Below are 288,358 nucleotides of genomic sequence, written 5' to 3' on the forward strand. Positions count from 1 at the left end.
CCTAGTGTGCACAGAGGGAGAGAGCACTATTCTCTCTTCTTAGAAGGGCACTACTCCCATCATGAGGGCCAACCCCCATGACCTCATCTAAACCTAATTATTACTCTAAGGACCCTCACCAAATACCATCAGCTTTGGGGGTTAGGGCTTCAACATATGGATGTGAGGGGGATACATTCAGTCTTAACAGTATTTGTGAGTGTCAAGAGGTGTGGGAAACTATGGTCACAAATCCAAAAGACACATAATCTCCTGAATCTGACTGTTCATCCCTCCACTGCAAAACCAACTGGTTATGTCATTGTTACCTTTCCCCTCTCCTAATCCACCTAAGCAATTCCAAAATCTGTTCTATCTTGCACGCAAACAATTATTTTAGAATTTACTCTATCATTCAACCACCACTTACTGACTCATCACCAAATATTGTGATTTTGACTGACAATATTAATCTGTTCTTTTGGGAGGGGAACATAATATTTACAATAAATAAGATAAAAATGTATTTGCATAAGTAAACATAAATGGTGCAATCTGTTTGAAGTGTTTTGTTGGATTATCCCACATAAAGCCTATAAAAAGGAAAATTGGAAGATAAGAATTTGTCTGTATTGGTTCAGTGTTATCTAAGGGGCACAAAGACCATGTCTGGTAGAGGATTCTGATGAAAGAAGTAACCTGTGTTGTGGAATAGGATCTTACCAGGCTTTGCCAGGATGAAATCAAATATCACTGTTGGCCATCAATTTTTTTCACTTCATTTTTTTCTGCTTACTAAGAAAGATCCCGGTAACTGATTTGTTTTCTAGGTATCTCAGTGAGGAAGAGCTATCACCAGAAAGTGACATAAAATTTTGATCCTTGAAAAGTGGAAGGAGTATCTTTCATTGAAACTGAATTATGCACTTTAGCCTTTGGTGAGTTCAATTCATGGGGATCTGTTCCCTCAGCCCAGTCAAATCTGGGTGTGCTGAAAAAAATTGAGTTTCTAGACTTCAAAGCTTAGAATTAGAGCCTGGGTATGGGGACCACACCCAGACCCTGACCACAGTGAGACCTTAGCTGCATTGCCAGCCAGTGTATCCATGTCTCTTATAACTTCTCACTTGACGATCTGAATGGGCATGTCAGCTGCCACCTGACAGCTGCTGTGATCATCTTCACATACACAGTGAGTTATCTCCCGCTACCAAGCCCATGGAACAGCTCTGCCCCACAGATAAAATATTTGGTAGCATAGAAGGTAACTATGCCAGAATGCTGCAGGACATAAAATAGACTTGTTTTTTCAGGATCTCTCATAATTTTCTCATATGCAACATCTACCTCCCCAAAGAGTCTGGATGACAGCCTAATTTTAAGGGGACACATTTTATACCAAGAATCAGTGGAGGTTTTTAGAAGCTCTAAGAAAGTTTCAAAACAGTTTGTATTCCTCCTTTGAGTAGGAGGTTATATACAATACAGTTACAACACTGAGCCCCACAGGGCCTGCCTCTCTAAGCACAGTTAGAAGCTGAGGTTAGAAACTGTTCTGTGAAAGATTCTGGTTGAATATTCTGAGGCCAATTAACTAGAAGATATTTTATTTATTTGTACTGCAGATTAGACATGCTGGTAGTTTTCTGGCCACTGACCCAGTTAATACAGACATTCTTGACTCGCTCCTTTTGCTTGGTCTTTTGGATTTTCCCCTATTCTGTTAATAGAATCTTGCTGTAGGTGTAGTGTCTGTAATTTTTCAGGGTATGAGTTCCACTGAACTGCATGCATTATTATAATCCTTTAACTTTAAAGAGAACTTTGTCCTTCAAACTGCTGTCTCTATGGATATTTCATTGGTGAATATTAACTAATGACACTTTTCAAATTCTCCTTTTATTTTGAACAACTTCATGGGTTCTCCTTTGTCACTAGATTCATGTCTTTTTTTCTCATTAAAACTCTTGCCAGAGACCATCTTTCAGATATCATAGGAATTAATAAGTGTAACTTATAAAGTAAAATTTATAAGTGTACTTAAATTTTCTTTACGTAGGTATCAATGATGTCTTACGTATGATTGACAAAAAATAATCCTATGGAAATAATACGTCCTCAAATAATGGACTAATGAACTGTTTAAAACACAAAAAGAGAATTCAAGAATACACCTTCCAGATAGAATTGGGGTTCCCAAAATATCCTTAGATATAAATGTATTGATAAAGCCAGAGATGTCAGCATGCTCACTATACTCGCCCCAAACGTCAAGCTAAAGTTCATGCTGGTACTAACACCATCTGTTATGTGGTGACAAATGTCCATCCCTTTGAGGACTAGAGAGTCCTCTGAATTTCAATTATTTCTGTTGAACAAGTCCTCCAGTACATATATGAAAATCATTGATCCAAATGCTCACATAGCCTTACAAATGTCACTGCAAATTTCTCTCTAGCTTGATATCAATCAATATCCTTTAGGTTTTTTTTTCATTTAACCAGTTGTCCTTCAGACTGTTCAGGTATCTACTTTTTGTTCACAAGGATTTCATGAGATCCTAAGGTTGCAGAGACAGGAAACACAAATTCTATCAGTAGGTCATTGGGAGTAATAGAGGACACAGCAAAATGTATAAACTGTTGGCTTAGTACATATGTTGCATCTTGTAGGACAGCACCCAATTAACAGAATGTCCATGAAATTGTGTCTTACCTGAGCCTTTCAGAGGCCATTCCATCATTCCATAAACTGGCTACTTCTGGGGAGGGGTCTATGGGAAGCCAGTTGCTGCACTTTCCTTCAGGTAACATGGATATCTTTGTCCCAGGCAATGTTGTGTGGGACATAATATCACTAGGTCAACTATATTCTAAACAGAAGTAGTGCTGAGTGGGGAAAGCAAACTTATAACCATTGTATGGATCACTTGCAGTGAAGACAAAGAGCAATCCCATGGAGGGAGTGTTCTCTGGACTGTAAAACAGGTTAATCCCAGAAGGTTGTACCAATCAACTGAAGCCACCTGATAATCTTAATACCATATTTCATGCTGTTCTGTGTCCCAGTTGACCACAGGTGGGAGAAAGCCTCAGTTACTGTGATGGCCTGCATGTGAGGGGTCACCATCACCCCATTTACGGCCTCCATGGAATCCTTGTTTCCCTCAGATCAGTGAGTAGTCCAGTCCCAAATCCCATTCTGAGGTCTGCTTTCCCAGGGCCGCTGCTGCGATTGTCTTAGCATAGGTTTCCTAGAAAACGGGATCTGAGGCAAAAACAGATATCCTAGAATTCTAGAGGAGAGTTTAATCCCAGGAAAGTGAGGCAAGGGTAGGAGGAAGAGCAAACACACGGGCAGGTGTTCCTGAGCTGGCCATCTCCCAGCGGATAGCAAGCTCAGCTGATCGCCTGGCCTCTTGGGATGTCTTCAGAGGGGACAAGCAAACTCTTGCTGCACCTTGAAACAGTCTATTATAATCTGGGAAGTGGTGGGGGCTGGGAGAGGAAGGAGGAAAGGGGGACACACTTACTGGCTCCCTCCCATTTTTTCTCACTGGTTAACCCCATCCCAGGAGGCATCACTGCTCTTGCACTTTGGGGTTGCCTTGCCTCATCCCTACAGACAGTGGCTGGAGGGGCAGAGATTTTGCTGCTTCCTTTTTTAAATCCCAATGTCTAGGAGCACTTGATCTGTGTGTGTGTGTGTGTAGTGGAGGAGAGGGGCGGCCTTAGTGACCTGCACTGTGACCATGGGAATGGGTTTAAGCCTGCTTGGTTGGGGGTGGGGGTGGGGCTGTGTACAAGCAGTGAGCAGGACGTGTGCCCATAAGAATCTGGGGTGATGCAGAAACTAAGTCTGGTACAGATTGTTCAGAAAATAGTGATTTGCCCCAGACCTGTACCCCACTAGACTCTTCTCAGCCTGGAAAATTCCATGGGAATGATCAAGAATACATTTTCAGCATGAATCCTGATGAAACATTTATGCTTCCTGCTTCCCTAGGGTACCTAGCAAAGTGCCTGCTGCATAAAAGGCTTTGGGCAATTTAGCATTAGAAGCCTTATAGTTCTTTTGAAGCCATTTCCAGTGTCTGATGGACCCAGTGGACAAATTACTGCACTAATCTATGGAATTAGCTTCTCACAAAGTGTACATATTTGGCAAGAAAATGAAAAAAAAAACCCCACTGTTTCTGACATTTAATTTAATTACCTGATTCATTTCTGTAACTTAAATCTTAACCTACTGAAAATGATTTCTGTCCTTTCTTAAACAACTTTACTATTTTTTTCCTTGAATATATTGGAATTTAAACCATTTTTCCTAGTTAGGACAGGACATTTGAATTCTTATGCCCTTTTATAATTTAGAGCTGCTTAAGTGTGGATTTAAAGCAAGCAGGAATACCCACTAGCTCAGGTTATATGTTTGGTAGCTGCATTGAATAATAAGTTTTGGGGGAAGAATGGGGACTGGGGGTGATAGAAGATAAGAGGGAATCCTAGAAGGACTAGAGATACATTGATTGGGATTTGGAAATGGGGGAAGGTTTTTTATTTGTTCATTCTTTTTCAAAACCAGGGAATCCTAATATTACAACCAATTAAGATATTAAGAGTTCTTACGAGTACTGATAAATTAGCTTTCTCAATCAGTTTTTCAGGTGTAAATCAGGGAATCCTAATATTACAACCAATTAAGATATTGAGAGTTCTTACCAGTACTGATAAACTAGCTTTCTCAATCAATATTTCAGGTGTTTGTACTATCATTTTGTGAAATTTACCCCACACTAGTAACTTACATCCTTTGAGAATTCATATATCACTATAACAATAAAACAATCAGTAATTGGGATGGTTTAGTTAAATGGTGCCATTTATCCACCATAATTTGTATTACATCAAGACCTTCACTATTTTTTCAGTGGTGAGGACATGTATGGATGTGGGATGCATCCAAAGGGATGTCCGCCTAGTCTCTTTAGTCAGACCACTAGCACGAGAACTAAGACCTCAGTTCTACCTCAGTCAGGTACTGCTCCTTATCAACAATTTGAAAGGTTTAAAAAATATATTTTTCTTACTAAATGACAAAGTTTTATATGACAAAGATGTAAATGGGAGCTATTTAGAATTTGCTCACATGTTTACTACAGATAACATATACTACATGTAGTTTATATCATAAATAACATATTGTGTATATTTCTAATATTGCCTTATGTTACAAATTCTATTTAGGCACTCCTATCATGTGTACTGGGGCTAACTACAATACTGTCTCATTAGGGCATTAGTGAAGCCCTCAACTGGAATGATAAAAATTGTGGATCCTAGTTTCTAATCCTTCTGGTTTTACTAACCAGGTTAGGAATTTCTACCCCATATGCTGTGACCTAGACTAGTCCCCCTACATAGCATACTTCTTGGTTACTATTGATAACCAGCTTTTTACTGAGGATCCTCAGCCTGTCGGTCTGCTGTTGTTCGAAGTTCCCTCCTGGAGGCAGAGTTTATCAGCAACAAATATGTGCAGTAAAGGAGATGGAGCTTTGGATCACTCCCCTTCAAATGCCTGACAAATACCCTTTGCTTTATGCCACCACTGTGAGAATTATCTCCACAATTCATCCATTCAACATTTATTTTTTATATTTTTTCAACTTTATCAAGGTGTAACTGATAAATCAGATTGTCAGATTTTTTAAAGTGTAGAATCTGTTGATTTGCTATACATATACACTGTGAAAGGATTTTCCCCCATCTATAATTAGTATGCCCATCACCTCACATGTTTATTTATTTGCGGGTGGTGGTGAGAACTGAGTATGTACTTATTGAGCATTCACATTGTGCCAGGGGTTGTGGTTAAGTGCTGGGAATACACAGAGGAGTGAGGTGTGCCTGGGTCCTGCCAGACCCTACACTCAAACAGGTGTTATGGACAATAATAAGCAGCTGCTGTAGTGACTGCCTGGGTTGGGGAGCTGCAGGGGGCTTTGGGGTTAAATAATGGGAGGCGGCATCATAGCAGGCTTCTTTGTGGGAGGACCTATGATATGTGAGGAAAGAATATGTAGGGGTTAGCCAGATGTGGAGAGTTTTATAGTTGTCAGAGGAGTAAGTGATTAAACAAAGTTGGGTTAAGTGTTGCCTGAAAGATTCCCCCTGCATTTATGATTGTCCCTGTCCCTCAGTAAAACGCAGGTTAGGTGCTGGGCTCCAAGTCAGACAAGACCTGGGTTTGAATCCAGCTCTCACTGTGGTTATGCTGGGTTTTTAGTTGTAGATAACAAAATTCACTCCGAACACATTTAAGATGAAAAGTGTTTGTTCCTGGAGATGGAGATTACATAGGTTAAGAAAACTTTGGGAAGGCCAAGGGACCAAGCCTGGCTACTGCACAGGCTAAGAACACCACAGCTTGGGAAACTCAGGCATACCACCGGGCTGTTCTAGGGTAGCCCCACTGCCTCTACTGCTGTTGTACCTTTGACCTTAGGACCAGAAACTGAACTTTCTGCATAGCTGCTCGAAGAAACACATAAAGAAACCACATACAATCCATACAGGGAGGCTCCTCCTCATCCCCTCTGCCTCCAGGTTTTGCTGTGCTTGGAACTCAGTTTCAATGGGGCCTGGATAGTGCAGTTTCTAATTTTCCTGTCCTCTATGATGCTGGGTGTTATACAGAAATGAGATGGACTGAATGTTGAATGAGCCAGATTTCCTTGTATGCCCCATCCCATTACTAGCCATGTGACCTTGGGAAAATTGCCTAACCTTTCTGAGCCTGTTTCTCATCTGTAAAGTGGGACTGGTACTGAGAATCTCATAGGATTGTTGTGGAGATTAATGCAACAGATAGCAAATGACAGTGCTTTGCCTAGGTGTGAAGCACAATTGTGAAGAAGATAAAATTGTGAAGTAGATGTGTTTCCTATTGTTATTATTAGTGTTGCTATTATAAGGGGCCTTACTTCAAAGACACTGCCTGCCCTTGAAATAAACAAGTCAGGTCTCCTTGGGCTTTGCTGTTGAACTACCTGTTTGGTACTGGACACAGACGGTACCTTGCCAAGCCCAGGGACAAAGGTGCATCATTGGTAGATGGAGTAGTTGAGATTGGTCATGAAATAGGGAAACAGAGAGAGACCTGAAACCTTACAAAAAACCCTGACTGAAGGTAGGAGCCAAGATGGCAGTGTGAGTAGAGCAGTGGAAATCTCCTCTCAAAACCACATATATTTTTGAAAATACAACAAATATAACTATTCCTGAAAGAGAGACCAGGAGACACAGGACAACAGCCAGACCACATCTACACCTGCGACAACCCAGTCTCTCATGAAGGGGTAAGATACAAGCCGCAGCCTGGTGGGACCCGAGCACCTCTTACCTCAGCTTCTGGTGGGAGGAGAGGAGTCAGAGCAGGGAGGGAGAGGGAGCCCAGGACGGCCAAATACTCAGCCGTAGCCATCCGCACGGGAGCACAGACACACAGTGCGTGGGGTGCTGGATACTAGGGAAACAGAACAGTAAAACCTGCAAGCAGGTCCCCGCAGCCGGTGCCCCTGGGACAAAAGAAAAGCAAGTGCTTTTTGAAAGTCTTAAAGGGACAGGGACCCCACAGCTGGACGGAAGTGCCCCAGCACACTCAGCACAGCAGCTGGGAATCCCAGGGAACTCTGGGTGCCCTAACCTCCTGGGAGGGAGCACAGCTCAGAGGGCCCTCACAGTGATAAACAGCCTCCCACCCGTTCCCCCTCTGGCACAGCCCTGCCATAATGGAGCAGCAGCCTGAGAGCAGCCATGCCCACAGCAATCAGCGATCATCAGAGTTCTCAACAGAAACATTACAGGCAGAAGAGAATAGCATGATATATTTAATGCAATGAAACAGAAGTGCCTTGAACCAAGGATACTGTATCCAGCATGATTATCATTTAAATATGAAGGAAGGATTAAACAATTCCCAGACAAGCAAAAGTTGAGGGAATTTGCCTCCCACAAACCCACAAAGTTGATGCAAAAATACTACAGGGTATTTTAGAGGGACTGCTCTAGATGGGAGCACTCTAAAGGCTAAACAGATGTCACCAGAGAAAATAAAATTACAGCAAAGAAAGCAGACCAACCAAATACTAACTAAAGGCAAAAAATAAAATCAACCATCCACAAAAGCAGTTCAAGGAAACACAAAAGAGCACAGAATAAAACACCCAACATATAAAGAATGGAGGAGGAGGAGGAATAAGAAGGGAGAGAAATAAAGAATCACCAGACAGTGTTTATAATAGCTCAATAAGTGAGTTACGTTAGATAGTAAGATACTAAAGAAGCTAACCTCGAACCTTTGGTAACCACGAATCTAAAGCCTGCAATGGCCATAAGTACATATCTTTCAATAGTCATCCTAAATGTAAATGGACTGAATGCACCAATCAAAAAACACAGAGTAATAGAATGGATAAAAAAGCAAGACCCATCTATATGCTGCTTACAAGAAACTCACCTCAAACTCAAAGACATTCACGGACTAAAAGTCAAAGGGTAGAAAAAGATGTCCCATGCAAACAACAGGGATAAAAAAGCAGGTGTTGCAGTACTAGTATCAGACAAACTAGACTTCAAAACAAAGAAAGTAACAGGAGATAAAGAAGGACATTACATAATGATAAAGGACTCAGTCCAATAAGAGAATATAACCATTATAAATATATATGCACCCAAAAAAGGAGCACCAGCATATGTGAAACACATATAAACAGAACTAAAGGAGGAAATAGAATGCAATGCATTCACTTTAGGGGACTTCAACATACCATTCACTCCAAAGGACAGATCCACCAGACAGAAAATAAGTAAGGACACAGAGGCACTGAACAACACACTAGAACAGATGGACCTAATAGACATCTATAGATCTCTACATCTAAAAGCAACAGGATACACATTCTTCTCAAGTGCACATGGAACATTCTCCAGAGTAGACCACATATTAGGCCACAAAAGGAGTCTCAGTAAATTCAAAAAGATTGAAATTCTACCAACCAACTTTTCATACCACAAAGGTATAAAACTAGAACTAAATTGTATAAAGAAAGCAAAAAGGCCCACAAACACATGGAGGCTTAACAACATGCTCCTATATAATCAGTGGATCAATGACCAAATTAAAATAGAGATCAAGCAATATATGGAAACAAATGACAACAACATAAAGCCCCAACTTCTGTGGGACGCAGCAAAAACAGTCTTAAGAGGAAAGTATATAGCAATCCTGGCATATTTAAAGAAGGATGAACAATCCCAAATGAAAAGTCTAACATCACAATTTTTGAAATTGGAAAAAGAAGAACAAATGAGGCCTAAAGTCAGCAGAAGGAGGGACATAATAAAGATCAGAGAAGAAATATATAAAATTGAGAAGAATAAAACAATAGAAAAAAATCAATGAAACAAAGACCTGGTTCTTTGAGAAAATAAACAAAATAGATAAGCCTCTAGCCAGACTTATTAAGAGGAAAAGAGAATCAACACACATCAACAGAATCAGAAACGAGAAAGGAAAAATCATGACGGACCCCACAGAAATACAAAGAATTATTAGAGAATACTTTGAAAACGTATATGCTAACAAGCTGGAAAACCTAGAAGAAATGGACAACTTCCTAGAAAAATACAACCTTCCAAGACTGACCAAGGAAGAAACACAAAATCTAAACAAACCAATTACCAGCAAAGAAATTGAAGCAGTAATCAAAAACTACCCAAGAATAAAACCCTGGGCCAGATGGATTTACCTTGGAATTTTATCAGACATACAGAGAAGATATAATTCCCATTCTCCTTAAAGTTTTTCAAAAAATAGAAGAGGAGGGAATACTCCCAAACTCATTCTATGAAGTCAACATCACCCTAATACCAAAACCAGGCAAAGACCCCACCAAAAAAAGAAAACTACAGACCATTATCACTGATAAACGTTGATGCAAAAATACTCAACAAAATATTAGCAAACTGAATTCAAAAATACATCAAAAGGATCATACACCATGACCAAGTGGGATTCATCCCAAGGATGCAAGGATGGTACAACATTCGAAAATCCATCAACATCATCCACCACATAAACAAAAAGAAGGACAAAAACCACATGATCATCTCCATAGATGCTGAAAAAGCATTCGACAAAATTCAACATCCATTCATGATAAAAACTCTCAACAAAATGGGTATAGAGGGCATGTACCTCAACATAATAAAGGCCATATATGATAAACCCACAGCCAACATCATACTGAACAGTGAGAAGCTGAAAGCTTTTCCTCTGAGGTTGGGAACAAGACAGGGATGCCCACTCTCCACACTGTTATTCAACATAGTGCTGGAGGTCCTAACCACGGCAATTAGACAAAACAAAGAAATACAAGGAATCCAAATTGGTAAAGAAGAAGTTAAACTGTCACTATTTGCAGATGACATGATATTGTACATAAAAAACCCTAAAGACTCCACTCCAAAACTACTAGAATTGATATTGGAATACAGCAAAGTTGCAAGATACAAAATTAACAGACAGAAATCTGTGGCTTTCCTATACACTAACAATGAACTAATAGAAAGAGAAATCAGGAAAACAATTCCATTCACAATTGCATCAAAAAGAAGAAAATACTTAGGAATAAGCCTAACCAAGGAAATGAAAGACTTATACCCTGAAAACTCTAAGACACTCTTAAGATAAATTAAAGAGGTCACTAACAAATCGAAACTCATCCCATGCTCTAGGCTAGGAAGAATTAATATCATCAAAATGGCCATCCCGCCAAAGCAATATACAGATTTGATGCAATCCCTATCAAATTACCAACAACTTTCTTCAACGAACTGGAACAAATAGTTCAAAAATTCATATAGAAACACCAAAGACCCCGAATAGCCAAAGCAATCCTGAGATGGAAGAATAAAGTTGGGGGGATCTTGCTCCCCAACTTCAAGCTCTATTACAAAGCCACATTAATCAAGACAATTTGAGTGAAATCATTTGGTACTTGTCTTTCTCCACCTGGCTTATTTCACTGAGCATAATACCCTCTAGCTCAGAGCCACAGACCAATGGAACAGAATAGAGACTCCAGACATTAACCCAAACATATATGGTCAATTAATATACGATAAAGGAGCCATAGACATACAATGGGGAAATGACAGTCTCTTCAACAGATGGTGCTGGCAAAACTGGACAGCTACATGTAAGAGAATGAAACTGGATCACTGTCTAACTCCATACACAAAAGTAAATTAAAAATGGATCAAAGACCTGAATGTAAGTCATGAAACCATAAAACTCTTAGAAAAAACATAGGCAAAAATCTCTTGGACATAAACATGAGTGACTTCTTCATGAACATATCTCCCTGGGCAAGGGAAACAGAAGCAAAAATGAACAAGTGGAACTATATGAAGCTGAAAAGCTTCTGTACAGCAAAAGACACCATCAATAGCACAAAAAGGTACCCTACAGTATGGGAGAACATATTCATAAATGACAGATCTGATAAAGGCTTGACATCCAAAATATATAAAGAGCTCATGCACCTCAACAAACAAAAAGCAAATAATCCAATTAAAAAATGGGCAGAGGAGCTGAACAGACAGTTCTCCAAAGAAGAAATTCAGATGGCCAACAGACATATGAAAAGATGCTCCACATCGCTAATCATCAGGGAAATGCAAATTAAAACCACAATGAGATATCACCTCACACCAGTAAGGATGGCTACCATCCAAAAGACAAACAACAACAAATATTGGTGAGGTTGTGGAGAAAGGGGAACCCTCCTGCACTGCTGGTGGGAATGTAAATTAGTTCCACCATTGTGGAAAGTATTATGGAGGTTCCTCAAATAGCTCAAAGTAGAAATATCATTTGACCCAGGAATTCTACTTTGAGGAATTTACTCTAAGAATACAGCAGCCCAGTTTGAAAAAGACAGATGCACCTGTATGTTTATCACAGCAGTATTTACAATAGCCAAGAAATGGAAGCAACCTAAGTGTCCATCAGTAGATGAATGGATAAAGAAGATGTGGTACATATACACAATGGAATATTATTCAGACATAAGAAGAAAACAAATCCTACCATTTGCAACAACATGTATGGAGCTAGAGGGTATTATGCTCAGTGAAATAAGCCAGGTGGAGAAAGACAAGTACCAAATGATTTCACTCATATGTGGAGTATAAGAACGAAGAAAAACTGAAGAAACAAAACAGTAGCAGAACCACAGAACCCAAGAATGGACTAACAGTTACCAAAGAGAAAGGGACTGGGGAGGATGGGTGAGAAGGGAGGTATAAGGGCAGGGAAAAAGAAAAGGGGCACTACGATTAGCATGTATAATATGTTTGGGGGGCATGTGGAGGGCTGTGCAACACAGAGAAGACAAGTAGTGATTCTACAACATCTTACTATGCTGATGAACAGTGACTATAATGGGGTGTGTGTGGGGGACTTGGTGAGATGGGGAGCCTAGTAAACATAATGTTCTTCATGTAATTATAGATTAATGATAGCAAAATAAAAAACAAACAAAAACAAAAAACCCTGACTGCCTGTTAAGTTATCTAAAATTTGAACTTGAGCTCTTTAGGCTTTTGGGCCTCTTGGGTTTTGTTGTTGAGTTCTTAAGGATGACAGCAAAACCATTGTCAGTGTCTGCCTTGTACTGCCTATTTTATTAGGAATCCTCCCTGGCAGAGTAGTCTCACTGTGGCAGAATATATCTTGATAGTGTCTGTCCTGCCATCCTAGAGGGCCTGGAATTGTCCTGCTCCTCAGACCACTTGCTAGCTGCTCAGCTACCATCCAGGCTCTTTTAGATTCTCTCCCTGCACACCTCTGATTTTTTTCTCTCTACTGTTTATAACTAGACCAGGATCCTCATCTAGTACCAAATTAGTAATCTCCTAACTTCTCTTGTAACCCTACACAGTACTGAACTCTGATGTGGGTCCCCACTGATTAGCTGCCTAGGTCTCTGCTCCATCATCAGGGTACAACTCTGTTACACTGATTTTCAGCACAGTGGAGGGGAGGAAGTTGGGTCCAGTACCCCCAATTTTCTGGTTGGGTGTTGGGGTAAGACCCATAATCTATGACTTGAAATATTTCAGACTCTTGAGTGATCCCTTCCCTTATGGATTCCTGATAACTGTTTCACCAATGAAATCTGACACTTTGTGCTGATTGTTTCTGGCATTAAAAATCTGGAGCCATGTCCTCTCAGACACCATGAGGCTAGGCAATCTAGCGCTCCTCTGCCTGTCTCTGTATTTTGGTCTTATTTCCCCAGACCCTGTGTAGAAGTCCACTGTCCCTGGGTCTACCAGGATCATGACCAAAGTAAAATCTTTATGAGCACCCTAGGGCAAGTTGTATGAGAATGAGATGGAAACAGGGTGGATATTTTTGGAGGAAACAGCCAGCAAACATATCTGAGAAAATCTTGGTTTGCGTCATTGGGCTGAATGGCCAGCCTTGGTGACATCATTGTTTAGAATTTGATGTACAGGGCAGTTTGTATATACAGCATCCCTCCATCTTTCATTTTCAAAAAGGATTTATTTTTATCCCCCAGATAGCCTTCAATTTATTTATCCTAAGGAGCCCTGCTTCTTTGGCAGATTTCCTCTGGCTGCATTAGCTGGAAATCTCTCTGAGCACCTCTCCTTCACTGCTAATCCCTGTCTGACTGACAACATCTAAGAGATGACCTCTCTCCGGGAATAAGCAGATGGATTTCTCAGGAATAACTAAAAGTCTTTTAGAAAACAAAGCCTTCTTCCAACCACTTACGATTTTCCTCTGAGTGCTCAGCAAAGAGAAATAGCCTATGGACATCTCCCTTGTTACAATTTGCCCTTTAAGAGCGAGCAAACCATTTTCTGTCCATTATACAGGGATGTCTGGGCAGAATAGTAAACTCAGATATGTCACCTTTTCATGGAAAGGCCCTGCCTTTAATATGCAGAGCAGATGGAAGCCTGTGGAAATGTGAGTACAGGGCAAAAGATTTTACACTGCAATGTGAATGATGACATTTTTAATTGTGAAGAGCATTGCTGTGCATGAGCCAAAAGACTCTTGCTCCGGCTGTTGGGTACTGTTTCTTCCAGGACTCATCCCACTAGCCCATCAGGTGAGTGTTTTTGGGCAACAAGCCAGTTCTTGGATGGCTGAAACATTTGCCTGGACTCTAACTCACTCACCCCACAGTGCTCTCTGAGCACAGTCACCCAGAGTGACTCACATAGAAAGCTGTTACCTCATTTTGTTGACTTCCAACGTGTGTGGGCTGAAGGTTGAGTTTAGCTTGAAGGATGGAAAATAAGGACCAGAAATGAGGTGACTAATTGACAGTCTCAATTACCAAATGACACATGAGAGAAACTCTTAATAAGGAAGAGCTTTGCCCTCTTCTGGATTTCTTTTGCTATAAAGTCCTTGTGAGTCACAGATGAGCTAAGGGCAGGCACAATGTGTTCAGGGGGGTTGATGCAATGGCATGCAGATTTTTCAGTGAACAACTCCCAGGAGGATTCACAGCGTGGAAGGGTAGGGGATGACTCCCATTTCTACTGAATGGAAGGAGGTAATAACCTTGAGATATCTCTTTTATTGAGTGGCTGTCCTGAAGCTGGTGTAGCCCAGAAGTGAGCCAAGCTCTACCAACCCCTGCCAAGTAGAGTGAACTGAAACCCTTCCTTCATGCCTTACTGTCTCCAGGCTCCAGTTAGGGTGTGTTGTCTTTGATTCTGCCTCATGTGGACTCTGAGATAAAACTCAATCCCTTCCTCAATTTCTCCAAAAATATCCAGTCCAAAAAAACAGAATAAATTAAAATCAATTTTATTAAAGATATGGGGGAAAAGGGAGAAGTCACATCACGGATTGCCAGGTAAATAAGCTAAATATTCATGAGAGGCATATTCTTTTCAATGTTATTGATGTTTTTGTCCCTCACCACCTCCCCAAACTACCAAGAAATGTTTCTCACTTGCTCTTCACCCTTGTCTCCTCTTTCTCCTTTCACCTATCTCTACATGACTTCCCTAAGGGAACTTCATTTTTTCCCCTCTATTATACAGAACAAGGCAGTTTTCCCTAACCCTGGATCATAAGCTTGGATATTCAAACATATTAACAATTCAACAAGGCAGAGGTAATGGTGAGTAAATAAATAAAGAAACAAATAAGCAGAAAAATATTGTTATACCTTTGTTATTCATTTAACAAATATATGCTGAGTGACTTCTTTGTGCCAGTCACTGTCCTAGGCACTGTCCATGTCTACATAGAAATTTTCATAGCATCTTTATCTTCTCAGGATTGGTACCTGGCTTAATTGCAATATCACATTTGTTGCTCTTGGGCCAAGACTTTTGGTAATTCTGACTCTTGCTCCTGACAGTTCATCCATTCATCCAGTTCTGGAAGACGAATATCATCTCTGGCTCATGCAGTCAACCCCCTGTAGAGAAGCAGTCAGCAAAGGAGTGACTGGGCTCTGGTTTGGGACTGTAAACTCTGTCTTTGAAAAGTTCTAGGATGCTACATGGTCTTCAGATATACTGAAGAGATGAAAAGAGATGATCAGAGGAGTGTGATGGTCTATAAAGGAATGAATTTGGTCTCCCAAGAGCCTTTTAGAATGATAATGACTGGGAGATGGTTGGGGCTGCCTGGGGTTTGCTTTACTCTCCATACCTGCTTAACATGGTTGAGCTAAGGAGACAATTTACCAAGGTCTTCTTGCTTCTCCTTAAATATGTACAATTGCTATGAGAGAGGCAGATAAACAGAAATAAAAAGTGGGCTATGGAGTCAGACTATCTATGCTTAGATCCTGCTCTTGAACTTAGTAGACCTGACACTGGCCTGGTATTTAACTTTTCCATCTTTGGTTTTCTCTACTGCGAAACAAGGATAGCAGTATCTGCTTCATGGAATTGTTGTAAGGTGTGACAGTTGGTTTTATGTGCCAACTTGTCTGGGCCACCAGGTGCCCAGATATTTGTTATACATGATTCCTGGGTGTATCTGGGGGCTGGGGGGTTGTCTCTGGATGAGATTAGCATTTAAATCAGCAGACCAATAAATGTGGGTGAGTCTTATCCAATCTATTGAAACCTGAATATAATGAAAAGCTGGGTAAGAAAGAATTCTTTCTCTTTGACAAACTGTCTTTGAGCTGAGACACCAGTCTTCTCCTGCCTTTGGACTCAGGTTTGGATTGGAACCACACCAGCTGCTCTCCTGGGTCTCTGGTTTGCTGACTGCAGAGCCTGGGCTCTTGGGCTTCTCAGACTCTATAATTTTGTGAGCCAATTCCTTGTAGGAAATATATCTCTCTATTGATTCTGTTTCTCTGGAGAACTCAGATTAATGCATAAGAATCATGTAAAATGACCTAAGTAGAGCCCTTAGTATATTGCTAAGTGTTGCAGAGTCAGCATTCATACATGTCCATGATTCTTAGGGGTTTATTAGGCCCAACCTTTGTGCTAGGCACTGGAGGTATAGTGGTAAATGAAGTAGTCTAGGAGGCTGCTCTCAAGGAACTTATGTTCTACTTAAAGAAAACAAATAATATACTGTAACTCTGGGGGCAAACTCTGGGGCAAAATACCTCTAAAACTGAAATCAGTCAAAGGGAAAAATAAAGTTAGGAAATCCATTTATTTCTTACAAGCAGTTGTCCCATCTCTCTCTTGACAAGGCTGAAGCAGAAGAGGACTCCACCCAACTTCTCTGGTCCAGGTAAACTCTGACAGGCCCTTGTAATTATCTATTGATATGTCATCTACATATCAATGTAGACTACTACTCCCCACCCCTTGGAAACACCTATTGATATGCAGATGTACTAAAGCTAAGTGAGAGATTCTAGAAATATTACAATTTTGCCCACATATACAAATAAACAGATTTTAGAGATAATTTTAGGGAGAGGTAAGTTCTGTAAATGAAGTAAAACAAATTAATATCATAGAGATTGAAGGGATTTCTTTAGATAGAGGTGTTCAGGGAAGGTCTTTTTAAGTAGATAACATTTGGTTTTTAAGTTGAAAACTGAAAAGTGACAAGGAACCAGCCATCAAAAGAGTGGTGGTGTGGTGTGTGTGTATGTTTGTGTAAGATAGGGATATTATCTTATCATAGAAGTGAAGAATTGGCAGAGAAGAAAGCCTTTTCTAGGCAGAAGAACTGGCAAATGCAACAGGAAAATGGGAAAGGTGTTGATGTGTTGGTTCTAAGACTTTTCAAAGACCCAGTATGGGTACTTGGGTATATGGGACTGGAGAGAAGACTGACATCAGAGGATACCATGCAGACAGAGAGGAGGTAGACCAGTCTGTCTTAAAATCTCTGTAGAAGTATTAAAAATTTTATCCTAACTATACTGGGGAGTTGTAAGGAAAGTGACTCAACATAATCAGTGCCTTTAAAAGATCACTGTGAGAGTTATGTGGAGAAGGGATTACAGAAGCAACAGTCAAATCCAGGAGACTAGTCAGGAGACTAGTCAGGAGACTAGTTAGGAGACTCTTGGAATTTTACAGGCAAGAGCTGATGTTGGCTTAGACCAGATCCCACGTTGCTATGGTCTGAATGTTTGTGTCCACACCCCCATTCCCCGCCTGCCGTTCATATATTGAAGCTCTAATAACTTGGATGATGGTATTAGGAAATGGAGGCTTTGGGAGATAATTAGATCATGAGGGCAGAACTTTTTAAAATGAGATTAAGGCCCAGGATAAGAGACCTCAGAGAGCTCCCTTGCCCACTGTCACCAGGTGAGGATATAATGAGAAGTCTGCAGTCCAGAAAAGGGCGCTCCCCTGACCACACTGGCACCTTGATTTTGGACTTCCAGCCTCCAGAACTGTGAGAAACAAATTCCTGTTGTTTATAAGCTACCTAATCTGTATTATTTTGTAATAGCAGCCCAAATGGACTAAGACATTAGTGGAAATAAAGAGAAATCAATAGATTTGGGTTGTGTTTGGGATGCAGGGAGTAGAGTTAATAGGACTGACTGACAGATTGGATATAGATGAAGGAGTGATTAGGATGATACTTAAACTTTGAGCTGAATACACTGAGTTATTTGTGCTTCCATTTACTATTATTGGTAAAAGTGGGGAAAGAGTAAATGTGGATAGAAAAATCCCACAATTGCTTTTCAGACATGGAATTAGAAAGCCTTATTAGGCATCGAAGTGAAGCTTAATGTGGCTTATTCTGTGCCTTTCCCAAACTCCTTATGCAAGCTTTCCTTTAAAGATTTGCAAATTAAAAACAAAATTCTTCTTAGGATCTCTTGCAGCTAGGGTTCAACAAAATTTAGATTCTGGGAATTAGAGGCATTCGTGAACACTTGGAATACAAAAGTGAGCATTTTAAGATGCTGGCTGTTTGAGAGGAGACTGGATATTCCAGAGCACCCATGGAATAGTCACCTGGAGTCAAAACTGCTACAGGTAGGCACCAATGAAATGAACATTTCCAGGTGTGGTTGGTTTCTTCTGATTGTATGGTATCCAGACCTGATTCCTTGGCCTTTTAAAAAAAATTCTGTAAGCTACTCAATACCTTGTAACAAATACTCTCCAGTTTAAATTAGTTTAGCAGATTTTGTTATATGCAGCTAAGTACCCTGATGAATACAATATCAAATGTTAACAATTAGCATTAATTGCTTAGAGTCATTCTGCCATCTCCGACAGCCCTTCCTCCTTTCAGGATTGAGTATGAAAGTTAAATTTTAATCAATCAAGGTAGAGAGCTGAGAACATCCATATACAAAAATAAGCTTGATATAATCTACAACAACAACAACAACAACCGCCCCCCCAAAAAAAAAATTCCCCAGTAATTTTCTGGCCAGGGAAATGTCTAAGATGCTGGATTTGAGTAAGTAGGGTCTGTTGAACAAGAAATAACAAAAAGATTCATGAAAAATGAAATCAGGTTTTAAGACCCCCCTCTTATCCCCAACCAACATCCATCATTAATGAGTCTTCAGCATCATGTTTTGTATATTTTCCTTTGAACAGAGGGCTTCTGTGCGGGTTTGATTTGTTGTCGGGAGAGAACAGAGAGCACTGATCTTTCTGTGTGTTTGCCTACTGATGAAAGGGGCCCCAAAGATAGCTAGCTCTAAGACTCATGGGCTGCCAGAGGGCTTTCTAGGTACTTTGAGAACAGACTTTAAGAATCAGATGGGTGGGGGTAGCCCATGAGGTGTCATTAGCATGTCTCAGCCTTTTTAAAATTTTTCATAACATATTATGGATGGAAAACCTTTTTCTGCCTATTTCTAGATAGGGTCATTAAGCAGTGGCAGACTCTTTGTAATAACAATATGGACTACAGCAGGCTGTCTTAGTGCTCCACCAGTGTTAACCACTCCCGTTTTCATCTGTTGCTTTCTATGTAAGCGCCTATGACTCTCTATGTGGAAATTTCATCTGGCCACAAAAATTTGGCCATGTAGGAATGGCTAGATATACTGGGAAGCCAGCATCCCTGGGAGCACCCGTAAACTGGTGAGGGACTGGAGTGGGCAGATAAATAACCTATTGCTTGTTGGGTAGGACAATTCTGAGGCTCTCTTTAGTGTCCCAGAGGGTTTCAAGCAGGTTAAAGCCCCAGTTGCCTGCAGCAATAACCTGCTTATTCTCATACTCTGTAATGGCTATCTTCCCTTCCCTATCTCACTTCTCTGTTTCCTCACTAGCACAACTCCTAATGAAATTCTTTGTACCCAATTCTTTTCACTGGTTCTGCTTTTGGAGAAACCCAGTGTAAGACAATGGCTAACATTTGTATAGCACTTACTAGTGGCAATATAGTGTTCTAAGTACTTTATATTTATTCCCTATTTAATCTTCACAACAGCCCTATGAAATAAGTAGTATTATTATCTGCATTTTGCAAAGAAGGATCCTGAGGTGCAGAAAGTTCACACAATTTGTCTATGATCAGACAACTACTAAAGCCAGAATTTGAACAACAGGCAGTCTAGCTCCAGAATTTACTATTTAGCTATTACTCTATACTGTAGAGTTTGATGTCCAATACAGTAGCAACTAGCTAAATATGGATATTTATATTTAATTAAACTAAATAAAATAAAAATTCAGTTCTTTGGATGAACCAGCTGTATTTCATGTGCTTTAAAGCAATGCATGGCTAGTGGCTATTATATTGGACAGTGCAGATACGGGACATTTTCATTATTGTGGGAAGTTCTGTTGGACAGCATTATTATATAAGATCCTCTTTCAAGCCTAGGTCCTATCTCAAACTTCATGAACACCACAGAAATACTCACTTATCCAGAAACATCCTCTGTATAGGACATAGCTGAGTGTCAGAAAAGATAAGGAAATGCATTAGAGCTCTTTAGCATTTCTCATAAGAGAAACACTCAGATCCTTCCCTCAACCCTCCTTACTTCTGATTTGCTCCAGTTAGCTCTATTGAACTTGCTTCTGTTGTTTTCCTGATGACACTGAATTAGCAGGTGAAAATTAAAGTAGGCTGGGCCTGGGGTTAGAGACAGATATACTAACAGTGACCAGAAGAAACCACCAAAAACTAAAAATGTAATCCGGAGATCCCAACTATGAGAATCTTGTAGTCAACTAAATATGAATGACTAATATGCTAATATAAATATACACTAACTGAAAATAATGGACCAAGAACTCAAAAGCATAACAGCTGGGATCAGCAGGCATGGAGGTAAAGAGCCCACCTAATTCAGGACCTTACTCAGGATGCAGCACTGTGACTGATATTCTTTTAATGATGACTGAGTCATCCAGAGAAGGTTAAGAGAAGAATGCAATGCATTTAAAAAGGGTTTCCATCCAAAATAGCTTTTAAAAAGGTATTTTAAAGTACCTTTTCAATGTATGTTTCAGTTACCTGGGAATTTACCTCAGCAAAAACCCTCGTTTTTCTAAGAGTGTATTCAGCAGGAGATTTTACTATAATAGCTGTACATGAAAGTTTTAAGGACCTGTATATCTACTTCCTTTGCAGTGCAAAACAATGCTCTCAGACAGGGAGGAGAGAGTCAATTTGGGTCCTGTAGTCTGAGCCAAGAGAGAATCTTAATCATCTGAGAGGAACCCAACCTGAGTAATTCCTTGACGTCATTCACTGAGTCTGCCCATCTCTCAGAGTGACCAGCTTGGGTCTGGGCCACCACACTTTGCTCATTTTCTGGCAGGCACAGACAACTCTAAAAAAAATACTCTCTAGAAGGGACTTCTGTGGGTTAAATGTTGGCATCTCTACTTCTCTGGGTTTCAGAGGAAGAAGCCTCCAGGAAGGTCATCTGTGATGGAGAGTGGTAATCAGCTGAGATCAAGTGCCCAGCAGATTGAGTTTAATTTGAGAGGCCTGCAAAGATTGTCTGCATCTTCCACCTTCAGTCAGCCCTCTTACTGGCTGAGCAAGAGAAAGCAGTGTAAAGACATACATTTCTGGTGTAACCTCTAGTTGGACAGGGAAAGTCATTGAGAAGGAAAGACCCCAAACTCAGGGCTTTGAGTAATTGGTTGCCTCTGTTGATGGACTTATAGCTTGGGCTAAAAATTGGAGTGTTGCAAGTCATTAAAAGAAGTAGATTCAAGATTTATTTCTATATGATATGCAGTTAGATGATTATCCCTTCTGAGTCCCAGAAAAGACTCGGGGATTTCCAAAACGAGCAGTAAACTCTCAGTCTCCTTCCTTACTTGTGGGCTTATACTCTATCCCAAACGCATCCCAGTGACCCATGCAGGAGAGTGGAGGACTCCTCTAGAGCAACAAAGAACCAAGGGAATAGATTTATGGCTATTTGTAGGATAGGGTCTCCCCAATAAAATGGCAAGTTTGCTTCCCATCTAATCACTCTATATTCAGGCCCATTGATGGACAACTCAGTCATCCCCATCTTCTGATTAGCACTATCCTCACTCTTAAATATAGATCAGCACCTGAGGAGAACTAGAAATGTGAAGATATCCTCTTATATGAAAAAAAACCACCAAATAACCTATATTTAACAGCTTCAGGGAGTGAGGAGACAATGTTGCACCCATTAAATAAAAAGGAGGACATCAAAAGTAACACAGATTTTTTTAAAAAGCTCTTGGAAATATGATCAATAGAATTAAAAAAATATTTTAACTTTGGAAAAAGCACACAGAAAGTTGAACCAGAAAAAACAAAAGAGGAAATTATCAAAGAAATAAAGCAAGAAAATTTCCTTGAAGTGAAAGACATGAATTTTTAGACTGGAAGTGTTCTCTCAGTACTCAGAACAATAAATAAAAATAGTCCACACCAAGGCACATCATTATATTTTAGAACATGGGTGAGAAGATTCTGAAAGAGAGAGAGAGAAAAAGGTGGGGGGGAGAGAAAGAGAGATTGATAGCCTATATTAAAAAAATAATTGAAAATGTATTTATCAACAGTCACTAGAAATAGAAGACAACAGAGAGTACTTCAAAAATTCTGAATGAAAACAATTTCCAACCTAGAATTCTATTTCCAGAATATCTATAATAAATATAATGGCGAATGTGCTCCCGAAAGGGACAAATAAACCAAGAATGAGGAACAAAGAGGATCTAGGAAAAGGAATAAATGATTGATGGCAGAAAAAATAAAACAAATGGAAAACAGAGGGAATTACTAACTAAAAATTAAAACAAAGATATAAGAAAATGTATTGAAAATATACTATGTGACTCAATTGGGAATAATATTTACATGGTCTTAATAATACAAACCCTGAATATTTGACAAATAGATGATTTTACTATATTGAGAGGATGTGAGTAGGATAGGAGCATATTTTATTTAGGTGATATACAAGAACCCTTGTTAAATACATTATTGTATTTAACAGGGCATCAGGAGGGCAGTTCTTTTTGCTTTGGGCATTGTGAGTTGCTAGCACCTAGAACAGTGCCTGGCACATAGTAGGTCCTCAATAAATATTTGTTGCACAAATGAAACTTTCCCCTGAGAAATATTTCTCCTAGGAACTTTGTAAAGAGAACAGATAGTAAGTTAAATGAAAATCAACTTCCAAAGCTATAGTACATGGAATCTGTTTCTAAAAGTTTTAGACTTTCAAAATTTAACAGGAATCACATTAAGTAGTTAAACTGAGCACAAAATATTTGAGATGACTAAAGAGCAAAAGATATTATTGGGAAGCTATTCTCTGTAAATCCTTATGCTTGTTAGTTTGATTGGGGATGCCTTGAAGCCCAGAACAGTTCCAGGGAAGTCAAAATGTAATTTTCTTGATTTAGAAAGGAAATTATTCTATTGATTTTTTTTCTTCCCTTCACTCAATAATATAATAGGAGGATGGGTTTAGGAAAACTGCCTGTTTTGCTTTTTTAAGTTGGCTGCGAGTTTACTGCTGACTCTGCACTGAACCCATGGACCTGTTCATTCTTTCATCCTCTCCCTCTCTCCCTTTCACCAAACATTTACTGTGTACCTACTATGCGCCAGACACTGTGCAAAGACACTAGTGCAATAAGAAGATTAGGTCAAATAATTTTGGATGTTCAGAGCTAAAATAGTCGGCCCCATCCGAGAACCAAGAATACACGGAAGCGTGAAACCAGGTATATTGTGTTAAGATCAGACTCCGGGGCTTGGGCGCACTCTTTCTTACCAGAGCGTCGGGATGCAAGTCTCAGTGGCCTTTATAGAAAGGGTCGTCCTCTTTACCCGAGGCAGGATCTCTGCGCCGGATTGTGGGCCACCCAGCAGGGTCTTGGCTCCGAGCGCGCTGCGTGTTGTGCTCTACTCGGTGGCAGGCAGGGTTGTCGGTCCCAACACATCAGGAAAGTCCTAGTGACGTAGGCAGGGTCTCTGGAGAGGCTGCCGGACTTTAAGCTCTCCGCCCTAAGGGTTCAAAGTTCCCTCCAAATTCATACTGGTCTTTGGGGAGGTTCCCCGGCCCCGACTCCTGCGCTCCCCGCGGGCTTCCCCGGCTGAACGCGCGTCTCTGAAGACTTGGTTAACGCTAGGGCGCCTGGGGTTCTAGGGTCTGGGGCCTTCCAGGCAGCCTCTCCGACCCAGCCCTCCCCTCGGCCCCGACGCTGGCCCGTAGCTCTGTGTCCCTAGAGCTCTGTAGAAAGCGGTGCAGCCCGGGGCTGCTGGGGCTGGCGCCATGCTTTGCCAACACCCAGAGACCGTGGCAGTGGTCCGGGAAGAGGAGGTGTAGAGCGCAGAGGCGTCAGTCAGTGCCTCTCAGCTGCGCCTTTCCCCCCAGTCGCCGGCAGAATAGGGGAGAGAGTGGGACAAGTGTCCCCTCGCATTTGTAGGACTTTTGGAGCAAGGGTCCGCTATTAAAGGACTCCCCAGTGTCGCTGCTTACATCCCAATGCGAGCCCAACAACTTGGGAGCTCAGCGACCTTCCCACTGTTACAGAGGCATCCCTTCCAGAGCAGCGTTCCTGCTGTGGGATTGCAAAGGTCTCGGGAGTCCTCCTGCCCTGCTTCCCGCCGCCGCAGCCCGGAGCTAAGTTCCTGGTGCCTCGCCGGGTTCGTAGGGTCAATTCCAGGACCTGCGGCCACTGCGCACCCTGCCTGCAGGGGCAACGGGCCCGGCAAGAGACCCCCGACTGGGCCGTCAGGATTCTTTGGGGGGTGTTACTTGAAGTTTTGACTGCCCCGCAACTCGTCCTCGCACCGCAAGCAGGGTCTTGCCACAGAAAGTAAGACCCGGGGACCTAGACTAACAAACTGCTTCCCTGCCCCCCAACTCTTTTCTAACCTGCAGAAACAATAAGTATCAGTCGCCGGGATCCCTCCAGCCTCTGTTTCGTCTCCTGCCCCGCACCCCTGGGAAAGGTTTTCTGCATAGAGGAGGGGCGGGTGGGCGCAGCCACCACACAGCGCGGGGCTAGCCTGAGGTCCGAGGGTGGGTGGCGCTCCCTCATTTTCTTCTCGCTACCCCCAATCCACTCTGCGCCCCTTCTGCGGGAGATGGGATCTCCCCGCGCCCAAGTGCGGCGAGCGCCCGCAGCGCGGACTCCCAGAACTTGGCTTTCTTTCAAGAAAAAGGGAGAGGCTGAGTTCTTGAGAGAGGATATGCGAGTGTCTCTGTGTGTGCTTGGGGGACAATGTGTACCCCTGTGTATATAAAACGTGCATGTTTCCGAAAGCAGAAACTCGCTGGGTTGCCTTTGGGTCTGGGTGAAGTGGATTTGGGTTGGTGCACGCGCTCCTTGGAAGCAGCTGGTGAGGGCGGGTGTGTTGCAGCGAGTGCTGGCTGTCTACAGGCGTGTCCGTTTGTGAAAGAGAAAAACAGAGCGTGTGGCTGGGGTGCAGGTATGTGAGTAGACTCAGCAAACAAGTGCTTCAGGGAAGAGGGACAGGGGTATAGGGAGAGAAATCTAGAGAACCCGCATAGGCTGTCCCAGCCCAGCAGCTTGGCAAACAGAAGCCAGAGGCGCCAGGCAGCTGTGTAAACCAACCGCGGCGCTGCAGTGAAGGGTCCCGGGTTAGGATGGGGGGCGTTGAAGCCTCAGTCAAGGGTTCGGGGTAAAAGGGGGATTCCTAGCCCTCTGTGCAGGCAGTGCCTGCTTAGCTACCCCCCCACCCACCCACCAGTCCTCTCTTCCAGTCCTACACATCCCCCGGGAGAGAGGTGAAGGAGGCTTGGCTGCCAGACTGGAAGCAAGACAACTTTTTTTAGGTGGCCAAGGACGTCAGGTGGAGGGGGAGGGGAGGGAGAGGAGGATATTCCAGGAGTACCCCAGGTGGTCCAAAGAGATAAATCTTTCAAGGTCCCTCTCCCCAACCATCCACCTCCCCCACAGTGGGCTGCTTCAGCTGAGGTCCCTTTAGAACTCAGGACTGCTGTTTAACCTCCGGGGGTTCAGGTGGCCGAGCTGGGTCTGCGCTGGAGGAGCAGGAGGGGGTGCGAGGCCAGAGTTCAAGCACCAAGAAAGTGAGAGATGTTCTGGTCCTCTGTTGGTGATGCCTAAATCTCTGAATTGCCCCCACTTTCCAGACGTCGAAGGCTTTCCATCTTCTCCCTCTCCAAGCAGTGATCTCATTGCAAATGACAGTCTGAGAGGATGGTTCCCTCCCTAGAGGACCGATGCAGGAGCGGGAGCAATGACGCAATCGGAGCTGGTAGGTCCTGGACACTTTGGATTGGCCGCGCGGACTCGTGGGGAGCCCCCCTTCCACTATCACTGGCATAAGAGTCCAGAGCTTCTCTGGGAAGACGCCCACAGCAGGCGTTGTGTCCATCGGGGGGACCGGCTGCTCACGCTCTCCTGAAACTCGCGTCACTAGGTGAGGAACCTCCTACTCCTGCTGGGATTACTTATTCAGTTTGCTCCATCTGCTTGCCTGTCTTTCTTTTGCTTCTTACGGCCATCTCGGCCCATCTACAGCCAGGTGCAGCTAGCTATCCGTCCTGCTCTGGGGAAGGAGGGAGGATGGGATGGTCACTGCATTTTCTTCTAACTAGCACGAGTCCAACCTCAGTATTCCCAGGGCTTCTCCTGGATGCTGGACTTTCTGCAAACTCGGTTAGGCAGGTCTACCGCCTCTGCGTGTGTGGATCCTGCCAGAGTACGGTCTGGCAGTAGCCTGCAGAGGTGTGCATCCTCAGGGATCACACTTGGTCCCCAGAATGGTGGAGCCCTGAGCCTTCCACCAAGGTGCCTCCAGCCTGCAAGTGTCCCTGGGCCATTGGGTGCAGTCAGCCAACCTGGACAGTGGGCTCACCTCGGGGTGCTGGCTCCCAGCACTTGCTGCTAAACTGAGCTCCAGCAAAAGCAGACTGTGGTGGCAGAGTTCAGAGACACCAGTAATTGGCACGTTAAAGAATTCCCCAAATCTAAACCCATAGATTGACAGATTAGCACTCCCTTCCAATTTACCCTTCCTGCTCTCCTCCCCTCCCAGTTAGCAGTGGGAAGTTTAGCCAAGGGGAAGGTGGTCCTCGATTTCTCAGTCCCCGAGAAGACAGGCGCAATGGGAGAGCAAATATACACCTGAGTTTGGTCTGGGACTTTTCTGTGGTTTCCGCATAGGGCAAAAGTTGTGGGGTTGTGTGCTTGTTCACAGGTGACTTTTCCCTGACTTTTCACGCAACAAAACCAGATTCCCCACCTTCTCCCCAGGACACTTGTTTCTGCTCTGCCAAGCCATTCACTACAATGTATCTTTTGAGATTTACAGCACCCAGCGGGCAGAATGAAAGGAACAGCAGCATGGGGACGTGCTGTGAGGTTACAAGGCTATTGTGGCTGAGGGGGTACTGGAAAATAGGTCTGTGGGCTCCCTACCGTGCTCCGTCTTTGTGCAGTGGCTTATGGTCACTCTCTCTTGCAGAGAGGCGTCATGGGCTTTGGGAAGTCCTCCCCCTTCCTGGCTCTCAGCATCTGGGTCCTGTGCCAGGCGTGCAGCTTCCAGGCAACACCACTCAGGTGAGAGAGTAGAGCCACCAGAGCACTCCTCTTCCACTGCCCCTGGGACCAGGCTGTTTTGTGCCTCTGAAGTCACAGCAGAGAGGTTCCCCATAAATTTACACCCTCAGGTGGCCACTGGCCTCCAGCGCACATCACAGGGGCAGTCACAGAGGCCAGGAGTCAGGCTGCTTGTCCTGGGAAGGAGGCAGGCAGGAGCTCAGAGCCTATATTGAGTTTGCTTCCCCTCTGGTCCCAGGTGGGCTTTGGACAGCCTCCCAGACCCGGCTGCCCTCAGTGAGAAGGAAGGACGTCTCCTGCTGGCTGCCCTGCTGAAGGCCTATGTGCAGAGGAAGACCAATGAGCTGGAGCAAGAGCAGGAGCAGGAGACAGAAGGCTCCAGGTAATACTCTCCACCCAATGCTGGCATTTTCCAGGAGGACATATCCCAGAGAGGTAGGAAAAACGAGATCTGGCTAGGAGTCCAGCAGGTTGTAACAATGGCCCTAGAGACCAGTCATTCTCCAGTTCTATGGAAGACAGAGATCCAGTTGAGTGTGGTTAAAAACATTAAAAACGCTGACTCCTGATAGCTGTGAGGAGGTGTGGAATTACTTACTCTGGGAATTGTTCTGGCTGTACTGAGAACTCCTAGCATTCGATGAATTACGACTGGTAAGTGTGAAGCCAGGGCTCAGGATGTTTTAAAAATTTAACCTGGTGTGTGTTGTTTTTTCACACCTGCAAGCAGCCTTCATTGCACATTTTCGAGATGAAACCAAAGGCCTTACAGAGGGTGGGGGCAGGTAGAGCAGTATCTGAGGTAGGTTTGGGGTCTTTAGATATGTAGGGTCTGTGGAGATTGCATGTTGTCATGGAGCCAGACACCCTTCCCCAGCATCACCTCCCTGTGCATCTGGAGCTTGGAGCACATACTAGCCCCTGGCTTGGCTGCAGCACTGCCTGGGCAGAAGCACATGTTGACCTGTATTGACTCTGAGAACCTCTCTGCAGAGCATGAAGGATGGAACAGCATGTAGAATGCCTAAAAAGGTCACCCCTTCCCCACCTAAACCCATCCCTATGCTTCTCTAGCTCAGCGAATCTGAGTTCTCCTAATGGAGGCTGTGTGAACTGCCCTCCTGCTTGCCCCTCCTACCTCTGCTCCAAGTGCCCCTCCCTGATCTAACCTTCTGCATGACTGCACACGGGGCTGACCCAGTGCATGGTGCTGTCTGGCATGTCTTTTCTCTGCAGCCTGGATGGCTCCAGAACTAAGCGGTGCAGTAATCTGAGTACCTGTGTGCTGGGCACATACTCGAAGGACCTGAACAACTTTCATACGTTCTCTGGCATCGGCTTCGGGGCTGACACGCCTGGCAAGAAAAGGGACATGGGCAGCAGCTTGGAGGGGGGACCACTACCCCCACTTTAGGGTGCCCCAGGATGCCAATTGAACTCCTCCCCTTCCTTCCTGATTTTTTTTTCTTGCTCCCACTGATGAACTTGATGCATGCAGATTTTACTCTGATTGCTCTTCAAGCTGGTATTGGAAGCTTTATTGATGACAGAGAATGGCAGGAATCTCAGGATGGAAGGAAAGAGAGCAGGACTCAAAGACCAGGTTGGAGATAAGAGACAGTGAGGGAAACTTGTTGAGATCTCAGAGAATTTCATGGTAGAGCCCTCTGATTCCTGCTTCGTCTTTCATGCCTCATCATTGCTAAATAAACCTATTCCCTAAAAAGGATTTGTGCTGTGGTGGTCATTACACTGGTCCCTGCCCAAGGCTTGAGAGGGCCAAGGGCCTGTGCTTAAAAGCAGTCTTAGCCTGTGGGAAGCCGGATACAGGGCTTGGTGAGCAGTCCTGGTGAATCAGCTCCAGCATCAAGAACAAGTGTGCTGAGCAGGTAAGCACTTCTGGGGGAGGATGCTGCAAACCTTGTTCTCTGAGACCTTTCCAGGTAAGGCTTTGGGTGATTTTTGTTTTCTCAAAGAAAGTGATTTTTAGGGTGTTTGTGGCTGGGATATGGCCGCAGTATGCTCCTTGTCTGTTTTGGACTGGGCTGGACCTTTGCTGGCCACAGCTTCATAGTCCCAAAGGGACTGTATGTATGGGGCAATAAGGGCAGGGTTTCAACACGTGCCCCTTGGCTTGGAACTGGGTTTTTTCATGAAGGTCTTTGGGCAGGGCTCCTAGCAAATGCTGCCAGGCCATTTCCCTTAACAGCTTTGATAATTGCATTTAGGAGAAACACTGATTCTTAAGTGGTGTGTCAAAGAGCTGCAGTTCTCTTTATGAAGGTCCCATGGGGCAGGCTCCTGCTTCCCCCTTGCCAAGCCTCTCACTGACAGGCCTTCTCTTCTTTCTCCACCCTGTAAATCAGCATCGCCGCCCAGAAGAGATCCTGCAACACTGCCACCTGTGTGACCCATCGGCTGGCAGGCTTGCTGAGCAGATCCGGGGGCGTGGTGAAGAACGACTTCGTGCCCACCGATGTGGGTTCGGAAGCCTTTGGCCGTCGCCGCAGGGACCTTCAGGCCTGAGCAGCTAACTGACTCCAGAAAGTAGGTGACTGCTCTTGTACAATTGGATGGGAGGGGAAGGGATTTGGAGGTTACAATCCACACTTGGAAACCCACTAGTCCTGGTTGATGTGCAGGTCCTTTCCCTCCAATTACATTCTTCATCCAGAGGTAGTGAACCCCTTCTACAACTGAGCTTAAAATCAGAGCACTAGGACAGACTGCAGGTATCCAGTGCCATTTTTCTGAGAAGATATATGAAAAAAAAAATGCTTTCTGGATTCAGAAAGGGTGGGCCCTATAGCATAGCCAGGGCCACTCATCATTAATGAACACAGGTTCAGAAGGCAATGGACCCCTGACTGGTTCATAGATTCAGACCAGAGGGCTGTAATCATCATACTACTGCTAACATTAATAGTGACCATTGAATTGTTTTTATCATTTGCCTTATAAACCTGCTTACTTCTCACCCATAATCTGTCAATGCTGTTTAAAGAAGTAATTCTCTAAGTTTGTGTTCTTTTCAGTAATAATTGTGATTATTCCCTTCTTGTCCTTATTATACTGTTTCTATTTCTTCTTCTCCTTCTCCTCCTTTTAAATTTTATTTTCCACCCCAGGGTACCATGAAGCTGAACTCACCACTTCTATTAATTTCTGTTGACAACTCTGGTGAGAAGGCCGCATGGAAGATATATATGTTTGCATCCTAATAGATACTGAAAAAAAAAGCACCTTTGTCACTCAACAGGAATGAAACTGAATGCAAAATAAGCTAATTCCATATGTTGTGCATCCTTTTTATATTTGATTCTATATGCAGTAAATGTGATGGCAACTCTCATTGGCTTATGTGGTAGCAAACTGACTCTTTGAGAGCTGTCCTATCGGTCAAGGCAGATCTGCCAGAGCTTAGGAGGGGCATTGAATCCCTGCCTCTGTGGCCTCTGGGGACACATGGTAATGCAGATGCTATGCTTTATTGTTTAAGAACATGATTGTATGATTTGTGTAAGGAAATGTGAATATTGTGCCATTTGTGAACTTCATCAAGATTAAAAACTTATTTTGGATACATGTGTTTCAAGACCCTGGTGGTTCACTTCAACTTGTTTTCCTATGTGATAATAATAACAATAAGAGTTGACATTTTTTGAGTCTTACTATGGGCCACATGATGTTCTAAGACAGTACTTTATACCTGTTAATTCATTTAATCTTCATGACGACTCAATTCATTTAATCTTCATGACGACTCCATGGAGTCTATACCATTATTATTTCCACTTCACATCTGAGGAAACAGAGGCGTGGAGAAGTGAGTCCAAGGTCACACAGACAGTGGTGAACTCAGGTGTTAGTTTCCAGAGCTTACGGTTGGATCACTGCACTGTATGCTTCTCAACAATGGCTCCTGATGTTTTCTGGAGACGTGGGAGCCATTTTCTGATCCAGCTGCCTCACATGGTAAATCCTCAGATTTTGAAGACAAATGGAACATTTTATACAAACAACCTGGTCCTTATATAATAAAATGAATCCCTTCTTTCTATTACTTAGTGCTATAGATTTGAATGCTTGTGTGTTCCCCCTAGTTTTTATGTTGAAACCTAACACCCAAATTGATGGTGTTAGGAGGGGGGATCTTTGGGAGGTGATTAGGTCATAAGGGTGGTCCCCTCATGAATGAGATTAGAGCCCTTACAAATGGGGTGGGAGAGAATTCCCTCACCCCTTCCTCTGGGTCAGGCTACACTGAGAAGACTGCTGTGAATGAGGATGTAGGCCCCCCACCAGATGCTGAATCTGCTGGTGCCTTGATCTTGGACTTCCAGCCTCTAGAACTGTACACCATTTATGCACCATCTATTAACTTCCCCCATATATCATTACATAAATATATCCATAAATATTTTCCCATAAATGGGAAGTACTCTTCAAACGTAATCACAATCTCATTTAACAGTTGAAGTAAATTAACAGTTATTTCTTAATTCTTTACTATCTCACATTCAGCCATAGTTCAGATTCCTCAAATTATTTTATATATTTTTTTGCATGTACATACATATATATACATACATGCACATATACATAGGGCTCAAATTATGTCTTCACATTAGATTGATATGTTTTAAGGCCCTTCTAATCTAGAGGTTCCTTCTCCATTGTCTTTGTCCTCTTGCAATTTAAGTTAGAGAAACTAGGTTATTAGTCCAATAGAATAGTCCATTCTGAATTTTGATGACCACATCCTTGTGGTGAAGTTTGAAATGTCCCTTGACCTTTCTGTACTTCTCGTGAATCAGAGTGAGTGGGGGGAGGAGAAGTAAAGCGGAGGACAGGTCATGTAGAACTGCAGCGCATAGGAAAGACTCTGGCTCTGTATTAGTCGATTTCCAGTCAGTAAAACAGAAACCACATCAGTAATTTTAACAGAAAGAGTAATAGAAGAAACTGACTAAGCACGTAGTAAGGTCCTGAAGAGACAAGAGTTAGTGCAGAGATAGAAAGTAAAGGAAGCAGTGATCACCCCCAAGGCTAAGGGAACAGAAAGTGGGGTAAGTAGGATCTAGAAGTTTGGAGGATTCTCAGACCACTGAGAAGGGAGGTCAGCTGATGCTGGCATCTTTGAGAGGTGCCATAAGACTGTTCTAGGAGTGTGGAAAAACCAAACAAACTTGGAAACTTCTACCAAGTTCCCTGCCAGAGTGAACTGTGCGGATGACCCTGACAGAGGCAGCAATCAAAACAGGCAGAAGCAAGTTTCCTCCTCTTCATGCTTTCTTGTCTCCTTTTAGGGCCCCCAGTTGGCAGAACCTAATGGAGACCCACCTGACAAAGGAAAACGTGGTTTGAAGAGTCCCAGCTCCGGTATCACTTTCTAAACATATTTTAAATTTGCTAGAGAAAAGTCAATTCTTTTGGGGTGTAGTTCTGTGATTTTTTTTGACAAATTTGACATTAAGTCATATAATCACCACCACAATTAAGGTACAAAACAGTTTTGTCCCTCCTCAAAAGCCCCCCCTCGCTTCTCCTTTGCCATCAATGGCTCCCCCAACCCTCAATCCCAGGTAACAACTGTTATGTCCTGTGTTCTCACAGTTTTTAAAAATAGTTATCTCTCAAAATTGAGAATATAATGGGCATCTAACACTGTATTAGTTTCAGGTGTATGACATAATGATTTGATGTATGTATATACTGCAAAAATGTTCTCCCCCCTCTAAGTTTGATTACCATCCTTTGCCACCTATAAATTTTTTCTTGTGATGAGAAGTTTTAAGATATACTCTCTTAACAACTTAAAATATATAATACAGTGTTGTTAGCTAGTCACATGCTGTACATTATATCCCAAGGACTGGTTTATAACCTATAACTGGGAGTTTGTACCTATTGACCTCCTTCACCTATTTTGCCCACCCCCACCCCCTGCCTCTTGGAACCATCAATCTGTTCTCCGTTTTTATGAATTAGTTTTTTTTAGATTCCACTTATAAGTGATATCATATGGTATTTGTGTTTCTCTGTGTGACTTATTTCACTTAGCATAATACCCTCAAGGTCCATCCATATTGTCAGAAACGGCAAGATTTCCTTCTTTTTCATGGTGAATAATATTCTATATTATATCATCTATCTATCTATCATCTATCTATCATCTAATGTCTATCTATATCTATCTATCATCTATCTATCTATCTATGTATCATCTATCTATCTATCTATCTATCTATGTATCATCTATCTATCTCTCTCTATCATATTTTCTTTATCTATTCATCTATGGACACTTAGGTTGTTGCCATGTTTTGGCTATTGTAAATAATGCTGCACTGAGTGTGGGGGTGCAGATATATTTTTGAGATAGTCAAAGATAAGTTGTCATATTTTGGAGGTCTATTTCTGGCTCTTTATTTTGCTCTATTGCTATCCGTCTATTCTTTTAATAATACCACACTGCCTTTATTACAGTAGCTTCATAGTAAGTCTTGAAATTGAGTAATGTCAGCCCTCTAACTTTGTTTTTCTCTTTCAAGGTTGTGTTGGTTATTTTAGGTTTTTTGTCTCTCCATATAAACTTGAGGATCAGTATATTGATATCTATGAAATATCTTAATAGAATTTTGATTGGGATTGCATTAAATTAATAAATTTGGGGAGAACTTACATCTTGACAATATTGAGTCATGAACATGAAATATCTCTCCATTTATTTAGTTCGTATTTGATTTCTGCCATCAGAGTTTTGTAGTTTTCCTCATATAGATCATGTACGTATTTTGTTATACTTACACCTAAGTATTTCATTTTGGGGGATACTAATGTAAACAATATTGTGTTTTTAATTTCAAATTCCATTTGTTTATTGTTGGTATACAGAAAGGCCATTGTATATTAACCTTGTGTCCTGCAGCCTTGCTATAATCGTTTATCACTTTGAGGAATTTTTCGGTGATTCAGATTTTCTACAAAGATAGTCATGTCATCTGTGAACAAAGACAGTTTATGTCTTCTTTCCTGATCTATACACCTTTTACTTCCTCTTACTTTATTGCACTAGCAGAGATTTCCAGCACAATGTTGAAAAGAGATTGTGAGAGGAGACATCCTTGCTTTTCTGTACTTGGTCTTAGTGGGACTGCTTCAAGTTTTTTCACGGGCAAGTTTCAAGTATGCTGTTAGCTCTAGGACTTCTCAGATAGTTTATCAAATGGAGAATGTTACCTTCTATTTCTCTAGTTTACTGAGAGTTTTTATCACGAATGGGTGTTGAATTTCATCAGATGCTTTTTCTGCATCTATTGAAATGATCATGTAGTTTTTCTTTCTTACTCTTTTGATGTGGATTACATTAATTGATTTTCAAATGTTGAATCATCGTTGCATAGCTGGAATAAATTCCACTTGGTGTATAATTTTCTTTTCTTGTAACATCGTTGTTTAGTTTTAGTATTAGAGTAATGTTGGCCTCATAGAATGAGTTGGGTGTTCCATCTCCTATCCTCTGTAGGGATTGTAGAGATTTGGTATATTTCTTCCTTAATGATTGGTCGACTTTGCCAGTGAACTCACCTAGGTCTGGTTTTCTGTTCTGGAAGGTTGTTAGTGATTCAATTTCTTTAACACATATGGTCCATTCAGATTCTCTATTTCTTGTGTGAGTTTTGGCAAGTTGTGTCTTTCAAGAAATTGGTCCATTTCATATTTTCTATTGATTTCCTGTTTTCAAGTTATTGATTTATGGTCTAATTCATACTATTTCTATTCTTCTACTTATTTTGGATTTAATTTGTTTATCTTTCTGTAGTTTCCTAAGGAAGCAACTTAGGTTATTGATTTTAGAGCTTTCTTCTTTATTAATATTTGTATTCAATGTTATAAATTTCCCTCTAAGTACTGCCTTCACTGCAGGCCACAGATTTTGATAAGTTTTCATTTTCACTTAGTTCACAATATTTAAAAATTCTCTTGCAATTTTTTCTTTGACCCATTGGTTATTTAGAAGTATGCTGTTTAATCTCTACATAGTTTGGATTTTCTAATTATCTTTCTGCTGTTGATTCTTAGTTTAATTCCATTGTGGTGTAAGAGCAGACATTGTATGATTCCTCTTTTTTTAAATTCATTAAGCTGTGTCATGTGGCCCAAAATATTGTCAGTAATATCCAGTTGAGTAATGATATTGTTGAGTTCAGTCTTTACTGCTTTTCTGCTTGTTGGATCTGTCCATTTCTAATGGAGTGGTGTTGAACTCTCCAATTATGATAGTGGGTCCATTTATTTTCTTACCTTTGAAGTCTGCTCTGTTTGAAATTAATAAAGCTACTTCTGCTTTCTTTTGAGTAGTGTTAGCATGGTGTACTTTATTTTACTTATTTACTTTTTTTCTTGAGGTATAGTTGTCATACAACATTTACTAGTTTCAGGTCTGTAACATAATGATTCAGTATTTTTGTATATATTGCAAAATGATCAGCACAATAAGTCTAGTTGAACATCTGCCACCATACAGTTACACAATTTTTTTTCTTGTGATGAGAACTTTTAAGATCTACTCTCTTAGCAACTTCAAATATGCAATACAGAATTATTAATTATAGTTACCATGCTATACACCAAATACACTCATTTACTTTAAATCTGTGTGTCTTTTCATTTAAAGTGGGTTTCTTATAGACAACATTTGGTTTTGTCTTGTTTTTTGATCCAATCTGACAATCCATATCTTTTAATTGGTGTGTTTAGACTTGACATTTGAAGTGATTATTAATATAGTTGGATTAATATCTACCATATTCATTTTGACCAGTGTGTGTGTGAGTGTTTATATATATATAATTTTTATTTTGGTATCATTAATCTACAATTACATGAACAACATTATGGTTACTAGACTCCTCTCATCATCAAGTCCCCACCACATACCCCATTCATCAAGTGCCCCCCACATACCCCATTACAGTCACTGTCTATCAGCATAGTAAGATGCTATAGAAACACTACTTGTCTTCTCTGTGTTGTACAGCCCTCCCCACTCCCCCCCTCTACATTATGTGTGCTAATAATAATGCCCCTTTCCCCCCTTCTCCCTCCCTTCCCACCCACTCTCCCCAGTCCCTTTCCCTTTGGCAACTGTTAGTCCATTTTTGGGTTCTGGGAGTCTGTTGCTGTTTTGTTCCTTCAGTTTTTTTCTTTATTCTTATGCTCCACATATGAGTGAAATCATTTGGTACTTGTCTTTTTCTGCTTGGCTTATTTCACTGAGCATAATACCCTCTACTCCATCCATGTTGTTGCAAATGGTAGGATTTGTTTTCTTCTTATGGCTGAATAATATTCCATTGTGTATATGTATATTTAACATTATAAGAAACTGCCAAACTGTTTTCTGAAGTGGCTGTACCATTTTGCATTTCCATCAGACATATATGAGAGTTCTCATAGTTCTACTAATATGTGTATAGTTGTATGTCATATGGTTTTAATTTAAATCTCCCTAATAACTAATGACACTGAGCATCTTTCCTGTGCTTGTTTGCCATCTGTTTATATGTCTGTTTGTTGAAGTGTCTGTTCAAATCTTTTACTCATTTTGTAGTGGTTTATTATTTATTTTTATTATATTTATTATTGTTGAATTTTGAGAAATTTCTTTACATATTGTGGGTGAAAGATTATTATCAGACATATAATTTCTAATAGTGCTTTTCCAATTGATGGGTTGCCTTTTCATTTTCTTATCCATTTTTCACAGAGCAAAAGTTTTTAATTTTGCTGAAGTCCAATTAATTATTTTTAAAGATAGATTGTGCTTTGGTGTCATATCTAAGAGTTCTGGCTAACCCATGCTTCTAAGGTCACAGTTACTTTATTCTGTATGTTTTCCTAACAGATTTTTGGTTTTATGGTTATGATCCATTTTGGGCTAATTTTTGTATAAGGTGGAAGGTGTAGGTCAAGGTAAGTTTCTTTGCATATAGATGGCCAATTGTTCCAACACCATTTGTTGAAAAGACTGTTATTTAGCTACTTAATTGTGTTTGTACCTTAGTCAGAAATCAATGTATCAGATTTGTGCGTGTGTGTTTCTGGACTCCCAGTTCTCTATTGATCAGTGTGGCTACATCTTTGCCAACACCACAGTGTTTGGATATACTTAAACATATCATAGTGTTGAAGCAAATCTGGAAATCAGATAGTGTGGGTCCTCCCTCCAATATTGTTAATTATTTTTCAAAATGATTTTGGCCATTCTAGATCCTTCATTTTTCCCTAGACTATCTATTTATCTTTTGGATGAAGTTGAGCAGGGCAATACATTTTTCCTCATCCTTTATTGTTTTCAGCCTGGATAATCACAACTGGCATATCTTTAAGTGTGATAATTATTCTCACTACTGAAAGCCCCTCTGGTGAAATTTTCATTTCTGTTATTTTATATTTCAAGTCCAGAATTTCTCTGGTTCTTTTACAGTAATTTATATCTTATTATTGGTATTGTATTTTTGGTGGGACAACATTCTTACATTTTCCTTTATTTTTTAGATACGGGTTCCTTTACTTATTTGAATATGTTAAAAAATAACTGATTTAAGATTTTGTCTAATAAGTCTAATGTGACCCCTGGGCAAAGTATCAAGAGACAAGAGACCCAGAAAAAAAAAGAAATTCCTCGCACACCCTTTGGCCCTCAGAGTTCTCCTTTTGCAGGGCCTTCTGTCAATGACACAGGTTTCCGTTGCCTGAACTGGTCCATCCCCGTGGCAGTGCAGCTCTGGGACTGAAGCAGGCCTTGGAACAGGTCCAGGAGACATAAAAGAGAAGAAAAAACAGTAAGATTCTAAAATTTTCTTTTTCTTCTTCCTTTAGCTAGAAAGAGGGCTGATTCTCTCAGGATTTTGTTGTCTGTGCCCACTGCACAATTCTATGACTGGGACAATTGTTGGGCTAAATTTAGAAGATAAAAGAGAAAAAAAACCAACCCCAGGAAACTTAATGGCATTTTTGTCACTCTTTTTCCCTCCCTAATGTGCATGTTCTTTCTTACTTTCAAGAGTCCTCAGGTAGATTATTTTGTATTCTGTCTGGAGTTTTTAGTCGTAATCAGCATGAAGACAGGTTGTAGGGGGTTTACTCCATTGTGGTCAGCACATTTAATTGATCATGATGCAATTAGATAATAATAATAATAATGATTTTTAATACTTGGAAATCATATAAGATTTTAAGACAAGTCAGTTTTCAAAGAAGAAATCATAGTGGAAGTATTAAATTTAAAAATCTAGACAGTTAAAATTTAAAATATCTAGAATTGAATGATAATGAAAATATCAGACATCAGAATTTGGGGATGCAGTGAAAGGTGGTAACTTCAGAAAATTTTATAGCCCTATACAATAATGTTAGAAAAGAAAACAGGTTAAATTTAATGAGATACATTTTAAATTGAACACATAAACTGAGGTGTTCAATTTGAGAAGTTAGAAAAGAAAAATGGAGGTAACCCAAATAAAGTGAAAAGGAGATAGTAAAGGTAAAAACAGAAATTAATGAAGTATAAGATGAAGATTTAACAAAGCTTAAAGTTTCTTCTTTGAAAAGACTAATGAAATTGACAGACCTCTAGTGAAGTTGAGCATTAAGAAAAGAAAGCAGATACAAATAACCAAGACTAGAAAAGAGAACATACCTGTAGATATGATGGAGATTAAATGATGGTAAAAGACTATCATAACTATATTTATGTTAATAAGGTTTACAATGTAGATGAAATGGGAAAATGCCTAGAAAATATTAAACTATTAAAACTCACTCAAGTAAGAAAGGGAATCCTGAATAATTACATAACTATGATATATTGAATCAGTTTTGTCAAATCTTTTCACAATGAACTCTTGGATTTACAGATGAGTTCAAATATTCAAGGAATGAATTCCACTTATATTCTGCTTCTATACAAAATTTTCCCAAGAATAGAAAAAGGAGAAATACTGCCTAACTCATTTTAGGAGGTCAGTGTGACAAAGATAAGTTTAGGAGAAAGGAAAATTATAGTTCAATCTCATGAATATAGGTAATATCCTAAGCAAAGTAATAGGAAACAAAGTATAGATGAAACACAAAATATACATATAACAACTCATCATGACCAATATTTGCTTGCCTCAAAACATGAGTGATTTCATGCTTGAAAATCCATTAATCCATAAAATTAATAAATTTAGTAATATTATAGTTAGCTCAGTATATGACATAATCTGAGAAAAACTCAAGAGTTAGCAGGCAATAGAAAGGAACATTTTTAACCTGGTTATAGGTATCTTTCCAAAACCTACAACAAATACCAATCTTAGTGAAGAAACATTAGAAACATTCCCTTTGATATCAACTAAAAATAAAGAAGTCTCTGCTTCTGTTCAGCAGTTTACAAGAAGTTCTAGCCAATTCACTAAAAATGAGTAAGAAAAAGAAGGCTGAAAGGTCAGGGAAAAAGTTTTTATAATTATACACATAGAATCCCCCAAGCAATATGCAAATAAAATTATTAGAATTAGTAAAAGTGTTTAGAAAAATGACAGGCCATGTGATCAATATGCCTCAAATTGAGTGATTTATAGTAAATGTATTTGACAATAAAGTAAATAAGTTATATCAATGACAATAGCAAAAATATGAAGAACATAGGAATAAATTAAACAAGAGTGTGTTGAGCAAATCATCAGATTTTACTGAGAGACACTGAAAAAAAAACATCTAAATAGTAAGAGACATGCCATGTACATGGCTTTAAAAGGTCAGTATCTTGAAAGTCTTAAATATCTTTAATTAAATTCAATGCAAATTCAATAAATAACTAAATAGGACTGTCCTTAGAATTTGGCAAGTTGATTCTAAAATTATCTAGAAGAGAAAATGATATCAGGAACAGCGAAAATGTTCCTGGAAAAGAATAAATTTTTTGAGGGTGGCTTGCCTTATCAGTTATTAAGGCTAGTTATAAACCTATAGTAACTAAGACAGAGTGGTAATAGTCGAGCAATTTGCCAATGGAAAATCATTAGGATCCTAGAAATAGACCCATGTATATATAAAATTTTGGCCCATTACAGAGGAACTATTCAATAAATGGTGTTCAGGCAGTTGGTTATCTCTGTGGAAAAAAAAAAGAACTTGGACCTGTCTCACACCTTGCAAAATAGCAATTCAGGATGGGCTAGGGACTCTACTCTGAAATGCAAACACTTGGAAAAACTGTGAGAGAAATCTTCTTGACCTCAGTGTAAAAGTCATCTTAAAAAACCTCAATGTTGCTAAACATAGAAGACAAAATCAATAAATTAAAAAATTCCTGTTTTTTGAAAAGGATGTAATAAAGGAACTGAAAAACAATTAGTAAACTAGTAGAGAGATTTGCAACATATAAATGGATATAGAATAGCATTATATCCTATATATGAGTGATCTATATCTTTATCATCTATCTATCTATCTATCTATCTATCTATCTATCTATCTATCTATCTATCTATCTATCTATCATCTATCTATCATCTCTATCTATCTATCTATCTATCTATCTATCTATCTATCTATCTATCTATCTATCTATCATCTCTATCTATCTATCTATCTATCTATCTATCTATCTATCTATCACTATCTATCTATCTATCTATCATCTATCATCATCATATATAGTAGGCATAAGGGGAACAGGACTTCTCTTGCAAAATAAAGGTATCTTCAAGCAAGGGAAAAAATCCTGTGAGCTGGGCATGAGAAGCTTATTTCTGAAGTATAATAGAGGAGCAGGGATTTTTGATATTTGAAGTCTCCCTGAATTTATCCAAAATATCTCCTCTCAAAAATCTCATTCCTGATCATGCTCATTCCTAATCAATGTCCTAATTTCACATAAGACACCTGTTGGTCATCTGATGTAGTTCCGTGGTAGCAGCCTCAAACTTGGGGTTTTGGTCATCTTGGCCCTATAATTGGTGGGAAATTTCTTTAGCACTATCATGGGAAGTCCTTGAGTTTCAGTTAATTCCTTGAACTTGAGAATTTTGGGATTTTAGGGGCATAATTATGCATCCATATCCACCCTGAGATCCTTGGATTCCCTATATTCTTACAATTAAGGGGGACTTGATTCAGACAACCATTTTTTTTTTCACTAAATGTCATAGTTGCTGGATTCCCATTCTGGAATATGATTGGGCTTTTGTGCTATTTGCCACACATCAGTTAGATAAATGATCCTACATTTCCCATATTCTGCACATTTTCCTGAGTGTCTATTTCCTGCACTCCACTCATGGTACCAATCTTTATATTGAAGTTCTTGGCTGTAGCAATACAAATAGACTTGTGCTCTGTCGTGCAGGAAGAAAATATTTTTGAAAGACTATTGGAACGTCATTGAATTCTTGTGTCAGAATGTGAGGAGTAGCTTAGCTGGGTGGTTCTGGTTCAGGGTCTCTTGTGAGGTTGCAGTCAAGATGTTAGCCAGAGCTGCAGTTCCAAAGATTTGAGGAGGACTGGAGGATCTGCTCCAAGCTCACCCAGGTGGCTCATGGCAGGAGGTTTCAGTTTCTTGCCAGGGGCCTCTTGATAAGGCTGTCCACGTCATTGCTTACCTCTGAGCAATTGATTGAAAGAGGAGAATGGCTGAGTGGGGAGAGAAAATGAGAGTGCAAGATGGAAGCTGCAGTGTCTCTTATACCCAAATCACTTCTGCCGTGTTCTACTGGTCACACAGACCAGCCCTTGTACTATGTGGGAGGGAATTACACAAAGGTATGGATACTAGGAGCAGGGATCACTGGAGACCATCTTGTAGGCCAAGTACAATGGCAAGTGGAGGACAAAGCTGGGAAATGTAAAATAATTATGGATGTTCTTGAAGGCTAGCCCAGCAAAATTGCAGAAAATATCAAAAAGTGAGAAGAGAGGTCTTCATGCTGTTGTTGCTGGTCTGATGAATATGACATTCAGTCATTCTATATTGCTGGGTCATTTGCTCAAGATTTACAATTCTGGGACATTTCTGAGCCCACCTCTTGGGCTTGTGTCCCCATTATGATGGGCTAGGGAGACATTCAGCTTCCATTGTGAGAAGCAAGCACTACCTTCCATCAAGACTACACACAATAGGGAATTCTCCAAATGGGAGATGAGGGTATTAATAGGAAAGAAAGCTTTAATGCTAGATGCCTCTCTTGCTCCTCAAACAAAACAAAACAAAACAAAACAAAACCACGCAATAAGACAATAGCCCATAGAGTCATATAAATTTAGGACTTCTAAGTGGTCAGTGTGATCTGTGGCTCTGAGAGATCTAAGCTGAATAATTAGATATGGCAGTCATTGGACATTGAATAGGAGGTAATGAAAACGCAGCAAATGTCTTTCAGAATTTGCTTTGGAAAAGAACAACCCTTTCTAAATAAGAGCATCCATGTAATGATTCTTGAGTTGCCATCAGATCCAAATCTCTAGAAAGGTAGAAGTCACTATACCTTGATCCATTGCAGACAATGGACAACATTTCCATTGTTCGGTATGTCTTGTGCTAGGGAATGATGTACTGCTTGCATAACTTTTAATTATTATGAAATGAGTATTGTGGATTGAGCTTGCTTATAGGGATATGAGAGTAAAGGATGAAGCCAGAGCTCCTCTGTAGGGGATAAAGTCTCTCCTATAGGGTAAGCTTACTCCTAGTCCCAGTTATCTGGGGGAACAAGTCTATTTCATATCAGAAACTAGAACTGGAGAGAAGAGGTCCAGGTAAGCAGAAGGGACTTGATCTCTTCTATGGTCTTGATTTCAGGGAAGGGCTGTTAGAATAGCTAGGAGGAGGATCAGCAGTGATGGGTGTTAAGATAGCCCTGGCAGGTGGAGGCAGGCTGGGAGCTGAGCTGGCAGGGAGCCAGGGAAGGGCACCAACCCTTTGAAGCTAGTTGATGGCAGTCTGTCTAGACTAGAAGTAAAGTGCTGTAGGCCTCTGGGCCCTGGGAATGAGCTCGTTGTTGTAAACCCAGACTTAGTAAAGTCAGTCTTCCTATTCCTTCAGTTTTTATGTACTCATTGCTTTCCATTTGGGTTCTGTAAAATTTTGAAAGTTCTGGGCAGTCTCAGCTGAACTCAGTGGGTTCCTGGGGAAGGGCCTGTGTTCTGCATGAATTGCAGAATCCTTATATAGAGAAGGCTTTATATATAAAGGAGAAGCCATAGTCTACTTGTTCTTGACCAGTAAGGTATTGGAAGTGCAGAATGAAGAAGTGGAGTTTAGTGGGGAGCATGGACATGGACCTTGCCTTTCCAAGTACCACTGAAGCCATGCCTAGAGAATCACCCCATCCCTGTGGGCCTTCCCCAAGCCAGACCATGGTCACCATGCTCCTGTCGCCTCCTTGGGACTCAAAAATGAACTGTCTCCACTGGCGCAAGGGTCTGGACTTTTTATCACTCAGCTACCAGGACAGTGAGCTAAAGAACTAAACATTTTTCAAGGACCTATGAAGCATGTGTGTTTCCGAAGTATGTGATTGGCTTCAAAATATGAAAATGGTAAAATGGATTAAAAAAAGTTTATTTAAATATCTGCGTGTCCATTGGTCTACTCCAATTCAACTTGTGCAGTTGTATATATTTTATGTGAAATACAGATGCATTTTAATATGATGTGAATTGAGGATTTCAAAAATAGAAAGTGTGATGGATCTGGCAGCATCTTAAATTCTCTCCCTAAGTCCCTCCCTCTGGGTGCCAAGCAGCCTCTTGTCCACCAGAGGGCGCACCAAGCAGGTGCTAAGTTTGCTTTGCCAGGATCCCCTTCCTCCAAGTGGGTTCCCGTTGGTCTCCCAGGTTCACCTCTCCTTCTTCCCTCTCTCTGAGCCTTGGTTTTCTGGTCTGTAAATTTGGGATAATGACACCTCCCTCAGCGTCCTACAGAAGGCACTCACGATTCTGGGGGTAATGGTAGTCCTTAGGGAGGAGGGAAACTGGAAGTTTCCTTTTGTCTGAGACGCCTTGGCTGAGATGCAGAGGGACTGAGAAATGGGCACCCATAGTGAGACCCATTTGTTGCCTTCTTATTTCTCCCAAAGGACAAAGCTGGGGCAGAGATGGAGGAGTTGGGGGAGTAGGGGCATTAAGGGCATGCAATGGCATCACACATTTTGACCAGGACTGCTCTTTTTCCTTGCTAAAATGTATTATTTCAAATGCTATCTGAGCTCAGATGAGGCTTAGAGATCTCCTGGCTGGAGTTGCAGGGTGGGTGGAGACAAAATTAGGGAGGTTTTATTGGGGACTTAGTGTTGAACTCAATGCGGAAGGCCTGTTCGGTTTTGTTTTTTAATTAAAAAACTTGCTAAGAGGAGCCTGAGACATGAAAACCAGATGTAATGTATCTTGAATAGGATCCTAGAACAGAAAAGGACATTAGGTAAAATCTAAGGAAACCTGAATAAATGATGGACTTAAGTGAATAACAATGTATCAGCATTGGTTCATTAAGTGTAACAAATATGCCATACCAACATAAACTGTTAAAGATAAGGAACCAGGGAACAGGGTATATGGGAAGTCTCTGTACTATACTTGATTTTTCTGCATATCTAAAACTGTTCTAAATTTAAAGCTTTATTTAAGAAAATCAAACACATTACTTTTCAAATTATAAAATTAAAATGGTACAGAAAATTTATGAAACATGGGAAAGAAACAAAAAAAAAAAGGAGGGTGGAATATGTTTTTCAGTTCTCATTCAGAGAAATCTACCATTAATAGTTTGATGTATAGTCTTTCTTTTAAATCTTACGTATTTATAAAATTATATCACACCAAACTTACTTCTTTGAAACCTTTTTCAGGGTACTTCTTTCTATGCTGTTCCATTTTCTTCTCTTGCATCATTTTTCCTGTCCATTTTACATTCCATTAAATAAATGTGCCAGAGTTTGTTTAATCAATGTCTTATGTGTATATAAATTGTTTCCAGATTTTTACTATTGTAAAAATGCTGTAATAATCATATATGGAGCTAAATTTTGCAAAATAGTCATATGTATTTACTTAGGGGGAATGTGCATAGGCACAATCTGGGGTCATTTTAATCCAATTTTAATCTAATACGATCCCATTTTTTATCTCTTCTAGATGTGGGATTATAGTCAAAGAATAAATGCATATGTAAATTTTTGCTGTATGTAGACAATATACCATTTTGCATTCCCACCAGCCATGTATAAGAGTTCTTGTTTCTCCCAGTCTCACTAACTGAGTATGTTGTGAAGTTTTTGGATGACCAGACCCAGGGAGAGATAGAGCAAGATAAACAATAGACAATAGAAACAGACCCAGAGGATCAAATATAGGTGGGCCAAACAGGAAGAGAAATGCCAGCGTAACACGGGGAAACCCTTTCTGACAGTCGATGCTGTCTAATGATAGCATGACCTTCTCGGGAATTGATAGGCCTCCTGCAGCTGGAGATGTTCAAGGAGAGATAATCATTCAACAGAATTGGGCAGAGAAGTTTTCAGTAACTTGGTATCTGGACCAGGGACTTTTAATGCCTGGAGAAAAACACACCACCATATTGATTGGTTGCCTCATTTTAAATCCATGAACCCATGACCATGGGACTTAATTAGACCTTTATAGCTACCAGGAAATCATATGTCCTTAGTGCATTCACTTAAGACCACTTCTAGACCATTTACTTCTAGACCACTCTTTCACATCTTCTCGAAGACCCCAACACCTCCTCCATCATCCCTATTCTCAGCTCCTGCCCTTGCTTCTTGCCTCATTGAGAAAATGACATCAATCAGAAAAGAGTCTCCACTGACTTCCCTAAAACTCGTATATACTGCTGGTATCTGTTCCCAGGTACTCGTCTCCCATTAGTTGCCATAGATGAACCTTCTGTGCTCCTAGGCAGAGTCATTTCTTCCATTTGTGCACTGAATTCCATCCTCTTTCCACTACTGGAGGGTATTGATGCAGCTTTTTTCTGTCTTTCTCTGCCCTCATTTCCTCCTACTTCCTCTCCCTCCCACCCTCATTCACTTTGCTCCATCTCACTCGCTCTTGCTCAGACAAAAGACACACTCTTGCCTTGGAGCCTTTGCCTTGACTATTTCCTTTCCTTGGAAAGCTCTTGTCACAGATAACCATCTGCATAACACTTACCTATTTGCATTGAGGAGATTGAAAAAAAACAGTCTAACTGTAGGCCCTTTACAAGAGGTGTTTAAAATAAGAACACAGGAAGGGCAGAAGTAAAAGAATGAATAAGCAAACTGTAAAAATTATGGTAGTGTAGTTGTACTAATTTTGAGTAAAGCTGGCTTTGAGACAAAAAGCATCAGGTCCACCTTATCAAAATTACATTCTGACAGGCTGTAAGAATTATATATGTATATGCACCTAATAACACAACTTCAAAACATCAGAAATCCACCATTACAGTGAGACATTCTGACACACCTATCTTACTAATTACTTCCTAGCATGGGAATGGTCTGTTAATGTCTCTTTCTGCACTACAGACCATGAGCAATCAGAGGTCAGAGACTGCCTTGATCATTTGTATCCCAAGTAATGCACATAGTGCTAAGCATAGGCCTGGTCTTCATTCATTGTTTGCTGGGCTGAAGTTCCTCCAGCTCTAGTGAGGCCACTGTGTTCTGAAGTAGCACATTCTCTTTTGGGAATGCTGTTACTCTTAGAAAGGTCTTAGTCTTCTGAATTGAAAACTGTCCTCCCTCCTCTTCTTAGCTTTTCTAATGGGTTGTAGGCATAGATGGATTCTAGAGAATTTCCCTCTAGGAAAAATGGGTGTGTCTAAGGCCAGACCTTTTAAACTGTAGGTGGGTATTAATTGGCAGGGTATTTAAAGTAGATCAATTTTTTCTTTCGTGCAAAGTCCTAGGCTGGGTATGGTTTCTATTAGAAGGATCCTTTCTCACTAATTATCCATCCATCCTCAATAATATATCTGAGGGTTGGCATTAAGGCTTTTCAATTATTCAAATTGTCAGTTTTCATCTACTGGTGAAATTTTTCTGGAAGTTCTTGTGACAGCTGTCGTGTGTACTTGATAGAATAGCTAAAGCTCTTTCCTCTGTCTTCAGCAGGCCCTGAGCCAGAGGCTATACATCTGGGCCTATCAAGAGCATTATGGCAATTTAGTGCTTTTCTGGAGAATTCAGTGCTTCTTTAGAGAGATTTAAATGAGAGGAAGGCGGTGGGGATTTAGAGAGTTTATGCATCTTGATTTTTCTCTGGGTTCTAGTTGTTTTGCATTTGCAGAGTGCACCCTCCCCCATAGTTTCTCTATTCTTCTCTGTGTCCTGAGGAGCTGGTTCCCAGATCACACCACCAGTGGAGGTACCAGCTGGAGATAAGAGGGAGGAGCAGAGAGAGTTTAGGGAACTGCTTCCCTGCTTTGGTGCTGTGGTTTGGAGATTACCTCTTCCATGCTTCCACTGTGAAGTCATTTTCCCCTTGCCCATCTAGGCTTAGAAGTGGTAACACCTTCCCACAGTTTTCAGTCCCTGGGTGCCTCAAACTAGTTCTTTTTCTTTTAACCCTCACTATAAATAGTCGTTCATTAAATTGTCTTCTAAATCCCATCTAATTGGATGTTTTTTCCTGCTGAGACCTGCCTGGGATATGTAAATGTATAGAATATGCATTCTGCCTGAAAGATGAACCCTTTCCTTACTCGGTGTGTTCAAAGTTGTGGGGAAAATGGAAGTTCCTATGGCCACAATCCTCACCTGACCCTAAACTACTTGATGATGTAATTGGCCTTCTGCTAGGCTAATGCGTCCACAACTGTTAGCAATGAGATAGTATTGACTGAGTCACTATATGAAGAGCTCTACCCAGTGCTGTAGGTCTATCTGGGAGGATGCTTACACTAGCTCTCACGGGCTAAACACTCTGTAACTCAGAGGAGGAAAGATGCTTACTTAGGATCACAGAGGTAAGAGATAAGCCTTGATCCTTATTCCCTGTGCTGTGTTCTTCCCAGTAACTGCTGGGCCTTCTCTTGGTGCTGTCTTCAGCAAGGAGACACAGGAAAGGTACAGATTATGACTTTTAGACTTGTAAGCAAAAGGAAAAAACACAAACTCATGTCAGCTTGAGGGAAATAAGAAAAATGCTGTCAGAAGCTAGAGGTGTCTCGTGGAACCTCCAGGACAGGAAGCTGTTGTGTCTCATGAGCCAGGAATAAAAATGCTCTTCTCAGGGACAGTTCTTGGAATCCCAAGTCCTCATCCTTGCAGGGGCTGGGTTTTCTGTTTGGCCCCTTTTATCGTTCTAGTATCTGGTTCCTGGAGGGTTTCTGCTACTTTTCTGCTCTGTCACATGGGGGGCTACTTCCTCTACCATGCTGGAATCATTCCACGGAGTTTGCTGAATATCCAGCATGTGTCAGGCACTGCACTAGAGACAGGGCCTCTGTTCTTGTGGAGTGGAGGGGGGGGGGGGAGAGACAGCCAATAATCAAACAAATAAGGACATTTCAGAGAGTGATTAGTAATAATGGGGGAAGGACAGGGGCATCTTTTAGTTTGGGTTGTAGGGAAGACCTCTCAGAGGAAGATGATGTAACCTGAGACCTGAATGGAGAGAAGAATTTATATAGAGTTTTGTGAGCCAGAGTAAAGGGTCTAGAGCTTTTATTCTACATACAGTAAGTATTGCAGAGTTTCACGTTGGAGGCGTATGTGATTTCATTTAGTGTTAAAGAATGACTGACTTCTTTGTGGTTAATGGAGTTCAGATGGCTAGGGATTCAGTATGGAGGTAAAGCAGACAGGACGGACTAACTAGTTGGCTGTCAGGGGATGGTGAGATAAGAGGAATAAAAAGATAACTCAGGTTTTTGATCTCTTGGGTAGAGGTGGTACTGCTTAGTGACTTGCCTCAATTTCAGTTCACCAGTTCTACAGAGTGGATAAAATGAGAGTTCCTGTGGCCAGGATTCTCACCTGGCCCTGGTTGACTAGCTCACTGCACACCTGTGGGTAATACATGGCTGTTGACTCTATAAAAAGAGCTCTGTCCAGTGCTCTGGGCATGACATGGTGGCAGGGCTGCAAGGCTGCAGGAGAGCAGAGGCTGGAGTGGTGGCAGTGCTGAGGACAGAGGCCCAGAGGATGGCTGTGCAGACAGAGGGGCCCAGAGGCAGAGACCGGCTTGCTGCATGCAGACTCACTGAGTGAATGGGATTCTAGTGACTGACCTGCCACCTGGAAATAAAGTTGGGTATAACCCCTTCACCCCAAGAACATTTTGCTGTCAATTTCTTTGGTCACATTGAATCCATAGCAAACTTGCCTGGGGCTGAAACCCATTGGCAAGACATGCAGCCTCCCACTCTCCTGGTGGGGAAAGTTCGTACCAGGCTCCAAAGCTTCCTCAATGGCTCCCAGTGCCTACCCTGACCTCCTCCATTAACAGGTCCTGTTCTGTCTGGGAATCTGGGTCATGTTCTACCAGGGCTGGAAGCAGACTTTCTCAGAGCCACACCACACAGTTCCCACTTAATGTGTTCCCCAGCCACAGTGAGGTGGAGTCCCAGCTGTTTTCATTTTTCCAATAGATGGTAAACTCCCTGCAATCTCCACCTGAGACACCTCTCAGACATGGGATCAGCCCTTGTCCTCAAACTGATATGAAATCAGAGTTCTGCCTTGTGTAATTGCTCTCACTGGCTTCATTTCAGTATGTTTTTCAACTCCAGCTTGACCATGACTGCCATTCCTAACAGCAGAACTGGGCTGTTCCTTCCTTGACTCCTCAAGATCCTATCCCTATTTCTGCCCCTTTATTTGCCACAAATCCCAGGGTCTCCCCCCTTTAGGAAAGGATGCTTTCACCTGTCCTTCCCCACCCTATCTGAGCTTGCACTGGGCCTTCCCTTTAAGCAGCAGGTGTATTTCCTCCTGTCTTAGTGAACCTCTGCACCTGCGTTCTTGTGTTGTACAGTGAAATCTGTGGGGCCTAGAGTCAGAACTGGGTTTAAATCTTTGATCTACTAATGGGCTGTGTGATCTTAACCTCTCTCAGCCCCTGTCCCCTTCCTTCTGAAGTGGCAACAGTAATTATACATCATTAGATTGTGGGGAGACATAGCTGGGTAATCTGTGGAAAATGCTTCGTACAGACAGGGCTCACATTCAAGAAGTGAATACCTGGTAACATAGTAGTATCTATTTTTATTATTATTTTGATCCTGTCTCAAAGACCTCACTTCTTCAATTACCCTCGAACCTCTTCTTTCTCCCTGATCCTAGGAGAACAAGAAAGTGGAAAAAGTAGGCTCATTTTAGAGGTCAAAGTGGCTTCTAGAGCCAGGTCCTTGGCAGGTCTCCTTCCATAGAGACTCCTGAAGCATGTCCTGAGCATGCTTCTGAGAATCCAAGGGCCAGGGAATGGCCACTGAGTCACCCACTCAATGAAGCATCAAGACAGTGACAGATGTAGCATTTTCCCACTGCGTCTCTGCTGAGCTTGTCCCACTGTTTTTGGAAAGGTGCTGCTCTTTAGACTTTGGAAAGAGGGTTTATATCTTAGCTTATGATGTATGGCCATGGTTCAGATGCCTGTCTTGCCAATGGGTTTCAGCCAGGCAAGTTCACTGTGGATTCAATGTGACCAAAGAAATGACAGTAGAATGTTCTTGGGGTGAAAGGGTTATACTCAACTTTATTTCCACGGTGGCAGGTCAATCACTAGAATCCCATTCACTCAGAGCGAGTTTGCCTGCGGCAAGCCAGTCTCTGCCTTGGGGCCCCTCTGTCCTCGGCACTGCCACCACTCCAGCCTCTGCTCTGCTCTCCTGAAGCCTTGCAGCCTTGCCACTGTGTTGCCCAGAGTATTGGGCAGGGCTCTTTTATAGAGTCAGTAGCAACGTACTGCCCACATTTGTGAAGTGAGCTAGCCAACCAGGGCCAGGTGAGAATCCTGGCCACAGGAACCTTCACTTTATCCACAATGCCTGAGATTCCCCAGGAGTGTAGGTTTAAGGAGGCTGGCCAGGAAGGAGTGTGACTGGCCACACTGCTTATGCTGGCCTGGCCTGGCACCCTGATGGCATTTATTCCTGAGATGAACAGCCTTTGATTCATTGTTCAGGAAGCAGGAGCTATAGCCTCTCCCACTAGAGTGGTGGTCCTCAAAGTTTGGTGGATATCAGAATCACCTGGAAGTCTTGTTATACTAACTTGCTGGACCTGCTGAATCAGTAATTCTGAGGTGAGGCCTGACAATTTGTATTTGCTATGTGATCCCAGGGCCTGCTGATAAGGCTGGTCTAGGACCCATCTTGAAAAACCTCCACCCTGGGGAATTGCACATTTGCACACTCACTACTACTGTTGCAGCTGGATGGAGGGGCAAGACAAAGGGGCAGGGGTCTTGGGTTTTTATTTTGACTTGCTTGTTCTGTGGCTATATGTCTGAAGGTGGTTTTTATTGTGAGTAAAGGAAGACAGCGTGTTACTGTAAGTAAGACAGGAAGTTTGTTGGGAGGAGGCTCAGGAGCTCTGAATTCAGTGAAGAGTTGAACAGTTAAGGCTTGGGAAGGGCAGGGCAGCCCTGGGGCCCTCAGCACCTGGGATTGATGTTCTTGCTGTCCAGAGAACTCCAGTTAGGTGATCTGGCCACTAATAACCTCTAGTCCAGCCTGTTCAAATTCCAAATGCTCATGAAAGGTAATCTGATTGGTCCTCAAGTGGCAGGACCTTCCTGCCCTCCCTCACTTAGGCAATGAGCCACAGTGGGTGTGTGGTGGAGAGGATGCAGGAGACTGTCAAGAAGATAGTCAGGGCTCCCCTAGCTCCCTGATAATGCCCCAACCTGAATAGCTGTGATCCCACTACAGGGGCTACTACAGTGACCATGACCAAGATTTTCCCCTCACTGGCCCCAGTTTCCCTATCTGAAAAATGAGGTTTTGGGGTTAGAACCTTATCACTGGACCACTGTTTCTTTTTCAAAATGGATCTGCATCATAAACGCTTGGGATGCTTAAAAATAGAGACACACGTGTTCCATGGTGTGCTGCTAAATGGTCCACAGCAGGCTTTGGAAAACAAAGCCGGGTAAAACAGAACAAAACACCCTGATTTGTAGTGTTTGCCCAGTTTCTGTGGTGTAAATAAATACTCCCACCATGGCCCATTTCAAGCTAGTAGAGTGAAGCCCCTGGACACAGAGTTGGGAAGAGAGGTGCAGCGAGGCTGCAGCTCTCCACCTGCTTGCTAAATCAGAACCACTGAGGGAGGGAGACCTGGGAATCTGCATTTAACCCCCCAGGCAATTCTAGCTGATAGTAACATTTCAGATCCCCTGCAGCCCCTTTCCAGCCCTGTTCTAATTATATTATAGGTTCTCACAGTGGCTCTCAAAGTTGGGAAAATTTTTCCCTTTTGAGAGCATTGCAGAGGAAGGCCTGGAGGGATGGGTGGGCCATTGCCCAGATGAGTTAATGGCATGTCTGCACCAGAGCGTCTGGGACTCTGGGGCAGATTCACCTCTCTCTGGCTTCCCTGGGTGCCCTGTCCCACCATCACTCCTGGAGGCAGGGCAGCATCTAGCTGTGCACATCTCAGGGACACTGGAGGGAACTGTGGGACATTAGGTGGCAGCTGTGCCTACTGGGATTCTTGCCCATCTCTCATCTCTGTGGGTGGGCTGTCCTTTCAGCTGCTATCGTCATGAACTTCTGATCTGATATCTCCATCCCTGGGCCTGAAGCCTGCCTGGTCATTAGCTATTTTTGTTCAGGTCCCTCATCTTGATAACCTTCCCTGAGCAGGTGGAGGACAGAGTAAAGGACATCATCTCTTAGTTGAGATGGGCTGCGGCAGAGAAGCCATCACAGAGACCCCCGGAGACCCGCTGACTGACCAGTGCAGAGGCTGGAAGAGAGCGTTGCAGAGGAAGGCCTGGAAGGATGAACGGGCCAATGCCTCAATGAGTTAATGGGGTGTCTGCAGTGGGGCCAGTGCAGAAGCTGGGAAGATGGAAACTGAGGATGAGAAAGCACGAACTATAGGAGCATAAATTCTTCCTTTAGGGACCCGGCAGAAGAAACCTTTCAAACTCTGAAGTTAGGTGGTACATTTTGTTTTGAGCTGGAATGACCTCTGACTTTCTCCTGTTCTATAAAGTGTTTTCAGAGTGAGACCCCAAGACCAGTAGTGTGCATATCACCTGAAAGCTCTCGAGAGACCCTTCTCTGATCCAGAAGCCCCATAGGGATGCCATGCTGAACTGTCCTCAGACCACAGGGTGGGCTGGCTTGTATCAGCAGAGACAACAGGGGAATTCTGGGTTGGGGATGAGGGTGGGAAACTGAGAGATGATCATTCTGTATATGACAGGCCTTCCTGAGGGCTCTCTGGTGGGGCTGCCTGGGAGGACAGCCCAGGGCCAGCACAGCCTCTGCATGGAGGTGTCCAGGTTGGCGTGTAAACTTCCTGGGCTGCTGAACCCTTCTCCTCTCTTCTTCTGCAGGCCTGTTTTCTTAACTCCCTGTGGTCTGGACTTTGCTACTTTTCTTACATCATGGCCCTGCCCATCTTCTCCCCTGCCCCTCTTCCACCAAATTCTTGCCATCTTGTCTGCAGTATGGCTCCTGCCCCTTGGGCAGCACGTGCTCTCTTCTACATGAGCCTTGGGCTCTTATGCCGTACCTTGTCTTCTGGGTCTTACCCGGCCTTGCCTGGGCCTGGAGGCTGGGAGCAATCCTCAGCCAGCCCCTAGACAGTGCCCATAATCTCTGAGGTGCACCCTATACAATCCCTTCTGCCTTCTTCCCTTGACCGTGTAAGGTTTGCTGGGCAAACTGGACTGGGGGTTGACTATTGGTGTGGTTGGCTGAACTGTTAACTTGAAATCTTCTGTCCATTGAAGCCTGAACTTTGCTTCTTGAAGTTACTTATGAAGTTGGTAGAGCTGGGATAGGCCTTTCGGGAGGGAAGGACATAGGCAGGCTAGTGAGGACCTTTGCCTGATGCAGCTCTGGACCACTCCCGAGGCTTCCACTTCGGCAGAAGAAACTATCTGTGGCTGAGCCTCTGAGTGTACATGTGCTTGTGTCTGTCTGTGTGTCTCTGTATTCATCTGAGGGTTCCCATGCATATATGTGTAGAATTCCCTTTATCTCACAAGCTGTAAGGCCACAGGCAGGTGATGTAAATCATTTAACCTCCATTTTCCTGACCTGTATTATAGGAATAATAATAACTTCTGCATAAAGTTGTTATGGTGTGAAATGAAACTGCATATGAGCCCTTGAGCCCAGTTCCTGGTGCTCATGTGTTAGGCTGTTATTACTAGATGCCTTGTACAAGTTACTTAGCCTCCCAATGCCTCAGTTTCCTCATGTGTGAACTGGGGATAATACCAGAATGAATACTGCTGTGAGGGTTAGGGAAGTTGATCTCTGTAAAGTACCTAGTACCATGCAGTAAAAAATATTAGTAATTATAATGCCTCTTATCTTTCTGTGTATGGATGCATCTGGATGTGAAACTCTGAGTTTGTGAATGTCTCTGAGCAAGTCTCTGTGTGTTTGTATGTATTTGCATATGTGTGTATCTGTGCTTATATGGTGAGGCAGACCTCCTGTCTGGGTGGAGTCTGCTGTTGGCCCAAGCCTGGACTCTCTGAGACAGCCAAGGCCAGTGCTGGGGATGGAATTTCCATTAAGAATTAAGCAGGACAGCGCTGGGAAGCCAGGCAGGCAGAGGGGTGGGGGCCGAGGAGGATGAGGCTCCAATTCTGAGCTCCTTCAGTCACCTCAGTTCTGAACTGCCGTGGAGAAGGCCTCTGTACCTTTGCTCCAAGTCACAGGCCTTGCTTGGGCCATGGCCCAGGAGGATGGGCAAGGAGAGAGGAGTTACTCACCGAGTCCTCTTTAGGGAGACCTGGAGTTGCTACAGCCAAGACGGGAGCCATGAGGCGGCCTCCTGGGAGTGGAGAGGCAGCTAGCGAGGGTGTAGGCGGCTGGGGCCTGTGGGGCCGACAGGAGCCCAGGAAGCTGTGCTGTGCTGTATGTATCTGGGCAAGTGTGTGTGTGTTGGAAATTGCAGGGTGGGGGACATTGATACCAAGTGCTCTGAGGGAACATTTAGCAAACAAGTCTCTTCCTTTTTTGCTCTGAAACCGAGGCACAGAATGTGGTCCTGGGAATTAAAGTTCTCTGAGGATTTTTGCTAATATTTATCATGTTTATGATCTAACCTCATTTCATTTCTAGGCTACTACAAAGTATTTTTACTTTCCAGGTACTTTTACATTCTTGATCTGATTTCATACTTTCAATAACCTATGAGCTAGGCAGAGATTATTATGATCCCTATTGTAAATATGGGAAAACTGATCCTCAGAGAGGTTAGGTGACTAGTCCAAGGACACACAGTCAGGATGCAGTCAGGACTCTTCAGAGACAAAGTCCAGACTATTTTTATTACCTCCTAGAAACAGACTCAGAGAAATAATACTGCAAACTTCGGCCATTTGAGGAAGGTTGTGGCTCCAGTGTTAATGCGGGTGGCTGGGGCCCAAGCTCTGTCCCCAGGTCCTGAGACACCTTTGGTTGAGATAGGAAATGAAGCTCTTCTTGAGGGACTGGGGAGTAGAATCAGGCTTCTGGGATGGATAGAGGCTGGAGTCAAAGCTGGCTGTTTCAGGAGAGTGGCTTGGGCACCCACAGGGCCTGAGGTTCCCCAAGGAGCTGAGACAGTTAATGTCAGGAGTTGCAGTGTGTTCAGGGCCAGGGAGAAATCATCATTTTTAGCTGTGGCCTGAAAAAGGGAACAGGGATATTAGCACCAAGGAAGAAAGGCTGAGATGGGATCTGGAGTGGTCCTTGTGTCGTGGAGATGGAGCTGGCCTCCCTCACCCTGAACACATAGTGGGAGCATATTGACAGTTTGTATATGAGGATTTAGGTTAGATGTCAAGGGGAACGTCCTAACAATGAGAGGATTCAAGTTTGGGAACAGGGCCCAAGGGAGGCCAATGGCTGCCTTTGGTGCTCCCTGAGAGTGGGTAGGGGCCCTCCATGCCCCCTGGGATTCACAGGAGGGCAGAAGAAATTGGTGGCATGAGCCTGCAGCTTCCTGCCAGTTCAAGAAGGCAACACTTCCGAACTTTTCGGTGGGAGCCTTCTCTAGGTTTAGCCTACTGACACAAGGACGTCCAGAGGGGAAGTTTGATGTGCCCCAAGTGAGGAGTCTCAGCAACCGCCTTTGTCATCGTTGGCACGTCGGTGATCCGGAGGCGGCTGATCTGAGGGGCGATTTAGGTTCCAAACAGAGCCACCTGTGGTGAATGAACCAAGTCGCATTCCAAGCGCCTGGGGACAGCTCAAAGTTTGTTGGCTCCCTCCGCGGAGGATATGAACCGCACCCAAGCCCCTCCTTGTTTCGTTTCAACTCCAAGGGAAGCAATCGCGGCGCGTTCCCTTCCCCTCTCCAGATGTTGTCATGCGGGGCAGATGTGGGCATCCTACGCCCAGAGGGCTCTGAGGCTCCGGGGTGCTCACCCGCCGTGACCCACGCCGGGTCCAGGGTGAGCCAGGTCTCTAATTAAACCTGACCGCGTCCCCATTCCAGTGCTCCCCACAGGGGTGCGGATTTCCACCGCCGGGCGCCTCCAAAATAGCTTCGTGGCCCGGCGTTGGCCGGAGGCTTGGCAGGCAGCGCGCTGTTGCTGAAGGTCCTGTAACCTCCTGGCGGCGGGTGGGCGGGGGCGCGGGGCGGCCCTTGGCCTCTGGGCTGCAGGCCTGGCGGCCACTCGCGCCCTGCCTCCGCTGCTGTCTGCCTGTCTGCGCCGCGCTCACCGCGCGCTCTCCAAGTAAGTGGACTCACTCCAATCCCGCGGCTGCCTTCGCACTCCAGGGCTGGACCTATCGGCCCAGTGGGGACAGAGCGTGTTCGTGACTGTTTGGACAGTAGGTGTAAGAGCGTCGGTGTGAGTGCTGGTGAGTGGGAACGGTTGCCATGGGAGGGAGTGTGTCTGGGACGAGGTTTTAGCGTGTGGAACTTTCTAGCATGTGTTCCAGGGCGTGAGTGTGAGCCGGAGAGTTGGTCAGTATTTGCAGGGCCTTGGGTGTGGATGGTCTGGTGTGCCTGCAGGTGGCATGTATGTCTGTGTGGCCCATATAGCCCAGTGTGGACCCCGTCTGCTCCTGGGAAGTGCATTCCTGTGTATGGTAGGAAGGCTCCAGTGGGCTGAGCCAGTGTGCCTGGTGGATACGTGTGTGTGAGTCACCCTTGAAGGCAGAGGCTGTGGTGTCTTCTCTGTGGGTCATATGGCTTTGGTTTCTCAGGACTGTAGGCAGGTTTCTCAGAGCCCCACTCACCTCAGTGTTGGGCAGAGGCTTTGAGCTACACCAACTTGCTGAAGAGGGTGGAGAAACAGCTTGCGGGGACCCCACTGTTGGTCCAGGCAGGAGGACAATGAAAGAGACCACACAGTCATGCCCATCCACAAACACTCACAGGGTGTCCACACACATTTCTGCCATGCACACCAGTATTGCATGCACTTCTCAGGACATTCATGCAAACACTTAGACACTTTCTATATATACACCTGCAGACAATGACATGTATGCAACAGGCATCTACATGTGTAAAATATGCAAGTACACAAACCTGCGTCCTTGGCTTGACCCACTCTCAGCCTCCAGGCCCCCTTTTAATGTCCCTTTAGTTTACACAGGGCATCTTGGGCAGTAAGCCCAAGAAACTGACTTTGGTAGAGAATATCTTAAGTCACGGGGGCTTTGGCTGGGGGTTGAGGGCAGATGGTGAGAGAGTGCCTTTGGGTTTCCCATTTGATCTGGAACTGAGGCTGCCCATGGAACCTCAGGGCCTCAGGATCTGGGATTAGGAAGCAGCTTTTCCTTTTCAAGTGAAAAGGCCAGTCTTGCAAGGCTGAGGCAGAGCTCAGCACCTGTTACAGAAAATCAGCGAGTCTTCTGTGGGTTGGGGTCTGGACAGTCACTGACAGAGAGGAACAGTGAGTTGGACTGATTCCTTCTCTTCTTTGGTTTTGATACATCCTATGTTGAGTCTTCCTTATGCAGGCCAGGCTGGAAGTGCCCACCTTGCTTTACTCTTCTCCCATTTCCTAGTGGTTGGGTCTTTTCTTGATAGAATCTTGTTCTCCCTGACCTCCTTCCCCTGGAGACTCCTGGGGATGAACTAAACAGTGCTTGGAAGAATAGGTGCCCCAAATATCAGCTGGTCATTGTTCTTATTGTTGCTGGTATTATGGTTTCCAGACCCCTCCTCTCTTGGTCATTCTCCTCTAGACAGGCTTCAGTGAGGTGCCTGGACTAAATGTGCGCCTTCAGCTGGAAAGGGAGAAAGATAACATTGACTTTTTCTTCCAGAGTGTTTATGGTTTGGTCCAAGGAGGGCCTGAAGTCTCATCCCACCAAGTCCCCTAATATTTAGGAAAACAGATGGGCTTTAGTCATTTCTTGAGGGGCTGCTAAGATCTACCTTCCTCTGGCCTGGTCCTCTGCCTTGGGGATGTTGAAAAGAGGGTAGGTGTGGTCAGCCTGGCAGCCTTCTTGCAGAGTGAATGTGGCAGGGGAAGTAAGTCTCCATGCCTTCCCTAGCCTTCTCCTTTGTGGGGGCTCCCAGCCTTCTTAGGACTCAGGAAAAGACTCTGAAAAACTGAAGGAGTCATAGTGATTCAGTCTCAGGCTGTTCCCCCCTTGTTTTTTCTTTTTTGCAATCAACTATAAATACCTACCTATCAGAATTTAAGAGCAACACTGAGGAATCACAGAACATCAGGGCAACCCCACTAAGTTAACATAGTTCTAGTTTAAATAAGAGAAATAAGACAACAGAATAACAATAACAAGTACCATTTATTGAATCTTTAATGTATACTTTATTTCATTTATTTTTTTACAACTTTGTTAGGTAATACTCCCTTTTTATTTATTTTCTCAAGGAAATTGAAACTTGGAGTACTCAAGGGATTTCTACAGGTCTGTGTAACTCCTGAGCATATAGCATAATCTTACTTACTTGTTTCTCTTCTTACTTGGGTTGCTAGGAAGCTCATAGTCTCTTACATCACTTCATCCTAGTAACTGTGTTAGTTGGAACTCTGGCTTTGACTTTTAATTCTTCTTTAGTAACTTCATAATATACAGATCTTTAACTGTAAACTCCCACATTCCTTGTAGAAAGAGATCAGAATAAGTAAATGAACAGCCAGCAATTAAGCACTCTGTTGGTCTATTGAGAATGGGAACTATGTTGCATGGACTTTTTTGGGTACTTCTTCAGTTTGAAGTATTTCATCTGGTTTTTAAACATTATATCTCAGTTTTGGCTTCTGTATCTTTGGGCTCTGATTCATGACCTTATCTTGGGGCTTTTCTTCCTAGTAGCCCTAGATAATGCCCATATCTGTGTTGGCTTAGACAGTGGGGATTGTTGAGAATGAATTGGGCCATTGATAATTGTCCCATGCTCTAAATGCTTAAGCTGCCAGCTCCCTCCTGTCTCAAAAGCATGCGTGTCTGGTTGCCCGAAGGAGTTTGACCCCTGCCCTAAGCCTGACCTTGACCCTATGGTCACCCCTTCTTTACGTGACCCTGCCTAGGCCCTGGGCTCTGCTGGGAGGCCTGTGTCTCTTGGATGTGAGCTCTGCCTCCCCCAGTGTGCACCACACAGTCTCTGGTCAGAGATGGCTTTTCTGGAGCCAGAACTCAGGACGAGGAGTATGGGCATTGAAATGTGGAGGAACACATGCTGGGGTGCTTTTCTACCCCCTTCCCTTCACCTATGAAGCCATAGGCTAGTGCTCACTTCTTTCTCTTTCCTAATGAGGGGGGTCTCAGGTCTGCCAGGTAGTTAGGGAATCATTTGTTACCTCTTAATCTGTAAGAGAGATGGGTTGCCAGGGGCATCTGAATGCCAGGCAGGGCTCTAGCCACATCGCAAAGTTCTACCTAGTTCGCTCCAAGAACTTTACCCTGCCCAAGGCTGTTAATGTTTGGAAAGGGGAGCAGTGAGGGTCAATCCTTAACACTAAAGAATGATTCGAAGTGCTTCCATGGTGGGTTTTCAGGCATTGTGTTGGGATTCGCTTCTCAGTATGCTTTGTCTCAGTATGCTGTTGCCCACCTTTAAGAGTAATCCTCCCAGAAGCATTTGGTTACAAAGTGGGAAGGAGGGCCCACTGGTCTGAGGCCCTGGGAAAGGCCTGACACTGGGTGATGTGCTGGTGGGTTGATGCAAGGGAGGGGTTTGTTCCCCCCCAGGGAAATGTCATCTTAAAAAGGTAAGACTAAGACATGATTGAATGTCTGCTGAGCATTCTGGCTGTTTCCTGGGCTTTAGGCTCATCCAAGTGAAAAAATCCAGGAAGAGCACTTTAGGTGAAAAAGTCAGAACTCCTGTGGGGGACGACTGACTCATGGTTACGCACATTTATTTAGTACCTACTAAAGGCCAACCCGTTTGTTAGGTACTTTGCATCTTTTGTTTCATGAAACCTCTGGGACAACCCTGTGAGACAGATAGTACTATTTTAAAGATAATGAAACTTACACACAGTGATGTTAAATGTTTGGCCCTAATCAGAGTCAACAGTAATTCCATCCCAGGTCTGTCTGATGCCAGAGCCTGTAGTGAATGCTCACTTGTAACTCTCCCAGTTCCAAACCCTTGAAAGCAGGAAAATGCACCCCTTTGGACCAACTGGTAAAGAGCTAAGGGCCTCACTTCTCTGGCTGCAGGGCCTGAGGGTCATCACCCTCATTGGCCTTTGCAGCGTCAGACTCAAACTGCTCTCTGTGGGAAGCAGGGGTATTGTGGGGAAGAGCTCCTGGGCAGGGCAGGGAATCACCTCCAGCTTCCCCTACCCATCACCAGCTGGGGCGGGCAGCACTGGACTTCTGTGGCTTCATTTCTCCCCCAGAACAATCTCTGTTCTGGGAATGGAGCCTCCACCCAGACCCTGTGATCCAGCCAGCCTGGCCTCCCCACCCCCAGCTCCAGAGTCCCCCCTTAGTGCCAAGCTCTGGGGCCTGCCTGATCCTCTGAGGACATCTCTGGGCAGACCAGACCCCGTTGGCATGATGCAGTGTCTGTAGGCGTCAGCAATTTGGCTGGGTAATTGTGTATAGTGTTCACTTTCTGCTGGAGAAATGGAGGTTTTGTCTTACAACACAAATATCCTGGGTTTGGAAACCATGTGAAATATAGCCTGTGGTCTGGGAGTGTGGGCTGCACTGTGGGCCTGTTTAAAAGACAGGGTTGAGGGACAAAATGACTGACTCAGGCCATCTTACTGCCACTGATGGAGGATCAGAGGAGAGCTGTACTGTACGTACTGGCAATGTGCAGAGAAAAGAGCATGGGCATTGCAGCCAGACAGTTGACCTGGAGCCTCAGTTTCTTCACCTGTAAAATGGAGTACGATTTGTACTCATTGTGCAATGGTGAGACTAGAACTAGAAAGTTTATTGAAGCACAGTGTTTGGTATAGAATAGGACAAGAATCATAAATGGCATATCCTTCCTTCTTATCCTACCCATCTTCTGGGAAAGAACACTGGACTGACTGGCAAGAGATCTGGATTCCAGCTCTAGCTCAGCTCTGGGTACGTTGTGCTCTCTTACTCTCTTTGGGCTTCACTTTCCTTGTGTGTAAATAATGGAAAAACTATTTCCCTTACTTGTCTGTGTTTTTTGAGGATAACGAAAGAGAGTGAAGTCAGGGGGATCTCTTGGAAAACGCAGAAAGTTTAGTCACTATTATTCATTTATTCATGCTGCACATACTAATTGAGATCCTGTGATGTGCCTAGACACTAATTGAGATCCTGTGATGTGCAAGGCACTGGGCACACAGGTGAGTAGGGGATATCCTGGTCTGCAAGCAGCAATCAGAGCATGTGTCAAGACAGGTTTGTAAACAGAGTTACAGCCCTGTCTGGGGGACATGATCGTGGCAGGTACTGGAGGTATTGATGTATCAGAAGAGGAAGTCTCATCCCTAACCGGGATGATCAGAGAGGCCTTCTCAGAGGTGAAAATTCTTTGTCTGGATCTTGAAAGATAATGGGAAGTTTCCAGGAGGAGAAGAGGTGGATACCACCATACTCTTTTCTGCTATACAGACCTTTGCTTAGTCCCTTGGGCTTGTTGTGCTCCTCCTGCCTTTGGCCTTTGCATTTGCTGTTCCTCTGCTTAGAACACTTTTCCTTCATGTCTTCACCTATTGAATTTTTACTTATCCCTCAGTTCTCAGCTTAACTGCCACTTATATGACCTCCATGATCAGGTTAATTTCCATTTTATAAGGCTTTAAAACACCATGTGCCCCCCTTCAAGGCTTTATCATAGTTGCACTTTTACATTTCTTTACAATTATTCCATGATAATTAATGCTTGTTTTTCCTATTTGATAGTGAGCTATATAAAGGCTGGGACCATGTCTGGTTTTGCTCCTTACTTTATCCTAGTAGTTAGCACGTTGCTGACATGTCACAGATATTTGTTGGATGAATGAATGAATGAATGAATGAATTACATTTGTCAGTTCAGCAACCAGGGGTTCAGTAGAATAAAAATTCTAAGGGAGAAGTAGATTTGGGGAGGAAGATAATTCACTTTAGGCCATGTTGCATTTGAAGTGCCTGGCAGACACATGTCTGCCCCCTGAAATCTTAATATCCTCTGGGCAAACTCTCAGGCTGTCATGCAGGAGCTCCTGGAGTGCTGGTGATAGGATATCTAATTTCTAGACTAAGGAAATCCCTGAAGGAGGTAGCTAAGTCACATGGCATCCTTAGGCTGTGGCTTCTGCATCTACTCCCCTCTCTCTGGTTTGTAGATGATACAGGAGAGTTGAGGGTTCTCCAGGTGATGCTGACTTGGCTCATGGTTGCTTGTATGAAAGATATTTACAAACTTTTGTGAAGCATCTTTGCATCCTGAGAGTTACTTGCATGATACATTACATCCCATGATAAGTCACTTGTAGGATACATCACACCTGGGATCTTCCAGTTTCTCCCTGAGCCCTCTAGACTGCACTAGATCTGCAAGAGAATTCGGAGAACATCTTACCAAGTCCAGCAAGCCATTCTTGTAACAATGTCATAGCACTAGATGACCCATTCAGTCACTTTGGCTCACTTGCTCTTTTTTTTTAACTGAGGCATAGTTGATATACAATATTATATTGGTTTCAGGTGTATCACACTGTGATTCAACAGTTACATACATTACTAAATGCCCACCATGATAAGTGTAGTTGCCATCTACCATCATGTAAAGATATGACAGCATTACTGGCTATACTGATTATATTCCTAGCAAGCCCAGAATGAACAGTGTCAGCCTATCAGTATTGTAGGTGCCCTGTGGTCTAGCATGGGCAGTGATCAGAGTAAGCTTCTAGGAGGAGGCCACATTTATGTTGACTTTTGATGGGTGGGGATGGCAAGTCAGTCCTGAAGAATAGCAGGACACTTGCCTTGAAGCTTGAACAGAAGGGACACGTTTGGGAATACAGGATGATAATGCCAAAAGAGGTGGGTGGGCTGGAAATGGGGCTTGCAGATTCATGAGAGTTCAGATCTGAGTTGAGAGATACCAGAGAGATAACAGGTTTTCAAGGAGATGTTATAAGAGCTGTATTTTAAGAGGCTAAAACTAACATTGGAATGAGGAGGGCAGACTGGGGTTGGGAGGCCAGCAAGAAGACAAGTGCCTTGTGTAAGCTGTCTTAGCCTTATGGCTAGCAGGGCCCCTGAGGTTGGGGGAACTATTGGGGCAGCGCCCAAATGCACATTGGGCAGTGATGCAATGATGGAGGGGGGCTCTAATGGCTACCATAAGGAGCACATGATGTGAGTGGCTGTCACTGGGACAAACGCCAGATGTTCTCCTGTAATGTATAGCTGCCTTCCGGCGAACAGCCCAAAGCCATCCTGGATTCTGGGCAGGGCAAGCTGGAGAAGAGAGTTCAGGTCTGGCTTCTGGCAGTGAATAACTCTTTTAGAAGCTTCTGAGGAGGAAGGCTGTTGGATTGTAGGAGCAGTAGATTCAGAGTAGGAGCTCATTTAATCTACTCCTCTCCTTTTATACATAGGAAATTGGAAGCCCAGAAAAGGAGCATAAATTGTCCAAGGCCATGTAGAGTACATGTGCAGAGAAAGGTCAAGCATCTTTTTTGAACTCATGTTGGAGGAATTATCATGTTTTATTTAATTATGCATATGTATTTCTTTCAATAGGAGAAGAACATTTAAGAAGAAAATAGTTTTATTCATTTACTTCTCTATTGTTTAGCTGGGGCCTGATAAGAGCAGATGGTTCACTTGACCCAGGACAATACTGTCTCCTCTCTTGACCCAGACCAAGGAAAATGTTAGGCCAGTCTCAGAGGAGGCCAGATATGGGATCAGAAAGAGCTGCCTGTGGGCAGGGGTAGAACCTGGCTCTGGATCCCTCGTGTATCCACATGGCTTGATCTGTGACCATTTCTACCTCCATTATACTCACAGCTGTTGACAAAGGCTCACTAGGGGCCATGGATACGAGTGAGTAGAGGCAGCTGCTGCCACAAAGGTACCTGCAGAGAGGAAGAGGAGACTGGTGGGTGGAGGCATGGGGTGTCCTATGCCTGAGGCCACTGCAAGAGACAAAGTCTCTGCCCAGCTCCAGACTGAGAGCAGCCCACAGGGGGTTCATTGGTCTCCAGATGGGCACCCGAAGTCCAGTGTTTGGTCTGCCCTGAGGCTGGACCTCCAGGCACTTCACCAGGGTCACTTATTTGCTCCCCTACTGTTCCAAGCAACTGAAGGCTACTTGATTAAGAAAACATTCTGTTCTTTCCCCGCAGCATGCCCAAGACCATGACTTAACAGCAGGATTTCAGTCGAAATTGTCCTTTGACACACCTCCATCCCCACCTTCAGGATTCTAGCAGGGAGGGCTGAGCTGGAGACAATTTCCTGAAGAGTCAGAAGGATTTAGGCCATAGTTCCTGCAGCCCTGGGGTCAGCATTGGTGCTGCACTGGCCACTGGTTCTTAAGTTCTTGGTCAACATGTTCTGTTTATTTTGTGCTGTGGAGTCGGCAGAAGAATTTCCACATGGAGGAGAGTGAGTTATACTTATGAGCAAACTGAACGTGTGGAGACCAGAAATTAAGTCTCCCCCAGTTCAGCAGCCCTCAGTGAATGTCCTGGGGGAAGGCAGTGGTGTTTTCTTCAGGTGTGGAGTTATGTTATGCTCTGTAAGGTAGAATCACGGACCAGGCCAGGGTTTGGACAGAACTTGAGAGGGAGAGAAGAAAGAAGTCGGGTTCTAGTCCAGGTTCAGCTTCAACTTTGCTTTGTGATTTGGGCAAGCCATTTGCCGTCTCTGGGCCTTTGTCTCCCTTTGCACGAACTAGGGGTATGGAAAAGACCTGTTCTCCTGTAACATTCCCTGTTTCTTGCTTACATTATGCTAGTAGTAATTTTGGTTAGGATACAAACTTCTAGATTTCTAATTGCTTCAGGGCTCATTTTTTATTTTGCCTGCAATTCTACATTTATAGATTAATTCCTTTGGATCTTTTAAGAGACTTATTTCCAAAAACTATATTGTCTAACAAAATCCCTCTTATTTTTGACACTGGATACAAACCAGTGTCATCTCTATTATTATATTTCAGTCTTTCCAACAACTGTGCCAATTAATCAAAAATATATATTATCTCCTGTTTGCATATGAGAAGAGAGGCCCAGAGAATTTAAGTAATTTGATAAAGTTCACAAATTTAGTTACTTGCAGAGCTGACAAGAGGCTGCTGGTTTCTTGGTTGCTGGTCTGTGTCTCTTGTGCCTCCCTTTGGGTTTGGGAATGAGAGTCCTGAGGACTATGTGGTATGGAGGCTGCAGGGTTCATCAGGTGGGAGAAATGTCAGGATGAGGGAGTTTGTCTCCACATACCTGTACCATGTAAAGTTGAAGTATTCTCAGCTTGGGGCAGCTCCTCCCTCCCAACCTGGGCACAGTGCAAGGGGCTATGCTGGCCCCTGTGCTTGGGTATGCAAAGGTAGGTCAGGGCAGAAAGCAGGCCCTCTGCAAGAGCTTTTAAATTGATCCTGCTCTTCTGTCTGCTGTAACAGGGTGGTGGGTGTCTGGCCAAACCCAATTCTTCCTTTTCCCCCAAGCTTTACTGAAATATAATTGACATATAACACTGTATAAGTTTAAGGAGTACAGTGTGATGATTTGATATACATATTTATTCTGAAATGACTACCACAGTAATGTGAGTTAACACATCATTCACCTGAGTACTTACCTTCCGTGTGTGTGTTGAGAATATTGCAGATTGCTCTCTTAAAAACTCTCAAATATACAATATTGTTAATTATAGTCAACATTCTGTATATTACATCCTCAGAACTTACTCATCATGTAACTGAAAATTTTACCCTTTGATCTCTCTCCATTTGCCCCAACCCCTATTCCCTGGGCAACCACTATTCTACTCTCTGTTTCAATGAATTCAACTCTTTTAGATTCCACATGTAAGCAAGGTCATACAGTATTTGTCTTTCTTTGAGTTATTTCACTTAGCGTAATGCACTCAAGGTTTGTCTATGTTGTTGCACATGGCAGGATTTCCTCCTTTTTTATGGCTGAATAAATATTTCATTGAATATGTACCCCGCATTTTCTTTATCCATTCCATTGAAGGACACTTAGGTTGTTTCCATGCCTTGACTATTGTGAATAATGCTGCAAGGAATATGGGAGTGCAGGTATTTCTTTGACAGAGCAATTTCATTTCCTTCAGATATATACCTAAAAGTGAGATTGCTAGATCATATAATAATTCTCTTTTCAATTTTTTGAGGAACCTCCATACTGTTTTCCATAATGGCTACACCAGTTCACATTGACACCAACAGTGCCCAAGGATTCCCTTTACTCCACATTCTAACCAGCACTTCTATCTCTTGCCTTTTTGATGATGACCATTCTAACAGTGTGAAGTGATATCTCATTTTGTCTTTGACTTGCATTTCCCTGATGATTAGTGATGTTGAGCACCTTTCATGTACTTGGTTATTTATATGTCTTCTTTGCAAAAATGTCTATTCTAGCCCTCTGCTCATTCTTATGTTTATTTGTGGGTTTTGTTTTATTTCATTGTTATTGAGTTGTATGATCTCCTTATATATTTTGAATATTAATCTCTTATCAGATATGTGGCTTGTGAATATTTTTTCCCATTCCATCAGTTGCCTCTTCATTTTGTTGTTTGTTTCTTTTGCTACGGAGAAGCATGTTCATTTGATATAGTCGCACTTGTTCATTTTACCTCTGTTATTTGTACTTTAGGTATCATATCCAAAAGGTCATTGCCAAGACCAATACTAAGAAGCTTTTCACTATGTTTTCTTCAAGGAGTTTTACTGTTTCAGGTCTGACATTTAAGTTTGTAATCCATTTTAAGTTAATTTTTGTGAGTGGTAGAAGATAGGAGCACAATTACATTCTTTTGCATATGTATATCCATTTTCCCCAGCACCACTGAACAGATGCTCACTCCTCTACTGAGTATTCTTGGTTTCTTTGTCAAATATTAGTTAACCATATATACAAGAGTTTATTTCTGGACTCTTGATTCTTTTTCATTTATCTATGTGTTGGTTTTTAAGCTAGTCCCTTATAGTTCTAATTACTATAGCTTTGTAATGTATGATATCAGAAAGTGTGATGCCTCCAGCTTTTTTCTTCTTTCTCAAGATTTCTTTGGCTATTTGGAGTTTTTTTGTATTGCCCTAAAATTTTTAGGATTGCTTATTTATGTGAAAAATGCTATTGAAATTTTAATAGACATTACATTAAGTCTGTAGATAGCTTTCTGTAATATGGACACATTTTAACAATATTAATTCTTCTCTTCTATGAACATGGGCTATCTTTCCTTTTATTTATGTCTTCTTCAGTTTCTTTCATCAATGTCTTATAGATGTCAGTGTACATATTTTTTACCTCCTTGTTTAAATTTATTCCTAAGCATTTTATTTTATTTTTTGATACTATTGAAATGAGATTGTGCTCTTTATTTCTCTTTCAAATTGTTTTAGTTTATAGAAACCACACCTGATTTTTGTATGTTCATTTTGTACTTTACAACTTTATTAAATTTGTTAATTCTAACACTTTTTGGTGGATTTTTTAGGGTTTTCTATATATAAGATCATGTCATCTGCAGAGATATTTTTACAGCTTTCTTTCTGATTTGGATGTCTTTCATTTCTTTTTCTTGACTACTTGCTCTAGCCACGACTTCTAGTACTAAATTGCATAGAAGGGATAAGAATGGGCACCCTTGTCTTGTTCCTGGCCTGAGAGGGAAAGCTTTCAATCTTTCATCATTGAATGTAATGTTAACTGTGGGTTTGTCATATCTGGCCTTAATTATGTTGAGTTATGTTCCTTCTATACTCATGAGCTTTTCTCATGAAGGGTGTTGAAAAGTTTTTCATAAAAATGAAGGATGATTTTTATCCTTCATTCTATTAGTGTGGTATAATATATTTATTTGATTTGTGTATGTTGAACCATTCTTGCATCTCAGGGATAAATCCTACTTGATCATTCAAACTGAACTCAATAGCACATTAAAAAGATCATATACCAGGTCATCTTAATCAACCTTCCCTTTCTCCTTTTCAGAAGCTTTTTCATTTGTTTGTCCTGGAGAGGGGATTTGTCTTTCTGTTTTTTTCATCTTGTTTTTTCATCTGCTTGTCTTTCTGTCTGCAGAACGATGCTCTTAAGGCAAGCTTCTTGCCTCAAACTGGCCAGATCTTTGCTCTGGGACTAGAGGGAGCCTCAGAGGTTTTGGGCATGAAGAGCTCTACTTTCACATACCAGGCAGGAGCAAGAGTGGGCATAACCCACTCCCCACACCTACAAGTCACTTACTGCTTGTGGTGAGATATGACTGTATGCTCTGACTCTTATCTTCCTCTGTTTCTCCCTCCACTGTCATTAACCAACTTTCCACATTTCCTTTGGTCTATTTTGGGGCTTGCTATTCAACTTTTTAAGTTTATTTCAAGTCAATATCATATTGTATTTACTGTTTGAAAATAAGTCTTATTATCTGGCAGGGAAATTCACCCCATTTCTTTTTCTATTTCAGGAATGATCTTGGTTATACACATAAGATTTATCTCATGAAGTTCTAGGAAAAAATACTGTGGTGATTAGATTGAGATTGCATTAAATCTATACATCTGTTTGTGATGAATTGCCACTTTCCTGTTTTTTTTTTTTTTTTGAGAGGGCATCTCTCATATTTATTGATCAAATGGTTGTTAACAACAATAAAATTCAGTATAGGGGGGTCAATGCTCAATGTACAATCATTAATCCATCTCAAGCCTAATTCTCGTCAGTCTCCAATCTTCTGAAGCATAACAAACAAGTTCTTACATGGTGAACGAATTCTTACATAGTGAATAAATTTTTACATGGTGAACAGTACAAGGGCATTCATCACAGAAACTTTCGGTTTTGATCATGCATTATGACCCATAAACAATCAGGTCAAATATGAATATTCATTTGATTTTTGTACTTGATTTATATGTTGATCCCACATTTCTCCCTCTATTATTATTATTATTTTTATTTTTAATAAAATGCTGAAGTGGTAGGTAGATGCAAGATAAAGGTAGAAAACATAGTTTAGTGCTGTAAGAGGGCAAATGTAGGTGATCAGATGATCAGGTGTGTGCCTATGGACAAAGTATTAATCCAGGCTAGACAAGGGCAGCAAAACATCCACGGATGCATAAGATTTCTCTCAAAGCAGGGGGGGTGAGGTTCTGAGCCTCACCTCTGTTGATCCCCAAATTCTCACCTGATGGCCCCCCTGCAACTGTGCCTGTCTTAGGTTGTTCCTCCCTTGAGGAATCTTACCCGTCTCTGGCTAACCAGCCATCTTCCGGGGCCATACAGGGAAATGTAAAGTTGGTAAGTGAGAGAGAAGCCATATTGTTTGAAAAGGTTAGCTTTTTACTTCTTTGCAGATTTATGCCCTGTGGCTTCTATGCCCAGCACTTGTCTCGAGGTATCTTTACCACCTGGAGGAATTATGATACTCAGTAACTTCGATATGAGGCACGAATTCTATTTAAGGGTTGTAATTAGAAAGGAAGAAGAAAAGCTATAGAGGTAGCATATGGAAGGAAACATGGGAGGATTGATTATTTCTTTGACATATCTTCTTGTAGAATACCTTAAGTATGTATAGGTTTTAAACTACTAACTAATTTGCACACACATATTAACATAATAGGAATACGGTGACATAAACAAAGCAAATCTATAATTACCATCCATCTCCAGTGAAGCCAAGAAAACCATTTAGGCACCCTAGGCATTTGCGAAAATTTATCTATGATATGATGGATATTGTCCAACTGTACTTGAACAATCAGACAAATTAAAGCAGCCCATTTCTGGGATCTGTTCACATTCCATATGTTCTTTTAACCATAGATAGTCTATAGTCATGAGATTTTGGAGTGCTACAACTTGCACCCCTCCCAACTCCTGGTTGAATTCCAACAGTACAGATCCGGTCAAATTCGTTGTCTCACTGTATACACATGCCAGCCTAGACATCTCCCTCCTCATTCCTATGGCAAGTCCAGGAGACGGTGGGCTGGATGCAGCCACAACTGCAGCATCATCCGGATCCCTGTGGAGGCTTTTTGATGATCATCCCCCTGGCACAAGTCCTCCAGAGAGTGCTGATGCCGGAAGCTCCTCCTCATATCGTATCTTAGTTCATTTTCTGGGTATCCAAGCTAGGCCTTGATCTTCTGCATAGAAACAAACAGACCCTTTGCCCACACTTTGACATGCCCTCTATACCACTGTGCAGAACTCATTGGAGGTCAGCACACAGTAACTGCTTTTTTTTTTTTTTTTTATTAGGAGAAAGGAATATTATCAGAAAAGAGTACCTCCATAGCTGATCATCTGACACACTTTAAGTGATCACCATTAAGGATATTTAAAGCATGCGTTGATCTTTGATTTACCAATAGTTTTATCCTATCAAGGAGTAATCCCCCTTTTCTTTCTTTCTTTTTTTTTTTTTAATTTTTAATCTACACTTATATGAAGAATACTATGTTTACTATGCTCTCCCCTATATCAGGTCCCCCCTAACAACCACATTACGGTTACTGTCCATCAGCTTAGCAAAATGTTGTAGAGTCACTACTTGTCCTCTCTGTGTTGTGCAGCCCTCCCTCCCCTTTCTCCCTCCCCCCCATGCATGCTAATCTTAATACCCACCTTCTTCTTCCCCCCCTTATCCCTCCCTGCCCACCCATCCTCCCCAGTTCCTTTCCCTTTGGTACCTGTTAGTCCATTTTTGGGTTCTGTAATTCCGCTGCTGTTTTGTTCCTTCAGTTTTTCCTTTGTTCCTATACTCAGATGAGTGAAATCATTTGGTATTTCTCTTTCTCTGCTTGGCTTATTTCACTGAGCATAATACTCTCCAGCTCCATCCATGTTGCTGCAAATGGTTGGATTTTTCCACTTCTTATGGCTGAGTAGTATTCCATTGTGTATATGTACCACATCTTCTTTATCCATTCATCTACAGATGGACATTTAGGTTGCTTCCAATTCGTGACTATTGTAAATAGTGCTGCGGTAAACATAGGGGTGCATCTGTCTTTCTCAAACTTGATTGCTGCGTTCTTAGGGTAAATTCCTAGGAGTGGAATTCCCGAGTCAAATGGTCTGTTTTGAGCATTTTGATGAACCTCCATACTGCTTTCCACAATGGTTGAACTAATTTACATTCCCACCAGCAGTGTAGGAGGGTTCCCCTTTCTCCACAGCCTCGCCAACATTTGTTGTTGTTTGTCTTTTGGATGGCAGCTATCCTTACTGGTGTGAGGTGATACCTTATTGTAGTTTTAATTTGAATTTCTCTGATAATTAGCGATGTGGAGCATCTTTTCATGTGTCTGTTGGCCATCTGTATTTCTTTTTTTAGAGAACTGTCTGTTCAGTTCCTCTGCCCATTTTTTAATTGGGTTATTTGTTTTTGTTTGTTGAGGCGTGTGAGCTCTTTATATATTCTGGACGTCAAACCTTTATCGGATCTGTCATTTTCATATTCTGTCATTTCATATCTGTCATTTCATATATTCTCCCATACTGTAGGGTTCCTTTTTGTTCTATTGATGGTGTCTTTCGCTGTACAGAAGCTTTTCAGCTTAATGTAGTCCCACTTGCTCATTTTTTCTGTTGTTTTCCTTGCCCGGGGAGATATGTTCAAGAAGAGGTCACTCATGTTTATGTCTAAGAGGTTTTTGCCTATGTTTTTTTCCAAGAGTTTAATGGTTTCATGACTTACATTCAGGTCTTTGATCCATTTTGAATTTACCTTTGTGTATGGGGTTAGACAATGGTCCAGTTTCATTCTCCTACATGTAGCTGTCCAGTTTTGCCAGCACCATCTGTTGAAGAGACTGTCATTTTGCCATTGTATGTCCATGGCTCCTTTATCAAATATTAATTGACCATATATGTTTGGGTTAATTTCTGGAGTCTCTAATCTGTTCCACTGGTCTGTGGCTCTGTTCTTGTGCCAGTACCAAATTGTCTTGATTACTATGGCTTTGTAGTAGAGCTTGAAGTTGGGGAGTGAGATTCCCCCTACTTTATTCTTCTTTTTCAGGATTGCTTTGGCTATTCAGGGTCTTTGGTGTTTCCATATGAATTTTTGAATTATTTGTTCCAGTTCATTGAAGAATGTTGCTGGTAATTTGAGAGGGATTGCATCAAATCTGTATATTGCTTTGGGCAGGATGGCCATTTTGACAATATTAATTCTTCTTAGCTATGAGCATGGGATGAGTTTCCATTTATTAGTGTCCCCTTTAATTTCTCTTAAGAGTGACTTGTAGTTTTCAGAGTATAAGTCTTTCACTTCTTTGGTTAGGTTTATTCCTAGGTATTTTATTCTTTTTGATGCAATGGTGAATGGAATTGTTTTCCTGATTTCTCTTTCTATTGATTCATTGTTAGTGTATAGGAAAGCTACAGATTTCTGTGTGTTAATTTTGTATCCTGCAACTTTGCTGTATTTCGATATCAGTTCTAGTAGTTTTGGAGTGGAGTCTTTAGGGTTTTTTATGTACAGTATCATGTCATCTGCAAATAGTGACAGTTTAACTTCTTCTTTACCAATCTGGATTCCTTGTATTTCTTTGTTTTGTCTGATTGCCGTGGCTAGGACCTCCAGTACTATGTTAAATAACAGTGGGGAGAGTGGGCATCCCTGTCTGGTTCCCGATCTCAGAGGAAATGCTTTCAGCTTCTCGCTGTTCAGTATAATGCTGGCTGCGGGTTTATCATATATGGCCTTTATTATGTTGAGGTACTTGCCCTCTATTCCCATTTTGCTGAGAGTTTTTATCATGAATGGATGTTGAATTTTGTCAAATGCTTTTTCAGCATCTATGGAGATGATCATGTGGTTTTTGTCTTTCTTTTTGTTGATGTGGTGGATGATGTTGATGGATTTTCGAATGTTGTACCATCCTTGCATCCCTGGGATGAACCCCACTTGGTCATGGTGTATAATCCTTTTGATATACTGTTGAATTCTGTTTGCTAATATTTTATTGAGTATTTTTGCATCTACATTCATCAGGGATATTGGTCTGTAATTTTCTTTTTTGGTGGGGTCTTTGCCTGGTTTTGGTATTAGGGTGATGTTGGCTTCATAGAATGAGTTTGGGAGTATTCCCTCTTCTTCTATTTTGTGGAACACTTTAAGGAGAATGGGTATTATGTCTTCTCTGTGTGTCTGATAAGATTCTGAGGTAAATCCATCCGGCCCCGGGGTTTTGTTCTTGGGTAGTTTTTTGATTACTGTTTCAATTTCTTTGCTCGTAATTGGTTTGTTTAACTTTTGTGTTTCTTCCTTGGTCAGTCTTGGGAGGTTGTATTTTTCTAGGAAGTTGTCCATTTCTTCTAGGTTTTCCAGCCTGTTGGCATATAGGTTTTCATAGTAGTCTTTAATAATTCTTTGTATTTCTGTGGAGTCTGTCGTGATTTTTCCATTCTCATTTCTGATTATGTTTATTTGTGTTGATTCTCTTTTTCTCTTAATAAGTTGGGCTAGAGGCTTATCTATTTTGTTTATTTTCTCGAAGAACCAGCTCTTGGTTTCGTTGATTTTTGCTATTGTTTTATTCTTCTCAGTTTTGTTTATTTCTTCTCTAATCTTTATTGTATCCCCCCTTCTGCTGACTTTAGGCCTCATTTGTTCTTCTTTTTCCAGTTTTGAAAATTGTGATGTTAGACTATTCATTTGGGGATTGTTCGTCCTTCTTCAAGTGTGCCTGGATTGCTATATACGTTCCTCTTAAGACTGCTTTTGCTGCGTCCCACAGAAGTTGGGGCTTAGTGTTGTTGTTGTCATTTGTTTCTCTATATTCCTTGATCTCTATTTTGATTTGTTCATTGATCCATTGATTATTTAGTAGCAAGTTGTTAAGCCTCCATGTGTTTGTGAGCCTTATTGTTTTCTTTGTAGAATTTATTTCTACTTTTATACCTTTGTGGTCTGAAAAATTGGTTGGTAGAATTTCAATATTTTGGAATTTAGTGAGGCTCTTTTTGTAAGCTAGTATGTGGTCTATTCTGGAGAATGTTCCATGTGCACTTGAGAAGAATGTATATCCTGTTGCTTTTGGATGTAGAGTTCTATAGATGTCTATTAGGTCCATCTGTTCTAGTGTGTTGTTCAGTGCCTGTGTGTCCTTACTTATTTTCTGCCCAGTGGATCTATCCTTTGGGGTGAGTGGTGTGTTGAAGTCTCCTACAATGAATGCATTGCAGTCTATTTCCCTCTTTAGTTCTGTTAGTATTTGCTTCACATATGCTGGTGCTCTTGTGTTGGGTGCATATATATTTAGAATGGTTATATCCTCTTGTTTGACTGAGCCCTTTATCATTATGTAGTATCCTTCTTTATCTCTTGTTACTTTCTGTGTTTTGAAGTCTATTTTGTCTGATATTAGTACTGCAACCCCTGCTTTCTTCTCACTGTTGTTTGCCTGAAATATGTTTTTCCATCCCTTGACTTTTAGTAAGTGTCTGTCTTTGGGCTTGAGGTGAGTTTCTTGTAAGCAGCATATAGATGGGTCTTGCTTTTTTATCCATTCTATTACTCTATGTCTTTTGATTGGTGCATTAAGTCCATTTACATTTAGGGTGACTATTGAGAGATATGTACTTATTGCCATTGCAGGCTTTAGGTTCGTGGTTACCAAAGGTTCAAGGTTAGCTTCTTTAGTATCTTACTGCCTAACTTAGCTCGCTTATTGAGCTTTTATTTACACTGTCTGGAGATTCTTTTCTTCTCTCCCTTCTTATTCCTCCTCCTCCGTTCTTCATATGTTGGGTGTTTTGTTCTGTGCTCTTTTTAGGGGTGCTCCCATCTAGAGCAGTCCCTGTAGGATGCCCTGTAGAGGTGGTTTGTGGGAAGCAAATTCCCTCAGCTTTTGCTTGTCTGGGAATTGTTTAATCCCGCCATCATATTTAAATGATAGTCGTGCTGGATACAGTATCCTTGGTTCAAGGCCCTTCTGTTTCATTGCATTAAGTATATCATGCCATTCTCTTCTGGCCTGTAGGGTTTCTGTCGAGAAGTCTGATGTTAGCCTGATGGGTTTTCCTTTATAGGTGACCTTTTTCTTTCTAGCTGCCTTTAAAACTCTTTCCTTGTCCTTGATCCTTGCCATTTTAATTACTATGTGTCTTGTTGTTATCCTCCTTGGATCCTTTCTGTTGGGGGTTCTGTGTAATTCCATGGTCTGTTCGATTATTTCCTCCCCCAGTTTGGGGAAGTTTTCAGCAATTATTTCTTCAAAGAGACTTTCTATCCCTTTTCCTCTTTCTTCTTCTTCTGGTATCCCTATAATACGAATATTATTCCTTTTGGCTTGGTCACATAGTTCTCTTAGTGTTGTTTCATTCTTGGAGATCCTTTTATCTCTCTCTATGTCAGCTTCTATACGTTCCTGTTCTCTGGCTTCTATTCCTTCAATGGCCTCTTGCATCTTATCCATTCTGCTTATAAATCCTTCCAGGGATTGTTTCACTTCTGTGATCTCCTTCCTGACATCTGTGATCTCCTTCCGGACTTCATCCCACTGCTCTTGCATTTTTCTCTGCATCTCATCCCATTGCTCTTGCATTTTTCTCTGCATCTCTGTCAGCATGTTCATGATTTTTATTTTGAATTCTTTTTCAGAAGGACTGGTTAGGTCTATCTCCTTCTCAGGTGTTTTCTCTGTGATCTTTGTCTGCCTGTAGTTTTGCCTTTTCATGGTGATAGAGATAGTTTGCAGAGCTGGTACAAGTGACAGCTGGGAGAGCTTTCCTTCTTGTTGGTTTGTGGCCTTCCTCTCCTGGGAGAATAGCGACCTCTAGTGGCTTATGCTTGCCAGCTGTGCACAGACAGGGCTTCTGCTTCCTGCCCAGTTGCTATGGGATTTATCTCCGCTGTTGCTGTGGGCGTGGCCTCGCTGGGGCTTCTCCTCCAAAATGGTGGAGCCCCGTTGGAGGGCGAGCGGCCGGGAGGCTATTTATCTCCGTAAGGGGCCTCTGTGCTCCCTGCTGACCAGGGGGTTAGAGTGCCCAGAGATCCCCAGATTCCCTGCCTCTGGTCTAAGTGACCTGTCCTGCCCCTTTAAGACTTCCAAAAAGCACTCCCCTTCGCAAGGCGCTGGGTTCTTGCAGGTGTGGATGTGGTCTGGATGTTGTCCTGTGTCCTGTGGTCTCTATAGGAAGATTTTTCTTTGTTATATTTTCATAGCTCTATGTGTTTTTGGGAGGAGATTTGCACTGCTCTACTCACGCCACCATCCTGGCTCCGCCTCTGTCACTTTCCTGTTTTTATACATGAAATACCTCTTCATGTATTTTGGCCTTAATATCTTTTAGTAATATTTTATAATTTTCTCAGTAAGGGACTTGCACATTATAAGATTCACTTTTATATGCCTTATATATTTTTGTTGCTCTTGTTAATGTTCTCTCTTCTAAATTTCACTTTATGTGCTGGCATCTAGGATTATAAGTAGACTTTTGTATATTCATTTCTAGCCACATTTCTAAGCATTGTTATGAATTAAAATTATTCATAGATGCTTTCTGTTTTTATATATTGACAATGAAGGTGACTTGCTAGTTCATGCTACCTTTTTATAAGAATTAAGAAAATATACCAAGTCTGAGAAGACACAGATCCATGGAGACTTGGCTTGTCAAGTGGACCCAACTCTACAACCCCTTGGCTGAGCATGATTTCAGCCTCTACTCAACCCCTTGGCTGTGTTGTGCACAGGCAGATGTGGCAGCCCTGTGGGAAACTGATCTTCTGTAAATAATGGCAGTCTTGTTTCTTCCCATTCTTACAGATTTTCTTTCTTTTACACCAGCTAAGATCTGTAATACAATAATGAATAGAAGTTGGTAGGAGCTGGACATTTTAATTTTGCTTCACAGGAAATGCTTTCAGCATGTCATCATTAAGTATGCTGTTCCCCTTTTATTTTTTTCTTGGTAGATGGCCTTTAGGGAAGGTCTCTTGTATTCCTAGTTTGTAAAAGATTTTATTATGAATTGCTGTTGGATTTATAAAATTATTTTTCTTCATCTATTGACATGATCATAAGGTTTTTAGCCTATTAATGTCATGAGTTTCATTAATCTATTTTCTAATGTTAAAACAGCCACATATTTTTAGGCTAAAGCCGATTTGGCCAGGGTCCCTTTTTGTATAAAGCCAGATTTGGTCTGCTAACATTTTCTTTAGTGTATTTTCATCTGTCCATATAGGAAATTGGCCTATAAATTTCCTTTCTTATGTTCTTGCTTGGTTTCAGTATCAAAATTATGTCTGTCTCATAAAATGAATTGAAGTGTGTCTTTTCTTATTCTCTGAAAGAGTTTCTTTCCTTTGATAATAGAAACTCATTGGTGAGCTTCCGTGTGTCTGGAGTTTTCCTTATGGGGAGATTTTTAACTACTGACCAACTTCAGTAGTTATACATCTAGTTATACTTGAGTCAATTTTGGTGAATTGTGTTTTTCTAGGAATTTATCTAGTTTATGATTTCAGTGATATTGCAGAATATTCTTGTCCATGTAATATTATCTATAATACTTTTATCTCTGCTGCATCTGTAGTAATAAACTCCCTTTTATTGCTATTATAGATTATTTGTGTTTCCTTTCTTTTTTTCTGATCTTCCCAGAGGTTTGTCAATTTTATTTGTGTCTTCAAAAATGAACTCTATTGATCTATTATTTGTGTTTACATTTTGCTTCATGTTTTTGTTGTGTTTTGCTTAATGTTTGTTCCTATCTTAACTATTTTTCTTCTACTTTGTTTGGAATTATTCTTCTTAAAATTTCTTATGTTATAAGAAGCTAGAAATTCTTCTAATTTTCACATTTCCTAATTTAAGTCCACAATTTTTTGCTCCTAATTCTGCTTGTCTATAAACTATGTGGTTTTTATATGTGTATTTTCATAATCATTCAGGTTAGTTTTCTGATTTCTGTTATAATTTCTTCTTTAACTCATGATTTGTATGTTTAAAGTATCCAGATGTATGGGGCTGTTTATATTGGATATAAATTGCAGTCTGTAGGATACCAATCATTTCAACTTTGCTGAGGCTTGCTTTAGGATCTAGTAACTAGTCATTAAAAAAAAAAGATGATTCATGAATCCTTAAGAATGTGTATTCCTGATAAGTTGAATGCAGTGTTCTATTCATAAACATTAAATCTAATTTAATTGTGCCATTCAAATCTTCTGTATCCTTACTGATAATTTTTCTGCTTGTGCTATCAATTAAAGACAGAATTACATTTGAATCCCCATCTGACCTGTTTATTTTTTCTCGATGTTTTATCAGTTTTTACTTTGTATTTCTTAAGACTGTACTATTGTTACTAGGCACATCCTCATTATTATATCATCTTGCTGGGCTGGACTTTTTATTTTTATGTAGTGAATCTCTTCATCTTTGTAATACTGTCTTAAAGTTTGTTTTGTATTTATATATTATATAATTCATTTTAATTATAATGTATAATTATAATATATTAGCACCAGAATTCTTGGTAAATATTTCTATGGTACATCTTTTATAGCCTTTAATTTTAAGCTGTTTTGGATCTTTTTGTTTTAGGGATAGTTCTTATAGCCAGCAAATAGTGTACTCTTTCTCCCCTTCTCTCTTTCTTTCTCTTAGTGTGTTTGCATAATGTATGCTTTTTACTCTTTTCTAGTGAGAAGCTAGTTTAGTTCATTTCCCCTTACTGTGACTATTAGTCACTGATACATCCCACTCCACACTTCTTTCTTTCCTCTTTTCAATTTTTTTCTCTTTACTACTCATTCATCTGTTTCCCCTCTACATATTTGAAGGGTCCTGTGTATTAATATCTCTATGTATATTATTTTAGTTTGTTACCCTAGATATTGTAGCACTAGTAATAATATAATAAGGCTGATGTTAACTTATATATCTATTTTCCTTTTCCCAACAAAAAAGAAACTTAGAACACTTTAACTTACTTGTGTCGTCACCTACCAAATTTGTATACAGTATTTTAGATTTATCTTTTTTTTCCTTATCCCACAAATGAGATACTATAATTATTTCTTAGAGTCAAGGTTTGTTTGGATTTATTCACATGGTTAGAAATAAGTTTGCTCATCATTATTTCTTGTATCTCAAACCTTCCATCTGGCTTTACATTCTTTCCGCCTGAAATAAATCATTTAGAATTTCCTTTAGTGTGGGATTTTTACTTGTTTGAAAATGCCTTTATTTCATCCTTATTTTTGAAAGAGAGATCTCAGAGTATAGAATTTTCAGACACGTATTTTCTGTAATCAGCATTTTCCCATTGTTTGCTTACTTTCATCACTGCCAGTAAGTGGTTACCTGTTGAGTTAATCTCTCTTTCTATTTTTCTCTTTTGGATGCTTTTAAATCTCCTTTGTCTTTGGTGGTGTTTAGTCTCATGAGTTGTCTAGGGTATGTAAATATTTTATATTTTTCCTGCTGTGGATTCATTGGTATTCTTGGATTTGAAAGTTATTTTGTTTCATTGACATTCCTGGATTTGAAAGTTGAAAAACTCAGGAAATTTTTCAGCCAGAATTTCTTTGAGTATCACTTTTTTGCCCTATAAACTCTTATCTCCCTTTGGAAACCTGATTAAGTGTTTGTTAGTCTTTTTTACCCTCTATTCTCTAATTTTAGTCCCTCATATTTTCCTTTCTCTTTGTCTCTCTGGGCTGCATTTTGGATTATTTCTTTTGTTCTGTTTTTAATACACCAATCCATTTTTCAGCTGTGGTAAATCTGTCCAATGTGTTTTTCATTTTAATTATATTTTTAACTTATAGAAGTTCTGTTTGATTCTTTCTCAAATCTGCTTGGTCATATTTTGGTTCATTGCTACACTCTACAAATGAGGGAAATCATTTGGTAATTGTCTTTCTCTGCCTGGCTTATTTCACTGAGCACAATACCCTCTAGCTCCATCCATTTTGTTGCAAATGGTAGGATTTGTTTTCTTCTTATGGCTGAATAGTATTCCTGCTTGGTCATATTTTATAGCCTTTGTTCTTTGAAATTGTTTCCAAGACTCTTTTACTTCTTGAAACTAAATTCTCTAATTGAGTATTTTCTCCCAACACAGCTAATGTGAATTCAGGCCACAAACCTATCTTATTGTGATCATTAATTTTCAGAGGAGATTTTACTTCCCTTTACTGGGCACCAAAGCTGGGACAGACAACTTGTATTCTGTTCTGTATAGAAGGTATTTCTCATTAACCCTTACACTGAGTTTTGGCCTTCTGGACTCCTATTTAATTCTTTCCCTGGCCCCTAGTCTTCCCTGCGTCATATACATATGAAACAGAAGCTTAGGAAATACAACATTCAGCAGATGTTCTCAGGGCCAAAACTTCCTTCAACTCTTCCTTATTACCCTTGGGTCCTGCTTTGTTTTCCTTTTGACTGCTCCAGATCTCTTACATTTTAGCTAAGTCAGTGATGCATTTTAAAAGCATTAATAACATCTTGATCAATCCTTTAAAATTCTTCTTATGGAGAAGTATTTTACAATGTGTGGTCTACTATATTGCTAGACATAAAATTCCTGTGTGTTTTCTCTGTAAGAAGGCTCAATTATCAACTAACAAATCAGTTGCCAAAAAGTAGTGGCATGGTTTGGAGTTCCTTAAAGGGATAGTATGGTCTTTATCCTCACTCAATTTACTAGCTGTGTGCCTTAGCAAATTGTTGAATCTCTCTGGGCCTTCATTTCTACACCTTTAAAATGGGGGCAATGGTAGTACTGATTATTTTGAATTTTTTTTTGAGAATTGAATGAACTTATTTTTGTGAAACACTTAGAAGAATGCTTGACACACAGTTAAGCCCAATGCCATATTTCATTGAATTTAAGATGTCATAGACTGTAAAATGCTGTTACTCCATACAAAAGAAAATACGCTTCTAATTAAACTATGACACAATGCCAAAATACTGAGGTGTACTCCCAAATTTTAGATATTGAGACACAAAAAAATTCATCTTAGACCACCTGACTAATTGTAAATGTTATCTGAATGGATGCATACCAACAGAGAAAGCAGTGTGGAGAAACAATCTTAGTCTCAGAATTCACAGAACTTTACATATTTGTAGGCATTTATTCCATCCCACCATCACTCATCAACTTATGGACTCTGGCTGTATTATGCATGAACTGAAGTCTGTTCAGAGGGCTAATTGTCAGTAGACAAGGACTCTTTTGTAGCAGTTGGCTAACAAAGACAATATTCTACCATCTCCTCCAAGACTGAGGAAGATGGGAAAAAGGACTTGTATTTATTAAGAGACTTCTGTGTCTAGCACACATATGGATGCCTCAAATATAGCATTTAATTTAATTATCATAATTATATGAAGATAAAGTTGCTGTAACAAATGACTCCTAAAATATTACTGGCTAAGCACATGTTTATTTCTTGCTTACACCATGGACTGCTGCGGGTTGTGTGGCTCTGCTCCACACTGTGATTCAGGACTCATCTTCCATCTGTAGCCTTGCCATATTGTGGCTTTCCACTTGCTCTGGTATCACTTAGTTGGCAGAAAGGGGAAGAGAGAGCGACCATAGAAAAAGCATATCTTCTATTACAATATGATTTAAAATTGTTCAAGACCTCACACTTTTATTTATTTATTGATAACTTTCTGGAAGGGAAATTACTATGATAGGATGGCTGGAAAAGGCCTCCCAGATGAGGTAGAATTAGAGCTGAGTCCTGAAACATTGGTATTATTTGGAGATAGAAAAAGAGAATTGAGTAGGTTTTAGTCTGGGGGCACTAAGGTGTCATGACCAATGCTTAGAATTATGAACAAGTAAGCTGTTTTTGGAGAACCATGGAACGCTCTGCCAGGGAATGACTTACTGAGCTCCTAGTCTGTGCTAGACACTGTGCAATGCACTGTTCGGATATTACTGTGACATGTGGAATTCTAGAGAAAAATGAGCCTTAGTAAATCAGCATTCTGTGAATGGGCTGTTTTCATGCTGGACCCATTCTGTGCCTCAGTTAATTAACTCAAATAGTCATCTGTGGATCATGTGGTCCATGTGCCTGACACCATGCCCTGACATGAAGGATTCTTTATCTGAGGATGTTATGACAATGACAGTTGGACTTGTTGAGACTGATTGTGTTGTGTTGACACTCTGAGTTATTCTATTTATGCAGTGACCCTAGAATGGATTATGGTTCTGATTCAGGCTGGATTCTTCTTTGAATGCACCATACAGTCAGGTAGCACTGAGTATGAGCTGGGATGTTACTCCTTCAGGGCCAAAGTTACTAATCACAGAAAAAGTTCTTAGAGCTGTTATTTGTGCTAATTCAAAGCATGGTCCCCATGTACCAGATTTTTATCAAATCTCTCCTTTGGAAGGCTTTTCTTCCCAATAAATTTAATATATTCTGCTTTGTATTTCTCTTTAGTGGGAAGCAGCTCTTTGGGCCTGACCTCTGGGTTGGAAATGGATCTTTCATTGGGCAGAAAAATGGATATCATGAAACTTTCTGTGTAGCACCAGTAACCAGGCCCCTGAGTTAAAGCAGCTTATTATTATTACTTCACTTGCTCTTATAAGTATAATGCAAGATACATGATCTGATGTGATTCTAACAACAATCCTGAGAAGAGGTTCTGTTCCCATTTTATAGATGAAGAGGCTAAAGGTCAGAGAGGACCAGTAAGAGGCTGAACTGGGATTGGAATCTCAATCCTGAACTTTTGAATTTCTATGACCTCATCATGCTGCTTTTCAAATGTTATTGGGAAAACTCCAGTTTGGAAGATTTGAGAAAGAAATAAAATCAGAGAAGAAGGTTGGATTGTCGTGGTTGTTAATGTAACACTCTCATCTGCTCCTGGCTTTAGAAGTAAGAGAAAATTATATTTATGGAACTGTAAGAGACTATACTGTTCTCTGTCCTGTGTCCCCTCTCCCAAGGGTATATAGACCCCTTTAACCTGGGTCCTCATCACTCAGAGAGGGAAACATTTTGCCCAGTGTGACCTCTGATCATGATTTATGAAACAGTATGTGTCCAAATTTTCACCACGTTGGAGCTATTCAATTTTCTCTAATGGCCTTTATCTGAGAGTTATATCTATTCATGGCAGCCACAACCAGTAAGTCATTAGCTTAAAGTATACTGACTGTTTAATTTTAGCACCCTGGGACCTGGGCCCAGGGAGAGAGGGCTCTCACTTTTGCAAATCAAAGCTAAGGAATATTCAAGCAGTTGGCTAACATTCAGATCAGGAAAAGTTAGAAAGTAAGAAGGGATAATTGCAAAGTTAAAGAGTAGAAAGCAGTTGACTAGCTGGAGTAGGTCAGGAGGTGGCAGAAAGGCCTCCATCTGGCTGCCTCCCAACAGCTGGGAACTGTGCTCACCAGAAGAGAAATGGAACTCATCTTTATACGGAGCACCCCTGTGCCAGGTACTTCACATATATGATCTCACTGGTCTACACAGGAGTGCCATGGAAGGAACCATTACTTCCATTTTATCCTCATTGTATATCCCACATTACAGATAAGGAATCCTAGTGCCCAAGGTCACACAGCTAGCTAGTAACTACTGGAGTTTGGATTTGAATCTGGGCAGTCTGACTTTGAATCTGCATTCTTAACCCACCGAACTCTGGATGTGGGGTGGCCCAGGGGCCCGGGCAAACCTCCCTTGGAGGCTGCACTCTGCCTAAGGTCTTGGATATCTGGAGCACCATTTCTCACTTTTGATCCTTAGAAAATCTCCAGCTCAGGGCCAGTTCCCAGGTGCCTGTACCTGCAGTTCCCTTGTGCAGCTCAGGGCTGGGAGCTGCTCTGACGGGCAGCTGGAGTGCTGGAGTACCAGAGCCATGAAGGGCCCGTTCTGAGACACAGGATCAGGGCAGCCATGGCTTTCTTGATTCCAAGAACCTGGGCTTTCCTCCAAAACTACCACACATGCTCCTGCAGGGGAGTCTGAGCATTGGCTTTGACCAGTGGGGACCATTTAGAGAATGGGTGCTCATACTGACCAGGGACTGGGGCACATGGGCCTCGGCAGGATTTTGGAGTCCTCAGGACTCCGGGATCCTTTGTTTCCAACCTCCACGGACTCATGGGCACCTCTGAGGCAACCTGCCTTTCCCTTTCCAAGGCTGAGCTGAATCAGACCAGGAATCCCTGGAGTTGACTTGTCTACTGCCTATTCCTTTGTGCTTGGTAACCACAGCAATGGAGAAAGAGCAGACGCAGTGATCCCTGTTGTATTGAGGGAAGCACAACACCACTGATTTCCTAGGGTTAATCACTCTGAGCCCGGGTGGGTCTCTCTGGGCTCTTACCAGGCAAGGCTCTCTTTGGATTTCGCATGAGAGGAATTTATGGGAATGATGAAGCCTGGGTTCAGGTCCCCTGTGTAACTCAGCTTGCTGTGAGTGACCTTGGGCAAATCTCTTGCCCTCTCTGAACACATCTCTCCATCTGTCCATGTTAACCTCTCTGTGCTTCAATTTCCCCATCTGCAAAGTGGGGACAATAACAGTAAGCTACTTCATTGGGTTATTTTGAGGGTTAAATGTAAAGCATTTAGAACAGTGACTGATACATAGTTAGCACCCAGTAAGTTTCTCCATCTCTTCCTCCTCATTATTATTGCTATTATTATAAGGAGCTAATCTCTAAGGCTGTCTACTAGTTCTAATACACTGACAATATGATGTCAGCTCCTCCAAGGAGGCTGCCTGGGTTTTGACTGGGGGCCACCATCCCCTCTGTCAAGTTTATGGCTGTATCTGTGCACCAGGATTTCTGCTACCCTCTAGGTAAGGCCTAGAAGGTAACTGTATTCAGTTAATGAGGTGAAGGCTTGAGACCTTGGCTGAAACTATTCTGGCTGCAGAATTGAGAAGCAGGGCTGAGGTCTGGATGGTCCCCCTCTAACTATGCACAGTCCTTCTGAGCTGTCCCGCCAGGGTTTTCAGGGCCTGAGGGGACAAGGCCTTTGCTCTCTGAGCCCTGAGGTATGTTCTGCCTACTTGCCTGGCTCTGTCACCTGACAGCTGGGAGGGGCCACACGGCTTCCTCCAGGGAGGTAGAGTTCTCTATATTTCATGAGACTTGGTGTGTCCAGCAGCTTGCCTGGTTTCTTGCACGTCCCCTGGGAGTAAGGGTTCCTGAAGTATCTGATTGCTGCAGGGTGCTGGCTGTCCCAGTTAGCAACACTGAAATAGCTCCGATAACTGTTGCTACCCTACCCCAGAACAAACAGAGGCCCAGAGATGACATAAGGTGGGCAGCTCATTGCCATTATCTCCCAAAGCTCATTGCAGCCCTCCTTTCCACCCCCAGGTTCCCACCTATCTGTCCCCAGAGTTTTGAGGTACCCCTGTGATGCTTGCACCTGTCTCTTGAATGAGTCTCTGCTGCTGCCTGTTTCCTGCAGTCCATCCACTCCACTGGTCACTGTGGGGACTGAAATTCCACTGTGATTGGTTTCCTTTCTTGCTTGAACATCCTTAGTGGCTCCCTACCCCCAACAGGATAGAGTCCAAAGAAACAGTTCCTTTCATGTGCAGGGCCATAGATGCACTTTCCCTCTAGTCCCTTGGGAGAAATCTGGGTCCCTGAATACCTGCTACATTTTCTAGTCTACTTGCTATGGTTCATGCTGTTCTCTTGGCAATGACTGTCCTTGTCCAATCTTCACCTGACAGAATTCCACCCTGTATTTAAGCCCCAGTTCATGTGTCACCTCCTGTAAGAAGCCTGGCCTAGCCCCCAGCTGACAGTGCCCCTTTTTCAGCATTCCGACACCATTGAGAGAGAGTGCTGCAGCCTTCTAGGAACACTCACAGTTGCCTACATCTTACCATGCTCATGATTCTGTGGCTTTCACATGCCCTTCCCGCTGCCTGTACTCTCTTCCTTCCAGCTCCAAATCCTTCCTGTGGTTCCACATTCTTTGTTCAAGTTTCAGCTTTGAGGTCATACCCTGAGAAACTTTTCCCGCCCCCTTCCATTCTCCCCACCTTCAGTATACCCCCTAGTACTGCTTAGAAGCTCTCTGGACCTCCCTTAGCACCATCTGGGTTTTCATGCAGTTTTGGGATTGTCTGTTGCCCCATCTGTCTGTCTGGAGACCCTGACTAGCACAGAGCTGGTGGTGGGGATGGAGGCTGCCCAGCTGGAAATGACCAGACAGGACTACAAGAATTCAGGAGGGACCAGTGGCTTTGCCTCCATGGATGTTAGGATGCAGAGCCCTTTCCATGCAGTCTGTATGGTTGCAAAAGGCCCTCCACTGAGTACTCATAGAAACATAGTGAAAGAGGTACCTTCACCTCTCATTTGCCCGGGAGGAAGCTGAGGTTCCTTCAATGAGAACCCACCAGTGAGTCCACCAAGTGTTAACTGATCTGATCATTATGCACCAGGCACTGTATCAGGAAGTGGGGATGGGGATACAGTGGTGAGCAAGACAGACCTCTAGTCCCTGCTCCTGGGATCATAAAGGGAGAAAGACATTAAGCTATTAATTTCTTAGTTAATTGTTTAATTACAATTGTCATGAGCTCTACAGATGAGAAATAATGAGGGGGTAGAATGATGAGTGGATCATGTAATGAGGGATTTGACTAAATCCCTGGGTCCCATTCTATTCCTACCTCCAATCTCCCAGCTACCTCCTCCCTGTACCAAGCCCTGTGGCTGGAACTTAACTGCTTTCCACAATATTTACTGTTCTCCCTGTTGACAGCCCTGATGGATTCTGAAGATTAAAGAGTCCCAGCCCTGCCTTGAGCTGTACTTGGATTGGCCTATTGGACAACAGCAGAAGCTGCACTTGCTCCTGGTTCTAATTGAATAATTTACTGTAAATAGCCTCCATTTCCTCCAGAGCTCAGGCTGGCTTATTAGCCAAATAGAGGTGAGCAAGGGCTGCCTCTAATGGAATGCAGCAGAAATGAGCTGTCCAAATGAGCAGTTGTTGCAGCAGACATTGAATTAAATCAGCAACACTTAAAGCTTCAAGTCTTTCTTGTAAACTTGCCACTCCTGGTTGGGAAGGCACAGCCAAGAGCCCTGCAGAGCTGAGGCTGCAGGCTCCCGGGTGGATTGCCCATGGATTAAGAAGGCTCTTGGGTAGTGGTGGTGGTGGAGAGGGGTAGGTAGAGTTTCCTCCCTCCTGCTCCCGCCTATGTGTGTCCTTTGTGCCTCTCTTATGTGCTAGGTAGCATCGCTTCTTGAGAGGTATTTCTCAATCCTCCTTCCAAGAGGAAGGACACTCCCTCTTTGAGCTACCATGTACCAAACACATGATTTATATTCATCTATCAGGGACTTTTGCCAGTGATCTCATTTAGTCCTCAGGAAGCTCCTGGGAGGCAGATAATAACTGAAGAAACGACATTCATGGGGGGGATGATGGTTTCCATAAGGTCATGTGCTAATCAGGCAAAGTCAGGACTTGACTCCAGATGTGTCAGACTCCAAAGTTCAAGTTCTTTGTGCAACACCAGTGAGGACAAATGGCATGGGGCAAAGGGGTTACCTTGAATCCACTTTTGGGTTCCTGATAATACTGTGTGGCTTTGGAGGGGTTTGGGTCAGAATCTCTCTGCTCAGTAGGATGACTCTGGCTTAGAACAGTGGGAGGGGGTGGCTGCAAGGGCGGCAGGCTGTGGGGGCTTCCCTGAGCTCTGCATTGAGAAACAGGCCTCTCTCTAGAGCTGGTGACACCTTAGGTGTTAGCTGGGACTCTGGTTTCCCTTTGCCCATGACTCTGCAGGGCTGTCACAAAGGGAACTAGCAAATGTGGAACAGAAGGGATGCCTCCGCTGCCTGCGCCCCTCTTTCTCTCAGCTGAGTGTGGTGTTTGCGATGTGTTTCATTCTTCCGAGGACTGCTCTGTCTCCTGGCTGTGTCCCTGAGGGCCAGCACTAGGTGAAGCTGGAGGACTCGCAGTCTGGGAGATGGGAGCTGTGGGAGGCGCTGGTGTGGGAAGAAGGCCAGCTCCCTGGGACAGCTGGGGTGGCTGGGTGCTGTGTGTGGCCACCAGGGAGTGGAGGCAGGCGCCCTGTCAGCAGGTGCTAGACACATGTCACTTTTGGTTGCTCTTATCATCTTCACCTGCTCCAGCACCTCCCCTCCAATCCTAAAACCTGGTTACTAGTCCTCAGTCACTTCTAACTGTGTGACCTCGGGCGATGCACATTCTCTGACTGAGCTGCAGGAGTCTCCTCTATAACAGGGGAATGATGATGGTATTAAATGAGTTAATATTATATAAAGCATTTAGAACAGTACCTGGCACATGGTACACACTCAATAAATATTAGCTATCATCATCATTATTATTAGAAGCACTTTATAAACATCATCTGGGGTAACTCTTGATATTCTGGATATATTCTTGATATTCTCACCTTCCAGCGCTCCTCTTTAACCTGTTCTCCATCTCCAGTGAATACGATCTGTGGCTCCTCCAAAAGCTAATCTGATTCACAACCCCATGAATGGTCACAAACTAACCATGTAGCTCAATGTGTAGAGTTTTGTGCCCAGTTCCACAGTGAGCAAGGTGTGATTTCAGACATCATGGAGTCTTGTTCCATTGGGACATTAATACAGGCATAAATAATATAGTCTGTGTATAGGACAGTGATATATATGCAGCCCAGGTGTTCCCAAGAGGCCTCCCCAGCCTCTGGGAACCCATGACCCAAGGTTTTGTTAGCTGGCAGGTTCCACTAGTATGGCTGCTGGGAAGCTGCTAATGGAAAGGATGAACAAGGACATATTGCCAGGGTGCTTTAACAAAATCAGGATGTATCAGGGTTATTGCATCCCCCTCAGCTAAGAGCCCAGTGGTCCCAGAAGAAAAGGAAATAGATTTTTTTGTGCTTGACTTGTTTCTACCATGCTCTAGCTGGCTTCTGTGCAAAGGGCTCACAGATCGGTGATTAGGAGTCTGGTCTAGACTTTGTGGTCACCAAGCCGTGTTTCTGGAATCTATCTTTTAGAAATATAGAACACTGTCTTGAGTCAAAGCTTCTGCTCAGTTCTTTCTCCCTTTTCTGGGTCCCGCAGATGTGCCTTGATCAGATCGAGAAGGCCCTCCAGTATTCCAGGGCTTGCTTCATCTCGTCACAGGACCTCAACTGGTTCACACTTTAAGGGGCTTCGGAGCTTCCTTACTTTCTCTGTGTCCTCACTTGCCTTAAGCTTCAATTCCCTCTTCAACATTTTTCTATTCTATCTCCTTTTCTTCTCCATGATGAAGATGAAAGTCAAATAAGATCATGCTTACAGCTGTCTGATTATACGACAGCGTTCACTCTGAGAAGTTGGTATTTCCCTTTTTGGTTCTTTAATCAAACTTATCAAAAAGGGAACAGATACCTCATTTTGTTTCTAACTTTTTCTTTTATGCCATCCTTTTCAGGCTGATGATTCACAGGGTCCTGAAACTATGTTTTTTTAATAATGATAATAATGCTAGAAATAACAATGGTGATACTACTGATGATGGGCACTCGTCGAGCGCTATCATTATGCCAGCTGCTTTATCTGCTTTATCTCATTTTCTGCATCTCCCTTAGCATAGCTGACCACAGGCTTGAGCGCACAGAAGACACTCAGGGTGTAATAATAGCAGCTACCATTCATTTAGCTATTACCCTGGCCTGACATTTCCATATTACTCATCTCATGTCATCACTGTAATAGCCCTGTGAAATAGATATTATTATTCTCAGTTACAGATGAAGAATCAGGGCTCAACATAAAGGTATTAAAAATTCATTCCTCTCATTCTTTCAACAGACATATAGAGTGATTGCTAAGTGTCACAAGTGTTCCCCGCCTTCGAGGGGCTCACAGTGTAGTGGGGCCCACAGACAAGGGACAGGAAGTATCAGTGAGTCTTTGGAATTATCTAATGCTCTAGTTTATTCTGAGCTCCTGCCTCCCCATGCTTTTCAGATCCACTCTTTTATCTTTATTCCAAGCATTATAAGGGGCACTTTACATCCAGCCACAGTACTATTAATGTCCTCCTCCGCTCTTTTCTCATAAGGGTCATTTTGTAATCATGAACTGAGAGTTTAATTTCTCTGGACTTCTCTCTCACTCCTCAGTTGTATCTTTCCATAAGTTCATACTTGTGTTTTCTCTGAATATCTTGAAGTCTACTGTCCTCAAGCTCTGGGGATGCCAGGTGATGGCCAACTCTCTCTTTTGTTGCTTTACCCAGGTAAAGGTGACAGAATCTCCATTTTCCTCAGGGAGGGCTTCCTCGTGGGCTTGGAAAGGAGGTGGCAGAAAGGGAGAAAAGGGGAAGGGAAGGGTGGCTGATTTTCTGGAGTAGAAGGACACTGTTGTCTTGGTCTAACTCATGAAGCACAGGCAAGCCAAGTGGGGCCTCTGTGCTGGGGTTAGAAGCCCTGGAACCCAGTTAACCCTCATCAGCTAGGCTGCTTTTGTCTGTATAGAACCCAAATCTTCACTTAAACAAGACATTCATTATCTTACATAATAGAAAACCTAGAGGTGGTTAAGACTCCAGGGTTCATTGATCTGGTGGCTCAGTGATGAAAGACCCAGACTGATTTTGTCTACGTGCCAGCATCCTTCTCCAGCTAGGTGCTCTCTTGATTGCAAGATGGTATCCAGAAGCAGAGAAGTGACATGCTTCCTTGTTCATATCTAATGGGAGAGATAATAGTCTCACCTTGTGGCTCACAGTTAGGAGAAAGAAAACTTACCCCAGAAGCAATCCTGTCATGGCTCATTGGTCTGAATTGAGTCCCATGCTTAGTCCTGAACCAATTACCAGCAGTATGGGTGAAATCACATCATCTGAAGTGAAATGGATTTGGGGAAGCAACCACCATGTGCAGTATGGAGCCACATTTCCCAGACACAGTCAGTGAATAACCCAGTGCTATGATGGTATATAGTTAAGGAATTAGCATGTAGAGTTGCCAGGTTTAGCAATAACACAGGATGCCCAGTTAAATGTGAATTTCAGATAAACCACAGATACTGAAGTGTAAGTATGTCCCAGGCAGTATTTGCTGGTCTGTGTCCCAATATGTAACACAAAGTTAAATAGATCAGGCAAAGGTTTGACAATGGGAGATCAAAGATTGTAGGGTCTCAATCTCTTAATGGGCTAGTGACTTAAAACCAAGATAAGTGTGAGTCCTGCATTACTTGTTTGAAGACAGTAGAATGTAATCTGGCTCAAAAAAGGAAAGGGGAAATGGGTGGGGTCTTCCCTCCACACCTGCCTTGGCTCTTTGTGGCCAGGATCTGGGAAAGTGATTGCACCTCTAGTCTCAGGTTCCTCATTGACCACATGCTGATCTCTCTTTCCAGGGCCCCAATCGCTGTGGGCAAGCTTTGTTACAGATTGGGATCCACATGATGGCCTTGCCTGGGGTTCGGCACCTGGACCCCATCCCCCTGCCGGGTCAGCGGTAAGTCCCATAGCTATCTCTTAGGCCATGCCTGCCCCATCTGCACTCTGGCTGAGGCCCAGCCCCAGGGTCCTGAGGCTGCAGATGGCCCCATCTCTCTATACACTGTCCTGGGGAGGAAACTTAGGACAAGGTAATGGGGCCACATTCACTCAGCAAGTATGGATGGAAGGGGGCCCTGGGATATGGAGGAATCAGGCAGGTCCTGTCCCCAAAGGAACTGGAGCCTAAGACCCAGGCAGACAATGAAACAAAGGCATGAGTGGGGTATGCTGCTAAGATAGGGACCCCAGAAGGGGCTCCTGATTCCTCCAGAGGCTGGAACCACTGGTGCCCTCAGATAAGTTATGTCCCTCTCTGAGCTTCTTGAAAGGGTCTGTCTACCCTGAGGGGTTAATGTCGGTGGGGTCATCAGTCTGCTCCCCAAAAGCCGCCATTATAAAGAGATTCAAAGGTGTTAAATACAGCAGCTCCTGCATGTGAGTGAGGGCTGGTTGTTTGGGATTTTCTGTGCAGCTTGACACTGAGAGTAAGGAAACATATGGGGCTCAAATATCTTTCTGTGCAGTATGTCTGAGGTAGAGCTAAGAGGTCATGAGGCGCAAATCTGCCAGGATACATTCTCAGAGACGGGAACTTGGCTTGGAAGGCTGGTGGCTATTCATGAGATGAGCTTCAAACACATGATTACCTCGTTTCAAGGCCAGGTTTACCTCTTACTAGCTGTGTGGCCTTTGGCAAGTTTCTGAACCCCATCAGCTCCTTGGTTCCCTCATGTATAAAACAGAGGTGATGACAGTATTTACATCATAGGGTTGATGCGTGGATTAAATGAGTTTGTATGTACAAAGCGTCTGTTGCACAGTGAGAGCTGTGTGGGGAGATGTTGTTTATTGAGTGCCTGCTGTGTGTCAGAGGTCCTCTGTGCTTCTTCATATAGGTGATCTTAGGGGATTCTTCCAAATATCCCTCCTTTAACCCTCAGGCAATGACCTCAAGTGGCCTCACTGAGAAAATAAGATATCAACAAACACTCCCAGCAGCTTAATATTTTAAACCAAGTGTAGCCATTCTAGATGAAGTGGAATCTCAGGGTTCCCTGCTCTGTCCTGACAAGGAGCAGGTGGTTTGTATGTAGCCCGATGGGAGGCAGTAGCTCTGACAATAGGCTGTGGGATGTCTTCACAGAACCCCATGGTCCCGGGCTGCTCAGAGCAGAGCCTGTGCTGTGGACTAGGGACCTGTCATCACAGGCAGTTTGAGACAGTGGTTAAAGGTCAGGACTGCCTCAACTTAATGATTAGTTCTGCTACTTAATAGCTGTAACCTTGGGCTTCAGTTTCTTCATCTATGAAATGGGGGTATTTATTCTACGTCACTGGGTTGTTATGAGAATTTAACATAATATGTATAAAGCTTCTGCCTGTACATAGGACCTGATCAATCAATGTGAACTTCTTGCTCAGATGAAGAACAGGTGCCCAGAGTAGAAAATGTGGGGCTCAGGGAGATCATATCCTGGCACGTTCAGCCTCTGGGACTGCTGATCTCTCATTTTCTTCTACTTCCAACCTCCTCAGAAGTTTTAAGAGGTAATTAAATGACATGAAAACGATTCAGTAATTAGATTATTATTCTTTTGGGGGCAGGATAGGGTTTCTAACAGATATCAGACAGCAAACACCTTGGAAGGAAAACGCTGGATAAATGTGAAGTCAGGACTTCTGGCTGGCCGAAGACATTACAACCCGAGAAAATACTTGCTTCGAATGTTGTCAGCCTTACCATTCTGACAGGGCAGGGTAGGCTGCAGAGAGGAGGTGGGGTTTCCTTGAATAGATTCACAGCCTAGCACTTCCAGGCTACCCAGAACACTGGAAGAATACCATTCCAGGGCATACAGTCTATTCATTGTGTGTGTTCTGGGGGCATGTGCATGGGCCATGTTTACAGAGGGCTCGTGTGTATTTACAGAGTGGTAGAGGGGTTAGTTTATCCAATCTGATGCTGTTTTATGGGCAGACAATAGCAGCCACTTCTTCTTTCCTCTTGTTCCAAGCTGTGGAGGCCTCTTTCATGGGAAATAACACCATGGTTATTGTCCCCAGATACATAATTAATGCTAGATAATTGACTTCTTTCTGTTGTGTTCACTGAAACTGAATTTCACTCTGTAGTGCATTGTTCATCTCAATATGAAAAATAAATACTGTCAAGTTGTGTGGGATCATCTTGGGTGAATCATACATGTTAGACCTTTGGTATTTGAGACCCTTACAAATAAATAGCATCACAAAGGGCTTTTCAATGTACAGGCTTCTCAAAGGAAGTAGAGAGCAGGGAGCAACAGTGTCCCGGTCAGGGGCTGGAACCCCACGCTGAATGGGTGTGGGTGGTGGGGATGGGGATAGGGATGTGGGTGAGAGGGTTATCAACTCTGACTGTATCTGGATATCCTGGGAAGGTTTCATATTTAAAAATAATACAATAAATAAGCCAAAGAACAAAACCCTACTCTTGGGCACTTTAATGTGGGTCTAAGTGGTTGAAAGCATAAAGTCCTTGGAATTGCACTGGGGCTCAAGTTCCAGCTCCACCTCCTACTAACCAGATAACTTTGGCTGCCACTTAACCTGTCTAAGCCCCATTTTATCCCCTGTAACTGGCAGCAGTGACTGTTTTTTAGTGAGTGTTGGGGTCCAAGAAAGAAGGTCTCTCTAGGGCTCAGGGTGCTTTGCAGTGCACAACCCCTGGGCCATCCTGTAACAGCAACGAACCATCCCTCCAGCACTCCATTGTAGAAACACTTGCAAGCTCAGGTCCAAATATCTCCCCAGAGGCTTAAGGACTTATTGGTGGCAGTGAAGGGGGCAGGAGACTAGCTTTCTGGGGAACAGGAGATGGAGGCTGCTAGGTCCCTAGCCGATATTCATTTCTTCTTGGTCTCTGGCCTCCCATCTTTGCAGCTGGGGCGCTGATCCCCCATCAGCTCTGGGCCTGGTGGTAGTGCTCCTGGGACCTAGTCATGGTGGTCAGCATGTTGGCAGCTACCTGTACACTGCCAGGCTCATGCCCTTGGCCATCATGCATAGCCCTCATTTTCTGGAGAGATCGTGCTGTCCCAGGACTTTGATATAACTGTCTCTATGGATGGGCTCTTATGGGCTGTGCTGGAGGCTAGTCTGAGGGACACACAGAACCATGTCCAGAAGATCCCCTCCCACCCGCATCCTCTCTTGAATCTTTCCTCCCACTATTTCTCTTTACCACAGACCAAGCTGGGACACCTTGACGTATTCTTTCTGGGTTCCTGCCTGTGAGCGTGGGGATACTATTCAAGGATAGCTTCTGCTAAGCCCCATAACAAAGTTGGTTTGCTCTTACCCAGCATTTGCTGCGAGCTGGGTGCATTACACACAGCAACTCCTTTAGTCCTCATGACATGTGTGTGTATTATTATCTCTTATCTTGCAAATGAGGAGTCACAGGTTTGGTTCTCTGGGAAGCAGCTTTTGAGATGGAGTTCAGAGTTCAGGGTGGTTACTAGGGACTGACCTTGGGATCAACAGCTGTGCAAGGGAAAGGAAGGAGGCAGAAGCCAGCAGAGGGACAAGGTGAGCTGCAATGCAGGCTGGTTGATGACCTCGGCTGATGTCACAGGGAGTTTTGGAATCAGAATTGATGTTCATTGGCTAAAGTGGCCAGGGCCTTCATATCCCACTATGATCTGCCATTGGAGTGGGCAGCTCTAGGCAGGGTGTGACCTTAGGTGAGGTTGATCTGAGATAGTATCTGGAGGGCCTGATGGCTACAGGCTGTTGGCTAATGATACTCTCAGCAGCCAGAGGCAACAAGTCCTTCCTTAAAGAGGAATCTGAAGGGCACACACAATATCCGTAGGAAACTGAGGCTTGAGGAGGTATATTACTTGCCCAAGGACAGAGCTGATAAGGAACAGAGCTCAGATACATGTTCTCAGAAGGTGCTTGATCCTGAGTACTGGCCAATAGTCTATCCAGTCTATCTTTTCTATAGTATTCTTGAGGACATTACACAAATAAATCATTCACTTGCTTATTCAGGTAATTGTTTTTTTATTCATTAGCCTCCACAGAATTTTTCTACAAACATGCATTGAGTGTAGATCATACCTGTTTGGTGCTTGTGTGCTTAAGACTATGTTTGTGACCAAATCAGGCATGGTCCTTCCTTCATAGAACTCACTAATTTATTTCTTGACCTGATCAGGTCTAGATTCGTAACAAGTACACAACTCAGGTCTTTCATCTGGGACCTTTCACTGTGAGTGAATCAATTTCTCACATGGTTTCTGATCAACCTGGAGTCTGAGATGAGCCCGGGCTGGAGTAGCTGCAGCTAGTGGGCAGGAGGCCTCAGGGTTGCTGCCTCTGGTCTGCTGGTGAGGAGCCGTCCAGCTTTCCTGAGCCAGTGGGGCTGTTGCAGGCCAGCCTGTCTCCAAGTAGATAATGGTTTGCATGTGTACACCCCTGGTCTGTGGCTGGTTTTCTGTTCCTCAGGTGTTTTCCATGCCTGTGGTGAAATATGCAGACTGTAATTGTCAATGGGAAAATTGGATATTTGTCTGTTGTTTCTACCAAAAGGAAGGCCAAAGTTAGAATCAAATTCCCTCCCTTCTCTCTTCTCCCAAGAGAAATCCCATAGAAACACAGTGACCTCATGAAGACAGTGGGACAGTGATTCAATAGTTATTTTTAAGAAGAGAGGTTGGATTTAAATTCTCATACAGAGCTAGGAACCGGGATCCTGGAAGCCCTGAATGTTACTGCTGGAGGCTTCCTCAGAGCTCATCTGTGTCATCCCTTCATGATGAATGGAGGGCTTGAGGCTCAGATAAGGGAACAGAGCTCTTAAAATGCTTTTCTGCCCATTGTACAGGTCTGTGTTTCTTAAACTCATTCTCCTACCCAACCTCTAATAAATCCTAGAAGCTCTGTGTCTAGTCCCAGTGGGATTGTCATGTAGTATTGGTCTGTAATAGATATGAATTTCATTCATTTACTCACTCATTCGAATGAGATTTACTTTGGACTAAACTTACTTTGGGCCAAGCCCTGGATCGTATGGTAATAATTTTTGTAGATGTCATCTTTCTTTCTCTATGTTAAATGTCCTCAGGGCCAAATTTATTTCTTGTTCTCATTTGTGCTTTGCTGATTGGAATGCACATGGTAAGAGCTCAGTAAGTGGTTGTTGAATGAGTAAATGTTTAACAAATGTTTGATGAATTAATGACAAATGACTGAGGAGCTCTACGTGACTGTGAGACATTAAATTAAGCAGCTTGGATTTTGTTCCCTTTTCCAAGACACTCCTCCATCTCCCCAAAACTAGTCTCATACTTTTTGGTAGAAAAACTGCTGCTCAGAGGGGAAGGATAAGCTGGAGTTTTATCTCAACTTAAATACTCTTTCTGAGTGAAAGCCAAAATTTAATTGGTTGATGGAGTCAGAGAGCTGGAGAGACATTTCTTTTTCTTCTAAAGAAGAGTAATTCAGAAGTATTTTTAGTCTTGGTTTTAAGTTTACTGGAAGAAAACATCTCTGCAATCTCAGCATTAAGTCTTTTGCGGGAGAACACAGCGCAGAGGGCAACGTGGACTAGGAGCCAGGGGCCTGCCACCCTCCCTCTACCCACCTTCTCTCCCTTCCTTCCTCCCTTCCTGCCCTTCCTTCCTTCATGCCCTTTCTTCCTTCCTTTCTTTTCTTTCATTTTCTTTTCCTTTCCTTTCCTGTCTTCTCTTTCTCTCCTTCCAGTCCTGGCTCTATACTAATCTGCCAGACAATCCTTTTCCCTCTCTGAGCTTTAGTTTCTTCATCTGAGTTTCCCCAGGTACCCTTCCCATTCTAATATTCCAGGAATCTGTGAATGATTTTTAAATAGTCTGTTTCCTTTTCTGAACAAAAATATCCCACTTTAGCACCTCAGGATGGGAAAGCAATCCAGTTGACCAAAACAAGGTCTTCTCATTCCTTCCTAAAGAATGTGCAAAGAGGTCTAGTGCTTTCCTTGTAGCTGGGATGGAAATACCAAGACATACTAGCTTGGGATCCCTTTCTGGTATCTGAGGTGTACCCTGTTCAGATTTTATAGAGGTCCGTTGGTATTTCCAGAAGTGTTCTATGGAGGGGATAGGGCGCCCTACTTTGATGGGATATAATACAGATAAATCCATGAGTCCCAGCACTCCAATATGCTTCAGAGTTTAATGTCTTTATTTTCAATGTCATCTCCACTCCTCTGGCTACACTTAGCAACCTGCCATTTTCCCAACATGTGGTTCCATACCTCCACTCCTTTGTACATGCTGTTTCTTCTGTCTGAAACTCTATTGTCTTCCAACTCTTTGTCTTCTCCTGGAGAACTTGAAGGCATCCTTTCAGTGTTGGCCTAGGAGGTTTTCTCAGATACTCTAGCTTGGGCTAAGTATCCCTTCTTTGTGCTCCCACATTCTTTCTGATTACCTAAGAATGCCATATGTGAGCTGTAATTACTTATTGGCAATAATTCACTTACACATTAAGTAAATGTTTATTGGGTGTCTAAGATGGAGGGAATAAATCACTGTGCAATAGAAAGTCCTACTCTCTTGGAGATCATATTTTCACCATTTCCCCTCTCTAATCTAGTACCTAGCTCAGTACCTAACACATTGGGGTGTTCAATAAAGTTTGGAGGCCATTACCAAGTGTTTTTGGCATAATAAAGTGGTCCTTTATAGAGAACTCTTCACTTTACACAGCAGGTGGAATAGAGTAGGACAGAGAAATCTAAATTCCACACTTTGAAGGAATAAAGTTCCATTAAGTGAAAAGATATTTAAATGAGTCAACAAGAGTGTAGGCACAAATTTCCACAAACTATTTCCTGCCGCAATATTGTGGGGAACACTGGAAGCCAGGCCAGCAGGATTAGTTAGGCATGAAGGACTGGTGCCAGCAGCTGGGGGGGCCAGGGCACGGGTTAGCTGAGCCGGGAAAAATTATTCCTTTTGGCATCTGAATGGTGGACACAGTTAACTTGCCTCAGCAATGGGCTTTGATTAACAAAGGAGGCAATCTAAGAGGCTAAAGCAGACAAAGAGCAAAGCCAGAGAGGAGGTGGGGTCCTGAGAGGGTCACTCACTCCACTCGCACAATCTCCCTGGCTTCTTTGCTTTGGCAATACTTCTGGTGCACACTCGCCAGAGATCTGTGATGAGGGAGCCAGTGGGCTAACAGTTCTGTCCTGAATTTAATTACCATCCATCCAGTTCTATCCCAGGAAGAGATGAGGCAAGGGTTTGAAAAATGACTAGACATACTATAGTGTTTAAATGATCATAAGCATTAAAACGGCATTGATGTATCACATAAGGGCAATCTAGCATAGCAGAAAGCTGGACTGGAGGGTTGGAGTATCAGCAAATATCAGAAGACATCAAAGAGCATAGCATAATAGTTAAGAGCAAGGGTCTGGTCTCAGATTGCCTGGATTCTTAACCACTTATCCACTGTGTGAATTTGGCCAAGTCATTTAATTTACCAAACCTCAGTTATGTGAAACTCATGGATTGTTATGAAAGTTAAGTGAGCAGTAAAGATTGAATCAAGCCTTTAGCACAGTTTCCAATAAGGACTCAATTTTAGCTTTATTATCATTATTAGCAGTGAGGTCTTAGACAAGTTACGTAATACCTCTAAGCCTCAGTTTCTTTTTTTAAATTGATTTATAATGATATACTTTATTATATTAGTTTCAGGTGTACAAGATAGTAATTTGATATTTTTGTACACTATGAAATGATCAGCATAAGTTGTTTACCACCTGTCACCAAACAAAGTTAATACAGCATTATTAACTATATTGCCTATATTGTATATTACATCCCTGTTACTTCTTTATTTCATAACTGGAAGTTTGTACCTCTTAATCCCCTTCACATATTTCACCTGTCGCCCTGCCTCCCCTCTCTTCTGGCAACCAACACCTTGTTCTCTACATTAATGTGTCTTTTTTGTTTGCTTGTTTTTTTTTTAGATTCCGCATATAAGTGAAATGTTACGGTATTTGTCTTTTCTCTGTCTGACTTATTTCACTTAGCATAATACCCTCTAGATCCTGCCATGTTGTTGTAAATGGCAAGATTTCATTTTTTTTTTTGTGACTGAGTAATATCCCATTATGTGTTTGTACCACATCTTCTTTTATCCATTCATCTATTGATGGACACTTTGGTTGCTTCCATATCTTGGCTATCGCAAGTAATGTGGCAATAAACTTAGGGGTGCATGTATCTTTTTGTATTGATGTTCTCCTTTTCATCAGATAAATACTGAAAAATGGAATTGCTGGATCATATGGTAATCTTATTTTTAATTTTTTAAGGAACTGAATATTGTTTTCCATAGTGGCTGTACCAGTTTACATTCCTACCAACAGTGTGCAAGTGTTCCCTTTTCTCCACACCTTTGCCAACACTTGTTACTTCTTGTCTTTTATTTTCAATTTGAGATAAAAAAATTATTGAAGTGTAGTTGATATGCAATATTATATTGATTTAAAGTATATAACATAGGGATTTGGCAGTTATCTACATTATTAAATACTCACCCAACTAGTGTTGTTACTATCTGTCAACATAGAAAGATGTTATAGAATTATTGATTATATTCTCTATGCTCTACTTTCATCCCCATGACTAACTTATATATATATATTTTGACATTTTTCAGTTATTCTATTATTTTTTAAGGTCACCATTTAGCTATTGCATACCGTTTAACTGATATTTCAGTACTCGACGCAAGAGCCCTTACGGAGTAACGGGGGCTGTATCCGAGCAACGATTGCTGCGCAGAACGACGGTTTTCTCCACAACATGACTGGCTTTGCATTTCGACACTTGCAGGACCTTACTGGGATTCTTCCGTGGAAGTTCTCTCATTGGCAGCACAGAGACTTTCTTCGTTTTCTTCCTGCATTCCCTCACTTTCTGATTCTTCTAAATCAAGTCTCGCTAATTTCATGGCCAGTCCTTCGTCGCAGTGCCGTTTCCTTTTTAATGTGAACTGCCGCTGTCTTTCCTCTCTGTCGAGGAAGACTTTGCTGCAGTGCAGCCCTTCACTCGCCAGCTCCCTCGGCAGACATTTGGTTTCCAACCTACGAGGGGCAGCTAATTCCTCAGCTAAGATGTCTGAGGTTACGGCTTCTTGCGCATCAAAATCAGTCACTGTATCTTCCCCGTCTTCTTGCGAATTGAGCTGGGGACTGCTGAGCTTGTTCATCTCCACGAAATCATAGTCTGTGCGTTTGGTGGTACGTCGCCAGGATGCTGGATTCATCCCACCTCTGGGACGTCTTTTTTGGCACCTGCTGGATCGCCCCTCCAGACTGCTGGGTGGAGGCAGCCTCTGAGGAGGCTGCGGAGCTTTTGTTTTACAGGATCACCTTGACGGGCTTGTGTGAGGTGGTGGAAGTTTCCATGCCTGGAGGTGAAGGGCCGTTGCCGGCTCAAGGCTCTGGCTGTCGCAGCCGCCCATAGCACTGCCTGTGTGGACAACGGCTCCAACGCCCAGAAGCCTCAAGCCATGTTACAGTGGCTGCGGGCACCGCCTGCGCCTGCGTGTTACTGCCTGTCGCGGCCCACTGTGATGTCTGCCTTTCGTTTTTTTCCCATGTGGTATGATAGGAAATAGCCCAGCGTTGCACATCAAATGCAGAAGTACTGTTTTGTACATTTCTACAACCCCCGTGTACCGAGCGAGACTGTACAAACTGTACTCCTTACTGTAGGTCACCATCAAGAACTGGAAAGCCACTGGTTTGGAAAGATTGAAGGCATAGGAGCTAGGAAGCATTTCACTTCTGCTCCTGCCTCCTATTGCCATCCACAGCTCCCTCACTCACGCACTCACTCACTCCTGGTCCTCCTCCCCTCCCTGCCTCTGCTACTGGCCCCAATGGCCAGGCCCTTCCACCAGCTGGGAATCTGGGCATCAGCCTCTGCACTTTCATACTGCTCCCTCTCCAAGCCAGACCTCAGGTAATGGCCTAAATATTTTTGGAAACTCTCCAATTCTAGCTCTTCTGCCACCAGCATGTTTCAAGTCACTCCTGTCTCCTGCTGGACCTACAGCCATGGCCTTTAAACTGAGCCCCTGTAACTCCCCCACTGCCTTCCCACTTCTGATCCACCTTCTAGCCAGAGTGGTCTTTTTAAAACACCCATCAAATATTGTCACATCTCTCTTTCAAACATTCTTAACAGCCTCCCATTTCCTTTAACATAGAGACCAAATCAAGAAGAGGCCATAAGCAGCCCTATAATCTGCTCAGACATACATCTGAGGCCTTCTCCCTGCAAATTCTCCCCATCCTACCTCCAGCATTCCCCTTGGGCCTTTCAGTTCCAGAAGCATGTGACTTCCTTCTTGTCCCAGCCTCTTTTTCTAGGTTCCTCGCACAACCTGGATTTCAGCTCATCATTACTGCCTTAGGGGGTCCTGATTCCTGACCCCCAAAGCAGACAGGCCCGCCTGTGCCTTCCTGCCTCCCATACTCTCCTTGGCAGCACTCAGGGTCATTGCAGTGACATTATCTGTGCACACTAGATGGCAAAGTCCTAGAGCTAAAGGAAGGTGTCTATTTGGCCCACCACATTCTCCAGCTTTGCATCTTTTTTTAAAAAATTCATTTTATTATCATTAATCTACAATTACATGAAGAACATTATGGTTACTAGATTCCCCCCTTCACCAAGTCCCACCCCACAAACCCCAGTACAGTCACTGTCCATCAGCATAGTAAGATGCTGTAGACTCACTACTTGTCTTCTCTGTGTTGCACATCCCTCCCAATGCCCCCCCACCACATTATACATGTTAATTGTAAGGCCCCCTTTCTTTTTCCCTGCCCTTATCCCTCCCTTTCCACCACTCCTGCCCAGTCCCTTTCCTTTGGTAACCGTTAGTCCATTATTGGGTTCTGTGATTTTGCTGCTGTTTTGTTCCTTCAGTTTTTCTTTGTTCTTATATTCCACATATGAGTGAAATCATTTGGTACTTGTCTTTCTCTGCCTGGCTTATTTCACTGAGCATAATACCTTCTAGCTCCATCCATGTTGTTGCAAATGGTAGGATCTGTTTTTTTCTTATGGCTGAGTAATATTCCATTGTGTATACGTACCACTTCTTCTTTATCCATTCATCTACTGATGGACATTTAGTTTGCTTCCATTTCTTGGCTATTGTAAATAGTGCTGCGATAAACATAGTGGTGCATCTGTCTTTTTCAAACTGGAGTGCTGCATTTTTAGGGTAAATTCCCAGAAGTGGAATTCCTGGGTCAAATGGTATTTCTATTTTGAGCATTTTGAGGAACCTCCATACTGCTTTCCACAATGGTTGAACTATTTGCATTCCCACCAGCAGTGTAGGAGGGTTCCCCTTTCTCCACAACCTCACCAACATTTGTTGTTGTTTGTCTTTTGGATGGTGGCGATTTTTACTGGTGTGAGGTGATATCTCATTGTGGTTTTAATTTGCATTTCTCTGATGACAAATGATGTGGAGCATCTTTTCATATGTCTGTTGGCCATCTGAATTTCTTCTTTGGAGAACTCTCTGTTCAGCTCCTCTACCCGTTTTTTTAATTGGATTATTTGCTTTTTGTTTGTTGAGGTGTATGAGCTCTTTATATATTTTGGATGTCAACCCTTTATCGGATCTGTCATTTATGAATATATTCTCCCATACTGTAGGGTACCTTTTTGTTCTATTGATGGTGTCCTTTGCTCTACAGAAGCTTTTTAGCTTGATATAGTCCCACTTGTTCAATTTTGCCTTTGTTTCCCTTGCCCGGGGCGATATGTTCATGAAGAAGCCGCTCTTGTTTATGTCCAAGAGATTTTTGCCTATGTTTTTTTCTAAGAGTTTTATGGTTTCATGACTTACATTCAGGTCTTTGATCCATTTCAAATTTACTTTTGTGTATGGGGTTAGACAGTGATCCAGTTTCATTCTCTTACATGTAGCTGTCCGGTTTTGCCAGCACCATCTGTTGAAGAGACTCATTTCCCCATTGTATGTCCATGGCTCCTTTATCATATATTAATTGACCATAGATGTTTGGGTTAATATCTGGGGTCTCTATTCTGTTCCACTGGTCTGTGGCTCTGTTCTTGTGCCAGTACCAAACTGTCTTGATTACTGTGGCTTTGTAGTAGAGCTTGAAGTTGGGGAGCGAGATCCCCCCCACTTTATTCTTCCTTCTCAGGATTGCTTTGGCTATTCGGGGTCTTTGGTGTTTCCATATATTGTTGTGGTCATTTATTTCCATATATTGCTGGATCTCCATTTTAATTTGGTCATTGATCCATTGACTATTTATTTAGGAGCATGTTGTTAAGCCTCCATGTGTTTGTGAGCCTTTTTGCTTCCTTTGTACAATTTATTTCTAGTTTTATATCTTTGTGGTCTGAAAAGTTGGTTGGTAGAATTTCAATCTTTTTTAATTTACTGAGGCTCTTTTTGTGGCCTAGTATGTGGTCTATTCTGGAGAATGTTCCATGTGCACTTGAGAAGAATGTGTATCCTGTTGCTTTTGGGTGTAGAGTTCTGTAGATGTCTATTAGGTCCATCTGTTGTGTTGTGTTGTTCAGTGTCTCTGTGTCCTTACTTATTTTTTGTCTGGTGGATCTGTCCTTTGGAGTGAGTGGTGTGTTGAAGTCTCCTAAAATGAATGCATCGCATTCTATTTCCTCCTTTAGTCCTGTTAGTATTTGTTTCACATATGCTGGTGCTCCTGTGTTGGATGCATATATATTTATAATGGTTATATCCTCTTGTTGGACTGAGCCCTTTATCATTATGTGTCCTTCTTTATCTCTTGTTACTTTGTTTTGAAGTCTATTTTGTCTGATACTAGTACTGCAACACCTTCTTTTTTCTCCCTATTGTTTGCATGAAATATTTTTTTCCATCCCTTGACTTTTAGTCTGTGCATGTCTTTGGGTTTAAGGTGAGTCTCTTGTAAGCAGCGTATAGATGGGTCTTGTTTTTTTATCCATTCAGTGACTCTATGCCTTTTGATTGGTGCATTCAGTCCATTTAAATTTAAGGTGATTATCGATAGGTATGTACTTATTGCCATTGCAGGCTTTATATTCGTGGTTACCAAGGGTTCCAGGTTACGTTCCTTACTATCTAAGAGTCTAACTTAACTCACTTAGTATTGTATTACAAACACAGTCTAAAGGTTCTTTTCTATTTCTCCTCCTTCATTCTTTATATATTAGGTATCAAATTCTGTACTTTTTGTCTATCCCTTGACTGACTTTGAGGATAGTTAATTTAATTTTGCATTTAGTTCATAATTAGCTGTTCTACTTTCTTTACTGTGATTTTATTACCTCTGGTGACAGCTATTCTACCTTAGGAACACTTCCATCTATAGCAGTCCCTCCATAATAGACTGTAGAGATGGTTTGTGGGAGGTAAATTCCCTCAACTTTTCTTATCTGGAAATCGTTTAATCCCTCCTTCAAATTTAAATGATAATCTTGCTGGATAAAGTAATCTTGGATCCAGGCCCTTCTGCTTCATGGCATTAAATACATCATGCCACTCCCTTCTGGCCTGTAAGGTTTCTGCTGAGAAGTCTGGTGTTAGCCTGATGGGCTTTCCTTTGTATGTGATCTTATTTCTCTCTCTGGCTGCTTTTAGCAGTCTTTCCTTATCCTTGATCTTTCCCATTTTAATTACTATGTGTCTTGGTGTTGTATTCCTTGGGTTTCTTGTGTTGGGAGATCTGTGGATCTCCATGGCCTGAGAGACTATGCCCTTCCCCAGATTGGGGAAGTTTTCAGCAACTACCTCCTCAAAGAGACTTTGTATCCCTTTCTCTCTCTCTCTTGTCTTCTGGTATCCCTATAATGCGAATATTGTTCCACTTGGATTGGTCACACAGTTCTCTCAATAGTCTTTCTTAGAGATCCTTTTTTCTCTCTGTGCCTCAGCTTTTTGTATTCCTCTTCTCTAGTTTCTATTTCATTTATTGTCTCCTCCACTGTATCCAACCTGCTTTTAATACCCTCCATCATACTCCTCAATGATTGGATCTCCGACCTGAATTCATTCCTGAGTTCTTGGATGTCTTTCTGTACCTCCATGAGAATGTTGATGATTTTTATTTTGAACTCTCTTTCAGGAAGAGTCACGAGGTCCATATCATTTATATCTTTCTCAGCAGTTGTATTAATAATTTTACTCTGGATCAGTTTCCTTTGGCATTTCATGGTTGTATATGGCGCCCTCTAGTGTCCAGAAGCTCTATTCTGGAGCTGCTCAGCCCCTGAAGCAATGTTGGGGGTTGCAGGGGAGCGGTACTGGTGCCTGGGGGAAAAAAAGAGCTGTTCCTGGCTTCCTGGCTGCTGTGCCTGTCTCCACTGCCTGAGCCAGTGGGTGGAGCACACAGGTATAAGTTTTTGTCCCACAGCAGCTAGATATGGATCCCTGCTTTCCACAAGTGGCCAGAATCCCAGTCTCCCCAGGAACTCTGCCTATATTAACTTTCCAACCTGATAGTCATGCCAGTCTCATGAAAGCACCATGAAATGTAGGTTTGTGCTCCCAGTGCAGATCTCTGGAGCTAGGTATTCAGCAGTCCCAAGCCTTCCACTCCCTCCCTGCTCCGTTTCTCTTCCTCCGGCCGGTGAGCTGGGTTGGGGGAAGGGCTCGGGTCCCGTGGAGCCACAGCTCTGGTACGTTACCCTGTATGGTGAGGTCTGCTCTTTTCTCCAGGTGTCTGCAGTCTGATGCCGTCCTCTTTCCTGTTGCTCTCTCAGGATTAGTTGCGCCAACTATATTTTCTAATTGTACCCAGTTTTAGGAGGAAGCCTCTGTCTCTCCTCTCACAACGCCATCTTTAATCCTATCCCTAATTTATATTATGATTAAAATTTTGTGCCTCTTTATCTCCTTCACCTATTTTACCTACCCACTCCAACCCCTCCTTCATGATAACCACCAGTCAGTTAGTACCCTTTGTCTATGAGTCTATTTCTGTTTTATTCATTTGTTTTGTTTTTCTTTTTTTATTTAGGTTCCACATATAAGTGAAATCACTTGGTATTTGTCTTTCTCTGCCTAGATTATTTCACCTTGAATAATACCCATGTTTCCAAAACTGGCAAGATTTCTTTCTTTTTTTTAAGGCTGAATAATATTCCATTGTATATATACACCACCTCTTTATCCATCCATCTATTGATGGACACTAAGTTTGCTTCCATACATTGGTATTGTAAATAATGCTGCAAAGAACAAAGGGGTACATATATCTTTTAGTATTAGTGTTTTCTTTTTTGTTAGATAAAGATACAGAAGTGGAATTGCTGGATCATATGGTAGTCCTATTTTTAATTTTTTAAGGAAATCGAGTACTGTTTTCCATAGTGTCTATACCAATTTACATTCCTACCACCAGTGTAGGAAGGTTTCCTTTCTCTATATCCTTGCCAGTAATTGTTATTGTCTTTTGCATAGTAGCCATTCTCACTTGCTTGGTTTTAATTTTCATTTCCCTAATGATTAGTGATGTTGAACATCTTTTCATGTGTCTGTTGGCCATCTTTGGAAGTCTTCTTTGGAAGAATGTTTATTAAGCCTCAGTTTCTATATCTATAAAATGAGTGTGCTAATCTCCAACCATCAAAAACCTCTGTAAGGGCTTAGGGAGACATTGCTTGGTCCTCAGAAGGTGCTCTGTTGTTGATAATCTTCCCTGCTTGTGGTGTGGGTAGTTAATTCTCCCCAACTTTAGGAATATTTTAGGAAGCCCATTGTTTCAAACTGCAATTTCTTGGTATGAAACTATGCTACTCCCTCCCCCCATCCTAACTTCACCCTGGATAATTCCAGCTTTAAAAAAACATCATCCCCTCAAGTAGCTTGGTATGTGGAGATGATTGTGGTTATATCTGGCTTTGTGTTTGGAATCTGTCAGACTCCAGAATGCCCAGATTTGGGGATGCCAGTCACCTCCTTCCAGATGTCCAGGAAAGCTGCCATTGGAAAGCAAGGGGGGTTACTCAGGGAGGAGACATCTGCTTCTCTCAGGGGCTCTGCTGAGAACTGGACTGGGCTCCTGGGAGCCCCTCACTGTCTGAGATGCCCTCCTGGGGGCAACCTTTCCTGCAGCAGGCTCAGATTCCAGTGCACTGTAGAGAACAAAGAAATCCAACTCTCTTCTGGGCCCCTGGCCCCTCCGGCTGCTTGGGCAAAGACCCTACCAGCTTCTGAAGTGGTTTTCCATCATGAAGGGAATGTGACTCACTGCCTGTCCATCTGCTTTGACCTCAATTTTCAATTCCCTTCCTCTGTGTAAATAATCAGAACAGTCATCTGTACTTGCAAAGGAAAGATTTCATGCATAGTGAGAATGCAGCTTGAAGTTCCTGGCTGAGGGTGGTTGAACTGCTGGGCATGGCACGATACAGGAACAGCAGGCAGCCCACTGCACAGCAGGAGCCGCCCTGTTTACCGGACTATTTCTGTTGGGGTCCATCAGCAAATCCAATAGGAGAGGTGGAGTCAGAGATCCAGAGAGCTAATGACAGAGAATCAGATGAGCTATGCAATTATGGGATGCTCAATGCTAACATAGTCCAAACCTTAATGAGCCACAGTCCTTGGACTCCAGAATTGAGAAGAGCAGCTCATTATGTGGCGGCACCATGACCATGCTGGGAGTGGACTGGCTTGTGGTAAGGCCATGCTGGGTTCAGAAGGCCTGTTCTCTTTCCTGAGAAGGCTTTGGTCCTCTTTGATAGACCTCTTTTCAGGGGTTGGCCCCACTTCTGCTGTGGTCTTATGTACCCCACTTGTCATCATGTTGTACCCTAAAACCAAGCAAAAACTCACTCCTCCCTGGATAGATTTTCTATCTCAGCCAGGGCAGCACTGCTCACCCAGCCCCAACACCCAGGAGTCAGCCTTGCTCCTTTCCCCTCCTCTGCCCTCTTATCCTCTCCCATGTCACTGCCTTAATTGAGGCTTCCATCCTCCCTCTGCTTTATACCCATCATCTCCAACAGTTCACCCTCCTGCTAGCATTTAATTCTGCTCTGGTCATTTTTACTAAGTCTCTCATTATGTCACAGCCCTGCTTTAAAATGTTTTCAGTGTCTTTAAATTGCCTTGAGGATTAAATCCAAATTCCTAATGTCAAAGTCTTTGATCAAATGGTCCCTGTCTTACTTCTTAGGCCTTTCTTGGCCAGTCCTTCATAGGCCCCTAATGCTTGAGTCTAATGAAACTTCCTGCCATATTACTACTTTTGTGCCTCTAGGCCTTTTCACATTTGTGTGGAAGTCCTTTTGCCCTTGTCGTGTTGGCCACTTCACGCCTCTAAGACCCAGGGCAAATGTCATTTCCTTTGTGTACATATTCCCAGGCAAAGTCAGGCCCTCTGTCTCCTAGGATCCTGGACCATCCTGCCCATAGCTTCTCGATGGCAGTGTGGTGTTCATTTGATAAGAGCAGAGACTCTGGACTCTAGAGCCTGGGTTTGAGTCATGGCTCCACTACTTATTCACCATGTGACCTCTCCCAACAGAAGTCTCCTTGCCTGTAAATAGGGCTAATAATAGCTTTCTTTTCCAGGCTTGTAGGGAGGATTAAAGAAGATAATATAGAGAGGGCTTAGAACATGGCCTGGCTCATTGCTGGAATTCAACATACTAGCTGCTCTCATAATTATTACTAGATTAGATTCCTGGGCTTTCTTGCCTGTTTCAGGTCCTAGCTGAATTCTGTGAATTCTGAGATTGTCCTGGTCGTCTTTGTTCTCAATGAGCTCCTAGAACAGGCTGGTGAACGAATAGTCAGGTCTCCAGGCCTGGCTGTAGTGCATACTGGCTATGGGACTTGGTGGAATAGGCAACTTCTGGCATCTTCTTCTGGGGGCTCTTTCAGAGGGCATCCAGGCCATGGCAGCCCAAGATAAAGGGTCTTCTGTCCCTAGAATCTACCCACAACCAGGCAGAGACATCCCTTGGTCAGAGCCTGAGGCTTGGGGGTGGAATGAAGGTGTGATGGAGGGAAGGAGTCCAGTGGTGGCAGCTGGAGGCTGTTTCGAGTCTGTGGAGCCCTACAGATGGTGGAGACCAGCCCTTGGAAACCCTTTAGTGTTAACTTCTGTACTACCACCTGCATTTCCCAGAACCATCCAGAGGTACCAGGATGGCAACTGACATATAACATCTGTGATTTCTCCTAAATGTTCCACTTTAGCAAATGAAAATACTCTCCTTTAAAGTAAGGAGGAGAGAACAAAGCTGTGAGTTTTATGCTCCCTGACTTCAAGCTCTACTACAAAGCCACTGTTATCAAGACAATTTGGTACTGGCACAAGAGGAGACCCATAGACCAATGGAACAGACTAGAGTGCCCAGATATAAACCCATTCATATATGGTCAATTAATATATGATAAAGGAGCCATGGACATACAATGGGGAAATGACAGCCTCTTCAACAGCTGGTGTTGGGAAAACTAGACAGCTACATGCAAGAGAATGAAACTGGATCAATGTCTACCTCCATCCACAAAAGTAGACTCAAAATAGCTTAAAGACCTAAATGTAAGCATGAAACTGTAAAACTTTTAGAAGGAAATAAGTAAAAACCTCTTGAAAACAAGCATGAGCAATTTTTTCCTGGACACATCTCCTTAGGCAAGGGAAATGAAATCAGAAATGAACAAATGGGACTACATCAAACTAAAAAGCTTCTGTACAGCAAAGGACACCATCAGGAGAACAAAAAGGCAACCCACAGGGCAGAATATATTCATAAATGACTTATTCAATAAGGGGTTAACATCTAAAATATATAAAGGATTCATACATCTCAACACCAAAAAAACAAATAACCTGATCAAAAAATGGGTGGAAGAGCTGAACATTTTTCCAAAGAAGAAATACAGATGATCAACAGACACATGAAAAGGTGATCCATATTGTTAATCATAAGAGAAATGTAAATTAAACCACAGTGAGATACCATGTCATACCAGTCAGAATAGCCACTATCCAAATGACAAGAAATAACAAGTGTTGGTGAGGATTTGGAGAAATGGAAACCCTCCTATGCTGTTGGTGGTAGTATCATTGATGCAGCCCCTGTGGAAAGCAGGATGGAGGTTCCTCAAAAAACTAAAAGTAGAAATACCATATGATCTAGTAATTCTGGTCCTCCAGGATTTTACCTGAAGAAAACAAAATTCTTGATTTAAACAGATATATGCACCCCTATGTTATTGGTGCATTATTTACAATAGCCAAGATATAGAAGCAACCAAAGTGTCCATCAGTAGATGAATGGATAAAGAAGATGTGATACACAATGGAATATTAGTCATAAAAAATGAAAACCTTCCATTTGCAACAACATGGATGGTCCTATAGAGTATTATGTTAAGTGAAATAAGGCAGGCAGAGAAAGACAAATACCATATGATTTCACTTACTTGTGGAACATAAAAATAAAACTAAAATGAACAAAATGTCAGTAGACTCATAGACTGAGAAGTGACTGGTGGTTACCATGGGGGGAGAGGTTAGATGGGTTGGTGGGGAGGATGAGGGGGATAAAAGGGCAAAAAAATTCTCAATCATAATGTAAATTGGTCACAGGGATGGTAGTACATCATGGAGAATATAGCCAATGATTCTGTAATATCTTCCTATGTTGACAGATAGTAATTGCACTAGTGGGGGTGAGGATTTAATAATATGGGTAACTGTTGAACCACTGTGTTGTATACCTGAAACTAATATAAGATTGTATATCAACTGTACTTTAACAAAAAAAGAAAGAGGAGAACAGGATGGGAAAGACAAAGCCAAGCCCTTTTTGGTCTACACATCAGGTCTTGTGTTACAGCCATGAAACTTGAGGGCAAGCTAAAGCTGGGTTTGTGCATACGAGAATGCATTTATAATTGCCATCTGAGAGTGCTAAACATGCCATTTAGACATGACATGGCCTTTCATAAAGCAATTTAGAGTAGCATTTAAGAACATTGGGTGTGGAGTCCAGTGGCTGGGTTCAGAGCCAGTTACAAGCTGGATGATGTCAGATAGTTCACTTAACCTCTCCAAGTTCAGTTTCCTCCTCTGTAAAAATAAAATAATAAGAATGCCCTCCTCACAGGGTCATTGTGAGAACTAAATGAGATAATATGTCTATGCACATGACAGTTGGCATAGGGCCCAGACTCAGTAAATGTTAGAAATGGTGATTATGGATTTTATCTCCCTTGACCCTCATAACAACTCATAGAGGCAGACAGCGCAACAGTACAGGTTATTGTTATTCCCATATGAAAGTGTTTAAACTTAATTCATTTCTGTAAATGTACCCAGCGTCTTCAGTGTATCAGGTCCGGTGCTAGGCACAGCATGTAGGGAGGACATACAGGGAGCATGCAAGCCCTGCCCTACTTATATAGTTTAGTGGAGAAAGCACATACTAATCAAGGAGTTAAACGATTGAGACCAGTGTCACAGTGGGGGAAGGACAGGGTGCTACAGACACATGGGACATGCAGGACATAAGCTCCTCAGGAGTCAGAGAAACCTACTTCAAAAGAGACAATTGGCCAAGATTTCAAGGTGCCTATGTCAGCCAGGTGAAGAAGAGATGGAGAGAGAGAGAGATCAGTATATGCAAAGGCCGGGAGGCTGGAAGTCACAGCAGAAGGACTGAAAAAACTCAGTGTGGCTGGGAACATGGCTGGAAATGAGGGCCAGGGCAGGTGAGGAAGGCTCCAGGAGGGCAAGTATCATGTGCAAGGGTGCACAGATATTAACAGGTGGAAGGGGGCGAGGACATGGGTGAGGGCTCCTCATTAGGTGTTCTTGCTGTTACCATCACGCCAGCTCTCCTGTGTATACTGGCAATGCATATGCACACATGTATTCTTTCCAGAAGTTAAAAAAGGAGTTAATGAAAGGCTAGGGAATGTTAATGTGTTCTCTCTCTCTCTCAGAGGATACCTAGAATGCCAGTTGGATGGAGTTGACAAGATCAGCTCTGACTCACCAGAGAGGAGCGGCTGTCAAAGGTGCACATTGGCTTATGGGATGGGGAGCAGTTACCTGGAGACATATTCTCATGGTCCGTGGCTTTCTGAAACAGAAACAACAATGTGTTCCATTAGGGTGCTGGACAGACTGGTGAGGTAGTGAGGGCACAGGCTTTTGAGTCAGGCAGAGCTGGACTGAAGTCTAGGCTCTACCATTGACTAGTTTTAGGAATGTTTCTGAGCCTCAGTTTTTCCTCCACTGTAAAATGGGGATAATAAATGTGAATACAAGGTAGATATTGTATGTGCAAGCACTTGATATATGCTTGGCTCACAGAAGGTACTGAATGAAGCTTTCTTTCATTTCTCTGGAGAAATGGATGGGGCAGTGTGACTGTGGTGCCATATTCATGCCCCTTCACAAATTACTCCCAGTTATTAGCTTTGAGGTGTGTTGGTGGGCCCCATTTCCCCTCTCCCAGCATTCCTGGGAATGTCTGAAATGTATGATCAATGTTCTTACCATGTTATACTGAACAGTTTAATTAAAAGAAAATGTTATGAACCACATATATCAAAGTAGGTAGGATGAGTAACAAAAATGAGGATTCTGGGTAATGGTCTAAAAGCTCTTTCCAGTACTACAGCTTGAAGTAGAGGATCAGTGTAGGGGTGGCAGAGAACAGAGATCACAGAGGGAACAAGGCCAAGCCCAGCATAATAGATGGATGCATGAGGCATTTTTCAGTCTGCTGCAAGAGAGAAAGCCTCCTTCCTGGTGCTGGCATTGCACAGACAGGTCAGCTGATTAGGAAGAGGACTTCTGTGATCTGCTCATCACCACACGCCACAAAGGTTCCACACTTAAAATGTGAACTTGGACAGGTCAGGGAGGGAGGGACGGAGAGTTGTCTGTCCCTGACACAAAAGCCACAACTCACAGAAAAGCCTGTGCCAATGCAACTAGGCATGGGATTCAGAAGTAGATCAGAAGCAGGGCAATGAAAATGTTGGGAGATTTGCACAAAATCAGAGAAGCAACATTTTCTTCAGTCACAATTAGCTGGGGCTTCTTCACCAGTGCCTTAGTGGGGAGGGATTGGAAGTTAATGTACCCTAAATGTAGAGTAAATTATTTAGAACTTATTGCATAAATAATTGTGCTTAAATTAGCTGTTTTCAGTAAACAGTTTATCATTCACTGAATAGCAGAGGTGAAATCATCCTAAATGTTGTTTTTATAAAGTCCCTCATGAGAAAGCCTTCCAGGTGGGGCTGTAGAGAGGCATAGGGGCTAAGTGTACCTGGCTGACATCTGGTGACAAGATTCCTTAGATGACTTGGGAAAAATTCTTGTGTTTACTCAGAGTGAAACCCAGAGTGCTCACAGTGGCTTCGGAGGCCCTCCGTGATCCACCCTGGGGTCCCTCCTCTGAACCCCTCTCCTACTACGCTTTCCCTTGCTCACTCTACTCCAGCCCCACTTATCTCTGTACTGTTTCTTGAACAAACCGGGCATCCTCCCTCCAAAGGCCCTGGTACTCTCTCTTCCCTCTCCTGGGATTGCTCAGTACCCACATGTCAGCAAGGTTGATTTTTTCACCTCCTTGAAGTGTTTGCTCATGCCTTATCTTAATTAGCCTTCCCCTGACCACTTATTATAAATGGCGGTTACCTCCCTGCCTCCCACGTGAACCATCTCGTCTCTACTTATTCCAACTCTACTTTTTGATAGAAATGACCTGCTTTTGACACACTATATACTTTTAAATGTATTATATGTATTACTACAGTCTGTCTTTCCCTGCTATAATGTATCCTCCACAGGGGCGGGGATGTGTGTTTTGTTCACTGATATATCCCCAGCTCAGAGCAGGCACTGAGGAAATACTGAATGAATGAATATGCAGGGGAGATCTGTGATGGCATGTGGGCCACACGCTGTACCTGGATGATGGGAGTGCCTGGAAGGTTTTGGAATGAGGTTCTACGGGAGGGCAGACCTCTGAAGGGGACTGGATTCCAAAGAAGAGATAGCAGCTACATTCAACATGCATCAAACTGAGCCCAGCTTTCCAGCTTTGGAGCTTGTTTCTCCTGTCCATTCAGCTGCTCAGGTGAAAAATTTGGGTCTCATCTTTGCGTCCTCTCATGCCATCCATGTGAATCCATATCCAACTCCTTTGATTTTGTCTTCTTATTTAGGATGGTTGTTCTCCAACATAACAGCTGCCCCGGGTGCCGTGAGTCCTTCTCACCTCACATTTGAAAGTCAGTTTGGCTTCTGAGACTCTAAGATCCTTAGCTCAGATTTTGTTGAACATTTTAAACATGTCACTCCCTTTTCTTTCTGGTATAACACATTGCTTTAAAAAAAGAATCTCACAATAGCATAATTTTCTGTCCCATGTTATAAGTAACATGCACTTATTTCTAGATATACAAGGATTTTCTTTTAATTTAAAAATCCAATTATCTTACTGGAATATGTCTTGTATATTTGTTTCATATATGTAGTCTGCTCTTTTAATATGTAGTTTAAACAATTTTTTTTCCCTAGAAAGTTTCCCAGCTTACAGTTTTTCATATGTATTTTGTTTCTTTGTTTTGGGCACCTTCCTCAGAAACTGTTGTTGTATGTAAATCGGATCTTCTTTGCCTATCTTTAACATGTACCACTTTTTCACAAACTCTTTTTTATTTCTTCACTTTTTTTATTTTCAAATTTTTCTTCTTTTGCATTTGATAAGGCATTATCTTATGTTTCTTTTTGTTTGATCTTTGACATTTCCTTTTAATTTCTCATTTTTTCCTTAGGACATCTTCTGAGGTTGTATGCTTCATTTTCTGTCTGACATCATTTTCTAAAAAATTTAAGCTCATTTGGATATACTTAAGAGTTTTCTTCTGTTTTCTGAGTACATTTTCCTGGCATTTTCTCATTCTACATGTATTATTCTGCTTCTTTATTGTCTTTTTAAAGAGCATGCATGGGGTGAGACTTCAATGATTTTTGGTTGCTCATTTTTATGTGCGATTAGTTTTTATGAACTTTCAGAGGGAGGCAGGGTTGAGAGCTGTTCTAAGCTCATGGAGCTCCATCATTTTTGGTTTTGTGTAGGGCTCAAAACTGCGGTGCTTTGTTTTCTGAGACTTCTTAGCTCTGCTTCTGCTCCCACATTGATCTAAATGAACATCTCTTTCCTTTGTACTGTTGTCTCTGTTGTCCTTATCCTGCTCAATTCTAAATTTACTCCCAGAAGTTTCTTCTTAATCCAACATTTTTTTGTTGAAGACATTCCATTTTGAGAGTTCGTAGAAGTTTCAGGCACTCACCTGATACCGGAGAAGCAAATCCCCTTCTAGATTTAGCTACTCGTCTCCAGTTGTCATATTGTGTGCTTTTCCAATAAATACCCTGTGGCTCTTTGGGGTTCTCCTTTCTCATATTCCTCAGCTGCTATCTTATTGCTTCTTTCTTCCTATCATACCGATGATATCAGTAAGTCTTGTAGCTGTTGGTGCTTTGTCCAGACCTGCTTGTATTTGGTGGTTTATAGGGACTTTGTTATCTGGTTTTGCTGTAAGTACCAACCATACTATCCATAGGATTTTGGTTTTGTTATTTAATTGCTCTGTCAGTTTTTATGTGGGTATTTGAGAAGATTGAAAAACTTCTGCCACCATTGCCATCTTCCCATAATTTTCCTTATTTCTCTTACTTTTAAGTAACTAAGTTCTGATGTTAGAGCTGCTTTTACTAAAACTGCTTTAATAACAACTAGCACATGTAATACTGCCTGTCAGACATGTTTCTAAGGAAATATATGTATATATATTTGTATGTATACATATGTATATGTATATGTGTATATGTGTAAATGTATATGCATATGTATATATTCACTTCACTTAATAATTACAAAAAGCCTAGGAGTTTGATAGTAGCATTATTTCCTTTTGCCAAGGAGGAAACTGAAGCACAGAGAGGTTATGTAACCTTTCCAGTTATACAGTTAGCAAGTGGCAGATCTGGGATTTAATCCAGGCAATCCAGTTATCAAGTTCATGCCCTAATGGCAGCAGTGGTTCCCAACAGAACCCATATGATGCCCAGAAGACTCAGTGGCATAGTGGTAATGATGGCATCTAGAGGACGCAACAGTAAGAGAAGTGGTGGTGTCTATGACAACCTGAGGTGTCTAGTAGAGTCAGCTAGCCTGCCATTACCCAGAAGGAAGGGTAGCCATGCTGAGTGGACCTGGCAGGAGCTAACAGTTATACCTGGGGTAAGGGTGCCAAAGGAATAAAGGAGGGCAGGTGCCACCAATCCAACTTGTAATGAACTGAACTAGCCTTTTGGCGAGAACATAGAGATGAACTCTGGGGACTCCTGGAAATACTTGAGAGTTATGCTACATCTTGTTGGGATGAGAATGAGGTCAGGTTATATTTATTTATGTCTGTCCCTTTTCTTAGACCATGTGAGCTTCTTAAGGTGGGGCTCACTAGTGCAAGGCCTGGCACTTGATCAGCATCAATAGTGTTTCATTGAATCAGGTTGGCTAGGGAGTTCCTGAGAGACACTGTTTAAGTCTGAAACCTTATCAAACTGGTTGAAGATATTTTGTGATTGTCGCTGGTATCACATGAGGCAGACAGTTTACCTAGGAGGTCTCCATTCCGCCGCTTCCCCAGGGCTTGAGTATACATTCCCACACCTCATGGGGAACCAAGCTCTACCCTAGCAGAGTATTCCTTAGTTGACTATAAGAGTGTTTGCAAAATGACTTGTCTGGTTGTACTGATCCCTGTTTCAAGTATTCCATGTAAAACAAAAACTTCTTTATCATGTCTTTTGTGGGACCTAGCTACTTGCCCAACTCTCAAACTTCTGCTACGGTGGAGAGACCTCATCTATACTCTGTCTGACATCCCAGCCAAAGACAGAATCCACGTCCCCTGAAATATAGCCCAGAACAGAGGATGTGATGAGTTCAGGGGGTTCCTGTTTACCAGGCCAGAACACTCATGCTCATCTTTATAGCACCCTGAAAATTCAGAAAATATTTTCAGCTGGCATGGCCAGGTTTACAATGTCTATGTTTCCTGGGCAGTCTCTGATTTGCTTGATTTAATTAAATATTTATTGCTCCCTACAATGTGTCAGGCCTTGTGCCAAGTGCTGGTGATGCTGAAATACATCAGATGGCACTTTCTTTTGAAGATCTCTCAAAGTCTGCTGGAGGAGAGAAATAGGTGGAGAAAGGCGTAGTGTGGCCAGTAGGTACACAGTGTTTGGAATCAGGGGGTTCTGGCTCTGTTAAGTCATGTAAGTCTTTTGCACCTCTGTATTTTCTTCTGCAAAATGGAGACAGTAACAGTGTGCACTTAATCAGGTTATTGTGAGAATAAAATAATGCATGATAATTGCACAGCCTTTGCACTGTAAGGATCAATAAATATTGGTATTATTACTGGTGGCTTTTGCCTACTTCCCCTGTCCCTGTGGCTTCAGACCTGCTTTTCATCCCATTCTCTTCTCTATTTTTTTTAAAGCTAAACACAATTATTTTATTATCCCAATGGTGTAGTTGTAATGGCAGTATGGGTACAAAGCATGCTGAGCAAAGTCAGGCAGGATGGGAGGTATAAACATGTCTTGAGCAGCCAACCCCATTTGCCCCACACTTGCTAGTGGGCCAGAACCTCTGATGTCCTCCCTGACCTGGTCAGAGTTGGCCCTGGACCTAATTTGGATGCGCCTACCTGGCAAGGCCTGTGGAATAGCTACTGAATGGGGTTAAGAGGAGGCAGGAATTCACAGGCTCACTAATCTTCTCGATTTTATTCTTCTTGGTGTGTGTGGTTGCTGCCTAGAGAGAAAGAGGAGGTATCTGTTTAAATAATCCTCAGAACAGAAGTTATTTTAAGCTCATTCTTAAAGAAAACCAGATGATTCTCTTACCCCATAGACGCCCCTGTCTGTCCTCATTTCTGAGGCTGTCACCCTGGCAGGCAGCTTTTGCAGCTGGATAGCGAGGAGTGGGTTTGGCCTGAAAGCAGCAGTTTCATCTCTGATGCCTGGGACCTTGATCCCCCTCTACCCTAGAGCTTTAGGCTGAGCCAGTGGCCCATGGCTTCTCTTTATCTTCCTATTGCTCATAAGCAGCCCTTGCAGTTCTTGTTTGGAAAAATGCCTCTTCCTGTCCTTCCTTGTTAAAGCTGCCTCATCTTGTCCTTTGCTCCTTTACTTTTTTTTGAGGGGTGGGCAGAGTGGGAAGCAGTAAAACAAAGGCTGGAATCAGAGAGACCAGGGTTTCAATCTCAGAGCTACTATGGCTTACCTGGGTGACTTTCCTTCTCTACAGCACAGCTTCCTTATCTGTGAAATGGGGATGATAATAGTACCTAACTCAAGCAGTTGTCACAAGAAGTAAATCAAATAATTCATGTGATGCACTAAGCCCAGTGTTTGACACATGGAATGTGCTCAGTAAATGCTAGCATTGTTATAGTTACTATAACTGCTAATGCATTACAGATGAGGAAGGGCAGCAAAGAGAACTAACACTACTGAGCATCTTCATTTTGCCATGAACGGTCTGATGTTCTTCACATTCACCATTAATTTAATTCTACCATTCACCTGGTATGGAAGGGTCTATTGTCTTTGTTTTACAGACGAAGATACGAAGGCTCAAGGAGGTTAAGAAACTCACTCAAAAGACTGATGTATATTGTTGTTATAGTCACAACACTGGTTATCCCAGTTGGGAAGTGACCAGGAGGGGGCCCAGGGGAGACTTGTGGGATGTTGGCAATATTGTGTCTCCTTATCTGGTTCCCGGGTATAAGATGTACCTTATAAAAATTCACAGAGCTGCAGTTTGATATTATGATTTATTCACCTTTATGTACTTAAATTATATGAATAAAAACTTTCAGAAAAGGGGAGGAGAAAGCAGCTGCAGCAGCCTGCCTTGTCTCACACAGATCATGAGCAGTGGAGCCAGCTCCTCTACCCCCACGTGCCCACGTTGCTGGCCTGGGCGTGTGGAACACCTCTTACGCTCAAGGGCCTTACCCATTGGGCCGTTCCATCCTGCGGAAGCTCCGGCTCAAGGCCTGTTCAGGCAAATAAGGAGGGAGCAGGACAACCACAAGCCGCGTGAAGGCCTGACACTGCCAGAGGGAGCCTCCCTGAGGCAGCCGAGCGCAGGAGGCACAGGCCCAAGGGCCCGGCTGGGATTCAGACGTGGTGGGCTCCACGGCAGATAACGGGACACATTGGAAGACAGAGCCAGCTGGGCCCACCCTGTTCCTGTTCCCTGAGAGAACAACTTCCATATGCTACCCCAACTGGGGATCTCCTTCCCTTCTGTGTTCTTTGAGGAAACTTCCTGCCTTCTTAGCTAGGTCCTACCACCCCACTCACTGGAGCTTGGATTCTTTGTCTTCCTTCGGTGAGGTTCATGATGCAAAGCCAGAGAGACAGCCAGTCTGAGCCCTTGTTTCTAGAGGGGAGAAGCAATGCAAGTGAAATTCTTCCTGAGGCCTTGGGTAAGGAACCCTCAGTCCCGTTAGCTGCATTCTACCTTCCTCACCAAAACCAATTTTTTAAAATAATCTTAAAAATTTTTTTAACAGTTTTAGATATACAGAAAGTGGCAAAGATAGTACAGAGTGTTCTCACATTCTCCCTATTAATGTCTCAAGGGGACATGGTACGTTTGTCAACTAAAGAGCCATTTTTGGCCTGTTACTGGCCACTGAACTCCACACTTTACTTGGACATCATTAATATTTCCACGAATGTCCTTTTCATTTTGGGACGCCATCCAGGATATCCTCTTCTATTTATTCCATGTCTCCTTAGTCTCCTCTGGTCTGGGACAGTTTTTCAGTTTTCACTTGTTTTTGATGAGCCTGACAGTTTTGAGAACTACTGGTCAACTCTTCCGCAGGATGTCCTTCAGTCTGGGTCCCTGCTACCTTTCCCAGGCTGAGACTGAGGGGATGTGCTTTGAGGAAGAATGCTTCAGAGGTGAATTGTCCTTCTCACCCCAGCATTACCAGCGGGACAGGCTATCAAGGCGGCTTATCAGTGGAGAGGTTAACTTCATGTGATCAAGGTGCTGTTTTCCAGGCCTCTCCACTGTAAAATTACTTTTTTTTCCTCCCCTTTCTATACTCTTTTCTTTGGAAGTGAGTCGTTAAATGCAGTCCACACTCAAACCCACCCTATCTATTTTTAATCATCAAGTTTATCTACAAACACAATCATCTGAGTGCTTGTGCAGATAGAGACTCATGAACTCACATCCAGACACCCAGACACAGGCAGACAGATAATACAGACAGACACACAGATGAGTTCATATCACAGAGACACTCATAGGCAGAGAAATCAATACTTTCATCATTCCATTTCTCTTACCAGCCGAGTAATAAATCAGCTAGGATTTTAATTAACACAGCTTCTGAAATCCTACTTTCTAATTCTTTAAAGATCTTAAAGAGCAAGAACAGAGTATGCCTCCATGTGAGTTGGGGTTTAGGGGGTTATGAAAATGTGAGTTTTGGATCTAATCAGGCCTCCTGGGATGGCCCAGGCTGGAGGCATTTGGTGGCTCTGACTCCCTTTTCCTCCCTTGCTGGCTCTTCCACAGCCCTTTGCCATGCAGGCTAGAAGTACGGGAGAGTGACTATCTCCCGCTTGAGGCTACTAGAGCTCTTCCATGGGCACACGGGCTGGGAACCTACCCCCGCACCACAGGATTCCTTTGTACCCTGTGCTGTGGTTTAGCATCTTTCAACTCTACCAGTCTCCTCCCCTGTTGCCCTGCCCTGCCCCTGCCCCCACCCCACCACAATATTCCCCCTGCCCCACCACAATAGCTTCTCAGTCTTTCAGCATAAATGCCCAACTCCTACTCTGGCATTCGAAGCTTCTTAAGATCAGGATCCTGGCCTACCTTTCTCTCTCACTGCTTCCTCTTCTCCAGAAAGTACAACTCTGGCCCAACTGACCTACTCATTGTCCTGTTATCTGCCCCACCTTGGAATATGCTTCCACTTTCTTTGCGTGTCCAAGCCCTACCTTGCTCTAAAGCTACTTTCTCCAAGTACCTTCCCCTGAAATCCACATGGAAGGGACTACTCACTTCTCTGAATTACCAGAATACCTTTTCTCTAAGGCAGGACACTGACTCAACTCTGTTCAGTTATTTGTGTACTTGTGTTTCAGAAAAGGTTCCTTTGGTTACAAACAGTCAAAATTAACTCTTGGATGAGTAACTCCCTAGTCTTGGAGTTCCTCGCAGAACAGTTGGGATTGCTGTCTGAATGGGACTGTAAGTCCAGGGAAAGGAAATCTCAGGACCAAATTACTCTAGAAACTGAAATCAGTCAAAGGGAGAAATAAAGTTTAAAATCCGTTTATTGCTTACAAACTGCAGTCTGGGCCCTTCTCTCTTTCCTGCTCCAGCAGAAGCAAAACGGGCCCTCCCCCTCACCTCTCAGGTACACATAAGCCCTCCTTGCCCAGGTTATTACCCATTGATATGGAGATGAACTTCTCTCCACCCCTGAGGAATGATGCAAATGCACTAAAGCCATACTTCTTTCCACCTCTGAATGCCTATTGATACGCAGATGTACTAAAGCCAGACAAGATATTCTGAAAATATTACAATTTTACCCACAGGGACCCACGTCTAAGAACGTGTCTCTTGGCTCTAAGTTTCACTGTTTGAGGAGAGGGAATTGGATCAGTGCCACTTGGTTCAGGGGCCCACCTGTGGGTCAACCACCAGCGATGGCCAGGAGTATTTTCTCAGCACAGATGTGGCCTCTGGGGGACCAGCTGCGTGTCTGGGAACAGGGGCCTTTCCCAGAGAGGAGAGAAAAGCTGAAGTCTAGGCTGCTGCACAAGGAGGCAGTAAATGTAACTTGTCTTTGCTACTGACAGAAGGAGGAGGACAGATGCTGGGGAGATAGAACAGCAGCTGCCCATGGAGCACGTCAGTGGAGTGGGGTCAGTGAGTGAGCAACGAGGTCATCTGCCTCCTAAAAGCCCCTAGGTCAGTTTCCTCTCAGTTCTGTTTATCAAGGACATGATGATCTTATGTTTTCCCATCCTCTATATCCCCTTTCCAATCTTAGACGTGGGGCACTCTCTGGGTAGCGTGAGTTAGGGAGGCACAGTGAGTCATCTGCCGAGGTCTAGTAAGAAAGGTCTGTCACTCTGCCACGCCTCTACTGGCACACATTTACTGAGTGCCTGGTATATGTCAGGCACTGGCAAAAAGCCAGCTATGTGGGACTGTCCCTTACAGGACTTGGAGGATTCAGCCAGTCACACTGTGGGTAAAATTGCAATATTTCCAGAATCTCTCTCCTGGCTTTAGCGCGTCTCCATATCAATGGGTGTTTCCAAAGGGTGGAGAGAAGTAATCTATCTCCATTTCAATAGGTAACTACAAGGGAGAACGTATATCCACAACATGGGATAATTTTCAGATGTTGAAAAGAATGTTTAGGACTTCACTGGAAGACTTGGTGGAATATCCATGTTGAGTAAGAAAATCAGAACACAACAACATGTGTCTATATTGTGGTCAGCTTTACAAAGTAGGAGACAGGCCAGAAAACTCTACAAATGTATATGCACTTAGATATAAGTCAGTATAGGAATGTATGAGTGTGGAGAAAAATATGGAATGACACTAAGCGACTTGAGTTAGTTGGGGTGGTGGGAGAGGAAAGGGCTTGGCAGTAAAAATAAGATTTTTAAAGAGTAGAAATGTCTACAAAGAGTGCATGGGGTGGGTTCCTGAGACAGGTACCATAGGCTTAGAGTAGGGTGAGGGCCTCCAGAAAAAGCAAGGCAGGATGTTTACAGTCAGAGCAATATAACACATGCAAGGAAACCCCCTACCAAAACTCTGTGTTAAACATTAAGCTCTAGAGTCATTCTTCAGTGCAGATCTGTTGATACTCCCTAGATAAAGGAAAGTAGCCCATGTTTTTATTATGCTAATTGTATGTAATCATGTGTAAGATTCACTTTAGCATGCTAAAAGGGATTTAATATCTCATCAATGACAAACATCCTAAGGCCACTTTTAACAAGGCCACACCCTAAGCCCTTTATCAGTTCCCCAAAATTCTCAACTGCCTATAAATCTCCTAGGCAAGGCACCACCCCGGGCTCTCTTGTCCCCTCCTGGCACCAACCAGGAGCTCTGTCCTCTCACTGAATCTCTCAATAAAAGCCTCTCCCTGGCTCTCCTACCTTGACTGTTTGCTAAGTTCATTCTTCGATTCTGCAAACAAGAACCCCGGCATCATTCCCACTTAGATAAAGTTGAATATGAGTTTGTAAAGACACAATGGGCAGCAGGGTGCTGTGATTTCAGGCAACACAACCCTCTCTCTCTCATATATATATATATATAAATTTTTTCAATTTTTTTGACAAAATATAATAACAATTTTCATGGAAGAAGAGGGAGAAAAAGACCATTGGTGAGTTTTGGCTTTTTAACAATTTCAAAAACAATTTCCTATAAGAAACCACTTGTATAATTTCCATGGTTAAACATTGTAAGGCTTGTGATTAAAAGTTACATTTGAAAGCCAAATAGTTACATCACTCAGAGAATCTTGCTGCTCATTATATAATAGTCAGTATGAAGACATGACCGTAACCATGATAACTGGAGCATGCCTTTATAATTTCAATCCTACCTTTGATCACCCCACTCCCCAGCTAGCCTCATGGGTGCCGGTTGTGTGCTGCACTGACTCAGGACAAAAGCCAAGGCCTCACCTTGTCCTACACAGCCCTTCAGGGTCTTTCCACACCCCTCCCTGCCACCTACTCTCACCTCATCTCCTCCATCCCAACTCCCGCTTGGGCCTCCTTGCTGTTCCTCACACAGCTCTAGGACACTGTGCCCCAGAGCCTTTGCACTTTGCTGTTCTCTCTCCCTGAAGCAGTTTGCCCCTGGGTACTCACATGGTTCACTCCCTCACGTCCTCTTAACTCTTGGCTCTAATGTCCTTTCCTCAGTGAGCCTACTCAGATCTACTTATTTTAAAATGCAAGGTCTATTTCCCATCCCCACTTCCATCCCCAGCCCTCTCTACTCTTCTTTCATGTTCACTTTTTCTCACTAGCACCTTATTAGTCTACCACTTCTGCACAGCTTATTTATCTTAAAAATTACTTAGAAAATTGACTGTCCTCTCACCTAATTGCAACCTTCGCAAAGAAGTGATTTTTATCTTCCTTGTTTGCTGTTGGAGTCTAGGGCTTAGAACAGTGCTTGACACTTAGTAGGCCCTGAATGCATATCTGTAGAGTCACTGAATGAACTGGTGGCAGATGGGAAATGGCTTGAAGCAGCTGAGATGAGCCACAGACAAAAGCTAAAGACAAGGGACCCGAGCCCAGCCTTAAGGATGAACTGTGCATGCATTATGTCATGATCTGCAGATGGTGTTGAAATCTATTACCGTTTTTAAACTTCTCATTACTTCATTTGATTCTTTAGGCAGTTCAAGAGCTCCATGAGCCTGGAGGCCTGGCACATTTATCTCCACTTTTTCCACAGTGCCTGGAATGTCTGTGATTCAGTAGCACTCACCAGATGTTCAATGCTTCATTAATGATCTGATAGTGAATTTTATTTGACTAAGCAAATTTTAGAATGAATTTTGTTTGATTAAGATATTAGGGCCTAATCTGTGTTCTCATGCTGTTGTACTACATCGATTTAATTTTGTCCCATTGCAAAAGCAATATACATGTTCATGACAGAAAATTTGGAAATCAGAGAAAAGTTGAAAAAATGAAAAAGTCTTTAGTTTTACCACCTATAGAGAACTGCTAACATTTTAATGTCTTTCAATATTTTTTCTACATAGTTTAAACATAATTATAATAATTGTGTGTTTACATTTTTGCATATTTCTCCACTTTATTAATGCACACTGTTTTTTTTTTGCCATAAACTTTTTGAAAGGCTTCTCTTTAAATAAGTGCCCAATATATAACCATGTCACTATGCCATAGCTCACTTAACAACATAACCGATATTTGATGTTTAGGCTATTTGCATTTTCCTCATATTGGAAAGATCATCTATTACTCCACTAGACTGCATTGTCTGTTGTCTGTATGGCCATCAGTTCTATGCTTCAGTCTTATTATCTAAAAGATGGAGATAATGAGAAATAAGAGGGTTAAGGTAAGTGAACACAAGAAATGGTGATGAGCGTATAGTAGGTGTTCAGTAAACAGCAGTGGTCTGGAATTGAAACCTCTGGGAAGTGTTGATTGCCACCAATGGCTGTTCCCTGACTGCAGGCTGCACCTGATGCAGGTGGACTCAGTCCAGCGCTGGATGGAGGACCTGAAGCTCATGACCGAGTGTGAGTGCATGTGCGTCCTGCAGGCGAAGCCCATCAGCCTGGAGGAAGATGCTCGTGGTGACGTCATCCTGGCTGGCGGCGCTGGCCCTGGAGACCCTCTGCAGCTGCTGCTCAAGCGGGGCTGGGTCATCAGCACTGAGCTGCGCAGGATTGGGCAGAAGCTGGCCCAGGACCGCTGGGCGCGCGTTCATAGCATGAGTGTGCGTCTGACTTGCCATGCCCGCTCCATGGTCAGCGAGTACAGCGCTGTCAGCAGGAGCTCCTCACAGGAGATGGGCCAGGTGAACTGCCCGGAAATGGGTGTGTGGGGGCTTGGAAAGGGGATACCTTCTAGAAGAGTGGGTCTGAATTGTGTGGACTTTGATCTTTTCCAGCTCCAGGGCCTCCCTCCTCTTCCAATTAAGCAGGGAAGACAGTTAGGGCCTTTATTGAGTACCTGCTATGTTCTAGGCATCGTGCTGGGTATTTTCACACATCTCTCATTTAACCTGCACAAATTGTGAGGCCTTTTGCAGTCATAACCACTGTGAAGAGTGGTACAGTGGTTTAGTATGCCCACTTTAGTGCCAGACTGCTGGGTTTCAAATGTCAGCTCTGCTATGAGACCTGGGCAAGTTATTTACCTTCTCTGTGCCCCTTTTTCATTACCTTAATGAATATAATAATAGTATTTATTTCATAGATCTTTTGTGAGGACACATGCATTATTACATATAAACATTAAAAACAGTTGAATAAAATATTAGCTAGTATTATTGTCCTGACTTTATATACGAGGAAGCATACTCAGGGTGCCTAAGTGACTTGCCCAAAGTTATGCATTAACTGAAATAAGTGGGATATAACCTAAGCCTTTCAGAATCCAAAGCTCATGATGACTTTATTCCCCTTACCATTACTTCTATTTCCTCTGGCATTCACTTTTACACCTTAGTACTTTACCCTTTTCCTTGCTCCACTTTGCAAACAGTAAACTTCTATTCATTCTTTGAAGCCCAGCTCAAATGCCCATTCCTCTCTGAAGCTTCCCAGATTCCCTAGCATAAGTAATTGCTCAGTTTTCTTTTTTTGAGCTCCCAAGGCAGCTGATGATGATCCTTTTTGCCATCCATATCACATCATTTATAGTTTATATGACTGTTTTCCAAATCAGATTATTTGATTCTTCATCTTTATGCCCCAGAGGGCCCAGCACAGTAGTTGGTCCTCAGCCAATGCTTATTGAATTGAATAAAATTGGTCTATTTTTCTACAGATTGAGAAACTACTAATGGAGAAATGCTCAGAGCTCTCAGCAGTCACAGAGAGGTAAATCTGGACAGGGTCTGCGGGCTTGTTCTCAGGCAGGGGAAGGGGCTGGCATATTCTCCAGAGAGAGAGAGTGGGAGGAGAGGACTTGGGGTGGGGGTCTAGGGGTCCTTTTGCTGACTTTTAGCAACAACCTTAAAAGACTTCCTTGGGATTTTTCTACCCCATTTTCAAGCCCAGGGAGAATAGAAAAGGCAGAGGAGGGGCCCAGGCATAGGAATACATGATTTTTGAGGGTTGGAGACAAGGAAGGGGTTTTCCACAGCTTTGGAAACCCCTGACCCTCAGGCAAGGCAAGGTGAAGCCAGAGGCTCACACCCACATGAGGATTTTACAGACACTCACTTGCCCACACACAGATACATAAACTACATAAACACATACACAATCACAGAAATACACTCACAGCCTCTTCTCCATCTCTCACACACATACATACATACATACATACATACATACATACATTTACACTCAGACACATGCACACCTCAACCTCACGTGTCTACACACCCAGGTCTATGCTGACCCTCTCCCTCACCCTTTCCAGCCTCCATGTCCTGGAAGGAAACCCTGGAACTTGGCATCCCCTAGGGCCCCATGGGGCTTTGGCCTTCTAGTGTGGAACATTCTCAGGGCACAGGGGTAAATTAGAGACTGGTACCCCTGTTCTTCCTGTCTGGGGAGAAAATTCTCAAGGCACCTTTCTGCACATTGCAGGCAGCCATTCCTTAAAGGGTCATAGGCATTACCACACACCTTTCAAGTGAGCATCAGTGCATCTGGCACACCGGTGCCTCCCCTGCCGCAACCCCCACCTCCCTTGCCCACCAGCACCTCTCTCCTCCCAGCTCCCTGGCTACAGTGATGGCAGACCGTCCCAGGGAGAAGCCCAGAAGTGTAGATGTGGCTGCTTTCCAGGTGGCCTCTCTCCCTGGTGATAGGGACTGTTATTTTCCATTTTAGGCCAGCACTCCTCTGAATACTACGAGGCCAGGGGATAGCCAGCTATGGAATATTCCATCTCTGACTCCCCAGGACCTGATGTCTTCTCTCTAGGCAACTTGCACCATCACCAGGCCAGCAGCAGGCCCAGATCTGGCCCATCAGTGGTCTGAGATGACCACCTTCCCCTTCCAGTGATTCACCCTGTGGTTTCTTTTCCCAGGTGCCTCCAGATAGAGAACGAGCATGTCCTGAAGCCGATGAAGGCCTGTGTGAGAGAGACCCTGAGCACTCTGGGCCAGCACTTCGGCCAGTTGCTGGAGCTGGCCCTGACCCGGGAGGTGCAGGTCAGTACAGGCTGGGCTGGGGAGAAGGATGCCTGTGGAGACTCCTCGGTTGGGAGTGGGTGGGCAGAGGGACTGGGCCTTGCTGGGGGAAGCTCTGAAGTGGCCTGTCTTGGAGGACATCTTCCTCAGAGCACCAAAGTGAATTGAGCATCTGAGAGATAGGACTGTCAGAGCTGAGCAGAGGCTTCCTGAGTAGTTAACATTAGTTTGCATTTTTCCAGATGTGAAAGCTGGAGCCCAGAGAGGGAAGAGACTTACTTAAAGTCACACAGCGAGGCAGTGACAGAGCCTGGCAATCTCCCAATCACACTTTCAGTATTGTTCCTATTGCTTTATAGTGCATAGAGTGGATCCTTACCGTCCTGAAAGACTGAGGGCACCTGCAGGGAACAAGCCAATTCTGGAAATCCTGGCAATAGAGAAGAATCTAGAAACATCATATAATCTAGCCCCTGCCTCTAGCCAGGCACCTACATGATTCCAGAAAGAGTCAGGGCTTTGGAGCCTGACAGATCTACTTTCATACTGTGGTTTGCTGTGAGAACTTGGTCAGGTTCCTTAACCTTTTAGCTCCTTTTTTCTAACCTAGAAAGGGAAAACCTACCCCAGAGGAAATGTGAGTACTGAGTGAATAACATATGAAAAGTACTCAGCACATAGTATGGCTCACATACATGTTATTTCCCTTGCTTTTGCCTATTTCAAAAGGCTCCCAGAAAAGCAGATTCCATAAGGTTTTCATTACGAAAGGTATTTACATGTTATTTATAGTTACAGAAATACTGTGTTACATATTTGCCATTCTTTTCCCACCACCAAATAAAAGCTTTCCACAAATAACAAATCCCTTCCCATGTCGGCTTCTCTCCAAAGTCAGCCTCTTGATTGAGCCCAAAGTTTCCTTTTTCTGTTTCCTGTGTGTCTGGCTCATTTTGCACAAGGCACACAGGCACTTCTGACCTGGCTCACCTGCTGCTCAGTGCAGCTGGCTGCATGCATTCTCATCCTTCCAACTCAGAGGGGTCTGTGAAGGCCACCCTCCCTGTCCCAAGGGCCTGGGACCATGGGAAGGATGGGCCAAGGCCTGGGTGCTGGGTCCTGCAATTACAGCTGATTAGCACATGCAGACAGTCACGTGTAGGGGCAGGTGGCATCCAACAAACCATCCCTTCCCAGAGGAGCCAGTGGGACTTGGGAAAAGACATGGGTGAAGAAACCGAGGGAGTGATGAGTGAGCATACTGAAATTAGGGGTGGGGAGGAGGGGAGCCTGGAGGGAACTTCAAGTAAGGGCACAGGTGCCTGCAGGTACTTTTTATGCTATTTTTGTGCCCTCTTGCCTGGAAGCACTGGGTTCAATTAAAAGGGCTGAAATGGGAGCTGGTTTGTAAATGGAAGCCAGCTGGGTTAGAAGTAGTCATCAGCTCTTTCCACTGGGGGCAAAGGGTTAGGGTGCCTTTGACGCTCTAGGTCATAGAATACTGGGAAAACTCTCTGGGCTGCTCAGAGTCCACTTGGGCCTTGGGGACTGTGTATCTGATTGCCTGGGACTCTGGGTCTGTTCTGTTTTTTTCTTATCCTGATCCTATTTAGGGTAGAATTCCTAATGCCATGCTTCCACTTCCCCAGCTAAATCCTGCTCTGTTCCTAGGTCTGACCACCTGGGTCACTGACGCTTGACCTGGGAGCTGAGCTGGATGAGCTGTTCCTCTCCTAGAACTTGGTCCCCTACTGGCCTCCCTCCCCTCTTGGGGCAGGCAGTGTCTGTCTTCCATTCCTCTGCTTGTTAGCTTCCTGATAACCCCCTTTTCTTCCCAGCATGCCCCTGGTGTCCTCGAGGCCCTCTTATGGGTTGAGCTTGCTGTGCTCATATTTTTTTGTCTGATTTTTAGCTTTCTTTTACATTGGAACATTTCCATACAGAATAGTGGTGACATAAGGAGATACATTGGCTAAAAGCAAGGTAATTTGTGTTAAGTGTTTTAAGCATGTGTTTCCTAAACTGGGTATCTAAATATTGTTCCCTAGGACATTATTAATTATACCATGATACTGTATTTGAGTATTTTGACATGCAGGAAATTAAGCTTCTTTCTTTGCATCAGACTTTCTCCTATAAGGTGCTATTCTGCAAGTCTTCTAAAAAGTCCTCACACATTCATAGTAGTTTTTGTTTGACCCGTAGCTTCCATAGACAGGGATTTTGGTTTGACTTCTCCTTGGATATATATCTAGTGATTAGACACTACCTGGCATACAGTAGGCATTCAATAAATATTTATTAATGAATTAATATTAGGTAGTGTATTCTAAATTTATATAGTCACAGATCTTTTTTATTCTTAAAGCACTTGTTCTCTTATTCTGGGATGCTGGCGTTTCAGGAGATGCAATTTGGCAAACCGTTGTTTTGCACTAGAGAACCATGTAGGTTCTTGAGTAGAGGACTGGTGCTCTTCCAATTCTCCAGTCCTCACCCCCACCCCAAAAATAACGCCTGGCAGAATGGTGCTCATAATTAGAGCAGTGATAATATAGCACTACTCTGCACTGGTCTGCTTCATCCTGGAGTGCTATATCCAGTCCCAGAACCCCAGTGTGTCATTGGCAATGGTTGTGCTCAGAGGAGAATAGGGAAGGGCTGAAGATCAAGGAATGTGGGGAATAGTTGGAGTAGCAGGGAATGTTTAATCTAAGGATGGACACTCTTCTACTTCCAAAGTTCTGCACTTGGTGGCCCCAAAGGAAAGAAGGACCTTAGGCCAGGGGAGTGAATCTATAGGATATTCCATCAAAAAGGAGTTTGTGAAGCAATAGGGCTGTCCCATACCAGAAGGCCCACCTTCGGAACGCCCATTACTGAGATGGGCTGGTTTTGCTGGGGAGGACACATCGTTGGTATGTGGAGGTCAGACCGAGTGAATTGTAAGATTTCTTCCAACTTAAATAGTATGCACTTCTATGAATGTGGGCATGGTGTGTGGAGTGGACTGAGCATGGAGTTTGGAGGCATATTAGGGTTCAAATCCTGATCATGCTATTTATGGGATATGCAGACTTAGGCAAGTTACTTAACTCCTGTTTCCTTACCTCAACTGCGTTGTTAGGATTAAATGAGATAACACATGAGTAATTAACTGGTGATACTTTTCTGACTGTGTCAACTGCTTTATTTACTAGAGACCCACTCTGGCTCAAGAGAAGCTAACAAGCTATGCTCAAAGAGCCTCCTAATTAACCAATTAATTATTTAATAGGATAATTATTTAATAAATTAATTATTTAATAAGATAAAGGCATGGGAATATTTTAGGCTTAAATGTTAAGAGCCACCAGTGAAAAGTAATGAGCACTAGTCTCTCTGGGAATAAAGGATTAATCATGTGAGAGGTAAGACAAGAAGACTTGACTTACAAAAACTGATCTACTTGATGTGACTCCAAGGGGATTCTGTTGAATAAGTCCACTCCCACCTGTATCATTGAGTCCTTGACTGAGCTTCGTGTGAATAGATGTTACATTCACTCATCCTTTCATTCTGTCAATCAATTTTTATTTTAGTTTAAAATAGCACCTTAATTCTAATGAAACTGATTAAGGAATGTATCTTTGAGTTTGAGGCTAAAGGAACTTGTTAGAACTTTCTCTTTTAGCTAAGTATCCCCTCCCTGTCCCAGGCAGAGCTGAACAACCTTAGGCCTCACCTGAGGGACAAGCACCTATCCTGTGATGGGGTCAGACCAGGAGGACACTCCCTAAGAGGAGAGAGGCAGGTGCGCTACGCTGAGCATACTGAGCTCCTTCTTCCAAACTCACTAACTCATCCCTGCCCTTTCCATGAGGTGACATGGAGCCATAGGGCATGAAGCCAGCAGAGGCAGCATTGCTGAAATCCCTATCTAGAGGAACAGTTTGGGAACCAAGTATTGTCCCTTAGTAGTTCATAGTTTTTGTTCTGTGTCTAACTGGCCTTGTCTGTTGGTCTGTGGTCACGGAAGTATGGTTGGGCTCCCTGGGGGAGGAGGTCAGCTGCCAGTGGGGAATTCCTTTCCCACCTTCATGAAGCCATTCTCCCAAATCACAACCTGTATTGCTCTGTGGTTTCTCCTGGAGTCACAGTGAGCAATTTAGACTTTGTTCCCAGAAGATTCAGAAATGACTCATTATATGACATTCATTAAATTAACTCTGAGGAGGTTTTGTAACTAAAGCTCAAAATTTCCTTTCTTGTTCTACTCCCTTCTCTCAGATTTTGCTCAGCTATGTTGTCCAATGTAGGTAATCAGAGGATGCAGTGTGGTTAAATGGCAACATAAAAATAATCCAAACATACTCACCAGATAAGAAATAGAAAGATGTCCGAAGTTGTAATATTTTGAAGTTCCATGGGAGAAAATAAAGTAAAAGGAAAAAAAAAAACAACCCAAAACTGAACCTGTTTACCTTAAGGAATAATTCAAAGTCTCAAATTCTTAAGTTAATGCAATTCTCTTCAATTTTCTTACTCTGTTCACCTTAGCCAGGAGAGTTCATCCCAGTGTGTGTGGGAAGTCATGTTTCCTTGAGCAGCTACAGTCCAGGCTGCCTCTCCAGCAGTGGGAGGGCTTCCTTCCGGGCTTCTCAGTTTGTATGTGTCTCTCCAAACCACACTTGAAAGGGCCTGAAGAGTTAGTATCTTGGATACACAATATTTTCACAGCACTACCTCTGTGCTCACAGAAAATTCGAGGTTAATTGCAGGCAATATTTCATCCCAGGGCTCTGTCCTCAGAGTTGCTGAAGGTTTTAACAGATACTCCCCTGTGGTTGAAAGAGGGTGGGGGACTGGTGCTGTCTTGGTTGGATCTGCAGCAGGATGTCAAGTGACTAGATTTCAGTTGTCCACGGTCCACAGGGATTTGTGAACATACATTCACTGGGGGAAAGGATGTACCACAGGTTGACTGTAGCACAGTGTTTGCCCTATGTGGGAGGAAAATGTCTCCCTTCCCAGAGAGGGGTCTTGGAGACATTTTCTTCTTCCAGTGAAGTCAGGCATTTGTCATTCCTTCCCAAGGACTGGTTTGATTTGCATTCTTTCCCTTCTAGCATTTTCCACACTTCTTAGTTTCTAGCTCCCCTCTACAAACACTATATTTCTGCCACCCCAGGCTACATTGATTTGGGCTGCTTGAAGTGGACCTAGGCCAGTGGTCTTCAAACCACTTGAAATGCATTGCATTCTCCAGGTTCCCAAAGGTTTCCTAGGAGAAATGCAAGCATATATACTTTTAAGGAAATCAATTTCCAGATCTTCAATTTTTGTTTGTTTTTCTAAAAATGATTCTCCTGATAATGCAAAGTTTTTAATAGCCCTTCTATTACTTTCAAAAAGAGAGGTATACTCCTCACCCATCCCAAATCTGATAGTGCATTGCTCTGCTGTGCAAAATTAGAGTGGGAGTAAGGAGATCAAACAGGAAGATATCTTCATTCATGAATCATAAACCCTTAGGCCTCCATGAACTATTCCTTGTCTTTTACGTATTTTTGTTGAGAAGGGTATTAGAATTGTGTATTTTGCCCAGTGTGGGGATTTTCTGAATCCAGATATATGGTAGAATGGTAGAGTGAGTGCATGCATATGTCTATATATGGGAGGAGTGGTGAGGAAAGTTTCCAGTTTATTTTATCCCTTCCATCTCCACTTATTCTCAAATTGTGCATGGCTCTTGAGGAACATTCTCCTTAGCCAAAATGAAGGCAGCACTGGTAAAGAAAATCAAACACTAAAATGTTTTTTAAGCAGCACATATTAAGATGCAAGCAATTCTTCCAGCTGTATTTCATGCTCAACTCTAGAATATGTCATTAGCTGGAAAGAAAGTATCTTTCAAGAACCAAAGAGTCTAAAGGTTAATGATACTGATTCTTGAAAATACTATTGAAATACTTATGACAATGACCCTATTTTTCAAGTTATATGGGGTGAAATCACAGATACAAGTTTTACATTTTTTTTCCAGATTTGGTGCACATTATGTAAGGAAGCAGTTTAAGTCTCTTTTGTCAAAACATTTTAGGAAATATTTATACTAATATCTATTTCCTGTTAACAAAAGGAATGGCTAGCTGCTGGACTAATTATAGTAAATACATTTTCCTTCTTTAAATACATTGAAGTTTGATTATGGAGCTACTAAAAATATTTGAATGAGTTCTGTTTTTGTTCTCAGATCTTATTGAATCATTCCCTAAAATGAACACCAAAGTTCAATACATATATGCACACCTATTTACTGAAGAGTACAATGTCTTTTATCATATTTTTAGATTTATAATTAATTTACAGTTTTAGCTACATATTACTTTGCATTATTAAAAGCTTAGTAAAGTGTTTTATCTTTGCTTTAACATATACAAATAAATAAAATTTTATTTTAGGTCTACATTATTTTAATATTGACAATTTTCAGCATTTTCCCTTAGAGAATGATCTCCATAATTATTTCAGTGTTTTTTTTTTAAACATTTCTTGAAGCACATATCAAAACATTTTTTAATTAAACATTGAAGTCAGGTCCATATTGAGAAAAAGTTAGGTTGATTTGTCTGATTGGTCTGACTAAAAGAACTCTCTTTGTCAATGAAGATATAGGATGAGTATTTCCCATAAATTAAATAACAAAAGCTGTAGCTTCAAGGTTTTGATAAAACATATTTGAAACACAAAATATACTTGATTAAAAAATTGTATTGGCAGTGAAATTAATAATATTTTGATTTCCCTAATCCTTTCTGAATAATTTGGGTAACCCAAGACACTCTGACTGAAGGAGGAATAGGTGTAATTAATGATTATTTGTCAAGTCTTGGTACTCTCTGAATTCTTACTAGAAATTAAGATAGTAAATGAACACCTCTAATGATTGGGCAACAAATTCTTTTGTAAGTCAAATGGTTTCCAGTTCTTTACTTCTACCAGTTTAGAGGAGTTGTCAACTAGCAGATCATTAAAAATAGTAATTAATGATAGATCACTATATGATTATATAACTCCGAATGTGTTCAAATGGTGGGGCAGCTTGGCTATGTAAACTCCCATTCCTCTCTATGAATTTATGGAAACAAGATTTTTCAGGGTTTACATATGAAATTATAGCATTAAGTCAATATCCAATCACTGATATGTGAATGAATTAGGCTACAAAGGATACGAAGACTCATTAAGAGATATTTACAATAAAATTAAAAATATTATGGCCTGTAATTATTTATCAAAATTTATCATATATGTTGTTTTGACAAATTGTATTGATAATAATTGTAACAGTAACTCAACCAAAATGAGATTAAGTCTAATCAAGACTTAGAGTCACAGAAAATAAAATTTCAAATTTCAATTACACATATGATCAATAAAACCTTTTGAAACTAATGTATTACCTTAAGATAAAATTCTGAGGAGGAATTGGAATGGGAATATAAATTTAGGGGTGAAAAGAAAAGATGCAAATTTTCAAATGTTAAAGATTATTCATGTATTTTTACATGGATGATGATATCAAGTTGTTTTGTTATTTATATTCTATTGAATACATCTAAAAGAGTGATGTAATGGTTTTATTTTATATCAATATTTACAGTCTGCTGGAAATTACATCCTTTCCAACTTTGTTCTTTGAATTTGAAATGATGAAAAATTTTACTTGTCAAATTAAAATGGTGCAAAAGATTATATATTTAAGAAAATTCTTTTAGAGCTAAATGAGAAAAAAAAGCCACATAGGACACACAGGCACTCTAGTTCTATAATCATGATGTCTATTGTCCCTGACTCTCGCTAGAGAATTGCTTAGGCCTTAAGACCCCTCTCGTCTAGGGAGGGTTTCCTTACAATGTTCCTAAAGTCTGGGCCCCTTATGGGCTCAGTGAGGACCAGTCCCTCTGCCACATGCTTCTTGGAACCATCTTTCCAAATATTTTGAATATTTTAGCCTTGAGTAGCATTTCTTTCTGCAATATCCTTTTTTGCAGTAATGAACTATGCCTCCAGGGCTCTCTTTCCTTCTGTTAATCCCCTACTTCTTTCAGGGAGACTCAGCTGAATTTCTAAAAGTTTACCCTGCTTTTCATGTGAGTCTCTTGTTTTGACCTAACTCAGAGAATAAGCCCTATTTTGCTGGGTCTGAGCAGCTTTCCCATGTTGATTTCTTTTCCCTTTCTGGCACATTTACTTGCCTTTCAAATAACTCTTAAATTTTGGGATTTCCCTTGTTGAGAGAAGTGAAATTAAGGTCTGCATCTGTCCAAAACCTCCAGTTCTTAGAGAACTGTTGTCCCCCTAAATTGATATTGCAACTCAGGAGATATTTTCCCATCAGATCAATAGCTAATCCAAGCCTGGATTGAGTTATTATTTTGTCTATCTGCTCTTTAGTATGTGCAGTCTTTCTGTGCCTTTCCTCAGAGTCCTAACTCTGAATTTCCCCTATATGTTGTCTTAGGACACAGGCGATACTATATCCTCAAAATAAAATATTCAAAACCTTACACCTGAAAATTTATCTAGTAATCCTTTGAATGTTTCATGCTGATCTCTGTAGTATTTTCCTGTGTTTCAGAACTCTACTACCATATGACAACAACCCTAGCAATAATCTCATAATTTTAAGGGTCAACAGTTTGGGCAGGGCTTGGCTGAGTGATTCTTCTCTTCCACAAGGCATCAAAGGAGTCACGTGGTGGTATTCCGCTGGCAGATGGTTTGGAAAGTCTTAGAAAGCTTTACCACATGTACAGTGCACTGGGGTAGATGACTGGAGAGCAGAGCTCAGCTGAGAGTATTGATCAGGGATCCTATACACCGTTTCTCCCAGCAGGACAGAGCAGTTAGAATGTGGATACTTCCTTAACTCTTTTTATCCCTTTTTCCTGGTCTTCAAGATGTAATTTTTTTGTTTCATTTCTGCCTTAAAAAAATTCTGTCATTCAGCCTCATCTGTCTATCTTCCTTTGTTTCCATTCCTTCACCTTCTTTTCATGAGATAGAAGTAAGCATGCTTTTGACAATTCTACAGTTCCTCCTTGGTTTCCTAAAAAACAAAACAAAACCTCGATTTTAGAGACTGTGTTCGTTTGAAGCTGACACCAGGTTAGGACTGGATAAGAAATGCCTGTGAAGGACAAAGGGGAGGAAGCAGGAACACGCCTGGAAAACTGTGTTGCAGGTCTGACAGCTGAAAGAAAAGGGGGAAGGAAGAAACTCAGAATTTTCAAGCCCATTAGAGGAGTCCCATGTCCTGCGGTCTGGGCCTGCAGAAGTGTCCCTGTGTGCTCAGTCACGGCTGAGAGAAGCTCGGGGAAGGACGGCCCCTGCAAGAACACAGTGGTGGATCAGAGAGGCAACAGTTGGGACTCTCAGTCAACTCTGCCCCTGCAGCAAGAGCTCTGGCTACCGCAGGGCAGAGCATTGCAGGTACTAAAGCTCCCCAGTTTGGTGAGAGCTGCTAATGAGAATGAATATTCTCCTTGATTAGAGATTTCCATCTCCAGTAGTCCAGGTGGGGTCCCACCAGTGCTGAATGAGACAGAGTCACTGACCTTGGAAAAGAGGAAGTCAGATTCACAAGGGTTAAGGTCCAACTCCACCATTCACCGCATCTGTGACCTTGGTCAGATGTCTGTATCTCAGTCTTCTTAACTGTGAAGTGGGGGCTGGACAAGACTGCTGAGGACCCTTCCAGAAACTCTGATTTATTCTGATACTTAAGGCCTTGACAAATTCAGTGGAGCCCTTGATATCATGTCTTTCCAAATTTATCCTTGTGAAAAGGATGCTTACAACTTTTCATTGTCAGAGAGCTGATTCACTGAGACATGTCTGAGGCATAATTATGGTACATGCGCATATAGACATTAGCAAGAAATTATTCTCAGACGTAAATGGTCTAATATTAGCAGATGATTGTCAAAGACATTGGGTTTGAATTGTTTAATGTCATGCTAATTTGCTTCAAGTGCAAACACTAATCAGGAACATTAGGTAATTATCATTTAGGTATAGGACCCCAATATAGGAAATCTGCATTTTCATGTGAGCATTAATATCACTTATGTAAGTGCTTACAGTAATGATGGGGAAGGATTCTAAGAAGCACATTCATTACAGAGACTTGTAGTGACAAATCTTGGTTATTATTAATTTTACCTTTTGTTGAATATCTTATAAGAGGCACCTATCAAGTCTTAGGGAATAATTTTGTATTTAATGTAGTTTGATTAAATACGCACTTAAGCTTAGACTGCTATATGTAGAGGATTAGCATATTGCATATGTGAGGACTGAGTTTGAATAAAGAAGAAAAAAGGGTAACCCATTTTCTTTGAGCCTAGAACCCTCTTAATTTTAATCATTTTACAAATGGAGAAACTGAGGTCTAGGAGGTTTATCTCAATTGCCCAAGACCACAAAATAAGAACTTCTAAAAATTTTATTTTGCTTCCATACACCAGGTATCTTTAGAAGTCCTTTACAGAGATTGGCTACCTCAAGAGATGGGTGCCATCACTGTAAGAGATAGACATTGTTATTTCTACCATTGTACAGATGAGAAAACTGAGGCAGAGAAAGGACTCAGTTATCTGCTCTAGGCCATGGACAGAAGTGACAGAGCAGGATTGCAACAGAGGCAGTTTGGCTCTGGGGTCCATGCTTTTAACCGTAGACACACTTTCTCATCAACATATAGTGTTAAAAAAGGCAAGCTGGCCCTGGAACTCAGAGCTCATTTCCTTTTCAGTGTCTTTTCCATAACTCCAGGGTTAGTTAAAACCAAATCCATTTTAATATTTTAAAATAACATGGCAACTGGAACTGCACAAGTGGCTGCTCAGCACACCCAGCTCTGGAGGTCTCTTTTGCATGAGGCCCCCAAAGACAACTCTCCCCACCCTGTCTACACACCTCCCAGGAGAAACTTACACAACTAGCATTAATTAGCAGGTAGGAATCATTTACAATCAATGAATCACATGCTTCAAAGCAAACGGTTGATTATGAAGTGGTTTTAAGAGACGTAAGAAGCTTTTTCCCAGAAATAAGCTAAACTCTTCTAGGAATAATCTTCATATATTATTTGTGGATGAATTTTCCATTTGCTTTCTTCCTGGGCCTCCCTGGGTCCTATGTTCAGTCATTCGCAGCCCTCTCACCACTTGTCTTAGACCCCTCAGCCTTGATCATGGTGGCGTTCCTTGCTAGTTGCCCACTCTTGGATGGGACTCCTAGCTGTTTTGGTCTAGCTATCCATTCAGTGCAAATGTCCTGTGGCAGTAAGCTGCTGTGGAGTGCTTCTCTCAGTTCAGCCCTGAACCCATCACCTGGCCGGTGTTTGCCATTGGCTACCAGCTGCATCCAAGATAGGCAGATTCCTTGGTCATTGCTCTGGCAACTCATTGGTCTTCAACTTGATGGTTTGTTTATTTACCTGATGGTTTCTGTTCTCATTAAGAGCCAGTAGAACAACAAAATGGTACTTGCTGAGACCCTCAATGTTGAGAGCTGGCTTTCTGATCAGCTGGAGCAGGGCACATCTGTTGTCCATGCCTCAGGGGTTTGGAATTATCCCATATTTGCAAAATATAGTTCAGACCTCATGTTGATTCATGTCTTCCCCCCCAAAACTAGAGCCTCATTCCCCTGATAGCAGGGCAGTGGGGCAGTGGATGGGACAGGATTATGGATTCTGGGGGTTCTTAAGAGCCTGGACCACTGGTATTCTGTTAAGGGAGACGATCAGAGGGTGGATGGGGTGAGTAACCATCAGACTTTCTTTACTTAGGCACTGCTAAGAAAAATTGATGCCTCGGACAATATTTATACTACAGAATCCATTACAGGGAACCTGTTCAGCCTGACTCAGGAGGGGGCTCCGTTATGCCGCATCATAGCCAAGGTGAGCTTCATGGTTACAGGCCACACCGACAGGCCCCGGGACAGCATGAGGAGGTAGCCTGGGGGGAACAGCTGGCTCTTAAAGCCTGTCCTAGCTCTAGCATTTGCTTGTTGTGTGACCTTAGAGGAGTCACCGCTACTCTTTGGGCCTTGGTGTCTCCATCTTACAGGTGCCCAGCCCCTCTGATGTCATTTCCCACTTGATAAAAAGAAAGCCAGTGTCCCTAGAGCCTTTGTCATATTTCTTCATGTGGTGTCTGTTACAAATACCAACTTTCCTTCCTTATCTCCACATATCCCATGAAACTCAACCAAATACATATCCCAATTCAGGTTCTTAGCTGGATCCCAGAAATGCCTGCAGCCATTACGAGAGCGCAGGAAGAGAAGACAAAGTAGAGAAGGACCGTGGTTTGCAATTACAGTGGGAAACTGATTGCAAATTGCTTCTGGGCCAGTTTTCCCCTGCACTGTGGCCAAACTCTTAGGGCAAATATAGGCAATTGATAGCCCTAAGATCTCAGCAAGGTCTTCTGTTTCATTTTTACTTTTTCTTTTAATTCAAGAAATGTCATTTCTATTCTATTGGGGATAGAACCAGTAATCTAATTGGAAGCAAAGTTAGGTCCTTCGATAGATTTAAGGTGCCAGTCACAGGAAGATATGCTCCAGCTTGGTGGCTCCAGGCCTGGCTGCACCACCATCCCTCAGGGAGATTTTGGAAAACACAGATTCTTTTGCCTCAAGATTTACTGGGGTCCTACAGTAAGACCCGGAAATCTACATTTTAACAAGCTCAACAGGTGATTCTGAGATTTGACCCCTCTCACTGAACTAAGCTCTTAAATCTAGAAGATCAGGTTTAATGCTTTTCAACTCTGGTCTGGAGAGAAGTAAACTATGTCTAACAGCAATAGCTAATGTTTGAGTATTGCTGTCCAGTATGCTTAATGCCTTGCAGACATCATTTCTTTCAAATTACAAAACTTTCCTAAGAAGAAGGTACCAGGTTTGTTTCCATGTATAGTTGAGGAGATGGCTTAAGGGGCTTACTCAGGGCCACACAACTGATAGAGTCAGAATCAGAATTAAAGTTCCTTTGATTCAGAGCTCATGAGTTTAAAGCCCACAGTGGGGATTTCTGGTTCAGTCCTTGGCCCTTTGGGTTCTTGGGCCAAAGTGTGGCTCAGAAGTTCTCAACTCTGTACGTGTATTAGAATCACGAGGGAGCTTTAAAAATCACATAGCTAGTAAGTAGCTGAGCTGGAAGGTGAACCTGCCTGTTTGGCAGCAAAGGCTATGCTTTTGCTTACTATTCTGAACTGCCTCTGAGCAGCCCCTCTTCCTCCACTTCCTCCTGCCTTTCCCCTCCTTCCCATCCTCTTCCTCCTCCTTTCCACAACCTTCATTATTTACCGTGTCCTTTCTATATGTCAGGTACTGTGCTAAGTTTTCCATTCATCACCTCATCTGGTCCTCTCAGTAATCTTAAGATATGTTGCAGTTATAATTCCCATTGTATAGATAAAGGAACAGAGAAAAGGTAAGTAATTTGTTTGAGGTTGTATACCTTATGTGCAGAGCTGGGATTTTAACCAAATCTGTTGACTCCAGAATCTTAATCTCAACCTTCTTATGTCTTCAGCCCTTGGGAAAGAGTGGATAAACCCAGTTCTCCCTATGATGGTGGTAGTAAACCCCATCCCTGAGTGCAGAGCACAGAAAACTCCCCTGTGCTTTGTCGAAATCACCCCCATCCCAGCAACTCTATTACTCCCCTGCCTGCTAGTCTACATCCCACAAGTGGCCTCCTCCAGCTTTATGACAGCTCATCCCAAGGCTGTCTGAATAATGCATACCATTATACAGCTGGGCTCCGAGCCCAGAGCTTTCTATAAAATTAAACAAGCTCCAGCCAACAGTGTGAATTGCTAGTACAGGCGATTCCTGGCTCTCCCCTAAGATGAGTGCCACTCTTGGGTCCTCAGTGGGGGCTTCAGGGTGGTCCATGAAACGCATTCATCTCCCTTCCGCTGTGGTCTTCTTCCTTCTGTCCCTTCCACCTATTCCAGCCCTTGGGACACCTTCATGAGGGTATGAGACTTTCTTCTAACCAGGAAGCCTTCATGGCCTGACCCTTGCTGGGCTCCCCAGAACTGGATACTAGGGCCTTTCATTAACTCAACTGCTCTCCCAATAGCTTGATCTTGTAGTTGTCATAACCTACAAAAAGTTAATAAGTTAACTTTACCAAAGTTAACCAGCAGCACAGTCAGGGTTTAAGGCAGAATCCCCTTAGTCTGGGTTCAGGATTTCCCCACTTCCAACCCCAATAGCTAAAAATGCTAAGAAGACTATTTTCCACAGACTTGGGAAAGAATGCAGTGAGAACCCAATGCAAATGGATAGAGGCTTAAATATAGTTTTGCTGGGCTCAGTGTCTCCTGAGCCAAAGGAAGGCTGCCACATTGATCTGGGCTCTCAGCCTTGCATTCTTTTTTTAAATTTTTAAATTAAAAAATTTTTAATTTTAATTTTTTTTGTTATCATTAATATACACTTACATGAACAACATTGTGATTACTAGATTCCCCCCATTATCAAGTCCCCACCACATACCCCATTACAGTCACTGTCCATCAGTATAGTAAGATGCTGCAGAATCACTACTTGTCTTCTCTATGTTGTACTGTTTTCCCTGTGCCCTCCCCAGTACCTTATGTGTGCTCATTGTAGTGCCCCATTTCCCCCTTCTCCCTCCCTTCCCACCCATCCTCCCCAGTCCCTTTCTCTTTGGTAACTGTTAGTCCATTCTTGGATTCTGTGAGTCTGCTGCTGTTTTGTTCCTTCAGTTTTTTCTTTGTTCTTATACTCCACAGATGAGTGAAATCATTTGATACTTGTCTTTCTCTGCCTGGCTTATTTCACTGAGCATAATACCCTCTAGCTCCATCCATGTTGTTGCAAATGGTAGGTTTGTTTTCTTCCTATGGCTGAGTAATATTCTATTGTGTATATGTACCGTCTCTTCTTTATCCATTCACCTATTGATTGACACTTAGCTTGCTTCCACATCTTGGCTATTGTAGATAGTGCTGCAATAAACATAGGGGTGCATATGTCTTTTTGAATATGAGATCTTGTATCCTTTGGGTAAATTCCAAGGAGTGGAATTCCTGGGTCAAATGGTATTTCTATTTTTAGTTTTTTGAGGAACCTCCATATTGCCTTACACAATGGTTGAATTAATTTACATTCCCACCAGCAGTGTAGGAGAGTTCCTCTTTCTCCTCATCCTCACCAGCATTTGTTGTTCCTTATCTTTTAGATGTTGGCCATCCTTACTGGTGTGAGGTGATATCTCATTGTGGTTTTAATTTGCATTTCTGTGATGATTTGGGGCATCTTTTCATGTGCCTGTTGGCCATCTGAATTTCTTCTTGGGAGAGTATCTGTTCAGATCCTCTGCCCATTTTTTAACTGAGTTATTTGCTTTTTGTTTGTTGAGGTGCATGAAGTGGTCTCTGGTGATTAACTTTTGTCCTTTCTGGTAGAGAGGGGAGGAGGGACATCTCTATAAATTAATGTCCTGCTTTTAGTCAAATAGGGGGAGGGCAGAGATCTTTTCTTGTAACTGCTTCTTCTCAATTGCTTTCAGCTCAAAATAATCCTAATGACAAAGGGGCATATTTTGGGGTGGCATATTCTCCCACCATAAAGACCTAAAGCATATCTGCTGAATGAGGTATTGTCAGCTATTCTCGAGTCAGCCCTAGGAAGGGTCACACAGTGAAAGCATGTGACATTTTCTTTTTTTTGGCAGGAGGGTGGAGTTGTAGCACTTTTCAAGGTCTGCCGGCAGGACAGTTTTCGGTTCTTATACCCCCAGGCACTCCGCACACTGGCCTCCATCTGCTGCGTGGAAGAGGGTGTCCACCAGCTGGAAAAGGTAAGAGTGCAGCTGGCTGGCTGGGCGTGGCCTAAGGTCCCTGGGCCAGGTGGGTGGTGAGCGGGACAGACATGCTGGTGGCCATCTGGGCCTCTTCATGGAGCAGTTCCCCTGAGTCCCCCCTTTTCCTGGCATCATTCGGATAGGGCTGCTGGGACTTGACTGTGGGAGTTGATGCAGACCTAAAGGGGACAGGCACTGAGGAGCTCGGCCAGGGAGGCACTCAGCACTTCCTGGGCGCAGTGGCCAACAGAGGCCAGTGGGTGGAACACACATAGGCAAGCCTGGTGGGGAGTGGGTTGAGGTTCAGAGTGGTCAGTCCTTTTTATGGCAGGATCAGCAGAAGGAAGAGGATCCAGCTCTGTAGAACAGATTGGGCAAGAGCAGGGTGGGCCCTGAGTGTCTGGGCAAGCAGGTGGGCTTCACTGAGCCTAGAGGGCTTGGGTACAGGCAACCGAGGCCTAAGGCCAAGTGAATGCTGGGTCAGCAATGGCATGGGGGTGGGAGGGGTGAGAGGGAAGGTGGGGATCATATGGGCTCAGGTGACTCAGCTCCAGGCCAACGTACAGCAATGTGACCAGTTCCAGCTACCACCTCCCCTCTCCCCAGGTTGTAGGGTGAGGCTGTTCCTCCACTGGACTGGAATGGGTCTGGGCCTGCAGATGGGCCCTGAGGGACATTAGCCAGGACAGCTGGGGAGGCTGGGGCTGACATCTGGGAGGTTCTCAGCCAAGTTTTAAGATGCTGAAGATTTGCATGGAAGAGAGGTAGATAGTCTTGGTATGTCCTGGTGACAACTGTGCTTCTTGCCTTGAGTCTCTTCCTGTGCCTGGCCAAAAGGGGGTGGCCAGCAAACTGCTCCCCTTCTTCTGCATCTGTGCACTTTGGCCTGAACTCCTAGCAGGTGGTCACCTTACTTTCTACCCAGCCTCTTTCCAAAGCTACTCAGGTGATAGAACATGGGCACAGGCTCATGCATCGGACATGCTCTTAGCTGCAGATGGAGGGTGAACAGGGAAACTGCTCATTTTACAGATGAGAAGGTTGTGGGTCAGAATGGAGAAGTAATTTGTCTGAGGTCACACAGCAGGGTGGTGAAGGAGTTAGTGCCAGCCCTCTGGACAGAGTGCCCACTTCCCGTGGAGTCAGAAACCTTTGTATGTGTGTGCTCACTTAGATGACAAAATGGAGGAGGGGGCGGTAGGGCAATAGATTCTATGAAGCACATGCATAGAGTGTCTCCACCTTCATGTACAGAATAATCCTCTCTTCTCCCATAAAATTTTTCCACCTTGGACAGTGGAAAAATGGCCAGTGCTGGGTTTGTTTCTTGCCTTCTTTCATGCTGGTTGGCAGGAAGAATGGGGGGGAGAAAATAGAAGGGACTGGAATTACTAGTGCTCCAAAAGCAGTGGATTTCTTGGCTGTAGAGAGCCTGCAGAGCAGCAGGAAAATGTCAATCCAGGAAAAAAAAAAAAAAACAGCAGGGCTTTTTGTTTAGAGCTGGAAGCCAGTACAGCTGGGTAGTATGGAGGCAATTTTTTCTTCCACCTTCCTGATGCTGCTCCAGAACCAGAAGGCACAAGTGCATTTTCCCAAGCCCAATGGGCCACCCCAGCTTGGGAGTCCGACCCTGCCCCACCGAGCAAGAGGACCAAGGAAACACTTACATTCGAGGGCTTACTAAGCACCCGGGGCTGAGCTAGCCTCTTACACACATCCTTTCATGAACTCACCAGAACCTTGTAAGGTGAGCCTATTCAGATCTCCATCTTAAAGTCAAGGAAACTGAGTCTCAGCCAGTATAAGTGATTTTTCTAAAACCATAGAGCAAATTTTGGAGCCAGAATTCAGACCCTGGGTTCCTGAATCTAACATCCCATTTACCTCAGTGCCTCACTGGCTTAATAGATACTTCTCAGAGAGCCAAAACAGTCCCTGCAGACCACCTTGCTGCTCCTGGCCAATGTCTTAATCCCCCGCAACCGGCACAGAAGAGGGTAGCTCAAACTGGACATTTCCCTCCTACAGGTCAGATTACTTTCAACACAATCCTGAAGCACCTCTGTGCCCAGGCACTGGGCGAGACTGGCCTGGAGAGCCCCCTGGTGGTCAGAAACAGCAACTACGTGGTGCAGCAGCTACAGAGCTTGCCAAGTGGCTCCACGTACATTTCATTAGATGCTCACCTCAAATATATAAGCATCCCCATTGTACAGATGAAACAAACAAGACCCAAAAAGGTGAAATGACTTATTGTGCAGAATTACACAGCTTTTAATTCATTCATTCAGCAAGTGCTTATTGACAATCTGCTGTTTGCCAGGAACTATTTTAGGTCCTGGGAGTGTAGCAGTGAACAGAACAAACCCCTTTGTCCTCAAGGAGCTTACATTCTAGTGCAGGGGGTGCCCAGTTATGGCCCGTGGGCTGCGTTCAGCCTGCTGCCTTTTTTGGCAAGACCATGAGCTAAGAATTTTTTTAAATGGTTAAAAAAATCAGAATACATTTTGTCACATGAAAATTGTGAAATTCAAATTTTCAGTTCATAAAGTTTTAATGGTACACTGCCATGATCATTTGCTTAGGTGTTGTCTCTGTCTGCTAATGCACTGCAATGGCAGAATTAACTGCAGGAGACCAGACAGACCACAAAGTCAAAAATACTCACTATCTGGCCCTCTACAGAAATGTTTACTGACTCCTAACAGGTAGTAAGGACATCATGACAATGATGAAAAGGACACTAACATATATTGAATACTTCTTTGGGCAAGCATTTTGCTAAGCCCCTCCTTTCATCATGTCATTTAATTGCTAACCACTGGGGCTGTGATTATTCTCATTGTTTAGAGAAGGAAGGGAGACTCACAGAAGTGAAGCAACTTGCTCAAGGGCACACAGCTAATAAATGGCCTACAGTAATTTAATTCCAGCTTTGCTGAGCCAGGCCTGGTCTGTGAACCATTATGTGGACCTAGAACTCAAGTCTGATATTGTGAGGTGAAAATCTATACTGTTTTCCTCTGTATCACACACTTCTAAAGTTGTGAGAAGTTGTACACCCAGGAAGAGCCTGGGTCTCTCCACTCTCCACCATGCCCCCTCCTGTAGGTCCTGCCCACACCTGCTGCCCTCTGTGATCCAGGCTGCTGAGCACTGGCCTCTAAGGCCCCAGTGATGTCAGCTGTTGTTGATGTTTAGGGTGGAGGGTGAGAAGCCCAGAGACAGGCTGGATTGCAGAAACCACAGCATGGCAGGTGAGGTAAAGACAGGATGGGGAAGCGCAGTACCCAGGGGCTCTTGTTAGCTGCCCACTCACCCACAGTTTGTGACCCAATTAGATAATGTCAAAGTCCCAGCTTTCCTTCAGTTTACTGGCCTGGCCTCTTTGCTGGGACCTGCTTAATTAATTGCCAGTGAGAAATATGCTGGATTTGGTAAAATTCGTCTTTGTCATGTGGCTCCCCCCAGTTCCCTCCAACCTTGAGAAGGTTCATTAAAGCACACACCCCAGAGGTGGAGGTGTGGTTCTAGTCAAGTCTCCAGACGCCCCATCCAACCCCAGCCATGCTGCATGATGCCAGAGCTTTCAGGTTTGGGGTGTTCACATGGTCATAGATTCAGTTATGGACTCACTCACTCACTCATTAAAGTACTCGATCGTCTGCTTTTTTGCTCCTCTATCATCTAGCCATTCACTTCTTCACTCATTCACTCAGTCCATCACCCTCTAATCATGCTGCTAATTCATTCTTTCATCACACATGTGCTGTGAAGCAGCCCAGCTCAGTGAGAAAACCATGGCCTTTGAGAGTCTGGCTCTTCTGGGCTGGAACCCAGGCTTTTCTGCCTGTGAGTTTGGATGCCTTTCCTTGGGGAGTTTGCTTAACACTCCAGGGAGGTGGTTGCTGCAGCAGTCAAAGGGGCGGGGTGAAATCCACCTCCAGGACTTTCAGGGAAGGAGAGCTGTGCAGTGGGGTGCTGCTTGCTACACACTAGGCACCAAATGAACAGCCATTACTACAATTGTAGCAGGTGTTGCACTGCTCAGTGTTTGAAAATCAGTGGCTTCAGGCGGATACTGTCTGGTGGCGAAAGGAGCGCTAACATGCAGGAGGGGGGCCAGCATGGTCAAAGACACTGCCCAGCGCACAGTGTGGAGAGGCTGGGTGAGGCAGCAGCATGAGTCCTCACAAACTTTCCATTTTACAGGTTAGTCTCAGGAAGTCTGTCCTACCTTCCTGTGGCCTTGGCAGTTGCCCCTCATGCCCCAGTCTCTGTGCTAGGCTGTGGGGAGGGGAACCAGCAGCTGTGTTCCCTGCCGCCCACCCAGGAAGGCTGAGTAGGGACAAGCCCTGCAGTTCAGACAGTGGGGAGGGCTCTCCGTGGCCATCAGAGGCCACAGGCTGCTGGTACTCCCTCTGCTGGGTGGGGGGGCTGGTGAAGGCAGCAGCAGGGACAGTTGTGCTGGGCCCGGAGGACCATGGAGGCATTTACTGGCTCCACAGCTGGCCAGTTGGCAGCGGGGCTATACATCTTCTGTGAGCTCTGTGTTCAGTGAACTGCGGGAGCCCAGAAGAGGCAGTGTTCTCTGGACTCCTCCCTTAGAGAAGACTGGTTAAAGAAAACAAGGGCCCAGGAGCGAGTGAGGGCCCCAGGGCCACATAGCCCAATGAGAGCACATGGGCCCAATTCAGGTGCCCCACCTGCCCAGACTGGTCAGGGCAGACTTCCTGGAGGACTATACGGGGAAGGTCGGCTGGCATTACCAAGGGGGAGGGCTGCAGGATTTAGAGAGGCTGAAAGCAGGGCAGGGAGAAGGTCACTTCTCTCTGAAGCTTGGTTTCCTCTTTATAGAATGGACACGTGGCCCTGCTGTGATGGTGCAATACACCAGTGCGGGTAGAGCCCGCAGGTGGCGCCTGCGTGCAGGAGGCACTAGCTTGTGCCTGCTCTCCCACTCTCTGCCCATTTGTCTCCACCTGCTCAGGCTGGCCTGAGGGAACCCTACATACCCCAGAGGGGCTGACTCCTGGGGATCTGTGACTCCCTGGCACAGTACTGGGTGTTCTGAGTGGCTGAAGGGGCAGGATACTGTTGGTGCAGAAGCCGTGGTTGGACAGGGCCAGGAGGTAGGCTGGGGTTGGAGGGACTGGGAGCTGTGGTCCAAGTAGGGGCTAGGGATCTGGGGGGCAGGAACCTACAGGTTTAGGGCCATAAGGAGCAGGGGAACATGCCAAGCCCAATGCCTAGACAGCCTCTGAGACAATTCTAGTAATTGCTGCTTCCAGCCCTGAGACTAGAGACAATCTTGCTTTCAAAAGAGCTTCCTTTTACTCCCACCCCCTCCCTCTTGCTTCATTTTTTTCTAATAAGGAGGAGTTCACCCTGTGCTGGAGCCAAGGGGAGAATTTAATGAAAATCGATGGAGAAATTAAAGATGAGCAGGGGGGGAGGGGAAGCAGTTGCAATTTCAAGTCCAAGAAGAAAATAATCAGTTGCAAAGATGGGAAAGCTGCTGCGTAGCTCCATGCAGCTCCCTGACTCCCCCGCCAATTCCTGAAGCAGCTTCTTGGGATTGAGATGGCCTGACACCTGAAGGGTCCGGCCGGAGACACGGAGTTCTGGACTCAGCTATTGAAAACCCAGAGACCATGGGCAGGAGGGAGTGGGGTACAAGGAGGGTAACAGGGAGGCTCCACTGTTCTAGCTGCTGTTTCACAGGGCTTTCTCTCCACTGCCTGTTCCCTGTAGAGGTGCAGATGGTCAGAAATAGGCGATAGTTGCAAAAACAAACTCAAAAAACTAGTTTCTCTTATTCTTTTGCTTATTTGATCCTCAGTCATTTTGCAAGGATGGCATGGAGAGATGGTCATGCCCGTTTTACAGAAGGGGTAGTTGAGATTGGAAGGCATAGGGACACTGGGAGAGGCAGATCTGGGGCTGAGAACCCTATTCTTTTCCTCCCAGACATAGGTTCAGTTTGCTACAACATTCCCTCCACCATCCACCCTCCCATTAGCTGTGCAGACCCCAGGGCAAGGCAGCTACTCTAGCTCCGTGGAGCCAGTTCTAATATGTAAGTGAGGCTGGGTGGGGAGAGGGCAGCTATGGATGCCTGGCAAAAAAGTCATTACTTAATTGAAGTACCTTTTTTTACCTAGGAGTAGCACTAGAGAGGAGAGAGAGAATGCCCCAGTGGAGATTCTAGATTCCTCTCCACTCCTCATGCCCCCAGGTGCAGCCCTTGGGGATGTGACTGGGCGCGTGAGAACCCCAGGTCGGCTGTCTGCTGAGACTGGCTGACAGGAACACAGGAGGGAGACTTCCACTGTCACCTACTCGGCCCTGAATGGGGCTTCCCAGAAGGACTGTGGCTCATTTGTTTCCCTGCTTTCCAAGTCTCCCTTCCTCGCCTTGAGGTTAGGGGTTGGGGACGTGAAGGAGCCCAGGATGTGAGGAGGCAGGAACTAAACTAGGTACACTGTCCCGCTCCCACTGGCCTTTCCCACTGAGGGTTAACGCTGAGAATTACAGGCCAGTATTGTCCAGATGAAGAAGGCCCTGCTGGCTCTGGGGGCCGGGGAGGATGCATTTCATGCATGAGGAACACCCTGAGTTTGGAGAAGGCATGGGGCCGCCCGGGAGCCTGGCCCTCAGTGTGACTGCCTAGCCCTGAGGGCGGCAGCTCCGCTTGGCCACGTTCCCATGCGCTGTGCAACAGCGGCCTCTGGCGGACAAGAGCGGCAGCAGCGGCCAGGAGAGGCTGCCTGGGCTGCTTCTCCAGGAGCTGGTGAGGCAGGTGGGCTCTGAGCCCCAGAACCAGTGGTCGGGACCAGGGTGTGTTAGATGTGTCGTGTGTGTCATGTGTCGTGTGTGTGGGCAAATTCAAGTCATTAGGGGCTTAAGAAGTCATTTTTGTAGATAAATGTGATAGGAAAAAGAAAAGGAGTTGGTTGGGCTGGGAATTCCGGTGCCTCTTCTCGAGTTGACTGTGTGTCAAGAGGGTGGTGCTCCTCAAAGAGTAGTCAAAAAAGAGCTGGGCACCTCTCCCTCCTTGTGAGTTCGTAGAGGGGGCTGTGGTGTGTGTGTGGGGTGGGATGAGGAGCAGCGAGCTCAGCAAGTAAGTGTTGGTCAAAGAGCTTTTCCTGGCTGCACCCACAGCAAACTGGTGGGAGCAGATAGAAGCCAGGAGCCAGATGTGCACATGACGCTGACGCTGGGGAGAAGGGAAGCTGTGCCGCAGGGAAGCGACGTTACTCAGGGGTTGGCCCAGGTGCAGAGGGGCCTGCCCCATCAGTGTGCCTCTCCCATTGGCTTCTGGGGTGGTGCAAGTGCTAGTCTGGAGGTGAGCAGAGGGGAGGAATCAGCTGTGACAGGGAGGAGAGGCAGCGAGGAGACAGGACGTAGAAGGGGACAGGTCTGGGGCAGACTTTGAGTAGGGAGGACTCACTTCCTGGCAACAGCCGGGCACTGACAGCTCCAGAGCAGAGCTGGAACAGTGTCCCCTGGTCCCTGACAGCAAGTGCTGGGTCTCTGGTCCCACTCAGAAACAAGAAGAGACAGACAGAGGGACAGATGATGAGGAGAGGAAGAGACTGTCAGAAGGACGAGTGGGAGGGAGATGGGAAGACACACACAAAGATAATGAACACAGTGTCTAAAGGATGTTTGACAATTTGTTTTAAGAACAATCATCTACTCTAATTATTTTCTATTTATATCCTTAAGTGATTCAATCCTTGATTTCTCTCCACCTCAATAACTCACCTCTCTCTACCTCACTGATTTGCCTGCCAGACTGGTTATATAATCCCTTTCAACCATTGTTTCATTTCCTATTATGTATTAATATTTGTATTCATCCATTTTGACACTTAGCTTTTAATCAAAGATTCTTGTTTGAAGTAGCAAAAGAGAATGAGTGGGGTCTAGGGTATATTAATTTGGGAAGTGGATAGTATTATCCCCCTGAGGGCCTGTTTTACTTTCTCTAGCTTTCTGTTGGGCTATCAACTCTACCACATCTTCTTCAAACAAGTACCTTATTTTAACCCCTTATGTCCCTCACAGACTTTGTCCTGAACCTCACCCTGATCTGGTTTATATCCTACATTCAGACTGTGCTTGTGGCCCATGGGTTCATTTTTATCACTTGCTGCCTTGCCCTGTCCCTTGACCCACACTTGCCTTTGCTTCCTTGCGCATGCCCCTTGCCTCCCTATCTGACTACATTGAATTTTCCTTCTGGCTGTACCCTGGGCAAACAAATCAATCCTGCCTGCATCCCTGAGCTGGATTCCAGCTGCTTTGTGGTTGCCACTGGCCTTTTCCTCCCTCCCTCTCTCCCTCCCTCCCTCCCTTCCTTCCTTCCACAGATTTTAGGTGTCAGAGTGGAAAGAAAGGCGAAGGAGGAAGTTCAGAGACCAGCACCACTGATATGTGCTGGGCTTTTTATACTAGCCTGTGACCCTTAGGTCTTTGCATAAAAGTCATCACTGATGCTTTTCCAATAACCATCAGGAGAACCTTGCTCATAAATCTGATGTGATGTTGACTGTATGTTTGGGGGTCCTCAGCTGTGTGGGTCCCATACTTCTTCTGTGTGCTCCCTGGGAGGAATCTCAGCTCACCAGCTCTCTGTGTCCAGAGTCCAGATGCACGGGCCCCGCTGCCCGGGCGATGACCAGGCCAACCCAGCCTTCCATGCCCTCCCATGAGGAAACCTTGGCCTTGAGACCAGCCCCATCCCATTCTTTGTAAAAGCTAATTACATGTAAACATTTCCAGCAGCAGTCTCTGGAGGGATGCAAAAGTGATTAGACTGTTCTTTTGGCATCATCGAGTTTATGACTGGGGATGGGAAGTGGGTGGTTTAAGGATGGGACTTTCCAAAAATGGGGCAGTGTTTGCGGAAGCTCCCTCAGGTGGGGCTACTCCTGGGCCCCCCATAGGCTGAGTCGAGCAGCCCGCACTGTCCCGGGCCTCTCACCAGGTTCTCCTTTCACTGGCTTTCCAAAGGTGCCATGGAGGAGGGCACCGGGCAAGGAGTGGGGAGACCAAGATGGGATTCCAGCACTGACGTTAACCGGCTTCATGGCTGCAGTCATCTCTTCCCCTCCCTGGGCCTCTGTTTCCTCATCTTTCAGCCCACACTTCATAAAGCAACCGCTTTGTGCCAAACCTCAGAGAAGATTCAGAGCAGGAGTGCCTGGAGCAGCTTGAATCTAGTGTGTGGATGGCATGTAAACTGATGAGGATGATCTGACACAATGAGCGCTCTGGCCACGGTAGGACCGCGGGGTGTGGCAACTGGGACCACAGAGCCCCTCTGTCCAGGGGCGGCAGGTGCATGCTCACAGAGGGGCTGTCTTCTCACCTGGGTCGGGGGGAGTGAGGAGAGCAGACAGGGAAGATGACCACTTCAACTTTTCAGACTGAGATGCCTGTGGAATAGCCAGACAAATTAGTTTTGGGATTAAACAGAAGGAGTAACAGTGGCAGGTTCGAAATGTAAATGTGGCTCTCAGGACAGCAGGCCAGGGCTGCAGGGGTGGGTGTGGGGGTCATCACAGTGAGTCAGTGAGGCCACTTGAGTCTGGGAGCTATTGACTGAGATGGTACCAAGTGGGCTGATGGTCCAAGGCCTGGGGTAAGCCGCTTCAGGTGATGCAAAGGGGGATAGGCTAGAAGAGAGCATGATAAGCAGCAGTTAGCTAGTGAGGACATGAGCCCCCAAAGTGGGGTATCACGGAGTCCCAGGAAGGAGAAAGGGCCTAGATGGAGTGTGTTCTCAGCAGGGACAGGGTTACAGGGGCCGGGTAAGGGAAGGACTGAGAGCCTGGACTCTGCACCCAGCTTCCCAAATCCTTGGCAGGCATGTGACCGCTCCCTCTCACTCTCTCGCCTCCCTCTCAGGTTTTGTTTATGTGTCTATGTTTGTTCTTTCTTCCGTATTCATCATCTTTCAGTGCCCAGTTCAGTGGGCACACCAGGTGGGTGCTCAGTTAATGTTGGTCAAACCGTAAAGAGAAGGAAGGATCCTAGTACTTTTCTCTCTGTTCCCTTCTGACAGATTATGATTAGTCATTTTATTGGTCCTGGTTAGGAATTGAAACAGCAGTCACTCCCTTTTTAGAAGCTCTACTTCTGGGTTGTATGATCTGAAGATGTCCAAACAAATGGGTAAACTTGAGGGCCCCAACCCAAAGGGCTCAGGTTTCAAGGGGGCTTCAGTCCCAGAGGACACTCACTACAGGAAGGTGTGCTAGAGCTCAGTATCCCAAGTCTAGAGATGACCGCAACCCCTGGATGGAGATGGGGGGAGTGATGACGCCACCATCTGGCAGGCATTGTACATGCATTATCTTAGTTAACTTCTATTATCTGAGGTTGGTATTTTAAAGAAAAAAGGCTCAAAGTAGATATAAGAATAGCCTAGCTAGTAAAATACAGAGTCAGGGTTCAGACCCAGAGAGGTGTGACTCCAGAGCCTGTGCGTGTTCTGATGCTACAGAAATTGGTTGAGGTGCTGGGAAGCCTGGAGCCCAGTTCTGTGGGGTCTTTCAGGGCCTCCCACTGTGATCAGCTGGCTGGGTTGGAGCTGTTGAGATGGTGATGGAAATGGAGATAAGCTGAGGTTGGTGGCAGCTTACTGGCAGCAGGCTAAGTGGCAGGTCAGTAGCATCAGAGGCAAAGGCCCAGGAAGTTGGCCTCAATGACAACCCACCAACTAAAAAAAATGATCAAAACCCATGAACAGGCAATTCATAGAAGAGGAGATCCAAATGGCAAAAAAAAGTAAACGATACCAAACCAAAGCATATGAAAAAACTCTTAGCTTCATTACGTAAGTGGAGACATGCACATTAAAATGGAAATTTTACACACCCACCAAATTGGCAAAAACTAAAAATCTGACAGTACTAAATGTTGACATGAGTATGGAGTTAAGTGAGCTTATACATTGTTGGTGGAAATATAAATGCTACAGCTGTGCTGCAGAACAATTGGGGAACACCAGTAAAATTAAAGATGTGCAGAATCTATGAGCTAGTAATGCCACTCCGAACATTGAGAACCCTAGAGAAACCAGCATGTGTGCACCAGAAGATATTTAGAAGAATATCTATAGAAGCACTATATGTTATAGCAAAAACTGGGGAATGACTCAAGTGACCACTGACAGAGGAGGATACATAAGTGAATTGCAATTAATTTATATGATGAAATACCACACAGCAGTTAAAATAAATGGCCCTTAGCCACATGTAATGGCAGGAAGGAGTTTCACAAACATAATGCTTACTGGGGAACCAAGCATATTACTATATACAGTATGATACCATTTATGTCAAGTTCAAAACCTTGTAAAACTAAACAATATACCCATGCAATAAACCTGTAAAGAAAACAAGGGAATAATAAGCAAAAAATTCAGGGTAGTGGCTTATCCAACTGGGAAAATAGCAGACATATGAGATCAAGAATGGTGTACAGGGAATTTTCTGTTTTTATTTTTTCCCTTATTTTGGAAAGTCTAGATATTGAGCATATACATATATACATATATGTATGTGGTCATTTGATTATATCTTATACTTCATAAATTTGCAGTACACATATTTTTTTTGAAGGGATGATATATTTCATAATTAATAAGTTACCATAAAAGATCTGAAACATATAAAACAAATTAGAAGGGAAGTAGGACAGTGGGCCATAGCACAGACAGGATACCACAGATACCCTTTCTGGGAAATTTAAGGGCAGAAAAGGAATCAGTGTCACTTTCCTGGGGTCAGGAATCTGTGGAATCCATGTTCCTGAGTTGGCTTCTCTCCAAAGCTGCCCTTCCCTCTACTGGCCTTTGCTCACTATCGCCCCTCCACCTGCAATGCTGTTCCTCTACCTTTACCTGTCTAAATTGTGTTCTTAAATCTTAGGCCAAGTTTTAATCACTTACACCTATTCCCTATTTACTGAAAGCCTACTATGTGTGAGGCCCAGAGCAGCCACAAGTGACCAAGCTGTGGTTCCCAGGCTTGCAGAGTATCCAGAACAGGAGAAACAATAGACAAGGGAGCAGAGAATTGTATCACAAGGGTACTCCTGCACATTGCTGGTGCCTAAAGTCAACTATAGACCTTGTTAAAGGCAGATCCCAGGCTTTCCCAGAGAGTCCTATGGACTCGGTCTGGGTGGGGGGCCCAGGAATGTGCTTTTAAGAAACCCTGTGGATTTGGTGCATCTGGTCCACAGAGCTCACTTGGAGAAGCCATGTGATCAGTGCTATGATGATAGCAGACGTGCTTGGGTGGGACCTCTGAGGAGGGCTGCCTCCCCCAGCTGGGGTGTTACCTTTCAGGAGGCCCCCATAGAGCATCTGCATTGGGAATCACATCGTAAAATGGTTATTTGTGGATAAGTCACCTGCCCTGTTGCAGGGGACACCCTGCCCTGGTTCACCTCTGCGGCATAAGGCCTGGCACATAGTACGTGCTCAGGGAACATGTGCTTAACAGGTCTGCACAGCAGCATCCTGGACTAGAGAGCCTGGCATCCAGGCCTTAGGTGGCACCAGGCTCTCAGGGGCCATCAACTCCTCGGCCTCTCTGGTGTGTACAGGTTGGCCCCTCTCCAAGCACATGATGGGGACTAGGTTTGGGTCTGGTTTTGGTCTGACTAGGGTTGTCACCTTGGTCAGCAATGCAGCCCCATCTACATTCACGTTGAGATTAAGGAGACTGGATGACCAAGACATTCCTCTGGTGGGACCCTGAGCACAGCTGTGGATGGTGCTGGAAGGAGGAAAGGGACAGAGGCCAGACAGGCCTAAGAGGTTCCTCATGTTGGCAATAGGGCTGCTTCCTGTTTCTAGTCCAGAGCAGCCCCCTGCCTTCCATGGGCTCAAGGGACCCCCCGTCCTCACCCCGCTCTGAGGCCTCACTCTCTGAGGGCCTGTCAAACAGCTGGCATGAATCCCAGCCTGCCAGGGGCTACCGGGCTAATGTTTGTTCTCTTTTATTAAGTACCTACAGGTGAGTTTTATTGCAGACAGTTCCCTAAGCTCCTGTTTCCACATTTGTCTCTCTTGAGTCTGAGATTGCCAAAGGCTTTCATAGCTAATGGACCTTACATCTCCCAAGAGCCATTTAAGGGTGGCCCAGCACCTGGTGGTGGTAATTAGTCAAACAAAGCGCAAACTTCTGGAGAGCCACTGGAGCTGAGTGGCAGGAAGTCAGGGTGTAGGGACAGGAGCTCCAGGCCTATGGCAGGGGTGGGAGCATCAGCCCAGGCTTCTCCTTACCTCACCTCACCTCTTTCTGGCTCTTCCCCTACCCTTCACTCCTAGCAGGAGAAGGACTTCTTGGTGCTTGGCAGCAGGGTCGCCAAGCAGGCTGGTGACCTGGGCATTCGGAGGGGCTGCAGTAGCACTTCCGAGCTAACTTTGATAAGTTACTGCCCGCCTTGTCCTCCAAAAAGTCTCATCTGTGGACCCCTGAAGGAGGCAGAGGTCTGAGCTCAGCTGTCACTTCTCAGGAGGCACTATCATATTCTGTTCAAAACCATAGGCTCTGAAGCTAGACAATTTGGGTGAATCAACTATTTTTAAAGCCTGTGATCTTGAGCAAATCAATAAACCTTCCTGTGTTGGTTTCTTCATCTGTAAAATGGGAATAGTAATAATACTGACCTCAGGGTTATTAGGATGAAATGGTTTAATAACATATGTGCTGCACTTGGAGCAGTAGCTGGCATGTAGTAAGTCCTCAATAAGCAGAAGCTATTATTATGGCAAGAGCAGGTCTGGCCAGAGTGGAACTGGGAAGCTGAACTCACTGGGCGTTCATGTCCCACCATGCCCACCATGTTCCTTTCTGGTCGGGCAAAGAGCAAAGCCTCCAGAGAGGCTCTTTCTGTGGGAAAGGATGGTAGGTGAGAAGCTGGGAAAACACTGAGCTCAGCCTACTGCTAACCCAAGAATGGGAGGAGGGAGCCATTGTTTCTTGAGCATCCCTTTTGGATGTAGCATCACGTGCTTCAAATCTTTACTCCCCCAAAACCCTGTTGGTGGATGAAGATACAGAGTCTCAGAGAGGCTAACTTACTAATGCCAAGCCATACAATGCAAGTAAAAGGGAGCCAGGGCTGGAGCTTGGAGGTGCGAGAGTTTTAGTGACTGTTCTTTCTACTACAATTTGTGGTGGTGAATGACCAGGGTTTGGCCCCTGCATATGTGGCTTGCTGTCTGCTGTCTAAGAAGCCCATGGGAGGTCACTGATTCCTGCTGGAGTCAAAGGAGAGGACTCCAGGTGCCAGACTTTGGGTCATTTTGGGGCTCCACACTGTGCCCTGGACTGTTCAGAAAATCTAAGGCTGGACCCTATAAGGGGACTTGAGTCTCTGTCTCTTTTTATCATGAGCAGTGGTATTCTCCCAGTATAAACAGGGACCTGCCCTCTCTCCATCTGCAGGTGGATGGTGTGCTGTGCTTGGCTGAGATCCTGACGGACGACAGCCACTCGGAGGCCACGCGGGCTGAGGCTGCAGCTGTGGTGGCCCAGGTCACCTCCCCACACCTGCCCTTTACCCAACACCTCAGCAGCTTCCTGGAGAGCATGGAGGAGATCGTAACAGCTCTTGTCAGTGAGTCATCTGGGCAGGAGGGGACCACGGGGTGAGGGAGCCTTGTCCCAGTTGTCTTCAGGATGGGCCAGGAAGGCCTTCCTGCCCCCAACTCACTGAACCCCACATATCTCCTGCATAGATGACCACGCTAGCTGAAATCCCACCATTTGTGTCACAGTCAGGCTCACAAAGAGCTCTGTTGTAAAGCCTTCTATTAAAATGCACACAGCCCTCCAAGAAGCTCTTTGAATTGCAGCCAGGTTGGGATGAACTGGCCTTTCGGGATGGAGGCCAGGACAAGCCCCATGGAGGAGAGGGGCCTCAAATGTTGAGGCTCAGGTCCTTGGCCAGAGAGACTCTGATGGGCTTTGTTTCTGAAGTTCTCAGACTATTGTACCCAACAGATGTGGCAGCAATGAAGGGCAAATGACTTCTCAGGAAGCACCAGTCCAACCCAGCCGCTGCCTGCAGCCCCACCACTGGTCTCACATCCTGCAGTCTTGAAAGCGTTTACTCTTCCAGGTTCCCTGATTCAGACATAGGTACTCTTGGCAGGAGAATCATAGTCTGATATCTAGAATATGCTCTTCCCCAGCTTTCCCTTGTAAAACTGCAGAAACAGACTGGTCTGGGTAAAATCTTCAGGAAATTTTGTTTGCAATCCATGTCCTTTCTTTTATAAGTGCTGGTGGTGATCTGTGTTTCTGCTTCTATCCTTATCTCTGTCACTGTCTCTATGTTCATATCTTACTGCAACTGAATGAAAATTAATTTCTTCAGAGAATTTGGGGTTAGCTCTTAGAGTCATCAAGCCAGGGCTAAGAATATCTAGAATAGCACAAATTTATGGGCAGCATAGAACACTGGACTAGGAGTCAAGGCACTCAGGTTTACATTTTTATCTTTTCATTCATCCAGTCAACAAAGACTTATTGACCTGCAACCCTGGACAGGTACTGGCTGAGATGCTGCCCTTCACTTGCCATGTCACATTGGAAAGCTTACTTTACAATTTTTCTAGCATATAAAACAGACAGTTGCATTCTTCTCCCAAGGATTCTGCCAGCTGTAGAGTTTTAAGATCTGCAAGATTTGCACACAAGAAACATCAGTTAAGTTGACTTTCTGGCTGATTCTAGTCACTGGGACACTGGCACCCATAGTCCAGGCTGGGATAAATCAATTTGCCAACATCCACATTTATTCAAAGTTTAGAAAACATAGAAGCTGAAGTAAAAAGTCTTGGCTGGAGGGAACTCAAGAGACTGTAAAGTTCAATTCCCACTCAAAAGGAGAAGCTGAGGCCGAGAGAGGTTGAGTAACTTTCTCAAGGCAATATAACAGTGTTAGGATTCACTTAGGCCAGGAGTCTCATACTAAGTCACCCACAGAAGCCAGGCAGGAAACAAATGAGTTGCAGAGGGCCAGATGAAGAAGAAAATCAGGAGGTGTGAATTCTGTATGGAACTGAAAATCATGTGCACTGGCTGAGGAAGGACAGTCATGGATAAGCTCCAGCTGATCATTGCCATGCAGGAAAGCCCCGTTTTTAAAGATAAGACAAATATTCTAAGTTTCATGGAAAACCTCCTAATTTACAAATGGTAGTAAATAATACAATAAATAAACATATCCAAACATATATAGTCCAAACAACCTTTCACGATTGCCATACATCCATTCCACTTCTTTGCCTGGGCGGGATATCCCCCTGGAGACGAGGAGCCTGCCTCTTTCTTTCCCCCAATGAAGGTGCATTGTGGAGATGCTCTGAGAGTCAGCAGTTGGTGTATCTTCTGGGCAGCGTGCCAGGGCTCTGTTCTTTGGTGGCAAATAGCCCTCCAATTTCTTGCTATTCCCTGGAAACATTTATAAATGAGTCATTGAAATTCTCAATTTAATCTTCCTAACACATCCCAGGTGATGCAGACTGTCGTTCAAAGGAGTGTGCACCAAAATTAAAAGGTACTTAGATGGTTGTGTTAATAATTGCTGCCTCAGAGGCAATGGCGACTGCATAAGAATGAGGGTGGGTGTTTGGACCTGGTAGAAATCTTGTAGCAAAGTGGGCTGTTGAGTCCTTGGATGTGAAGAAGTTGATCTGGAAAGGGTTGGCTGTCCACAGTGGTTGCCCCCAAAATCAGAGGATAGGGCTGTTGTTGGAAAAGGGAAATCATAACATTCTTAATTCCTTGTTCTAATCCATTGTCCCAGCCCTGGATGATTAGATCAAGATCCTGAGTTGTTTAGTTTGTCATAGCTGGGCTGGGGTGAGCAGTGCTGCCCAGAGGCAGACATCACCCCCCTGATAGAACTGAAACCTAACTGCAGGACATCACCGGGAATGAGCCAGAGGCCGAGGGACGAGAGGCAGCCTAGAGTACAGACAGACCTGGGTTTGATTCTAGGCCCTAATGATTTCCAATAATCCTCAGTTCCATAAATTTGGGAAAACCAGTTAATATTTGAATCCTCAGTTCCTTCAACTATGAAATTGTGATAAAAATATTTGGTTGTTGTGAGCATGGAATGATTTAATGAAGCTTAAAAAAGTACAGCAATGCCTTATACAGAGTAAACAATTAAATGGTAGCTGCTGCTACAACTGGCTTCTCTGAGTCTCGGCTTTTATATCTGTAAATGCAGGCAACTATTTTCTACTTTAAGGGTGCTCAGAATTTAATGGCAGAGAGCACTGCAGATGGTTCAGCTAATATTATTTTCTGTCCCTTTATAGTTAAGGACCAGAAATTGCATTCACTGGAAGGTGCCAAGAGGGGCCAATTTCAGTATCAGATTCTGGAAGTATAGGTTGTTTGTAGGGAAGCAAAAACAAGATTCAGGATTGAACAGAGCTCAACTCTTCCTCCTGGACTCCCTCCCTTGGGGCTAATTTTCCTATAGTCTGGCTTCTCTTCCCGTGTTCTCGTAGAGGTGTTACCAGTGAGAAAGGACCTGGACCCAGGAAGCACCTTGACTGATGCTCAAGGTGGATCTGGCGGTGAGAAGTCAGGTCCGTGGGGATGGGTAGGCAGAACCATGCACAGAGTGCTTTGGTGCCTCTTCTTGAGGCAGGTTCCATTCTGGATCAAGTGGAGCCCATGGGGAATTGTTAAGTGGTGAAGTGATACAGGGCTTGGGAATGGTCCTCTTATCCTTAAAGACCCAACAGACCCAATTACAGATAGTCAGTGGGGGAATCTGGTTAGGTCTGGGTTATGGTCACTAGAAACAGAGAGAAAAAGCCTGACATTCAGGGGCTTGGTATTAGACTTTATGTAACCAGGTGACCCTTATCCTGGGACCAAAAGGCAATATTGAAGCTCTGCTGATGGCAGCTGGAGAGGTAGATTGTTTGTTTTAATTTGACCTCTTTCTCAAGGCAAATTCAGCAGCAATCTAGTGCATATTACTAGAGACACAAATGGACCAGGAGTTCTTTTCTACCTCAGGGCCTTCATATATGCTGTTCCTTTGAACTGGACCATGCTCTTCCCTCAAATATTGTCATGATTGCCCCACTTTCCCTTTAAGGTCTCACCTTTCACATTCTTAAGGAGTCCTTCCTTATGCACCCCATGGAGCCTCTAGTTATTCTCTGTCTTAGCATTTTCTTCTTTGCATTTATTAGAATTCCTAATTTTTTATATTGATTTTTTTAAAAGCCCATTTTCTCTTGCCACTACTAGGGTGTAAGCTTAATAGGGGTAGAGACCTGATCTGTTTTGTTCACCACACCATCCCAAGATACCACTGGTGCCTGAACACAGTGTTCCTCACTAAACACTTGTTGGATGAAGGAGTGAATACAAGTCACATACCAGAATTCAAATCCCAGTTCTGCTGCCACTTGTGTAGACAGATAAAATTTCCTCTTGGTAACTACTTTACTTATCTGCAAATGATTATCCTAACACCTGCCCAGATTTTCTCCCAGAGCTATTGTGGGAACCAAAGGAGGTAAATGATATGAAAGCACTTGGCAGTGAAGCCGTTTTTTCCCTCTTCACCACCCAGAACTGTGCCAAGAGGCCTCATCTGGGGAAGTCTTCCTGCTGGCCTCTGCGGCCCTTGCCAACATCACCTTCTTTGACACAATGGCTTGCGAGATGCTCCTGCAGCTGAATGCCATCCGCGTCCTCCTGGAAGCCTGCAGCGACAAGCAGAGGGTGGACACGCCTTACACCCGGGACCAGGTGAGAGGCTCAAGAGGGACCGGGAACAGGGACTGTAGCCATGAAGACAGAGGCCATGAGGCCAGGACTTCGGTGCCGGGGGAGACGGAGATGATGTGACCTGGTGGCACAGACAGTCCTGTTGGGCCCAGGCACCTGTAGGAAGGGAAAGGGCACTGTGTTCAGCAGGCCTCATTGCGCTTGGAGTCTCCACTCTTCCTCCTTTCCCCTCCCAACCACTATAGGGCCTTTCTTTATCTCCGTTCACACCTGTCTGTCCTAGAAGGCATGGACACCATGGGAAGGTCCCCGGACCTCCTCTGAGGGTCTGTGTCCATCTTGTTGATGCCTGTCTGACATTGTTCATCCAGTGAGTTTCTTCCCTTCTCTGCCTCCATAGACACAGGCCTGGAGCAAAGCCTCTCTTTGGGGCTTCAACCTGTCTACTAGTCTCAATGGTTTTGTATATTTGAACTTCGTACAAAGTTGTGTTCTGGGAAAAAGGATTTCACTGCTCAAAGTGTTTGGATACATTGGATGAGAGGGTTTTGAAGGGCCTTTGAGATCTAAGGTTATGAAATTCTATTCTGTGCCCCCACTGCCATATCCAGCCTCCCATTTCACCCACCAAAGCAGGGGTGGTTGGTTGCCCAGGTGGGTTTTAGGTCTCTAAATTCCACCAGGTGTCTAAGCTCTAAATTAGGTGACTCCCCTCCCAACTCCAGCTGAGCTCACTCCTGTCTGCCTGTTGGTCCCCAGTCTCCACCCATTTCTTCCTGCCTCCTCACCTGGTTGAAGCTGCCTCAGCTTCCCAAACTCCTGGAGAGGCTTCTCTGATAGCTCCAGATCTCTGGAATCACCTCCTTTTCTTGGAGGCCATACCTTGCAGGGGACTGTTGGATTTTCTAATGAACTTTATTTCTTCCTAGTAATTACAGGTCAATTTTCCCCCTCGAGGGCATGGCCAATGTTCTGTAGTTCCCCAGGATTTCTTAAGGCCTCTAGTCAGGAGCTGGCATTGATGCTGAGGTTCTCTAAGTGCTTGTTAGGGTCTGAAAGGAAAGAAACAGGATGCTGTTGCATTAGTTCTTCCTTATCTTTAGAATCCCTAACCACAGCAGTTCCCATTCAGAGAGAATTATCTAGTATATGAGCATTTGCATATGAGGGTTCTATTAATACAATGAGGTTGGTAATATCGGCCCCATTTTATAAATGAGACTATTGAGTATCAAGAGGGTATCCTCCAAATTATATGGCTGGCAAGTGGCTAGCCAGCTTAAACCTGGCCTGACTGAGAGCTTGGACTTCATCTCTCATCTGCTGCCATCTCTGAAAGTGAAGTGGAGGTAGTGGAGCTGTGGGTCAGCGAGGCTGCATGTTGATCCTGTCTGGGATTGACACTCATTAACTGGGTGACTTTGGAAGGTCACAGCCTCTTGGTTGTTGGTTTTCTCATCTACTAATTGGGTTGCACTTACAAGGTCATTGCAAGGGTGAGTGAGAGAATACATGTAAAGGAGCTGACACAACACTTTGTCCTTATTAAGTCCTTAATAAGTGATGAATATCATCATTTTTCAAATGTGGTATTCCAGGGAAGGGCACAGATAGTGAATTTTTCAAAATCCTCAACCTGGCCTTTCAAGCTGTGCATGATATGCTTCCAGAGCTCTCCTCCCATCTCAACTCCCTCTTCAAGTTGGACAAGCCCCTGTGGAGACAGGGTGTGGCAGTACAGATAGAGTGGTTGCTCACCAGGCTGGCCATTGGCCCCCTTGGCCTGAGGGGGCATGCCCAGTGCATTGCGGTCATAGCCCTTGGATATGGGAATGGGCTGGGGGCCTTCCTGCATGATCTGCCCTGCTTCTCCTCTTCTTCAGCAGATACCCTCAGTTGCTTTTAGGTCCTTTCACCTTCAAGTGCCTCTCCTGTAGCCAACTCTGGTCATTTCATACAAGATCCACTAGTGAGGCAGTAAGAACAGAGATTTTGGGGTCAGATGATCTGTGTTCAAAGCTTCTCTGCTGTTAATAATCATGTAACTTGGGTATGTCACTCAGGGCCTCACTTTTCTCACCTGTGAATAGGGTTGAATAATAGATATTTCAAAGTTGAAATAATAACATAAACTAATGAATGCAAATTATTCGTACTGTCCCTGACACATAGAAACTATTAAATAAGTGGAAGCCACCACCAATGTTATTATTATTATTATCCTTGGAAAGTGGGGCACACAGACCTGAATAGGGAATGTCCAGAGTAGAATTTTCTTGTCTGTAAAATGAGCATGGGCTCTTCCAGCTCAGGTATCCTGTGGCTCTGTGTGCAGAGACCCCTTCTTTCACCATGAGGAGTGACTGGCACCCTTCTTGAAACCTCACTGATTCCTAGGGAGGAAGGGGCTCAGGGTGGGGAGAGAATGTGGTCAAGCTCTATGCAGATGGAAGTTTCTTCTGAATCTGGAGTCGGGAGTTTTCCTGCCACCCCCACCCCCCTTGCCTCTTCCTTCTCTAACCCCCATCCACCTGCCCCCTACCCGGATCTCTCCCACCCACCCAGTCTGAGCAGGTGCTCCTCTCCCACTAACCCCAGGTTGGCTTCACCTTCTGCCCTGACTCCTGAGCAACCACTTAGCTGGTGAGAGCACACCCATTAAAGGAACAAAGGGCTCTTTCCTGTGGCCAGGGGAGGATTAAGGTGATCAGAGGGCTTTCTGTAATGAAGACAAAGAAGATGAATTAGACTCTGAAGTGCTCACCGCCCCCTGAAACACTTAGGAGATTAAATGCCCGTGAGGTTTCCGGTAATTCATGTACCAATGACGTCAGTGCTGTGTGAGCCTCCTGGTCTTGGATCTATACTTCGTCCAACTCTGCGCATCTCAGTGAGAACCTCTCCATCACCCAGCAAGCTGAGTCCACTTAACTTGTCTGGCAGGAGCCTCGATGGCCAGGCCTATCCCATAGCCACCCTCGGCCTGTAGACAGGGGTGAGGGCCGTCTTGGCTTGGGGTCTTCAATCTCCCTCTGCTAACTAGGGAAACTGGAGGTGGCCAGGCACCCAGATGAACTCCGGGCCTTACACGCCATCTGTGCGGCCTGTGTTTTCATCCCGAGGAGTGATTTTCTAGGGGTCATGCTGCCCAGGAAATCAGCTACAGGCATGACATAGGCTGGTGGGAAAGGGGCTACCTCCCTTCCACCCTGCTCTTCCAGCAATGACCACCTAGGCTTGAAAGGACCTGCTTATCTTGTTTAGCCTGTAAGAGAAACTTTCACTGAGCATGGCTTTTTGTGGCTTTCAGAAATTGTTTTCCCAGAGGCCCATGGAGAGTGCTGGCATACACTTCCCATGACAACACATTGTCTGCTGGCATTTTAGAATGTCCAGGTCGTGTAGCATTTCTGAGATCTCACTGTGAATACCATTTTTAGAAGCTCCTTTATCAAAAATGCCAGTTACTAGGGATTATAATTTTGACTCACATCAACCTCACAAAAGCCCCTATGGTTTAGAAAGTCTGGTTATACATGTATACCATGCATGACATAGTGGAAGCAGTACAGGTTTTGGGTTCAGAGAGACCTGAGTTCATATTCTGACTCTGCCATTTCCTAGCTCTGTGACCCTAGACAAATCACTTAATTTCTCTGAGTCTTAATTTTCTCATTTGTGGAAGGGGGCTAATACTATTTCCTCCCTCCCCCTGTCATTATGTTGATTGTAATGCTCATATGTTAGAACCAAAGTGGGTACTCCATAATGAATGGGGCAGGAGTCTCTGATAGAGCCAGGGATTAAGATGAGCTCAGACAGGGAATGTTAGCTTAGGGGCAGAAAGGAAATATAGTTAATGTGGTAGTGATTATAGTGTGGTGTGAGTGAATGGGTGTGTTGTTTCAGTCTCTTATGTAGGTATATGCAAGTTGTGTGTGTGTGTGCATGTGTGTGCCAGGGTTGATAAGGACTGTAAGCCACTCAAAGGAGTCAACATGCTAATTTGCATATGAATACATATGCATGTCTGCCTGTCTGGAGAGGCTTGGAGGAACCAGAATCACAATACCCAGTCCAGATCTGCTCCCAAGCCCTCTCCTTACAGAGTCCAGGGAAATCTAAGCAGGAGACTGGTCAGGCGTTTCCATGCTCTCTAACACTGTAGGCCTCACATCTCAACGTCCATGTGATTCCCAGGGACAGTCTGTGGCCTAGTGCACCAATAGGGTGGGACCTGCATTCAAGGCAGTTTTACAGCTCTTGTGGCTCTCTCTGCTAAGCCCAAGTCCCAGGCTTCCAGTCTCACCTCTTCAGTAGTGAGGAGAAAAGCAGGCCTCAAATGAGAAGACTGGAGTGAGGTCAGGCAGGGAAACGGGACAAGGGTCATGCCACTGTAAAATCTACTCAGTCTGTGAAAAAGACCCATTTTACTCTTTAACTTAATCTATAGACTTTTCTTCCTCTTTTTTCCTCCCCTTAATCAATTAAGTAACTTTGTAACCAGGACAGGAGATAAACCTCCAAAGTGTAAATAAACCTATGTGGATAAAGAATGTCACAATCTGGACCAACACAATCACCTAAATAACCTTATTCTTAAAACAAAATTTCAAGGAAATTATTACTCACCTGTATGCATCATGCCTTATGTTGACCCCTACCCAAACGACCCTATAAAAGGCCAAACCCCAACCTTTAAGTGTGCCTCCTCTCTGAGGTTGCCTGCACTCCCTTTTCTTCGAGTGTATACTTTTTAAGTAAAGCCTTCTCACTGCTCAACTTCGTGTTTTGTCTCTGTGCTTTTGCAGTGGTAAGTATCTTTGTCACTTTCCTATTTCATTCTATTTTCCAGACTTAAGCACAAGTGTTCACTCTGCCTCTCTTCTACTCCAGATAAGCAGGAAGGGGCTACTGAGAGCTCTGATTTGGGCTTGCAAGTTCCCATGGCCTGGGTGATCCAGACGGGACTGTGGCTGTACAATCATGCTCTTCGGTAGCCTGACTGAAAATCTCCTTTCTTTGCCTTTGGGCAGTTCTCATAATATAGTCTCACTCCATCCAGTGCTCCGCAGCTCCCCCAAATCCTGAGGTAGTAGGCTTAGTTCCTGTGCTGTGCAGATCTAAGTGGACACTGGATGCCAGGTGACCCTGGTTTTAGGAGTTGGCAAGGGATCTTCCCTGTGCCAAGCAGGAGTTCAGTGAACTTCCCTCCCTCTGCTCTTCCCTGCTCTCTGCTGCTTGCAAGGCAGCTGCCATTCTCTGCTTCTTTTGCTTTAATGAATTCCTTCCTTTCCCACACTCTTCTACCTGCTCAAGAATTCTTTCTCGTCCAGGATCAAGAGCTCTCCTCTGTCCAGGTTGAGGTTTCACTTGGTGTGCAGGGAGAGACCTCCCCAGATGCAGCTGCCTGGCAACACAAGCACCAGAATAGGAGCGGTGTGTTGTCTCAGAGCGCAGGCAGGTGCCCTCCTAGTCTCTGTGCCTGCTCAGCTCTCAGCTGCTGGGCCCCTGACCATGTAGATCAGAAAGAGAGAGAGGCTCGGTGAGAAGAAAAAGAGGAAGGAGAGGGCTGGACCTCCTGGAGCTCCCTGCATTGAGGCCTTGGGGAAGAAAATGCGTTCAAAGAAAACATACCCTTTCTCCCTCTGACCCCTTCATTCTTCAGACCAATGTCCTTATCTTGATTTTTTCCTGCTTTAGTAGAAGAAGTGGTATGAAGGCAAGACAGCAGGATAGAGAAGCACTGGGCTTCCCCTAGAAGGGATTTTCCTGGCTGGCTTCAGGGCTGCGAGTGACAATGTTGTTATAGCTTTTGGAGAGTTACTGTGGTGATAATAGAAATCTAAGTATTCCATCTAGCAATTAAAGTATAATTCTAATTATAATCATATGAATTGTTGGCCTTTTTGTCTTAATGAGTGCACAGCATAAAAGCAATCATAATTTTTTTATTAATACCTGTCACATTTTCTGTGTTGTAAGTTCTATCAGATCAGAGCACCTGCCTCTGTTTGGGTGGCCTGGGTAACCCTCATTTGTCTTTTATGTAAAGTGGTCTTCAGTGTTAGTTTACAGAAGAGCCAATGAAAGGGACACAGGCAAAATAAGGGTGAGAGCACAGGCAGACATTGCTGAGGATGTTGGACAGGCCTGGGTCACACCATGGGATCAAGGGTTGTGGTCTAGGGTTCCCCAGTCACCTGCCCTGGGCCAGTGCAGAGCAAACCTTCTCCTCTGCATGTGTGCTGACATCAAAAGGCTTTGATAGCCTCCTTCTCCGTGCACAACAGCATCTCTCCTTAAATCAGTGACATGGGAAGACCCCTGCTGTTCTGGTTCAATTTGCTACTCACCTCACTTTCCTTAAGGTGGTCAGTCAGCCCTTGGGAGGCCAAAGGAAAAATGATTTCAGAATGGTACAGAAAGTAGTGAGCACAAAGTTTGTTGGGTTCTCTGCTGGAAAGGGCTCCTCCTGTGCTGGGATCTTGCCTACCTTGGGGAATGATCTCACATTAGCTACATCTTTGGTAACACTGGGTATGACATTAGCTACTACTCCTTGATGTAATCTTTCAGGGTCTATGTATTTTCAAGCTGTTTCCCAGAGGTAAGCAATACTCATTATATTTTACGAATGTTCTGAGGTGCTTGATAAAACATTAATTCACGTAATGCTCGTAACAGTCTTACGAATTATCTTAAATTTATCTCCTATTATAGGCCAAATAATGCCTCCCACCGAAATGCCCACATTCTAATCCTCAAAACCTGTGAATATGCTACAGCATGTGGCCAAAGGGATTTTGCAGGTGTGATTAAGTTAAGGATCTGGATATAGGAGTATTATCCTGGATTATCTATGTGGCTCCAATGTAACCACAAGGGTTCTTATGAGAAGGAGGCAGAAGGGTCAAAGTCAGAAAATGAGATCTAATTGGGGAAACAGAGGTCAGAGTGATGTGGTGCCAAGAGCCAAGCAGTGCAAACAGCCTCTGGAAACCGGAAAAGGCAAAGCCGTGGATTCTCCCTTAGAGCCTCCAGAAGCCGCGCAGCTCTGTCAACACCTTGATTTTAGCTCCGTGAGACCCTTGTAGGACTCTGACCACCAGAACTCCAAGATAAAACTACAGTGTTTTAAGCCACCAAATTTATGGTAATTTATTACAGCAGTAATAGAAAATTTACACACCTTCATTAACTAAGGCATTGAAAGGTTAAGTACATGACCAAGATTAAATGGAAAATAAATAGAGCCAAGATTTGAAATTACACTGATCCATGCTCTTAGCTACTACACTATACTGCCTTTCACCTAGGACCTCTCTTGAGGCCGATGTCCTGTTTTCACCAAATAACCTGCAGAGGGAATAACGCCCTTTAGGAGGATTAGGACTGAATTGAGAATCATCAGACAGGACTGAATTAGCCTGGCCAGGGGAAAACTGCCTGGATCCTTCAGTGTTGTTATCTTGCATTCAATGAGGTGAACCAGTTGTCCCTAAACTCCCAGCTTGTCCCTAAAATCCTGAGCTTAACTGTGAGGAGAAACTTTGATCCCCTTGCTCTCTAGATCACATGCATAGGATGTTTCAAAAGAGGGCTCAAAACAGGGCATAATTGGCATTTATTCAAATTGTGCTTAATTGAATACTTCATCTGAACCTCAGAAAACCACATGGGGTACAGGTTCTGCAAAGAGGAAGTAATTTTCATTAACAGGATCTAAATTAGTCTGACACAAAGACCTACCTGTGCCTGAGACAGCTAATAATTGCCATGTAATGAACCTGATGCTGCAGACAAAGGTTTCCTTCTCCTTTTTTTAATTTTGCCCTCCCTCCCTTTTGGATGTATGTGTCAAGCAAATGTCTTTATTCAGAGGCTGGGATAGTGATGGCTGGGGTTTAGTGGTCCCTGTGTCCTAGGAGCAGAGTCCATACTCCCTGCTACTGTAACAGTCCAGAGACAGCCAGATGAACTGTGATCTGACACGGACTTGGCCCTGTGTCTCCTTCCTTACAAGACTTTGCACACTTTATGCTTCTTGGGGGAACCTTCCATTTAATTGCATCTTCAGCCCATATTTTCCCTCTAATTCCTTCCATTCTACCCACAAATACAATCTTAAAAGAGGGAAAAAGAGCTTTCTAAGGACTAAACCTCCTTTAATCCCATTGTCTTTTTAAAATGCAAATAGGAGCAGGTCACCCCCTTCATAAAACCTCTGGTGGGGCACAGCTGCTCTCAGAATAAAGTTTCTAGCATATCCTTCTGTCCTTCCTAGGCAACCCACCTCAGTCATGCTTACTCAGCCAGGCCCCAAGGTCGGAGCCGGCAGGGGCTGACGCACGTGGATGTCACAGCAGCCTGAGAAAGCGCATGTCAACATGTGTTTGATGAGAAAGGTGGGGGAGATAGATGTACTATTAATATGGCAAACTTTTTCTTTCTGATTAAAAGACTTGTTATATGTATTTATCATCCAGAGTGTTATGCCAATATTGAACCAATTAAAATCTAGATAGTACTCTTTCTTGGTAAACACATTACTACGCATTATTCCAGTTTCACCATTTAAGCTGCCTGAACTGTCCACAGGAGACTGCCAGCTGCTGCCTCAGAGGTGGGAGCATGGTGTCTGGTCAGAACTGGGCCACGGGCTTTGAAGGAGCCCTTTAAGGGAGAGAGGCCTGTACCAATGAGAAGTGTTTATTACTTTTATTAATTATTTTAATTACAAAGTGTGTTGTGTTCTCTGCTGGAGAGGGCTCCTCCTGCCCTGGGATCTTGCCTCCCATTGGGAATGATCTCACATTAGCTGCATCTTTGCCAATTCCATTGGTTAGTATTTTAAAAATCAATTTATTATTTATTTAATTTTAATTTAAAATTTTATTAAATAATAAAGTTTATTTATTTTAATTGCTGCCAAAACAAATTACCATAAACTTAGTTGCTTAAAGCATCACAACTTTATCTTGGAGTTCTGGTGGTCAGAGCCCTACAAGGGTCTCACGGAGCTAAAATCAAGGTGTTGACAGAGCTGCGTGGCTTCTGGAGACTCTAGGGGAGAATCCACGGCCTTGCCTTTTCCGGTTTCCAGAGGCTGTTTGCACTGCTTGGCTCTTGGCACCACATCACTCTGACCTCTGTTTCCCCAATTAGATCTAATTTTCTGACTCTGTCCCTTCTGTCTCCTTCTCATAAGAACCCTTGTGGTTACATTGGAGCCACATAGATAATCCAGGATAATACTTGTAAAGTGCAGCTGAGCAGGAACTTTCTACCAGATGCCATGCGATACCTGATTCTCAGGGTGTAATGCTGCCCTTTTATCCTACACATGCTCTCTAACTTGACCTCAGTCTCCATTAATTTCAGGTTGAAAGTTGGGCGACGGGGTTCAGTGTCAGGGTAAGAAATAAGGATTGGGGGAAATCAATGCAGGGCAGGAGCTAGCCAAGATCCTGCAAGTTCTGTCTGCATTTGAGGGCCTGGGTTCAGAGGGAACCCTGCAGAAAGATAACGGGGCCTCCATCTTCACTCATGCCACTGTTCTCTCCAGTGGGGTCCTGGGGTCCCTGGGGACCATCCCAGGGCCACATGCTTATGACTAGGTGCCAGTCACTGGCGAAATACATCTGAATGGCAGGAGCCCATGAAGATGGAAAAAAACACCATGGGAAGATGGGCCAGGTGGATGGTAAAGAATCACAGGCTAAAGGAAAGCTCTGTAGCCCCTGGCTGAATGATCTGTGGAGAGCACCTTTGGCCCACACGTGCCCCTTTTCTTAGCTTTCCAATTCTCTTTTCCAGATTGTGACCATCTTGGCAAACATGTCTGTCCTGGAGCAGTGTGCCTCTGACATCATTCAGGAGAATGGTATGTCTTCTCAGCAATGTGCATGGCGTGTGGGTTATGTAGCAATATAGGACCACGTTTCTTTGTGTTTGTGTGAAGGACTTTGTATAGGGATGTAAATATGTACAGGTGTAGCTTCACAATTGCATGAGCAATATTTGTGCTTATGTGTACAACTTGGCCAATATGTGTACAACTTGGCCAATATGTGTATGTTTATTTGCCTTCATGGGGCTTTAGTTTTAGTAGGAGACAATGAACAAGAAAGTCCAATGGTGATAGTGCCATGCAGGAATTAAAGCAGGAAGGGTGGAAGGTAGGCCCAAGGTTTGGAGGGGGTGCACAGCCTATTGCTATTTTAACTAGGGTGGTGAAGAGAAGGCAAATATTTCATTATGTTCCTAAAAGTAAAAATCTGTTCCTGCAAAAGGATGCATTCTAACTTTGAGTCATTCCTATGTGTGATTTGGCCTCAGTAGGAAACTGAAGTACCTGAGAAGGGGTGAGGGTGGGGGAGCAGGTCAGGGTAAGCTGGATCCCTTGACCCCTCTTCCGAGAGCATGTCTTTTCCACTTGCTCCCCTGCCCCCACCTTGTGCTGAGGGGGTCGCCAAGGTCCAGGTATGTTGGGCCAGGTTTCGGTGTCCAGGAAGGTGATCCAAGCAGTCTGCTGGAGGACAGGGTGGTGTCTTGCAGCTGGGAACAGAGAGTGGTGAGGGCTTCCTGTGACTGGGAAATAAGGGAGCAATTAGCACCCAGTTGGAAACCAGAGACGCTAATGAGGACAAGTGAGCTGGGAGCCTGGGCCAGCTGCCTCTGCTCTTGTTAAACCCCCTTCTCTCAGGTTGCCCGCTGTTCTAACAAACATACACTTCCCCCATCCTCCACGGCTCTATTACTAATTGCAAGACATCATTTTGTGTTAATTTTATGTGATTGAGCTAATAATGAACAACTTCACCGAGCCAGCTGAGGCTGAGAGACTGGGGGGCATCATTTGTAGCCTGTTTCCTTAGCACTCAAGTTCGAGTGGACAGCGGGAGTGGGTCTCCAGAGGCGTCTGGATTTGGGATTGGAATGCCTGGCATCTATAGAGGGTTTTATGGTTTACGAGGTACTATTGTCTCACTCATTCAGCAAACAGTTGTTGAGACCTAATTTGTACCTGGCATTGTGCTAAACAAATGACCCCAGAGATAAATACATCCCTGTCTTTGTCCTAGATGATTTCACTGTCTAGAAGGGGAGCCTAACCTGACAGAAGTGATGATAGAACAAGAATGAAATAATGTGGCAGAGGGGGGATGGCATGATAACATAATCACTGAAACTAGTGAAAACTGGAAACAGACTGTCTGGGCTTGAGTCCAGTCTCTGCCATTTACTAGTTGTATGACCTCTGCTTTTCCATCTGCAAAATGGAGCAATTGTAATACCTACCTCATAGAGATAACATGGCAGCCTTCTTACCGGGATGCATGAGACTCTGACGTGCCTTGCTTTGCAGCCTGGTGCTTTCATGTCTGTCCTGCCTAAATTGTGTGTGAGTGTTGGTTGCCCACAACCCTCAGGCTTCTTTTCTGGCATTGAGCCTGATCAGAATTTAGGAAATTCATTCTGGATTGTCCTAGGCAGTCCCAATTTCGGAGCACCTTATCTTTTTCCAGATAAGACTTATAAAGTATATATCTAAAAAACTTTGTTTTTATACCTTTGTAAGACTTTTGAGATGAATACATTCATATTCATGCATTGATATTCATTCAACAAATATTTGAGCTAAACACTATTCTGGATACTTTAGATATATCCAAGCAGGAAAGGGACAAAAATCTTTGGCTTATGGAGCTTACTTGCTAATAGATGAGAAACTATTCTTTGTCAGGTTCCAGGTGGAATGCTGGGGTTGGGAAAATGGCTTCTTTGTGGGAGTCTTAACCAGGAGGACTAAGTAAAGTGCCGTAAGCTTGTGGCACTTCCCAAAGTTGTCATTTTGGTGGCCCCTGGTCATGTCTCCACAGGCCATAACATGATGCCTCAGGACATTAACAACCATAACTTCATCTTAGGGACATTGTGGGCATAGGGATCCTGAAGACCATGCTCCATTCAGTGGCCAGGGAGAAGGCTTGGAAGAGAAACACCTTGTCCCGAGGTTGAGAGTGTTGGTGGCAAAGTTAATAGGGGCTAAGGCGGGGACTGCAGAGTCCCTTGAGCCTGCTTAGGAAGCTCTCAGAGAGAGAAATGGCCCCTCCCCAGGACTGAATAATCTCAGGGTCCATAACTAAATAACTCACAGCCCTGGTGCACTGGAATCTAGGAGAGTTAGAAATTGCATCTGGTTTTAAGTAAGGTTCAGAGAGGCACATGGCTGAGGCACTAGATTGGGACTGACTCCTGTGTGAACTTGGGAAATCACTTCCTCTCTCCAGACCCCAGGTGCTCTTCTGTGAAATGGAGGAGAGGGAAGGGTTGATATAAAAGAACTTGAAGGATCCTTTCAGCTCCATTGTCTAAGTCAGAGGTTGCAAACTTAGATGCCTCCAGGACCCAGGCAAGGAATATAAATGGATAATGTGGTCTCAGCAGGGACTGGGTCTAACTCATTTAAAAGAGTAAGCTTAATAAGCTTCTGCAAATTGTTGTTGTGTAGAAAGTTGGGCCCAGTGTTGTCAGATCAGGAAATAATTTTTTAGAATCTGGAAATACGAACTTTATAGAAATCTCTCAATTTGCATATTAGCAATTAAAGAAAAAGACACTGTATATTGCAAAAAATAAAACTCAAAATACATCTGTGGGTCATGTCTAGTTTAAGTGTTAAGGTGGCAAGTGCTTCTGGGTACAGGAAAGGGGGTGTGGGCTGGGTTAGTTAGGGAATATGTACCACAGGAGATGGAATCCTATAGCTAGGGGATGGGAATGATTTAGATGGAGAATGAGAGGGAAAAGGGCACCCCCTGCAGGAAGAATTAAGTGGGCAAAGTCACAGAGGTGGGAGTGGATGTGTATGTGGATTTGTAGGACAATCAGAAGGCAGATCTGGTTTCAGAGGAGAGTGGGAAGGCTTCTCAGCCAACCAAATTCAGGCCTAACTCTGAATCCAACAAATCCACCCTCCTCCAGTGTTTGATCCCCTCTGCAGCCTTTGATCTCTTGTTTATCCAGCCTAGGATCTGGTTGCCTTCTGTCAGGAGGCCCCATCCCCTGTGGACCTGTCTCAGGTGCAGCGGACCTCAGAAGTGAAGGGATGAAAGACAATATCCAGATTATCTGGGCTCATGATACCAGCTCCCCACTGCTACCTGTGGGACCTTGGAAAGGACATTTTTCTCTGGGCCTCAAAGGGAATTACAAGAGTACCCAGTTTATAAGGCTACTGGGAGGTGTTAGGTGATGGTGCATTTACTGTGCATTGAGGACAGTGCCAGGCATGTAGCAAAAACTCAGTAATAGCCTTACAAAAATAAAAAGGGGTGTCCTCCAGATGTCCCTTCCAAGTGTAGTGACTTGGTACATGGAATCAGAGAAACCCCAGGGCTTAAGGCCTGGAAGAGGTGGCCTGATTCAGCTTCCTCCCTGTGGTTGACACACCCTAAGTCATCTGACAGCCTTTGCTTGAGTTCTGCAGCCATCCTTCCTTCCGGCCCCTCTGAGAAGGCTCCTTGCTGGGACAGGTGCCAACTCTTCCTTGCCTCTTGCCCAGGGGTCCAGCTTATCATGGGCATGCTGTCCGAGAAGCCAAGGTCTGGGACCCCTGCCGAGGTGGCAGCTTGCGAGCGAGTCCAGCAGAAGGCCGCAGTGACCCTGGCCCGTCTCAGCCGAGACCCAGACGTGGCACGGGAAGCCGTGCGGCTGAGCTGTAAGTGGGCTGGCTGTGCAGGAGTGGAGGGAGGGCTTGGGGATGTGAGCAGGCTGCTTTCACAATGGCAACATAGGACTCGGAGCAGGAGTTGGTTGGGTGCAGTCTCTGGATGCTGGGAAGAGCTGGGGTGGAGGTCCTTGGTGTATCCTCTGGTCTCTCTTATAACCTGGGGCCAGAGAAAGAGAGAGGAAGGGTTTAACGAGGCTGAAGTTGGCCAGAACAATGGCTCACCTGCAGACTTCCTGTTAATTAGGACCACATCCCTTCATTCATTCATTCACTTATTTAGTTATTAGCCTACTCATCTGTTTACTTACTTATCCACTCACTGGTTCATTCACTCATTAATTTGTCCTTTTGTTCATGCATTCATTCACTGACTCATTCATCACTTTATTATTCGCTCTTAGCTCATTTATTAATTCTCTCATCATATCATATCATTTGTTCAGTTAGTCATCTGTTTGACAAACAGATATTTTCAGAGCACCTACCCTACATTAGGCTCTGTTCTTAGTTCTGGGCATATGACATTAACTACACCACACCGTTGTCCTGACCTCAGGGTTATAGCCTGAGGGGGTGGCAGATATGGAAAGAAAAATTTGCTCTTGAATATCACAGTGATGCTCAAAACATGTCAATGGCATTTCTGGCCTACAGGAGAAATAGCCCACATTCATCAGGACGGGTCAAGATAAAGAATGTTTTAATAATGATAAAGAATGCTTTAACAAGGCGGTTTGAGGAGCTACTCTCATGTGAAGGTTGAGAAAAGACACTGCCAGTAGAGGCTTGAGAATGGGCAGAGCACTGTCACCTTTCACCCAGGCACCCTGAGGCCTGTAATAGGTGGTCCTGGGGCAGTAGAGGGTTCTGGTTCCATGAAGGCTTTATGGAGAAAAAATATAGAGAATGTGGCTGTATACCTTTTATTACTACCTTATGAGTTGTTTCTTTGTTTTGTTTTTGTTTTTCAGAGTTTTAAAAAACTGAATTTGCACTGAAATGCAAAATCATTTAACTTTCCTCTGTAAAGGCCTAGGAAAGATTAACCCATTCAATCTGTACTTTTCTATAATTTTAGTCATAATGTATTTTCTGATTAAAATAGGCTATTGGGAAGGCATCTGGAATTTCCACTGTTAACAATACGAAGATGAGATATTGAGCTGGTAGAATCACAAATACGTACACAGGAAAGTTCTTTCTCAGAGAGATCTCAAAACGTGCTGCTGTAGTTTTCCCTAAGTGCAGTCCTGGCCCTGACCAAGGTCTGTTCACCCCTGAGGGAGCAGAACAGGCTTGTTCCAGGTGGGTTCAGTCCCCTTTCCTGGCCAGCAGGGCTGACAGGGGCCCTGAAGCTGACCCACAGGGCCCCACTCAGACAGCTGCGAGAGAGGGGTGGTGGTGCCTCTGGGCCAGGCTGGCCAGGCCCGTCCCCACCCCAGACATGATGTTCTCTGTTACACAGGTATGTCCCGCCTCATCGAGCTCTGCAGGTCGCCCTCTGAGAGGAACAGCAGCGATGCTGTGCTCGTGGCCTGCTTGGTGAGTCCTCAGCCTTCCTCCAGCGTTCACCCTGGGCTGTGGGACTGCAGGTCAGGGGCCAGTTCTCCTGCCATGGTTGGCTCGCAGAAGCCATGAATCTCTGGGCTCAAGTTTTCTTTTTAAAATAGTCATAAAAGTAGTTCTTGTTTCACTTAATTCATAAAATTGTGCAGAAAAATCGTATGAGGTTATATATGTGAAAATAGGGGGCTCTCTTTGTAATTGTGACCCTTTGAGGTTCTGAAGAATCTTTACAGCTGATGGAGACTGGAGTGGCCAACTGCAGAATTCTAGGTGGTGTCAGTGATGCCATGGTGCTCGCAACACCTGGGTGGTAGGCTGTGGATGCCTCCTGCCTGTTGCAGAGCAGACACTCAGAAAAGCCTCCTTTCTCTGGGACAGAGCCCTTTACTGGCATTTTTCCAGCTTTGTAGCTCCCCTCCTTTGTGGAACAGGACTTGGGTCAGTAGGGCAGGATGGAGAGTGTCATTCAGCCAGCCACCAGGATCTTCACCCTGACCCATGCACCCTCTCCTTGAGACTGGGCCCACCTGAAGGGGTGATGGTCCCAGATGAGGAATACATGCTTTGTCTTTACATTTCTCCCTTCTGGGGCTGTAACAACAAATTGCAAAGCAGAGCAGCTTCACGGAAGCCACCATGTAAACGGCTCATTTAACTTCCGGAAAAGAGTGTCATATCCTTGATTGATCCTCAGAGAAGTTGAGGGAGAAGTGGTGGATCTAGGGGTCCTTCAAGCTGTTCCACCATAAAGCCCCCTTCACTCCCTGTCATTTGTCTTAACTGAGCTCATTCATTTCTGGGGTGGGTATTGTGTGGCCGTAGAAACAGCAGGGCCTCATGGTCAGGCACACCTGTCTTGGTTTTGCCATTAATGAGCTGTGTGATGCTGAGTAGGTCACTATGTGCTATAAATTTTATTCAATAAATATTTACTGAGTGAGTCAGTGTACCATGCACTCTTCTAGGCTATGGGGAAGAAAAAGAAAAGAGAGAAAAAGACAACAATCTCTGCTCTCATGGGATTTCTATTCTTGTATATGCAGAACAAAGTTAAGCTTTCTTGTGCCTTTGGCTATCTGGTGAAACTTATGGACCCCTTCTCAGAATCATGTTTTAAGTTCATAAGATAAAATATATAGAATTAAAAAGGAAACCAATTATATTAAAATAATGATTAGGGTATTTATTTTCTTTTATTTTAAAAATCTTATTTATTTATTTTTGGTATCATTAATAAACACTTACATGAACAACACCGTGGTTCTAGATTCCCCCCATTGTCAAGTCCCCCCCACCACATACCCCATTACAGTCAATGTCCATCAGCGTAGTAAGATGCTATAGAGTCACTACTTGTCTTCTCTGTGCTATACTGCCTTCCCCGTGCACCCCTCTACATTACATCTCTTTGTATATTTTGGATGTCAATCCCTTACTGGATATGTCATTTATGAATATATTCTCCCATACTGTAGTATGCCTTTTTGTTCTACTGGTGGTGTCCTTTGCTGTACAGAAGCTTTTCAGCTTGATATAGTCTCACTTGTTCATTTTTGCTTTTGTTTCCCTTGCCCACAGAGATATGTTCATGAAGAAGTTGCTCATGTTTATATTCAAGAGAGTTTTACCTATATTTTCTTCTCAGAGTTTTATGGTTTCATGACTTACATTCAGGTCTTTGATCCATTTCATGTTTACTCTTGTGTATGGACTTAGACAGTAATCCAGTTTCATTCTCTTACATGTAGCTGTCCAATTTTGCCAACACCAGCTGTCATTTCCCCATTGTATATCCCTGGCTCCTTTATCATATATTAATTGACCATATATGCTTGGGTTAATATCTGGACTTTGTATTCTGTTCCACTGGTCTGATGATCTGTTCTTGTGCCAGTACCAAATTGTCTCAATTACTGTGGCTTTGTAGTAGAGCTTGAAGTTGGGAAGTGAGATCCCCCAGCTTTATTCTTCCTTCTCAGGATTGCTTTGGCTATTCAGTGTCTTTTGTGGTTCCATATGAATTCTATAACTATTTGCTCTAGTTCATAGAAAAATGTTGTAGGTATTTTGATAGGGATTGCATTGAATCTGTAGATTGCTTTAGTCAGGGTGGCCATTTTGACAATATTAGTTCTTCCTAGCCAAGAGCATGGGATGAATTTCCATTTATTAGTGTCCTCTTTAATTTCTTATAAGAGTGTCCCATAGTTTTCAGGGTATAGGTCTTTCACTTCCTTTGTTAGGTTTATTCCTAGGTATTTTATTCTGTTTGATGCAATTGTGAATGAAATTGTTTTCCTGATTTCTCTCTGCTAGTTCATTGTTAGTGTATAGGAATGCCATTGATTTCTGTGTATTAATTTTGTATTCTGCAATTTTGCTGAATTCAAATATTAGATCTAGTAGTTTTGGAGTGAATTCTTTAGGGATTATATGTACAATATCATGTCATATACAAACAGGGACAGTTTAACTTCTTCCTTACCAACCTGGATGCCTTTTATTTCTTTGTGTTGTCTGATTGCTGTGGCTAGGACCTCCAGTACTATGTTGCATAAAGCGGGGAGAGTGGGCATCCCTGTCTTGTTCCTGATCTTTGATTAGGGTATTTAAACACATGATATACTATACGTACTTCTAAATTAATTAATTAAATAAGACTTAGTAGTGGGCCTAATAAGCATTGTAACTTGACTAGCAATGAGTGGAAATGATACCTGAAGGGACCTCTGACAACAGGAATGGGATATGAAAATACCTGTGATTTCTATTGGTGAACAAGTCAGGGATGGCTGAGATGCCATGGTTTCTTGGTACATGCACAATTGAAGTGAAGGCTAAATTTCAATTAGAGGCTGATGAATGTGAAGATATAATATTTTTCATCCAGCGTCACAGAACTTAATTCTGTCTGGTCTAGTGAGTAAAATGGGGAGAGTTAATAACCAGCGAACACACAATCATCATTGGCCCAGCTATATCTGATAGTCCAACAACTATCTTAAGCTCTCCTCTCTTTTTACCAGCTTGGCGATTTCCCCTGTTTAGGTAATGAACTCCATGCCTGCTTTGTACTCAATATAACCTAGTGTCCTGAGCTTGCAGCCTCCTGTCCTGCCTGTGTGTTTATGTATGAGGGCCCTGGAGTTTGACTGCTCTGTGCTCTTGGAAAAGCCACTTTCCTTCTCTGAGCTTTAGTCTTAATATTTCCAAATTGGAGATCATGAAATTTACCTTGCAATATCTTATAAGGATGAAATGCAATACTATGTGTAGACAGGAAGTGTTGGCATTTCCCCTTCTTTGCTTCTTCTGCCATTTTGGATATTCCCCACCTCTCCTTGTTTCCCAGGGGCAGCCTGCTGTGTACAGGCTGGAGGAGAGGGAAGGGGTTAACATTCACTGAGCACTTAGTGTGCATTGCTTCAGCTAACTGGTAAAGAGGGCCAGGTAGGTGTATAACTCACATCTAAACTTCAAGTTCCTCTAGCAGGAGAACTCAATTTTAAAGTACTTGATTTGTTCCTTTTTTTAAACAAATATAGAGCCTGTTTCAACTCTTGTTCTACCTGCTGTAGGCACAGAGAAGAATAAAACAGAATCTCTACCCTTGAGGAGCTCAGATTCTAGTGTGGGAGTTAAATACCTAAAACCAGTAGCAATCAAGTATGAGAAAGCTAAGGTCAGCTTAGGGTTGTGGGTGCACAGGGGAGGCATGAACTGTCTCTGCTTGAAGGAATCAGAAAAGGCTTCACAGAAACGATGGCAGCAGGCCAGGCCTTGTAGGGTAAATGCAACTGCTGGCTAGAAAAGGGTGGGAAGGACTTCATGTCATGGGGCATTGCTGAGCAAGGGCACATGGACATAAAACAGGATAGCACCCTCAGGGAAGAGTAAAAGTTCTGTGGATGAGGACCTGGGTAGTGGTTTCATTCTGCTTGTACCTCTCTTCCCTGGTCATTCCCCTCTTGCTGGCAGAATGTCCATCTCCTTTAGCTATATGACCTCCCTTCCTCTCTCTTTCTTTTGTCCTTCCTGTCCCATAATGCTTTGCTCAGTACTTTGTTGAATTTATGGATAAATAAATCATCCTTGCTGTTTGAATGTTACTCTAGGGACCTAGATATAAGAATATTATTCTGTCACTGTTTCTGGCAATTCTGGTCTTTAGGATTATCAAGTCTTGAACTTAAGTTGACCAGATCCTTAAAATAACCAGATTGCTAAAATGACTAAAAAACCATGAAGATTTTCAGATGACATCCACCACAGTGACCAAGGTACAAATGAAACCAGGCGGCCAAGAGATAAGGTGTTTATGGTGATCAGGTGACCAAAAGGAACAGATCACTAAGAAGTCGAGGTGATGATCAGCTCCAGTTGGCAGGTAAATGAGCCACTTCCTGAAATGCGTGTTTCAGGGCAGCTGAAGGAAGTACGTGGCAGCTGATCAAGATCCAGTCTAACCTGTGTTCTCTCTTCTGTTTTCCCCAGGCTGCTCTGCGTAGATTGGCTGGGGTCTGCCCTGAAGGCCTCCAGGACTCCGACTTCCAGCAGCTGGTCCAGCCCCGGCTTGTAGACTCCTTCTTACTCTGCAGCAACATGGAGGAGAGTTTTGTGTAGTGAGTGTGGGAGAGGAAAGGCATTCGGCCCCATTCTCATGCCCCCTCTGAGTGTACATCTGTGACCACACCTGAGTACACAGCAGCCCCCTTGCCACCTTATTTATACTTAATTTATTTTTTACATGAAATGGACAGAGCTAAGGATTCTAGCAGCAACATCAGGCAGTCTGAGGTCTTTGGGCATTTTTTTTGTTTTTGTCTTTGACTTCTGTGACTTTAGTTGCAGATGGTGAAATGCATAATGGCTAATAAGACAGATTGTCATGGGTGATCTCACTTCGTCTTGCTTTCTCTACTCTCACTATATAACCTTGTCCCTTTTTTTAAAACTTGGGAACCAGAGTATTTTAAATACCCAGCAGCTTTTTTTTTTTTTTTAGTATTTGGACTAGCTCTTTCTAAATGAATTTAAATGAATTTCATAGTTTGATAGAATATCCTAGGAGGAAAGTTTTATTCTTTAATAAATGGTATCATACAAAATGTGTCTTGGATTTTCTGATTAAATGATGTCTTAGCTTAACTTATTGCTTCTCAAGGTTTCATGCCACAAAAACTTTGCAACTGTCATAACTGCATAGAGAGTTAGATTGTTTTCATAGGTGCATAAATGGGTCAAGTTCTGAGTGATGTAGTGAGAAATCAGAAAGATGTCCAAACTTCCCAGAAAATCATTTTCCCTTGGCTTCTCTGTTCTTGTGTAAGCTTCTGGTAAATAGTATCCTCAGATGAGGTTTGAGTGAATAATCCCTGTTCAAAAGTATACTTGAAAGTAGTGGTGTGTTGGAACTGGTCTTAAACCAGCTCATGGGGGACAGTCATGAGAATTTCTTCTCGACTCCACATACAGTGACTTCATGCTCGTAGCTTGAAATTAGCAATAGTGGGAGTATTTATACCACAGAAAATGGCAAATGTTATAAATTAGAGTTTTGTTTTGCTTTGTTTTGTTTTCCAAGAGTTAGTTTACTAATATCATTGCTTGCAAGCATCACAAACATCTGTAAATCCTTCTGAGAGGTTTAATACCACCCTATTGTGATATGATTTTATGAAATTTAAGAAAAATATCTTGAATTCCATTAAGAACTGAATTCCAAGAAACATTTCTTAAATTCCATCAAGAGGCTAAAAGATAATAAAAGAATCACACGATCACATCAATAGATACAGGAAAAGCATTTGACAAAATACAACACCGAATTATGATAAAAACTCCCAGTAAACTAGGAATAAAGAGAAATTTCCTCAATTTGATAAAGAATATCTACAAAAAACCTATAGCTACATCATATTACATGCTTTCCCACTAAGAAACTCAAAGCTTTCCTAGAATATCAAATACAAGATAAAAGACTCAAAATAGTCAACACAACATTGAAGAAGAACAAAGTTGGAAGACTGACAGTACCTGAATTCAAGTCTTACTAGAAAGCCACAGTAATCAAGACAGTGTTATATTTATAAAAGAACAGAAAAATAGATAAATAGAACAGAATAGGGAGCCCAGAAATAGACCCCCATAGCTATAGCCTACTGTTCTTTGGCAAAGGAGGAAAGGGGAAAGGCAATGTAATGGGGCAGAGAGACTCTCTTCAACAAATGGTGCTGGAACAACTGGGCATCCACATGCAAAAAAATGAATCTAGACACAAAACTTACACTCTTCACAGAAATTAACTCAAAACAGATCACAGACCTAAATGTAAAATGCAAAACTGTAACACTCCTAGAAGATGACATAGGAGAAAACCTAGATTACCTTAGGTATGGAAATGGCTTTTTAGATTTAACATCAAAAGCATGATCTGTGGAAGAAACGATTGAAAAGCTGGGCTCTATTAAAATTAAGAACTTCTGATCTGCAAAAGACAATGTCAAGAGAATGAGAAGACAAACCACAGTCTGGGAGAAAATGTTTGCAAAAGACACATCTGGTAAAGGCCTATTTTCCAAAATATATAAAGAACTTAGGAAAACAACCCTACTACAAAGTGGGCCAGCGATCTTAATAGACATGTCGCCAAAGAAGATACATAACTGGCAAATAAATATATAAAAAGATGTTCCATATCATATGTCATCAGGGAAATGCAAATTAAAACAGCAATGAGATATTGCTACACATCTTTCAGAATGCCCCAAATCCAGAACACTGACAGCACCAGAAGCTGGTGAGAATGTGGAACAATAGGAACTCTCCTTCATTGCTGGTGGGAATGCAAATGGTACCAGCTACTTTGGAAGACAGTTTGGTATTTTCTTACAAAACTAAACATATTCTTACTGTATGATCCAGCAATTGTGCTTCCTAGTATTTACCCAAAGGAGTTGGAGACTTATGCCCAAATAAAAACCTGTATATGGATATAGTATATAGCAGTTTTACTGAAAATTTCCAAAACTTGGAAGCAATCAAAGTGTTCCTCAGTAGGTGAGTGGATAAATAAACAGTGGTACATCCAGACAATGGAATATTCAGCTCTAAAAGAAAAATGAGCTCCCAAGCCATGAAAACACTTGGAGGAACCTTAAGTGCATATACTAAGTGAGGGAAGCCCATCTGAAAAGGACACACTGTTTATGATTCAAATTATATGACATCCTGGAAAAGGTAAAATTATGGAGACATGTAAAGATCAGTAGCGGTCAGGAGTTGGGGTGAGCACAGAGGATTTTTAGGGCGGTGAAATACTCTGTGATCCCACCATGATGGACACATATCATTACACATGTGTCTGAACCCAGAGAATGTACAACACCAAGAGTGAACCATGATGTACACGGTGGACTCTGGGTGATCATGACGTGTCATTGTAAGTTCATCAATTGGGTAACAAATGTGCCATTCTCATGGTACATGGGGGCAGGGGGTATATGGGAAATCTCTGTACCTTCTCCTCAATTTTGCTGTGACCCTTAAACTATGCTAAAAAAATACAGCCTCTGGAAAAAAAAAAGACTAGAAAGAGAAGATCTAAGACTGAGAGAACCAAGGTGGGAGTTGGTGGACTTTAACTATAGCCACATTTATTGAGCCCTTGTCATTAGACATTATTCTAAGCCTTTATCATATATTAATGTTTGGAACAACTCTATGATTAAAGTGCTATCTTGAAGGTGATGGAGCAAAAATGACACAAGGGAAGCTTCCATTTTAAGATCCTCTCTGAGTATCTGCTCTTGGGGGACCTGCAGCTCCGTCATATCTTTTCTCTGACTATATTAAACTTCAGAATAATTACTGTGCTTTTAACAATATCTTTTTGTAACACCCACAGATTCATAGCATGAAAAGATGATGTTACACAGAAAGGAAACTTAATGAGCAAAAGAAGAGGAGGAAGAAAAGGTAGACGGGTACAGAATGGAAAACAGGCAAAGCCTTGACGGGTCTGTTCTTTTTTTCTTTTTTAATAATCTCATTCAGAAAGGTAGGACTTTTGAAAAAGAACATTTACAAGAGGAATAAAAGGATGGCATTAAGCCATGGATGCATTTACTGCTAAAACCCATCAGCAGTGGGAGAACGTCCTGCCCTCCTTTCTAGGCTGTAAGGATGACGTGACTCAGCCTCAGCTGATCGTATCCTCAAAGTCTCTTACTTCTACAGAAGCCTGGAATGTGACTGTGTGCTTGGCCATATCTGTGAACAGTTTCTCAGCATCCAGAGCATCCCAGACAGGAGGCATAACTGGGGCCCTGGGGCAGAGAATCCGCTGTGGGACTCAGAACAAGGGGACAGTGAAGAAGCCGTTCTTAAGCTCTGGGGCTCCCTTCAAAGTTCACTACAAGATGGAAACTAACACTGATCATACCTGCATGCAGTACATCCTGCATGCAGTCATTTTGGCATCCATTACCTCTCTTCTCACATTTGTGAGTTAAGTGTTATCATTAATATTCCCACTTATACCCTTCATTACAGATGGGGAAACTGAGACCTGGAGAGGTTAAGTAATGTTGCCAAAATCAAATAGTTAGTATGGGTGTGGGGAATGAAGCCACATCTGTCTGACTTCAGGGGTTAATTAGAAAGAATGCAAGAACTCAGCATCAGACACTTACTGATAGGAAATAGATACAGCTCTGGACCTTTGTGGAACCAACATTCTCTAGTAAACATGAGAGTATACTCTGGAAGAAAAGCAAAAATGAATAAGTGCTGGGATTACCTGTGATTTTAGTTGTCGGTAAGCCAATCCCCTTAGAAAAGTAATAAATAAAGCATAATGGTTAAAACAAATTGAGCTCTGCAGTCTATCTTGGTTTGCATTCTGGCCCTACCACTTACTGGATGACTTTGGACAAATTACATAACCTCTCTGTGCCTCAGTTTCTTCACCTGTAAAACAGGATTAAAATAGTGCCTTAATCATAGAGTTGTTATGAGAATTAATACATGGACAAGGCTTAGAATAATGTATAATAACGAGTACTCAATAAATGTGGCTGCAGTTAAAGTCCACCAAATTCCACCTTTGCATCCATTCAGGCTGCCTGTTCTTCTTGACAGTGCCTCAAATGTAGACCCATAGTGCGTCAGAAACAGGAACTTAAATCCTACAAAGGATATAGGGAGCATACATTCCCATCTCTACATTCTACATTTAGAAGTAAAGAGACTTGACTACATTACACAGCAAATTGATGGAAGAGCTGGGACTTGGATCCGAGAAATAACATCTACTATCACTGTAGCTGGAATTTTTTTGAGCACCTGCTTCACTAAATTTCTAAAATGACCATGCTAAGTAGCCTTTATTATTCCCTTTCTTACAGTAAGGACACTGAGGTTCAGAGAGACTGTACATCTTACCCAAAATTCATAACTAGTAGTGGAAGACATAATTTGAGCAAGAACTCTAATACTAACGCCCATGATCATTCCACTTTGGTACACATTCATTTTACTGTATTCATGTATAAGCCCAAACACATTGCTTTATCTTAAAAATAGGAGTACAGTACTTTGGTAAATTCTGAACTTCCTCTTTATTTGAAAAAAAAAGTTTCCTTTTTAAATAATTTTTAAGCACTGAAACACAACCTTTAGTTTTTCATTTTTAAAAAATTTGCAGTAATAGATACGAACATTATTTTAGGGAGAAAAAGAATAGGAATGAGACAATAAAATACAACTGAAACAACCAAAATAAAAATCCCGTGCAGTTCCTAATCAATACCAGGAAATTCTCTAAAATAGCTACTCTTTATCTAGTTTCAGAATAAAACATCAAGACAAATCAAAGTCGCCACTATGTGTTATCAGTTTCATTTTTAAAGCAATGACAGCCTTTGAAAACAATTGTTTAAAAATTCCTTTTTGTTAGAGATTTCTGATGATCCCTTTGTAGAGATTCTGTTTATATGCACAATCTCATAGTTTCCTTCCTTGTGTTTTTTATATAGCGTTTGAGGCTACATATGACTGTTAAAGGCAGAAATTAGAGGACATGTATGTGTGTACATGTGTGCAAGTGAATTTGACTTTCCTCAAAGGAAACCATGGAGTGCAAATAGAAATCCACAGAAAAATCCATACAGGGCTTTTTGAATATTTTCAAAGTTTGGCATCTATTGTATATTGGATGTATTGCCTGTGGTTGCTGATTCTAAAGCTGTAATAAACCTAGAGCCTTGCCCCGTTGTTGGGGATAAAGGGACAGTCTGCTGGGTAAGCTGAGAATTCATTCAATAGGCTGTGCTGAGGAAACCCGATAGCTGGCGAAGACTAGGTTTATTTTTAGAAGTAGCCACCTTATTCAGTGTTCATCCTTTGAAGGTTCTTTATAATTGAGACTGCATCATTCATCCTGCTTTGTGGTTGAGATGTAAGCTCAAAATTTTACCAATTACAGGAATAGATCCTTATGGAAAATATTGTCTCTCAAACAAAAGCTCATACAATACCCTGTCTAGAGATAGCTCTCCAGGGCAGTGGTAATGTAATTTGTTGTGTTAATACTCGACCTGGAGAGACTCAAGAATTCGTACTGACATCTGCTGGGCCCTTTGAGTACTTCCTGTCTAAATTAGAACCTCAGATTCTATTGCAGAACTCCCGATGGGCCACTTTGGGAGCTCTGCTCTGTGGCGGGTCTGGCAGCATGCTAAGATATGCAACTTAAAATCAAAATTAAGATCTTTTGCCCACTGCATGCATTTAGCATAATATATCCATGGCAGAATAAGGAAGGACATCTAGGGTATAATTAACAATCACTATTCTGTGACAGTCTTGGGAACACAAATGCCAATTTGCTTGTCAAGTTCCAAAGACAGAGGAAGGGGCCATGTGGAAACCGTATAGAACAAAGTCCATTTTGTTTTGAGAGCCTGGCTCAGCAATTGCTCTGTCCTTGTGTGGCAGGAAAGGAAATCTTTTCAGATTCTGGTCCACTGGGCTTTGGGTGTGTGATGTCTGCCCAAACATCTCCCCATAATAAAATTCCAGTCCACCTGGGTTCTAGGACCCTTGGGAGAGTCAATAAAGATATAAATGGAGGTCCATGAACCAAGAAGAGTCAGTTCAGGGAACTAAGACAAGTTCCTTTGCTTGGGGCATGCTTGATACATGCTGATTGAAAGGTCTAAGGGTCCTTAGTTTGTGTTGTTGCTTAATAAAGATAAGAAAGTGAAATATTACATAACCAATGCAGTTTGACAGGGGATTTTTGTCTACAAGTGTAATTATCTTTAAAAGTTCATGAAAAGTAATAACTGCTTGGGGGATTCAAGATGGCAGCATGAGAGGTGAGACGGAGAATTCCTCGCAAAACTGCAAATAGTATGAAAATATAGTTAAGTGCTACAACTAGCCCTAAAACAGCAACAAGAAAGAAGGCTGAACCAGACTGCATGCAGACCACACAAACAGAGTAGACGTCATGAACACAGGGTAAAGTATGAAAGCCTTCATCAGGCAGGACCCAAGCCCTTCCTCCACCCCAGCTCACTGGCGGGAGGAAGAGAAACGGAGTAGGGGAGAGGGTGGAAGCCTAGAACTGCCGAACACCAAGCCCTGGAGGTCTGCTTTGGGAGTAGAAACCTACACTGTGTGGTGCTCTGGATGTTGGGGAGCTCAGACAGGTGGAGAGCTTGAGAGACAGATTGCGGCCATTTGTGGGGGAGGGGATCCTCACCCAGCTGCTCTGGGACAAAGGAAAGACAGGTGGTTTGAGAGACTTCCTAGCAGCGAGAGGGCTGCTGAAGCAGCAGGGTTTGCATGGAGCTTGCTGCACAGGGTAGGGGAGAGCTGGACAAGGTTGTCTGGGTGCGCTCTGCCCAGCTGGTTGGGGACTTTGAGGAGCTTCAGGTGCCCCACCCCCCTGGCTGCCTACTCAGCTCCGAGGCTCCCCACTGTGACATGCATCCAGCTGTGCCTTCCTCCTGGCCTGTCGGCACCAGTTCACAAACTGGCAATCACTACACTGGCATTAGGCCAGCCAGCCAGAGGCTTAGCCTACAACAGCTATAGACACAAAGCACAGAGGCTTACACCTGTGTGCTTGGCCCACTGGCTCTGACACTTGAGACAGGCACCGCAGACGGGAATCAGGAAGCAGATCTTTCCTGCCCCCAGGCATAGCTCCACTCCACTCTGCACACCAGCCTCACTCTAGGGGCTGAGCAGCTGCAGAGACTGGAGCTTCTGTGCACTCATGGGCACCACACAGAAATATGAAATGTCAAAAGAACATGGTTCAGACCAAAATCTCACAAACCCCAGAAAAAGGGCCTAATGAAACTGAACTCACCAATCTGCCTGAAAAAGAGTTCAAAATAAAAATCATAAACATGCTTATGGAGGTACAGAAAAATATTCAAGAACTCAGGAATGAATTTAAGTCAGAGATTCAATCATTAAGAAATTCCATATCTGAAATGAAACATACAGTGGATTTAAAAAGCAGATTAGATGTAGTAGAAGAGATGGTAAACGGAATAGAAATTAGAGAAGAGGAATACAAAGAAGCTGAGGCACAAAGAGAAAAAAGAATCTCTAAGAATGAAAGAATATTGAGAAAACTGTGTGACCAATCCAAATGGAACAATATTCATATTATAGGGGTACCAGAAGAAGAAGAGAGAGAAAAGGGGATAGAAAGTGTCATTGAGGAGGTAATTACTGAAAACTTCCCCAATCTGGGGAAGGAGATAGTATCTCAGGCCATGAAGGTGCACAGATCTCCCAACATAAGGGACCCAAGGAAGACAACATCAAGACATATAATAATTGAAATAGCAAAGATCAAGCATAAAGACAGACTTTTAAAAGCAGCTAGAGAGAGAAAAAAGATCACATACAAAGGAAAACCCATCAGGCTATCATCAGATTTCTCAACAGAAACCTTTCAGGCCAAAAGGGAGTGGCATGATATATTTAATGCAATGAGGCAGAAGGGCCTTGAACCAAGAATACTCTACCCGGCAAGGTTATCATTTAAATTTGAAGGAGGGATTAAACAATTTTCAGATAAGCAAAAGCTGAGAGAGTTTACCTCTCACAAACCACCTGTACAGTGCATTTTGGAGGGACTCCTATAGATGGAAGTATTCCTAAGGCTAAATAGACGTCACCCAAGGGATAAACAAAGAGTACAGAATATGATTTATAACATACAAAGAATGGAGGAGGAAGAAAAAGGAGGGGAAAAAAAAGAATCCTTAGGTTGTGTTTGTAATAGTATACAAAGTGAGTTAAATTAGACTGTTAGATAGTAAGGGAATTCCCCTTGAACCTTTGGTAACCATGAATCTAAAGCCTGCAATGGCAATAAGCACATACCTATCAATAATCGCCCTAAATGTAAATGGTCTGAATGCATCAATCAAAAGACACAGAGTAATAGAATGGATAAAAAAGGACCCATCTATATGCTGCTTACAAGAGACTCACCTCAATCTCAAAGACATACACAGACTGAAAGTAAAGGGATGGAAAAAGATATTTCATGTAACTAATAAGGAGAAAAAGCAGGAGTTGCCATACTTGTATCAGACAAAATAGACTTCAAAACAGAGAAAGTAATAAGAGACATAGAAAGATATTACATAATGATAAAGGGGTCAGTCAAACAAACGGATATAAGTATTGTAAATATCTATGCATCCAATACAGAATCACCTACATATGTGAAACAAATACTAACAGAATTAAAGGGGGAAATAGAATGCAATGCATTCATTTTAGGAGACTTCAACACACCACTCACTCCAAAGGACAGATTGACCAGACAGAAAATAAGTAGAGAGACAGAGGCACTGAACAACACATTAGAACAGATGGACCTAACGGACATCTATAGAACATTCCATCCAAAAGCAACAGGATACACATTCTTCTCAAGTGCATATGGAACATTTTCAAAAATAGATCATATACTAGGCCACAAAAAGAGCCTCAGTAAATTAAAAAAGATTGAAATTGTACCAACCAGCTTCTCAGATCACAAAGGTATTAAACTAGAAATAAATTACACAAAGAAAATGAAAAAGTCCACAAACACATGGAGGCTTAATAACATGCTCCTAAATAATCTATGGAACAATGACCAAATAAAAACAGAGATCAAGCAATATATGGATACAAATGACAGCAATAATTCAACACAAAAATCTGTGGGATGCAGTGAAGGCTGTGCTAAGAGGGAAATATATTGCAAAACAGGCATACCTCAGGAAAGAAGAACAATCCCAAATGAACAGTCTAAACTCACGATTAATGAAACTAGAAAAAGAAGAGCAAATGAGGCTCAAAGTCAGTAGAAGAAGGGACATAATAAAGATTAAAGCAGAAATAAAATTGAGAAGAATAAAACAATAGAATCAATGAAAGCAGAAGCTGGTTCTTCGAGAAAATAAACAAAATAGATAAACCCCTAGCCAGACTAATCAAGAAAAAAAGAGAGTCTACACACATAAACAGAATCAGAAATGAGAAAGGAAAAATCACCATGGACACCACAGAAATACAAAGAATTATGAGAGAATACTATGAAAAATTATATGGTAACAAACTGGATAACCTAGAAGAAATGGACAACTTTTTAGAAAAATACAACCTTCCAAAGCTGACCCAGGAAGAAACAGAAAATCTGAGTAGACCAATTACCAGCAAAGAAATTGAATTGGTAATCAAAAACTACCTGAGAGCAAAACTCCTAAACCAGATGGTTTCACTGCTGAATTTTATCAAACATTGAGTGAAGACCTAATACCCATCCTCCTTAAAGTTTTCCAAAAAGTAGAAGAGGAAGGAATACTCCCAAACTCATTCTAGGAGGCCAACATCACTCTAATACCAAAACCAGGCAAAGACACCACAAGAAAAGAAAATTACAGACCAATATCCCTGACAAACATAGATGCAAAAATACTCAAGAAAATATGAGCAAACCGAATTCAAAAATACATCATAAAGATCATCCATCATGATCAAGTGGTATTCATCCCAGGGATGCAAGGATGGTACAATATTCAAAAATCTATCACACCATCCACTACATCAACAAAAAGAAGGACAAAAACCACATGATCATCTCCATAGATGCTGAAAAAGCATTTGACAAAATTCAACATCCATTTGTGATAAAAACTCTCAACAAAATGGGTATAGAGGGCAAGTACCTCAACATAATAAAGGTTATATATGACAGACTCATAGCCAACATTATACTTAACAGCGAGAAGCTGAAAGCTTTTCTTTTAATATCAGGGATAAGACAAGGATGCCCACTCTCCTCACTTTTACTCAACATAGTCCTGGAGGTCCTAGGAATGCAATCAGACAACACAAAGAAATAAAAGGCATCCAGATTGGCAAGGAAGAAGTCAAACTGTCCCTGTTTGCAGATGACATGATATTGTACATAAAAAACTCTGAAGAATCTGCTCCCAAACTGCTACATCTAATAGATGAATTCAGCAAAGTTGCAAGATACAAAATTAATACACAGAAATCTGTGGCTTTCCTATACACTAATGATGAACTAGCATAAAGAGAAATCAGGAGAACAATTCCATTCACAATTGCATCAAAAAGAATAAAATACCTAGGAATAAACCTAACCAAGGAAGTGAAAGACCTATACCCTGAAAACATGGGACACTCTTATAAGAAATTAAAGAGGACACTAATAAATGGAAATTCATCCCATGCTCTTGGCTAGGAAGAATTAACATTGTCAAAATGGCCATCCTGCCTAAAGCAATCTACAGATTCAATGCAATCCCTATCAAAATACCTACAGCATTTTTTAATGAACTAGAGCAAATAGTTCTAAAATTCATATGGAACCACAAAAGACCCTGAATAGCCAAAGCAATCCTGAGAAGGAAGAATAAAGCTGGGGGCATTACACTCCCTGACTTCAAGCTCTACTACAAAGCCACAGTAATCAAGACAATTTGGTACTGGCACAAGAACAGATCCATAGACCATGGAACAGACTAGAGAGTCCAGATATAAACCCAAGCATATATGGTTAATTAATATATGATAAAGGAGCCAGGGATATACAATGGGGAAATGACAGCCTCTTCAACAGCTGGTGTTGGCAAAACTGGACAGCTACATATAAGAGAATGAAACTGGATTATTGTCTAACCCTGTACACAAAAGTAAACTCAAAATGGATCAAAGACCTGAATGTAAGTCATGAAACCATAAAACTCTTAGAAAAAAATATAGGCAGAAATATTTTGGACATAAACATGAGCAACTTCTTCATGAACATATCTCCGTGGGCAAGGGAAACAAAAGCAAAAATGAACAAGTGGGACTATATCAAACTAAAAAGCTTCTGTACAGCAAAGGATACCATCAGTAGAACAAAAAGACATCCTACAGTATGGGTGAATATATTCATAAATGACAGATCCGATAAAGGGTTGACATCCAAAATATATAAAGAGCTCATGCACCTCAACAAACAAAAAGCCAGTAATCCAATAAAAAAATGGGCACAGGATATGAACAGACACTTCTCCAAAGAAGAAATTCAGATGGCCAGCAGACACATGAAAAGATGCTCCACATCACTAATCATCAGGGAAATGCAAATTAAAACAATGAGATATCACCTCACACCAGTTAGGATGGCCAACATCCAAAAGACAAACAACAACAAATGTTGGCGAGGATGGCGAGGAGAAAGGGGAACGCTCCTACACTTCTAGTGGGAATGTAAACTAGTTCAACCACTGTGGAAAGCAGTATGGAGGTTCCTCAAAAAACAAAAAATAGAAATACCATTTAACCCAGGAATTCCACTCCTAGGAATTTACCCTAAGAATGCATGAGCCCAGTTTGAAAAAGACAGATGCACCTCTATGTTTATCGCAGCACTATTTACAATAGTGAAGAAATGGAAGCAACCTAAAGTGTCCATCAGTAGATGAATGGATAAATAAGATGTGTACATATACACAATGGAATATTACTCAGCCATAAGAAAAAAACAGATCCAACCATTCTCAACAACATGGATGGAGCTAGAGGGTATTATGCTCAGTGAAATAAGCCAGCGGAGAAAGACAAGTACCAAATGATTTCACTCATATGTGGAGTATAAGAACAAAGGAAAACTGAAGGAACAAAACAGCAACAGACTCACAGAACCCAAGAATGGACTAACAGTTACTAGAAGGAAAGGGACTGGGGAGGATGGGTGGGAAGGGAGGGATAAGAGGGAAAATGGGGCATTACGATTAGCACACATAATGTAGGGGGTTGGGGACATGAGGAAGGCAGTATATACAGGGAAGACAAGTAATGATTCAATAGCATCTTACTACCCTGATGGACAGTGACTGTAATGGGGTATGTGGGGGGGACTTGATAATAGGGGGAGTCTAGTAACCATAATGTTGTTCAAGTAATTGTACATTAACGATATAAAAAAAAAGTTAATGAAAAGACTTCCACTGTAATATAAATGTTGAAAGCTACTTCTGTAGATAATAAAATTACGTTGTTTTCTCCTGGAAAGGGAACTACTGATCAAGATAATAACTATAAATGCCTATCATTTCTATTCCATACTCTCTCAGTATAAGAAAGAGTTGTGTGAATTGAGTTGAAACTGGATTTTTAAGCAAATTTCAGTCATATTTGTTTATCGTGGGATGAAAGTCAGTTCTCAGAATCTTTCTGTTTAGGAGACAGGATGAGGGCAGGAAAAAGCAGATATTATGCCCATTTTACAGGTGAATATCTTTGTCTCAAAGAAATTAAGTATTTTGCCCGAAATTTCATGACTAGTAAGGCAGCCGATCCAGGATACGAAGCCAGGTTTGTCTGAGGCAAAAGCCTATGCTCTTTCTCTTCTATAATATTATCTACACTTGATTAAATCACTGGGTGCAAAAAGTACCAGATTCAATTTAGACTTTTTTTGTGTACCTAAGCAGTTGAAAATACATATAATCTCAGTGTTCAAATTTGAATCTTTGTGCTCCAATGTGGGAGATAATCAGGTGGTAAACATGGCAGAATGACGAATGGCTAAGAAGTGAAAGTGACATGGGTGGAGCTGTGGTTTTGTAGCCAAGGTAGAGATGGATGGGTCCGCTGGACATGGGGCAGTGGAGGGTACCCTTCCCCAACCAGCCTCACTTGGGGGTGCCTGACCCAGAGTCCTGAGGCCCTGAGTCCTGCTCAGCCTCTATGCTGTCAGATGCCAGAGGCAAATTTCTAACCAGGTCTGACCTTCCAAGGCAGTTCAAAAAGACAGTAATAGAATGCAGTTGAGAAACACACTCCTAATGAAATGTGTGATCTAATCTACCCATTTCATAAATGTTTACTTGGTATCTTTTTTTTGACATCATAGGACAGAATGTAGGCATGGGGGCCACTTTGGATAAAAATCCCAGCTCAGCCACTTAGTATTTAATTACAAGACTATTATTTAATATCTCTGCCCTTTATTGATAAAATGAAAATATTACCAGCTTAAAGGGTGGTTGTAGGAATTAGAAATAACTTATAAAATATGTCTAGCCCAGGGTCTAGCACTTTGAAGGCACACAACAAAGTGCTAATTCTTAGTGAATTTAAAATTTTATATTTGAAATGATTATTGTGTTATATCGATGTGATAGAGCCTATGATAGACCCAGGGACAGAAAAATGGAAGAATAGGGAGCTTTGTCTCTGTGCTTTTGAGAAGTGCACATCTAGTATTGGAGCCAGACAAACAACTGAGTAAGGATGACGGGATGAGGTAGGTCTCATGACTGAAGTAAGGGCAAAGTGCTCTGGGAGCAGTGCTTAGAGTTTATTAATAGTTATCTTAAATACAGTTTTGTATAGAAAGCTACAAATAATATAGGGTCAAAAGAGACTAGAATGCCTGGAGCCCCATCACTGCATCTTATTTACTAGGGTAAAGCCTTAAGCCAGGAGTCTTTGGGCCAAAGATGGATATTAGGTTTGATTTAATGTGTCGAGTCTGATGCAGGATAGTGGCTTCCTGCGTGGCCATCTGGTGGAATTCTGGCAAGGGCAGCACAGTATGCTCTTCTCGCAGACGCTGTGTCTCACGGCTTGGCTTCTCCAGCCACGTTGCTCTTGGACAAATATTCTTAACTTCTTTGTGCTTTAGTGTCTTCATCTGTAAAATGCTAACAATAAATAACATTCATTAGGTAATAATACCTTCATCATGAAGTTGTTAGGATTAGATGAGTTCACTAAAGACCTTAGAACAGTAACAAATTTAGCTATTACTATTTTCATCTTCATTAATTAATAATACTTGCCAGTGGCGAGGAAGGGAGGGAGTAGTCGTGTAAGAAATGTCAGGTGTTTACTACTTGCTCCCAACGCTGTTTGCTAGTCCTGATCTGAGCTCTCTTCTTCTGCCATATTTGGAGGTTTGGTTTGGTTTTAGTTGTTTGGCTTTAGATCCTTTCCACACCCCAACTAATCCACATTCTATTTTGGCCTCTGCTAGTTGACACTTTCCCTATGTCAGTGTGGACATCTAACCACAGGCTTCTCATTCTTTCTGCATTTGCTCAGAGTCTAGCCCTCAGAGTACAGAGTAACACTGTCTCAAGCACAGAACCCCATAACCTTTGTAGTCTTCCAGCCCTTTGTTACCTAATTAAAAACCTGTTTTGCATTAGATACTTTACATGCATCAGCTCTCCTACTTCCAATAACCTGACAGAGATATATTTGCAAATGAGGAAATGGAAGGCTTAGAGAATTTAAGTGGTAATTCACATTTAGGTGGAAGATCTGGGATGTGAATTTTGATATTTTTGGTTCCAAAACTTATTCTTCCTTTTTAATTGTGTGCTGCATCCTGAACCTACTGTTGTCAGCACTTGGTTCTAGCACAGATTAGGATACAGCTCTCTGCAGTGTGTGTCCCACAGAATACTGGGAGAGATGGGGAAGTGAGCAATAAAATGGGGTAGAGGTCCCACAAAGGAAATGGGCAATTAAAGATCAAGTGAAGTCAGGTACTATGGTCTGTGCCACGTAAAGGGATCAGGCTGGTCTGGTTTGGGTTAGCAGAACAGGCCAGGGTGTGGAGGTGAGGAAGATTCAGAACTGCAGAGCGGGCATGGCAGGAGTGCCAGGCGCAGTGGGAGCTGTGGGATGGGCCTCAGTAGAGGAGACGGGTGCGATCAGCAGCACGAAGCAGACAAGGTAGCCTATTCTAACACTGGAACATAGCATGGGGGTGGGCCCATCTTTCTAGGTCATAGTGCCTCAGAAGGTACCAGAGAGGGGGAAAAAGGCGGGTGATAGCTTGCCCTCCCCTTGGAGAATTTACCTTGCAGAAGGGCAAGATTGCCTGGTACTTCCATTTCTAGCAGAGTGCCAGATACAGGATACCCTAACTGGCCTTCACTGACAACAACTGAAAATGGTGATAAATTATAGACAATGTCTTATTAGAGGCTCTAATGGCAAGAGAGTAAGAAGCTCTGAACCAAGTGAAAGTAGAACCCCAAGACGTGGGCTTTTACCAGAAGGGCATTTGCTAAACCAGACAAGAAAGGAACTATGGTTTTCAGAGCGTTGCCTGGCACTGCTGAATTAGAACTAAGTCCAGGCCTGCCTCAAGTGGACAGTCTAAAGCGAAGCCTGCCAGCAAAATGCTGTGGCTCTAAGTATTTTCATCCTAGGCATGAGGGTGAGCTAGACCTAGTCCAAACCCCCGACCCAGGAGGCTGGAAGGCAACTGCCTGTCTTGATTCTTGGCACCAAAGTACAGAGAAATTTATGCCATAAGATGGCGCTTACATGAATTTGCAGCCTGAATTCACATTACTGGGTGATTAAAAGAAAATCTTTGGCCAAGGGTTTTTATTAAAATGGTCCTAATCAGATGAAAATACAGTTCTTTCCAGAAGAAACAATTTTAAAGGCCTCAGAGCATTTCCACAGATAAAGTTCTAAGAAGAATGAATTCAGTCAAAAGAACCCAAGTGTAACAAAAGTAAATAAAGGCTCAGAGTAAAAAAATAGACCATGTTGAATATAAATACTTGAGTTATCAAATACAGATTAGTATAAGTAAGAATATTATTTATTTTTATGCTAAATAAATATTCTAAATATTATTGCTTATTTCTCAAAAGAAATGAAAAGAGGATTCACAATATTTGAGAAGAGCAAGACTGTTATAAATGGTCAAATGGAATTAAAATAAAAACAAACTTTTAAAAATAATTTAAAAATAATCAAAATGGTAAATCAGTAGATGGTTGTAAAAGTAGGTTAGAAGCAGTAAATAGTAACCTGATGAACTAGAAGATACAATGTCTGAAAAGGTGTACATCTGACAATCTTTGATAGACAAGGTAGAAGAGAGGTTAGGAAAAATTGAGTACAGAGTCTATAGGTTCAACATACATTAAACTGGAATTCCAGGAGAGGAAGGAAGAGAAAATGAGGCAGTGATCATATTTGAAAATGTCAGAGCTCAAAATTTTCCAGCATCAGTGAAGGACATCATTCCCTCATTCAGTAACTCTAATGATTTCCCAGCAAGACAAATACAAAGCAATCCACGTGTAGACACATAAAAATGAAACCACAGAATATCAAAGACAAAATTTTAAGGTAGGCAGATAAAAAAATTACTTTAAAAGAAATAATCATTAGAAGAACAGCTGGTTTATTAACAGAAAAAAAAATGAAAGCCTTAAGTGGAATGCTATTATCAATGGTACTGTGTACTAATTTTTGATTGCTGTTAAAACAAATTGCCACACATTCAGCAACTTAAAACAACACAAATGTATTATTTCACAGTTTTGTGGGGTAGAAGTCTGGGTTGACTCAGCTGATTTCTCTGCTCTGAGTTTTCTCATGGCTGAAACCAAACTATCAGCCAGGTGGTCTCCTGTTGGGAGGCCATGGAAAGAAGCCACTTCTAGGGGCAATGTGGTTGTTAGTATAATCTAGTTCCCTGTAGCTGGGGAGCAAGATTCCTGTTTCTTTGCTGGCTGTCAGCTGTGGGTGGCTCTCCAATCCTAGGGGCTTTCTCTGGTCCTTGCACTTGGGTCCCTAGAACCCAGACCCAGAAATGGAGCCTCAAATTCTTCTCATGCATGGAATCTGTCTTCCCCTTTGTCACATCTCTCTTCATCCTTGTCTGCTGAGCATCTCTGACTTTTGTCAGAGTAGGTTCTCCGCTTCCAAAGTCTCATGTAGTTCAACAGGACTCACCTTGATACCTGGATACTCTCCCTTTTGTAAGATCAATAACCTTAATTTGCAGACGCCCTTTTGCCATGTAACATAAACTGTCTAGGCATTGGAAAGGGCATTGTTCTGCCTACCATATATTTATTTGGAAATATTTTTCAAGAATAAAGGGAGAATGATACTCCTAGACAAACAATAACTAAAAGAATTTGTCAAACAGCCATTACTAAGGGAATTCTAAAGAATGTGTTTTGAGCAGAAGAAATGTGATCCTAGAAGGAAGGTCTGGGGAGGAAGGAGTGAAAAGTAAAGAAAGTGGTAAATATGTGGGTAACTCTTAGTGAACACTGTATAAAATAGTATTAAGACTGTTTTGTGGATTAAGAAAACTAAGGTTAAATTAAAATATCTGACTACAATAATGTGTAAATTGAGTGGAATAAATGTATCCTAAAGTCTTTATATGTGTTCTTTGAATGCAAATAGACTTACTAAAGAAGATGTACTTCAGAAGAAAACCTCTATAATGTCTCTTTGTCATCAATCCAATTTCTTTCTTCTTTTATCCATGTTAGGTCTTGAAATCACGGTTATGCTATCTTCTTAATGAAAGTTGTATAAGTTTCTGGAATCATTTTTAAGATAGTATTTTGAATAATCAGTAAAACTAATCAATAAGATAAGTATTCTTTGTGGGAAGAGTTTTTAAAATATCAATTCAATTTAAGGGTTATTGGACTTTTTTGCTTGTTTTTGTTTTGTTTTTTTCTAGAGTCAATTTTGGAAAATTATATTTTTGGAGGATTTTTTGATTCATGTTCCAATTATTAGCATACAGATTTCAGAATATCTTCTTTTAATTTCTACTGAATCTGAATTATGTCTTATTCTTCATATCTAGTATTTTTGAACTTGTATTTTTTGTATTGATCAAGTCTGCCAGAAATTTATTAATTTTATTACTTTCTTCAAAGAACTAGTTCTTGATTTTGTGTATTCTTTTTCTTTCTTTTTTCCCCTCTAACTTAATTTTTCTGTATCCTTATATTTTAGAATAGTCTTTTTTTCAGTCATTATAGTAAAATTGATGTAAAACTTTGAAGTGTATGATATCCTTTGTCTAAATGAAATTTTTGAAGATGGCTGTGATTCTCTCGGGCTAGAAGTTTTGCAGGTACTCAGGAACAAAGTCCATCAACTTGAGGCCACAGACCCACAAACTTGGTATTTGCTCAAGTGCTGACATGAATTCCCAGAAGAGGGGGCTGTTTCACTGGAATATAGGAATGATGCCTCAAATGCTTCTTAGAGGTGGAGAAAAAGAATCTACCCAAGAGTTATTTTTCTCCTTACAGAGAGATGATTTGTATCTTTGGAGAAGGGAATAAAATAGCTTAAAATAAAGATCTTCTAGAATGAGAGCAAAAGCAGAGCAATTTGTTGTATGGGCTCTAAAGTTACTCATCTGTGAAAAGGTGGAGCCCAACCATTGTTTCATGGTAAATATAAGGAATGCTTCCCAGAGTCACAGGAAAAGAGAAACATCAACATCTATATGACATTTATGACAGAAGGAGATATATCAGGAACAGGGATAAAAGGGATATTAAGACCACTGTTCTTCAGTGAAACATCACCTGACACTTTTTAAGGCCCAGTTGGGCATGTTTAAGGCTGTAAACTGCATTGCCTGGCACATTTCTACTATTCAGAGTAGAAGAGAAAAACATGACAGTTTTACCAGGTATCACACCAAACCAAGGCCAGAAGCAACAGCTAACCAACTGTTGATCAGAGGTGTCATCAGGACTCACATCAAAGTAAGACATTTTATGACAGAGTTTGCATATCTCTGTAGGACCAGGAGAAGAGCCATATAATGTATGTAGGCCATTTCTTGGATTTTTTTCCAATTAAGATTAGGAGAGTGAGACTTTACAGTTTTTAAATGAATGATACAAAATTCTGGAATACCTTAGGGTAAGGACAATAAAAAAGGAATATTAATCATTCCTCATTAATGATAAGACAGATAGGACCTAGGTAAAAGGCATATCTTTTTAAAGGTCCCATTGGAATAAAATGAAGCCCTTGTCCAGCCTCTGTTTGGAGCACATACAGTTTAGAAGAAAAGTTCAGAGTTGGGTCCAGCTTCAACAAGACGCCACAGTCATTCACAAGAATGTGCCGAATAAGGAATGTGTGTAATAGTCATCAAGGAAGCATTGAACTAGACAAAAGTGGCCATGGGTTCATTTGCTACAGATTCTCCTCAAGAAGTGTGGAGGCTTCCTGCATTCTCCAGATCAGTTCTCAATCCACCTGCTAAATTACAAGTCTAAGGGTCGTATCACACTTGTGTGTGTCTCTGCTCAGGGATGGGATTCAAACAATGGATGACATGATGTGATTTCCAAGAGTCACTTTGCACATTATTCAAGATTTGAATGTCAGGGACACACTTCAGAATGAAAGCTTTCACAGCTGCCTTAGTAACTGTACTGGCCTCTGTAGGGCTCTGTTAGAAATATTAAGATCACTTATTGTCACATATATTAAATTGAGATTTCCTGATTATGTCTATCATCTGTGAGGAATGGATCACTAAATTTTACAGGTACTAAGCTAATAAAGGCAAGAAGAACTTTTCTTAAATGGGTGGAACCCAGACCAGAAGAAAAGCCAATAGTTTCCCCACATACCTTGTTGCTACTGTGGACTGTGTAAAATCCTATGTTCAATTATAAGTTATCTCAATGTGCAAATCCTGTTGGTATAAGAGCACACAATGATAATTGCCCGGATGAGTGAGCACTGGGATGCTCCAGTACACACAGCAAATGGGCAGTTTGAACTCTGTTCATCATGAATTGGAAAAGGCCTGACAAAAGGTATATTTTTCCACATACATTCCAGAAGTCCCAGTTACATCCAATTCACTCTCCCAGCCATTTCATATAACTTTTAAAGTAAGTTTAGAAAAGAATGATTTCATGATTGGGTCCAAGAGTTGAGGAAGGGATGACATTCAGAGAAAATGGGCTTTACGTTACCTCAACTAATTACTTTACCTCTAACTTAATTAATTAAGATAGAAAATTAATGCCGTTTCCTGTGATTTCTAAATTCAGACTTCTATCTAGTATCACTTTTTTTCTGCCTGAAGAACTTCACTTAAGATTTCTTGTAGTAAAAATCTACTGATACTGAATTCTTTCTGCTTTTGTATGTTTAAAAAAGTATTTCTTACAAGACATATTAATTCTCAATTGACAGGTTTTCTTTGTTATTTTTTTCCCTATTTTTGCTCCACTGTCTTCCAGCTTGTATTGTTTCTTATATCTGTGTCATTATTACCTTTGCTCCTCTGGTACAATGAGTCTTTTATCTCTAGATGTTTTTAAGATTTTCTTTTATCATTTGTCTTAAGCAATTAGATTATGATATACCTGGATAAAGTTTTTTTCATGATTATTATGGCAAGTTCTTTTCGCTTCTTGAATCTGTTCATTGTTTTCATCAAATTTGGAAAACAAATACTGGCCATTAATTCTTCAAATACTTTTCTGTTGAACTCCTGTATTTCTCCTTCAAGTACTCCTTCAAGTACTGCTTAAAATTTTTCCCACAGTTCAATCATGATCTGTTTATTTTCTCTAGTTTAAAGAAAAAATTCTATACTTCATTTTGGATTGTTCTTATTGTTATGTCTTCAAGGTCACTAACATTTTTGGCTGCAGTGCCTAATCTATTAATTTTATCCAATATATTCCTTATATCAGACTTAATAGGTTTTATCTCTAGATGTTCAGTTTGGGTCTTTTTTGTATTTTCTTTTTTTATTTTTTTAAATTTTGGTATCATTAATCTACAATTACATGAAGAACATTATGTTTACTAGGCTCCCCCCTTCACCAAGTCCCTCCCACATACCCCTACACAGTCACTGTCCATCTGCGTAGTAAGATGCTGTAAAATCACTACTTGTCTTCTCTGTGTTGCACAGCCCTCCCTGTGCCCCCCAAGCACTATACATGCTAATTGTAATGCCCTGTTTCTTTTTCCCCGCCCTTATCCCTCCCTTCCCACCCATCCTCCCCAGTCCCTTTCCCTTTGGTAACTGTTAGTCCATTCTTGGGTTCTGTGAATCTGTTGCTGTTTTGTTCCTTCAGTTTTCCTTTGTTCTTATACTCTACATATAAGTGAAATCATTTGGTACTTGTCTTTCTCCGCTGGCTTATTTCACTGAGCATAATACCCTCTAGCTCCATCCATGTTGTTGCGAATGGTAGGATCTGTTTTTTTCTTATGGCTGAGTAATATTCCATTGTGTATATGTACACATCTTATTTATCCATTCATCTACTGATGGACATTTAGGTTGCCTCCATATCTTGGCTATTGTAAACAGTGCAGCGATAAACATAGGGGTGCATCTGTCTTTTTCAAACTGGAGTGCTGCATTCTTAGGGTAAATTCCTAGAAGTGGAATTCCTGGGTCAAATGGTATTTCTATTTTGAGCATTCTGAGGAACCTCCATACTGCTTTCCACAATGGTTGAACTAATTTACATTCCCACCAGCAGTGTAGGAGGGTTCCCCTTTCTCCACAACCTCGCCAACATTTGTTGTTGTTTGTCTTTTTGATAATGGCGATCCTTACTGGTGTGAGGTGATATCTCATTGTGGTTTTAATTTGCATTTCTCTGATGATTAGTGATGTGGAGCATCTTTTCATGTGCCTGTTGGCCATCTGGATTTCTTCTTTAGAGAACTGTCTGTTCAGCTCCTCTGCCCATTTTTTAATTGGATTATTTACTTTTTGTTTGTTGAGGTGTATGAGCTCTTTATATATTTTGGATGTCAATCCTTTATCGGATCTGTCATTTATGAATATATTCTCCCATACTGTAGGATACCTTTTTGTTCTATTGATGGTGTCCTTTGCTGTACAGAAGTTTTTAGCTTGATATAGTCCCACTTGCTCAATTTTGCCTTTGTGTCCCTTGCCCAAGGAGATATGTTCATGAAGAAGTCACTCATGTTTATGTCCATGAGATTTTTGCCTACGTTTTTTTCTAAGAGTTTTATGGTTTCATGACTAACATTCAGGTCTTTGATCCATTTTTAATTTACTTTTGTGTATGAGGTTAGACAGTGATCCAGTTTCATTCTCTTACATGTAGCTGTCCAATTCTGCCAGCACCATCTGTTGAAGAGACTGTCATTTTGCCATTGTATGTCCATGGCTCCTTTATTGTATATTAATTGGCCATATATGTTTGGTTTAATGTCTAGAGTCTCTATTCTGTTCCATTGGTCTGTGGCTCTGTTCTTGTGCCAGTACCAAATTGTCTTGATTACTGTGGCTTTGAAGTTGGGCTTGAGCTTGAACTTGAGCTTGAAGTTGGGAAGCGAGATCCCCCCCACTTTATTCTTCCTTCTCAGGATTGCTTTGGCTATTCGGGGTCTTTGGCGGTTCCATATGAATTTTTGAACTATTTGTTCCAGTTCATTGAAGAATGCTGTTGGTAATTTGATAGGGATTGCATCAAATCTGTATATTGCTTTGGGCAGGATGGCCATTTTAACGATATTAATTCTTCCTAGCCAGGAGCATGGGGTGAGTTTCCATTTGTTAGTGACCTCTTTAATTTCTCTTAAGAGTGTCTTGTAGTTTTCAGGGTATAGGTCTTTCAGTTCCTTGGTTAGGTTTATTCCTAGGTATTTTATTCTTTTTAATGCAATTGTAAATGGAATTGTTTTCCTGATTTCTCTTTCTATTAGTTCATTGTAAGTGTATAGGAAAGCCACAGATTTCTGTGTTTTAATTTTGTATCCTGCAACTTTGCCGAATTCTGATACTAGTTCTAGTAGTTTTGCAGTGGAGTCTTTAGGGTTTTTTATGTACAATATCATGTTATCTGCAAATAGTGACAGTTTGACTTCTTCTTTACCAATCTGGATTCCTTGTATTGCTTTGTTTTGTCTGATTGCCATGGCTAGGACTTCCAGTACTATGTTGAATAACAGTGTGGAGAGTGGGCGTGCCTGTCTTGTTCCTGATCTCAGAGGAAAAGCTTTCAGCCTCTCGCTGTCAGTATGATGTTAGCTGTGGGTTTATCATATATGGCCTTTATTATGTTGAGGTACTTGCCGTTAACGCCCATTTTGTTGAGAGTTTTTATCATGAATGGATGTTGAATTTTGCCGAATACTTTTTCAGCATCTATGGAGATGATCATGTGGTTTTTGTCCTTCTTTTTGTTGATGTGGTGGATGATGTTGATGAATTTTCGAATATTGCACAATCCTTGCATCCCTGGGATGAATCCCACTTGGTCATGGTGTATGATCCTCTTGATGTATTTTTTAATTCAGTTTGCTAATATTTTGTTAAGTATTTTTGCATTTGCATTCATCAGAGATATTGGTCTGTAATTTTCTTTTTTGGTGGGGTCTTTGCCTGGTTTTGGTATTAGGGTGATGTTGGCTTCATAGAATGAGTTTGGGAGTATTCCCTCCTCTTCTATTTTTTGGAAAACTTTAAGGAGAATGGGAATTATATCTTCTCTGTATGTCTGATAAAATTCCAAGGTAAATCCATCTGTCCCAGGGTTTTATTCTTGGGTAGTTTTTGATTACTGCTTCAATTTCTTTGCTGGTAATTGGTTTGTTTAGATTTTGTGTTTCTTCCTTGGTCAGTCTTGGAAGGTTGTAGTTTTCTAGGAAGTTGTCCATTTCTTCTAGGTTTTCCAGCTTCTTAGCATATAAGTTTTCATAGTAGTCTCTAATAATTCTTTGTATTTCTGTTGGGTCCGTCGTGATGTTTCCTTTCTCGTTTCTGATTCTGTTGATGCATGGTGATTCTCTTTTTCTCTTAATAAGTCTGGCTAGAGGCTTATCTATTTTGTTTATTTTCTCAAAGAACCAGCTCTTGGTTTCATTGATTTCTTCTATTGTTTTGTTCTTCTCAATTTTATTTATTTCTTCTCTGATCTTTATTATGTCCCTCCTTCTGCTGGCTTTAGGCCTCATTTGTTCTTCTTTTTCCAATTTTGATATTTGTGACATTAGACTATTCATTTGGGATTGTTCTTCCTTCTTTAAATATGCCTGGATTGCTATATACTTTCCTCTTAAGACTGCTTTTGCTGTGTCCCACAGAATTTGGGGCTTTATGTTTTTGTTGTTATTTATTTCCATATATTGCTGGGTCTCCATTTTAATTTGGTCGTTGATCCATTGACTATTTAGGAGCGTGTTGTTAAGCCTCCATGTGTTTGTGAGCCTTTTTGCTTTCTTTGTACAATTTATTTCTAGTTTTACACCTTTGTGGTCTGAAAAGTTGGTTGGTAGAATTTCAATCTTTTTTAATTTACTGAGGCTCTTTTTGTGGCCTATGTGGTCTATTCTGGAGAATGTTCCATGTATACTTGAGAAGAATGTGTATCCTGTTGCTTTTGGGTGTAGAGTTCTGTAGATGTCTATTAGGTCCATCTGTTGTGTTGTGTTGTTCAGTGCCTCTGTGTCCTTACTTATTTTCTGTCTGGTGGATCTGTCCTTTGGAGTGAGTGGTGTGTTGAAGTCTCCTAAAATGAATGCATTGCATTCTATTTCCTCCTTTTGTTCTGTTAGTATTTGTTTCACATATGCTGGTGCTCCTGTGTTGGGTGCATATATATTTATAATGGTTATATCCTCTTGTTGGACTGAGCCCCTTATCATTATGTAATGTCTTTCTTTATCTCTTGTTAGTTTCTTTGTTTTGAAGTCTATTTTGTCTGATACTAGTACTGTAACACCTGCTGTTTTCTCCCTATTTTTTGCATGAAATATCTCTTTCCATCCCTTGACTTTTAGTCTGTGCATGTCTTTGGGTTTGAGGTGAGTCTCTTGTAAGCAGCATATGGATGGGTCTTGTTTTCTTATCCATTCAGTGACTCTATGTCTTTTGATTGGTGCATTCAGTCCATTTACATTTAGGGTGATTATCGATAGGTATGTACTTATTGTCATTTCAGGCTTTAGATTCATGGTTACCAAAGGTTCCAGGTTACGTTCCTTACTATCTAAGAGTCTAACTTAACTCACTTAATATGCTGTTACAAACACTATCTAAAGGTTCTTTTCTATTTCTCCTCCCTTTTCTTCTTCCTTCATTCTTTATATATTAGGTATCAAATTCTGTACTTTTTGTCTATCCCTTGATTGACTTTGAGGATAGTTAATTTAATTTTGCATTTAGTTCATAATTAGCTCTTCTACTTTCTTTACTGTGGTTTTATTACCTCTGGTGACAGCTATTCTACCTTAGAAACACTTCCTTCTATAGCAATCCCTCCAAAATAGACTGTAGAGATGGTTTGTGGGAGGTAAATTCTCTCAGCTTTTGCTTATCTGGAAATTGCTTAATCCCTCCTTCAAATTTAAATGATAATCTTGCTGGATAAAGAAATCTTGGTTCCAGGCCCTTCTGCTTCATGGCATTAAATACATCATGCCGCTCCCTTCTGGCCTGTAAGGTTTCTGCTGAGAAGTCTGATGTTATCCTGATGGGCTTTCCTTTGTATGTGATTTTATTTCTCTCTCTGGCTACTTTTAGCAGTCTGTCCTTATCCTTGATCTTTCCCATTTTAGTTACTATGTGTCTTGGTGTTGTCTTTTTTGGGTCCCTTGTGTTGGGAGATCTGTGGTTCTCCATGGCTTGAGAGACTATCTCCTTCCCCAGATTGGGGAAGTTTTCAGCAACTACCTCCCCAATGACACTTTCTATCCCTTTCTCTTTCTCTTCTTCTTCTGGTATCCCTATAATGCAAATATTGTTCTGCTTACATTGGTCACACAGTTCTCTCCATATTCTTTCATTCTTAGAGATCCTTTTTTCTCTCTGTGCCTCAGCTTCTTTGTATTCCTCTTCTCTAGTTTCTATTTCATTTATTGTCTCCTCTACTGCATCCAACCTGCTTTTTAATACCCTCCATTGTGCTCTTCAACAATTGGATCTCCAACCTGCATTCATTCTTGAGTTTTTGGATGTCTTTCTGTACCTCCATTAGAACGTTGACAATTTTTATTTTGTACTCCCTTTCAGGAAGAGTCACGAGGTCCATATCATTTAAATCTTTCTCAGGAGTTGTATTAATAATTTTACTCTGGACAAGGTTTCTTTGGCGTTTCATGTTTGTATATGGCGCCCTCCAGTGTCCAGAAGCTATAGTCTCTGGAGCTGCTCAGTCCCTGAAGCAGGGTTGCAGGGGAGCTGTACTGGTGCCTGGGGGAGGAAAGAGCTGTTCCCTGCCTCCCAGCTGCCGTGCCTGTCTCCACTGCCTGAGCCAGTGGGCCGGTCACACAGGTATAAGATTTTGTCCGAGAGCAGCCAGATATGGATCCCTGCTTTCCACAAGCAGCTGGAATCCCAGTCTCCTCAGGAACTCTGCCTGTATTAACTTTCCAACCCAGTAGTCATGTGAGTCTCACGAAAGCACCATGAAATGTAGGTTTGTTTTCCCAGAGCAGATCTCCAGAGCTAGGTATTCAGCAGTCCCAAGCCTTCCACTCCCTCCCTGCTCCATTTGTCTTCCTCCTGCTGGTGAGCTTGGGTGGGGGAGGGGCTCGGGTCCTGGAGCCACAGCTCTGGTACGTTACCCCATTCGGTGAGGTCTGCTCTTTTCTCCAGGTGTGTGCAGCCTGACGGGTCCTCTTTCCTGTTGCTCTCTCAGGATTAGTTGCACCAATTAAATTTTCTAATTATATCCAGTTTTAGGAGGAAGCCTCTGTCTCTTCTCTCATACTGCCATCTTTTCCCAATCTTTTTTGTATCTTCTTAACAAAAAAGGTCTTAACATGCTGTATCTTTCTTCTACCTTCTTAGCATGCTTTTGAATGTATAGAATATATTTATAACAACCATTTTAGTATGCTTCTGTACTGATTCTATCACCTGTGCCATTGCTGGATCTTTTTATATTGATTTTTCTTACTATGGGCCATAGTTTCATTCTTTTTTGCATGCCTGGTTATTATTGATTGGATATAAGTCATTGTGAATTTTACTTTTTGGGTACTAAATATTTTGTGTTCCAACAAGTATTCTTGAACTTTGTGCTAGGATGCAGTTAAGTTATTTGGAAACAGTTTGGTCTTTCAAGGCTTGTTTATAATCTTTGTTAAAGATAAAGAGTAGACTTTAGTCTGGGTATAAATTTTTTCCACTACTGAGGTGATAAATTCTGAGTACTCTGTACGCAGATATAGCTATTTGATATCTTGTGAAATAATAAGATTTGTTTTTCATTCTAGATGGTGGGAACACAGAACATTCCTGGCTCTGTATGAGCAGGGGTTTACCCTCATTCTTTTGGGTGATTCTTCCTCTTGCACTTGGTAGATTTCTTGCACGTCCACATTGATTACTATGCAAATAAAATTTTGAGGGAAACCTGCTTCTGTGTGTGTGTGTGTGTGTTTGTGTGTGTGTGTGTGTGTGTTGAGGGTGAGAGCTCCCTCCTCTTTGGCAATCTGCCCTGTGAACTGTAGCTGCCTTGGACTCCAACTCCATCTTCTCAGTTTTGGGAGACTACTGGGCTCTACTTGCATGCTACCTCCCTGTACTTTGATGTACTGGAAGCTCACATCAGTTTATAAGACGGAATAGTCTAAAGTCATACTTTTTTTGGTTTCTCCTCTCTCAGAGAATTTATTGCCTTGCATTAGTTGATATCCAATATCTGAAAACATTTGGTTTATAGATTTTGTTCAAAGTTTTAATTGCTTCAGGTGGCCATCAAGTCCAGTCCCTGTTACTGTATCTTGACCAAAGCAAGTGTGTCCTCTCCATTTAAAACAATTCAGATATTCATTGACTATATAGTAATTGATGTGTTGAGGAAACCCCATTCTTGCTGTTATGTCATTTTTAAATACATGATGAAAATGTAATTGACATTCAAACTGTTCCCTTTAAGTAGATATGATCCCTGATTAGTGAAGGGTTATTCTTCCCATGTAGAAAAAATTGGATTTAAGCATCTGAAAATTGAAGATGGCAGAAGCAGTAGCCTCTGAAATATCAGACAATATTTTGAACAAATGATTTAAGATAGCAGCCACAACTTGGCCTGTAAGGACTTTGTTTTCAGCCATCTAGAAGAAACATGCTTCAGAGAAAGGAGTTGCCATGACATCAAGTAATTATGTACTTTAAGCCCCAAACTGTTTGTTGTTAATGAAGACTGACCAAGTTACCTGATTACTCAGACTTTATGTGATATTTTAGTCAGTTTGTTACAGCATTTTTAGAACAATCTTGTAATCAATCTCAACCTACCCCTTCTGAACAGTGGTTGTGGAAGCTGAAATTTTATATGATTATATGGATAGCCTATACACTGTGACAGTTTTTCTTATAGCTGTTAGTCTCTTAAAAAAAAATCTGGTTGAAAGTAAAAATTACCCTAAATACCTACATTACTAACTTCAAATTGGTACAGAAAAATGTAACATCTGTTATTCGTAGAGAAATACAGGGTAATCTGCAATTTTTACATTTTTGCATTCATTTGAATCTGAATTCCTTGTGATAACATATCCCAATTAACTAGCAGCCACTGCTTGTGAAACAATGATACTCTACTCAGTATGTCAACAATTTTGTCTTCAAAGGTATAGATATTTCATTAGCAATTATTATTAAATCAATACAGTAATACTTTTTCCCTTCCAGGTGTTCAAACATTCAGAATACTCAGCTATCCTTTGGAATGGGTTCTTTGATTAAATCTTTACCTATTATATATTAAAGTAGCCTATTAAATATTCAATTAGCCACAGTTATGAGACTTCATGGCTTTTTCTGCAGGCTCTGAACCTCCATTGGAGGTGCTAATGTGTCTTTTTCTAATCCGTAAGTGAACAGCCAAGATCTCCCAACCATCTTTAGGCACTTCCAGTGCAATGATTTGAGCTTCTCCATTCTCCAGAGGCCTTTTTCCCCTCCTCAGCTCTCATATGGTGTCTCTTTTCTCCATCTGCAGCTGGTTAACATTCCTGGTGTCTTTGGCTCTTGTTTCTTTTCCTTCAAAGACTCCCATGGGAATTTCTTCAGTAGCAGTGGCAAGGAAGTCCCTGCTGTGAAGAGAAGATGGTTCTGCAACAGATAAAATAAATAATCTTTTGAACAGCCATTCCACTTGGCATCTTCTTCTCTGTCTCTTTTGTTCAAGTTTTCCTTGTTCAGCTTCATGGGAGTCAAAGTTTTTCCCATATAGCTAAGATTTTTAGTTTTCCAGAAATAAAAAAGTGACTTGTCCACACTATTGATCAGATTGGCTCTTGAAGACAATCCCAGACTTGATTCCATGGCATGTTTTGGTACAGGACAGTTCACTTTGCACCAAGGAAGCTTTTCATTAAGGTACCTCTTGCACAAGTTCTCTCTTTTCTCTCTCTCCACAACTCTTCCAAATAGAATTGAATTGGTCAAGTCAGGGCCCACTGTATTGCACAATTCCAAGGGGGCATTCTCACATCGTAGTGCAGTTAAATGGTACCCCTGGGGTTATCCAAAACTTCACTGTTGGGCCAGGTTATCTTCAAACTCCTCAACACCACATTGTTGATTATCTGTGTGCATGGAATCCTGCAGATCGTGGTGGTTCTTTTGTGTAATAAATCAACCTTGCAGTCTTCTTGGATTTTTCGAGTGATAACTTTATCATTATTCTGAAATTTTTCGCCAAAAACTTGTATATACACACTTTTCATAAGATGAAAGTCTTTAAAGCAGATAGCCTGGATGCGTCCATATCCAGAAGGGTTTTGTCCTGTGCTCCTGCATTTGTCTTCATCTCAAGTGGTGACAAATCACCCTTCCAGGTGCTCAGGCTGAAAGGCTTTGACAGATACCTCATCATTCCTTATTCTCACACCCACAGTGAGTTTAACAAAACATCTGCCTGTCTCCAACTTTCATTTAAACATCTTAGTTCTTTCAGGCATGGTTTTTCCTCTACTGAGTCTGTTAGTGGGGTTGAGTTTGTTCTCCTAGGTTCTTGTCCCCACAGCAACAAAGAATTGAAGGGCAGAGACACAGTTATGAAGCAGAATGTAAGTTTTATTCAAATATACTTCAAGGGAGGAGTGGGCCAAGATAGACTGAGTCAAGTTAGACAAAGGCGGATTCACCTGAATAAAGCAGAGAGGAAGGAAAAACAGAAGGAGGAAAGGGAAGCTTATTGAACTGCTGCTTGGCACAGGTTAGATCCCCTGCCAACTCCTAAAGCCAGTATCACCTGGCACCCTGTGTCTGCTTGGATCCTCACAGTGTGGGAACTAAGTCCTTACTACCCCAGGATTTGGGGGAGCCCCAGAGCACTGGATGGAGTGAGATTATAAGAACTTCCCAAAGGCAAAGAAAAGATATTTTCAGGCAGGCTACTAAGAAGCATGATCACAGAACTGCATTTCTGTTCAGGTCACCCAGGCGACAGGAACTTGCAGCCCAAATCAGAGCTCTCTCAGTAGCCCCTCCCTACTTATCTGAAGTAGGACCTAGAGAGTGACACACTCAAAGAAAGGTAAGTGTGGGTAACCTCAGAGAGGAGGTACACTTAAGGGTGTAGGATCTGGGGTTTTCTAAACCTTTATTGGGTAAGGGTCAGCATAAGGCATGCCTGATGTATACAGGTGATTCATAATTCCTTTTGAGTTTTGTCTTAAGAATAGGGTTATTTAGGTGACTATGTTGGTTTAGGACTTCAACATTCTTTGTCCACATAGATTTATTTACAATTCCCAGGTCTGTCTCCTTACCTGTTTAAAAAGTTACTCGATTAAGGAGCAGGAAGAAGAGAAAAAAACAGCATATAGGTTAAATTAAAGAATAAGATGGGCCTTTTAGCAGGCTAAAGTAAATTTTGCAATGACATGATCTAATTGATACAATGAAGACACAGAATGTGCTGGGATACGGTTCTTTATCTGTGGAGTATCCAGGCATTCTAAATTACTCCTGGCCTCTGGTGCTTCAGCTGATTGATTCATTAACACTGTGAGTCCTTTCTGGCTCCCTAGTTTTATTGGGTTAACTCTTTGAGTTTCTTTTAGTGGGCTTTGCTGGCCTATTCTCCCTCTACCCATTCACATCAATCTTTCTGCCTAACACATCCATGAGAAAACTTTATTCAAAACAGGTGGTTTGAGAGCTGAGCTGGAGCTAATATTTAAGAAAAAAGTAAGACCAATGATGCTGAAACTATTCTAGTCCAGAGACAAACATGGCAAGTTCACAATTTATTTCAAGAAATTAGTATAGCATTAAGACAAACTCTGTCCTCAGAGCCTTAAACCCACAGCCTGAGGATTAGATATCTGAGGTGGGGTCACACCCCAGCTTCAGAGAGACTTATGTGGGGACCTTGTGCTACTGTTGAAGGCATCTTCAGGTCAGGGATAGTCATTTGATTTTTTTTGAACAGTCTGACAATATTTGTCTTTAAATAGACCCAGTCTGTTTACATTTGTTGTGACTCTTCATTTCTACCACCTTATTTTGGGTTTTCTATGTGTCTTACCTTTTCTTTCTTCTTCTCTTTCTTTCTGCCTTTTTTTGAATTGAGGATTTTTTCCCACATTTGTAGTTTTCATCTTTATTTATTTCTTCTCTTTTAGTGGTTAAGCTGGAAATATATCATGTATAGTTAACATGTTAAGGTCAAAAATTTAACAATTTACTGCCCTCCCAAGCATTATAAAGACTTTAGAATATTTTAACTTCAAATCAGTCCCTGCCAATTGTTATTTTTGGTTACATTTATCCTTGTTTGTTTTCTTAACCCATAAGACATTATATATTGTTTTACATAAACTTTGAGCACATAACTGCCAATTTCTATGTTCAGCATTTCAACTTTCATGCCAGACATTCCATCTTAGATAACCTTCTGTAGAGAAATTTGTGTCCATGTCCACCAGGAGACATGCACAAGAGTATCTGTAGCAGTGACTTCCACAGCTGGAGACAACCTAAATGTCCATTCAACAGATAATAGATAAATAATTTGTTATATTCCTTCAGTGGAAATCTATAAAATGGTGAATAATGAATAATCTCCAGCCATGCAGAAAAAATGAAGAAATCTTAGTAAAATAATGTTGAGCAAAAGAAGTAAAGATAGAAAACAATGCATTCATTTATATGAAGTTTGAAAAAGTGCATAACTGAATGCCGTGTTGTTTAAGGATACAATAATATGTGGTAAACTATAAAGAAAAACAAAGAAGTAATGATTACAAAGTTCAAGAAGACAGTCACCTCTGAGGGGGAAGGAAAGGGGCTGGCATCTGGGAAGGGCACATGTGGTAATAATGTTCTTTCTCTTAGATTCATTGATTCATTTCTTAGATTCATCAGACAGATGTTGTAGGGGAGACGTTCCATCTGTTCCCCTGCAGAGCCAATCTTCTTGAAGTTTAGGCAAGGCCATGTGACTGGTTTACATCAGTAAGCTGTAGGCAGAACTGGTGTGTGTTTGGTGATTCAGGACTAAAACATGAATAAGTCAGTGTGTGACCTCCACCTGACTTTTTGCCTTTCATGACTTCATGTTGAGGTGGAGGAGCCACAAGATCAAAGCAGCTTGGATAGCTGACTTTCATTCTCCTGAGCAGTGGCCCTGGAGAGGTATCTGGTTCACCAGTGGACTTTGCACTGGTCAGAAATCCAGTTGTGTTAAGCCACTGGCACTTTAGGACTGTTTGTCACTGCAGTATAACCTAGCCTATGTGTACCAGTATACACACTTTTACAAATATTCTTTCATGTTTACTCGATATTTAATAAAGTTAATTTAGAAGGCCCACACTCAAATTTCAAACAATGTATACAAATAGAGTGAAAGAAAGTGTCACTGAAGACTTGAGTGTAAATCAGTTGTCATCACTTCCAAATTCTTCAGGTTTGAATGGTAATGGAAATACTGTGCTGAACTGCTGACCTCCTGTGAGGTCCAGAGAAGAGTGGGGCAGAGATAAGAGAGCATTCATTAGAGTCGGCTGGATGTGGGTTGACCAGGGATGGCCCTGCTGCCTCTGGCACACACGAGTAGGTCTGGGCTCCCCGGTGCAGCCGGACTTTCCTCAAGGCAGGGACAGTGGTGCCTCTTGACCTCCCTGACCTCCTCGCCCTGGTCCAAGGCCTGTGAGTGCTCCAGAAGTACCTGTTGCATTTTGCTCAGGAAGCCTACCTTGACATATCAGCTGGTCTTCCTGACAGCTGCCACATCCTCCCTGCCTTCTTCCCCCTTGCCATGCACCTCTGGCCTGTGGGCCGGCCAAACAAGACCCAGGGGACACAGTTTTCTAAGAAAAGCTGACTTCTCCAGCAGGGGGGATTTGCCAGCCGGCGGATGTCATGCGAGACAGATTGCGGATGCCTTGCCTCTGTGGCCATCAGAATCAGAAATGCTTGCCTGCCAATCAGCATTATGGTGAAGAGCTGTGACATGACAGTTTTCTGACTTGTGTTAATATGTTCTAATCTTGCAAACTAATTTTGTTCCCCCATTTGGCCGTCCCCACATTGTGTTTGGCCTGCCAGGGCTGGCACCACCCATCAATCTTAGTTAGGGGCCTGCTTCTTCCACCCTAGTGCTGAGAGTGTCTCTGGTCCCACTGAGACACCATAACCCTCTCAACAAAGCTTCCTTTGCAATCAGCTCTGTAAGAATTTGGTTCGTTTGGTTTGGGACGAGGATGCATGTCCTCGTCTGTGAGGGCTGACACATGGCCATTATCTGCAAGTGTTTTTCAGGATGGCTTTTCTGGAGGAAAAAATTCCTTGTGGCATAACGAGAGCATTGTGGGCCCAATTGTCATTTATGAGCTAGTGAAACATGTTCAATTTTTTTGGAGTCAAATTCACTGACCATCCTTTGAACTTAGTTTCCCACCTGGATGTAGAGGTGTGGGCTACTTGATCTCTGACATCTTTCTTGACTCTGAAACTTGACTACTCCTGTCATTCTGCAGCTAAGGACTGTCCTGTATCTGGTAATAGGGATTCTCTCTGCTGCCTTTATGTTACTATTTTAACATTTTTGAGGTACATGGGATGTTACAAACCCCTCGAGAATATAATGAAATACATCAGCTTCCTCCCTAGAAATATGCAGTGATAGCCTTGATACTTAAAGTTTCCTGAGGTTTGTAACCCCTAAAGCCTAGTTTTGGTGTTGAAGTTGAAAGAGTATTTTGATTTGTGTCTTGATTTTATTCCCTACTTGGCCATTTATTTTTAAACTTGCAAACCATTTTGAATACGCTTTTTTTGGCATTTTTCCCAACTTTGTGTTTTGAAAAAATTTAAAACTACAGAAAAAATGGAAAGAAAGGTACAATGGCTAACCTGCAACTAGATTCACCCACTGTGTCGCTATCTTTTCCTTCTTTTCCCGTCTTCCCTCCCCCTACTTCCCCCTCCTTCTCTTCCCCTTTGTCTTCATCTCTTCATCATCTTCCTCCTTCTGCTCTTCCTACACTTCCTCCCTCCCTCCCTCCTTCCCTTCCTTCCTGCTCCTGGGAAAGTAAGTCTCGGAGATCATTTCAATACCTTCCAAATGCAGGTGGGCTAGCCCCTGGAAGTGGAGCCACAGAAGGCAGCACTGCCTTTGTCTGAGAAATCCTCATGGGAAGGAAGGAAGGCTCTTTGGTACTTCTGTACCCTCAGACCCAGGCTCGCCTGGCCCCTCTATCAGGGAAGAGAGACAGTAATTGCCCATGGGTGGGGTCACACATCCAAATGCATGGTCCAAGAGCATCCATCACGTCTCCTAAGCACCCCTTATGCAGCAGGCCTTGTGCTGGAGGCTGGGTCTTCAGAGGTTAAGGAAACCTGTCCTCTTCCCTTTCCCCTTCACTGTCTTGTGGGCTGATAAGACAAGGATGTATACAATAGCAATAGAAACAGACCTGACTCGAGCCACATTAGACTCTCAGATAAGGTTCTATGCATTGGGAGGGAGGAGAGAAAACCCTTCCACTAGAGGTAGAGGCCTGGGGAGGGGGTAGTAAAAAATATTAAAGGGGAAGCATTTATGCTAGTTCTTGAAGGATGGGTACTCGGTGTAGGCTGCAGTGTTTGCAAAGGCAGAAGATGGATTGGAACAGGGTGCCCAGGAGCAATGTCTCTGGACTTGCTTGTATCATTTTTCTCTCCTACTGGCCTGTCTCCAAGTGAGTCAACATCTCCCTACCAAAGCCTTTTGGGGACAATCCTCAAGGAGAATTGGCACCCATTCCTGGAGCTCTTCTTCTTTAATGATTTGGTTGAGGAGGAGGTTCTTTCTGTTCACATGACATTTGGGTAAGATGCAGATGATGTGTGTGGCTACTACACAGCCTGGCCTCCCCTCCAGCTGCCTTGCCTGGAACTGCCAGCCTTGAGAAAGTACCTGTGATTTTCTGATGAGCCACAAGAGGGGGAAGTGTGAACACAAATGAGAAAAAGGCAAGCACCTAAAAAAAAAAAAAAAAAACAGCTGGGAACGAACAGCTTTTCCAAGGCCCTCATTCCTGATGCCAGGGTAGCAGTTTCAATCTGTTCTGTTTCTCTGTCTCTGTCTCTGTCTCTCACTGTTCTTTCTCTGCCCCCTCTCACTTTGTCTCTCACTTTCCCTCTGGAATTTCTTTGGCAAATATGCAAATTTATTTTGCTGCCTCTAGGTTCAAACAGTCAAGCGTGCAATTTCAATATGGGGAAAGTCCACGTTCTAAGGGGGTTTGGCTTTAATCTTCATACCAGTCAATGTAGAGTTTTAGTACCTAAACTCTTTTCTTCTCGCAAAAACAAAACAGAAAACCCTAAATGAAAACCAGTGCAGTTTTGGTCATGATAAAATAGTTGCTAATATTTGCATCACTCTCCATATGTGTCAGTTCTAGATGCTTTACGTGGATGAACCCCAGTATTCCTCTTAGCTACCCACTGAGGTAAGTACTATCATCATTGCCCTTTGAGGCACAGAGATGTCAGAGAGCTTGGTTGATGTCACCGTTTCATTTGAACTGGGCAGTGTGATTCCTGACTCTCTGCTGTTGACCTCTCCATTGTAGCTGGATCTTAAGATTAATAGTGTGTAGTGTTCCAAACAAGGAAAGTGATGGCCTAAGGCTGCCTGCCACAGTCAAGACAGATGTGGAGGCATATTTAGAGAGAGATGGTCGGTACTGGGAGCTACGACAGCCAAAGGTAACCGGAATGATGGAAATAAGGTCATATGAGACGAATCACATGAAGGAGTTTGAGTCTGGCAAAAATGAAAATAAAGCAAAACAAGCTGAGAGTGGAGGCTGGGAAAATTGTTCTCAGATATTTGCAGAGACTCCGAGACTTCTCCCCATTTCCGGAGGCTGAGTGCTTTTCATCCTGAGGCCGTCGAGCTTTCCTGTGCAGCGGGACCATCTTTAGCTTCCTTGGTTCAGGCTTTCTGATTTCACTCTGTCCCCAGACAGGCAGGCACCCCATGACCTGGGAAAGAGATTGACCCCAGGTCAATCTTTGCCTCCCATTCAGCTGTCCAATAAGGGCTTCCTGCTTGGGATGTGGGACTGTGTCTGTGGATATCAGTGATGAAATGCAGTCTGAGATTTCCTTATGTGTCATTGCAGATATATAGGGACTGTTTTTTCTTAAAATAATGCTGTTTTCTTATTATAAACACAATACAGTTTCAATATAGAAAACTTAGAAATTTCAGAAAGTATGGAGAGAGTATCGCATGCTGTCCTACTACTCTGAGAAGGGTTAACACTTTATTATATTTCCTTCTGGTCCTTTTTTTCAGTGTGTATATCCTTGTCCACACTCTTTTTAATGGTCCTGAAAGGGGTTCTTCCTGGAAGAGCCATAAAGAAAACTCAGAGAAATGTCATAGTCCATTATGATGCATGAGCCAGAGCTTCCTCCAGCCTCAAAAGAATGTCTCTGGTGGAAATATTTCAAAATCATTCTGAAAGAGAACAGTGATGAGATTTCTCCTAGAGCTTCCTGGAGAGCGGGGATTTCTTAGGCACAGAATGGAGTGCAGATTATTCAGACTTCAAAATGTCAGAAGGCACGGGGAAGAGATCACATTGACTAGAGGTTGTTATACGCCAGGCATGGGCATTTTATTCATTCATTTATTTAAGAAATTTCTGAGTGCCTATGGTGATGGGCACAGAGGATGTATTGGCGAGCACACTGGACTTAAACGGATCCTGCTCTGAGGGAGAAAACAGTCTCAAGAGAGAGGTGGACAGTAACCCTGGAAGGAACAGCCAGAGAATCTAACAGAGACCTGGTCTAGCCTAAGACAAGGGTGAAGGTGGTCAGAAAAGCCTGCCCCTAGAAAGGGGAACAGGACCTGAATTTTAAAGATTTTCTTTAATTCTCCCAACCTGCTCTACAGCAAAGATACAACATCAGCCTTGGGGGCAACTTCTCAGGGGCTTCTTAACTCCTAAGAGTCTAATACAGACTTTGAAGTTCCCAGAGTAGTAAAAGAAATAAAAAAACAGTCAGGATGAAAGAAGCTACATGCTGAGATTGAAACATACAAAACTATGGGGGTCCAGAAGAGGGAACAACTATATTTTGAGGGGTAAGGAAAACTTCACAAAGGAAGTGATGTTTGATATGGGTTTTAAAGGTTGTATAGGAGTTTGACAGTCAAACAGTGTGGAGAAAAGTAATTCAGCAGTACATATAAAAATCATGTGAAAAGGTACAGAGATAGGAGACAGCAGGACTTGCTAGGAGAATGGAGAGTGGTGGAGTGGAGGGGCATTAACAGAAGGGCACCTTGAAAGGTAGCCTAGCTCAAGAGTGAAGACCTTTGGAGGTCATGCTAAGACACTTGAATTTGTATCTGGAGGAGGGGGAATGAGCTGAATTTTTCTTTTTAAACTTTAATTTATTTATTATATAAGCAAATACATTTTTGAAGAATTAGATAATATAGATAAATTTAAAAAACACTTATAATACTACCAAAGATAGCCACTGGTAACAATTTCATCTATATCTTTCCAGAATTCTGTTTATCTATGTCTCAACCTATCCATCTTTCCTCCATCTATTCTTAAATAAGAACATACTATATATACTATCACTTAGTTATTTTTTAAAAATTTAATAGAGGGAAGATATTTTTTCATTGTCAACATAGCATATTCCCTGGTCTCATCCTTTTAGTGGCTGTATGGTATGTCCTTGCATGGGTTCACATCCAGATTTTATTTAAGCAGTCTTGTATTATTGGGGATTTGGGTGGTTTTCAATTTTCTCTACTGTGAACAAAATTCTGTAACAACAATCTTTGCAAGTATATACTTGTGTAATTTTCTGACTCTTTCCTTTGGATAAATCCTTAGGAGTATCATTTATAGCTTCTTAGAATTTTGGAGGTTTAGATATCCAGGGAAGGTTTTAAACAGAGAAGCAGCTATAAGATTATTATATTGGAAATTCACTCTGTCTCCTGGATGTTGGGAGAAGTCAGGAAAAAAGCTGCTGCAAGAATCTAAGGGAGGGATGTTGAGAACTTGAGGAAGAGAAATGAGTGAGAACTTTAGGAGATAAAAACATTAGAAATATTTGCAATTTGATATGAGTGGCAGATTCAGGGACTGGAAATACAAATCTTTAAGAGGAAATATCTTAAGGCGGTGATGTTCTCTCCTTTAGAAAATGAAAGAAGGAAAGATTAGTGTTATGAGCTTAATTGTGTCCCCTACCAAATTCATACATTGAAGTCCTAACCCCTAGTAGGTTAGAATGGGACTGTACTTGGAGTGGGATCTTGAAAGAGGTAATTAAGTTAAAATGAGGTCACCAGGGTGAGCCCTAATCCAGTATGACTGGTGTCCTTAGAAGAAGAGGAAATTTGGACACAAGCAGATACAGAGAGAAGACCGTGTGAAAACATCTACAAGCCAAGGAGAGAGGCTTCGGAAGAAACCAACCCTAACAACACTTTGATTTCTGACTTCTGGCCTCCATAATTGTGAGCAAATGAATTTCTGTTGTTGAAGCCACTGGGTCTGGTGTACTATCTTATGGCAGCCCTTGCAAATGAGTATCACTAGAAGACAAGGAGAAGAGAAGAATGGGTTGTAATTTTTTAAATGTATTTTGAATCCGTCTATATGTTTCTTCTTAACCACTAAAGGATTTGTAATATTTCTGCAGAAAAGTTGCTCAGTGGTGTAATCAAACTCTGTTTACTAAAGATACAAAAATAGTACAACTAATCAAATCAAAATGGTGTTATCAAAGGAATTCCCATCAAGTTTTCTAACCATTTACTGGATAACTCTTTTGATTGTTTTTTTCCTTTTTTTTATGAGCAATTGATCTTTGAAAATTTTCTGTGTGTTCCCAAGGTTAAGTGTTTTAGCATATAATTATCCTGCATTGTTTTCATGAACCTCCAACAAGCTGCCCTCCATTCTTTGTAGACAATTTCAGCCTTTAGTTTGTTTACCTATGATTATTAACATATTTAAATGCAACTGCAGAATTCTGATGCTTAATTTCTAGTTGATATGTGGAAATGTTTCAAGAGGAAATTAATGTAGCCAATAAAATAATTTCTATAATTTTCAGGCACTTAAATAGCATATATAAGTATACAGCAAGAGCGTTATAGAATAGAATTTTGTTCAGAAGATATTAGAAACTTATTTACATTTGGCATGAGCATTTTTGCTAAAACATTCTCTAAAATGTTAGCAATCAGGAAAGTGACACGTGGCATTTTCCTTGTGGATGGCCACTTTGGGAGAGCCATGAGTTGGTTAGGTCTTTCGGATTTTGAAAGAGGATCCATAGGCCCTCACCATCTGAGAAGAATCTCTTGAAAAGAGATTCAATCATCTCTCAAGAGCAACCTTTATCTGAAGCTGAAGGGACAAGCTATCCAAGTTTCTTCTGGAAAATGACTCTGTTCTAAACTGTGTTCAGCTGGAATGTGGAAACTGGCGAAGCATCCACATCAAACGTCTCTCTACCTTCTCTGTGCTACGTGAAGTCTGTGGAGGCCTGAGGCTATGATATATGTCTGTGGCTTAAGCTCAGGACTTCAGCTTGTTTGCTTCCATTGGGTTCCATTCCACTGATATTTCCTAAGCCCTTGGGTCAGGTTCTGTCCCAGCACTGGCAATAACAAAAGAGATGAGTCACTCTTTCCTCAAAGATCTCACTATATTACCAAAGCCTTTATCATTTCCTTAATTGTGCTCTGCAGACCGTGAGAGCTGGGTGATATTCTATAGAAAGGCTGTTTCCTGATCAATACATGTAAGATATTTAAGAAATGCCATATGTTCTATCCCTTTCTAAGAGTCATGCTACATAAGGACACTAAAGGTTCTACTGTAAAGACACCTACTTAACAATTTCTAGGTAAAGTGTCTAAAAACATCCCAAAGAAACCACTTCAGAAAATGGTGCTTCTGGCACCTTCCAGTTCTGGGATTTCTGTTGCCTTTGGTCCTCTTGGCAACTTTGCCCAAGTTTCATCTCACCTAATCTTTTGCCCAGTGTTATTGGGTACTCAATTAGGCAGCAAGTGTTTATATAGGCCAAACCTTTTTACAAAGACCCCAAGGGCTTCTTTGAATTCTTTTCCTGTTACGGGAGGTTTTATTGTTTCAAATATTGCTTACAGTCAGTGCGTCACTGGCTGAGAATCTTTGGTTAAACTGAAATTTCACAGTAATAGGAACTGACTTAGTCTCTGGGGTTCATTGTGCACATTGTTGGTTGGGTTTTCGCTCAGGTTTACAAGGACAGTTATGATCCTACTGGTTCTAAATTCTCATTAGATGATGGACTCCCTGAAGACAGGGACTGAGGTTCCTTTTTTATCTGTGTGTGTTTGCCTGCTTCTCACTAAATCCTCTCTTTCCATCTATGACACACAGAAAACTTTCCATATCTGATGTCAAGACAATGATTTCTTTCAAGGCTGTGAGTTTGTAGTGCCTGCTTGTATAAATGTGATATTAGGTGTTCACCAAGGTCACAGCACCCTTTCTCCTTCTACTTGGACCTTCAAGCTTAGATGTCCTTCTTTTCTTGACTGAAGGCCAGGCAGAAGAAAGTTCTAGAAAACCTCCGACTTGGCCATCTTTCCATTTTATGAGCCTCCTTATGACTTGGGACTGTTATTTCCTATTACGTTTCCTGGGTCTCCAGCCCTGTTCCTGCCTCATCCATACCCATTTCCCTCAAACCTCATGAGCATGACTTGGTGTCTCTGAGCACTACACCAAGGTTAGCAGAAGATGGGGAAGAAGGAGAAATAAGATTCTGAGACACTGAGAACTAATAATAATGAAAGCCTGTATGTGGACACATGGTTGTTCCTTCTCCCTTATCAACTTACATGGTTTTTGAAGCTCTTTCAATCTGAAAGGCTCTGTCTTGGGAAGTCCAGACAAGATTCAGGCAAGGCTGCGGTTTCTCCTGGAAATGCCATGGGAACCCTGACTCCGTGAGCTGGGTCTGCCCCTTCCCAGATTGGGCAGCATTGTTCAGCTTAACTAGGTTTGTGTTTGAGTCTCTTTGTGGCTTAAGGTACGATCCCTTCCTGGTTCATTCATTATTCATAATTTATTTGCTACGACTTATGGGAGAAAAAAATGAAAAGAATGTGGCTCCTTCCCTTGAAGGGCTCACTGTCCAGTGGTGGAAGCAGACACCCCAGAAGATCATGGCTGTGCTGTGATAAGTTGTAAAAAGGGAACTATAGGGAGTGGGGTGAACATGGAGGCAGAAAGGATAGTGCCTAGTGCAGCCTGGAGACGGGGTAGGGGGTAGAGTGAGCATCTTATTTAACTGAATTAAAGTAGGGGTCAACACAATTGTTCTATAGGGACTGTACAGTCTCTCGGTCCTAACTGCTCAATTCTGCCATCGTGGCAGGAAAAAAGTCAGAGACAACATATCAACAAATGGGTGTGGCAATGGCTGTGCTCTAGTAAAACCCCATTTCTGAAAACAGGGAGTTGAATTTGGCCTGCAGGGCTTTGCTGACTGACTTTTATCTTCAGGGGTAATAGTAACAACAAATATCTGGGTAAAGTTTATCCTGAGCCGAACACAAGGCACCCATGTACTCATTTAGTCCTCACATTAACACTATGATGTGGGTATCATAATCTCCATTTTACCGTTGAGGAGCCCAGGTACTAACAGTTTAAACTTGCCTAAAGTGAAACAGATGGGGAGGTGGGATTCAATCCCTAGGTTGGCCCACGGGTTCATGCCCTTAATGATTGTCTACACCAGGCATGAAGAGGAGGGAGAGGGCACTGAGCAGCCGCAGCAGAGGCCCAAAGGCAAGAGACTATATGAAGAGGGCATGTAGTGGTACGGGGAAAGCAGAGAGTGGCAAGAAATGAGGTAAGAAGGGGCAGACTGTGGGAGGTTTCGAATGCCAGGCTGAAAAGTGAGAGCTGTGAAATATACAAGGCAGCAGGAGCTAATCTGAGTTTTGACCTGCCTGCTGCATTCCTGGGATCAATGCTTTGACTGGAGGGAGGCAGCAATGAGTGCCAGGTTCCTGCAGAGGCAGGGAAGGGAGCAGGAAGGGGAGGCTTTTGGCAGATGCGGTTTTCCTAAGGGCCAGTGCTCTTTGGGGAGAGCCCGCCCCCAGGAGCTGTGGAAGGCTGGGGGCGGGCTCGGCACCATTTCACAGGCCTTCCTCCAGCTGCCAGCCTGTTTGGCTTGGCAGAGGTGGAGAGCACAGTGAGCCCGTAAGGCCCAAATTCCTCTGCCAGACGCAAGGTTTAATAGTCATTAGAGCCCCATAGCTAGGGAGAGTTTATAAATTCCCATACTTATTACACACAAGGCACGAGACTGTTTATTGAGGATTTTTTAATTTTTTAAATTAAAGCTCCAGCTCAAGCCCCACCTACACCATTACCTTACAGAGTGAGTTATTTCTCTCTCCACCTTTTTAATGGGCCACAGTCACCCTGGCCTTTGCCTCAGGCGCAGGGAGGGCTCTGCTGGAAATAAAAGTGTCCAGCTTGGAAGGGAGCAGCCAGCTGCAGGCCAGGCTGGGTCAGTAATTGGCCGAGATGATCCTGGAGGCTCGGCTAACAGGCCCAAATTGGCCCCTAATCAAGTCTAACCTGGGAGCTGCTCCCTACCCAGGGCTGCCAATTTTCTTCTCGGAAAGGGAGAGCTGTTGGGCAGGATTCCGGGCTGCCTGTACAAATGGTTAAGGGCAGGACCACAAACCCTCTTCAGAATTCATTAGAACGTGTCACATGCTCTGTCCTGGAAGAGATTCGGCTTTTCTCATCCCTTGGTTTCCTGGCGCCAAGGCTTCAGTGTAGCTTCGGGAACTCTGGAGAGGCTGGAAGCCTATTTGATGCCAGGACTGCAGGCATTTCTAATAACCACCGTGTCTCCCCTTATAATTGATGTATGTCAGAGGATTCTTCACACACATGGACGCCATGACAGCTCTGTGTTGGCCTTGCAAGCATTATAATCCCCTATTTTGCAAATGAAAGAGAATCCGTATTGTACGGAGAGAATCTCATCCTTTCCGCGGATGAAGAAACAAACACTCAGAGAAATCAAGCAACCTGCCCCCAAAGTCCCACAGCTGCTATCCCGTGGGGATCTCAGGCTCCAAGGCTTCTGGCTGTGGGTTCAGGCTCTTTGTTGTTGGTGCCCATCTTCCATGAGAACAGGCAGACTTGTGGATTTCTGGGCTGCTGTACTCTGGTTAAATGGGCCCTGGGCTTGGCTTAGCCAGGAGCTGGAGGTGGCAGGAGAGAGAGGTGATGCTGGGTCAGGAGGCGGCCTGTGGGGCGGGAATGTAACCAGAGGAAAGGGCATATGGGCGTGTACAGGTGTAGAGAGGCGGGCCTTGTTGCCAGGCAACTAATCCCACGCTGCCCCAGTTACCTAGGTGATGGTGAAATGAAGAGTGTCTGGATGATTCCAAGACTGGGAATGAATTCCAGTCCTTCGCTGCACTCACGGCTTGGGGGAGCATTCCTCTGCTTTCTGCTGGTTATCTTGCTCTAGTTACCTGGCCCTCACTGCAGCACCAGAATCTGCTTCCTTCCAGTTATCACCATTTCCTCTGCCCCGGGAGTAATTCAGCTTGGTAGGTATTTCCTCCCCAACTTGCCTCGCATCTGTGTCAGATTCTGAGCTGAGCCTTGGAGGACAGGCCCAAGCAAAATAAAGTCAATGTACATTTACTGATTTCCTCGTAAATGGATATGTCCTGCATCTTCAGATTGATTAACTCATCTAACCTGAGAGGTGGGCTGGTGCTGGCTCAGGCTGGTTTACAAGAGCCAAGTGAGCACAACGTCCCAACGCAGCATCCAGCAAGACTATGTTGGTAACTTGAAGTCAGCTGCGGTGAGAGACTATTTATACCACGGAAACCAGAAAATGCTAAAATTCAGGGCTTTTTTTTTAGTGCAGAATCAGTTCAGAAAGCTGATTGTTAAACATTTACCAATGCACCATTGAAGTCCTCTCCAGAGCTCAATGAGAAAGATATTGCTATTTTCATGTTATAGATGAGAAATTGAGACTTGGTGAGCATAATTCATGTGTTCACGGGCAATCAACTAGCAAGTGGTAGATTCGATATCTGAACCAGCACCAATCTGATCCCAAAGTCTTTGCTCTTTTCATGCACCTCCACCGATGGTCCTTGTAATGGTTAAGTAACATGTGTCAAAGTTGGGATTCTGTTGTGCCAAGTCACAAGCACAAGTCACATATAATTTTTACAGCACTTTTAAATGTTCCAGATACTTCCATACTCATATATTATTTAACCTTCAGGGCCATCTTAGTTCTGCTTGAAGCTGAGGACATTGATACTCAGAGAGGTTAAATAAATGTTCCTGTGTAATGGGCTGCGAATTTGAGGCTGGAACCCTGGTTAACTAATTTTTGGTTTAGAGTTCTTTCCATCATACAACATGACCTCTAACCTTGACAAAACAGATCATAGCAAATTAAAACTTCACAGAAATAGAATTTTTATTTTCCCTCTGCCTTTTTTTTTTTGAATACAGGGTGCAACACAATAAGCATAGTAGACTTAATGGATTTTTAATAGGAAAGGAAAGATACATGTTAGGATTAGCCCATATCTAAGTCAGCCAAGTCCCTGTCTTTCTGGGTCCTAATAACTAATATGGTGGGTTGGGGCAAAAGGGAGTGAGTGGTGGCCGGAAGATAAGGGCCTCATAGGAGAACTTGCTCATTCAGGGATTCTGGTATTCCCACCACTCACAGTCCTGGACAGTGAGAACTGTGTTCTAAGTGTTTATTTGTGTAAGTAGTTCCTTCCTAGAAAGACTCTGAATGGGCCAGCACAGAAAAGAGACCAAGACATGGTTCCAAAGTTATTGACTACTGATGTTTAAATGGAAGGGTTTGCCCTTCACTTTAGGTAAAATGGGGAAGAACATTGAAGAAAATTATCAGGTACTGGAAATTCTGATTAACTGAGGCTTTGTGGGTCTTTATCGAACCATGGCCAGGAATGCAGAACAAGCAAACGAGGTATGTGTGGGGTCCTGAGAAGAGCTCTAGGAGCAGAGTCAAAATACACAACTGCTGCTCTGCTGCTGGCTAACTCTCTGACCCTGGGCACGTCAGCTTCAGCCCCTATGAGCAAGGGTGAATAAAAGGGACTACATGTATTTGTTTTGAGAATTAAAGGAAATGGGATAACTGATGAAAATGTACACAGTGGATGTTCAATAAATTTTTTCCAACTGAATAAGCTGTTTGGATTTATCTCTTGACTGTTGTCAAAAATTCACTTGACATGGCCTAAGAAGGGTTAAGTTTGAGTCAGCAATCCGATTGTCCTCTTTTTTTGCAAGGCTGTTCAGGGAATGAGGCCATTCTGCTGCCACCTCCCTGGTGGCATGGTGCCCAGCTGCTTTCTGTAGGCAGTGGTATGAAAAAGATTTTAATAGTCAGTCATGCCCTAGAGTGGGCAGAGCTTATAATTTTCCATGACTTACTATGCTCTGCCCCAATTACTCTTGATTGAATATATATATATTTTAAGTCACCTCATTAATAGTGGTGCTTGTGATTTTGCCTTCTATTTCTAATAGAAATCTACCATTTTTCATGTGATGGTTTCCTAGCCAAGTTGGGAAAACGCAGCCAGGATAAAAATTGATCCACTGAAAATAGTTTATGGAGAATATGGGGAGGAAAATGTTTTCAAAACTAATGTCAGTGACACAAAGGAGTTACCCTCAAGCCATTCTCTTCATTCTTGCTGTCTTGCTATCATATCTATCTGTTTTAGTCCATGAATTACTTTATTGGTGCAGAGTAGTAAGCCAAGAGCTGCAGGGGAAAGAGATTAAGAGACTTTTTAGTGGATATGAAGTGCTTACAACTGTTCCCGACACGCAGAAATAATTTCATCAGTGCTCAGACTCTGGGATCTCCACCTTGAACATGAGCAGCGGGCCTTCTGAAAATTGAGATGTTAGTACAGTTTTCTGGACTTTCAGCCTATCATCTTTATATCTCCACATCCTCCACCTTAGCCAGGTTCTGCATATGCTTAGCCCCAACTCAGATAGTTTCCTTATATGCTTCCCACATTCTTCCCATAAAATCCTGCTCTCAAATGCCCACATGGATTTATTCACCGTAAGATGTTGAGGAAAGATATTGTTCTGTATGATCCCTAACTGGGGATAAGGTTGGAACCAGAGGGTTTACTTTGGATGGCAAATCCCACTGGAGTTTGAAGCCCAGCTGTGGGGATTCAGTTCTGAGAAAGGCAGCCATGGTTTGTAGAATGGAACAGGAGCTCACCCACACGATTTCATTTGTCACTGCACTTAGCCCTTGGGCTGGGAAAGTCTCACTGGAGCAACAAGGAAGGAAGCAGCAAGAAACAAGTTCAGCCCCCAATGCCACATACCCCAGCAGCCTCAGCTCCTGGTGAAACCATACGTTCTTCCTCTAGGCCTCAACCAAATCAGATGACTTACTAACACCAATTGGATACTAGAGTCTCCCCCTTTTCCCAGTAGAATCATAACACTGTTACAGGAAGTGCTCAACCAGGCTGCATCTCCTGGGCTTTCTGGGTTCTGCTCAGCCTTGATGAAACACTTTTAGTGGGGATTTGTCATGTAGCAGTCTCTATGTTATCAATTCTCCAAATAAACTCAATCCCAAGAAACCAGCGGAATGACTCCCTTCCCAGCACCACTCAGGTGTATATGCAGGCTCAATGTCCTTTTTCCCTGTACCAATTTCTGCATTAATGGGTTCAAAGCCTCCAGTAAGTGTGTGTGAGGGGGTGTAGTTGCCTGCTTCCACAGGTTCAGTGTTACCACGGATGCCCACCAGGGAGCTCTTGATGGGAAACTGGAAGTAAACGGAGACCAGACTAGGAGAGAGGAGACCTGGCTATGATGTGTGAAAGGTTCAGGTGGGAGGAGTGTGACACAGGGGCAACAGCACAGGCTCTGGAGGCTCAGAACTGAGTTCAAATCCTCCTTGGACAGGTCTTGTAATCGCTGTAGACCTCAGTTTTACTTCTCTGTGACCTGGGAATAGTTATCTCTGCTCTGAGGACACCGAAGGGTTGTTTTTGAGCATCAGATGAGAAGGATCTGATGAGAAGGATCTCATCTGGCTTGATGCTACAAGCAGGAGCTGCCCCTTGGCCCTGGGCTTTGCAGATAATCAGTTGACATTGCCTGATGAGGGAAGGGATGAACATGAGCGGCTGCCCTTCTCTCCGCTGTGGAGTTGGGCAGAAAAACATCCAGAGTAAGTAGGCCCTGGCCCCAAGTGAGATGTGCAAGATGAGACTCTGTGGCTGAGTATAAGACCAGATTGTGGAAGGGAAGTTGATAGAAATTATAACTGACAGGTCACAGATTTAAACATTTATTGACTCCAGTGAAGTATTCATACTTATCCCAGTGCTACATCCACTTCCTTTGATCGCACACACACACACTCTCTCAAGATGTCACAATCGCTTGGATGTTACACACACTCAGCCTGTTACACCAATACACCCATGCAGATGTTACACCTAATTTCTCAGATGTTGCCTACACTCACGCAGATGTCACAGGCAGCCAAGGAGCAGACACACGTGTTCTGTTCTGCTTCGTATTGTCTTAGGTATTAGCTGGTCATGTGAGACCAAGCCCATCACACCAGTTTAGGCAAAAAGAGGATTTATTGGAAAGATTGAATCAGTCAGGACTCCCAGGGAGTCAGGAGCTACGGTGTGACTTACTTCCTCTCTTTTTCGTGGAAGGGGTGGCAGCATGTACTCTGCTCCCAACATCTCTCTGAGCATAGGGCTCATTCTGTTAGTCCTCTAGCCAGTTTTCTGTTCCATGCTTGCATTCAGGTCATCATAGCCATCCCTACGTGTTAATCACACCTTTGTTATCTATTTTTTAATATCATGATGAGAATATTTGTCTGTGTTCTGAGACTAATCATGGGCCACCTGCTCATCTTCCTGTGTAATTTTTAATGTAAACTTCATCATAAGGCAAAACTTTTCATTAGAGAAAATTGAAAAAATGGTAGAAAAATCAGCAAAAAGAAAATATTGTTATACTCAGTGATAGTTCTCATGAAAATTTTGCTTCTTTTCTTTTCATCTTTGTTTCTGTGTGGTTATTTTTATAGCTGTGATCACATAAAGCAGCATAATTGATAAATGATAGTTTTACATCTTCTGCATAAATGTGGTTGAAGATATCTTCCTTTCAGCACATACTCTCACTGAGCCAATCAAGGCTCTGGGGCCTTGAGAGGGGCCCTTGTCCACCTTGGTCTCAATGAAAGATGCAGGGATGTCTCAGGTAAACTGGGTTGGGGTCACTACGTCAGGCATCTTCCTGAACCCTCACTGGCACCCCTCCCTGCATGCCCATTGCAGGGATCCAATGGGCTTTCATTGCCCTAATATTTCTGATGTGAGCCATTCCTGTCTTCAAACTAGGAGTGTAGGGCTGAGCTTCAGGTTCTCAGAGAACTCTCTGCCACATTCTGTAGATTTGTGGGTTTTTTTTTGTTGTTTCTTGAGGAGAGACTTCATAGCTTTCATCAGCTCCTCAACGACATCCATGATCTGGAAATTCAAGAACCTTTCATCTGCTATTAATGGCAGAGACCATCCCAGCCGTCAGGGGCCCCTGGCCTTAGGGTTTCCAGCCAGCACAGCACAGCCCTAGCCAGGGAGAGCAACCAGCAAAAGAAACCAGCTTATCCCTTCTTCCTGTCTTTTTTTTTTAAATCTTTTGTTTTCATTTTTGAGGTCTGATACACATTATTCTAAACTGTTAAAAGGGGTGAGAACCTTCCCACACAGAAGAAAATGGAATTGGTATGCAAAGTAGGCCCAGTCTTGAATAATTAATCCCAATTTGCATGTTCAGAGGAGCTGAGAGCTGCTCTGGCAGCCAGAGGGGAATTCATACCCAGGGAGGAGGAGCTTGGTATGCCCAGCTGGGGAGATTCAGTTTCACCTCTGCAGGTGGAACTGTCTTGCCCAAACTCACACAGCAAGTTAGTGGCAGGAAATATCAGAGTGTAGTATCAGGGGCTCAGGAACTCTTGGGCTACCAAGATTCTAAACCCTTCGCTTACTGGTTATGTGGCCTTGGCAAGTTATTTAACCTCTCTAACCCTCAGTTTCCTTATCTATAAAATGGGGATAAATACTAGCATCCACTTTACAGGGTTCTTGCAAACATTCAGTTCAGTGTGCCTGGCGCTTGTAAGCATGGTAGAAATGGCAACTGTTCTTCTTGTGGCCTTATCATCAAAATTTTCCTCCTCTTACTCATCATCTTTAATGGTGGAATGATAATTAGAACCCAGATCTCCTTATCAGCATAACTTATGTTTATCAAAAACAGTGTTGGGTCTTTGATGAGCCTTAGTCCCCCCCAACTCCCAACTCTTCTAATTACTGTGGGATACTATTTCCAGGTAACTACAATAATAGTAATACCATATACTCATTCTCAGATACTTTGCTAAGCTCTTAAGAGATCTTTAGGCCCTGGGGGTGATGATTTACGAGGTTCCTGGACCTCAGTGTTGAGGATGGAGAGGGGTTGCTGTCTGATGGGAGAGGACATTCTCAGAGGGTCAGACCAGCAGAGGCTATAGAGGCTGAAGCCTCCCTGCAGCAGGGAGGGCCAGTTGGTTCATCCCAGGGCTCAGTGTCAGTCTGATTGGCTGAGGGGCCCACAAGGCTGAGACCCAGGGAAGCTCAGTGAGGAGAACAGAACCACCATCAGGCCCTGAGGAGCTGCACCTGTCCGTACTGCTTCCACCCTCTGAAGGGAAAGGGAGTCCCGTGGGCAGAGGGCTCAGTGTTAGACAAGCTGGAGTGGAGATGCTGGAAAGACAGATTTTAACTAGTTTAATTCTGCAGACTTAAACATAGAATGGGCTTCATTGAGAGGAATTCACAGACATTGACAGTTATTTGATAAAGTCTCTGGGGTGCTGCAAAGAGGTTAGACAAGATGAAGCTTGAGGTCTGTAGGTCCCTGGGAATCTCCATTCTCGGTCTCCAGCATGGATGATGAGGCTCCCTTGCCTTCAGGAGGTGTGGAACTAAGTCTTTTCCCCATACTCTTTAAGACTCAGGAGACCCAGTCAGGGAGCTAGACTACCCAAATAGCCCTGAGAAGAGACAATCAAGCCTTTTTTTGGTGTGTGCCATGAACCCCAAACTGGAAGGGTCTTCATAGACATGATGGGCTTAGCCCCTTTGGACTTGGGACTTTTTCTCAGAGGCAGCATAATGTAACAGAAGGAACCGTGGATTTTGAGCCAGGCATCCTGCATCCAAATCCAGCACTGTCACTCACAGCTTTATAACTTTGGGCAACTTGCTAAACCTCTCTGCAGATCAGACTTCTTGGGGTCATGTTACCTACTTGCTGCATTGCAAAGAATAGAGATAATGCTTGCAGGGTGTCTCACACAGCGTGAGTTCTATAATGTGCATTTATACTTGTATACACATAATAGATACACATATTCACAAGAAGGTGGTACAAACTAAGTGAGAGAACCCATGGAAAAACATTATATCACTGTCCTTTCCCCAAGCCCTTTCAGTGTCTCAAGGGGGGTCTGCATCCTCTGAAAGGTCATGCAAATTAAACCTACCCTTCTCCAAGCTTTGCTTTCAGAAGTCTCTATTGCTGTTGACCCTGAGAGGGTTGCCAAGCTGGGACTATGATGCTGACAGAGGATTTACAAAGGGAAGAGAGCTTCTCACAGAGTGATAACATTGCCTGCTGGTTGATATGTGGGTGGTTTTAAGCATCTGTTGTAAGACCTCCTGTCTCTAGAACCCTAGGGCAATTTGTTGTTCTGGAAGAAGTATCTAGAAGCAGAAAGAGTGAGAACCAAAAAGAGTATCCTTTCCCTTTACTACCCAACTACTCTTCTGCTTCTCTATCCTCATCTCTAAAATGGGGGTAATCAATTCTACTGTCCAGGATTTTGGTAAGGATTCTATGAGATGACTGATGGAAATATCTAGCCCAATGCCCAGTTGGCACTCTGGATACCTAAGGAATCTGAGTCTGGAGAGTTTCTGTGTAGCCAAGGGTTAACCCTTAAACATACAAATCTTTTAAAGATTATTTTGCTGCAGATCTGTATCTATCTTCACCAGAGGAAACTGAGTATGATTTACCTTCTCTTGGGGATTCAGGGTCATCATTATGAACACAAACCGCTGCTCAGAGATGCCTTTGGGAAGATGGGTGGGACTGTTTGCCTCCATGTTAAATGGCCCCAGAATAAACTTCTGCCTTATCACTTCTATTGGTGCATCTGTGAATAGTAGCCTTTCCTACAAATTTAAGTGACTGCCTCTCTCTTCTGTAGCTGGGAAAAGAATATCTGAGAATTTTGTGAGTAAAATGAGTTTCCAAATGCCTGAAGTGTTCCATGTGGGTAAAGTAAATGGTTTATGGCAGCAATTTTGGCTGGTTCCTATCTTGATGGCTCTTTTCTTTGTACCTGGATATGTTGTAGATACACACAGTGTAAGTTTTGAGCTATCATCCAACTTGAAAATTAACTGTGGAAACTTACACTACTCTGATACAGCTTGTCTGAGAAGCATAGAGGCTGCTGAGGAGCAATGCTAACACCTTGACTCTTTTTTAACCATGCTCGTGTCAGGAGTTGTTCTTTTGTGTCCATACATGTGTGCACAATTGTATATGGCTGAGATAAAGCTAGAAGTTGCTGTAGTTTGGTTGACTTATCTATGGCCAACACTCTTATTTCTAGGATAATGTTGTTTGGAAATCCCCAACTTGAAAATTCCTAAGCTACTGGACCTGTGCTCAAAATCAGAGGGTAAATCCATCTTCCAATAGCCTCTTGGAAATTCTGTGTTTCTGCAAAGAAGAACCTCAGGCCATCATGGGTACCTGATAGCTTGTCTTGCAAACTTGGGTTAGAGTAGAAATGGGGGTAACAGATGTTTAAATCCAGAGTTGCTGCTCCGAGTCTTCCCAAGCCATGGCCTGTTGTTTTCCAGTTGCATTATTTACAATCAAAAGGAATGATGTCTGGTTTTGAGATATTTCCTGCCAGAGTGCTGTGATTTTCATACATTGGGGCCTGGGTATACAGAAGTACCTGCACTCATGTGTTGCTCAAAGCATACACACAAACCCTGGACAAAATCCACCTGCCATTCACATAGTATCGCTATGCACTCAAAGGCACCCAGATGCATCTCCTTCATCTGCCTCCTTTTCTTTGCCTGGCTAACCTCTCCATATCTTCAAGCCTGGTTTAGGTTCCACTTCTGATAAATTTTTCCTAATTTCTCTTATTTTATGTTCTATGCCTCTGCTGTATACACCCCAAACACTCTTTGCTTTTCCCGTCTTAGCACTTAGCATACTTTACTGTGGTTGGATGTTAATTGATGTACAGAGTCCCTGTCAGACCATAGCTCCCCAAGTAGAGATGCTTTCAAAGATTTTATAACCACTGTAACTTCACATTGTCTAGTACTTAACAGGTGCTCAATCAATATTGCTAAATGGATACAAGGAATAGTCGTACAAACCCAAACAAACCCACAAAATCACTCCCATGTACACGTCCTCAGAGATATAAATGTGTACAGAGATATGACATATATGCAGAGAAATGAGTTTATGCACCGTTACACCCACACTGGCACAGATCCATGTGCACACGGCAGACACACATTCCTCCAGGCACCAAGATGCAAACACGGAACAAGGCCACCAGGGTACTATTATACACAAAGCCACAGCAAAACACGCACACACATACACAAACACACATGCACCTTAAGGCAGATATTTTCTTTGCACTTGTACCCACAACCTGTGCATGTAAATTGCATTTCCAGAATATTCTAATTCTTTGTTGACATTCATTAAGGCAAAACAAAGGTGGTTAGACACAGCCTTTTGGCTGGGCAGATGAGTCTTTACTGTGATGTAATGTCAGAAACTGTTGATGCAGAATTAATGCTCACTTTTACAAGTTTATCTTATGTCATAGAGTTGAAAAAAACCTCGGTGTAAATATTCATCATACGACTTAATTGGTTTGATGTACCGTAGCAATAAGCACAGCGCCAGACGCTTGCTATGGAGGCCTCCACGTTGTTTCAAAGTCTTTATTATTATGACAGCAAAGTCTTGTTCATTAAAGTTTCACAATCCATTTTCATTAGGTTGAAGCTGGGTCTGTAAATGAACAGTTGCTCTGAAAAATCAAGCCCTCACAGTTCTCACTGGGGAGGCAGCGCGTCTGTATTAATTATCAGGACGCTGGTGTCGATCGACGATGTTAATTGCACTGATGGCTCGTTATTTGGGGAATTGCCATGCATTTCATGCAGGGATAATAAAAATGAATTTTTAAACAAAGAGACTTAAAATAATATCAAATCTGCAGAGAATACCAACATCAAAGGCGTATCTCAAAGCTTTGAATTTTATCTTTGTGGTCCAAAATGTTAAAGAGGCGCCCGCAATGCAGTTGGTTCCAGTTTGCAGTGAAGGAAAACAAAACAAGAGTTAATTAACTGTTATTACAAACCTTTTCAACTTTAATTTGACTTTCAAATATTAGCATTTATCTATGAACTGTGCTTCTGGGTTTGACAAATTAGTTTTCACAGAACAAGTTTAATTAGGCGTCATTGTGCTTTTATGTCAGTTTTCAGAGCTCCAGACAATGAATGGATTAACTTATTAAAAGTCATCTGTTTAAAAGACTTTGTCGAATGGCAAATGGGTGGGCAAAGTTGCTTGGATTTGCAAGGAGATGGGGAAAACGATATTGCTGGTTGGGTGTCAGGAGGGTTGTAGATAAGATGAAAAGGAGATTGGCACCCGTTCCATCTGAAGCATGCTTTCTGGAGCCCTCCGGAAGCGAGGGATCTGTGATCATTACACCAACACAATGCCTAGGAAAGCTGAGTGGTGGAAGGCACTAGTCTATTGTAGAGGAAGGAGAGGACATGGAGAGAGTCTTTACCATTATATTTAGGGTCTGTTCACATAGCAATCCGCACTTGACTATGAGCTATATTCCACAATTCTCTAATTCAGAGGTCAGTAAACTTTTTGTGTAAAGGACCATACATTCTGTCTCACCACCACTCAACTCTGCCATTACAGTGAGAAAGCAGTCATAGACAACAGGTAAGTGGGAATTGCTGTGTTCCAATAAAACTTTATTTGCCAAGACAGGAGTTGGGGGCCATCCTTGGCCTCGGGTTGTGGTTTGCCAATCCCTGCCTTAGTTGAATGTCACATGTAGGTCTGTCCACACCAACCAGAATGCATTTAGCCAAAGGGAATCTCTTCTTCGCTGATTTTTCTCCTAAGAAGGACCCATGATTTCTTATTCATCAGTTATTTTCTTGATTTTCATCTAAAGCTCTAGGCATTGCTGTGCAAATGGTGATATACAGAGGGTTTTTTAGAAAAGGTGTCCTGACCTTGAGGAGTTCACATTCTAATGGTGAAGCTCTTTCTTTGGAACCTGCTACTATTATGTTAGGATTTATTTATTTTGGCTTGTTGAATTAAGTGACTAGTCTGTCACAGACTGGGTTTTTATAAAGTTGGGCCCAGGAATAACTTGTAAATGTATCTTTGGAAGGAAGCCATTTTTTATTACTATCTTTGTAGACCTGTCTAATCACCCTGCAACACAGACTGTGGAAGAGGAAGATATATAATTTGCTTAGAAACAAAGGAGCACTCAAGAAGGTAAATTTGATCAGTGTTAGTAGGAATACCTATAAATAAGGTTCCATGTTAGACCAAGGCAGTCTCACGGTCTGTGGAGGAGATAGACCTGCTAAACAGCTATACTTGAAGATGTGCAAATTACTGGGAGGGCACAGAAGAGGAAGAAGCCCATCATAACAACCTATCAGAGAAGCCTACAGGTAAGTGATTTTAAGGTGGGTATTGAAGAATGAGTAGGAGTTTTCCAGGCAGAGTCGAGAGGGTAAAAGGCACATCAAGTAGATGAACTAGCATGTGCATCATTCTAGTCATGAAGGATCACTTCTGATGTGGCTGAAGTGCAGGACTTGTCAGGGAATATGAGACAATGCACACATTTGCTCCTTTCACAAACACTTGCACGAGGCTTCAGACTTACTGTTCTCACGCTCCACAGATATCCATATAGCTTACTCCTTGATTCTTGTATCTCTTCTCAAACAGCTAGTCTTCTGTGAGGCCTTGTATGTGCACCATATTTAAAATAGTATTCCCCACTGTCTCACTGTTCCTTTACTGGGCTCTGTTTTCTCCACAGCACATGTATCATGTAGTATATTATGAATTTAATTTGTATTTTGTTTGTGTCTCCCAATGAGAGTGTAAGTTCTATGAAAGCAAGTTTAGTCTATGGTGATTCCGGTACTATACCCGGCACCCGGCCCAGCATCAGCACAGAACAGGTGCTCAATAATTCATCAGGCATCTGTGAGCCAGGCACTGGGAAGAAAGAAATGCTTGCTCACCATCCAGTCCAGCCACACAGCCAGTGGGCACAACGGATTGTGTTCAGTGCTAGTTCAGACAATGGACTTGAGGAGTTAAGGAGGTTGGCTGTGGTTTCATGGGTGATGGGGTTGCCATGGAGGCCTCCTAGACATGGGGGGAGGAGTCAGAACTGGATTTAGATACTCCTGTCTCTGCTGATTTCCCCAGGGACCATAAGGAGCCAAGAGAAGGTGTTCTCTGTCCTGGCAGGGATATGAGAAGCTCTCCTCCTCCCAGTGTAGCCTGTTAGGGCACAGCCTTGAGAACTGCCCTAGAAACTCTGGTGTGCTCATTGTTGCAACCACAAGACTTCTCACACAGGCCCTGGTGTGGGGGCTCAAGGCCAGGATGAGGGTGAGGCCAGGGAGGCCAGCAGGGTGCAGTACTGAAGGAGGCTCTCTCTCTAGGTGCTGTGCCCGCACCTGTACGAACCTGAAAGGGAGTGCCTCCTCATAGGTTGTGCTCTGGGCCTCCTGCTTGCCTCACCTTAGTCCCAGCCCTGGGGAGGCAGCTGGTCCAGAAGGGGCATGAACTAAGTGGCAAGACTTTTGGCTTCTGCTCAGAATGGAGAAGCAGAGGTCTAGGAGGGGATCTACATTCCAACTGTGGAAATAATAATAGACCTAGGAAGCTGGGGTCTTAAGGAAGGTCAAGGGAAAGGAGGCAGATTCCCAGGCTCTGGGTTCCAGTTTTGGGGCCACTGTTGCTCCCTCACCTCTGTCTTCTGCTTCTCCAACTCCCCACTTCTGCGCTCAGGCCCCCTTTAGAGTCAGCCTGCCCATGTGTCCAGACCAGTGGGTATACTGGGAAGGCAGGACTGAAATGACTTTGGTTCACTAATACCCTTGCTTTTTATGGTAAGCTTCTGGGGCTGTACACAGTGTCCCTACTGGGGTTTTTCTACAAAGCTTCTGCCTGTTTCTACTGTCAATTCCCTTGCCCTGGAGTTGCCTAGGCTCAGAGCTTGACTTTGGCTTAGCTGGAGGCCCAACATCGGCTCCCTGTGGGATAGTCCCTAAGGCTGCGTCACGCCTCCTGAGAGCCCTGGGCTGCTGGATGCTCCCATCTACCGGACCCTGTATGCCTAAATTCCTCTCCTTGGGGTCATGCTTCCTGGCAGGAGCTGTCCTACTTACTGGTTCCTCTAGCTTCTGGGATCTCTGAGTCTCTTGGATCTGGGTTTCTCCTGCTTCAAAGACCAAATAACCCTCAGTTCCCTGCAGGCCTTGCCAGCCCTAGGAGGTTGCTGTTAGTGTTACACTCTGGGCATGAGAATTACAGTCTGGCCTTCACACAACAGGGAAAGAGGAACATCACACGGTTTCTTGTGGATAGAATGAAGACAAATAAAGCCATAGTTGCTAACTGTGCTTGAGATGAGTGGGACATTCAGCGGGAGCCTTCAGGCTCTCGATGTTTAAAATCGTTTCAGAGGCATCCCTAATTACCATTACCCAGAAGGTACCGCAGTGAGAAGGAAAACAACATATTTTCATTGTATCCTTATGACAATCTTCTGAAGATAGATCTACTATTCCCATTTCACAGATGTGGAAACTGAGGTTTGAAGAAGTAAAATGAGTTGAATCAAAGAGCGGGTAAATTGTCTCTTAAACCCTAGACTATGTTTTTCCATGGCTTCTCACACTGACCATATCCTGGAACCCATGCCCAAGGCTCTCTAGGGGAGCTAAGTATAATGAGCACCCTCTTTTCATTACCTTGTCATTCCCCGGAAAGACAATGATGGCTTGGTGCATACATGCAAATGATATCCAGCTTCTCACTGCTGGATCCCTGAACACAAGCACTTGTTGTTCATTTCTATAAATGTTAACATATCAGGATGTATTTTGACACGCTACTAAGATAAGTGCTAGAGCTGACAATAATAATGTATAATTTATGTCTCTCATATTACCTTCCCATCACTGTGCTTACATTATTACATAAATTAGTTTAATGTATCTGACATTCATCAGATAATTTAAGCATTTGTTCTTTTGTCTCTCTCAGGCTCTCAGGCTTCTAGGCTGGAGATCATGGCACCATTTGACCCTGACTTGCAGGAATGCTGGGAGAGTTATGGAAGACTTTCCTGACATGCAGAGAGGTTTACTTTCCATGTGAGTGACTGGGCCATAGGGCACATACAGCCATGGAAGAAGCACCCACCTCTGAAACTGCAAAAATGGCCATGGATTCTTCCCATCCCAGTGCCTACACCCCTACACACCTAGTAATGTGCCACTGGAGCTTCTCCCACCCAGAGGTGAAGTCTCTTTCTCCACCTTTTGAATCCGGGATTGGCCATGTGCCTGCCTTTGGCCAAGGAGACCTGAGCAAAGTTGTGCACAGTGACTTGCCCTCTTGCTGCTATTGGAAATACGCACTTACCAGCATGTGGACAAACCCAGAATAGCTTGCTGGGATCATGAGACACATGGCTCAGGTATGTTCTTTGCCTCTCCTGATACTCAGCCATTTGCCAGACATGTGAGTGAGGCCATTCACTGCCAGCTGACCACATGGATGAACTTAGCAGAGGTCCCAGAAGAGCTAGCCAGCAGATCCCAGCCCAGTTGCTGATCAACAGAATTCTGAGACAAATGCAGGCTTATTTTAAGCCAGTAAGTTTGTGGTGATAGGTTGCACAACAAAAAATCACAGATAAAAGGCTGAGGTTGATTGATAGGGAATTCCTACTTATAGTTGTTAGAGAGGAGCGGGTATTTCTTGAGTTCCTGCTATGCCTTCAGGCACTTACACATAATCTCCTGCGGTCCTCACACTGGGTATATAATTCCTTTTATGAAGTTGACACTATTATTATCCCCATTTTATAGTCCAGGAGACTTGAGATTCAGAATATTTAGGTTACTTGCCCCAAATCATAAAGCTAATAAGTGGTAAAGTCAGGATTCAAGCTCAGATCTGTCTGCCTGAACACTCTAAATCCTGATCATTTAGTGGAATCTTTAAAAGGAAAATGTTTGAAGTGATTAATTCTGAATTTGCATTTGAAATGCCCTGGTGAGGGACATCCATAAAACAACTCCAAGTGTTTGATATGATGATAGTCCAAGGAGCATCAATACAATTTTTGTCATTTTCAAAGATTTTCACTTGTATTATCTCATTAGTTAATTAACCTAGGCTTATAGAGTCAGTATTGATGTCCCTTTTTTTCAGAATTGACAACTAGATTCAGAGAGGTTGAAGAATTTGCCCCAAATAAGCATGGGAAGCAGGACCTGAGCTCAGAATTCCTGAATCCAAACCCATGCCTGCTCTCCCTTACCCATTTTCTTAGTGGATGCTTTAACACTCAATGATCTCATCATTGACAGATAGGAAGAGTATAGATTCAGAGACACTGAGTGTGTGTACAGGGCCCTGCACTAGGCCCTGGCAGGTTGCAGAGATAAATATGGCTTAGTGCCTGTACTCACAGGGCTCGTTCCCTGGTTGGGGAGGCAACACTCCCAGTATGTAATATCTAGGTCTTTGCAGTACTGGTGTGTGATGGAGTGTCATCACATGATCTGGTGTATTAGCTCTTTCTTTTCAAGTGATGTAACACATGTCCACTTAAATAAACCAACATGTTCATTTTCACAGTCAACGCCTGTGACTCTCGGGATGCCCCAAGGGATCCCTCCAAAGTGCATTGGTCTGTATTCACGTTCACAAGTGTTAAGAAGGAGCTGAAGACTCAGACTGAAATGTTCAGTATTGGCAAAGATATGGAGAAGCTGATAGAATTTGTAAATTGATACAAATTTTTCTGGAGGGCAATTTGGATTAGGTAACAAAACCCTTCACATATTCATACATTTGATCCTCAAATTCTGAAAATTTATGCTAAGGAAATTACCTAACATGAAGATGTACAAAGATTTAGTTATAATACTTTTTATGATGATGGCATTTAATTGAAAACAACCTAAATGTCCAGTAATAGTCATTGGTTAAATAAAATGATACATCTACATACTGTGCTGTGAACTGGTAAGTTAAAAATGTGTAGTAGATGACTAATATGAGATAGCATGAAAGAAAAGTCAAATTATAAAAATAGTTTTGTATTTTAGTATTCAGAATTTATTGTGTAAACAAACTACGACCAGAATAATTCTGCAAGGTGATGCAGTAGTCTTCCTTATCTGAGGTTTCACTTCTGCTGTTTTGCTTCTGCAGTTGCAGTTACCTGCAGTCAGCTGTGGTCTGGAAGCAGATGATCCTTCTGAGGAATCATCAGAAGGTAAATAATAGCCTAACTCTACATCACGACGCCTGCGCCATGACGCCTACATCATTCCCCTCACTTCAGCTCGTTGAAGGCATCTTATCATCTCACATCCTCAGAAGAAGGGTGAGTACAGAACAATATTTTTAGAGAGAGACCACATTTGCACAACTTTTATAACAGACATACCTTGGAGATATTGTGGTTCCCGTAATAAAGAGAATATTGTAATAAAGGAATCAAATGGATTTTTTGTTTTCCCAGTGCATATAAAAGTATGTTTACACTATTCTGTAGTTTATCAAATGCACAATAGCATCATACCTAAAGTACATATTTTAATTAAAAATACACTATTGCAAAGATATGCTATCATCTGTGCTTTCAGTAAGTCATAATTATTGATCACAGATCACCATAACAAATACAATAATAATGAAATAGTTTGAAATATTACAAGAATTACCAATATGTGACACAGAGGCACAAAGTGAGCAAATTCTGTTGGAAAAATGGCACCAGTAGACTTACTTGATGAAGGGTTACCACAAACCTTCAATTTGTAAAAAATGCAGTATATGCAAAACATTATAATGAGGTATGCCTGTACAGTATATTGTTATAATTGTTCTGTTTTATTATTATTGTTGCCAATCTCTTACTGTACCTAATTTTTAAATTAAATTTATCATAGGTATGTATATGAAAAAAAATAGTGTCAGAGGGCTTAGTACTATCTTTGGCTTCAGGCATTCCCTGGGGGTCTTGGAACATATCCCCTGCAGATTGGTGTGTGTGGGGGGCACTACTGTATACCAAAGAATTAATAATGGCTATTTTTGGTAGAGGGATTAGGAAGTTAGGAATAATTCTTATTTTTTTCTGTGTCTTTATTTGCATTTTTTTTTCATTTTCTTTGGCAATGTAATTCTGGTGTTATGGCAAAAAAATAAAAGAGAATGGAAGTCTTAATAAACAGTTTTGAGAAGTTTAAATAAAATTTTTATAGTATCTATTTACCAAAACTTGGAAATCTGAGTGGAGTCCGTGTTCTAGTTTTAAATTCAGTAGAAAAGTAGATATAGAATGTAAGAAGGGAGGGGTGGGAGAAACACTATCAAGATTTGGGTAACAATATCCCATTCTTTCTGCCTCCATCCAACGCTATCTGGAATTCTTATAGAACTGATGTGGTCTCTTACTTTGACTCAAAACATCTCACTGTTATTTACTACAAAGAGAAGAGGCTTTGGTATCAAAAGGATGTGGCCTCAAGTCCTACTTCTTACACCTCAGTGATACTGGGCAAGTCACATAACTTCTCTAAGTGTCTTGTTTCTTTATCTGTAAAATGTGAGATACGACATAGCTTGCAGCAATGTTGAGCAAATTACACACACTCTGTGTAAAGAGCCAAGAATAGTACCTGATACAGTAGATGCTCAATAAATTGTGGTTATTATTTTCTTGTTCTTTTGGTATTATTGCATAAAGGAACTAGAGGGAATATTGATACTATGCCCATTTTTTCTGGTGAGCAAATTGAATCAGCAATAGAACTTTTGCTGGCTTCCAGAAAGGAATGCTGGTTGGCTGTTGAGCCCAGGGCTGATTTCCTCCTCTGCAGTAGCATTTTAAACAGGTTGCTTTATGTCTCCCAGAGCTTGACCTAAAACATCTCCACTCCTGGGCAAAAGCATATTTTCTTTCAAGGCAGGTCAGGATTATTATCTTGTGTGGATAGGAAAATGCATTATTTACCCCATTATTAACATTGCTTAGCTTAGAATAGGGCCTGGTAGTTGACTCTGCACACCTGCGCCAATGACAGATGTTGGTAATTGATCATGATTCCCTTTCCTACTGAGCCCAGGCACAGTCCTGGGGAGTTGTCTCAACAAGGTGTTTCATGCAGCTCTTGCCAATTGATCAGAGATTGCAAAAAAGATGAAAGCCACTTGCTTTTTTTTGGATGAAAACTGGGTAGGGGAAAGGGATGTGGGGGCTGAGGGTTTATCTATTTCAGCCCCCTTATTTACTTCTAGGGGGTTAGGAGAAGAGTTTTTCCTCTTCTGGGCCTCATTTTCTTCATTGATTCAATGAACTCCTAGGATAGGATCAGGGCAGGTGATAGGTTTCTTTTCACGAGTCTGCTCTGATCAATTAGTATCTCTACAAAGACTATTTTGTGCAAAGTCATTCAGAGGCTGCCTTCAGACTTGGCTGTGGGGGCTGGTGATGTCTGAAATGGCGTGGAGTGGGTTGGGGCAGCGGTAGGTGGGCCAGGCCCTTGTCATTCCTGGATTGGATGGTTTCCAGTAGCTCTGAATTTCTCCTTTTCTAGGGAACTGAGGCCCAGAGGGGGAAGATACTGACCCAAATGGGTTTGCGGTAAAGCCAGGTCTATGGCCTAGGGTCTGGCTCCCTGTTTGGGACTTGTTCCACAAAGACTCAAATCCTATATCAAATTTTGGGCAGCATGAGTGTTCCTCAGGAGGAAGTACAGCTTCTCAGTGAATGGCAGGGTCAGTCTTTTCTTCCCTGGGACTGTGCTCAGCTGCCCAGCAAGGCTGCCCTTCTGCCTGGTAGCCCTGACTGCAACACTGGCCTCGGAAGCTGGGGACCTGGCTGCTCTTCCAGGCCACCTGGGGCCTCTCCTGGGTCCTTCCTAAAAGGCTTGGGGAAATAATGATTAGATTCCAAAGCCTTTCCCCTGGGGTGGAGATGGGGGGTGGGCAGCATTTCCCAGAGTGGGGCTTTGGCTAAGCAGGGGGCTCAGCTAAGAGCGACAGGGAAGCAGCAGGGGCTCCTTAAATATGCAGAGGGAGCAGCTGCCTTTGATCTCTCCAGTGGTAGAAGCAGCCACTCCCTGCTGAGCTGGAGTGTGCATGTGTGCCTGAGGGTGGCATGTGCTTTTGGGTTAACATGTAAATGAGGATAGACTGGACCCCAACATGTGCCTGATGTTTGCACACGAGGGCACCACTATGGGTTCGTATGTGTGTGCACATTCTGCATATGTGTGCCCGTATCCATGCATGGGGATATTAAGGATATGTACATGAGTATGTATGCCATGTAGTTTGTTGGGCTGAGCACAATCTGCACATTAGTCTATCCAAAGTGTTTTTATACCACAGTGGTATTATCTGCCCAGCAGTGCCCATTTAGAGCAACTTATTCATAGCATTACTCTTTATTTACAACATTACTTCTAGAGCCACCACAGTAACACATCTTGGTCCTGCCTCCTGGCCCAGTTTAATGTTAAGTGGTGAGTCAATTCTAGCACTCCGTCCCCTGGTCACAGATGGGAAGGAGATGGTGTAGTAGACTGTATTATTAGTCAAAGCTTTCGTCATCTGTTTTCCCCATTGATGTCAGGAACAACTGATGGGCTTCCTGTGGCCAAAGGAATGAGCGCCCAGGTGACTCATAACACCTGGGGCAGAAGTTCTGAGGTTCTTTGCATGGCTTGCTACTCTCTCCTTTTCCTCTGCCGTAAGACTGGCAATATTCAAATAAAGGTTGTTCCATCATTTGGGTCCCAGAAGGAGATGCTATGGAACAGAGCCGTAGCCAGCCCATGACAAAAGTGTAACACAAATAAGAAATAAACCTGCAGGCCCTGAGATCAACTGTCCTGTCTCTTGGACGTTTGGTCCTGGAATAAGAAAGCACTTTAAAATTTCTATCTACTATGATTTTTGACTGGAGATAAGGAAATATGTGGCCATATTTCCTTATTTCCCATACATGGATAAGGGCCATATTTCCCGCATTTGGCTACATGCATATTTTTTATGAGTAGCCAGCTCATAGAGAAACAGAGACAAAGTGGGTCATGAGCTTGATAAAATCCATGGTTCTGAGTTCAGTTCCTGAGGCTCAGCTGTATCCTTACCTCCTTGTCCCAACACATCTTGATTCTATAAGCAACAAATTCTATTAATTAAAGCCAATGTGAGTTGGGTTTCTGTCACCTGTACCAAGACTCTAATACACATGCTTTTGTGTGACTATATATGTGCATATTTTCACTGCTATGAATTTATGTGTATATTTGTGTGTATTCTTGTATGTGCTAACATTTATGGGATATGTATGCCTATGTATCTTGTGTGTATATGCATGTCCTGGAAATCACATGTAGCCATATTGTTATGTGCATCTATGATATACAGTATGTGCATGGATTTGCCTGGGACATAGTAGGTGTTCAGTGAACATTTCCTGAATAGGTATGCTGTGGTTCAGCAGAAGGTGTACATGTTTGTTGTACAACCAATGACTTAGGAAAAACCAAGTGGGGAGGAGGGATTGGTTATACATGTCAGTGTTCTACTGGGACACCTCGGGCTATATGTTCTTGGGCTCTGGGTGGGGACTACTCTCATACTTCATTCCTCCTCAGAGGGTTTACACACCGATATTGCAGGTTGCCCTTTGGGCTTTACCTGGCTGGGCTTCCTCCAATCTTGGTCCCTTGACAGGAAATAAAAACAATGAAACAGCCCAGGGCTACCCAGCTGGTCTCTGGTGGTGCTGAGACAGCCCCCAGGGAGGTCTGGGAAAGCCAGGGTATTAGGAGGTGCTCCTGGAAGGATTGCTTGGATTTACAGTTAGGATGGTTGATGTCACTCCCAGCTCACGGCTGGTGTTCAGGGTAGCGTGTTCATTGTTGTAACGGAGTTTTCACCAACAACTTTCGGCATTTGACTTTGGCATGTTTATGATTAGATGGTTTGACAGAAACTTGGGACTTGATTTTTGCTATTTATACTTTATTGTCATGTATTAGGAAAATGTTTTGAATTGGTGAGGTGGAAAGATTGAAGAGACAGTAGTGAAGGGCAGTGCAGGTGTGATGGCAAGGTTACTACGAAGAAGAGAAGCATCGCACTTGGGGGCATCCTGAGTGAGAACCAAGGGTAAAACCCCCAAATTCTCAGTTCCTTTGATAAATACTCACTGTAATGACAACCACTATAATAATGTGTACTTTGTGTTGAGCTCCTTTCAGCCTCATGGGAAATTGTTCTGGTCAGGCTTGATAACTGCACAGAATAGAGTCCCACCCAAGATAGCTCATTTCTCCTGTCCATCTCTTACCTCCCTCCCCCTTCCTCCCTTCTTCTTCTCTTTCCTCCCCTTCATTTCTCCATCCCTTTCCCTTCCTTTCCTCCTTTCCTCTCTCCCACTCTCCCCAGTGGTAACTGTAGAGAGTTCTTATTATTACCCTCAACCTGTGTCTTTTGTTCTATGTTAGTCTTTTGGGTCAATACACAACACACCCAAACCTTCTTTTGTGGGACCACCATCCAGAGATGGGAAGGCAAGTATTCTGGCCCTAAGAGTGGTGTCTTCTCCACACCCTTTAGCTTCAACTCCAACCCTAACGATATATGGTTTGAAAGGAATATTTCTTTCTCAGAGAAAAGGCTGGAGTGTATGGTTTAGATGCCCACACAGTAACATTTTCAGGACATTTCTATTACTTGTGGAATGAACTGTGTGTCATCAGGATATTTGGAAGTCATGTCCCCAAGAGTCTTAGCACCTAATTGCCAGTGGGGCCCTTTGGGGCACAGAGGAAGCTTTGGCATGAACATCCTTGGCATTAGGCACTACTACTCTTTCTGTCACCTGGACATTGTTTTGGAGGCATGAGAATTTCTTTTAGGTAATGCCAAATTTCATTTCCTTGACATGAGTTGCTGCGAAGCTTCCCCTCTTGTTTAGTGGCTGTGGTCATGGACCTTCTGGGAATGCTTAAAAATGGATACAGAAGCAGCCAGTTCTTGGAAATATCTAAGGAGTATAGGATATATATTTTTTCTATAGAAAAAATTCTGAGTGAGCTTTCTCAAAGTGATCAGATAAAGGGGGTTCATCTGGATCCCAAGGGCTGGGGGAGCCTAGGGAGTCTTTTGCTAAGGATGCTGGTCTAGCAGTCATGAGGAAGGGGATGCCAGGTGCCCTCCCTGAGTCAGATGAGATACAAGCCACTTCACGATCCATGATGGAAACCCCAGGTCTCTCAGGAGGTACCTGTTATCTGGGGCTTTGGGGCAACAGATCAAAGAGAATGAAGCAACACAGGGTCAGACCTTCTCCAGTCTATGTTCCATGTCCTGTTTCCTTTGTCTGTCTCTGACTCTGACCTTTTGTCCTTGTCTTTTTCTTCCCTAAAGGTGAGTTGAAGTCAGATTGTGAATGCCAAGTTAAAGAATTGGATTCCATGCTAAATGTATTTATTACTACACTCAGCCAACATCTATAAATTTTTAGATCCTAGCACAATGAGTAATAACATATTAAATGCTCAAGAAGTGTTTGTTAAATGAATGTATGGATGTATGAAATTAAGTCTTAGTTTAAATATCTCCTTGGAGAAACCTCTTTCTAATCTTTGTAAGGACAAGAACTCTCTATTCCTAATCAATCCTACACTGTTGTCAGGCTGTTTTTTGCCAAATGGTGACTCAGGAAATTTCTTTCACAATTCTTACAAGTATCTGAAATTATATTAAATTTTGTTTGTTTGTATGCTATGGTATGTATCTGTGAGTAGAATATACATTCTCGGAAATTAGGAAGTTAGTCTAGTTCACTTGGTCTTCCAGATGCCTAGGAGAATGTCAGGTACACAGTAGGCATGCCCAGATGTTTACTGAATAGACAGGTTTCCTGGTTGGCTTTTCTGGGTCAGGTCTAGTGATAAACTCTGGGAATTCAGAGATCAACAAAACATAGTCTCTGGCTAGAAGAGTCTCCTGTGTGGGATTGGAAATGCCTGGTAATTTCTGGAGGTTGTGTATGGAGAGAGTATTACAATAAATAACCATAACTGCTGTAGCAAACAACCCCAAAAGATCAGTGACATAGTCCAAAAAAAAATTTCTGTTTTTTCTTTTGTGGTGAAAATGGAACTTCCCATGGCCAGGATCCTCACCTGACCCTAAACTACTTGATGATGTAACTGGCCTCCTCCTAGGCTACTGCTTCCACAGCCATAGGCATTAAGCTATTATTGACTGAGTCATTCTATAAAAGGCTTCGCCCAGCGCTCTGGGCGTAGGCAGAAACGAGGAGGACTACAGACCTGCAGACTGTTGGATGCAGATGTAATTCTAGTGCTCGACTATTGCCGGAAGAATAAGCAGGTAATAACCACTTTCATCCCATTGTCACTCCCTGGTCTCACTGAGTCCACAGTGAACTTGCTGGGATTAAGACCCATTGGTGAGATGCTTCCTTCACAGCTTGGTGAGGGCCAGGCTGTTTTTTGCCAAATGGTGACTCAGGAAATTTGCCTCTTCCATTTTATGATCCCATTTCCACATCAGTAGATGTTCACTGTGAAATGGGAGGACAGTGAAAGATCACAAGTGGGGGATTTTTATCAGTCACACTGGAATTGGCCTGCATGATGTCGGTCAACATTTCACTGGTCAGAAACCAGGCACATGGCCCCAACTAACTGCCAAGGCTGAGAAGTTAGCCATCTATGTGCCCAGAAGGAAAAGGAAATAAATTTGATGGTCACACAGCTCTTTGTTTTTGCCATAGAGCGGATGGAAGGGAAAGGTCACAGAATGTGACAGGCAGAGCACTTAGAGAATGCCCGAGAATCAGTGCCACAGTTCTAGCAGTGGCCAGGAGGGCTATAAGAAAATTGGACATGGCTATTATCAAACCCAGAAGTTACAATCACATAACCATGCACTGGTTTAATGAGTCCTTTTAAAAAATTACCGTGAAACTTGCATCAGAGTTGCCTTCTGACCCTGCTCTTGCTTCATCTTTAGAAGCTCTTCGAAGGCTGCTCTGCTGCTGTGTGCTACTGATGGAGTGACAAGGTTCTGTCTCATTAAAGAGATAACTGGAGCACAGACAAAGGGTGAGAATGTTGGGCACAAGGAGTGCCCAGATCTTTTTCTGTGGTACTTCCACCCTTTAGATTTCATATAAAGCCTTCATCAAAATGAGAGAGTGTCCATTATATGACTAATTCTGTGCCAGATGCTCTGGGACATGAGAAGGGAAAGATATGAGCCTGTCTCTCAAGTGACTTAGTTTTTCTTCAGGGAACTTCAAGTAACTCAGGAGACACAGTTAAGGAACCCAGTTAAGGAACCCAAAGGCATACAACTCTTGAAATGCAGTTGCTAAGTGTTGTGTGGGTTCCTAGCAATGTGAGATATGTATAGGCAGGTGTGAATGGAAACACTTCTGAGTTGGGTTGCCTAGAGTTTCCTCAGAAGTTACCATTCACTTTGAAGCATGTATATTCTGGGGGCTAACAGTATGAATTTGGAGTCAGATAGGCTTAGATTTGGAGTTGGGTTCTACCCTTTAACTCTATGATATTGAGTAAGGATGGGCAAATGAGATAACATAAACACAGAGGAAATGCTCAGTACATGGTAGATGTTAAATAATAAAAGCATGGTAAAAGTATATTCCCTGAAGCCAAGCTGTGTATGTGAATTCCTGCTCAGCCCTTTACATTCTGTGTGTTCTTGGGCAAGTCACTGGCTAGAAGACTCTCCTGTGTGGAAACACTCTGTGCCTCAGTTTCTTTATCTGTAAAGTAGGTATAACTGCCTATCTTGTAGAGTTGCAATGAGTGATAACTCTCTTAATTTGTATGAAGAGCATGTGGCAGTGCTATGTAAGTTGTAGCTATTATTATCACAGTGTAAGAAAAGTAACCATGTCTCCTCCACATATAATCATTTGAACACTGAGAAACAGTGGTGTTTCCTTCCTTGGAGATCTGCAGAATAATTCAGACACATGAAGTGCATTTTTTTCTATGAATATGTGTGTATGTATGTGTGTGCATGTGCTCATGTGCACCCATATGTATGTGTGATGGGAAGTGATGGCCTGGACAATGACACCTTTCTCACATTGTGACATTGACATATGCATTTCAATTAAATTGAGTTCCCATTTGGCTGGCTGTACTCATTTGGCAGCAACCACAAGTTCATGGAAAAATATGAATAGATAAGGGGAAGGTGCACAAATGGGGGTGGGGGTGGGAGAGCCAGAGAATCAACTTACAGTTTGTCAAGGGAAGATTATTAATACCTCCCTTTTATAAAAAAAATTAATAAGTTGGGTCCTTGTCTGTCATGGATCATAAGAGCTATAGTAGTCACTTATTGAATACTCACTATGTGTCTGGCATGTTGCTAAGTGTGTTATAAATGCATTATCTCATTTAATCTTCATAATACCCTAGTGGCTGTTTCAATAGTTGGTACCATTTGAAAGGGCTTTAAGAGATTATCTGGCCTCAGGTCCCATGGTCAGTATATGATGGAGCCAAGACTGAAGTACATGCCTTTTTGACTCCAAAGGTGGGGCTGCTGAGCAGCCAGGACAGGCCAGTAGGGCTGCAGGGAAGTTTGTAGCCACTGGCTGTCTGATGGGTGGACCTCCTGCTGGCCTGGCTGTCAAATTCTTCCAGTCACTGCTCTTCTCAACAGGAGGCAGTGTTACTATATTGTTACAGTCAGAGGTAGGTGAGAAAAAAGAGAGAAATGTGGAATATCTTCTTAGAATCTATGACACATTGATTTGAATCAAAAGAGAAATAAAATGAAACTTTAAAATGCTCAAGATCTTAGGAATAAAGTGGTCATCAAGTGAGTCTGCAACACTTAATCAGCATGGCGGGAGGTAAGAGCCCTGTGATAGGAGCTGGCTGTTTAAAAACATTTCTCCCTTCCCCAGAAGAAAGATGCTATTGCCAAAAAATAAAAATAAAAATAAAATAAAGGAAAAATAAGAAAAATTGCAATTCTCAAATTTTTCTCTCCTGGAGAAAACCTCTCAGAACTACAGTTACCACTTTGGTGCAGTGTGTGTGTGTGTGTGTAATTTTAAACATCAATTTATTATTCCAGCTGTAGGCTAAGGGGATTGATCCTAGAGGTCCCTTCCGTTCTTAAGCATTCTGACAATAATTCAATAACTAATCTCAAGGTGTCTAATGGGAGAAGCTGGGGATGTGCCCCTTCTAACTGGTTAGCTGGGGTCTTTCATCCCTAGAGAAAAATTGTCTAAGGGGAAAATTTCTTAGTGTGTAAAACTGAAAAACAGAACTCGGTACTGTATATAGTCCTAACAATGCTGTATGAAAACCCAGTAAAAATAGAGTCAATTATACACTGTCAAAGCTTTTCTCTAAACAGCTGCCTAACAGAATATGACATTTTTTCCTACAATGTAGTAAAAAAGTAAAAAAAATGTTTTCTCACAATGCCAACTACACAGGGCCGAATTCATTAACACTTTATTACCTTAAATTCCATTGTAAGAGAAAAATAATATGATGCAACTTGTCACTTTTTTCTTTTCCCAGTTTTGTTACTGTGGCACATTAAGATTTGGGCGCCTGCTAGTGTGTTGTGATCTACATTTAATGATCTTAACAGGGACTTAGTAAGACATTGTTCGTTTCTCTTGTGCTATTCCTGAGGGGGTGGGGGTGTTACATGAACAGTGAGACCCAATTATATCACAGTGTAATTTACAAAGGAGAAAAAAAAGTTCTTTTCATGGCTGTTCCACAAGGAGACTGGGAGTATTGTAGCAGTTTCTTGGCTCTGCTTTGCAACAATATAATTAGCTATAATCTAAGCATTTGCATATAGTACATAGAGCAGGAGTAATTCTCCGCTTGCTGGGTTAGGATGAAGAATGGTCTTTTATAAGACATTTGCTGTGATACACCTAATTTTACTTAGCACATTTGCATCTATGTTGTGGCTGATCATCACAAATGTAAATTGTCACTCTCAATATGAAAGAAAAATGAGGAAATGCATCATAATGAAAGGTAATTTTTTTAACAGATTTTAATCAAGGGCCTACTGTGGACTCAGAACTGGAACAAAACTCTTATGCCTTTGAGATAAAAGTCTGGACTTTATTTCAGTTCAAACTTTGTATGGCTTTGCCGTTGGGCTTACATTTCATACACTGTCATTTATACTCGGGAATGCCAAGTCCTTCAGCATCGTGGTATCTGGAGCCTCTACTCTAAGCACAGGTCTTTGCTTCCTTAAACAAAAAGGAAAACACTAGTTTGGGGAATTAAGGAACAGAAAGGAGAGTTTATTAGTTTGCTGTCTCCTTGTAACCTGTCCACTTTCTTTCTCTTAACCATCAAACTTGGTGATTGATCATAGGTCCATAAACCGGGCACATTAATTGATTTTATTACTTGATTTCACCATAGGGTATGTGTGTGTATGTAGTTCTAAAGGGTAAGGCAAAATCTCAGCCAAAATTACCCTTGAAAATCCCACACAGTCACACTCAAGGAAGTTGAGAAGGTCCATGATGAGAAGCCAGTGGGAACCTCGCCAACTAAGAGAGCAGTAGATTCACAGCAAGTTTCCATTTCAGGCTCCCTCCAGCTCACATGAGTGGAATGGCCTCATGTTGAAGTAATTATGTCTCAGTATCCCTATTTCCCCCTCTCTCTTCTCTCCATTCCATCTAAACAAGGATTTAGTTGGCAATATGTATGACCCTTTCTCAGTCCCACTAGAATGTAAGCTCCACTGGAATGTTGGTCTCATTCACCACCTTCATTTCAGCACTAGCACCGTGCCTGACACATACTAGGCACTTGGTAAATATTTATGTAAGAATAGTGGAAAGGATTTTCTAATCCTTCAATTATCAGCCACAGAAAATATACTAGAAAGATTGGTGGATATCAAGCCTTTGTGTCTTCTTCAACATCTCCATTTGCTCCTCAAAAAATTCAAAAGATGGTAGAGATGGGCTGCTGATTTGATTTGTCCAAAGTTTCATTTATTTGCTCATTACAGATTTGGGAAAGTGAAATTCCTTATTTTTGGAGTGGGTTGGAGCTGAGTTTTGGCCAGCCAATGTGCACTGATTAGACACTGGAAGTCTTGGAATTTGGAAATGTAAAATATTAATGCTGCAAGGACTCTCAGAGATAATGGAGTTCAGGACTCTAAATTCAAGATAGGCTTTGTGGGTTGAATTGGCACCCCCCAACCAAAATTCTTATGTTGAAATCCTAACCCTTAATGCCTCAGAATGTGACCTCATTTGGGTATAGAGCCTTTACAGGGGTAATCAAATTAAAATGAGGCTATTAGGGTAGGCTCTAATCCAGTATCACTAGTGTCCTTCTGCAAAGGGGAAATTTGGACCTAGAGCCACTCATAGAGATTAGACAGTGTGAAAGACACAGATAGAGGATGGTCATGTACAAGCCGAGGACAGAGGCCTGGAACAGATACTCCTTTCTCATGGCACCCAGAAAGAACCAGCCCTGCTGACCCCTTGACTTTGGACCTAGAGCCTCCAGAACTCTGAGACAAAAAAATTCTATTATTTAAGCCATCCAGTCTGTGGTATTTTGTTATAGCAGCCCTGGCAAACTAATACAGTGGGTAAACTGAGGCCCAGTCCTACACCAGTACCCAGGCTCCTCGTAGATAGGCAAGATGGTTAATGCTGTTGGCTAAGCTTGATTAAATATGAAGGGTCTCAGGGGTACAGGCTGTTTTCAGGAGATCATTCTTAGTGTGTGATTCCTTCTTGAAAGAGCCAAGCTTTCTATGATGATTCCATTTTTTATTAGATTCACAAATTATCAGAACATCAGTGAACTTTTTCTACTGCTAAGTATTAGGAGATGTTTGATTTAGTTTCCCTATTTTTTTTTTTTTTCGTGGAAGTTCAAAAACAATAGGGGGAGGGAGTAAAGAATACAGAATATGGGAAGCAATGCAAGGGAATAAAAGGTTTAATTTTTCATGACTTATGTACCAGCCCTTTACTTTTTAAACTTTTTAATTTGAAATAATTTTAATCTCACAGAAGAGTTTCAAGAATAGTGAAAAAGCTCCTGTATACCATATACTCAAGTTCATCAATTGTCAACATTTGACACATTTTGCCACAATCCTTTATCATTAAATATGTATTTCTTTCTAGGTATTTCAGCATGCTTTTCCTAAGATTGAGGATATGTAACTGCAGTCAATGATCAAATCAAGAAATCTAACATTGATACTAATATACAGACATTATTCAAATTTCACCAATTATCCCAATAATGTCTTTTATAGTGTCTTTTTTTTTTCTGGCTCAGGATCCAATTCAGGACCACATATTATATTTAATTTTCATGAATCTCTAGTTTAGTTGCTCAAAATGTGCTTATTGCATCAATTGCTGAATATTTTCTTCTTGCAGACACTGAGAAGAGCTGTGGTGGATAAGCAATGAGATACTGTGTGAGGGGCCACTTTTCCAACAGCTGTCGACTTGGAGGACAGAGAGTCTTTTAAAGCACAGCTTAAAGGACACCTTGAATCTAAAATAGAGCAAATGACAAAGTGGTGAAAGAAGAGATACATAACACATTTCTAGAGAAAGAGAGTGAACCCAATCCCTGACAGGATTAACAGGTTAATTAAAGAATCTGTCCTGATGATACTGGCACAGCTTCAATTCAGACTGACATTAACTCAAGGCACAGGCCCCAATCTATCTTTTCTACCAGCTGCCATGGAGCTGAAATGCTTACCAGACAAGTCAATTCTTAAGGACCTTCTAGACACGTGTAATTGTATCGCTGGTGGAAGCCCAATCCATGAGAGCATCTGTGTGGATTAGCAGCAGTAGGGTGATCTGATTAACCCTTGACTACCTAGTAATGGTCAGCGGGTAGAATGAGCAACAGGAAGGGAAAGTTTACAGTGAGGAAATTACCACTCTCTAAGCATCTAAATATATCTGGCACAGTGCTAGGCACATTGCATAATTTGTTTTCCTTGATGTGGTGGTCACTATTACAGTCTGATAGACTTGGGTTCAAATCCCAGGTCTGCCATAGTCTGGTTGGCTGGCTCTGGGTAGGTCACTTTACTATAAGCCTTGACTTCCTTATCTATAAAATAAGGACAATAATACCTTTGTATTAATTTCCCAGGACTGCAGTAACCAATTACAACAAACTTGACGGCTTAAAAAAGCAGAAATGTATTCTGTCATAGTTCTGAGGCCAAAGATCCAAAATCAAGGTGTCGGCAGGATGGAGCTCCCTGCACAGGCTCTAGGGAAGAATCCTTCCTTGCCTCTTCCAGCTTCTGGTGACTCTGGCAGCCCTTGGCTTGTGGGTGCATCAGTCCAGTCTCTGCCTCTGCTGTCACATGGTCTTCTCTGTGTCTTCTTCAATTATGTCTCTTCAAGGACATTCTTCACCGAATTAGGATCCACCTGAATAATTGATGTTCTCATCTTGAGAGCATTTAATTACATTTGCAAAGACCCTTTTTCCAAATAAGGCCACCGGTTCCAGGGGTCAGGATGAGGATATCTTTTTGGGAGCTACTATTAGCCCACTACCACCTTCTTTGTACTTTTTGTTTGGTGTGAAGATTAGAGATAATGTATACAAGCATTTAGCTTAGCATGGTGCCTGGCATATACTAAGGACTCAGTGAGCAGAACTATAGAGAGCTCTGTCACATATGATTCTATGAAGTCTGGGAAGTAGGTCTTATTAACCTCTTTTCCCATGTTGAAGTATATTCAGAGAGGTTTATAACCTTGCTCAAGGTCAGCAAGCTGGGTTTCCCATGCAGTGCTGAGTAACCACAAAGTCTCTATTTCAGTCCTTCACCATGGAGAATGAGTTGTGTCCCCAGTGCAGACCCTGAGACAAAGATTTGGGTACAAGTAGATTTTTTAGAAAGTGATTCCAGGAAGCAGCGCATTTGTGAGGAAGTGACTAAGGAAAGGAGAGAAGGCAAGGAAAGGTGCATTAGTGGGTAGGTTACCTCTGTGGGCACTGAGCCTCAACTCCGCTGGGACCTCCTGAGAGGTTGGTGTGTACAAGAACTGCCTGCCAAGACACAGGTGACCTCCAGGGTGGGCTAAGGGAATATGAGGGGGCATCAACAGCATATCCAACCATTAGTTCTTCGTGGTAGCAAAGTTCTTAGAGGGTCAGGGTGAGAAGGAAAGCTGAAATGAAGGGTGGGAAAGGGCCATAGAAGTCAACTCTGACTTTTGGTCATTTTGCATGGGCCACACCTGGGAGGTATGATGGAATCCCAGATGCTCAGTGCTGGAGTGGGCCTTGCAGGTCATACAGTCCCACCTTACTTTGATTGCTGTGGTCCCTATACAATACCCTATATTCCCAGATTTGTCCTTAGTGGTCATATATAGCCACTATTTACACTTGTGGGACCAGACGACTCATTACTTCCTGAGGTAGCCTGATTCATTGTGGAACAATTCTCATCAGGAACATGATTTTTATGTTGAGCCAAAATTTGACTCCTTGGGTTTTCCACCAACAGGGTTTAGTTATTTTCTCAGGACCCATCCTTCTCCCTATGAGATCTGCTTTTGCTTACATAAGATTTTCAGCTCTACAATTCTACCCTGTCCCTGCCCTAGAGCTGTGACTCTTTGGAGACATTGGGTTCTGCTCCTGTAGGGCTCCTGCTTATAATAGCCTAGGAAATAACTTAAGTGGTTATAGGACAAAATATAACTGCACCTCAGGGACAGCTGGAGCATAGTAAGAAGAGCATCCTTTCAACAAATGCCGAATAAGCACTTACTTTGGGTTAGATTATCAGACCTGTGGCCAAGAGTCTGTGGAGAGAGATGGACATAAAAATGACCAACTACAATGCTCAGGATAAAGGTTTTAAAAGGTCATGTTAGGAAGGGCAGAATGAGGTGTGCCATGTTTACCACTTGAAGTACTGCATGCTCTGAGCATATCATTTTCATCAAAGGAATTAGGAAAGACTTCATGGAGGTAGCATTTGAATTGGGCTTTAAAGGTTGGTTAGGATTTTAACAGATTCTGGTGCTGTCAGGAAAGGAATCTGAGAATATGGAACTGGCACAAGAAAGTCCTGGAGGTGAGGCCATGCATGCTTCATTTAGGGAATGGCAAATTGCCAGGTGTTTCTAGAGCTTAGTGTGTGTGTGTGTGTGTGTGTGTGTGTGTGTGTGTGTGTGTGTGTGTGTGTAGTAATAGCATCTGGGGCTGGTATGGTAGATAAAAAGACCCATTTAAACTGTATTGTAGGATTACTGGTCTAGACTTATACATTAGATGATAGGAAAGTCTTCAAATGCTTTTGCATTGGGAAGAGAAAGACTCAGTTTTATTTTTAAAAGAGTCATTCTAATACCCCTGTGGAGGGTAGACCAGATTGTGGTGGAATTAGAAACAGGAAGACTAGGTAAGAGTTGAGCATCAAAATTCCATGTAAAAACTTCACTCATCAATGCTTTTACCAGTCTTTCCATCTTTCCTCCCTTCCATCCATCTATCCCAACCATCCATCTCATCCTAAGCATTTACATGCGAATCATTGTGCTAAGTATTAAGGCTTTGGGAAAGGAAAGAGATTTTCTGTTCTTAAGGGACTTATGATCTGATATGGTTGAATGGAGTAAGTGGAGAGGATAGGAAGGATGAAAAGATGTTTCACAATTGAATTAGATTCTCATCAGTATCTAATTGCATTTGAATGGAGAAGAGGGCAAGTAGCAAAAAGTCTTCTCACTGGGAAGGGGTGTGTGAATTCTAGGCCCAACCATACTACTTATTGGCTCTGTGACCTTGGACAAGTGCTGACTCTTCTCTAGTCCTCTTTTCCTCATCTGCAAACTTTGTACTACATGATTTCTTCCAGACATTCTAAGATTCTATTGTTCTATTACTATACCCATTACTTAGTAAAAGAGCAAAAGTTAAGAGGTAGTAAAACGGGGGGGTGTTTGGGGCACAGGAAGTGAGTCTGGGGCAATACGAATCTGTGAGAAAACTGATGGAGAGACAGACAACCCGGAAGGCAGGCTGCCGCCAGGTTACAGGGGCTGTGAATATCAGAATAACGAGCTGTAGTAACCACAATTATTAGTGAAGCTGTGTTCCGTCACCTTATCTTCCAGCTCCCGACATGCTTTACTGCTTCTGGCTCTGACCTTTCTGGCATATTCCCAGAATCCTCTGTGTAGCACAAAAGGGTACCTATTCTGAAGCCAGAAGACTACAGTTCCTTCCCCTTCCTTCTCCAGTGGCCCTGGACAGGCTAGAGACAGCTCCTGACTCACTAGTTTCAGACCAGCAGGGTGTGGATCAGGGACTCCTCCTGGACAAGCACTCTGACATCCCTCCTCTGTGGGCTGGCTACCATGTTCCCCTGGGCTACAGCTTGTTCACTTTCTTCCCCTTGGACTCTTCTCAGGGCCTTTGTGTAATCTGGCAAAGAAGAGCCATGGGGACCTAGGGGCACATGATTGGTCATTAGTTCCAGAAGACTGGGACCTCCTGAATGGGAAAGGCCACGAACTGGTGTCTGCTGAATTCTCAGGCCTTAACTCAGATCCTGGTCCACAACGGGTGCTCAGCCAATGCTCAATGAGGGAATGAATGATTGGGTGATTGGAGCCAATCATGTACAACTGATGAAACTGAAATCCAGGATGGCCAAATGGCTGTTGACTTAGAGCTAGAGTCCTATCTTAATGGCATTCCTTCTTGGTTGTAACTCTTTACAATGAAGACAATAATACATGCCCCACAAAGATGGCTGTTGTGAGGATTAAAAAGACATCACATATAGCTTCTAGAATGGTGCTGAACACAGTTTGCACCAATAATTTTAGGCTCTGGAGCAAGGGTGCCCAGTGTCAGTGGCAATCTCATTTGGAAAAGAACTAGGGGCAGCATGTAAGGAAATCCTTATTTGAAATGTTTTGAAGACCATAGAAAGCCTGTTTGTCTAAGACAGCTCTGGATACAGCTTTGTTAGATGAAAGCGATGGACACAACGACCCTGGGCCCTTTCCACTCCCTTTTGGTTCTTGGCACCAAGGATGCATGTCTTATCCTGACCATTGGGTGGCACCAGCCCATCAGGTTAGGTAACTCAGAGGCACCGGGCTGCTCGGCTTCCAGCAGGGAAGTTGGAAAGGGTTGGGGGGCGGGGGGTGGGGGTGGGGGTGCTGAGCATGAGTCGGGTGGGGGAAGGAGCAGCTTAGAGAGTCCAGGTGTTTGTGCCTCTGTGTGACTGTGTGTGTGCCTTTGTGCACGACTGGGATGGGGGGTGGGCTGTATAAGCATTATGTGGGTGTGCATGCATGTGTGTGAGTGTGTATGTGCCTGTGTGTGAGAGACAGCTAACAACTCAGAGAAAGGGGGTCTTTGTTTCACTCCTGTTTATATGCAGGGAAATCACATGACCTAAACGAAATCGTTCTGCCCCAAGGATATTAGTATACAGCTGTGGATGAAGTTAGGTTTGAGGATGTAGAATTCTCAAGATATTGGAGCCATAAAGTTTGTTTAATCAACCCTCTCATTTTTCAGATGGGAAAAACTGAGGCCAGAAGGTGCTATGACTGGGCTGGGGTATGCCACAGATCCTTGGTAGGCTGGGCTAGAGCTTCCTGACCTAAATCTCCACATTTGAACTTCTGGCTACTTCAGGGCAAGGAGGCTGGGCCTTCCAAACAAGGTGGATGACCCCCAGGAAGAAAACCAGCCAGATGGGGCCCTTGACCCCCTGCATAGTCTAAGCCACATTTCAGTGCAAGCACCCTGACTTCTCTGCCCTGTGCTTCACTCCTCATGTCTGGCCCCAGAGCCAGCCCAGCCAGCACCTGCCATCCCCTGGACAGAACCTGAGGGCAGCTGACTGGCTCAGGCTCCCATGGGAAGCGGGTGACAGGTGCTGGAGTCCAGATTTCTGGTCTTGTAGCCTGCATCCTTATTTTGCCATCCTTGTTTCTGTCTCACTCCTGGGGCTCTATCTGTCCTGGCAGTGGCCCAGGAATCAACCATTGGGGCCACCAGGCAACTCTGGCTCTGCTTTGCCACAGCCCCAAAGTGTCTCTATTCCCTTTAATGGGGACCCGGAACGATATCCAAGGTCTCCAGAGGGTAATAAAGACATGTGCATGGAATTGGCCTGTGGCTGGTAAAAATGATAATGGGAACTGGCATTTATTTTTCTAATATTTATTCTGCTCCAGGCACTGTGCTGGGGTCTTTGGCTCTGGAGTCAAACTGCTTGCGCTTGATTTTGGCCCCATCAATAACCAGCTCTGTGATATTGAGCCAACCTCCTAACTTCTCCGTTTCTATATTTTAAAACTGGAGATGTCACTAGTGCCCACCATAAAGGGTTGTTGAGAGGCTTAAATGAATTAACACACAGAAAGTGCCTGAAACTAAAAAGTCTCAGTACATATTGTTATGCTTTAATCCTGCCAAAATGTGAGGTATGGTGATCCCACTTTATGACTGAGGAAGATGAACCCAGGGAGGTGATGTATATGGTTCAAGGTAACAGAGCTGGGAAGCGCGAAGACCTAATGGGAACCCAAGTCTATGGATTCAGACCTAGACCAGTCCTCTAAGTCCTTCACTGTCCCATCACCAAACCCAGACACAAGGGTGGCCTCCTTTCTAAAGATAATCCAATAAAATAATCAAATGTTGTACATGTTTATACATTTATATATAAATATGAAAGAGAAGGGAGAAATTAGGAGAATGAAAAAGTGCATCAAAAAATGCCCTCTCCCAGACTTAATGTTTTCATCAAGACCTGAGTTGATCTCAAATTCTATTAAGTTGACGTCAGGGGGTGCTTTAGGAGAGGGACATATTCCAGAAACCCTTTCTGGTCTCCCAGGAATCTGGCACTCACAGCTCCCTCCCCTCTAACCTACCCATCCTTTGTCACTCAAATGCATCCCACAGGGTGGGTCTGACTAGATAGTAGATGATGATGCACCACAGACTCCCAGCACAGTTTATAATCACTGCCCCTTTATGGGCTCTGTGCAAATGCATTATCGGTTTTATATAAAACATAGTTATGAGCACTCATTATGGCAGGAGGTAGTAGTTAACATAGAAATTACCCAGTTGCAGATGTGTGATGTCAGGCCACTAATGAACCAGCCTGGCAGCCTAGTGTGTCCCACCTGATCCAAGGAGGGGCCTCTGGGCAGCTTCACCCCAGTTAGTGTGGAGCCATGAAGGTAAGGCAGTATTTGTTGGGCTGCAATTTCTCCCCAGGACCTCTCTATCAGTGGAGGCTCCCCCCATCCCAGCCTGACAATGAGCACCAAGCACATCTACACCCATCAGTTCATCCGCCCAGTATATTTAGAGCACCCACTCTGCAAATGTCCATATAAACAAGGAGAAACCTTGATGAACAGTATCGATTCTTTTTTCTGCTTTCATGGATCTTGCAATAGACACCTTTGGATTTTACAAGTGGCATTTATGAACTAAATTAACTTGTTTTGGGATCCAGAAGACCTGATTCCTACCTGTGCAGAGCCAGCTGGACTGGAGGGAGGCTGGCCGAAGTGGCTAGAAGCAACTGCAGAGCCAGGGGTGAGGATCTGAGCTGCTCAGTAGGGACTTCAGGGTTGGAAATAGGAGCCAAATCAGCAGACCCAACATCTAGCAGAAAGTGAACTGAGTCTCCAGAATTCCATTTTTTTACCTACAGTTCATTCTTCATGTGGCAGCCAGATTGATCTTTTAAATACTTAAATCATACTTCATTTCTCTCTTCCTTAAAGCCCTCCCTCCAATGGTTCCCAGTGTGCTAGGAATAAAATCCAAACCCCTTACCGTGGTCTGGAGGGGCCTGGGTGGTCTGTTTCTTGCTTGCTTCTCAGGTCTTGTATCTTACATTCTCCTTCCTGCTCACCTGTCCCCCAAAACTGGCCTGCTTTCTGTCCCTGGACCACACTGGCATGCTTCGTGTGGCTCAGGGACTCTTCACTCACTCTTTTCTCTGCTTGAAATGCTATTCTCCCAGATTTTTTGAGGATTGGCACCTCTTGTTATATCAGTCTTGATTCAAATGTTTCCTTAGAGAATCCTTCCCCAGCCATCTTGTCAAAAAACCAGTTTCCCCTTGCACCTCATTCACTTTCTATCATGTTACCTGTTTTTTTTCTTTGTAGAAATTATTAAAGGTTGAAATTACATCATTTGCTTATTGTCTGTCACCTCTCACTAGACTATAAGTTCTTTGAAAGTAGCTCATCTGGCTTATTCAGTGCTACATCTTTAGAACCTAGACAACTGCCTGGCACACAGTAGGACCCCAATCACATTTATTGAATGAATGAATGAATGAATGAATGAATGGATACTATAAAGTAAATAACAGTATAGGAGTGAGATGAGAGGACTCAATGTAATAATATCTGTTGAAGAACCTCTCCAACAACTGGCTCACTTTGATTATCTATCAGCTGTATGGTACACATAAAGGTCTGCTCCTCTAAATAGCCTGGTGGATAGAAGGTCTGAAGCCTTGGGGAATATGTCCAGTCATTTCAGTTGACTTAGAAGGAGGCTTAAATGGCCACTGAGATATTCTTCATATGATTTTTTTTTTATGGCTTCAAACTTTTTTTTTTTTTTTTTTTTTTGAGAGGGCGTCTCTCATATTTATTGATCAAATGGTTGTTAACAACAATAAAATTCAGTATAGGGGGGTCAATGCTCAATGTACAATCATTAATCCATCTCAAGCCTAATTCTCGTCAGTCTCCAATCTTCTGAAGCATAACGAACAAGTTCTTACATGGTGAACGAATTCTTACAGAGTGAATAAATTCTTACATGGTGAACAGTACAAGGGCAGTCATCACAGAAACTTTCGGTACCATCAGGTCAAATATGAATATTCATTTGATTTTTGTACTTGATTTATATGTTGATCCCACATTTCTCCTATTATTATTATTATTTTTATTTTTAATAAAATGCTGAAGTGGTAGGTAGATGCAAGATAAAGGTAGAAAACATAGTTTAGTGCTGTGAGAAGGCAAATGTAGATGATCAGATGATCAGGTGTGTGCCTATGGACTAAGTATTAATCCAGGCTAGACAAGGGCAGCAAGACATCCACGGATGCAGAAGATTTCTCTCAAAGCAGGGGGGGTGAGGTTCTGAGCCTCACCTCTGTTGATCCCCAAATTCTCACCTGATGGCCCCCCTGCGACTGTGCCTGTCTTAGGTTGTTCCTCCCTTGAGGAATCTTACCCGTCTCTGGCTAACCAGTCATCTTCCGGGGCCATACAGGGAAATGTAAAGTTGGTAAGTGAGAGAGAAGCCATATTGTTTGCAAAGGTTAGCTTTTTACTTCTTTGCAGATTTATGCCCTGTGGCTTCTATGCCCAGCACTCGTCTCGAGGTATCTTTACCACCTGGAGGAATTATGATACTCGGTAAATTCGATATGAGGCACGAATTCTATTTAAGGTTTGTAATTAGGAAGGAAGAAGAAAAGCTATAGATGTAGCATATGAAGGAAACTTGGGAGGATTGATTATTTCTTTGACATATCTTCTTGTATAGTACCTTAAGTATGTATAGGTTTTAAACTACTAACTAATTTGCACACACATATTAACATAATAGGAATACGGTGACATAAACAAAGCAAATCTATAATTACCAGCCATCTCCAGTGAAGCCAAGAAAACCATTTAGGCACCCTAGGCATTTGTGAAAATTTATCTATGATATGATGAATATTTTCCAACTGTACTTGAACCATCAGACAAATTAAAGCAGCCCATTTCTGGGATCTGTTCACATCCCATATGTTCTTTTAACCATAGATAGTCTATAGTCATGAGATTTTGGGGTGCTACAACTTGCACCCCTCCCAATGATTTTTTTATTAAGGTATCATTGACATACACTTTTGTGAAACATGAAAAACATTGTGGCTACTACATTCACCCATATTATCAAGTTCTGCCCATACCCCATTGCAGTCACTGTCCATCAGTGTAGTAAGAAGGTACAGAGTCACTAGTTGTCTTCTCTATGCTACACTGTTTTTCCTGTGATACCCCCACACCATGTGTACCAATCATAATACACCTCAATCCCCTTCTCCCTCCCTCCCCACCTGCCTTCCCCCACCCCTCCCCTTTGGTAACTGCTAGTCTCTTCTTGGAAGTCTGTGAGTCTGCTGCTGTTTTGTTCCTTCAGTTTTGCTTTGTTGTTATACTTCACAAATGAGGGAAATCATTTGGTACTTGTCTTTCTCCGCCTGGCTTATTTCACTGAGCCAGACACCTATTATTCACCATAAATGCCTCATATGCCACAGGTGTCATCATTGATCTCTTCATATCATTTTTGATATTGACAATTTCTGAGTGGTGATGATGGGAATTTTTATCTTTTCATTTTAGAGTTGGCTATGGGATCCTTGGTAAGACATTGCCATACTGTTGACACTTGAGATCTGATCTGGGTCAGGTCCTCATAGACCTGGGGAAGCCTGCATCTCAGCAGCAATGACTTCAGAAATGTAATAGATGCCTGCTCTTATGACAGTGATGGGAAGTATAAAGTTGGCCATCATCCATTTTGAGCTCCTAAAAACCAATGTTCTATCAACATCCAGACTTAAAAAAAATCAACTCACCTATGACTAAATGTCTCAACAGATCAAGCAGATTTTTATGTCTGTCTTTTCTTCTAGACTTTGTCCATATAAACAATTCAAATTATTTTCAAAATGTTCATGTGCAAGGTATCATTCAGTTATTAGGAAAATCTTACAAAGAACTTAGCATATGTCAGTCTCAGGAAAGGCACTGGGGTGGAAGAGGTGAACAAGACCCAGCCACATTCTTCAAGTATATGCAGACCAGAAGGGAGGCAGACGTGGTCACTATAACTCCAAGACAGAATAGAATATATAATCTCAGGAACCAGATCATATGGGTTCAAATCTGGGCTGGATATCTTTGGAAAAATTCATGAACAGCTTTGCATCTTTTTAGCCTTTTCTTCTGTAAAGTGAGAATGATGAAAACAATACTTCAGAGGACTGTTGGAAATATTAAATAAATTAATATAAGAAAAGTACTGGAACAGTGCCTGGGATACAGTAAAGGCTGAATAAATGTCAACTGATATGACCATCATAAGGCACAGTGCTGCGGACTTTGAGATGCACAAGGTGTTATGGGGACATTTATCTGCTAGAGGACAGGCTGTACCTCTTGCAGAAGATGAAGGCTTCCAGGGCTAGGGCAGTGTGACATAAAGGCCAGAGGGGGTCACTGGGAAAGAGAGGCCCCTTCAATTCTGCCGTCACTGATAGCTTTGTGGCTTTGGATAACTTACTTTCCCTACTCTGTGAATTAGGTATCATCTCACAGGACTACTATGAGGATCAAATAAAATGACTGCTGTGAAGTTTCTGGCACAGAGTGTGTGCTGGGAAAAGCACGACTCACTAGGTCCACGGAGAGCTTTGCTGGGATGGGACACTGCCGGCCTCCTTGTGACTGCCGTGGCACCAAGGGACTGCCTCTTCCAGGGGCACACTCTTGTCACGGCAGCGTGCTTCCAATGACTGATGACCCAGGAGGTATAAAGGCCCAGCCTCTGTAACTGGAGATGGTGCTGCAGGGCCACCCCCACTCCAGAGTTCCTGATGAGGTCACCCGAAGTCTTTATTGGGCCTGCATGTATAGGTTGGTATCCGCCTCGCCCCCTCCCTGAGTCCTTTTTCTCCTGTGCCATCTCAGGTTGTCATAACAGAATACCACAGTCCAGGTGGCCTCAACAACAGAGCTTGTTGTCTCACAGTTCAGGAGTCTGGGAATTCAAAATCAAGGTGCCTGTGGGGTTGGTTTCTGGTGAGGCCTCTCTTTCTGGCTCTCTCTTGCAGACAGCCACCTTCTCAATATGTCCTCACATGGTCTTCCCTCTGTGCTCTGGCATTTCTTTCTTTTCTGATAAGGAGACTAGTCCTGTCAGATTAGGTCCCTACCTTTGTGATACCATTTAACCATTTAACCTTAATTACCTCTTTTAAGGCCCTATCTCCAAATACTATCACATTGGGGGTTGGACCTTTAACATACGCACTTTGGGGGACGTAATTCCATCCATGGCATGTCTTTTACAGGTAAATGCCTTAAATATACTCCTCCTACTGCTGTCAGTCTCAGTGTCTGCTTTCTAGGGGAACCCAAGCTGTGGACACACTTCTAAAGCATCTTACTGCACATAGTGCCTAGAACATAGCAGTTACTTAATGTTTACTGAATGAATTGATATTTGGATTTGAATTTTATTGTGAAGTATTATTCAGTGCCAATGTTAATGGTCAGAGAGCATAAAACTCTACCTGTTCCCATATGGGTTTTTAAGTATTCATCTGTACAAATATCACAAACTGTAGCCCAGTGATCCTGGGATCAAATAGCCTTTTCTAACCAAGTTAGGAAAAAGGTCATCAGACTGATCTAGGCCCCAGTTAGGAATGTCTGAAGGGAAGAATGGAGAAAGAAATTTCCTTTATTGACTGCTTACTGTAAACCTGTGCTGTGCCAGAAGCCTGCTAGGCATAAATTTTCTCAAATACTTCTCACAACTTCCCTATAAAGTAGGAACTTTTGTTAACTCTATTTGATAGAGAAACTGTAGTTTCCTTTCCAAGGTCACATGGCTTATCAGTGGCATAGCTGAGAGTCAACCCTTGCCCAGCATCAAAGTCCTGAAAAGTGGGTAGGACTCCTTGCTTTCACTCCTTTTCATCAGGGGCATCTGCTCCCAGGTTGTTCCTGTCACCTTCTGCTTCTCCATGTTGATAGTGACAAGCCTGCCCACTCTTTCCCTCCCCTTCAGCTGTGCACAGTCCCCATTCCAGCTACTGTTTCCCAGAGGCCTTTGCAAGGCTGAGGAACCAGACCTCTGGGGGTAAGGCTGACACTGGAAGTTAATGATTATCAGTTGAAACAAAACACTTGTTTACATGCTGCCATCATTAGAGGTTCTAACCTTACCTCTGCTGGGCCTCTTGCCAGATGTTTGGAGGGGGTTTTCACAAACTGCAGTTTACTAAATACAAAAGCTCTCATGTTAAGGCATTTTAGTGCTGGCAGTGCAATTCTGATAATGGGTGATTGAATTTCTTTATCTGGAGCAATGGGGAGCAAGATTTTCTCCAAATTTGCTCAGCTGGGACTCACAGATAGTTGCTAGAGACATGGGGATCCCCTTCTTGAACCCCCCTGGTGAGAGAAGTTTGGTTTAGTGATCCTTTGAATGCTGGATGCTAAAGCAACTCTTTCTGGGGAAATCAGGGGACACTTCATAGGAAAGTAACATTTGGACTTGATGTTGAACAATAATTTTTTTTTCCTCAAGTAGAAAGAATGGGTGGGGAAGAGCATTCCAGAGGAGAGAATGGCACATTCAAAGGCACTGAGGCATGGAAGTCTGTCTTTTTGAGGACAGAAAGCAGCTCCCATAACACAAAGCACTGGTTGGTATCTGGCAGGTTGCTATCTACACCAGTGGTTCTCAGCCCTACTGAATATCAGAATCAACAAAGGAGTCTTAAAAATTTATTAAACCTCCCTAGATTCTAATTTAATTAGTCTGAGATGGGATTTAAGCATCAGTATTTTTGAAAAGTTCTCCAGATTATTCTAATATATAACCAAAGTAGAGGTTGATCCTTATGTTTCAATGGCCTTGCACTGTGCCAACTTTTGGACAAATGGGGAGAAACTTTGGTCAACTTGTTGAATTTGTTATCAAGTGTGACTGAAGTGTAAGATGGGGCTTTGGAAGTGCTCAGCCTTGAGGACAAACATTTCCCTTTGGGCTAGAGAGGTATATGGGGCACCTTCTTTCCTGTCAGAGCCTGTTAGGGAAAGAAGAGCTCACACAAAGAGATCAACTTTGAACCGACCCAAACCACATCAATCATGTAGGTAAACAAATACCAATAGGGCCCACATGCCTTTACCTACAAATCCCCTTCTGCTGACTTTTCTGGATGAAGAAAAAAATGGTAAATTATTCAAGGTTGGGGAGAGCAGGTTTTGTAACTGTGAATTGTAAGACGGCTGAATAAAAAACTATAGTAGCCTATACATATTTTATCCTTATTTTTTTCACTCCCTTGCAGAAGAAGATTTCAGTTTTCGTTTCTCCCAAGCAGAACTGCTCACTTTGACATTCCCTGGGTGTCTGTAGTACTAGGCAATAATTAAATATCAGGTGCATAAGTTGCTCTTTAATTTGACATGTGTGCTCCAGGCAATAACGGCACGCAGTGCCATGTGGGAGTGTAATTGCTAAGGAATAAAATCTTGTAGCGAGTGAGATCATTGTATCAGGTATGGTGTGACAGCTCATTTGATCATTATGCCCAGGCTAAAGAGTTTGCCTAATTAGTTTCCATTAAAACTCACCCTTTAATCAAGAGTTATTCTTGCATAAAGAATGTCACTCCGTCCAGATGAATGAACAATGGTTTCCCCTTGAGACTGGACTCTCGGCTGCACTGGGATGCCATATGTCTTTTCAAACAGTCTACACCCGGCCCTCAGTTAGGGAGCCTGAGCTGGAGTGCTTGGTATGAATGGGGAGGAGGAAAGGCATTGGGAGGGACAATTGGATGCTGCTAGCCCTGGTGGGCAGGGCTAGGGGTCTAAGGGAAGCCCCCTGCGGGTCATAGAGACCTGGGATTCCACAGTCTTCCATATGCAGAGAGAATGGGGACCAAAGAAGATAAATGACTTGGTTATGGTCACACAGCAGGTTGTGGTGAAGGTCAGGCTGGGACCTAGTTCTTCTGACTTGTAGCCCAAACTCGCTGTTCTTCATGAAATGGTGGTGTCAATTCTCAAGCTTAGGACCAAGGATGTGGACCTTTCCCTCCTGACCCATGCTGAGTAGTGGACTTTGAGAATGCAGGAGAATGATTGCTGGGTACACTAGTACTCCATCTTGTTTCATTTCCATCTCCTAGGCTCTGGAGCCAACCTGCTGTCTGTTTGAATCCCAACTCTGCCCATTAATATCTGTATGGGCAAGTCACTTAACCTCTCTCAAATTTAGTTTCTTTACTTACAAGATAGAAGTAATAATACTTACCTTCTGGATAAAATGACTTTTCTCTGGGTACCTGTAATTCAAAGACACCTCTTCCTAATTTGGGTTTCCCAAGAGACCCTAGTGTTCCTGTATGCCTGGAACCCAGGATGGGATATAAGTCAAAAGAATTCAGACTTTTGACAATCTGTGTCTGAAGATGATTTATTTTCATGAAGTGACTGACAGAAGGAATTTGACATCAGATTCAGATCCCATCCTGAGGTTATCTGATGTGTCAGCACAGTATCTGGTTAGCAGAAGATGCCACATCTGAACCAGGACCTAATGGAGAAAGCACCAGGTCAGTGTCACTAGGGCCTTTCAGTTTCCTCTCCAGGCCAGTGATGTCCTTTTTTTCCAGTGAGATGTTTCTGTCCTGAGAAAATGTTTGTCAGCGTTATGAGCAGCATTATTGCTGCAATGCCATCCACTCCCATGAGGGTACCTACCTCGATATGCTGATGATTCCCAAATTTTTATCTGCAGACTTGATCTTACTTTTAACTCTGACCTTCTAATTGTCATCTGGACAGTCCAGCACTTCAGAAAAATACATCTGATTCTGAACTCAGAGATACCTACATCCCAGCTTTTTGTAGTTTTTAATTGACTTTGCTAAACACTAAAATATCCAAGCTAAGTAACCCCAGAACCATCTTTGAGCAGATGGACATCTGTGGGGGTGAAAGAGCATGAGCCCTGCAGTCAGAAGCCTGACCTGGGGCAACACATATAACCTATCTGAGCTGACTTAGTTTCCTCATATACAAAGTGAGGAATAATTATACTACACATCTCCCATGATTCTTCCCAATCTGACTCTTGCTTGCCTTTCAACATTAGTTGTCATTATTCTCCTTCAAATAAATAGCCATTGTTCCAGACCCAGCAGTCAACCTGCTCTTCCTAGATCACAGCAATCATTTTCATTCATGCCTCCTCACATTTGCATGTATTGTTTTTTCTGCCTTAAGTGTTTTTCCTCTCCATACCCACCTGGCAAACTCCTACCGTTGTTTATGTCTCAGCTCAATAATTATTTTTCTTAAGCTTTTCTTGAGTTCCCCAGATAGAATTAGGGACTCTGTTCTTTACTCTCAGAGTACTTTTCTTCCTGTGTCTCTGGGACACCTAGATTCTGCATATTCTATTCTATCTTCAATATCTTTTAGCTTTTATATTTTCTCTCTATCATTTTCTCCATGTGACCTATTTCACTTTTCTTCAAATTCATCTTACCATTCATCCCATTGACTGTATTGTTTCTGCCAGCCATTTACATTTTTTTATGCTTAAATTTCCATTTGGTATTTCTTACTGATTTATTGTTCTTACTTCCTATTGCTCAATTCCCCCCATATCTCCTTAAGTGTGTTTGGCATGCATATTTTACATTTTTGGATCATTTGTTTCATTAAATCTTCAAGTGCTCTGTGTGTTGCTTTTTTGTCTAGAAATTATCTAATTACTTTGGTTGTTAAAGTCATGTTTCTCTGAGGTTATAAATCATCCACTTTGGTACTGCATATTGGAGAAAGAGGTCAAGTTCAGGTGTCTGTCCCCATGGGTTTAAGGAGAGGGGAACAGATGAGTTCCAGAGCAGAATGCCCAAGGTCCTATGGTCTACTAACTGGAGTTTTACATTTTCAAAATGTAGGGTGAAGTGGTATGGAAAAATATTAATCTCTTTAGATTGTGTCCATCAGCCCTGGGTTTGAGAAGGGATGAGTGGAGGTATAAAAGTAACAAAAACAGAGCAGATCTAACCTGCTTTAGGCAACTTTTTTTTAAAGAATTCTTATAAAGAGCACTTATGTTCACAGCAAAATTGAGAGGAAGATAGAGATTTCCTATATGCCTCTCGTACCTCAGATGCGTATTCTCCCCTATTACAAACATCACTGACCAGAATGCTACATTTGTTACAATTGATGAACCTACGATGACACATCATAATCACCCAGTCCACAGTTTACCTTAGGTAAACTTTTGGTGTGCATTCTGTGGGGTTGGACAAATGTATAATGACATTTACTCATCATTATAATGTCATACAGAATACTTTCAATGCCCTCAAAATGCTTCATTCCCCTACCCCCATTCCTGGCAACCACTGTTTTTTACTGTCCCCATAGTTTTGACTTTTCCAGAATGTCATACAGTTGGAATCATTCAGTATGTAACATTTCCAAACTGTCTTCTTTTAATTTGTGATATGCATTTAAGTTTCCTTGATGTCTTTTTATGGCTTGATAGCTCAATTTTTTTTTTTTTAGTGCTGAATGGTATTCCATTGGGTGTACCACAGTTTGTTTAAACATTCACCTAATGAAAGACTGGAAAAACTTGGAAAACTGCTTCCAAGTTTTGGCAGTTAGGAATAAAACTTCTATAAATATCTGTGTTCAGGTTTTTGTGTAGACATAAATTTTTACCTCTTTTGAATAAATACCAAGAAGCATGAATGCTGTATTGTATGGTAAGAGTATTAGGTTTGCTAATAAATTGCCAAACTGTCTTCCAAAGTGGCTGTGTCGTTTTGCATTTTCACCAGCAATGAATCAGAGTTCCTTTTGCTCCACATCCTCATCAGCATTTGGTGCTGTCAGTGTTTGGATTTTGGCCATTCTAATAGATGTGTAGTGGTATCTCATAGTTGTTTTAATTCATCAACTCTACCCCAGTGGGGCTTTCCTACAGCCCAGTGTTAGCTTGGCTAGCCTGTGAAGGGATAGCCGTGCAGGAGGGAGGTGAGAACAGAACTTTCCTCTGACACAGCGGCTGGCATCATTTCTGGGTGCTGCTACCTGCTTCCTAGACACACAACAGTGCCAGGCATTGTTTCCAGGGGCTCATGTTTTGTTGTTAATACTAATGTTATTAGTTCCTGGAACCTACATTTTCCTCTTCTATAAGTTTTTTAGTGTTAATTTTGGTAGGAGAGAAGAGTACTCACCTATATTGACAGAAACCAAAATTATATATATTATAGTACTTGATACAATCTCTACAAATGCATATATCATATTTGTTAGATGGCATAGTGGTTAAATACAAGGACTATGAAATCAGACTGAGTTTAAAATTTTACATTTTAGAAAATTTTAAATAAACTTTATGGAGCTATAATGTACATTAAATAAAACTCACTCATTTTAAGGGTAAAGTATGGTGACTTTTGACAAATATATACACCTGTAAAACTAATTTCACAATCTATATATTGAATATTTCCATCTCCTGCAAATTCCCTTGTGTCCCTTCCCACTTGATAACCATCCTGTTCCCTAGCCTCAGGAAACCCTAATCTGCTTTCTCACACTATATTAGATTTGTGGAGTTTTTCTTTTTTTTGGTGTCATATGCTATATTTTAAAAATTAAGGTATCATTGATATATAATCTTATGAAGTTTTCACATGAGCAAATTGTGTTTTCAACATTCACTCATATTATCAAGTACCCCCCCACCCCATTGCAGTCACTGTCCATCAGTGTAGTACGATGCTATAGAGTTATTCCTTGTCTTTTCCATGCTATACTGCCTTCCCTGTGACCTACCTATATTGTGTGTGCTAATTATAAGGTATCTTAATCCTCTTCTCCCTCCCTCTCCACTTACCCTCCCCAACCCCTTCCCTTGGAGTCTGTGAGTCTACTGCTGTTTTGTTCCTTCAGTTTTGCTTCGTTGTTATACTCCACAAATGAGTGAAGTCATATGGTACTTGTCTTTCTCCACCTGGCTTATTTCAATGAGCATAATACCCTCTAGCTCCATTCATGTTGTTGCAAACGGTAGGATTTGTTTTCTTCTTATGGCTGAATAATTTTCACTGTGTATATGTACCACCTCTTCTTTATCCATTCATCTACTGATGGACACTTAGGTTGCTTCCATATCTTGGCTAGTGCTGCAATAAACATAGGGGTGCATATGTCATTTTGAATCAGGGATCTTGTTTTTTTCAGGTAAATTCCTAGGAATGGAATTTCTGGGTCAAATAGTATTTCTATCTTTAGTTTTTTGAGGAACCTCCATACTGCTTTCCACAGTGGTTGAACTAATTAACATTCGCAGGAGCAGTGTAGGAGGGTTCCCTTTTCTCCACATCCTCGCCAGCATTTGTTCTTTCTTGTCTTTTCGATGTTGGCCATCCTAACTGGTGTGAGGTGATATCTCATTGTGGTTTTAACTTGCATTTCCCTGATGACAAGCGATGTGGAGCATCTTTTCATGTGTCTGTTGGCCATCTGAATTTCTTCTTTGGAGAAAAGTCTGTTCAGGTCCTCTGCCCATTTTTTAATTGGGTTATTTGTTTTTTGGGTGTTGAAGTGTATGAGCTCTTTATATATTTTGAATGTTAACCCTCATCAGATAAGTTATTTACCAAAAGTTCTATACTGTAGGATGCCTTTTTGTTCTGTTGATGGTGTCCTTTGCTGTACAGAAGCTTTTTAGTTTGATGTAGTCCCATTTGTTCATTTTTGCTTTTGTTTCTCTTGCCATAGGAGATATGTTCAGGAAAAAGTTGATCATGTTTATATTCAAGAGATTTTTACCTGTGTTTTCTTCTAAGAGTTTTATGGTTTCATGACTTACGTTCAGGTCTTTGATCCATTTTGAGTTTACTTTTGTGTGTGGAGTTAGATAGATTTGTGTTTTTTCTTAAGTTTCATGTAAATTGAATCATATTGCATGGGCTCTTTTGTGCCAGCTTCTTTTGTTCAGCATGGAATTTTTGAGATTCATCCATGTTGCTGTATTAGTAGTTTATTGCTATTTGTTGTTGAGTAGATTCTACTGTAGAAATGCAGCACAATTTGTTCATCCATGTTCCTATTGGTGGCTATTTGGATTATTTCCTGCTTTTGGCTATTATGAATCCTCCCCTCCCGTAACATTTTAGCTGTGTGATGGGGGAGAATTTACGTCTTTTTGTTTTACTTTCCCCATGTAAAATGGGGATAATTATAGTACCTTGTAACATTTTGGTAATCATCAAATGCATTAATACATGTGAATTGTTTAGTCGCTGGCACATAGCAAACACTCAATAAATGCTATCATTAAAATTGTATGTTGTGTTTTGTCTTCCAACTTGAGTTTAAGAGTTCTTTAAAAAGTAAGAACTAAGGTTTATTCTTCTTTATAATCCCAAGCCCTTAGAGCAGTGCTTAGCATTCATTACTTTTTCATTGCTTCATTCATTCCTTCATGCACTAAATTTTATTTGATACTTACTATGTATCACATTTCATGCTGGTTGCATATTATGCATGTTCTCTGCTATCTTAGAGCTTCAAGCTTAGGCTTGACCTAAAGCAAGACAAACCAGGTGGCTACGACACTGCATGTCAAGGGGAACCCAGGGGCTGACTGTTACCTAACCCAGACTTGGGAAGGAGCAGGGAAGAAAGTGACGGCTCAACAAATATATACAGGATGAACAAGAATTTCTTAGTTTGAGGGCTGTGGCAAGAGAGGAAGAGTGTGACAGATATAGGAACAGTCTGTACAAAGCCTTAGAAGCAAGAAAGGGCATGTATATAAAAGGTACAGTATAAAGGTTTGATGATAGAATGAATAACAAAGCTATTGTAATAGATCAGGAAAGAGATTTTAACACCATGACATAAGAATGGTTGTTGTGGTTAAGAGGTACCAATGAGGTGGAAACCACTGAAAAACTGAAAGAGGGTGGGGTCAAAGTACAGCTAAGGTTCTAAGCCCTGAGGGATTGGGGAGATGAGCTATCATTAGAAATGACATGTTAGGAGGGAAGAAGTTTTTTTTGTATGTGGGTTGTGGTGGGATAACTATTTTTCTGGGAGATTGAACTGGAGGCAGTGGTGAATTCCCTCCTTGGAAGTACTCAGGGGATCTTAGGGGAGATGTCAGAGATGGAGAAAGACATTCTCTGAGTAAAGAGAAGCAAGGGAAGCCCCCTCAGTGAACACCTGGTGGGGGACATTCAGGCGGAGCTCAACCTGTCCAGGCATGTTTGATGAAATGACAGGGAAGCTGGCTCAGAGGTATCTATTTGCACAAGCTGATTATTTGTATTTGGGAAAGGAGCTTGCTTGTAGGGAAAAGGAAGGCAAAGTAGACTTTGTTGCATTTCTGCCAAGGCCCCTGGCTTAGCCTCAGTGATTCATGTCTAAGGGTTGTGGAAGGAGGGACAAAAATATGAGTTTTTAGAAACTAATTTATGAAGCTCAATTACAAACTGTACTATTTGTAGGTCTGGGAGATGAAGAATGATAGAATGGCATGAAGGCTTAAAAAAAAACTTTTATTTTGAGATTATTATAGACTGACAGAAGACTTAAGCCTCACCTCTTGGGAGGTTTCAAATAATTTGTGAACTAATGTTAAAACCACCCAGCTATAAAGACCTACTTGGAGGAGACTTTTTGAGACTATGTGAATATCCTACTTTTCTTTAATGTTTTAACCATAATTTTAGTATTTATCAGGGGTCTTGTACACAGCAAATATTACCCTGGTGGTGGTGATGTTCTAATGGTGATCTTTTATTTCCAGAAGGGCCTTAAAAAGTATGGTGCTAGCCTCATTTGTGTATCGATTTGTTCCTTTTTACTGAACAAGGAAAGCCTTAAAGGCTGTCCTTTGCACCGTCTATACCCTTTAGGTTTTCAATGAAACTCTGTTCAGTTGAGTTGGACTGAATGGCTTTTATCAGATGATGCTTAAAGACAGTTCAGACCTGAAGGCCATGTAAAACACCTTTTAAACAGACAATAATAACCCCAGCATTGATTGAGCACCTGTTATGTGTCAGGCACTTTCCCAAGGACTTCACATGAACTCACTCATTTACTTGTCATGACAACTTTATGGAATTATAACATTATTATTCCCATTTTGCAGGCGTGGGGATGATGAGTTCAAAGAGCTATTAAGTAGATGTGATTCAAATGCAGCCTGTCTGTCTCTGGAGCCCACTTCTTAGCCTGTCTGACCTTGCAGGAGTTCTGTGGGGTTTGTCAGACATGGTAGCGAAAGCACCCAGCAGAGCAGAGCACCTTCAGTGGGTCTTCGCGAGTGGTGACAGCGAGCAGCGATGACACACAGGAGTTCTGTGTGAGTCTCTGGGGTGGGAGTAGTAAATATTCCAGCATCTCTAATACTCTGTTCTGATCTCCCACATGTTTTTTTTGAGAGGGCATCTCTCATATTTATTGATCAAATGGTTGTTAACAACAATAAAATTCCGTATAGGGGACTCAATGCACAATCATTAATCAACCCCAAGCCTAATTCTCAACAGTCTCCAATCTTCTGAAGCATAACGAACAAGTTCTTACATGGTGAACAAGTTCTTACATAGTGAATAAGTTCTTACATGGTGAACAGTACAAGGGCAGTCATCACAAACTTTTGGTTTTGACCATGCATTATGAACTATAAACAATCAGGTCAAATATGAATATTCGTTTGATTTTTATACTTGATTTATATGTGAATCCCACATTTCTCCCTTATTATTATTATTTTTTATTTTTATTTTTATTTTTTATTTTTAATAAAATGCTGAAGTGGTAGGTACATGCAAGATAAAGGTAGAAAACATAGTTTAGTGCTGTAAGAGGGCAAATGTAGATGATCAGGTGTGTGCCTATAGACTAAGTATTAATCCAAGCTAGACAAGGGCAACAAAACATCCACGGATGCAGAAGATTTCTCTCAAAACAGGGGGGGTGAAGTTCTAAGCCTCACCTCTGTTGATCCCCAATTTCTCACCTGATGGCCCCCCTGCGACTGTGCCTGTCTTAGGTTGTTCCTCCCTTGAGGAATCTTACCGTCTCTGGCTAACCAGTCATCTTCCAGGGCCATACAGGGAAATGTAAAGTTGGTAAGTGAGAGAGAAGCAATATTGCTTGAAAAGGTTAGCTTTTTACTTCTTTACAGATTTATGCCCTGTGGCTTCTATGCCCAGCATTTGTCTTGAGGTATCTTTACTACTTGGCAGAATTATGATACTCGGTAATTTTGATATGAGGCATGAATTCTACTTAAGGGTTGTAATTAGGAAGGAAGAAGAGAAGCTATAGAAGTAGCAGATGGAAGAAAACATGGGAAGATTGATTATTCTTTGACACATCTTCTTGTAGAGTAACATAAGCATGTATAGGTTTTAAACTACTAATTAAATTGCATACACACATTAACATAATAGGAATACAGCTACATAACCAAAGCAGACCTACAATTATCAGCCATCTCCAGTGAAACCAAGAAAACATGTTAGGCACCCTAGGCATTTGTGAAAACTTATCAATGATATGATGAATATTGTCTAACTGAATTTGAATAGTTTCAGAAAAATCAGACAAATTAAAACAACACATTCCTGGGAACTGTTCACATCCCATATGTTCTTTTAACAGTAGATAGTCTATAGTCACAAGATTTTGGAGCGCTGCAACTTGCACTTCTCCTAATTCTTGGTTGAGTTCCAACAGTATAGATCCAGTCAAATTTGTTGTTTTACTGTATGCACAGGCCAGCTTAGGTATCTCCTTCTTCATTCCAATGGCAAGTCCAGGAACCAGTGGGATGAATGCAGATACAACTGCAACAGCGCCAGGATCTTTGTTGAAGTTTTTTGATGATCATCTTCTGGAATGACTCTTCCAGAGAATGTTGATGTTGGAAGTTCTTCATATCGTATCTTAATTCGTTTTCTGGGTAGCCAAATTAGGCTTTGATCCTCTGTATAAACACAAACAAACCCTTTGCCCACACTTTGATATGCCCTTTATACCATTGTGAAGAACTTAGGAGATCACCACACAGGAACTGCTTTGTTTTTTTTTGTTAAGAGAAAGGAATATTATCAGAAAAATGTATTTCCATAGCTAATCATCTGACACCCTTTAAATTATCAAAATTAAGGATATTTAAAGCATGCATTAATCATTGATTTACAGTTAGTTTTATCCTATCAGGGAGTAATCCCCCTTTTCTTTCTTTCTTTTTTTTTTGTTATCATTAATCTACAATTACATGAAGAATATTATGTTCACTAGGCTCTCCCCTATACCAGGTCCCCCCTATAAACCCCTTTACAGTCACTGTCCATCAGCATAGCAAAATGCTGTAGAATCACTACTTGTCTTCTCTGTGTTGTACAGCCCTCCCCTTTCTCCTACCCCCCCATTATGCATGCTAATCATAATACCCCCTTTCTTCTTCTCCCACCTTATCCCTCCCTATCCACCCATCCACTCCAGTCCCTTTCCCTTTGGTACCTGTTAGTCCATTCTTGGGTTCTGTGATTCTGCTGCTGTTTTGTTCCTTCAGTTTTTCCTTTGTTCTTATACTCCACAGATGAGTGAAATCATTTGGTATTTCTCTTTCTCCACTTGGCTTATTTCACTGAGCATAATACCCTCCAGCTCCATCCATGTTGTTGCAAATGGTAGGATTTGTTTTCTTTTTATGGCTGAGTAATATTCCATTGTGTATATGTGCCACATCTTTATCCATTCATCCACTGATGGACACTTAGGTTGCTTCGAATTCTTGGCTATTGTAAATAGTGCTGCAATAAACATAGGGGTGCATCTGTCTTTTTCAAACTTGAGTGCTGCGTTCTTAGGGTAAATTCCTAGGAGTGGAATTCCTGGGTCAAATGGTAAGTCTATTTTGAGCATTTTGAGGAACCTCCATACTGCTTTCCACATGGTTGAACTAGTTTACATTCCCACCAGCAGTGTAGGAGGGTTCCCCTTTCTCCACAACCTCGCCAACATTTGTTGTTGTTTGTCTTTTGGATGGTAGCCATCCTTACTGGTGTGAGGTGATACCTCATTGTGGTTTTAATTTGCATTTCTCTGATAATTAGTGATGTGGAGCATCTTTTCATGTGTCTGTTGGCCATCTGTATTTCTTTTTTGGAGAACTGTCTGTTCAGTTCCTCTGCCCAGTTTTTAATTGGATTATTTGTTTTTTGTTTATTGAGGTAGGTGAGCTCTTTATATATTTTGGATGTCAAGCCTTTATCGGATCTGTCATTTACAAATATATTCTGCCATACTGTAGGGTACCTTTTTGTTCTATTGATGGTGTCTTTTGCTGTACAGAGGCTTTCATCTTAATATAGTCCCACTTGTTCATTTTTGCTGTTGTTTTCCTTGCCCGGGGAGATATGTTCAAGAAGAGGTCACTCATGTTTATGTCTAAGAGGTTTTTGCCTATGTTTTTTTCTAAGAGTTTTATGGTTTCATGACTTACATTCAGGGCTTTGATCCATTTTGAATTTACTTTTGTGTATGGGGTTAGACAATGGTCCAGTTTTATTCTCCTACATGTATCTGTCCAGTTTTGCCAGCACCATCTGTTGAAGAGACTATCATTTCGCCATTGTATGTCCATGGCTCCTTTATCAAATATTAATTGACCATATATGTTTGGGTTAATGTCTGGAGTCTCTAATCTGTTCCACTGGTCTGTGGCTCTCTTCTTGTGCCAGTACCAAATTGTCTTGATTACTGTGGCTTTGTAGTAGAGCTTGAAGTTGGGGAGTCAGATCCCCCCTACTTTATTCTTCTTTCTCAGGATTGCTTTGGCTATTTGGGGTCTTTGGTGTTTCCATATGAATTTTTGAACTATTTGTTCCAGTTCGTTGAAGAATGTTGCTGGTAATTTGATAGGGATTGCATCAAATCTGTATATTGCTTTGGGCAGGATGGCCATTTTGACGATATTAATTCTTCCTAGCCACGAGTGTGGGATGAGTTTCCATTTGTTAGTGTCCCCTTTAATTTCTCTTAAGAGTGTCTTGTAGTTTTCAGGGTATAGGTCTTTCACTTCGTTGGTTAGGTTTATTCCTAGGTATTTTATTCTTTTTGATGCAATTGTGAATGGAGTTGTTTTCCTGATTTCTCTTTCTATTGGTTCATTGTTAGTATATAGGAAAGCCACAGATTTCTGTGTGTTAATTTTGTATCCTGCAACTTTGCTGTATTCCGATATCAGTTCTAGTAGTTTTGGAGTGGGGTCTTTAGGGTTTATTATGTACAATGTCATGTCATTTGCAAATAGTGACAGTTTAACTTCTTCTTTACCAATCTGGATTCCTTGTACTTCTTTGTTTTGTCTGATTGCCGTGGCTAGGACCTCCAGTACTATGTTAAATAACAGTTTCTACCACATGTTTTAGGTCTGAGATTGTCTCTTGTCACTTTTCTTCATAGGATCTTTCCCTTAGATGGGCCAGTTCTAAGTAGACCTGAGATATGAAATCTGAGGAATTATAAAGAAAAGACAGGACCATGAGTGGTTGTAGGCCTGATTGCATACCTAAGCCTATATGGCTCTGGGCAAGGGTCTTCTGCTACCTGGATCTCAGTTGCTCCTTTCATGTGAAGAGGAGGTTAGATTTTATTTTCTCTTAGTTACCTTTCTTCCTCACAGAGCTGAGAGGAATCTAAGAACACCATAGTGTCTTAGGGCACATTTCCCTTCCTGAGCATGGCTGGCCTCTCTGAGGGACTGGTCCCTCAGTTATTTGGGCAGCTCTTCCTTCCTGGAATATGTGTGGCCTCATTATACTTAATTATGCTTAGTAAACATTCCCACAATTGTAAACCTGTACTTCATGGGGTCTGTGTGTAACCATACCAATGTAAATAAATGCCAGGCCTTGTTAATTTGGATTCAGAAAGTTCACAATTAGAGTGAACTTCCACTGCAACAGTGCTGAATTTTGCATTGAGACTGTTTCTGAAGAAAGAACAAGCATTTCCAAAAAAATGAGAGGTATCAAGAGGAAAAAGTGATTCAATCCCATGATTTGTGAAATACATTTTCCCCCATTTAAACAAAGATACTAGAGGCCACTTCAAATTCTTGTTTGAAAAAGAGTGAGGAAATAATGGAATCAAGTCAATGGACTTATTAAATGTGTTCTTTATTCATAAGGCAATGTTTGAAAGGACCCATGCTAGGGAAGCCTTAGTTACCCTATTTTGGAGTTCCACTAAATTCTTGGAAAATTAACAGTATATTTATCCTCATTGCTTCTCTAATTGAAATTTTTCTTAAAGAAGAAGTGTCAATCCCTGATATTAGGGGCAGTTACTGAAATCTGGAAGGGGAAATGTTCTGGCCTTCTGACAAGGGCCTTGGACTCCTTGAAGGTCTCATAAAGGCCATGCTATTTTCCCAAATCTGTCTCTGTCCTCACAGGTGGGAGGGCCCAGCCCCTCCTTGGAGGTAGACGGTGGTGGGAATGATTTTCACCCTATTTACTTCTTCAGGATCAGCAGTTTTTGTGTGTTCCTGACAGCAGTGGATGTCATGCTGGGTAATCCTTTTCCTGTTATGAAGGGACCTAAGCAATTACCAGTGAAGTATTCATGAAAGATCCAAAGGGAAAATGTAGTTAATGGTGCCTTTTATCAGATCTACCAATACATGAGAAAACACACTTCGGAGAAATAGAGGTGTTTTTTTTTTTCTTTACAGGTAATAGTGTGTTACATTTTTGAATGTATGTGTGAATATATATGTTTTAAAAGTCTTATCAGTATTGATAATAATTAATTTCAGTTTAAGAGCAACCTTCATCTTGTTACAGAATTACAGGAGAATAATAAAAAAATTGGCCTCTGACTTCTCTTACACTTCACCCTTATAGTATTTCCCCTGCCTCTCCTCATAGCAACCACAGTGGGCTTTTGAAACATAAAATGGATAATGTCCTACCCTTCCTTAAAAATCATCCCATGACATCCTGCTGCATTTGGAATAAAATAAGAACCTGAGGATCACCATGGCCTTCAGGGCCCCATGTGATCTGGCCCTGGTCTCTCTCTCCCACCTGCTCGTGTGCCAGCTTCACCTATTCTCCACTCACTGCCCTTCTCTCTGTTCTCTCAGCACAGGGAGCCTGGGTCCTCTCAGTGCACTTGCACCTGCTGGTCCTGTTGCCTGCCCATGCTCCCTCCTTTCTGAAGCAGGAACAGCCCACCCAGTTACTCTGTTTCACTTCTCCTGGCTTGATAGTTTTGGGGTAAATGCAAGTTTTCATCCAGAATTTCCAGAATTTACCACCTGGCCTTAGGCCATTTACATATCAATGGATATTTACCATGGCAGAGCCTCCAGTCGATCTGGGGCAAAGAGGTGGAGAGAAAGTGACCATTCTCTCCTCTCCTCCGTTTTTGGTACTTAATTGGTCTGGTGCCTGCCCTTCACACATCTGTGGAGTTCCAGCCAAAAGGGGTGGGCAGGTGGAGGGAGCTGGGACTGCGGCCACAAGGGATAGACAGAGCCGGGGCTGGCTAGTGAACCCCACCAAGCTGTGAGCAATAAAAACCCCTTCTCCCAACCTGCCCCTCCCCTTACCCTCCTTTAGTTTCATCAGATTCATAGGGAACTTGTCCCAGGCTGGGAACTTCCTTACTCCTGGAGCTACATAGTCATCACATTTCTCACTTTTTGAAATTATCTTGTTCTTTGTCTAATGTCTGTCTACCACTTGACATAAACTTCATGAGAGAGGAATTTCATCTCCCTGTCCACTACTGCATGCCCAGAACCTGGCAAAGTGTCTGGACACTAATAGGTGCCCCATGTATTGTTTTGAATGACTGAGTTAGTGAACATAAAACTCAACTGCCATCTGCATTTGCTGTGCTTCTCCTGGCATGGTTTTCCTTTTTGTATTCTAATTAAACTTTGGAGGAAGTGTTAATTGACTAAGTAAGAGTGAATAAAGCAGGAGGCAAAAATATTTCGAGAGCGGAGACTCATGGCGGTGTTATAATCTCAGTGTGTGTCTTGTTCGGGGACAGCAGTGGGGCCAGGGGGATAGGTGGGGTCAGTCTTGTGGGTTTCGGTAGTGTGCATTTGGGCGAAGTCTCAAACTCATCTACGCTCTTCAGGGAGGAGAGTATTGGCCAGGAGCATGAAAATGTCATGATGTGTGAGGCTGTAAGACTGGAGGGTCCATTGAAACTCCCTGATGTATGTCGTGGGATCAGTGGAAAAGGAACTTAGGCGTTTCTCTAGTTGGGCTAAATCTCCTAAGGAGAAAGGGATGTGAAGGCGCACGATGCCTTCGGATCTTGCTACTTTCCGGAGGGGGGCGATAATTTTGGGAGGCTCTCGGGACTGAGTCTGAGGGGGACTGAAGGGTTCTGGCTCAGTCTGTGGGGAACTGACGTGGTCTAGCTGTGCCTATTCAAGCAGGTCCTGAAGTGCGGAAGGGGGGCAAAGAAAATAAAGAAAGATAGAATCAGACTCACGTGTTGCCAGCCTGCAGCCCAGCTGCTTGCCTCTGCTGCTCTAGTTGGGCTTGAATTCATGACTCTGAGGTTAAGAGTCTCTTGCTCTACTAATTGAGCTACAGCAGGGCTCCAGTTAAGTGCTTATGGAATGCATTGTTTTCTATTCTTGCCACATCGGAAGTGGAGGAAGGGCATATTTAGAAGCAGGGGTGGTGTTTCTACACATCTTTAAGGTCTCCCTATTTTCAGAGTGAGGAGTCTTGGCAAGATATGTTTTTGTGGACAGATAACTTCTAAGGACTGCACATGTTTTTGTGGACAGATAACTTCTAAGGACCGCACCAGTTTTTGTTTAGCTTGTGCTTTCCCATGCTG

The 288,358-nt window shown here is 42.6% G+C and overlaps 2 protein-coding genes, 1 long non-coding RNA gene and 1 pseudogene across 5 annotated transcripts; 2 read left to right on the forward strand and 2 right to left on the reverse strand.

Moving 5' to 3' along the window:
- The first annotated feature begins 26,124 nt into the window (after positions 1–26,124).
- Positions 26,125–31,115, forward strand: LOC108404051 (calcitonin gene-related peptide 2). Its single transcript, XM_017671480.3, has 5 exons — positions 26,125–26,400; positions 27,448–27,542; positions 27,781–27,924; positions 29,909–30,089; positions 30,671–31,115. Exons 2-4 carry the CDS (start codon positions 27,457–27,459, stop codon positions 30,066–30,068), a joined length of 390 nt encoding a protein of 129 aa, XP_017526969.2. The 5' UTR covers positions 26,125–26,400; positions 27,448–27,456; the 3' UTR covers positions 30,069–30,089; positions 30,671–31,115.
- Positions 31,116–55,363: 24,248 nt separating this feature from the next.
- On the forward strand, positions 55,364–185,110 carry INSC (INSC spindle orientation adaptor protein). 3 transcript variants are annotated; one of them, XM_073216249.1, is made up of 13 exons: positions 55,364–55,653; positions 92,742–92,842; positions 127,328–127,673; positions 128,648–128,700; positions 129,866–129,989; positions 141,811–141,924; positions 145,747–145,872; positions 160,353–160,524; positions 164,524–164,702; positions 174,501–174,567; positions 178,252–178,407; positions 179,885–179,961; positions 184,480–185,110. In XM_073216249.1, the coding sequence occupies exons 1-13, from the start codon at positions 55,558–55,560 to the stop codon at positions 184,606–184,608; spliced, it is 1,740 nt and encodes a 579-aa protein (XP_073072350.1). In that variant the 5' UTR covers positions 55,364–55,557; the 3' UTR covers positions 184,609–185,110. The 3 variants fall into 3 exon arrangements, with proteins under 3 accessions (XP_073072350.1, XP_036882857.2, XP_017504545.3); XM_017649056.3 differs by lacking the exon at positions 55,364–55,653 and adding an exon at positions 57,104–57,461; XM_037026962.2 differs by lacking the exon at positions 141,811–141,924.
- LOC140844249 (uncharacterized) lies at positions 97,002–102,894 on the reverse strand. The gene is made up of 3 exons (XR_012122396.1): positions 101,639–102,894; positions 99,170–99,345; positions 97,002–97,393 (listed from the first exon to the last, which is right to left on the reverse strand). It is a non-coding gene; the product is annotated as an uncharacterized lncRNA (long non-coding RNA).
- Positions 185,111–268,872: 83,762 nt separating the features above from the next.
- LOC118974083 (small nucleolar RNA SNORD113/SNORD114 family) lies at positions 268,873–268,937 on the reverse strand (annotated as a pseudogene).
- Between the last annotated feature and the right edge of the window lie 19,421 nt (positions 268,938–288,358).

The sequence above is a fragment of the Manis javanica genome, chromosome 11, assembly GCF_040802235.1.
Source record: "Manis javanica isolate MJ-LG chromosome 11, MJ_LKY, whole genome shotgun sequence".
In the NCBI taxonomy this organism is placed as follows: Eukaryota; Metazoa; Chordata; class Mammalia; order Pholidota; family Manidae; genus Manis; species Manis javanica.

Excerpts from the sequence above, each read along its gene's own strand:
- INSC (XM_073216249.1), top strand. The coding sequence starts at position 55,558 with ATGAGGCGGCCTCCTGGGAGTGGAGAGGCAGCTAGCGAGGGTGTAGGC. Across the intron at positions 55,654-92,741 it reads CCAGGAAGCTGTGCTGTGCT|GGCCCCAATCGCTGTGGGCA; the intron begins GTATGTATCTGG and ends CTCTCTTTCCAG. Across the intron at positions 92,843-127,327 it reads ATCCCCCTGCCGGGTCAGCG|GCTGCACCTGATGCAGGTGG; the intron begins GTAAGTCCCATA and ends CCCTGACTGCAG.
- LOC108404051 (XM_017671480.3), top strand. The coding sequence starts at position 27,457 with ATGGGCTTTGGGAAGTCCTCCCCCTTCCTGGCTCTCAGCATCTGGGTC. Across the intron at positions 27,543-27,780 it reads TTCCAGGCAACACCACTCAG|GTGGGCTTTGGACAGCCTCC; the intron begins GTGAGAGAGTAG and ends CTCTGGTCCCAG. Across the intron at positions 27,925-29,908 it reads CAGGAGACAGAAGGCTCCAG|CATCGCCGCCCAGAAGAGAT; the intron begins GTAATACTCTCC and ends CCTGTAAATCAG.